The 243,793-nt window shown below is 43.6% G+C and overlaps 7 protein-coding genes, 1 long non-coding RNA gene and 1 pseudogene across 18 annotated transcripts; 3 read left to right on the top strand and 6 right to left on the bottom strand.

Annotated features, from left to right (window-relative positions):
• Positions 1–1,722: 1,722 nt before the first annotated feature.
• TEAD4 (TEA domain transcription factor 4) lies at positions 1,723–77,276 on the bottom strand. The gene is made up of 13 exons (XM_057491274.1): positions 77,262–77,276; positions 73,013–73,592; positions 48,190–48,444; positions 28,329–28,393; positions 27,808–27,870; positions 24,177–24,305; positions 23,079–23,122; positions 22,520–22,575; positions 20,181–20,320; positions 18,959–19,132; positions 7,668–7,808; positions 6,738–6,890; positions 1,723–6,653 (listed from the first exon to the last, which is right to left on the bottom strand). Exons 1-13 carry the CDS (start codon positions 77,274–77,276, stop codon positions 6,540–6,542), a joined length of 1,929 nt encoding a protein of 642 aa, XP_057347257.1. The 3' UTR covers positions 1,723–6,539.
• Positions 77,277–78,434: 1,158 nt separating this feature from the next.
• LOC118923945 (60S ribosomal protein L39-like) lies at positions 78,435–79,297 on the bottom strand. The gene has a single exon (XM_057491346.1). The coding sequence runs from the start codon at positions 78,756–78,758 to the stop codon at positions 78,603–78,605; it is 156 nt and encodes a 51-aa protein (XP_057347329.1). The 5' UTR covers positions 78,759–79,297; the 3' UTR covers positions 78,435–78,602.
• A 1,827-nt stretch (positions 79,298–81,124) lies between these two features.
• On the bottom strand, positions 81,125–171,590 carry TULP3 (TUB like protein 3). 5 transcript variants are annotated; one of them, XR_008993577.1, is made up of 12 exons: positions 171,476–171,590; positions 103,786–103,837; positions 95,636–95,828; positions 94,769–94,945; positions 89,937–90,070; positions 89,367–89,564; positions 86,698–86,810; positions 86,299–86,413; positions 84,658–84,756; positions 84,087–84,258; positions 82,016–83,499; positions 81,125–81,818 (listed from the first exon to the last, which is right to left on the bottom strand). XR_008993577.1 is itself a non-coding variant. In XM_036908163.2 (11 exons), the coding sequence occupies exons 1-11, from the start codon at positions 171,514–171,516 to the stop codon at positions 83,366–83,368; spliced, it is 1,428 nt and encodes a 475-aa protein (XP_036764058.2). In that variant the 5' UTR covers positions 171,517–171,590; the 3' UTR covers positions 81,126–83,365. The 5 variants fall into 5 exon arrangements, 4 of the variants coding, with proteins under 4 accessions (XP_036764058.2, XP_036764071.2, XP_036764063.2 ...); XM_036908163.2 differs by having other exon boundaries at positions 81,126–83,499; XM_036908176.2 differs by having other exon boundaries at positions 81,126–83,499; positions 95,732–95,828.
• LOC118923936 (40S ribosomal protein S2-like) lies at positions 86,820–89,352 on the bottom strand (annotated as a pseudogene).
• Positions 171,591–172,677: 1,087 nt separating the features above from the next.
• RHNO1 (RAD9-HUS1-RAD1 interacting nuclear orphan 1) lies at positions 172,678–177,665 on the bottom strand. The gene is made up of 3 exons (XM_036908149.2): positions 177,541–177,665; positions 174,596–174,847; positions 172,678–173,573 (listed from the first exon to the last, which is right to left on the bottom strand). The coding sequence occupies exons 2-3, from the start codon at positions 174,761–174,763 to the stop codon at positions 173,019–173,021; spliced, it is 723 nt and encodes a 240-aa protein (XP_036764044.2). The 5' UTR covers positions 174,764–174,847; positions 177,541–177,665; the 3' UTR covers positions 172,678–173,018.
• A 17-nt stretch (positions 177,666–177,682) lies between these two features.
• FOXM1 (forkhead box M1) lies at positions 177,683–191,135 on the top strand. 7 transcript variants are annotated; one of them, XM_057491343.1, is made up of 10 exons: positions 177,694–177,886; positions 179,768–180,343; positions 180,940–181,085; positions 182,251–182,442; positions 183,349–183,477; positions 184,108–184,152; positions 184,782–184,854; positions 185,038–185,213; positions 189,178–189,510; positions 190,963–191,135. In XM_057491343.1, exons 2-10 carry the CDS (start codon positions 179,812–179,814, stop codon positions 190,975–190,977), a joined length of 1,641 nt encoding a protein of 546 aa, XP_057347326.1. In that variant the 5' UTR covers positions 177,694–177,886; positions 179,768–179,811; the 3' UTR covers positions 190,978–191,135. The 7 variants fall into 7 exon arrangements, with proteins under 7 accessions (XP_057347327.1, XP_036764030.2, XP_057347324.1 ...); XM_057491344.1 differs by lacking the exon at positions 190,963–191,135 and having other exon boundaries at positions 177,683–177,886; positions 188,787–189,269; XM_036908135.2 differs by having other exon boundaries at positions 177,689–177,886; positions 185,038–185,129; positions 189,178–191,135.
• A 4,049-nt stretch (positions 191,136–195,184) lies between these two features.
• On the top strand, positions 195,185–198,586 carry LOC130680575 (uncharacterized). Its single transcript, XR_008993578.1, has 3 exons — positions 195,185–196,908; positions 197,048–197,184; positions 197,940–198,586. It is a non-coding gene; the product is annotated as an uncharacterized LOC130680575 (long non-coding RNA).
• A 2,598-nt stretch (positions 198,587–201,184) lies between these two features.
• LOC118923875 (C-type lectin domain family 2 member H-like) lies at positions 201,185–203,352 on the top strand (the record flags this gene model as incomplete). Its single annotated transcript, XM_036908101.2, has 3 exons — positions 201,185–201,316; positions 201,900–202,006; positions 202,959–203,352. Coding segments are annotated over 3 exons (381 nt in total), but the record flags the coding sequence as incomplete, so codon positions are not given.
• Positions 203,353–213,715: 10,363 nt separating this feature from the next.
• On the bottom strand, positions 213,716–215,704 carry LOC130680574 (protein dispatched homolog 1-like). The gene has a single exon (XM_057491345.1). It carries the CDS (start codon positions 215,563–215,565, stop codon positions 214,897–214,899), a length of 669 nt encoding a protein of 222 aa, XP_057347328.1. The 5' UTR covers positions 215,566–215,704; the 3' UTR covers positions 213,716–214,896.
• Positions 215,705–243,793: the final 28,089 nt, after the last annotated feature.

Here is a 243,793-nt window from a genome sequence, read left to right as displayed (position 1 = left end):
GCAGGCCCCAGCAATGGAGGCTCTGCTCCAGGAAGACTGCACTTTTGGACCCTGAAATGGAATGGCAGATCATTTTCAGAGGTCACAAGTGTTTGTCTCCTTTCGATTTTTTTTTGTCAGCCAGTTAAAAATGTAGAAACCATTCTTAGCTACCAGGCTATCCAAAAAGTGGGAGTCATTGGGTGGGTTGGATATGGCCAAACCCTGTTCTCATACTTTATCCCGTTTTATTTTCATCAAAGCTCTAATTGCTTCCTGTTCTTTTCTTGCTGCTTCTTATCAGCCTCCCCCACTAGAATGGCAAGTCCGTAAGAGCAAAGAATTCATCCTTTTTCCCAGCCCCTCAGCATCGAGAACACTGCTTGGCAAACAGTATGTGCTCAGTACATGTTTGCTGTGTGTCAGCATGACGGCTGAGCCATACCAGCCACCCACACCCCGAATCGCTGCCAGCAGTGCCCGGGACGACCAGCCTCGGATGCTAGTGATGGCACTCCCAGCCCTGCTCTTCTCTCACCCTTTCCCTGTTTGCTGGCTCCTTTCCCTTTCCTTCTGTTCCTCCATCCCAAACTGCAAGCCTGTCTATGGTGCCCAGGGTGCCCCACAAACCTGGGCCACAGAAAATACACAAAGGCCACCTGGCCTCCACACTCCCAGACCTAAAGATGAGGGAATGGCGTCAGGCTGCTGGTCCAGCCTTGGACTGAGACTGTGACCACAGGCCCTGTTGAGGTAGACAGGGACAGAAGTGGGGAGTATTTGCTTCAGGTAAACAGGGCTTCAGATTATGTCCCTCAGACCCTGAAACCAGGCAGAACGAATGCAGTGCGACAGCTAATGCGGGTCAGGGTTCGGTAGTGTTTGCGGACTGGATGGGATATTCACAAGCATTGCAGCTTTTCAGCATGATGTCATGGGACTTGTGGTGCCAAAGAAGAAGCCATCCCTCACCAATGTCCAGAACATAGGATTCCTTGGGAGAACTCCCCAAGTGGGCACAGGGCACCAGCCTGTGCTGCCACATCGATGGCATACAGTCCTTTAAGCTCACCCAACACCCTGTTTGAACATATGCAGAAGCCACCGACCGCCAGTGATCGATTTCTTTCTTCCCAGGGGGAGAAAGGAGGTGCTGACAAGCAGATGTGTACCCCATGACCTGGCAGCCGCCCTGCCCGATGCGAATTAATCAAGGGGCTGATCAATAAGGTCATTCTGGTTAGCAAGCCAGTCCTGTGGGCCCGCTCACTCCTAGGTCAAGGGCTGAAATCAACTTCCTATGATGCCAAGTGAGAGACCGCATCCCACCAGTGCCTGGATCTCTTGACCTGACTGCTTTTCAAATCCAATGGTTTTTGTGACCGTTTGTTTCTATTAAGTCCCTAATGCTATGTTTTTAAAATACAGCAGTGCTCACGGAACCTGGTGTCAGAACCGCCCCACTTAGGAGGTGGTAAGGAATTTATGTAACCCAGATGCAGCCAAGGACTTGTTCTCTGATGGCCCAGTGTCACGGTCTGGGACTTGACCTTGTGTTTGCCGGCAACTCAAGGGCTTCCTGTTCCCGCAGGGGCCTGGGCTGGCTGGGCGGGCAGCTCTCGGCGGCTCTGAGCTCCGGCTCCCGCTGGCCTGGCTCTTTCCATGGCTCCAGTTTGCAGTTTTTCTGCTCTATTGACAGATGAGATGCTTTTATTTCTGTAAAAAGAAATGACTCACAAGGGCCTGTGTGTAGGTAGCTGACTTTACTGAAGATTTGGAGAGACAAAGGGGGTTTACATAGCAAAAATACAAAAACTTAAACTTGAATATTAGACATCCATGAGCTTAAAAAGACCCTTTGCCATTTCCACCAGCGGGCTCCAGCCTTCCGAAAAGGTACTGGACCAAACCTCTCCCTGACCTTTCTCAGGAAGTAAACAAAAACCAAATTCCGACGTTTCTTGTTCAGAGTGGCTTCACCCACCATTCGTCCAGTCCTCCCTTTCAAACCTTCCCTGGGGACTCTGTCTCACCCACATAGGCCACAGAATTATTTTCCCAGTTAGGAACTTCCTTCCATTTCTGATAAGGGGTGAGGATGAAAGTCAAGTGCGTGTGTTCTGGGGGTGGGAGAGCTGGGTCAGGGCAGGCTTTACACGCCCAGCTGCCCAGCTCTCTGAGGGCGCACCGGGAGCCCAGTCCGGCACCCCCCTTCATGCTCACAGCCACCCTCCTTCCTTCCAACAGCAGCTGGAAGTCGAAGCCCCATTATCCCCACTTCACAGATGCGGCCACGAAGGCTAAGTCATTTGCCCAAGACCACACTTGTAAGAAGCCAGTTCAGCCCTCGATCAGCCCCACTCCAGGGTTGAAGTCCTTAAGACCAACTGATGTAGATTTAACTCTTTGGGGAAAAGCTTTTCGTTTGCATTCTGGGAGCTCACATATGGATAAAGAAGGGGTCAAACAGTGACCACTGGTGTCACTGTCCCTGAGGTAAAACCAAATGCACTGCCGCTGTCCCTCACCTCCCTGCTCTGTGCAGTGTGGCTCAGGTGAGCCTGAACCTGGCCCAGCCCTGCCAGGTGTCAGGGGCTCCCTGCTGCCACACCACTGCTCACAAGGGATGCCCGCCCTTCAGCTCCAGTCACTACACAGCCCACTGTCCTCTGAACCTGCCCACTGGGGAGAGGGAGCGAGTGCTGGACCAAGCACCCCAAATGTGGGGGCCTGAGCCAGGAAGCCCCTTGGCTGCCCCTTGGTCCTCACGCCACCAGCTTCAGTCCTGAAAGGGCAGAGCCTGTGTCTGCATACGCATGCACATAAGCAGGCACACACCCCAAGTCCCTTCTGGTGGGTTTCTCTCTCATTAGGAAGTCATCCCACCCTATGGGATGTCTCTGGTGGCCCCTGGGCACAGTGTGCTCAGTCAACATCAGACTCCATGGGATAGGCGGTCCGTTCCCACGTCCCCATCTCAACAATGTGGCTGCTGGCCCTATGTGGTGACAGAAGGGCAAGGGGCTCAGGGACCCCTCTCACCTTCCAGGCCCAAATGGTGTGGATCGCACTGCCTTGTACACATGCACTCATTCATCAAATGGTTCCCGGGCACCTGCTATGTTCCAGAACACCACGTTCAGTTTACAGAACCAGGAAATCCATAGCCTCCACCCACAGACAGTGAGTCTGGGAGGAGAGACAGGCTGAGCAGACAGTCACACGTGCTTCTCTGCAGTTCATGGCAATCCCAGAGTTTTCTAAAATCAGATAAAAAAGACTCCCTGGATTAACACACTTCCAAGATCTCCCTTCACATGGAATAAAATCCACAGTCCTTATCAAGTGAGGGGCTGTTGGCCTGCAGAGGGAGCTGGATGGCCGGCTGCCCCTCACCTGGCCGGCTGTCCCCCACTGGCTGGCTGCCCCCACCTGTCCGGCTGGCTGGGCAGGAGGAGCCCCTGCCTGCCTCCACAGCTCCCCGCTCATCTCTCCTTATTCCCGACACTCGCTCCTCTCTGTGCCTGGGACATGCCAGCCACCCTCCTGCCTCTCCTAAGAAGGCCTTCTTTCGCCCTCCCCAGGCTGTATAGGGAGGCTTCCCAGTGACCCTCAACCTCTGCACCCTCATTTCCTGACATATCACAGGCTGCATGGCCTGTTTACCCACTTGTTTACTCTTTCTTCCTCAGTAAAATGTAAGCTCCCCAAGGGCCTCATCTGTCTTGGTCATCGATACATTCCCAGCACCCGGCACAAAGCAGAAGTTAAGTAAGTATCCGCGAAGTGAATGAATAGAGGCAGTGATATGCCAAGCAAGTGAGTTCCCCTCTCTGTGCCCCACTTTCCTCATCTGTAAAATGGGGAGAGCACAGAACCTAGCAGGAGAGGATGAAAAGAGACAACAGGACACCTGTGTTCTGGCACCAGGTTAACAGGTGCTCCAAACTATCATGGGTGGAAATGCTTCTGCCACACGAGGGCAGGAGTGACTAGCCTCGGCCCTTGAGAATGGGCAACCACCTTCCAGGGAGAGCGGGGTGGGTGATGCTGGCCGGATCGTGTGAAACAGAGGCCAAAAGGCAGGGGGAGGTGCTGGGAAGGGTACACAATTCAGAGCACAGGTGAGGGTTAGGAGGCAGATTGGGCCAGGCCTCCTGCCCATCCTCCAAGTCTGCACACCAGGGGGAGAGGACATCCCGTCTGCATTCTCCATGGCTGACTAGTCTGGAATTTATGCTGTAGGTAAGTCACTCTCCGTTAGGCCTCTGAGGTCAGTTCATAAAGAGAAGGGAAAGCTCAGCCCACACCTGGCCCAGCAGGATCTGCACTGACTCCCTCCCACCTGCAACACAAGATCACCTCATGAACGTGTGCATCCCAGCCATGGCCAGGGGGCGGCTCACACGTCCTTCAGAAGCATTTGTCTGAAGGTTCAGTCAAGCAAGAAGGGCAGGCTTCGTGAGCAGCCCCCATCCAAACAGGCCCAGCCCCAGGAATAGGGGAGGGGAGAACGGCAAGGGGAGATGGCGAGGACTGTGATGCTGGGGTGGGGGCTGGGGGAGCCTTATACAAACACACCTGCACACATGAGCACATGCCACCCGCCCGGGGACCCGGGGCCCCATGCCCCGTCTCCACGGCACATCCCGTGAGAGCCATTTCCACAGGTAGTGGAGCTGAGCAGCTCAGCACGAGGTTTGCAGGGGCCCAGAGTGTGTGGTTCAGGCTGCTCTGGGGTGAAGAGAGGAGTGTGGCCGTGGAGGATGGTGCACATGGGGCAGTGGGCTTCTCCCCCCCATCCGAACGCTGCCAGCCTTCTTCCTGTCTGCTCCTCTGAACGCTGCCCACCCTTTACCGGACCGCCTCTCAACTGTGACACCCTCCCTGGATCTCCCACAGCCTGCCCTCTCCCATCTCTGAATTCCAGCCACTCCGAGGACCCACCAGCCTCACTCAGGAGTTTTCCAACCTGACTCCTTAGATGGCCAGCTCCTCTCTTCATAATAATTTATATTCACTGAACACACTGATGTGCTCGGCACTAGGCTAGGCACTCTACATATACGAGGTAGGTACTATTATCATACCCATTTTACAGATGGGGAAACTGAGGCACAGTGAAAGTAGGTGACTTGCCCCAAGGTCACACAGCTAGTCAGCAGCTGAGAACCAGGATTCCAATCCCAGCAGTCTGACTCCAGAGCTCTTGCTCCTAACCACCACTCCATAACACCTCCTAGGTGCCATCTTCCTCTCTGTATTCCCATACATGTCCTGCAGAGCTGGGCACACAGTGAACCTGCAGCTCCCCTTGACCCCAGATTCCCGGAGTTGTCTCACGTCAGGGATACCAGAAAGCCACTAGGTGGCAGCAAAGACTCAGGCCGCGTGGCCCTGCGGGAGGGTAGCCCTAAGGCAGGAAGTCGTTTATGCCTGTTGCCCCAGCACTTCACAGACTCTCCCCTCCCTGAGAGGCCTCCCAAGGTCGGTGCCATTGCCTTCCCCCTTTCCAGGCGAGATAGGACACTAAGGCTCAAAAAGTGGACAAATTCGCCCAAGGTTAGACAGCCAGGAGCAGTGGGGCTGAAGCCAGGCCTGCGGAAACCTAGAGTGCATGCCAGTTCTCGGAAGCAATGACCCAGGGGACCCCTCGAGGCCCAGAGGGGGTCCCACCCCCCTTCTCCTCCACCCCCAGGGAACACAGACTATCTGGGGCAGCAGTGGAAGGCCTGCCCCGGCTCCAGGCGGGCTGAGCTGAGACTCACAGAAGGCACAGCTGGGGGTCGCAGAGGCCACGGGTCCACCACAGGCCTTTGACTGCCCTCCTCGGCCTTCATGACACTGCGTGACGCCAGCCTCACCCCCGAAAAGCGGCAGGCTGGCTCAGCTCGGCCACGCCTGCCCTCCCCATCTCGAGCTGCTCTGGCCTGGAACCAGTCGCCCCAAGCAGCCGGCGTGGCCCTGAGATCCATGCCCACTGGAGACAGATGAAAGTTGCTTAAAGAGCTCTGACCATGTGCCCTTCAACCTTACAACTGTTACCACCACCTCACTAAAACCCGCACCCTGGGCTGGGCCAGGCCTCCCCGTGACTGTCCTGGGGCGATGGCTGTGGAGGGGCCCAGGTGGGCACATGCATGGGCACGCACAGGACGGGGTCCTGTGTGCCCATCCTTGGGCCTCCCGGCATGGCCGGCAGAGTGCAGCACAGGGACCATCCGCCTCATGCTTCAGCGTCTGGCGACATGGACAGCTGAGTCCACCGGGGCACTGGCTTCAGAACTGCTGGGATGCGTCTGGGGCTGCTTCTGGCCTGCTTCCCAGGCTGCCCCCTTCTCCCACAGTCCCTCCTGAGGCCCACACCAGTCAGGCCCTCTAAAGTCACAACACCCCGCGTTTATCTGGGCTCGGGCACTGCAGGTTCAGGCAGTTTGTTCCTGGGCAGGAAGGGTCACGACCTCTCAGCAACTGTGGCCCTTCAGGGGCTGTCCCTGCAGGTCCCCTCCCCATGTCCCTGCACACATGATGTCTCCCCCCCTCCCTGCTCCCCGTGTCTCTTATTCTTTCACCAGCCGGTAGATGTGGTGCTGGGCCCCGTGCTCACTGGCTGACACCTCAAAGACATAGGCAATGCACAGCAAGGTCTCCTGGGTGTCTCTGTTGGTGACCACCTGCAGGTAAGGGAAAAGAGGATGGTCAAAGCCCCAGAAGCAAGCCCGCCACTGCCCTACCACCCACCGGCTCCCGCCAGCCACCTGCAGGATGGTGAAGTTCTCCAGCACGCTGTTCATCATATACTTCTCTGGCAGGTGCTTCAGCTTGTGGATGAAGTTGATCATGTACTCACAGAGCGGAGACCGGTGGATGCGGTATGAGTAGTGGCCATTCTCATAGCGGGCATACTCTGTCTGCAGGACCCAGGGGACAGCAGGGGCTTAGAATCTCTTTTGACCATGTGCAGCCCAGGTCTAAGTCCACAGGGAAGCTCCGAGACCCACTGGCTCTTATGTGGGAAGAAAAGGAAGGAGGCCTGGTTGAGAAGAGAGCCTGCCTCCTCCCTCAGGGACAGGCAGAAACCGGGGATCAGAGAAGGGAGCTTAAAGATGGAAGAGGGGCAGCACTGGGCACTGGGAGAAAGTGACGGCCCAACCCTGGCTGCACAGAGTGCCTGGGGACCCCTGAACTTGACGGCTGTGTTGCTTTGATGTTGCTTTCCTGGTGCCACAACTGTGTGCTCTAGGTGTGTAAGATGCTGCCTTTGGAGGAGCTGGGGGAGGCGTCCATGGGATTACGATCACATACGGATCCACAATTATCTCAAAATAAAAGTGTGATTTAAATAAATAGCTTGGCAGGCTGTTTACAAGCCACTATCACCCAGATTCCTCCCTAGAGGCTGGGTTAAGTGCTGGGGAGTGGGTCGCCACTAGTGTGTTTCCAAAGTTCCCAGGTGATGGACGGCGTGGCCAGGGCTGAGCAGTGGGATGGGGGACTGTCTTCCCGGGTGCTAGCCCGGCACATGGTTGTGGTGGACATGAGGTGAGTTACTGATAACCGAGAGACTGGGAGGGTAAGACTTCCATGAATTCAGACAAATACGGGGAAAGAGATGAGGACAGGGATGAAGATGAGCCCAAATTGGTGGAAAGGTCCAGCGTTAACAGGTGCCCCAGATGGCCTCCTACCTCCACCTTCTCTACCACTTGCTTGCCGAAAGAGCAGACCTTGGTGGAGCAGGTGATTATCATGTTCTCAGGACTCTCGTACTGGCTGGAGACCCCATAGAAGGAGCTGCCTTCATCCTCGATATTGGTGTTGAGGTCTGCCTGGAGGGAGACATGGGGAGGACAAGAAGCATACAGATAAGTCAGCAGGGGCCTACTGGGGGCAGAGCCAAGGAGACGTCTGGGGCTACAGTCCAGGGTCTAAGGCCAAGAAGCAACTGGAGGGCTTAAAAAGAGCTTGGACAACAGGATCTTGGAAAGTTTCCTCCTTCTACACATCCAGGCCTGGTATAAAATCAGGGTGTGTTGCCTAAACAATGGAAAATAAATCCTGGGTCCTGCATTAGTTTCAGGCCACAGCTGCTCACTCAGGTAGCAACATATCCATCAGGTAGGGCCCTAGATTTTATCTATAGGACTTCAGGTGTTACAGTCTAAGGCTCTGTCCTTACTAAATTGCAAACACCTGAATATATCAGTCATTTCTATTTTAGTATAACTTAATGTATCACATCCTTTCCAGAGTCAATTTTGATGATGAAGAAAGCAGGAGGATAGAAAGCGAGAATGGAAGGCTAGAACAGGGGGAGTAGGAGGGGAGGCTGGGACTCCACTATTCCTCATCCTCTGGTCCAGCAGGTCACCGGCCCCTGCCAATGCTCTGGGGGATGGCCTCTTGCCCATCTTGATGGCATTGTTGAGTCTTGTCACCCTTGGCTACTTTACATTTCTGGTTCAGCCTCCAGTCTCCTGACACTAGTCTTCCCTTTGGTTCATTCTAGCTGCTCTGAGAGTTCTCTTCAAAAATACAAGTCTGACTGTACCACGCTGTGGTTAAAACCCTCTCACTCGGCCCCTTTGCTACAAGAGAACATGAGTCTCACTCCCCAGCCTGGCTCACGAGCCCCTGGTCCCCTCTACCAGCTTCTCCACAGTCCCCAAACAACCTGTCTTCCCGCCCCTACTGAAAGCATAGCCTAGAACACCTCCTGCTGGATGTGAAGTTGATTTGAAATTTCCCTTTTAGAAAAGGTGGAATCAAACCAGGATTTTCACACCCGTTCCCTGGGAGAGGGGTCAGGGAGGATTTGATCAATTTGATCAGTGAAGCTCCCCATCCATAGGCCTTGTCCGAGGCCATGCAGCTGGCAGTGACAGGCCCCAGAAATTCAGGCTACAGTGACTGTCCCAAACAGCCACAGGAGAGGAAGGGAGGCACAGGACTCCAGTGCCTCGGAGACGATGAAGACGAGACTGTATTTATGAAGCCCTAGGCCACTTGGGGTCCCCATCCCCAGAGCTCAGGCTCCATGTTGAATCGTCCTGTCTGAGCCCGGGGTGCTAACAGAGCAATTGAAGACTCAGAAGATGTGCACAGACTACAGAAGCCTTATTCTTAGGGCAAAGTCTCTCCTCCCCCACACACAACTAGTCCTAAATCACTACCAAGCTGGATCCAGAGTACAGCTCTATAAATGTAGGGGAGAGCCCCAGACCAGAACTCTAGGAAGGTTCTGGCACCGCTAAGCCAGGCACCAGGCAGTTCCGTTATTGGCCTCCAGAGGGCGCTCGGACATTATTTTCCTTTCCTTTGGCGAAAGGTTCTCAGAGCAAGAATGCTCCCTAGCTTAGGCAGGCGGGCGTTGAATGTCTAATGGCACAATAGAAATGTTATGTAGCCACAAAAAATGTTGAGAAGGACTTGAATTTTCCACAGTGAATTGACTACGACATATTATTGAGTGGGGAAAAGAAAATCTGGTTCTGGAACAGAATGATGATGTGTTACTTCTATGATGAGGGAAAAAAACGCTGTTTTCATGTTGAAATAGAATGGTGTAAGTTTTACTGTGCTCTGCAATGGCTTTAATGATGCTACTAGCAAGAGAGAAAAAAGAAATCATGCTACACTCACATCAATACTCAGCCTCTGAAATAAACAGCAGTGTTGTAAATACCTCCATCCCACCCCTGGCTGGCCTCGGGCTGCCCACTCTGTGGTGGGGGTGCAGAAGGCAGGTTCAGGGACCCGAATCTGCCTAAACAGACTTAGCCAGGCCTCCGGTGGGCTGGGAATGAATTGCAGCTGTGACTGGCCCACAGCCTTACAGTTAAGTACTAGGTGAATGGGCACCAAAATCTGGCTTTCTGTCTCGTATTTTCTCTACTAAGTCATATGCTCCTCCTGGGACACCAAGTTTGTCCGACTTAAAAGGGCCTGTGGGACAGTTTGTGTGCTCAAAATATGCTGCAGCTAGAAGCACAGGGCAGAGGCATGGACTATGCCTGAGAAAGGCTGGCAGGAAACCCAGCCGCCTGGGAAGGGCAGGCACCTGAACATGGAGAGGTGGGTGGGGGGTGGCGCTGGCTGGGGGGCGAGGCCAGAGCATAAAAGTGATGCCTCTCAGGCTTTAGCCACTGCCAACCTCCTCTGATTAATGCCACCTACCACATGCCCCACCATACTCCTAAAGGTTTCTTTCAAATGCATTCATTTCTATATCTTAACTCAATTTTAAGGAATATACTCATGAAATCTGAGGTTCTATTTTTTCTAGTATACATGAAAGTAATCACTAACTATCCAAGAAGAGATGGTTATTCATGTGCCACCTGCAAGAATGCTGTGCTCAGGCAGGGCTGGCACGACCCCTCCCAGCTCCTCCCAGGATCCCTGCAGCTGTCTATCCAGCCAGCCCCTGGTCACCCTGCGCTGGCAGAATCTGTTCAGATGGCCTGGCCCCCTTCCAGATGGGAAGCCCCCTGGAAGCAAGAACAAAGTGCTTCATAGGGCTTGGACCCGCCCAGGGCAGGGGAACCTTCAATAAAGGCTGCATGCGGCTGTCAACCTCTCACCCCTGGGTAAGGAGAGAGGTCTCTTGGCCACAAGGAAGGTCCTACTATCTCCTCTTCCCTGGGAGTCCTCTGAACACCAGCTCTGCCCCCACCTCAAATACACTGGGTCTCTGGCCTCACCTGCCCCTCCAATCCCAGGGTCATCCACTAATCCTGCCTCAGCCCAGCCTGGCCAGGGGAGGGGGGCCCAGGCGGATCAGATGTTGCCTCTGCTCTCAAGGAATTTATACTAGGAGGAGAGCAAGTGGAATGAACGAGCTGAGGGTTGAGTGGTACATAGAGGAGGGTAAGGAGAGAGAGAGGCAGGAAGAGAGAGAACTCCTACAAGAGATCATCTGAAATCTGCCCGGAATCTGCCCAGGAGCCGCCCCTGCGGCTCTGCTGCACGGACCCGCAGATGCCACTGTGACTCGGAGGGCGCACTCGGGCGCCAGTCCTGTCCTCTGATCCCCGGCCTCCCACCCTCTCCTCAGCTCTTCTGCAGGCACTTCTGGCCCAGCTAGCACCTCCCCCAAACAAGCTCTGCTTCTCCCCTTTCTCAGCCTGAGAGGGACGCTGCACCCCTGTCACCCCAAGAGGCGCCCCCTCGTCCTCCTGCCCTCTGAATGCCCCGCTGCCCTCCCTCCTCCCTATTCATAGCCATGCGGGTGGGCACAGCCCAGCCTGGAGCAGGTGCGGGGGATCGGGTGACTGACAGATGAGCCCAGGCAGCCCAGCCGGTGTGGAGGCCGCGGGGCTCAGCTTCATTGTCCTGTGCTGGTATGCGCCTGGGGGAAATGTCAGGGCCGCACAGGGAACAGCAGGGCAGGATGCGAGGATGACTGGGGCCTGCTCCTGCCTCCGCGTGTCAGCTCAGCCCTGCCCTGCAGCTTCAAGGTGGGGACTGGTTAACGGCCAGCAGGGTCAGGGGTCCCCTGCCCCACCCACCTCAAGACAGAAGTGGTCTCTGCTGGCCTCACATATTCTGGGGGAGAGAGAGGGACTTCAGCTTCTCAGTCCCTGCTCCAAACCCCAAACTTCCCATTGATGGAGCACAGCCTCACAGTCAACCCCTCCTGTAGCCAGATGCCATTTCCAGCTGGAAATGATCTGTCCTGGCAGTCTGGGAACCTGTGAATTACCACCACAGTCCCACCATAACAGTACCTTTCAGTGGGAGAGGCTAAGAGGACAGGTGGGGACGGCAAAGTCCTCCCAGTCAAAGAGGGCTCTGAGCGACACCGCCATGCATGCTCCAGGCCCTGGGCAGGCACTGAGAACACTGGGCAGGAACAGAAAGGAAGGCGTTCAGGGGGTGGGGGAGGCAGCACTGTTTCCCAGCTGTGCAGCTTCCCTTCCTAACTGTCTGTGGCCAGTGTCACACCAGCTGATGGCAGGCCAGGGCACGGCCAGGCCAGGGCACAGGAGAAGAGGGTTCCAGATGGCTGGGGACACCAGGGCTGCCCATGGGACCCTGTGGTTGACCAAAAGTAGCATGGTTTGCAAAGGAGACTCTTTGCTGCACATCACAAATTTGAACTTCTCCTCTGCCTCTGCCTCCTCAGCACCGGAGGGACCAGGTGGCTGCCAAGGTACCCAGGCCGCAGCATGCCCCACCTCTGACTGTGCCCGTCCTCAGCCCGCTCAAGCCTCTGGCCTTCAGAAAGGCCCTGGCTCAGGCAAGGGACAGGGACAAGGCAGGAGCATGGCCTGTCTTCACTGTTGGCTGACTCCACACACATCAGGGGCCTCAGAGACACAGCCCCTTGCAAACCCTCAGAACAAACTGCTGGCTTTTTGGATGGAAAAACAGGGACCCAGAGAAGCCACAATTTGCTCAGGACACAGCTCGCAAGTGGCAGAACCAAGACTAGAGCCTCTACATCCAGCTCGGGCCTCACCTTACTCTCCCTTAACATCCTGCAGGAGCCCTGCTTCTGGCCCACAACACTCCCCAGACAGTGGTCACTGCCCCAGGACCCTGAGATCTGCTCTGGATTCTCCGACTTGGAGTAGGAGCTTCTGGAAGACAAGGGGTCCACAAAGCACAGGCCGTGTGCATGCACACGGTCAGAGCACAAAGGCCACACATGGAACCTGCTGATCATATGCGCTCGGCACCAACCGTCCCCTCCCTTCTCCACTTCTCCCATCCACCCGCATAGAGTGGGAAGGAAGGGGAGGCCATGGGCACAGCAGGGCTGCAGGAGGACATTCTGGCTCCTCCTCCCCACCTGCCAGCTTCGATCTACAGGCAGGACAAGCCTCCCCATTTTCTTGGAAGGCAGTCTGGGCTCCAGAGAACCCGAAGGCCTAACTCAGCAGCACCCCAAATGTCCCCATGCTGCCCCTACCTGCCATCCTGGGGACCTGGGGGCCCATTCAGGCAATGCAGAGCCTTCTCCAACAGGAGTACCAAGACCCCACACAGAGGGCACCCCAGCCACTCTGCAAGGGAGGACAGCTTAGTGTAGTGCTTCTGGGCACCTGCCCCCGAGCCATTCTGCATGGGTCTGCATCCCGGTTCTGCCACTGTGAAATGGGTGACCTTTGTAAGTCATTTTACCTCTCTGTGCCTCAGTTTTCCCTCTGTGGAATGAGGCTGTCAAGTACACCTCCTCTTGGGGATGCTGCAGGGATGAAACGTGCTAATACACATGGGACAGTGAACAGCGAGTGCGTGGTGCAATCTCCCACCAACCACCCTGACCCACCTCACAGTGTGGCTATCAGAGGAACAGTCACAGGAGAGAGGCTCGCCCTGGCTGGGCATCTCAGAGCCAGGCCCTTGCTTACTCCATGCCTCAGTTTCCCCCCCTTATGAAACAGGAGACCTAAGATGGTCCTCATCTAGATGGTGACTAGAAGAATACAGAATATTATCAACAACTAAAAGGCAGGAGCTAATGGAAAGGGCCAGAAATATGCCACCTCTCCCCTCCAGGGCAGTGTTCCCTAAATGCCTCTTGCCAACCAGGTCTCCCTTCTGACCCTAAACTGCACCCTCAGGATAGCTGAACCAGTGCTGGAAAACACCACGAATCACCTCGCTCAAGCTCCTTTTCCCAAGCTGAGACTAAGCTTGGACAGATTTGGGGGGCTGCCAGGCAGGATCACTCAGAGAGGGTGTAGGCTTCCCCAGGGGAAGGTCAGGAGCCTCCTGACACACAGCAGGAAATGGGAGCTGCCTCTGCGGGCTGCCTGCTGGCGATGCTAACTGGCAGCCTGCAGCCAAGCCTCTTGGTTCTGATTTCCATGTCCAGTGCTGGAAGGGAGAGAAAAAGTGAAGTGAGATGGTTTAAGACCTTCCTGAAAAAAAGGAGGTGGACATCCTGCCTCACACGTCACTCTCTAAAGCCAGCCTTTCTGGCTGTTGGCCTAAGAGGCGGACATCTCTGCTGGGCCTCCATCAGACCCATCTCCTGCAAGTCTGGATGGCTCATTTATCAATGAAGTACATGTCATGCTTTGCTCAAAAACCTTCAATGATGTCTCATTACCTAAGGAGAGGGAATGGCCAATATGTAGGAAATATGCCACTATCTTCCCCAGCTACACCCATGGCAGACATTACTAGTCAATCCAGAACTTTCTCCCTCTAGATCCTCCAGCCATCCTAACAATGACTCCCTTTCCATTAGAGGTGAACTCAGGTCAGAGTTCATTTTCCCGGACACCTGGTTAAAAGGGGAGACCAATCATCCAAGCAATTTCGCGATTCCCCTTCCGGAGAGCCGAGTAGAACTATACCACGGAGGCGGAAAAAAACAGAGGAGACCAAACTGACAAGAGGGCTCTGAATTCAAGGAGACTGGGGGCTGCTCAGAGACGGGAGGCATTCCGTGGAGCCCAAGGGGGCAAGAAAAAAATTACAGCCTGAGAGTGCTCTCCACGGGGTGACAAAAATCGAGCTGATGTTCCCAAGAAGAGGCTGAGCCTCTAAGGACAAGAGGGGAAGGCGCAGGACACGACACAGGGCTGACCAGGAGGCTGTGCACGGCAGGGCCAGACCTCCAGCCCACCTCCCCAGCCCCTCAGGAGAGGACCGTCTTCAGAAAGTGGTGACCATCTCCAAAGATTAAACAGGAGGGCTCGAGTTTCAGGGACACTGGGCATGTCAGGGGAGGGTGACAAGACAGGAGAACTAAGGGAAGCCTCCTAAGGGATGGTCGGGTCCCTCGCCTCTCCCCTGCCCCTTGGCTAGACTGCCAGTGACCCTGCCAGGGGCAAGTTCAAGGAGCCTGCTCTGAAGAAACTGAGCCATTTCAGAAGAAAAAAAAAAAAAACACAAGTCTAGCAAACACAGTGACATTTATTAGTTTCCTCAATAAAACAACCACCTTAAAGGGATGCCGACGAGGTGACAAGTCCTACCTTGGACACAGAGCTTCCAGTCACTGTTAAGTATGGACAAATGGTGCAAACAAGAGAAAGGATGAACTGGACTTCATCAAAATGAAAAACGTTTGTGCCTCACAGGACACTCTCAAGGATGTGAAAAGACAGACAACAGAATGGGAATGTCCACAAATCACATACGTGATAGGGGACATCTATATATAATGCATGAAGAACCCAGAACTGAATAATAAGACAGATAACCCGATTTGTGTGGGCCAAGGCCCTGAACAGACATTTCTCCAAGGAAGACATATGAATGCCCAGTAGGAACAGGGAAGTGCAAATCAAAACCATAACGACCACCACCTGAGAAGTGGTGAGGTACTGACGCCCACCACCCTAAAGCTGAGCCTTCAAAACACCACGCTAAGTGAAAGAAGTCAGTCACAAAAGACCACATACTGTGTGATTCCATGGATATGAAATGTCCAGAACAGGCAAAGCTATAGGAATAGGAAGAGATTAATGGTTGCCTAAGGCTGGGGGTATGTGGTAGGGGCTGAGGAGGGCGGTTGTTGGGTTTATTTAGGGGATGATGAAAACACTCTAAAATTGGTTGCACAATTCTGAATACACTAAAACATATTGAAATGTACACTTTAAGTAGGTAAATTATATGGTAAGTGAATTATATGGTCCTTAAAAAAAATGTGGACCAAAAACATAGCCAAGGATTATAGACATTTGAGAAAACCCTCCAACTTGAAAGACAAAGACCAAAACAGACAGAAAAAAGGACTAAAAGGAAACAATGACAAGGAAGGGAGCAGAAGAAAACCTAAAAGATAATTCTCACTTCCTCTCCCCAGAATGGTAACAGAAAAATCATAGCCATGAAACAAGATCAGGATGCAGTCAAAGGACAAGACAGAGGACTAAACAGTGTCAGGTCAAAATTAAATATTTGATAGAAGGGGCAGAAAATGCCACCATATTCCATTAATCTAATTCACCATTAACTGTGTGATGCACCATGATTTTCTGAGCCACTAAGAAAGAAAAATGCCATCAATTGAACTATGGCACACCAGCAGCTAAAAGACCCATCCATTGCCTCTCGTCACAGAAGCTTGATTTATTCAGAACGGCAATTTATTCAACCAACAGAGTACATTTTCCTGGATCCTTTGCAGCCAGGTGCAATCATACACCTAATTAAGTGTTGTGTGGGACTTGCAGGAAGGCTACACAAAGGGAGCTAAGTTGGCCTCCCCCTTTCTGATGGCTGGAATGTATGATGCCTGGAACCCCAGAGGCCACGACCTTGAGGACAGAAGCCATGTGCTGAGGATGACCAACAGAGAAGGAAAAGGTCTCTGGTGACTTCAAGGAGCTGCTGGGCCAGCCCTGGAGAGTCTTACCTCCAGATGTACTTTACTTGAAAGAAAAAAAACATTTATGTATCCTATGGTTACTGTAGTTTTTATGTAATGTACACTCAGATGTACTCTTGACTCACACAGAAGAATTAGAAGATAAAGTTAAGGAAATCTCCAAGAAAATTAGTTGAAAAATAAAGAAATGGTAAAAACCATAGAGGATAAATCCAGGAGATCCAACATCAGACTAATAGGGGTTCCTGGAAAAGAACAGAGGAAACAGAGGGAAAGAAGAAGAGTAGATTTCCCCAAATTAAGAGACATGATTAAAAGTGCCTACCAAGTTCCTGGCTCAGAGAAAGCAGAACACACATATTCAAAGCTCACCAAAGTGAAATATAAGAACTTCAGGGAGGGGAAGGAAATGCAAAACTTCCAGACACAAAAAAAAATCACAACAAGTTACATAACCAAGGATAGAGAATCAGAATGCTATCAGACTGCTTATGTTAGAAGGAAGTGAAGCACTGCATTAAAAAATGATTCTTAAAAATCGTGTCTAGGGTAAACCATTTATGATCGAGATTCTATACCAGTCCAACTATCCATCAAGTACAAAAAAATGACATTCAAACAGGCAAAGACTTGGAACATTTATCTACCATGCATCTCTTCTTAGGAAGGTACTAGAGAATGTGTTCCAGCCAAATGAGAAGGGGAGAGGGGAGGTCACCAAAACAGAGAGAACCATGAGCTCTAGGAAACTGTAGATTCAATACATAGGAGAGCAGTAAAAGCAGGCTCCTGGATGACAATGGCAGAGCAGGTCTGGAGAACAACTCATTCAGAATGAGCAGAAGATCCCCAGGAGAAAGGGGGAACTGATAAATCAACTTATAGGTTTGAGGAGCTGGGGAAAACCTTTTTTTTTTTTTCAATTTTATATGGTGGTTATGATGGAGCAATTTATAAATTTTTAATATTAGATTTATTCAGAAATATGCAAGTGAGAAAGTAATTTATTTGTAGGAAAAAAAGTACAAGAAATGAAATGTAATCATAGTATGTCATCACATAATAAGCATAATTCTTGGTTCTCTGGTGGTCAATTTACATTGTCAAAAAATGTAAATGTCATGTTGCTTTTATTAAAGTCTGTAATGATGAGACGGCAAGTGATGTGATATGACTCAGGTCTTCCTACTATTATGGAATACACAATGTCTTAGTCGTGACATCAAAGTACGGCAATATAAGCTTATGATTCTGAACTAAGGAGACAAAACCCAGAATAAGCAGCAAAAATTTATACTGCCTCTGGGGACTGGACTGGGGCTGGGGAGGAGGGAGGCAAAAATCTGATGCTTTTCATTATAAGCCTCTTGGGATTAATTAATATCTATGAACACACACTGATTTAAAAATTAGATAAAGTAAAAGAAAATGTTACCTACTTTTTTATCCCAGCAAAGATTAAAACCCAGACTTAAGTATGATCAGGACCTCCTTCCAGGGTCTAACTCACCTTCCCAGTTTAAGTTCCATCATTTGCTCTCAGACACTCATACCATGACCTTCCCCACTGGAGCTCACTTCCTTGGGCCTCCCCAGGCTCTGCCTAATAATCCCTGGAGGCGCAGAGCACGCTTCCCTCCTCCTTGCAGACAAGCTGTCTTACAGAATGTAGAAACTGAGCATCTTAAAGATCAGGGGTCCCAGTCTCAGGCCCAGCACCTGTCTTGCTGGAGAGAGCCAGCCCATGGGCTTGACGGGGACCAGAACTGGGCATGGACTTCCCAGCAAGGGCCTGTAAGCCACCTGGAATTTATATAAACTTTTGTGTGAATATGCCTATTTCTAGGAAAAGTAAAGCTTTCAGATCAAAGTGGTCTGTGACCATATAAAAGGGTCTCTGGGCAAGAGGTACTGAAAGGCTCCATCTTCAGCATGGCTGTCTCCTGGGCACCCACAGGGTGCTGGCAGAGGAGCACGGGCAGAGCCTCCAGCCCAGCACCGATGCTTTGAAACTACCCAAAGGCTCCCACCTCCTCTCAGCACCAAGCCAGGATTTCTTGCACTTCCTTGTCACTGGCTTCATTTGCCCATGTCTGACCCTCTTCCCTGCATCCCTTCCCATGTGTACTGGGCCCCCCTGCCAGGCAGGCTTCCAGCACAGGCACCTTGCCTCCAGGTTTCAGAGGACGCGGCACTCATTCAGGGGTGAGTCGGGGAGGACAGTGCAGGCCACGCCTGCAGGCTGAGCTGTTTGGGAAGCTGGGTGGGTGTGGGTGCTGCATCTGCAGTGACCTGTCCCAGCCCGCCAGTCCACTCTGCAAGCCCTGTCCAGCCCAACAGCTGCCCTGCTCCGGGCCCTGAAACCAGTTCAGGGCTTGGCATCCAACGAGTCTGTGCTGGCTCTCTGCCTACCCCTCCCTCGGTATCTCCAGTGGGTCTTTTTCCAGCACTGCAGCCCCTTTGCAGCCACCATCCCCAGTCAGGAAAGGGCCCTCTCCGAGTCCAGCTGCCCCACTCCTTGGTGGGCCTCCCATCCCGGGGCGGCCATTCTGTGCGTGCTTCTCGCCTTCATGCTGGTCCCAGGTTTTCTCCATGGAAAGGGCACCTTGTGCCATTCTCCTCCTGTCCTCCTCCTCCTCCACAGACTGGGGGCTGGACAGGGCAGTGTATCAAAAGGCTTACCCAGAACTTCACGAGAAAGAAGGCATTGGAAGGTCCCCGTTCAAAGAGCTCCTTGAGTCCACCCTTTTTCTCTGGGAATTTGTCGTAGATCTGGCGGATGTCCACGGCTTCGAGGTAGGGGTCGCTGTAGCTTGGACTGGACTGGCCGATGTGCACAAACAGGTGCTTGTTGTACTGTGGAGAAGACAGCTGGTGTGAGGGGTGCGGGAGGCCACGGGCAGACAGGTCAGAGCCAGACCCCAACCATGTGGCTGGAGCAGGTCACTTTGCCTCAGGGGACCTCAGTTTCTCCACTGGTAAAATGGAGACAGTAAAAGGATGGACTGCAAAGCAACGCGGGCAGGACTGAAGCATCTGGTGCCATGCCCAGCGCCCCCTGGCAGTTGTTCATATTACTCTTCCTCCTGCCTCTCGCTAAGTATCCCCAAGTAAGGCATCTTCTGTCTTTGGGCCTTGATTAGTGTGTCTGTGATGTAAGACCACTGATCTAGGTAAGTGCTTTCAAATGGTGCTCTACTCTTAGAGGTGGGGCTGGGCTGCTTCTGTGCCCCGCACAGGCACCTTGCTACTACAACCCAAGAAAGTCTCCTTTTCTTGTATGCTCTGGGCGTCTAAGGAACAGTTTTGTTAATGGGACCCTAGGCTAAAAAACAAGTTTGAAAATGTCCAAGTGAAAAGGTCTGCAAAGTCCCCAGGCTCTGGCATCCTGTGGGTCCAGCCTCATCCAGCAGGTCAGCGCCTGTGACCTCTGCAGTTGATGCTGGCCCCCAGGACAGGGGACACCGGAGAGGATGGGTTGGGGGCAGGGCCCTGCTCCCTGCTGGTGCCCCAGAGGATGTGGGTCAGACACAGCTTCCTGTCTGCTCCTCAGAGCCCCCGGGAAAGGGTAGAATTGCTGGGGAGGAGCTGGATGGGAGGTGGGGCCTGGGAGGGGGAGCGCCTGGCCGGATGGACCCAGGCCAGGGAGGGGTGGGGAGGGGCCAATCAACTGTGGGGAAAGGGGGGGTTGGGGGGGTGGGAGGAGGAAGGAAAGTGGAGGCAATGGCGGGGGGGTGGAAGGCTGGTGGGGGAGAGGGACCCTAAGTCAACCCCAGTAGTGGAGGGCCAGGGCAGAAGGGCAGACGCAGGTGGAAAAGGGAGCCAGAGAAGGCAGAAGGTATGGGGGAAGGAGGCTCCTGGCACAGGGGAGGCAGGAGAGCTGGGCACTGGGGCCAGGACCTACCGTGTCAGGGTCCTGCTGCTGCTCCAGGAAGGCAGAGAATTCCAACATCCACAGCTTGGAGCTGGCCACGCTGCGGCCCTGCCACGGGGGTGCCGGGGGTGCTGAGGGTGAAGGGGTGGGTCCCGCAGGAGACTCAAAGCCTGCACACAGCAGGGAAGGGCATGGGGACCAGTCCATGCGCGGCCCCTGTGACAGCCTCTGTGAGGACCCTAGGCCCACCAGGGAGACCCTGTGCTGGTGAGGGCATCTCCTGCCTCCCCAAACCAGGCCTCCCCGCAGGGGTGGTGGGGAGGGGCGCAAAGCCTGGCGGAGAGGGCTCAGCCTGGTGCAGCTCAGCCCCTTGGGCCCCTGCACAGAACTACACTCAAGGAAGAGCAGATGGTGCTTGGGGCCAGGATGCCTGCGGGACGGAGGCTTCCAGAACAGCACGGCTAGGGTCCTGCCCTTGAGGAGCTGCTGGTGCAGTCTGGGAGATGGCCACACAAATCAGTTACTACAACACAAGCCTGTGAGGACAGGAAGTTTTCTGTTCAGTTCACTGTGGTCTCTCAACCCCTAGGACAGTGCCTGGCCCAGAAGAGGACCTTGATGCAGGTTTGCTAATAAAGGAAGTAACCAACAGGATAAAACGGACAAGGCCTGTGCACATCACCCACCTCAGGGGTGGTCGGGACAGAAGGGGAGGCTTGAAGAAGTTAAGAAGTACAGGGCAGGCGGTGAAGACAGGGAAGGGGGTTCCAGCTCAGGCAAAGGTAGGGACTGCAGGAAGCTCAGGGTCTGGACGCTCTGTCTTTGGTAGAACTGGAGAGAAGGGTGGCTTTGTGCCCCTGGCAGGAAACAAGGCTAAAGAGATGGGCAGGGGTACAAAGAAGCAGGAATTTTAGCCTGAGCTCAGGAGAGAAAGTGTTTTAAGCAGGGCATTAAAATGATCAGACTCAAGTTTCTGGAAGACCCTGCTCCCGAGCGGAGGAAGGGCTGGAGGCGGAGCGGACAGCTGGGCCTGGCAGCTCTTCACAGGCAGGACAGTGAGGAAGGCCTGACCTACTGCAGTGCAGGGGAGAGGAGGGGACACTGGGGGGACACTAAGGGAGCGAAGCCCAGGCCTTGGTGGCGGCGGGATGTACAGAGGGTGGGTGCAGTGTGCTGACGCAGGAGTTCTGGAGGTGAAGAGGAACCAGTCCGAAGGGTGGGTCTAAGGCCACGCAAGGGGTGACGGCTCATGCTTAATGCACCAGTCAAATCATTCATTCGTCCCAGCACTATGTATGGGCACAGCTGGATACCGGACTGGCAAGAAGCAGTCACAGACCCTGCCCAGGCACCCAGACAGTGACAACACAGAGGGTCCAGTGCCTGGTGGGGACACCTAACCTGGGCGGGGCAGTGTGAAGAGACTGGCAGGAGGGAAGCCTGAGCCAGGGCCAAGGTAGGGCGGGGTGGGGGTGGACAGGGGAGCAGGGATAGAAGGCGGAGGTCAGCACAGAGTTCAGGGGAGCCAAGTCGGGACTTTAAGCCTGGAAGCAACATGGGGGGCGTGGTGTTTTGAAAAGCTCGGTGGGGTGAATTACAGGGTGTAGGGAGGAGCTTGAGCCGGTTAAGAGGCCGCTGCAGGAACCCCAGCAAGATCTGGGGGCTGAGCAAAGGCAATGCCCCAGGGAGGAGAGGTGGAGGCGGGGCTGAGAGAGCAGCAGTCAGGAGCCTGGGTGCTCTCAGCAGGAAAAGCCAGGCCGGCCTACAGGCAGGCGGCAGTGCCCCAGGCCAGGAAAGCTGGCTGGTGAGGGCCCCATCTGGCCCTACAGATGGGGAGGTGGTGAGGGGCCCTCATGAGAAAGAGGCATGGACAGGCCAGTCGTCCTGCCCTCCCCTGCACTGTGAGAGGGCGGGAACCCTGTGCAGCCCCACCTGCCTGGACTCCTCCCAGGAGTGCTCCCGGCTCCCCAGGGGCTCCAGGCTGGAAAGCTGTGCTCTCCTCTGACCTCCCCTCGAAGGTGAGTTACAGCGTCACCAGGAAGGCCACCCCAAGCCAAGGTGTATGGGGCCCACATACAGCACAGGAGGGTGGCCAGGCTGAGCAGCTGCCCCAGGGCACAGGCACCGCCCTTTGCACTGTACACACCCTGCAAGCCCTGAGCCCAAGCCGAGGAGGAAGACAGGGGACCGGAGAGGCCCGAGGGGCTCTGCGCAAGGCGGTGCGCACTGGGACCAGGGAGTGGGGTGGGGCCCAGCAGCCGGGGTGTTTGGTCTGAGCACATGCAGGTGGCATCTACAGGGGTCCAGCTGCCGGGCGCCTGGGCCTCAAGGCAGGAGCTGCAGGGCTGCGATGTGCGCAGCCGACCCACCTGGCAGAGGCAGCGCAGGCTGGACAGTGTAGGTTTGTTGAGAGAAAGGTTTCACACTGTGGAGACAGGGGGAAGAGGTATAAGCTGTCGGGCAGGCTACAGCCTGGCAGCCTTGAGTAGTGGCCCAAAGCTCTCTGTGGGGCCCTGATGGCCTGGCCAGCAGTGGTCTTGGTGGGCTTTGGTCTCCCACTCCCTCCCTGCCAACTCCCTTGGGCTTCCTGATGATCCACAGAAGCAGCACGTGTATTGGGAAAACCCACCCTTCGCTCCTCCCTGCCCCGCAGGCCCCCACAGCTTTGGTCCTAGCCTCCTTCCTCTGGGGCCCCAAGCTCTGGCCTTGCTACGCCCATGACAGACAGGAGTTTCAGCAAATGCCACCCCAGAGTGTCGGCATTGCAGATACAGCTGATGCCTGAGCAGGAGCCCAATACCCAAGCTCAGGCTGTCCTGAGAGGCTGGCCCTAGACCGCAGCCCATCCCAGCCTGGGGGCCAGACTCAACTGCATGAGTTTATGGGCTCAAGTGTAGGTCAGGGAGCGCTGGGAGCAGGCATACTCACTCATGGGATGTTCCGGCTTGGCCTGGCAAAGCTCCTTGCCAAAACTGAGGAGGCAAAACATGCAGAGTGAGCACTGCTCTCGTGCATGTGGACGCGGGGTGCGGGCAGACAGGGCAGAGGCCTGGGCTGAAGGTGAGGCTGCAAGCCCGGCCCCCAGGGGCGGCAGGGAGAGGGCGAAGGCTACTGTCTAGCACTAGCCTAGAGCTGTGTCCCAAAGTATTTCAAGAGTCTCTGGATGGGCTCTGCTGCCACTGTGCTCCATGGCAGGAACACCAGCTTTGGCGAACATGGCAAACTGGGTTCCTCCCTTAGAGGCCAACCGTGCAGGGCAGCAAGTCAGGCTCTGAACGGTTCTGCAGTCAGAAAACCTGTTTAGTTCTAAGCGCCCCACACTTTCTTCTGCAGTCACTTTGTATCACATCTATCTAACGTCCTGGAAGACCACAGTGAAAACTGCTGGAAAGGAGGCTCGCCCAGCCCAGAGCCTGTTACTGTCCCTTCCCCGAGTGCCTAGATGGACTGTGGATGCATCTTGAAGAGCCATCTAGTCCCTACAGCCAAGAAAGCCCTGCAAGAACACAGCCCTGGACAGGAGGGGCCTTTCTGAAAGTGTGGCCAACCTGGCCATGGTAAGAGGCCCATTATTAGGCTGAGAAATTTAAAATTTGAACAAGAGTTTGTTCCTGAACAGTGGCCAGCCCCCCTGCAGGTGGACAGCACTGAGAGCCCAAGGAGGGGGGCGGGCACAAGGCCGATGGGGGAGGGAACGCACTGCTGCGCCAAAGCCTCGGGCTCCAGCCCCCGCCCCTGGGGCCTCAGCCTTCTCATCTGCGCATGGGGCCCAATTGGCAGCTTCTCAGTCCGTCAGCTAAGGGGGCAGCCTCGCCCTGTGTGAAAGGTCTGCAGTGTCACGGCCAAGGCCCAAGAAGGTAGTTGAGATTCCGGGACCTCACATGGCCCCTTAGTCCCTGGTCCCTCCTTCCCCCTGGCTCTCCTGGCCCGAGAGGACTCGAGTGAGAGAAATTTGGTCCAGCTGGTACCTCGGGCTCCTCAGAAGGGGGGCGGGCTTGACCTCTGACTCCAGGCAGCCCCACTTACCCCTGAGACTGCTGGGTAGCCTGGGCCCCGGGCGAGGGCCATTTTACTGTGGAAGGCTGTGGCGGAGATGATCTGGGCAGACGACATGGTGGCCATGCTCTGCAGAGCCTTGTCCTTAGCTGCCTGATCCTAGGGAAGACATCAGAGGGAGGGCATCAGCAATGGTCATCGCAGCAGCTCAGACAAGGCGGCATCCGGGCTGGGAGCCAGGGAAGCCGTCCCACTGCCAGTGGCCAGAGCCCTGGACTCAGCCCTGGGGCACCAGGCCCGCGTCCTTGCTGTGCTAAAACTTGTTTAGTGGCTTTGAGCCAGTGACTTGGTTTCTTTGGTTTCCCCATCCGTCAAACGGGCATACTACTTGCCCTGCCGCTTTTTTAGAGCTTAAAGAAACTTTGGGGACATCTGCCAGACCATGTCTTTGTTCACTAACTACAGGGACATCTGAAGAATGGAACTGTTAGCCCTTTGCTCACCTCCACATGGCTGGTGGCAGGCGCGGCACCTGGCTCATGGCAGGGGAGGTATAAATATCTGTCGGATCCCTCCGCAAATGGGTAGGAAGGGGCGCCCTCGGTCACACACCTGTCAGAGGCACAGGACAGTCTCCTGCGGCTCCACCTGTCTCAGTCCAGCCCTAGGGGTCTCCCCGTGCATGGTGGACACTCCCCTTCCTATTACACGTCAGAATGTAAATACCTGCTTTCTGTGGTCTGAAGACCCCAAGGAATGGGTTCACCCTGCACAGGTTCTAAACAAATTAACACTTATGACTGGTAATAATACTAACAGTAATAATACTCTGTTATACATATAAAAGCCAGTGGCTCCCATCCTGAGCTCCTCAATCCCTAAGATCTTCAAAACAACGAGACAACAATGTGTTACTTTAAAAAGGCTAATGGGAATTGTGTCTTTGTCCAAAATATGATCACATATACAGAGTGGAATGACAAGTACTATTCAGTGTGGGTAGTTTTATTGGGTCTAAAGGGTGGATTGTGTTAACTTGGGAGCTCTGGTTAGAAATTCTGTGCCTTTCTGATGAATATTTTTCAGTGGGAAAAATAAATTGACCGTTCTTGAATAATTATTTGGTAGACTGAGACCTGTCCTGAGTGATAAACTGAGATGCAACAGAGGTCCTCGCTTACAGATGCTTTGGGGTGATTTCACTCATCCCCCACCACGGCCTGTAGGGAGGCATTACCGTGGTGTCGGGCTGAGGGGCTCAGGCGGTCCACCCCACGGCCCAGCCAGAACACAGCAGGCCCTCAGCTAAGCTTCTGCACGCGCTCACATGGCACATAGAGAAGAACACTATCTCACGTTGATTATGAACATCATAGCTCTCCTGTGAGGCTGGCAAGAGCAGGACCCTCATGTCAGGATGAAGAGGCCCAGGCTCAGAGACTAAGATGCTAGAGTACTGCCAGTGGTGGTTGGCCCTGCGGGCCAGGGGGCTGAGCAAGCCAGGGAGGGGGATTCATCAAGATGTGACAGCACTCAGGGACAACACAGGGAATAGTCTCGTGACGGGGTCATCCTCAACCCACTGTCGCTTTGGGGCTGCCCCTGGGCCTTGCTCTAGCAGCTGTCTCTGATAACCAACAAGGGTGCTGATCAGCAAGAGGCTTACCTCCTCCCAAGGACACCTGCACTGTCCCTGGGGAAAGCCTAGCACATCCAGCCCCTCTCCCTCCAGGAGACAGGGAAGCCACAGCAGGCTGTACTCCAGAAAGCCCATAGACCGTGGGTTACCAACAACGTTGCGGGGCCTGAGAGCCATCCGCTCAGCGTCAGCAACTGTGCCCCTTCCCGGAAAGCTGATCTAAACAAACGACCAGGCTCAGGAAACCCTGTCCTCAGAGGGAGGGACAGGAATCAAGGGGAAGTGGGAGGATATGGTGTGGAGTGACATCAGGGAGCGGGCTGTAAAGCCAGGGGGTCACTGAATTTTGGGGTTGGAATGGACCTCAGATACCACCATATTTAACCCTGTCATTTTAAAGATGGAGCAACTGAATGGAGCTTGAGCCTTCAGTGACTCACCCAAGCTCACGTGGCCCAGGGGAAGAGCCAGGCTAGCCCACGCCCCGAGACCCAGAGGAGTCCTGCCTGACCTTGCTCTCCACCATGGAGCTTCATTATATTGGGTCCCACACCCCTTTGAGAACATCACCACATCCTCAGGTCAATCTGCCCAGAAAAACACATTTACCAGAAAATGTGCATATTGGTGAAGAGGTTCGTGGCTCCCCTTGACGTCTGTCTAGCCGTCTACTGTGGACAAGGACAGGCAACTGTGGGCCATACAGACAGACTCCATGGGAATTAAAAGTTGCCTCAACGGCTCTAAACAAAACACTGGGAAGTTTCCATGCAGGTCTGTGAGCCAGAGGCAACCTTGAGGTGGGAATGAGGGGCGAGCCTGGCTCCGGGACCCCGCGTGTCCAGGCATGTGTGCCAGCCTGAGAGGGACAGCCGGCAGCTGAGGCCCAGCCAGCTGTCCCAGGGACAGAGGGGCGAGAGCCGGGCCACAGCTGTGAGGGCGGGGGACAGCTGAGCTGAGGGCAGGAGGGGCAGGACTGAGCGGCACCGGGTGCCAGTCCCCGGTGTTCCCACCACTCAGCAGAGCCCCCAGTGTTGGGACCAGAGACTACGGGGGCCATAGGACCTTCAAGGACATCTAACCCAGGGGCTCTTAGACTGGGTTCCGAGTTGCTTTGGGTCCAAGAGCCATGGGGCATGAGAGGTGAATAGGAGGAGGGGTGTCCCCCCTGCCCCTCACCAATGTGGCTTCACCCAGAGTGGCTCCTTTGATAATACACTGCAATGATATTTTTGGGGAAAAAACAAAAGGGATTTCCACTGCTATTTAAAAGAAGTCTGCAAATTAGACTAATGCCCCGAATATTAACTCTTCCTGCCAAGTGCTGGGCAAGCCCTCTGCTAGCACCTCCCTCCTACTGCTCCCCACAGGGGTCCCCTGGCTCCCAAGTCAAGAGGACGGAGTCCTGTGGGGAGCAGGGCGGCCCCAAGGGAATCCCATCAGCACCTGGCCCTCCACAGAGCAGTCACCTGCTGGCAAATGGCCCTACGAGGTGGGGCTGGCGCAGGAACAGGAAGGGCCTGCCTGTCCCAGCACACAGGGTGCGGGAAGGACCACCAGCTCCCACAGTGCCTCCAGCCCCACCCCACAGCAGGGCCCCCCAGGCATGACCACCATGCAGGTACCAATTGGGCACTAAGGTGTCAGTGGGATCGAGGAGGCCCTCAAGGAACGGGGTCCGGAGGACAATCCCACTGTGAGCTGCTGAGTGCACCGCCCCTGGGGGGAGACTGCAGAGCAGCAGACGGGTCTGCGGCTCCCGGGATGCTGCGGGGCCTGGCAGTCACCTACTCGGCTCCAAGACCAAGGGTCCCTCCTCCCCCGTGTGGGTGGGAGGCCTTACAGGCCAAGCCCCGCTCCCCTCAGCAGGAGCACCGGGAGGCATCCTGCTTCTACACACAGGTAGCCAGTCCTGAACCCGAAGGGAAGGCTTTTCCGGCGGCCGGAACAAGAGCCACAGGAAGCTGGCCCCCCCACCCCCATGCCCCGGGTCCTCACTCCCACCCCTGCCGTCAGCCTTACCTTTAGCTTGGCCTGGATCTCACGGGCTTTTCGCCGAGCCAGCACCTGGATGTGGCTGGAGACCTGTGGCAGGAAGAGAAGGCTGCTGCCTCTGCCTCCCACATAGCCCGTCGCCCCACCCCGGCTCCCTGCCCCCAGCCTCCCCCAGTCCTCATCTACATCCACAGACCGACTGAACTAATGTGTGACTGAAAGGGTGAGTGATGGGCCTCAGTCCCGTTTGTCCAGCTCATCCAGAGTCTGGCAGTAAATCAAGGTGCTGCGCCACTGCTTCGCTCTCTGTTCTGGCGCCTTGCAGGATGAGGAGGGGGCGCCCTGCTGACTCCCCACTGACGCAAAGGGTTTCCTCCCCGGTGATGGCATCAGGGAAACGGAACTGTCAGTGGCCCCCAAGAAGAGACAACCCACACAAGCTGGCCCCACTGAGAGCTCACGCTTGGTACCGTGGAGGGCCTGGCCCCCTTGGGGCAGGCTGGGCTGGGGTACCTGCCCTGGGGCCCATGCCCGGCTCTGGGGCCCACCTGCTTCCGGGTGCGGGTCTTCCCTGTCCGGAGCTTGATATAGCGGGCAATCAGCTCGTTGCGACCTGCAGAGACACCAACAGCCTCTCAGCTGGAGAAGGACAAAAGGCAGGCAAACAGGAGGGCCTGGGCCCCTGCCCGCACCCCCTGCCCACTTTAAGTAGGGACTTGGGTGAGGATTCTGCAGGTTCCCTCCTGCGCTCCTCAGATCCCAGGGATCTCCCAACAGCAAGAGGAAGCTGAGTCATCGCTGGGGGCCTGGTAACCTGAGCACAAGGACGGGGCAGGACCAGGGGCGTCTGGGCTGCTGGTGCACAGTGCAGAGCCTCCCCACCCGCCATGCTGACCACCTCCTCACCTCTACCCACAACAGCCTGACAGGCACCTCTCGGCCCCCACCTTCTGGGCCTTCTGCACACTCGGGAGGCTGCAGGGAGCACCTGAGCCTTGGCGCTTCCCCCGTGCAGCTCCCACCATCACCAGCACCTCCATAAATGACAGCACCTCACCAGATGTCTTGTCCTACCTGTGGGCAGCAGGGAGCATGGGGCCCACCGGTGCTGAGACATAGAGGGGCCCCAAAGAGGAGGCCTGGGGCCTTTGCTCAGATAAAGAAAGCAGAGATAGACCATGTCTCTGGCTCCGTGGCTGTGCCCACCAGTCTCCAGGTAATGCCCAGTGCTCACCATAGGCCCGCCTCCCAGAGGCCAGTGCTGCGTCTCAGGAATCCTGCGTACTCTCAGGAGCCACCCATGTCCCTACTATTATAAATGGGATTATGAAAAGAGGTTCCTGCTTTCATAGCACTCATACGAAGAGACACGTGTGCCCACACAATGGCGCCAGGGTGTGCTGCAGACAGGGAACATTCCGTGGGTTCAGAGGGCGAGCGGTCGGAGCGCCTGCAGCTGGAGCTTGACCCCTGGGTAGGATCAGCCACCAAGGAGGGCATGGCGGGGTGGGGTGTGAGGGGATTTGAGTGGGAGCAGTCACTTCCTGGCTCCACCTCTGGGCTGGAGGGCACGGCTGACAGCCTGCCCTGTCCTGAGGGGCCGTGCTGAGCCTGGAGGGCCGTGGCTAGGAGTGAGGAAGCTGCTGATGCACGGCGAGACAGGTGGGTGGTCGGCCACCCAGGCTTCAACTGGAGCGCACAGCCCCGCTGCCCACCCGCCCCAGGCTGACCTTTCCCCACTGCCAAGGCTGAATAAGAGGACCTTCGGGTGTCTCTTCTGCCAGAAAGACTGCTGGCCTGGGAGCACTGGCCTGCCTGTATCAGGGGAAGGAGGGAAGGAGCTTCAGACCCCAGGAACATCGCCTGCGGGCTGGTCCACACCTACAACAGTGACCCAGCAGGACACCTCTCCTCAGAGCTTTCCAGGGAAAGGTCTGAAGGCTCCTTCGACAGCCCAACAAGTGCTCACCAGTCCTACCCTATGTCTGCCTAGGGGCACTCATGCTGCAACTATGAAATGCTGTTGTCATTGACAAGAGAGTCTACATCATGATCAGCAGTGCATGGATGCAGGCCACGGGACTGGGAGTCGGGAGCCAGGCCCTCTCCCAGCAGCCCACAGTGCCTCTAGGGCCTCCACAGGTGACTTTCCTCTAGGCCCCCTCACCTAGTCCTCTCTTCTTAAGTCTAGGCCCTTGGAAGGTTTTTCCTCCAGATTTTTCCCATCAAACCATTCTGGGCCTTAGAATCAGGCCCTAAGTTTGGCTTGACGAGAGCTCTCTGGCACAGTTCCCTTTTCTGTAGAATCCACCTGGTCCAGGCCCATGTAAGCGATCTAATTCAGAGACCAGCCAGGGGGCCATGGAGAAGAACATAGGAGCAGAGGAGGTCCTGGGTGCAGCAGGTGGGTTACAGTGCCTGGGTGTGGTGTCCAGAAGGACAGGCCGGACAGTCTTGGGGGTGGCGTGAAATGGGGAAAGCGGGGGGCTCCCTAGACTGCAGGGACCCGGAGACGACGTGGGCGCTTCTGGAGCTGCTCCTCCAAATCACACCTTGTCATTTCTGTGTCTGCCTTTTCCTGTGAGATTCTCAACACCTCAGAGGAAGGGATCACATCTCCCCTCAAGTCTGCACCTCCAATACCTGGCACCTATTTATCCAATAAATGAATGACTGAGTCTGTTAGCAAATCCAGGTGACTCTGTCTTCAGACTCCAGCTGCTCTCAGCACCTCACTCTCCACAGTCCAAGCCCCCATCCCCTTGTCCGGGACAACGGTAACAGCGTTCCAGCCTGAATCCCTACTCTCGGGCTACCCAAAATACAGCAGCCAGTGACCCTGCGGCTCAACCACCTCCCAGTGGCTTCCCATCTCCTGCAAATCAAAAGCATCCCAGGCCCCACAATGCCTGGAGGCCCCCACAGGCTCTGCCCACCCATCCCCAGTTCTGACCTCTCAACAACCAGCATGGAGCTTCCTGGCTGTGCCTGGGGTGTGCCAGGTCCACGCCCACCTGAGGGTCTTTGAGCGTCCTGCTGTCTGCCCTCTCTCAGGCCCGCCCCTCCCTCACCTTCACATCCTTGATGGCTTCTTTGTTCGGATGCTGTTGTCTTGGGGACATCTTCCCTGAACACCCACTGAAGGTTGAGGTCACCCCCCACCCTGGCCTGGCTCCCGCTCTATGGTTAACACAGCATGCCACCTACTTACTTACTTATTAGCACACTGTCTTCCTCGGTCCCCACTGGAAGGAAAGCTCCTGAGAACAGGATTTTTGCTTATTTACTTATTTATACCCAACACCTAAAAAACTCTGCACATAGTAGGGCCCCAATCAATATTTGATAAGGGAATGATAAGATGTTACTATTTGGCCTTCTATGGGAAAGGTGAGTTAAAGGCAAATAACCTTTGACTTCTGATAGTCTAGCATAATTTTCAAAGTGCTTTCCAATCCTGGTCTCATGGGAGGCTCTCTTTGCAGAAGCAAATCCAGATTTTCCTGGGGCCTAAAGCAGCTAAAAATTGGGAGGTTCTTTTTGAGAAAAAACACTAAAAGTACAACTACAAAATTAGTTTAAGATCATTTTAGGCTAAGATGGATATGCTCACTCTCCTGATGGTTGTGATGGCTTTGCAGGTATACATACACACCTGTCAAAACTTACCAACTGGGATCATGGGAAGATGGCGGCGTGAGTAGTTCAGAGGAAATCTCCTCCCCAAAACATATATATTTATGAAAACACAATAAATACAACTATTCCTAAAAGAGACACCAGTGGATGCAGTACAACAGCCAGGATACATCTACATCTGCGAGAACTCAACATCACACGGAGGGGGTAAGATACAAGCCACGGCCAGGCGGGACCTGAATGCTCCCCCACCCCAGAACCCGGTGGGAAGAAAGGAGTCGGAACAGGGAGAGAATGAAAGGCCAGGACTGCTGAACAACCAGCTCTAGAAATCCACACCCAGAGCGCAGACACAAGGTGCATGGGGTGCTGGATATTAGAGAAACGGAAAAGCAAAACCTGTAGGCAGGTCCCTACAACCTGTGCCCCTGAGACAAAAGAAAAGCGAGTGCTTTCTGCAAATCTTAAAGAGACGGGGACCCTATAGCTGTACAAAGTTGTCCCAGCACACTCAGCCAGCAGCTGGGAATTCCGGGGAAACTTAGGTGCCCTAAACCCCAGGGAGGCAGTGTAGCTCTGAAGCCCCTCACAGCACTAAGCAGCCTGCCAGTCGCTCCTCCAACTGGCGTGAACCCTGACACACCAGCCCAGTAGCGGGAGAGTGGCAGCGCGCACTGGGGGCAGAGGCGCTGGAAGGGACGGGGAGCAGATCCGTGCGCCAAAGGTGCCAGATGGGACCAGGAGTGGCTTGCGCGAGCCCGCAGCGGTGCAACCGAATAGCCCGGGTGCAGCTCGCATGCACCGGCAGCAGTAGAGCCAGAGAAGCCTGGTAGAGGCCCGTGTGGGAGAGCCCTGCATGCACCTGCAGCGGAACCAGAGGGAGCAGGCGTGCTCCCAGCAGCCGACCGGAATCCCAGCCCAATGCACAGCCACCTGGGCCAGACCCAAAGGCCACTGCTGTCACACAGCTTCCCAGCAGGGGTGCTGCTAACACGGAGGAGCACACCTGGCATGGCTGCCACTCCCCGCAGGGCTCCGTGCTGCTCTGATGGAGACACCACCCACCCCGTGGCTGCTCCAGGAGTGCGGGTAACCGTCACAGGCAGCGGAGAAGGGCAAGGCATCCAGCAAGCAGGAAAGGACTTTCTTCTCCCAGCTGACACAAACCGCAACCTGACTACAGCCACAGCTATCACCATGAAAAGGCAAAAAAATTTAGTCCAGTCCAAGATAGTTCAAACAACACCTGAGAAAGGATCTGCAGAGGCAGACCTAACCAGTCTCCCTGAAGAAGAATTCAAAATAAAAATCATAAACATGCTGACAGAACTGCAGAGAAATATGCAAGAGCTAAGGGATGAAATCCGGAGAGAGATTACAGACATCCGGAGGAAGATTACAGAAGTGAAACAAACTCTGGAAGGATTTATAAGCAGAATGGATAATATGCAAGAGGCCATTGACGGAATAGAAACCAGAGAACAGGCACGCATAGAAGCTGATGCAGAGAAAGATGAAAGGATCTCCAGGAATGAAACAATATTAAGAGAACTGTGTGACCAATCCAAAAGGAACAATATCCGCATTATAGGGGTACCAGAGGAAGAGAGAGAGAAAGGGATAGAAAGTGTCTTTGAAGAAATAATTGCTGAGAACTTCCCCAAACTGGGGGAGGAAATAGTTGCTCAGACTACAGAGGCACACAGAACTCCCGAGAGACGGGACCCAAAGAGGACAACACCAAGACACAAAATAATTAAAATGTCAAAGATCAAAGACAAGGACAGAGGATTAAAGGCAGCCAGAGAGAGAAAAAAGGTCACCTACAAAGGAAAGCCCATGAGGCTCTCAACAGACTTTTCAACAGAAACCTTACAGGCCAGAAGAGAATGGCATGGTATATTTAATGCAAAGAAACAGAAGGGCCTTGAACGAAGGATACTGTATCCAACACGATTATCATTTAAATATGAAGGAGGGATTAAACAGTTTCCAGACAAGCAAAAGTTGAGGGTATTCGCCTCCCACAAACCACCTCTACAGGTATCTTAGAGGGACTGCTCTAGATGGGAGCACTCCCAAAAAGAGCACAGAACAAAACACCCAACATATGAAGAATAGAGGAGGAGGAAAAAAAGAAGGGAAAGAAATAATCATCAGACTGTGTTTATAACAGCTCAATAAGCAAGTTAAATCAGACAGTAAAGTAGTAAACAAGCTAACCTTGAACCTTTGGTATCCACGAATCTAAAGCCTGCAATGGCAATAAGTACATATCTTTCAATAATTACCCTAAATGTAAATGGACTGAATGCACCAATCAAAAGACACAGAGTAACAGAATGGATAAAAAAGCAAGACCCATCTATATGCTGCTTACAAGAGACTCACCTCAAACCCAAAGACATACACAGATTAAAAGTCAAGGGATGGAGTAAGATATTTCATGCAAACAACAGAGAGAAAAAAGCAGGTGCTGCAATACTAGTATCAGACAAAATAGACTTCAAAACAAAGAAAGTAACAAGAGATAAAGAAGGACATTACATAATGATAAAGGGGTCAGTCCAACAAGAGGATATAACCATTATAAACATATATGCACCCAAAAGAGGAGCACCAATATATGTGAAACAAATACTAACAGAATTAAAGGAGGAAAGAGAATGCAATGCATTCATTTTGGGAGACTTTAACACACCACTCACTCCAAAGGACAGATCCACCAGACAGAAAATAAGTAAGGACACAGAGGCACTGAACAAGACGCTAGAACAGATAGACATAATAGACATCTATAGAACTCTAAATCCAAAAGAAAGAGGATACACATTCTTCTCAAGTGCACATGGAACATTCTCCAGAATAGACCACATACTAGGCCACAAAAAGAGCCTCAGTAAATTCCAAAAGATTGAAATCCTACCAACCAACTTTTCAGACCACAAAGGTATAAATAAAACTAGAAATAAATTGTACAAAGAAAGCAAAAAGGCTCACAAACACATGGAGGCTTAACAACATGCTCCTAAATAATCAATGGATCAACGAACAAATTAAAATGGGGATCCAGCAATATACGGAAACAAATGACAACAACAACACAAAGCCCCAACTTCTGTGGGACGCAGCAAAAGCAGTCTTAAGAGGTAAGTATATAGTGATCCAGGTAAACTTGAAGAAGGAAGAACAATCCCAAATGAATAGTCTAACATCACAATTATCGAAACTAGGAAAAGAAGAACAAATGAGGCCTAAGGTCAGAAGACGGAGGAACACAATAAAGATCAGAGAAGAAATAAATAAAATTGAGAAGAATAAAACAATAGAAAAAATCAATGAAACCAAGAGCTGGTTCTTCAAGAAAATAAACAAAATACATAAGCCTCTAGCCAGACTTCTTAAGAGAAAAAGACAGTCAACACACATCAACAGAATTAGAAACGAGAAAGGAAAAATCACGATGGACCTCACAGAAATACGAAGAATCATTAGAGAATACTATGAAGACCTATATGCTAATAAGCTAGAAAACCTAGGATAAATGGACAACTTCCTAGAAAAATACAACCTTCCAAGACTGACCCAGACAGAAACAGAAAATCTAAACAGACCAATTACCAGCAACGAAATTGAAGCGGTAATAAAAAACTATCCAAGAACAAAACCCCCGGGTCAGATGGATTTACCTCGGAATTTTATCAGACATACAGAGAAGACATAACACCCATTCTCCTTAAAGTTTTCCAAAAAATAGAAGAGGAGGGAATACTCCCAAACTCATTCTATGAAGCCAACATCACCCTAATACCAAAAAGCAGGCAAAGACCCCAACAAAAAAGAAAACTACAGACCAATATCCCTGATGAACGTAGATGCAAAAATACTCAACAAAATATTAGCAAACTGAATTCAAAACTACATCAAGAGGATCATACACCATGATCAATAGCGATTCATCCCAGGGATGCAAGGATGGTACAACATTTGAAAATCCATCAACATCATCCACCACATCAACAAAAAGAAGGACAAAAACCACATGATCATCTCCATAGATGCTGAAAAAGCATTCGACAAAATTCAACATCCATTCATGATAAAAACTCTCAACAAAATGGGCATAGAGGGCAAGTACCTCAACATAATAAAGGCCATATATGATAAACCCACAGCTAACATCATACTGAACAGCGAGAGGCTGAAAGCTTTTCCTCTGAGATCGGGAGCAAGACAGGGATGCCCACTCTCCCCACTGTTATTTAACATAGTACGGGAGGTCCTAGCCACGGCAAATAGACAAAACAAAGAAATACAAGGAATCCAGATTGGTAAAGAAGAAGTCAAACTGTCACTATTTGCAGATGACATGATATTGTACATAAAAAACCCTAAAGACTCCACTGCAAAACTACTAGAACTAATATCAGAATTCAGCAAAGTTACAGGATACAAAATTAACACACAGAAATCTGTGGCTTTCCTATACACTAACAATGAACCAATAGAAAGAGAAATCAGGAAAACAACTCCATTCACAATTACATCAAAAAGAATAAAATACCTAGGAATAAACCTAACCAAAGAAGTGAAAGACCTATACCCTGAAAACTACAAGTCACTCTTAAGAGAAATTAAAGGGGAAACTAACAAATGGAAACTCATCCCATGCTCGTGGCTAGGAAGAATTAATATTGTCAAAATGGTCATCCTGCCCAAAGCAATATACAGATTTGATGCAATCCCTATCAAATTACCAGCAACATTCTTCAATGAACTGGAACAAATAGTTCAAAAATTCATATGGAAACACCAAAGACCCCAAATAGCCAAAGCAATCCTGAGAAAGAAGAATAAAGTAGGGGGGATCTCACTCCCCAACTTCAAGCTCTACTACAAAGCCACAGTAATCAAGACAATTTGTTACTGGCACAAGAACAGAGCCACAGACCAATGGAACAGAATAGAGACTCCAAACATATATGGTCAATTAATATTTGATAAAGGAGCCATGGACATACAATGGCGAAATGACAGTCTCTTCAACAGCTGGCAAAACTGGACAGCTACATGTAGGAGAATGAAACTGGACCATTGTCTAACCCCATATACAAAAGTAAATTCAAAATGGATCAAAGACCTGAATGTAAGTCATGAAACCATAAAACTCTTAGAAAAAAACATACGAAAAAATCTGTTAGACATAAACATGAGTGACCTCTTCTTGAACATATCTCCCCGGGCAAGGAAAACAACAGCAAAAATGAACAAGTGGGACTATATTAAGCTGAAAAGCTTCTGTACAGCAAAAGACACCATCAATAGAACAAAAAGGTACCCTACAGTATGGGAGAATATATTTGTAAATGACAGATCCAATAAAGGCTTGACATCCAAAATATATAAAGAGCTCACCCACCTCAACAAACAAAAAACAAATAATCCAATTAAAAAATGGGCAGAGGAACTGAACAGACAGTTCTCCAAAAGAGAAATACAGATGGCCAACAGACACATGAAAAGATGCTCCACATCACTAATTACCAGAGAAACGCAAATTAAAACCACAATGAGGTATCACCTCACACCAGTAAGGATGGCTACCATCCAAAAGACAAACAACAACAAATGTTGGCGAGGTTGTGGAGAAAGGGGAACCCTCCTACACTGCTGGTGGGAATGTAAATTAGTTCAACCATTGTGGAAAGCAGTATGGAGGTTCCTCAAAATGCTCAAAATAGACATACCATTTGACCCAGGAATTCCACTCCTAGGAATTTACCCTAAGAATGCAGCACTCCAGTTTGAAAAAAAAGACAGATGCACCCCTATGTTTATCGCAGCACTATTTACAACAGCCAAGAATTGGAAGCAACCTAAGTGTCCATCAGTAGATGAATGGATAAAGAAGATGTGGTACATATACACAGTGGAATATTATTCAGCCATAAGAAGAAAACAAATCCTACCATTTGCAACAACATGGATGGAGCTAGAGGGTATTATGCTCAGTGAAATAAGCCAAGCAGAGAAAGACAAATACCAAATGATTTCACTCATCTGTGGAGTATAAGAACAAAGGAAAAACTGAAGGAACAAAACAGCAGCAGAATCACAGAACCCAGGAATGGACTAACAGGTACCAAAGGGAAAGGGACTGGGGAGGATGGGTGGGTAGGGAGGGATAAAGGGGGGAAAGAAGAAAGGGGGTATTATGATTAGCATGCATAATGGGGGGGGTGGGAGAAAGGGGAGGGCTGTACAACACAGAGAAGACAAGTAGTGATTCTACAACATTTTGCTGTGCTGATGGACAGTGACTATAAAGGGGTTTGTGGGGGGGACCTGGTATAGGGGAGAGCCTAGTAAACATAATATTCTTCATGTAATTGTAGATTAATGATAACAAAGAAAAAAAAAGAAAGAAAAGGGGGATTACTCCCTGATAGGATAAAACTAACTGCAAATCACAAATTAATGCATGCTTTAAATATCCTTAATTTTGATCATTTAAAGGGTGTCAGATGATCAGCTATGGAAGTACATTTTTCTGGTAATATTCCTTTCTCTTAAAAAAAAAAAGCAGTTCCTGTGTGGTGATCTCCAATAAGTTCTTCACAATGGTATAAAGAGCATATCAAAGTGTGGGCAAAGGGTTTGTTTGTGTTTATACAGAGGATCAAAGCCTAATTTGGCTACCCAGAAAACGAACTAAGATACGATATGAAGAAGAACTTCCAACATCAACATTCTCTGGAAGAGTCATTCCAGAAGATGATCATCAAAAAACTTCAACAAAGATCCTGGCATTGTTGCAGTTGTAGCTGCATTCATCCCACTGGTTCCTGGACTTGCCATTGGAATGAAGAAGGAGATATCTAAGCTGGCCTGTGCATATAGTAAAACAACAGATTTGACTGGATCTATACTGTTGGACCTCAATCAAGAATTAGGAGAAGTGCAAGTTGCAGCGCTCCAAAATCTTGCGACTACAGACTATCTACTGTTAAAAGAACATATGGGATGTGAGCAGTTCCCAGGAATGTGTTGTTTTAATATGTGTGATTTTTCTCAAACTATTCAAATTCAGTTAGACAATATCCATCATATCATTGATAAGTTTTCACAAATGCCTAGGGTGCCTAACTGGTTTTCTTGGTTTCACTGGATATGGCTGGTAATTGTAGGTCTGCTTTGGTTATGTAGCTGTATTCGTATTATGTTAATGTGTGCACGCAATTTAATTAGTAGTTTAAAACCTATACATGCTTATGTTACACTACAAGAAGATATGTCAAAGAAATAATCAATCTTCCCATGTTTTCTTCCGTCTGCTACTTCTATAGCTTTTCTTCTCCTTCCTAATTACAACCCTTAAGTAGAATCCGTGCCTCATATGGAAATTACCAAGTATCATAATTCTTCCAAGTGGTAAAGATACCTCAAGACAAATGCTGGGCATAGAAGCCACAGGGCATAAATCTGCAAAGAAGTAAAAAGCTAACCTTTTCAAACAATATTGCCTCTCTCTCAATTACCAACTTTATATTTCCCTGTATGGCCCCAGAAGATGACTGGTTAGCCAGAGACGGGTAAGATTCCTCAAGGGAGGAACAACCTAAGACAGGCACAGTCGCAGGGGGGCCATCAGGTGAGAAATTGGGGATCAACAGAGGTGAGGCTTAGAACCTCACCCCCCCTGTTTTGAGAGAAATCTTCTGCATCCGTGGATGTTTTGTTGCCCTTGTCTAGCTAGGATTAATACTTAGTCTATAGGCACACACCTGATCATCTACATTTGCCCTCTTACAGCACTAAACTATGTTTTCTACCTTTATCTTGCATCTACCTACCACTTCAGCATTTTATTAAACATAATAATAATCATAATAATAAGGGAGAAATGTGGGATTCACATATAAATCAAGTATAAAAATCAAATGAATAATCATATTTGACCTGACTGTTTATAGTTCATGATGTGATCAAAACTGAAAGTTTCTGTGATATGACTGCCCTTGCACTGTTCACCATGTAAGAACTTGTTCACCATGTAAGAACTTGTTCACCATGTAAGAACTTGTTCATTATGCTACAGAAGATTGGAAACTGTTGAGAATTAGGCTTGGGGTTGATTAATGATTGTGCATTGAGTCCCCTATACAGAATTTTATTGTTGTTAACAACCAAATGATCAATAAATATGAGAGATGCCCTCTCAAAAAAAAAAAAAAGGAAATACCATTTGACCCAGGAATTCCACTTCTAGGAATTTACCATAAGAATGCAGCACTCCAGTTTGAAAAAGACAGATGCACCCCTATGTTTATCACTGCACTGTTTACAATAGCCAAGATATGGAAGCAACCTAAATGTCCATCAGTAGATGATGGATAAAGAAGATGTGGTACATATATACAATGGAATATTACTCAGCCATAAGAAAAAAACAGATCCTACCATTCGCAACAACATAGATGGAGTTAGAGGGTATTATGCTCAGTGAAATAAGTCAGGCAGAGAAAGACAAGTACCAAATGATTTCACTCATATCTGGAGTATAAGAACAAAGGAAAACTGAAGGAACAAAACAGCAGCAGAATCACAGAACCCAAGAATGGACTAATAGTTACCAAAGGGAAAGGGACTGGGGAGGACGGGTGGGAAGGGAGCGATAAGGGTGGGGAAAAAGAAAGGGGACATTACAATTAGCATGTATAGTGCGTGGGGGGCATGGGGAGGGCTGTACAACAGAGAAGACAAGTAGTGAATTTACAGCATCTTACTACACAGATGGACAGTGACTGTGAAGGGGTATGTGGGGGGGACTTGGTGAAGGGGGGAGCCTAGTGAACATAATGTTCTTCATGTAATTGTAGATTAATGATAAAAAAACACTTACGAATTGGTCTACCTCAAATGTGTGGAGTTCACTGTATAGTGATTGTGCTTCAATAAAACTATTCTACAAATTGAAATTAAAAACAAAAAGGGACTTGAAGGGGCCCATGGAAGTGAGGGGTCCTGAAGCACAGACATCATTGCCCCACTTAGTGAATCCCCCTCTTCCCCACTGGAAGGCAGGCAATTAAACCCATTCACCTCATGAGAAAACTGAAGTCACAAACCTCACCTAGATGGTGCACAAACAGATCTAGGACCCACTGGCCAGGTTGAATCCTGACTCAGCCACAGCAAGTGGCACTAAGTGGCTGGCCCAAAGAAGAGCCTCAGTCAGGGGACATGGAAGGCAGCGGGGAGGCCCTGTCTAGCCTATGACTGGCTGAGACCCTCACTCCAGACATCACAGATGACCAACCCCTGTGCAAGGAGCCCTAGGGCTTGAAAACAGAGCCTCAGCCAGCCCCACTCCCTCTGCCCTCTCCTACCAGGCTCAGGAGCTCTGCTACCAGAGGGGCCCATCTTGGCCCTGGGCAAGAAGAGGCCAGCTGTGGGGCCCCAGAAGCCCAGCCCATGGGGGCTAGGCTGGCCCAGGCTCTTTGCCCTTTTACAAGGTGTGCTTCTGCCCCTCCCTTTCTCTGCAGCTGCATCCTCCTCTCCCTTGCTGGCTTTCCTAGACTACGGTTCTCTCCGATCTCACTCTGCTTCCCAGAGGTGATGCCAGGAGGTGAGAATCCCCCCAGGCGGCAGTTGAGTGCTGGGCTTCTGTTCGCGTGCTGAGTCAGGAGGGACCAAACAGTTTCCTTCCTGCCATCAGGGGCGCTTCAGACATCAGCCCGGTCACTTGCCTGCCTCCAGGCCTGTGGGCATCTACCCTGGCTTTCTGCCTCACAGGGGCTGGGCTTCCTTTTACTCCTATAATCATAGCAGTGACAGTGAGCATTACTGAGCACTCATGTGGCCAGATGCACACTTTACTTGTATGGGACGCCATGCAAACGCAGCATGTATACCTATCATGACAGCCGGTGCCTTCCCCCTCCATCCTCCCAATGGCCCTATGCGTCCGTTTGAGCATCTTCGTTCTACACACAGGGAAATCAAGGTACAGAGAGGTTTAGAAAGCTGTTCAGGGTCACAGAGCAGCAAGTGGCTGAAATTCAAGTCCATGCAGTCTGGTTCTAGAACCTACCTCTTCACTGTTGCACAGCACGACTTCTCTTTAACACAGGATTGAGGGCCTTCCCTCTCAGAAGCAGGGGCTGCACCAGGTGACCCCAGAGGCTCTGTCTAGCCTAAGGAAGAAGAAACTGTGGCCCAGGGAAGGGAAGGGATTATTCAAACCGCATGGTTTGTTAGTGTTCCAGGTGCCACAAGGACATACATCTCTAAGGCTTCAGAGCTATTTACACAATGGCTGCTTTTCCCATGGCTGTCCTCCCCAGCTGGGCTGGGAGTTTCTTTAAAGGCACTATTCCGCTCCCCCTCTCTGGATCAATCCCGATTCTCTAGGTCTCTGCATGAAGGACAATCCTGGTCATGTCTGACTGCCCCTCACCCTGACCCAGGTCCTAGGGAGAGACAACTACTTAGACCCAAGAGCCTGCCCACCCGCTTTCAGTCTCTCATGGACTGTGGTCCTCGGCGCTGACCGAAGCCTGTGTGTCCTGGATGCCCACAGTACGGGGTAGAAGCAGAGAAGTGGGAGCATGTGCCCACAGGTAAAGCCCCAAAACCACAGTGAAGACCAGCAAAGAAGAGCAGTAGCAGCAAGAAACTAGTAGAAAATCCAGGTGAGTTGGTGAGAAGAGACTTGTAGCCTGCCCCAGCCCTGCCGCCAGCTGCCCATCTCCAGGCCTTCTCCCCAAAGGGGCTGATCACATGCTGGGGCAGCAGGGGCCGGCCCAGACCTCGGAGGCCGGCTTGACAGCTGGGCATTGCAGGGTGGCAGGTGGTCTTGGCCAACCCCAGAGAGGGCCTGGGTGGGGCTGGGAAGGATGCCCCCACCAGGCTGTGGCCCATCTGTCAGAGGACATGTGTCCAACAGCCCCTGGCTCACATCCAGGGCCCCACCCACCATGGGTGAGGCCTGCAGATGGAGAAAGGGGAGCCCTGGCTGGGGCATGGGCTGAGGGAAGGGCATTCCCAAAGCAGGGGCCACACAGAGCCACCACCTCTGCCACCTGACCCTACACCCAGCGTCACACACCCTGCCAGCCACCTCGGACTTTTCCACAGTCATACATTACTACTAAAATTGCTATCCTATCAGCAAAATCCTGTCTGGGACAGGTCATTTCTGCAGTTCATTTCCTCTGTAGGGATTCCCCTCTGTACCAGCTTCCCTCTGGACCATAAACATATTAAATGGTGTGAAGTGAGTAAAGCCCCTGCCACTTACAGGAAGGCCAATCCAATCAGTAATTAGGGTTAACAGCATGAATAAGTCCTGTTATAACTAATGCTATTCTTTTTCAAATCTGAAAGAGGCTGAGAACCCCAGGGCACAAGCCTCCCCACCCGAGAGGAACCAGAGCTTTGGGTCACAGGAGCCCCATTATGTGAGCGCTCCACATCACCCCTGCAGGCTGGGACCCCGAGAGGAGGCCAGAGCACCCTGCCCAACCAGCCCTCATCCTGATGGCCCGCTGAGGCTATCAACACCTGCAGCTGCAGGAGGAGGCTATTTCTGGAGAAGGAGCTTCTGCCTGAAGCCTGAGAAGGCAGTGATTAGGCCTGACATCTGAGCTCGCACCACCACTGCGCTGAAGGGCTCTGGAGCTTCTGGTGAAATCCTACCCATTTTTCAAGGCCAGCCGGAGAAGGTTTCCTGATCCACACCCAAGCCTGCCTCCAAGCCCTAGGGCAGAGTCTGTGCCTTTCTCATAGTCCTTGGCTAAAGTCATGTGAGCTCTTAACTTAGCCCCTCACTCATGTGTGAGCTCCCAGAGGGAGCAGGGAGCATGTCCTATTCAGCTCTACACCCTGCACTGTCCGCTGGGCATCTCTGTGCTCTCAGTCCCCCAGCAACACTGAAAGGCTGTGTCTTCCTCTACTGAGTATAGGAGAGATATTCAGCATCACCAGTCACCAGGGCCATGCAAATCAAATCCATGAGACACCGCTCCATACCCCAGGAGGGCTATTTTAAAACGAAGAAAAAGAACAAATGTTGGCAAGGATGTGAAGAAATTGGAATCCTTGTGCATTGCTAGTAAGTGTAAAATGGTGCAGCCACCATACCGGATAGTTCAGCAGTTCCTCAAAAAGCTAAACACAGAATTACCATATGATCCAGCAATTCCACCACTTGGTATGTCCCCAAAAGAACTGAAAGCAGGGACTTATACCCACACACCCACGCTCACAGCATTACTCATGATATCCAAAGGGTAGAAACAACACAAGTGCCCATAACCGGTGAATGGATAAACAAATGTACTATATTCACACAATGGAATATTACTCAGCTACAAAAAAGAATGGCATTCTGACATGTTACAATGTGGATGAACTTTGACGACATTGAGCTGAGTGACATAAGCCAGTCACAAAAGGACAAATATTGTATGATTCTACTTCTATGAGGAACCTAGAATAGTCAAATTCACAGATGGAAAATAGAACAATGGTTACCAGTGGGAGGAGGGAATGGGGAGTCAGTGCTTAATGGGTACAGAGTTTCTGTTGGGGAGAATGAGAATGTTCTGGAGATGGATGGTGGGACGGTTGTGCAGCAGTGTGAATGTGCTTAATGCCACTGAACTGCATGCATAAAAATGGTTAAGATGGTAAATTTTATATAATGTAGATTTTGCCACAATAAAATAATATAACCAAAACTCCCCAAAAGGTGATATTATCATCATCCCCATTTTACAAATGAGGAAGCTGAAGCTGAGACAAAGTTTACACAACTGGCCCCAGGTCACAGAAGCCCCTGGGACAGAACGGGTTTGAACCTAGGCTCACATCATCTGGCTTCCAGAGAAACAGAAAGTAAGGGTCCCAGGCCATTCGGGGAGCATGGAGGGAGCCAGACACACAGGGCAGCACAGCCGAGGGTGGCAGAGGACCTGGGGAACATCGAGGAGGCTGGGGTGCTGGGAGATGCTTGAGCGAGGCCTGCTCTCAGCAACGGGAGCCCTGAACTGGGTCCGGTCCCCGCCCCGCCTCTCATTAGCTGTGCGACTCCTCTGCAGGGAGGATCCCCTCCTCTCTGATGAGTGCAGTGCCACTGTGCCATGCCCAGATGCCCAGTGGGGTCCCCCAACACCACCACGTAAAGCCCCACACTGGGCCAATGGCCCCTCCTTTCCCCCTGCCTCGGCACCCCTCCTCTAACCAACTCCACTGCCTTCCAGAAAACTCCCAGGACGACCTAGCCCTCCGGTTCACTGGCTGTACACTACAGAAGCATCATTAGTCTACTTTCTAACAATGTTTCTTTCTCCTGCCTCTGCCCTTAGACTGTGAAGCCGTAGAGACCACAGCTCCTGGCCTGGGTCAGCGGTGGGCACTGGGCACTGGCCAAGAGCTCCCAGCTGCTCACAGGAATGGGAAGCCGAGGCCACAGGGCACCAGTGAGACAAGGGAGAAAGCAAGGCAGGAGAAGCAGAGCCACACAGGGAGAAGAGGGGCAGGAGGATCAGGCTCCGGTTGGGTGAGGGGCCTGGCCATATAAAGGAAGGGTGCACAGAGGGACGCAGAGCCACCAGGGCCCTCCTGCAGGCAGGAGGGGCACCGCTGAGCGGTGAGGAGAGGGGAGGCAGAGCGTGGGTCAGAAGGGAGAGGAGTTGCCCCACATGCACCTCCCACCACCTGCTCTTGAGGCCAGAGGCCAGGCTGGCCAACAGAGGCCAGAGTGCCCAGCATGGCAGTGCCAGGATGAGGGTCACACGGTGATGAGGCAAAAATGAAAGCAGTAGTGAGCAGAAGAGGGCTAGGAGCCCTGGCCTGGGTGCCAGCCCACAAGCTGGTGAGGCTTGGCTCAGAAATATCAGGCGTTAATCTGCATGCTGTCTGTACGTCTGCGTGGCTTTCGTGTGCACTCCACGGGGGGGCACCAGGGCTGGGAGCAGGCCTAATCCCATCCTGGCCTCCGGGTCTCTAGTCCCCCGGGCACCGTGGCCAGCTACCTGCCTGCTCATTCTCAGCTCCCACCCTGCACCCTCCAGCCTGGTCTACCTGAAAAATGACGGGCAGCCTCAGGATGTGGGAATCAGGGGACTGCCAAGACCAGGCTCTGGGGCTCAGGATGGGGCTGGGGCACAGGAGGACAGCAAGTGGGTCCTTGGAGGGCAGATGAGAAGACGGAGGAGAGAGCCAGGGTACGTGGAGGCTGAGTCAGCCTGGCAGCCTGTCCCTCTTCCTCGGCTTCCTGGGGCGCATCCCACACACGGTGGCTGACCTCAGAGTTATATATACTCAGCTGCACAGGCGCGCTGCCGAGAGCCCTCCGTCAACCCCTGTGCGGGCCTGCCTCGGCTCACACTCCGAGCCTGGTAAGAAGAGACGGGATCAGCCAGCGTCTGGACCCCAGCGGGATTGGCAGCCACCGAGGACAGGTGCTGGGGGGCTGGGGAGTCACCAGACACTGGGCCTGTGCAGAGGCTGACCCACCTGGAGCCCGGGCCAGGCAGATGGCGGGCCAGGAGGAAGGAGAGGAGCAGGCGGGCAGGCTTCTGCGGGCACACAGAGGCCACGCAGGGTGATGGCGCCCTGCGCCTGGACTCAGAGATCTAGGTTCTAATCCCCACTCTCCCACTTTCCACCTGAGAGACCCAGGAAAGCTCTTGGCTTCCCTGAACCTCTGTCTCTGCATCCACAAGCAGAGGTTATAACCGAGCCCACCACCTCCCCTGAAAAGACTGAAGAGAGCAGATGTCAAAGCCCACCAAGGGCAGCAGTAAGGGGCTCCTGGCCTCTGCCCCCTGCCAGGTCCCCCTGTGTGATAGCCACGCTGTCTCCCTGCACAGGGAAGGAGAGGCGCAAACATGGCCCGAACAGTTCTGGGGAAGAATTCCAACCGGAAGTCCACAGCCTTGCATTTCTAGAACCCCGGCTCAGTCACGATCACCTGGTGACCAAAGACAGTCTCTTCACCCCAGTTCCAGTCACTTCACTTAATATGTGAAGTGGGAGAGAAAGAGCCTCCCGTAACAACTAAATTAAGTAAGCATCCACCCAAATGTCCACAGACAGGTGAGGTGGAGGGAGACGCAAAATGTGGCCTATCCATACAGTGGCCCATTATCAACCTTGAAAAGAAAGGAAATTCTGACGGTTGCCACCACATGGAGGACTACTGAGGACATTATATTAAGTGATTAGGCCAGTCCAAAAATATAATGCTGTGTGAGTCCAGGAATACAAGGCCCCTAGAACAGTCACATCCACAGAGACAGAAAGTAGAGTGGCTGCCAGGGGCTGGGGCGGGACAGGTAGTTGGCCTCAGTGGGGACAGAGGTTCCGTTTGGGAAGATGGAAGGTTGTGGACATGGATGGTGGGGATGGCTGTACAACAGCGTGAATGTGCTCCATGCCGCTGAAATGTACACTTAAAAATGGGTAAAAGGGTACACTTTATGTTATGTGTATTTTACCACACACACAAAAAGATACGACTCAGACCCCAAAGTCTGGATGGTCCTCAGTGGCTCTCAAATACACATCTGCTGACTCTATGACTTTCGGCCGTGTCCTTGGGCCTTCTAGACCCCTCAGCTCCCTCTCTATGCTCAATGCTTCTTGCACACTTGTGTTTGCCAGACGATTTTTCCCTTTGAAGCACACAGATGTACCGTGCACAGTGTCCAGGGACCACACCTTGGGACAGATCTCCCCTCAGAGCCTCCAGAAGGACCCCACCTTACAGACACCTGGCCTTCTGGCATCTGGCCTCCTGAACGGTGAGAGAATAAACCTCTGTTGTTTGAAGCTGGCCTGTTTGTGGCAGTGTCTTACAACTGCCCCCATGAGCACCTCACAGGGGACAAGGCTTCTGCAGGGTGGGAGTCACAACCTGAGTGGCAGCCCCGGGGGTGGGCACGTGGCCTGAAGCCATATTGCAGGGAGCTAGGGTGGGGCCCTGTGGTCAGAGACCCTCTCAGCAACAGCCTAAGACCAGTGTTTGAAGTTGGCAGTCCTGGGGGGCTTTCTGATGGGAGTGGAAGCCTGACCTGGGCCTTCCAACAGCTGTTCAATGTTTGTTTCTGAGAGACCCTCTCTTCCACCCAAAAGTCAACACAGACCAGGCCAACTGCTTGGTCCTCCCATGTGGCTGCTGGGCATAAAGTGTCTCTGTATGCCCTGCATCTGCAGCCACTCCCCAGAGCAAGCCTGCCCGGGTCACTCGGCACGAGCCTTTCTGGAGAACAAGGTGTACCACGGCCTGCTGGATCTGTCTAGAGACACCCCACAGTCTGCCCTTTGGGACGGCGATGTGTGTGCCCACCATATGGGCCCAGACCTGTCCCATCCACACCTGCACACAGAAGGCTCAGGAGCAAATGAGGGAATGAGTCCAGGGGCCACCTTCCTGAGCACTCTTCACAGCTGAGGTGGGAGGTAGGAGATCAAGCGTTTGCCTCGAGGACAGCTGTGGGATTCTCCCATGCTGCTCTGGGGGAACGTGCTGCCCACCCCTTCCCCAAGTCTCCCCCATCCAAAGGCTTCTGCTCAGATGCCCCCCATGGTCTGGGAACCCAGGACAGAAGAAAGCCGTGTCTGCCTGACAGAAGGCCCAAGAGGCCGCATCCCCTCCGACAGGCCCCAGGGTTGCTGGGCCTGGCCCCTTGGCTGAGTCCCTATTTCCAGAGCTAGTCAACGAGGGCAGAAGCCTGCCACCCGCCCCAATGGGCTCCTTACCATACATCTTGCCCTCGTCCGAGAGGATGATCTTTCGCCTACCACAGGGTGGGTAGATGGCCAGGGCCTCCTGGAAGCTCTGCTCAATGTCCGGGCTCCACACACCCTCCGCATCATTGTCGATGGGCTTGTTCAATGCCTGACTGCCCCCAGAGACGTTGCTCCCCTCGGGGGAGTTAGGAGGGCTCCACTCGTTGGAGGTAATGGTGCCGGCCGTGCCCTCCAAGGCTCCGCTTGGAGGAGCGCCCTTTGGACCTGTGTGGGCAGAAACCACAGCATTGATGGGAGAACTGGGTGGCGGTGAGACAGGGGCACCAAGTGCCAAGCCCTAGAACCAGTTGCTCTCTCTTGTCTGGCCACTCACAGCACAGGAGCATCATGGAGGGTTAAGGCCTGGGATCTAGGGCAGAACATCTCTCTGTAGATGTCTGCTTCTCACCCTGTCAAATGAGCAAAATGACCTAGGCATCCTCTGATCATAGCTCTAAAAACCCAGACAGGGCTGCGACATAGGAGAAAAGACCAAGTGCCGGCAATGTTCCAGCACTAAATCAACAGTGGGCAAAAAGGATGCCAAATATTGCGCACTGTTGGTGGGAATGTAAAATGGCACAGCTACTGTGGGAAAATGACGGCTCCCCCCAAAATTAAGCACAGGACATGTAACCCTGAAAGTCCACTTCTGGGTATAATCCAAAAGAATTGAAAGAAGGGTCCAAAGAGATATTTGTAAACCCATGTTCGCAGCAGCATTATTCAAGCATAGCCAAGAAACCCAAATGTCCGTGGACAGATGAATGGATCGACCCAATGTGGTCTATACATACAATGGAATATTCTGTTAACCTTTAAAAAGAAGAAAATTCCAACACAAGCTACAATGTGAAGGAGCCTTGAAGACATGACGCTAAGTGAAATAATACAGCCCTGAACGACAGATACTGTGTGATTCCACTTACAGGAGGCATCTAAAGTGGACAAAGTCCCAGAGACAGAAAGTAGAATGGAGGTTACCAAGGGGCTGTGGGGAGGAAGAAATGGGGGGTTGTTGGATGAATACAAAGTTTGTTTTGCAAGATAAAACAGTGCTGGAGATCCGTTACACAATGCGAATACAATTTTAAAACTACTAAACAGTACACTTAAAATGGTTAAGGAAATACACATTTTTTAGCACAATTAAAAATTTAAGTAAATTTTTAAAAGGATGCCAAGTAAAATGCAGGTGATCATTCTGCTATTCCAGCCCCAGCTTTGGCTCTTCTCAAAGGAGGAGTTTGGTGCCCACAGATTCTCACTTGCTGGGGCTACAGGGGGCTGACCTGCAAGCGCCTCCTGAAGCTGACAGCCAGCACAACCCTGCCCACAACACAACCTGCATGAGACAAACACAGTGGCCTCTAGGCTCCACCTGTCCAAGCTGTAGATTTCTAGACACAATTCTCAGGGGTCTGAAAAAGAGCAGGACATACTAGGCATCTTAAGGCAGTTTTTGGATTATGGGTACCAGGCGGGCACCATCTGTCTCCCACAGCCCTCCCTGAGCACCCCAGCTTCCCCTCTCTCCCAGCCGCTGAGCACATCTGCAAAGGAGGACCTCTCCCCACCACATACATCACCCCTTTCCTTCCCCACCATTAGCCATGAGGAGCAGTGCCGTCCGGCAGCCCACACCCAGGGCTAGGCATCTAAATGCCCAAGTCCCCCCAGCCTCCACCCAGGATGCTCTGGGAGGAGAAAAGACCTTCCCACAGCATTCTTTGCTTGCTCTCCCTTCCCCACACCTGAATCTCCTCATCCCAGGCTGAGGGACACGGTTCTTCACAGAAGGGTGGGTATGAGTGAGGAGGCCGATGTCCACAGTCGGGAAAAGGAGTTGCTGACTACAGAGTGGTACATCCGGGGACGGTGGCGGCTCTGAGGAGCTGGCCAGGCACAGGCAGTTGGAAGGAGTCAGAACCACTAGAATTTAAATCAGGAATCCTAGAGAAAACCTAACCCAACCCCTCAGCTTACTGATGAGGACAGGGTGGCCCAGAGAGGCCTATGGACTCACCCAAGGTCATAGGTCATATAGCGAGTCAACAGTGCCACCGGTCTCCATCTCTGCCCTCCAGTGTCCTGTGCCTTTTAGCAAAACATATGTTGGCTTCCTGTGTGGCTGTCAAAATAAGCTTTTTTCAAAGTGTGTCTGAGGGGGTCACTTGATCTGAAACAATCTAGCTTATTTCCACCAGAAACTCTGGTCTTGATTCTATCATGAATGTGCAAACATTTTTCTGTACCTTCTTAAAAGAGTTAACTTTAATGTCTGGCAATATAGTAAAAAAGATGATTTTAAAACTCTCACTCTATAAAAGAAATTTAGAAATGATATATGAAATATAATACACTTCTAAATGCATAGCTGACTTTGAAGAAAGTAAATTGCTAGAGGCCCAACATGAGAGAACTCCAAGCTGATAGTAAAAAGCCAAGCTGATAGCACAGTAGCCCTGGGGGGCAGAGGGTGAGCTGATCTGAGTAGGGAAGCACTGGGTTTCAATGGCCACTCAGAGATGAGACCTTAGACCTGAGGGATACAGGGAAGTTGTTGCCTGGGAACAATATCTCAATCCTCAGAAAAAAGTAGAATATTCACGAATTGTGACAAGGAAGACTGCCTGTCTTGGCCTAAGCCTTAGGTATAAAAAAGAATTGTCTTTCCTAAGAATCTGTAACCAAGGGCCTGCCTTTAAGTTGATTTGAGGTTTGAATTTTATTTTACTCAGGAACTCCCTATTCATTAAAATAAACAGTGGTCCCAGGCTGAAAAATCTCTTGAAAAGGTAGTCTTAACCCAGACTGCAGAGAATTTCCAAAGATAATGCCTTGCTAAAGATGATCTCAAAATCCAAAATTATAACACATAAAAGGAAACAATCTACCACAACTAATATTCAATTGGAATTAGATCCACAAGAACTACAGATAACTGAACTATCAGATTAAAACTATTATATAATTGTATTTAAAATAATTATTGACTTAAACAAGGAATTGGAAACATGAGAAAGAATTAGATAATATCAAAAAACACGAAGCAGACTGGAAAAAAATAAAACATTTAGAAATAAACATTTTAGTCAATGAAGTTAAAAATTCAATGGTTGAGATTAACAGCAAGTTAGATATACTTAGAGAAAGAATTAACATCCTGGAAGATAGATCTGAAGATGTTACAGATGTATTTTTTTTTTTAAATAATGATGAAGAGCCAGGACAACAGAATAAGGCAATTAAACATACCTTCAGTCAGCATTCCAGAAGACAGAATATAGAAAATGAAGTAGAACAACAGTTGAAAAGAGTGTGGCAGGGAATTTTCCAGAATGAATGAAATACATGAATTCCAGTTCAGGGACCATACTGAAGCCTACCCAGGATAAATCCAAATAAAATAAATGCATATTGTAGGGGCACTGCAGAATACCAAAAACAAAGAGTAGACTGTAAAAGCATTCAGAGTAAAAAAGGACAGATTACCTACAAAGGAAAGATTATTGTATTGATATATATTATATATATAGTATATATTGATAGTAGAGTTCTCATCAGTAACTCTAGAAGACCCAAGTTAACATTTCCAAACTGTTGAGAGAAAAATAACTACCAGCCTAGAATTTAAAACCCAACCAAAATAACATTCAAGAGTGAACATTAAATAAAGGCATTTTCAGACAAAGATGGAGAGAACTTGTACTAATAGACCCTCGCTGGAAAAAACAGTAAAGGGGGTATTTTAAAAACAAACAACTGAAAGGAAGAGAAGGAATTACACACACGGGAGGGTAGGGAGCAAAGTAACTGGTGAAAATAAGAGCAAACCTAAACAAACAACATTAATACAGTTGATGATTACTTAGGTTGGCCATGAAGTACATGCACACACACATACACCATTTTTCTGAACCATTAGTTCAAAAGATACATTTGGTAAAATTCAAGACCCAGTTACAATAAAAACCCTTAGCAAACTACTAGGAACAAAAGGAACTTCCTTAACCTGAAAAAACAGTATTTTCCAAAAACTTACTCTGATACTGTGACTTATAATAAGAAATATATTATTTGTCCCAGTTTTGCCCCAGTCCCTGGCATAGAGCTCCTAAGTCCTCAGACTTTTCTAGGGGATGAGAACAATAAAGATGTCTTATTTTATGAATTAGTGACTTCTGGCATGCACCTAAGAATGGGATCTGATGATTATAGGGCAAACCAACCATGTGGTTACAGGGTTGGAACTTTCAGTCACACCTACCAAAGTCCAGGGAGGGGAAAGGGGCTGAAGGTCAAATTGCCAATGGCCAATGATTTAATCAACCATGCCTATGCAACGAAGCCTCCATAAAAACCTGAAAGGAGAGGGTTTGCGAACTTCAGAGATGGATGCGGAGATTTGGAGAGAATGGCACGTACTCAGAGAGGACATGGAAGTTCCATGCTCCTTCCCCAGCTTAGCTCTATGCATCTCTTCCATCTGGCTGTTCTTGAGTTATATGCTTTTATAATAAACTGATAATCTAGTAAGTAAAATATTTCACTGAGTTCTAGCTGCTCTAGCAAATTAATCAACCCAAGGAGGGGAGTGACTGGAACTTCCAGTCTACAGCCACTGATTACTGGGGCTTGGACTGGCATCTTAAGGCGTGGGGAAGAGTCCTGCGGGACTGAGCTAACCCATGGAATCTGCAGCTGTCTCCAGGCAGACACTGTCAGAATTGAGTTGAATTGTAGGATACCTTGGTGTCTAAGAATTGGTATCTGAGACTTGCTGGTGAGAACCCCCACCCTAAACCTACACACATTAGAATTGGTGACTAGATATTGGTTACCTATAGAATTGGTTACCAGTACAAACTTACTGATTAAACACTACATTACCTTTAAAGTCAGGAATAAGAGAGACTGCTCACTTTCAACATTTATACTCACAGTGTAATAAAGTCCTAGCCAACACAATAGACAAGAAAAAGAGATCTGAAGATTAGGAAGGAAGAAGTAAAACTGTCATTATTCTAAGGAATTATCACAGGAGATTGAAAAGATTCTACAAACAAACAATAATAACTTCTAAGAGAGTTCAACAAAATCAATATATCAAAATCAGTTACATTCTTCTATACCAGAAATCAGTATTAGACAATATAATGTTTTTTAAATATTCCATTTAGAAACCAAAGTCATAATTTATCTAGTGATAGCTAACAATAGAGGAGACCTTTAAAGAGAAAATTCTGTTTTGAAAGACATAAAATACTTAAATAAATGGAAAGGAAATAGTGTGTTCATGGATAGGAAAATATAAAGATGCTGAATCTCTATAAATAAATAATAAATTCAATGAAATTATGATTTTAAATCCCACAAGGTTTTCTACAAAACTCACAAGCTGATTCTCAAAATATGGAAGAACCAAGACCATCCTCGAGTCGACTGACCCACTGTCTTTTCCTTTCTTCCCGCTGACTTCATATTTTGCCAGACCCAGTCCATAACGTTTCCGTCAGGGTTTTGACCTGACCTCTCCTTTTTAAACCCTATTCATACCAGCTGTGGGATCCCCACCCACAGCCTGTACTTCTGCTATGTTTCTGATTCCCACCTGTGCATGTGTTTCCTGAGTTTAGGCCTGAATTACACAGCCCCTGCCTACCAGGCAGCTCTAATCAGACGTCTCCTAAGCTCCTCAAACTCAACATGTCCAAAATCAAATTTTCAGCTTGCCACTGAGTCCTGCTCTTCCCCCTTCTCTGTCTCTCAGGAAATGACACCCCCATTCACCCAGAGGCCAGAAACCAAAGAGTGATTTCAACTTTTCCCTCTTATCTCTCATAAACAGTTAGTGACCACATCCTGTCTATCTCCTAAATGTCTTCTTAATCCCATTTCTCTTTCTATCTCAGACCCAAACTGCAAAACTTCCACCTTTGGCTCACCTGATGACTGTGTCAACCCCACACAGATTCCACAGTCTCTCACTGCAAGCCAGAGTGATTTTTCTACTTTTCTACAATGCAAATCTGAACTCATGATTTTCTACTTAAACCTTTTGATGGCTTTCCTATGATCTTTGGTAAAATGACCTCACCGATAGTGGAGTTTTACCCTTAAAATCAGCCCTTCATCAGCTGACTCCTGCTATCCTGCCATGCCTGCCCTCCATCAATGTGCACCACCTTCTACACTGCCTTCTTTGAACCCACCCCTAACTCCCAAACTCAATTATTCAAATGATACCCCCAACACGCTCTTTCTCCACACCTAGAGGTGCTGCCTTATAACTGTCTCCACATTCCTCTTTCACCTGTGACTCCCACTCATCCTCAAGTTTCAGAAAACACCTCACTTCCTGTGGGAGGAGGACCCCAGCCTCAAGTCTGGACCAGGCAACCCCCTGACACACCAACAGATCCCCGGACATTGCATACCCGTGCCCCGCCTCCCAGGAGCGACGGGTCTGCCCACCGCACGTCAGCTGCCACAGGGGCAGGGATGGCCTTCTCTCTGCTAAGTCCTCAGCATGTTGCACAGTCCTGGGGAACAAAAGAATGAATGGATGGATATTTGGCAAGTGTTCTTTGCAAAATCAAGATTTCTCTGTGGGGAGGATGAACTGTTCTGTGTTTGGTGTAAGGAAACAAAAGAAAATCTCAGTGAATGTCTGGGTGTGGGCACACCGGAGGGGAGCTTAATGAGGTTGTATGTAAATCTTTCTGGGATTTATTTCGGAGGCTTGTAAAATGCAAGGGTGATGTCTGGGAATAAAGAGACTGGTTTGGGTTCCAGTTCTACAGGCAACTGTGTGATCATGGTCAAATCCCTCCATTTCTCCAGGCCTCGGATTGCGCATATATAAACTAAGGCAAGGGGTTACTCCCACTGGAACCTGAGGTCCTTTCTGCTCTGTGCCCTGCCCAGACCCCCACTTCCTCCTGGAGCTCTCCTTGTGGGCTCCAGACATGCCCTGCAGGCTTTCTCAGAGAAGGCTGGGCTGGGGGACTGACGGGCCATACAGAGATGGCCCCTGTGACGGCGAGTACAGCAAGCTGCTCATTGCAGCCTCACGCAGGGTCAGCAGTCCCAGTAAGGGCTGTTTACTGTCACCAGCATTATTACTAAGCTACTGATAATGCCTCAAGTGGAAGGTCTAAGGCCTTAAATGCAGGTGATAGATAAATACACCTTAAGCCCTAACTCCTAATATAGATAAATACACCTTAAACCCTAACTCCTAATATTGATTAACATTAATTAATAATATTAATACCTAAGGCCTCATATGTCCTGGCTTTAGCCTAGATTTTCTCCTGAGACCTGATGCTAAGCATGGGTGGATACTCAGCCAGGTGGAGGGTGCCATGGAGATTACGTCAGGAGAGGAGGAGAGGAGGGAGGCCCGACATCCTGGCCCTCCGCGAGGGCCCCTGAGAGCCGGGCTGCTGTCTCCAGGCCGTTCTTCCCCCCAGCTCAGCGAGCCAGCACCTCTGTCCTTGCACAAGGCAGGGCCAGGCAGCCCAGGGCAGCAGCTGCCCACAGGCAGGGCTGCCTGAGGACCTGCCGTCCACGTCCCCAAGGTCGGGTCTGTCCCAGGAAAAGCAGGGCGGTGGGCCACCCAAGGCCCCGGCCATGGGATCTGTGATGGAGGTGGAGCTGCCTCCGGCTCTGGGCGTCCCCGCTGCTCTGGGCCCGCAGCTCACACCAGCGGCCTCCCTGGTCCCCAACCCACAGCCCCAGCCCGGCAGCTGCCTCCCCTCACTAGGCAAACCTCCCAGGCAGCCTCTGTCCCATGGCTAGGAGAATGGGGCATAAGCCAGTGCCAGCCGAGAGACAGAGACCCATGCCTCTTTCTCCTGCCCTTGGTGCCCCATGGCGACCCATGGGCCTGCCGGGAGGAGAGCTGGAGAGGGGACAGGTGGCACCGTCAAGACGGCTGTGTGCCGGGTACAGAGGAATGAAAATAACCCCTGACACGGCATCTAGGGCCTGTCCCGGGCCTCCTGCTGTGCCCCAGCCCCACCCCAAGCCCAGCGGGCAGAGGCAACCCCAGCCCCAAACCACACACAGGTGCCCCCTGGGGACCACAGATACGGTTACTCAGGAATTTTCAGAAGAATCAGAACGTATGGGCTTTTATTAAGATCTTTCTAATAACGAGAACAGTATGCTCCTCAAAAACACTTCCAGGACAGGATGGGGAATCATGGCCCCCAGGTTATCAGTAGAGAAAACAAGGCTAAGGGAGGGCAAATAACTTGCCTGGAAGAGGGGGCAAAACCAGACCTCAGACCCTGAAGTCCTGCCCCCTGCCTGGTCTGGGGCTATGTCCTGGGCCTCGCCTCCTGCTCTCGCAGCCTACCCCTTTTGCAGCCAGCCAGGGCCGCTGGGATCTCTAAGCCCTGCCCAGCGCTCCCCAGCCTGCAGAGCCCCCAGCCCACGATTCACAGTGTGTCTAGGCAGGGTCCTGTCAAAGTGACAGCACCTGTGTTCACCTGTTTCCCCAGTCAGTTACTGGAGAGCAGGGCCGCTTCTCATCCAGAGCACGCCCACCACCCCCAGCTCAGGGCTGGCAGTTTGGGCACCCCGCCCTTAACCAGCAGGTCCTTGGGGAGCTGATCCTTCCACTGTCCCCTTCCTCAGCAAGAACAAGTCCACCTCTGTGTCATTTCCTTTTATCACAACAGCTCTACCTTGCTGGGGTCAACATATGTTCAAGCCCCTCCCCGTTCCCCATCTCCAACCTGGAAGTGATAGAGACTGAAACTCTGAAAGTTCACGAAACACCTGGTGTCCTCCAGGAGTTAGGGCAGGGCAATCAGGACAGGGCCTGAGTCTCCCTCCCGGGACCGAGGATGGGACGGTTGTCTCAGCCCCCTTTCCCCACCCTGATTCCAAGAGCCCTGGGCTGCAGGCTAAAGGTTCCAGCCGCATCAGGACCCTCCTGGCTTGTGGGTTCTGCCATACCCCATCCCACAGACGCCTGGCTCTTCTCTGCTGCTTCTCCCCTGGGCCCTTTGGAAGAACTGCTGCCCTCAGCCCCAGGACTCCTGTAACTGAGGAGCTGGGAGGAAATTCAAACTCAGGGTTGCCTCCCAGGAGCCACATCCTAAGCTTCAGACACAGGAGTCCCAGAGGCACCAAGGTGCAGAAGGCAGGGGGAGTGACCGAAGTAATTCAGGGTGGCAGCAGGGCCCTTCTGCCCATCCCAGCACAGGAGCCCGTCCTCAGGCTGGTGGGCTTACCACAGGCTGGCTTATCGGGGCCGTGGGGCCATGTCCCTGGACCCCAGGCACTTGGCCCAACCTAGCATTGTGGTTACACAGCACCTGCCCTGGATGGGACACGGTCCTCCCTACAGAGTACGTTTCAGAGCAAAGATGGCAGCCGCGCCTCCTACCACACTGGCTGTTCCCACCACACTAAACCCCAGGGATTGGGCCCAACCGTGCAAGTGCCAAGCAGGGCTGCACACACTGAAGCAGAAGGACTGGACACAGACAGTGCAAACACCCTGATTTTTGTGGGGGGGCAGTCTCTGAGCCTTCACGACCCTGACCTCATTTTCTAAGTAAGTATACAAGAGGGGAAATTGGGAACAGCAGACCCCAGGCGCCTTTCAGACTCATTCCCACCCTTCCCTGCACCCCGAGGTCCCCTCACCATCTCCTGAACCTGAGTTCACTCACACTGTCTTCCCACTGAGGGTGGGCCTCTGTACTCAATTCCTGACACCTACCTGTCCGTCAGCAAACATCTACTGAGGGTGGGGAATAGGAAGAGGCTGGTAGAGGGGTGCGAATTTTCAGCTCTAAGATGAGTCGGGTCTGAGGATATAATATAGGACACGGTGACTATAGCTGAGAATGTTATATAACTGAAGTTTGCTGAGAGTATAACTTAAATATTCTCACACACACACAGATAAATATGGGAGGGGATGGATGTATTCATTAACTAGATGGAGGGAATCCTTTCACATGTATATGTACATAAAATCACAAGACGGACACTTTATCTCCTAATTTTATGTCAATTATACATCAATAAAGCTGAAGTTTTTTAAAATAGTGAAAAAAAATTAGAAACCATCTATTGAGTACCTATTCATGGACAAATCTCTGGAGAAGTGGGCTCTGGTCCTCAGGGGGCTTGGGCTTTAGATGGCAGCAAGAGGCTGGTACAGACACATACACACGTACATACGTAAGCACTGTGTCACGTGAGTGGCTTGGGTGCATGTAGGTGGAAGGCACATGCCCAGGCCAAGGCAGCCTCTGCCCTGACAGGTTCCCTGGCCTCAGGTGTTTGGCACCTGCCACCTGAGCTCCACCTCCCCACCTGTCCCTCGTCTTCTGCCTTCCACTCTAGGTCAATGTCCTTCCTACCAACTGCAGCCACGGATGTCTGAGGACAGGGCAAACGACCTCCTCCCAGGTGGTAGGACATTGTTTGCTTGATTGTAACTCAGAAAGTGGGCAAGGGAAGGGGGAGGAAGAGAGGGGAGCTGAGGAGATGGGATCCTCCAGGCAGAACCAGGCACAGCGGGCTGCCCACCTGCCCAGCACACAGTGCTGCCTCCTCCCCTAGTGACCTGCAGGACACGCTCAGGCAGCCACAATCTCCTGGGAAGGAGGCCCAGCAGTGGAGGAGGTCCCTGAGATACTGAGGGGCACAGACATTCTGCTCACCAGACAGAGCTGCTTTAATAGGAGGTACTATTTTGAATGCCCGCTCTGTGCCTGGCACTGGGCTGAGCACTTGACTACACCTCCTCTAACCCCCCACAGGTATCCCCTGAGGTAGCCGGTGCCACCCCACTTCAGATGACCACGCTGGGCCCTGCAGATGGAGCGTGGCACTCCGGCCCCAAAGCTCTCCATGGTGAGGCTCAGTCCCCACCCCGTCTCCCACAGTGCTGCTCCGGCCCCTTTGCTAACAGTCCCAGGGACAATAGTGGGGCACGGCGGGGGAGTGGTCTGACTCTACAGCATGCGGCCTTCAGTTAGACGTGAAGAGTAACAGGGAAGGACACTGGACCCTGGACCGACCAGCAAAGGCGGGCTAGGGGCGTTTCTCTCTGCGGATGTGAACATCCTCCTGGTGCCTCTCTTAGCCTGGACCCCGCTGTCCCCACAGCCTCTGGTGAAGGTCCCAGCTGGGAGAGCCCAAGGTCTGTGTGATGAGCAAGAAACTCCAGAGGAGAAAGTTGCCCTCCAACGTACAGGTGAAGGGTCTTGTCAAAACGCCCCCAGCTGGTTAAGGCCAGGACTAGATCTAACCTCAGAATAGCACTGTCCTGCTAGGCTGTTGCCACCCTGACCAGCCTAGCTGTCCCTGACAGGGAGGGAGCTGGTTTCCAGGAAGGAGATCAGCGGGCTCCCCAGCCCAAATATCCCTCCTGCTCATTTTCATGCCTAACATCCTGCCTGCCATGGGGGCTTTAGCCTTTGACTCTCATTTACTCACTCAAAATTGTGTATTGTGCACCTACTATATGCCAGGCATTGAGCATAAGCCACAAATAACATAGTCCTGCCCTCAAAGTCCTTCAGTCTAGCAGGGGCAAGGGTCCAGAGTTCTCAGAGAATAGGCACACACAGTCAATCCTTACTATTCAGAGTCAGGACTGGCCAATCTGCCTACTCCCTAAAATCTGAAACCCCCAAGTCAATATCTGCAGTGTAGGCGTTTGCAGACCCGCACACATGAGCTGTCCATCGCGAGGTTCCCCACTGAGGCAGAACGAAGCTAACCTGCCTTCCAGTTTCAGCCATCAGACTGCAAACAAGTGTCCCTTCCATGGTCTATTTAGTGCCATGTTTTTGCATCATTGTGCTTTTTTAAAATGATTTCGCTGTTTAAAACTGCCCCCAAGTGTGCTGCGTGCTGTCTGGTGCTTGCAAGTGCTAGACAGCTGTGATGTGCCATATGGAGAAAATAATGTGTGTTAGATAAGCTTTGTTCAGGCATGCATTGCCTGATGTTGGCTGTGAGTTCAATGGTAATGGACCAACAATATTTATTAACTAAAATGTCTTTGAACAGGAAAACACATAAAGCAAAGGTTATGAACTAATCAGGTGACAGAAACATTGTTCCAGATGCTCAGAGGAACTAACGTAAATCTGCCCTAGAAGCAACGGCTCAATATCTGTGAATTCAGTGTTCTCAGTGACTTTACAGAGCCTAACTACACAAGCAACAACAATCAGGCGAACCCAGAGAGGGAAACATGGTAAGCCATTACAGGTAAGCACCTTGGGGTGATGATTTTAACTTCACAGACGATGAACTCAAGTCCCTGGGAACACTACATCCAGTGGAAACAGAAACGTCAAAAAGCACCAAGATAGGCAAAAAGTAGACACAACCCACATGTCCATCAACAGAAAATGGTAAAGCAGAATATGGTCTATGCATACGATGGGATATATCATCAAGCCTGAAAAAGGAATGGGAATCTGACACAGGTGGCAACATGGGTGAACCCTGAGGACATTATGCTCAGTGAAATCAGCCCAATACAAAATGACAAACACTTATTCCTCTTATATGAAGAGCCCAAAACAAATTCAGAGACAGAAAGTAAAATACAGGTTTGGCAGGGCCAGGGGGCGTTTCGGTTTGGGACGATGAAACAGAAGGCAGACAGCGACGGCAGCTCAGCCTGGTCAGTGGGCCTGGCGCTGCTGGGCTGTACGCTTTGCAGTGGTTAGAATGGTAGATTTTGTGTTATATATTTTTACTGCAAGGCTTTTAAAAGAGCACCATGACACAGAAGGGAAAAGATGTGGACAGAAAAGGGAAGAAGGCACTTCAGGGGACCTGGGCCCCAAGCAAAAGAGAAAGGCCTATTTGTAGCCAGAAAGGAAGACATGAGGCAGGCCAGTCCTGGGTCACAGGGGCATGTCCCCAGGGGCCCAGAGCAGCAGAAAGCCACCCAGCAGAGTGCGGACTGCAGTGGGCTGGGCCAGGCCATGGACTCAGCTGGAGGCCAGAAAAGGCCAATCTCAAAACATGCCCACCACACAAACGTGGTGTCCCCCACCGCAGCCCCCACCCTCAGGCCAGGCAGCGGCCCTTCCCTCCTGAGGCAAGAAGCTTCAGAGTGCTCAGGCCTAAACTAACTCTGTCCCTCACCAGCCTTTCAGTGTGAACACGCTGAGCACAGCTTGCTTCTTGACAGGCTAAGAATGGGGAGGGGTGAAAAATGGAAGGCAAAAAGGGACCCCAGTCCTACCCAGTGTAAGCATGTGCTGGAAGCAAAGTCACAGAGGGCCGACCCCACAGGCACTGCCTGGCCGGGGAGAGGGCGCCCCAGGCAGATCCCACTTGGGCTGTGGAGTCTGAGGCCTGGCTCAGATCCTGGCTGGCCTTCGAATGGCCCTTGGTGCCTGGGCAAGCTGCTCAGCCTCTCTGAGCCTGTATCCTCCCAAACACCCTGTGGAGGTAATAACGTTACCCCCTCAGGGCCTGTTACGAGGATCAAGTACAACTGCGTCCACAAGATACGGGCACAGAGGCGGGCTCTTGGGCTTCTCGAACATTTGTGGATCTAGCAGGGATAACAGAGGGGCAAGAACCAGTGAGGTGCAGCTCTCCTGGGGTGCAGTGCAGGGGAGCAGGGGGAAAGAGAGGCCACAGGAGGGGAGAAGTAAACAGGTGGAGAGGGAAGCAGGCTGGGGGAGGGGCTGCAACAGGTTGGGGCGATGGGTGGTTCAGAGGCAAGAGAGGAGGGAGGTGAGACTCCCGAGTGGACGTAGGCCCCAAGCCCTTGGCCCGATGGGCAGCAGTCTCTGACCCCTGCCCCAGGGGCCGTCGGGTAAGTCCAGCATCCTGTCCCCTCAGCTCTCCAGGAGCAGGAACCCGGGATGCTCCTAGCCCCGTTCCAAGCAGCCAGGGGCGTGGGCGTCTGTGGGCCTGGCAAACCCAGGAAGTGGTCCCATCAGGTGGCTGTCTTGGCCCTCCACCCCACCCCACCCCTTGCCCTCCCTGGGGACACTCAAGGGCTGATGAAGCTGGGAGGAGCTAGGCTAGGGCCCAGGCAGACCGCCCAGTGCAGCAGACCCTCCAAAAGGTTTCTCGGCAGGAAGGTGGATTAGACACCAAGCTTGGCCTTGCCAAGGATCCATGGTGCCTCCTGAACTGGTCACTTCCCCTGTCTGGACCTCAGAGTCCCCAGTTACAGAAAGAAAAGGTGGGAAAGTGTAATCTCACTCAGCAATGAAAGTAAATGTTCTATGAAGCCACTGAAAGGCCGGAGGAACCCTAAAGGCCTACTGCCGAGGAAAGCCCGCCTGAAGCCAGTCTGCAGAGGCCGCCTGCTGCGCGGCTCCCACCACGGGCGTCCTGCAGATGGCGACACACAGAGCCGGCAAGAAGACCAGTGGGGGCATGAACGGGTGGAGGGCCGTGCATCTTTAGGGCAGTGAAACAGGTCTGTATGACACTGCAATGGTGAACGATGCCATTATACATCTGTCCAAACCCAGGCAATGCACAACACGGAGAGTGGACCCTGATGTAAACTGTGGACTTCAGTTAATAATAATGTATCCATACTGGCTCATTGATGTAACAGATATGCCGCATTACTGCAAGATGTTAATAATAGGGGAGAGTGGACGCCTCTCTCTATATTTTCTGCTCCATTTTCCTGTAAACCCAAAACTGCTCCAAAAATAATACAGGTATTAATTTGAAAAAAAAAAAGTGGTGAGTAAGCCTTGCACCTTTTTCTGTTTGGGCCTTTCTTGAAGATTCAAAATCCAGCAAAAGTCACAAAAGTACTGAACCCAACTAGTCAGCTCCACTTTCAGTAGGCCTGTCCCGTGAACACTCAGACCTCAGAACACATCAAAGAGCCACGGAGTCTTTGCCTAACATGACTGGCTGCTGAATCCGGGCAGGGATCGCCTGGGGCACCGACAGAACTGGAGCTCACAAACGCAAGCCCAGCGAGCTGTTTCCTCAGCCTTGGGGTGGGATTGCCTCAGTCAGCTGCTTTGTGACCATGCCTCCTCCCCCTGCCAGGCCCACGGGGAGCCACGCCAGGTGCCCACGCAGCACAAGGCACCCTGCAGGGAGAAGATGCCAGAGCTCAGGGCTGTGGGGAGCAGCCTCCTGGGGCACAGGGAGGCTGCCTGGGCAGCAGCCCAGGACCTGGGGCTCCACCTGCAGCTTGGGTAAAGCTCACAGAGCTGCGGATCGAGATGCTTCAGAAATTCTCACAGCCCGAAGCCCTCAGACCCTAGGCTGACGTCACCGTCACAGAAGGCCCACCCTGACCTGGAAAACTCGCCCCACTGATTCTCTCTTCCACCAGCCACACACCCACCTGACACCAGCTTACCCCCACAGGCCTGACAGTCGCCCCACCTCCCATTCCAGAATGCATGGTCATTCACTTAGGAAACAAGTCCGTGGGAGTGGACGGTACCCGGGCTGGGCACAGCATCGCTGCTCTGGATGGGGCTGCTCCAGTCTGCTCCAGGGACCACAAGGAGCCACTGGCAGAGCCAGCCTATCACGGAAGACACAGCACAGCAAGACAGCACCTGCACCCCTATTCTGGAGCATGCCCGACGGCCAGTGCTGAGCCAGGAGCAGAACCTACGGGAGGCCCCCCTCCTTACCCGTCTAGTAGGCCGTTCTCTAGGTGTCCCCTGCTCCCTGCCTCAGGTCCCACCTTTGCCCCTGAAGGAAGGCCAAGGCTCAGGAAACCAGACTCTCACCTCACTCGCAGGGTCCCTCATACCCCTCATACCCCTCATACCCACCATCTTCTTTTGGAGATCTTCTCCTTAAATGAATTTTCCCCCAAGATTTGTAAATCACACATCCAAAAGGACCTATATCCAGAATAGTAAAAAACTCTCAAAACCAAACAATTAAAAGAAAAAACAGGCAAAAGATTTAGACAGACATTTCACCAAAGAAGTTGTATGAATGGCAAATAAGAACTTGAAAAGATATTCAAATCATTAGTCATTTAGGAAATGCAAATTAAAACCACAATCAGATTCTACTACACACCTATTAGAATGGCAAAGACAGAAACAAAAAGAAACCTGGCAATATACCAAGTGCTGCTAAAGATATGGAACAACAGAAGTCTCATGCTCTGCTGGTAGGAATGCAAGATGGTATGTTTCAGAAAAGTTGGCAGTTTCTTATAATATTAAACATACATGTACCATAGGACCTAGCAATCCCTCTCCTGGTTATTTATCCAAGAGAAATCAAAGCCGGTGTTCACACAAAAACTTGTACACAGCTCTATTCAAAATCAGCAAAGCCTGGAAACAACACAAAGTCCTTTAACCAGGGAATGGATAAGCACATGGTGCTAAATCTGGGCAATGGAATACTATTCAGCAATGAAAAGGAACATGGGACAGAGTCACACAACCAGATGAATCAAGGCATTACTTGGAGTGAAAGCAGCAGACCCAAAAGCTACATACTGTGTGATTCCACCTGGCACCCTTGGGAGGGCACAAGGGTAGGGGGCAGAGCAGGGGACAGGTGTGGGCTGGAGCAGGAGGCATGGCCACAAAGGGGCGGCACTAAGGAACTGTTTGGGGAGATTGGCTGATCTGTATCTTGGCTGTTGTGGTGAATACTCAACTCAATGCATCCATCACAACCCACAGAACCAAACACCTTCAAGAATAAATTCTCCTGCATGTAAGTTAAAAGAAAAAATTTTAAGTTCTTATTCTGCCTGGATGGTGTACTCCATTCCAACCTACTCCATTCATAAATCCCGGTTATTGTCCTTCCTCTATTTCACAACCACAGTCCTGAAAACACTACTTTTTCTCTATCTTCTCACAGATAATATTTCTTCCTCTCTTCCTCCATCTCTCCCATTCTACCTGCCCTTCTCCTACACACACACACACACACACACACACACACACACACACACACACACACAGACACAGACACACAGATATCAAAACCCTACTCAACCTTCAAAGCCACCCCGAAAGCCAAGTGCCTCCTCCTCTGAGAAGTCCTCCCTGACCCCTCCCAGTCCCATCAGAGTGAATCACCATCACCAGGCACCCCCACCCTTGGCACTTGTTTGTGTCTCTAATTAGCCCTCCTTTCATCTGGCAGGTTATCAGTGTTTGCTCTTCAGTCTGTCTCCCCTGCTGGACTGCAAGCCCCTTGAGGACAAGAACCAGGACTTCCATTCCATTCCTCTTGCAGACCTGGCATGGCGCCAGGCACCCAGTGGGCACTTTGTGCCCACAGTGGACTGGCTGAGGGCAGGCTCAAGTGGAGGGGGCTGATGCCAAGAGAGGAGAGCTGGCAGTGCCAGGGCTGGCAGAGCTCTAGGAGGGTATCGTAAGCCACTGATCCAGCTCTACTTCCTCTTGCATAAGCAGCACAACTATTGCTTAAACCTCCAAGTGCTGAAGTGACCTCCCCCGATTCCAACGTGAGGTCATGCAATTTACAACAGAGCCTTTCTGTGGGTGCTTTGGCTTCCTGCACACCACCCAGCACAGTTCCAAGCCCCAGGCAGACATGCTCAGGGTACACCTGTCGTGGGACTGGAACCTGCCCCGATGTCAGGGTGCTGTCCTTCTCACTCCCAGAAGGTAGGCCCTCCTCCGGCAAGAGCAGATCAGGTCCGTCACATGTGGAGTCGATGTCATCATGCAGAAAGACCAGATACCAGCACAGCCGACCAGGAACACCACAGGGCCACTCTATGCTTGGGTGTTTCCAATCATATCACCAGCCTCTTCCACTTACAAACTCTGGCTTGTCCAGGATTTAAGAACCATTATTAGGTCATTTATTTGATAAACACTTACAGTATTGTATAGTATGTACCAGATGAAAACCAAGCACCTTATAAATATTAACTAATTTAATTTTCACCCCAACCATATAAGGTTGGTTCTACTAATATTATTTTTCCACTTTGCAGAGGGGAAAAATAAGACACATAGCAGTTAGATAACTCGGTCAAGGCCACACCGCTCAAAAGTGGCAGAGAGGGGATTCACACCCAGCAGCCACTAGCCACACGGAGCTTGAGCACTGACCGTGTCTAGTCCGAACCAAGACGTTACCGCTGCAAAGTGTAAAATACTTGCTGTATTTCCAACACCTTGCATGAAAAAACTGTAAATTATCTCAATATATTTTTACTATTGATTACATGTTTAAATGATACTATTTTAGGCATAGTGGTTTAATAAAATATGTTATTAAAGTTCATTTTGCCAGTTTCTGCTTACTTCTTAAATGTGGCCCCTAGATAAGTTAAAATCATAGTTCTGACTTGGTGATGTTCCCATCGGACAGCACGGCTCGCCATCGGCCCCAGCCCCAGGGGTGCAGCCTGTCCCCACCACCCTGCTCATTCCACTTGCACAAAGACAATGGGAAGCCAGACATTCAACCCACACCTCCCATTCTGTCTCCTCTAACTGTTCAGACGCTGCCTCTTCCTGCCGCACACCCCCAGCCCTGCCTCCGGCTTAGCATTACCTCCCTCCAGCAGGAATCTCAGGGTGTCAAGGTGGAAAAATACCTCCCTCATCACCTAGTGCAATCTCTACCCACTGCATGTGGAGAAAGTGAGGCCCAGGACCACATGGAGGAAGCAGAAGCTCTAGAAGTCATCTGGCCCAATTTTCCACCCCATGCAGAGACTTCCTCTCAAGCCTACCAAGTGTGCCATAGTTTACATGGTGAAACTGACCTCAGATCCGATGGACCTGATCTGGTCTTGCTGCCAAGAGTTGCCTGCCTTCTGGGGGTGAGAAGGACAGCACCCTGGTGACGGGGCAGGTTCTGGTCCCTCATCCAACCTCTACTGAGACACTTACAATTGGCAAGCTCAATACTTAACAGGTCACAGTGTGTCCACCATCCAGGAGCAGGTGAGGTTCCCAGTATGGCCGGAGCAGCACAGAGTCCAGCACACAGAGGTGTTCCCCGACGCCAGCTCAGGGTTGCTAAGGGCGGTGGGAGGAGATTGCCTGGACTCCAGCTCCAGTCCCAGCGTTAATCTGTGTAACTTTTTCCTCTTGTATAACATAGGGGTTAAAAAGCAAACAAAACAAACACACCAAAGCTATCTCATAGGGCTGCTCCAAAGATTACCGAGATGATGTAGGCAGAAACGTCTAGCATAAATACCTGGCATCTAGTAGACATTTAATAAATGCTTGTTTCCCTTCCCCTTCATCAACCAAAAACTGTAGCTTCCATTTCTTTTTTCTACCAGAATTGATAGTGAGTTCCCATTCTATACTTAAATAATTGTTGCTTTGAACTTAAATGCACAATCTTATATTTAAATCTATTATTTTCATCTCAAGATAAATATCCATGTTTAATACTGCTTGGTGTCAAGTAATTTTTAATGGCCAAAAATTAAAAACAATTTTTAGAAGTCCAGTAGGATGCAGTTAAATAAATAAAGGTGTATTCATATAATGTAATATATTTCAGATCCTTACATTATGGTTTTAAATCATTTTTTATGGTATCAGATATTGCTATGTAGAATTCAGTAGGGAAAAAGAGGATACCGTAAATTGCAATTATGTCAAACTACGTAGATTTGCATGAACACAAATTTGGAGGGACATATACCAAAGATGAACTGTGTTTATCTCTGAGTTGTGGTACTACATGCCATTTTGTTTTCTCCTTTAATTTTATAAAAGCTTTCTACAATGATCATGTAATAATTTTAACAGAAAAAATGTTTTTTTTTTTAATTCCATATTTCTGCTTAATCTCAGCATTATAGTCAATTACGATGATTTTGAATTTTGGTCTGTCATCCAGTATGCTTGCTATCCTAAACACCCACAGAATGGAGAGAGGACAAAGCCCAAAAGAGAGCTCTGTGGCCCATCACTAGAGATCTTCCCCCCACTTGCCCTCCCCACCCCCACCAAGGGCACATGAGCTCAGTATCAGTATCCAGGACAGCCTTTCAACCAGTTACAAATCCATCTTACTGCTGTACCAGCCAGAATACAGATTTCTCTGGAACCCAAGAAAATCATTAGGCATTCATCTACCCAAAAATCAGATCATTCTTCCAAGACTTGGTAGAGTGACACAGATTGTTTGCTCAAATATCTTATCTAGAATAAGGCAAGGGACCAATAAGCTCACCAACTGCCATCCCCAGGACCCCCTCTTGCCACACTGAAGACCCTTCTTGTCCTGCCAAGCTTACCTCCCCTCCTGCCCATGTCAGGGCCCCTCCCAGATCCTAGAGCTATGCTGTGGTCCTCCTGCAGCTTCCCTCAGAACCCCAAAACCTGATCTCTACGAATCTGGCAACCTGAACTTACGAAAAGCAACTCAGTGTGGACTCACTGTCACTTCTCCCAAAGCCTGCCTCGGCTGTCACAGAGCCTGCTCTCCCCTTATAAAGATGAAGGCAGATAAGAGTGCTCTGCCTCCCAGAACATTCCACCACCTGCTTTGAGCAGGAATCTCCCCATGCCTGTCCTGGTTGTCTTCTTACTCTGACAGTGGCAGAAAACAATCCCTCATTGCTGTCCAGCTGCCCTGGGCCTGTTGCCTTCCCACCCAGACCTCTGCCCTCCACACAAATCGCCTCCCCAGTCAACTATTGCTCAAGGCTCAACGCCAAGATGGAGATGGGCCAGGAAGAAACAAAACTAGCCTTTCATCCAGGCCAGGATGATTCCCACAGGCATCTCAGGGGCTTGGAGGGAAGGGAAGACACAGTTCTGGCAGGGGTGAGCTTGGCAGGAGCTGGCGGACACCGTGACACCTTTGCTGGTAAGACATCTTCTGCCAAATAATTGGCCCTAAGCAGCTCAGGTTTCACTCTGAGTCAACAGCCCCTTAGAAGGAGAGGCCCACCCTATGTGTCATCAGCCCCTCCCCAGTGCCCTTTGCACTGCCCCAAACACCCTGCCTTTCCTTTAGGCCGGATATGCAATCCCATCCCCCAGGAGGGTCACCCTGCCTTAGCACAGCTCCCATTTCCTGCCCCTGGTGACTCCTCTGAAGTCCATTGTTCCCGCGAAGTTTGGGTCAAAGGAAGCCAGTCCCCACCCAGGGGGGCCCGCCTAACCTCAGCACTGCTGTGAGCTGCCCACACTCCAGGAAGCCTGCCTGCCTTAAAGGCAGGAGGCTGTGGGGACCCACCCTGGGGACTAGAGCTGTAGTGGACACGGTCCCAAAGAGCCAGTCACTACCAGTCAACGGTTCCAGGACCTTATCACACGGGAGGTAATTAGAATCTCCCTAATATCTAAATGGAAAAACCAAAAGCTAGGGAAGAGCTGTCATTTCAGAAGAGATCAAGGCAAAGCTGGGATGGGAACACAGGCGCTGGAGACTGAGCTGCCCAGGGACAGGGCGCTGCCCCCACCTCCACCTGGGCCCCAGAGCGGCTTAAACCCCCAGGGGCAGGGAGGGGATGGGAGAGCAGCTGCTCAGCTCCAATTTCAGAGCTTTAAAGGGAGCTGTTGGCTCAGGGCTCTGCCAGCAAAGGGTCATGGGGGGCAAAGAAGACAGGCAAGGTAAAGCCACCCTCGCAAGCCCTGAGTTTCCCACTGCCCCCGGACTGACCTCAGCTACAGGAAAGACAACGGGGCAACGCCGGCGACCATGCTCTCCACCTCCGTGGGAAGGAGGCAAGGAGCCACAGGCCACAGGTATTGCTCCGTGACAGTCACCAGCGCAAGACTCCAGAATGGAAGCCAGAGGAGGCTGTGCCATTTGCATCCCAGAAGATCTAGAAAGCTAGGGAGACCCTTCTCCACGGGGCTGAGTAGTGTAGAGACCAGCCGGGAAAGGAGCGTGCATTTAAAGACCTTGTAGGGGCCCCTCCCAGTGGTGGTATTCTCAGATTCCACAGTTCTGGGCTGTGTGGTGGAATGGAGGCCAGTATTTCTGCCTCCTAACAACCTTATCTGAGCCACAAGATGGGAGATATCACCCAGGTTGGACTGTTCCAGCCTCCACGCCTGTTAGATGAAGGTGGCTGAGGGGCTGAGCACTGGGATCCAGAGCAGGAGACAGAATGTAAAGCAAAAACCATGGATTCTGGTCCCTGCCCAATGGGACTCACTCTGCGATCTTAAGCAAATTACTGTCCCACTAGGGGCTTCCTCTTTACAATGACGGAGTTAGTGCCGGCGTGAGAGCCTCCAATGACACTTGGCAAGTTCACTATGAGGTCAAGGCAAAACTGGAGTTAGAACAGGGCTGCCAGAGACCCTGTGCTTCCCAGGGACAACACCCTGCCTCCACTTCCACCTGGGCCACTAGCTACCCTGGTTCCTAAGGATGAAGAACACGGAGCAGGGCCTGGTCTCAGAAAATGCTCAATTCACCTTTACTAAATAAAATAAATGAACAGGGCGGCGTTTGTCAGAGGGTGTTCAGAGAAGTTCCTGGGAAAAAAGAGGTTCCATGCTGAAAAACGCTTAGGGAACCCTGGCTATTGACTCTCTGGGATGTGCCATGCTCTGTGCTAGGCACTTAGCAAACACTGAATTCTCACAGCAAACTCTTTGGACATATATTAATTAACCCCCCTCCCACTTATCAGAGAACTGAGCCTGAGAGCTGGAAAAGCAGTGAGCAACAGTTGGGATTTGCAGCCAGGTGGGTCTGTACCCTCTCTGCATGGTCCATTCTGCCTGGAGGCCAGACTGGCCCAAGCAGGCAAGAGGGTGAGGTGGCTTCTGCATGAAGGCACAGCAATGAGACCCCACCCCTCTGAGAGCATCTTGCTCCTTCCTTCCAAGAAGCCCTAAATTATGCCCACAACATGAAGAAAACTGATGGCAGGCCTGCCAGTGTCCCCCTACCACTACCATCACATGCCATGTCACCTCTGCCAATCTGGACACAGTGACTCCCTTCCTACCCACTTCCCTCCTCTGAAATGTTTCAAATGGGAAAACCCTAAATGGAAAGAAAACAGCAAAGCAGAAAGGAAGAGATGGAGGAAACTGAGACATCCAGAAGGGTCTTCCAACAGATCAACTAGCAAATCAGAAGCGGTCCTTCCCACTCGGGCGGATGCACAACATTAATGAAACAAGCTGCTCGCTCCCCTCCCCACAGGAAAGTGTCCAGTGGTCAGGCAAATTGCAATGAATGAAGGATTCTTCCATTTGACTGCCTGTGCAGCTCCAAGGAGAGCTGGGCCAGCAGAAGGTAGCCAGACTGGCATACATCCATTCCCTTTTGCTCTTGGAGCCAACTTTAAAAGCACTGTCTGCACAACTCCCAAGATCCAAATGGTCTCCTTTTTCTAGGGGTTCCACCCCCACTCATACCCCCAACTCCATGGACAACTGCCCCATCACGAAAGGCAAAAATCTCAACTTTCTTTAGCCGCCTACCAGCTTGTTCTCTAGACTGTTCCCGGCAAGAATTGAACACACTCTTCCTCAGAAAGACAGCTGCCTGGAGAGGCAGGTGTAGGCAGCTTTCTTCCAGCTCCAGCCAGTCAGTCCAGGGCCAGGGGAGCCTGGGGGTGTCCACACACTCCGACAACCACAGCTGAATTGCCCCTGCACACATACACCCAGAGACACTGTCTCTTGCCCATGGTTATACAGGGAGGAAAAAGAGCCATGCTCAGAAACAACATGCTCACAAATACACACTTTGAGATCTGGCATCGCACAAACACTCAGAGATACTTTCAGACCCACAGCACTCTTCTCAAGTGGAAATAGGTTCAACAAAAACATATACGCCTACTGGCAGCCAAGGTGAGTCATGTGTGAACAGATATCACCCTCATTAATTACACCCAGAGCTAGGAAGGGGGACAGTCGGCCGGCCATAGGAACTCATCATTCCGGAACCCCCTGTACACACATGTGCACGGAGGCTGTGATCCTGGGAAACGTGCGCTTTCGGATTGGGAATTCTCCTCCCCAGATCCACTCGTCCCCACCACGGAACGCAACAGGCTTCCCAGTGCCTGGGAGCAGGGCGTTACCTAGGGGTCCCCTTCACTTTTGCAAAGCCTTAGCACTGAAAGCAGCCAATACACCTCCCTCCAGGGCTCTCTCTTCCAAGCCGCAGAAGGGCCCGTCAGGAAAGGGGCAGGGGTGCTGGGGCTCTGGTATCGCCGGTGCTCTCGGTGCTGCTTCTCGTCCTTTGGGCTTCTCGGCCCCTTTCCCAAGGCCCTCGGGTCCCGCTCCGACCCCGCGGTGCGCATCGCCTCCGCACGCCCTCCCTAAAACCGCCCCCGTGGACAGGTCCTCCCGCGCAGCCCGGACGCCCGCCGGCTGCCGCTCCTACCAACTCCCCGCGTCGGTCGCGTCGCAGCCTGACGGTCCCAGGGTGCGGGGCTAGGGGTGCGCTACGCCCCGTCCCGCGAGTCCGCCCCAGAGCCCAGCGCGCTCTCGCAGCCGCCGCTCCGCTAGGGTCCCGGGAGGCCGCTGGTGGCACTGCAGGGACGGCGGGGGTCGGCGGGCAGCGCGGGGCGGGGAGGAGGCGGGGCCGCGGGCCGGAGCCCAGCCCCCCGGCCGCACGAGTCCCCGCCGCCGGGGCCCGGCGCGCCGAGCGGGCGCAGCGGGCGCGCGGAGGGAGGGGTTTTCCCGGAATGGGGCTGCCGGGAAAGCACGGGAGCTCCCTATTCCTGGAGGCGTGAGTCAAAGGGAGAGAGGAAGGCGGCCCGGGGACGGACCGGGTGGGGGACGGAAGGGAGGGGACGCGCGAGGGGTCGGGGGGCGCGCCGCGGGGAGCCGGGCGGGGCGCGGGGAGCCGGGCGGGCGGCACTCACCTGCGGACGAGGACGCGGCGCGGGCTGCGGCGGGAGCGGCGGCCTCCCCACCCCGGCCTCGAGCGCGGAGGGAGGCAGCCTGGAATGCGCGGAATGAGGGCTGGAATGAGATGCGCGCGGCGGAGGAGGGCGCGGGAGGGAGTGGCGGCCCTGCCACCGGCCTCGGGGAGGAGACTGGGGCGCCGGCGGGGAGCGGGCTGTGGGCCGGGGGCGGGGCGAGCGGCGGGAGGGGCGGGGGCCCCCGGCGGCCCGGGCCGCCCAGACCCTCGGCCGCGCCCGCAGTCTCCGGACGCGCCTTGCCGCTCTCCCGCACACGCACTTCGGTCTCGGCCCGACTCTTCCTCCCGCCCCAAGCCCTGTGCCCTCCTCGTCCCGCGTGGGGTGTCCCGCGGCACCCCGGCTCTCGGCCGCCGGCCGGCGTCCCTGCGCACAAGTCCCCTAAAGGCGGGAAAGGGGGCGGGCGCCCGGCGCTCAGGAAGGGCTGCTCTGACGCTTCCCAGAAAGGACACTTGCCCGGGAGCCAGGAGGCAGGAGCTCCCGCGCTCTCGTCCCAGCTCTGCCGCCAGTTCCCCCACGCGTGCTATCCGCGGCGGGACGCCCCTGTCAGTCTCCGCTCGTGTCCCCTGCGGATCTGCAGAGCTGTCACCACAAGTAACGCTCACGTGGAAAGGACACTCATGTGAAGTCCCTGTGGCACAGCCTAAGACGCCTTCTGAGCTCAGGAACCCAATGAGTATTCATCCAACGTATGTGTCACCAGATGCTGTGAAAAAAATCCCGAAGGATAAGACCTGCCCTCAAAGAGCTGGTCAGTTAGCTGCGAAGATTCGCTTACAGAGGAGCATTGCCATAAAGGGGGCGTCTGAGTTTAAACAAACACGCCAGATGAGTGTAATCTCTTGTTGGGGGAGAGGGTGCTAGAAACGCGTTGCGCTCCAGTTAGGAAGTCTTCAGAACACAGTGGCTTAAAGCAGTGTGTTATCACATGCCCTGTCATCCACCTTGTTGGGAGATTGAAGGCAAAGGCCTTTTTGGTTTTTCCCAAAAATCAAATCCAACCTCTATGGCGCATTATCGCTTAACCTTGTATTGCAGCTGTTTATCTACATCTTATCTCTCATACCAAACAGAAACTGCTTGGAGACAGTAAATGTCCCATTTATCTTATCTTTCACCCAGCACCAGTGTGGTGCCTGGGCTAGATAAGTACATAATGTATGTTGAATAATGAAAAAAATTGCTACCACAGAGGCTATTGAAAAGTAAGTTCTGTAAATGGCAAAGTTGTTTCCAAGAGAGGTTTCCCAAAGGTGTTTTGAGCAATGACAGCAGCTCAGAACCAAGTATCCCGTCTCACAAGGTAAAGATGGAAGGAAGCAACTGTCATTTGGATGTATAAATTTGGGTATGCTTGTTAAGTAATGAGTCACCTCAGGACTTGGTCACACCTCATACACATGAAAAGACTGCAGTCCAGGGCAGTGTATGGGCACCACATGAAGCACAAACTAAGCACCACTATTTTATGGAACAAAGTTTGTTGAGTGCCTATTGACTTGGAGCACCATGCTAAGTGCAGGGGTAGGGCCCTGCCCTCAGGAAGTTCACAATCTAGGTGAGAAGACAGATAATTATACAAAGTTGAGTGGGAACCCAAGGGAAGAAACAATGAAATCCAAGTCACAGAGGTGACATTTGATCTAGTTCTCCAAAGATAGATGAGTTTACCAAATTGGGCCTGGAAGACCCACAAAGATATGGCAACCTGTGCACAGGAGTGTTTAGGAAGTCTTGTAATGTGATGAGGCTGGAGAATAGGAGATGGAGAGAACAGATTGCAGTAAGTGGATATCAGCTCGTGAAGGTCATTGTAACCCCCTGCTGAAGAGTTTTGGCCTCAGAAAGGCCCATTAGAAACCTGTATGACCTAATCAGTCCCACCATCAGAAAGACCCCTCTGGCAACAGTATTGGGACCAGATTGGAGAATCAGGGTACCCTAAATTCAAGACATGTGCAGAGGTTGAGGATGAAACAGAGGGTCTAGGAAATAGTCCTCAGGCAAAATGAACAGGAATCGGTGACCAGGCTGTAGGGTGGGAGGACATCAATCACTTTGACAACGGAACTATTGGTGGTATCAGTAACCAAGGTAGGAATTCAAACACGAGGAGGAATACGTTAGTTGGAAGGTGAGTCCTGCCAGGTTCAGAGGACTGAGAGGAGGACAGGAGAGAGTCCAGAGGGGAGACAGGAGGGCAGCCTTTGAGGAGAGGTTTGCAGATCGGACTGCTTATTCCCCCAAATCTTAACTACCCAAGACCATAAATGACCACTGCCGGAATGGTGCGGCTTCAGGACTTCAGCCCCCGGCCCACCCCTCACAGCATGCAGAGAGCACTGTCCTCCAGGAATCTTACATTCCTAAACTGTTGCAGCCCCTCTGGGTAAAGGAAAGTTCTTAGACATAGGAATTCTGAAGAGGTAAAGACTCTCATTCACTGCCCCTCAGGCATGAATCTATTCATGGAAATAATTCATCTGTCTGGATCAAGCTAGAAGAGATGCATATGGTTCCCCTCAAAATATACCACATAATCCACAACTCACCCCACTTGCTATGATGCAGACCAATACCTAGTCCTACAAATAGATCCTCACACGAGCTTGATGTGGAAAGGTCCAGAAAGGGCAAGGCAGGGTGTGGTCAGGGCCAGTTTTGATGTGGGAAAGCGTTTGTGTTGTCTGTACTCCAAAATCACAGTCAAAAGTTATATTAATTATTGTATCAGATGTTGTTTGGTATTATTTCCATTCCTTTAATTTTGTTTTTCCAACCACATGGTCATAGTTAAATTATCCATATGATACTGTGTTAAACAAATTCAAGCACACCTATGTGATGGGATTCTTCACAGTAACTAGTAACAAGACATTTTTTAATAAACCAAATGTGCATAAGTGGAAAAGCAGATTCTAAAAACAGTATATACAGGATGACCCTGTTTCTGAAAAAATAAATGGAAAAGTACTTTAGAGTAATTATCTCTGACAAGTTGGAGATTAAGGGGATATCTTTATTTTCTCATTTTTATTCTCCTTTATTTTCTATAACAAACTACTTCTTTTATAATCAGAGGAGAAAAATGTGACTGAAAGTATATATCTAACCCTTCCCTAATTTGTCCACATCTTTAAAAAAATACCCACAATTGGATGTGATAGCCTCATAAGCAGCTGACAAGGACACAGTCAAGGAAAGATTGCTTCCTAACCTTTAGGGAAAAGGTGAATCCTGTTTCTTGAGATCTCCCCAGAGCATGCCCACCCCACCTTCAAAAGCCCTCTGTGCTGACTCCCGCTGTGGTTGTGCTCAGCTGTGACTCAGGTTATTTCTGTTCAAACCTCCCCATACTCTCTTACCGTTTGCTTTTCTGTAAGAAGACTCTCTGGTCCTTACCAACTGAACTGTGTCTTTTGTTTTGGGGACTAAACAGACCTATATCAAAATTGTTTGGAGTCTTTATTTTTTCCTCTATCAAATAAAAGTAGTATGTAATTTGATAAGCATAATAATAGTTCTAGTAGCTCTTCATCAAAGAGAAACATAAAGGAGAATAGACTCTCCATCTACTGTCCAGGGAACAGTATATGCTGTGGGTGGAATTGTGCCCCTACCTCGAATTCACATGTTGAAGTCCTAACCCCCAGGGCCCTAGAATGTGGCTGGATTTGGAGATAATGTCTTACAGAAGTGATTAAAATGAGGGGACCCTAATCCGATCTGACTGGTATCCCTATAAGAAGAGGAGATTAGGACACAGATTTGCACAGAAGAAAGACTATATGTAGACACAAGAAGGTCCCATCTGCAAGCCTAGGACAGAAGTGTCAGGAGAAACCAACCCTGCCGACACCTTGATCCTGGACTTCCAGCTTCCAGACAGGTGAGAAATAAATTTCTGTTTAAGTCACCTAGTCTGCCCAGGGCAACCCTGACAAAGTAACACAGTAGATTTCCAGCCTGAAACAAAACCTTTGCTTTCTGGAGCCTTCTCTGCCCAAGGTTGAGAGTTTCTCAGAGGTTCCCAGGGGATCTTGAGGATCAGATATCCAGGAACTTCCTAGAAAAAAATCAAAAGGGAAGAAAGGCATTATCCAGGCTTATTCAGTCAAGTTTTTCATTTTCAGTTATTCTGATACATTGTTTTCAAAATGGAAGTTAACATAGGCATGCATTATGACCTTACTGGGGAGTTACGCATCTGGGTTCAAGTGACAGCTTCACCATGTACTGATCGTGACCTTGGGTGCGCTTCCATGATAAGCCTCGACTTCCTCATCCCTCACTTTTCACTCCACGTTTGTTGAACATGGGCGAGGTCGTGCTTGGTGGGCACGAAGGATAAACAGAGGAAAGCCAGGCAGTTAGGGAACACTTGCAGAACTAAGGGAAGAATTCAGGGTTGGGGAGACCCTGAGTGTGGAGGTGTGACATTGTGGGAATTGACTGACTATGAAGAGCACTGAAGTAAACAACACAGGGTCCTGGAACATGGCACATGCTCAAAGCACGCTGATAAAATTTCTTACTGTGCCAATCATCCATTTATAAAGGGATAAACACACCACAGCATTTCCTACAATGAAATGTGGTGCATAAGCAAGTACGAAGGATTGTATTTATTAATATGAGAAGATCCCCAGGATATATTATGTGAAAAAAACCAAGCAACCGAACCAAGAATACAGTATGCTCCATTTGTGCACAAAGGGTGGGAAATTAAAAAGTAAGTTTCTATTTGTGCATACAGAAACGTAAAAAGATGAACTGGAAAGAAACAAAGTGTTTAACTACAGGGGTAGGACAGGGCAAGGGAAACAGAGGAAGAGGCAGACATGGGAGGAGGCTTTAACTGGTGTAAAAAGTTTAAACCATATGAAATTGTTACTGTTTTAAACTTTTTATCTATCTGTATAGCTAACATTCAACTGCATAAAACTGACCAAAGGCAAAATCAGGACATACTTCTCAAGGTCATTTCTACCTTATATGGACGTAGTTTGTCCTGAGCATGCATGTATTCCCTAGAACTGCCTTTAGGCCCATTTTTAAAAACTCAATCTAATCCCCAGCCCCCCTCTGCTCGCCCCTCTCCTTTCCTCTCAGGCCATTCTTCCTTCCCAGCCTTCCTAATCCCAGACTACAGAAGAAAGACAACTACTGGGTTATTCTTGGAGTCCCTGAAAAGCATAATAAGAGACAGAATTTGGGTAGATGGTACCTAACTAGAACCACTATAGGAAACAAAAATGTGTAACAAAAGGTGGTAACAGACCAGGAAAAGCCCCACCGCCACCTTGGCCCCTGCAGGCCCCACTCTCTATGTGGCTCCGTTTTTTTTCTTTTTTTATAGCAAAAGGTTTTACATATTACTGAATCAACAGACTAGTGCAGAGGCATAGAAACAAAAAAAATCATTTCCCCAGTAAAACCCACCCAACTACCCAAATAGTAGCTATACTTAGAGTGAGATGAGAGCATGTGACTTTGATACAGCATAAATGTACGTGCCATCTCGTATTATTCCTTATAGACCCAGTGTGGTTCTTCCCCAGGGCGTCCTCTTAGAGTTGTACTGGATGTCGTTACCAGTTTTCATTTGAATCCACTGAGGAATGGGACGATTCTGCTTTTGTTTCTTGGCCAGGAATCGCTTGATTCTGAAAGTCCAGGGAGAAGACATGGCGAGGGGCAGCACCAGCAGCACACGCTGTGATGCTGGGGAAACCGAGGGAGCTCCCTCTCTTTTCTCGCGCTCCGATTCCTGCACCACACAGCCCTGGAAGGCAGCGTGCAAAGGAGGGTGGGCCTGATGGGCCCAAAGGCTGGACAGAGCCGTAGAGAATCATGGAGGTCCACTTCATATTTGAAATGCTTCATAATGTTCCATTTAGCGTCCAGGCTATTGTTTGCCTAGGCCGTTCCCTCAAGTAAAAATGGAGAGATGTGTACAAGGTAAGGACTGGGATGTAGGGTGAGGACTCAGACTAGAACCTGGATGATTAGCTATCCAGTTAAACCATGTTGCTTTACTTTCTTCTCATGATAGTCCTTGGAAAAAACATATAAAATTCCTTTATGAGCATTTTTAAACCATTTTGCATAACTGCATCGCTAAAGAAGGCAACTGAAATGCATTGTTACATTTTAAAAGGACATTAATAAAAGTGATGGTATTTGTCACTATCCTGTACTAAGCGTGCCAGCTCCCGAGCATTTTACCTGGAATACTTTAGCTGGTTCCTATTTTCCAGAAATACTGCTGTTCTCAGACCATCAGAAGAGAGTCATGCCATAGAAGATGCATTGCAGTTACAGGACTCTGAGTGACTTCCTCCTCGGGATCACAGAACCTGTGCTGCGCTCGCTTAATGTACTTGCAATGTGCATCCTTGGTCAGCAGGTGGTGCCATGAGACCATCTGGTTTAGTTAGGGCCTGCCTAGTTCTCACAGCACCAATGCAAATCATTCATTGTGGCACCCTTAGGTTTTTGTGAGGGAAGAGTCTGTGTTGGTTGATAAAGATGGTGAGCCTTTTAAAGAACATATATTGACTATGATAACTAGGGGCCAAAGCAGCAAGAGAAGGCAAAACAATCCAACATGTAATACTTGGTCAAGAAATGTGTCCCCAGTGGTGGGCCAGAAGCTCTCCAGTCCTTGGCAAGGCCCTCACTGAGGTGCACAGGGTTATGTTTAAGAGGCCCGCGGGTTGGAGAGCAGCAGATATGAGATATGTGGCATGAGTACACGGCAGGAGCCATTCTGTCTGGAGGGGGGAGCTGGAGGCTTAGGGAAGGCACCTTGGTGCAGCCCACGGCTTTCTCTGCAGAGCGAGTGGGTGCCGGTGGTTGGGGGAAAGCAGCTCCGCGGGCCTGTGCTCCCACAGCACAAGATCAGATATTTCCTGTCGTGCATTCCTGCCATCCCAGAATCTACTTCCCTAGTTCCTTAGTTTGTCACAGTCTTTCCCTGAGGTCTCTGTCACCACGCTTCCCAGCAGCCCCTTCAGCTGTGAACGGCGGGATACTGTCCAGGAGGCAACAAGAGAGCCAGACACATTCAGAGTGATTCCAGGTCGTTGCCAGCAGGAGTGGAGGGGCTGGTTAATTAAAAAACAAGTTCATGTAGTTCAAAACCTCTCAACCAATAGCTGAGGAAAGAGGCACGTGACAAGTCATTGGTTAAAAAAAAAAAAAAGGGCCACAGTCCAGGATTTGGTCTCTGTCAAGCTGAGGCTTTATTTCTGCACCTATGATGCTGTCTAAATAAAGGATGTGAACTGGGGCTAGTTTGTTTCTTTTGTAATTATAAACTTCTGATTATAAACAGCTTTTTTCAGGTCTTTTAGGTTTTTAAGTAAAACTTGCTGGCACCTTTCATATCAAGACCATGGACATTATTTCTGGTTACTGCAAAGTATACAAAACTGTGCCACAAATAATCTGTTTAGCCTCCGGGAGCCTCAGCCAAAAAGAACACTCTGAAAAGAAACCTCAAGCTGAAAGAACTGAACCCTGACTCCAGCTTTCATCCTGATGTTTAGGTTCTTCCAGGTTCTTTCCATGGGACTTGCTATCACTATGACATAAGAGCAGGAAGCCTTGTATATACTTTTTTCCAACTTGCCTCTGTAAGGTAGCTTTAAAATGTAAACCCTTCAGAGGCAGGAGGTAGGCTATGTGGCTATTGGTTATTTAACGGTTTTGCTGCTGAGTCAGTAAGCAATGCCAGCAACAACAATCCAGAAGGCTGACCCATGCAGCGTCCAGAATAATATAAACCCTATCCATCCATGGCCCCCACTATGCTCGGCTCCATCAGATTTTGGCTCCATCATCTGCCGAGGAATGTCCTGGTGTCATCTGTGTGGTGAGTCTGGACAGTCTGGAATAGACTTGGAAGTCTGCAGGTCCTGCTCCCTTGGGACGAAAGCTTATGGTGATACTCGGCTGCAAAGAACTGATTAGTTCACGGTTGCCAAGTGATGGAGATTATGCCAGTAGGAACTCTGAGGGGTGAGACTGCAAGGAATGGCGACACTCGCATTTTTACATAAATTATCTTTTATTTCTGTAGTATACAAAAGGTATAAATATGATTTATGTAAAACCAATCATCTGCATACTCAAGCAGAAAAAGTACATGAAGCTGGGGTATATGTATGTCTTTGAGCCACAGCGAGCAGGAAGCAGGGCGGGCCAGGCCTCCCACCAGACTTCCCATCCCCAGGTGTTGTCACACAGCCCGGCTGCAGAGGAGTGGACAGCTTTCTGTTGTCAGACAGGGTGGAGCCGTCCATACATGAGGACAGGTCTGGACGGGTTCTGGGGCACTTCTAGGAACGAGGCACTTGATGGGCAGCTTGCCTGAGATGGAGCCCAGTCGTGTCAGAACAACACAGGTGGGACTTGCCAAGGGGAGGAGTGAAGTCTTCTCACCTCCTGGGTCTCTTTCCTTCACGTTGCTGTTTGATGTGCAGCAAGGGACTGGAAGCAGGGACACAGAGGACGTGCACGGAGGGGAAATGCAGAGGAAGGGCCACCGTGGACTCCTGGCTCCATGCGGCCAAATGGCTCAGCATACGAGGCTCGGGATAACAATGTGAACAGAGAACTCACTAAGTTCCTGGACTGTCAAGATTCAGCTGCACTCTGAGGCTGGTGAGCTGGTAACAAGCAGAGTCATATGACTTGTCGGGAGGTGCTAATTATCTCAAACACTTGGCAAAAATCTTACGATCTGTGAAGAAAAGCGACAGGGCATGATCTGTACCGGTGAATGAGGCTGTGGGGAGCTGATATTTATGTTCAGAAGAAAGGCCTGAAGCTCTGCCCAACAAGGTCTGCAGAGCCCAAAGTCAGCCGTCTGTCTTCCCCACAGCCTCTCCCACCACCTCTCCTGAAAACAACAACAGGCTTCGACGTATGTTCTCTCACCTCGTATGTGGTCTACAGGTGTGTGGGTCCCTCCCCATGGCTCCAAAGTAGTGTAACTGTGGGAGGCACTCGGGTTGAAAATGAAGGCAACTGTCAACTCCCAGTCTTAACTAGACTAAGTCACCTCCAGGGTTTATGTTTTCAGCCTACACTGAATTTAGACAATTATATAAATTCTCACATCACTGATCATTAATTTGGCCATAGCCTCTTCAGCGAAGCCAGCCAACCTGCTCCACGGGAAGGAAGGGAAGAGGGGCAGTGACAGTCAGGACCTTCCAAGCCCCCCGCGGAGACGAGCTGGTGCTAAGAGACAAACACCCCCCACCGCCCTCTGATAAAGACAACACAATTCTCAATTGGTTTCCTAGTGGGTACAGGCTCTTCTCTGAGGCTGGGTCAAGTGGCTGACACCACCTCCTCCCCTGGGCAGGCTGGGCAGGGCAGGAGAATTAGCCACCTGTGTGTACTCAAAATGCTCACTGGCTCTGAGTTTTCTCAGTTCTGATGGTAAATGATGCCCCAGAAATCATCATCAAAACAGGGTAAGGTATGTGGACGTAGCCCAGGACCTCTCTGGACCCACCCTGTAGGGCTGCTGCTTCTTAGAGACAGCGGCTTCCCTCTCATCCAGTCTCCTGACCATCGGCCCAGTTTGGAAGATGCCCAAGTCTAGTGATTATAGAGACGCAGCTGAAGCAAGGGTCGGCACACTACGGCCCCAGGCAGAGCTGGCCAGCTGCCTGTTTTTGTAAATAAAATCTCACCGGAACACAGCCATGTGCTTTCTTCCATGAATTGGCCACGACTGTCTTTGCACAACAGAGCAGTTGTGAGAGAGACTATCTGGCCATTTATAGGGAAAGTTCACAGACCTAAAGACTAAAGGCCATTTAAGGAACTGTCCCTCTCTGAAAAGGTCAAGAAAAGAGACCCAAGTCTTTAATCATTAGAACCTGATTCTAGCTGCATGGTTCCAGGCATAGGAAATCTGACCCAAGGCACTAAATCTGCAAGGCAAAAAACTCAGGAGTCACCGATGTGCTCTGGGCAAGAACCTCTCTGCCCTCTGAACAGTCTCTCACCCATGATAATCTGTGATTCCTGACCAGGTCTGTGAGCCCCAGAGAAGTGGGGTGTGTGTGTGTGTACACACACACATATGTATATATACATGCACATATACATATGTGTGCACGCATACACATGTGTAGATACACATATACAGACAGACCCTCAGGGATCACTCCCAAAGGGGCAGGCTGTTGCTCTTCATGTCCTGGGACAGGAGCAAGGGAAGCATCTCTGCCCTGCAAGCCCTGCAGTGAGGAGCCCCGGGGCTTGCTCGTCTCATTCACATGCCAGCTTGCTGTCAAAGCTAGAAAGCCCGATGGCAAAGGCCTGGAGTGCACACAGTGGGTAGTTGTAGTCCAGTGTGAACACATCATCTGCCACACGTCCGAACTGCATGACTATATAGTCAGCTAGAAACAGAAAGAAATTATGACATTAGATGATAATGTGACAGTCCAGGGGAGAAACCCTATTTAAGATACAGAAAAAAAGTCCTCAAAATAGGTCAATCACCAGTCTCTTTAAAATGGGAAACTTTGTGATGGACAGAAAGAGGCATGGATAGTAATATTGCCGACCATTAGCAGTGGTGCTATTATCATTCCTCTCAACCATGCAGAAGAGGAGCCTGGCCTGCACAGTGTGAGAGGGCAAGAAGAGAGAAAAGGCAGGAGCAGGCGGCTTGGGATGGTATGTGCTCCAGGGGCCACAGGTGCCAAGGAACCTTTACTGGGTGAGGGTCATTTGCATCTGCTTCCCAAACAGCCTAAGACTTCTCGGACTGGTCACAGGAAATCCCACATTGTTCTGCCCTCTCAGCACAGCGGTTTACAAGTTTTCCTGTAGGACTGTAGTTTTGTCTTTCCAAGGAAGTCATTTCTTTCTTAAATAATTCTCTCCTGAACATAACTTCCTGTCAATGACAGGAAATGCTCATTCCTCATCATGTACCAACATCTTTCCTCCCATTCCCATCCAACCCTTCCTGTGGCCTTACGGTCATTTTCGTGGACTATCTGAAAATTTTTCACAGATGCCTGGGTGACCCGGCCATGGAAGTTCAGGACATAGGACTGAGTGTCATCATTCCAGACGGGGGCCTTGTTGTGCAGTTCAATCAAGTTCTCCATGGTTTTGTTTTGCCACTTTGAAAGCAAGCTCTCATGGTCCTGTTTGGAGGGAAAGTTATTTCTTTGTGGTGAGGTCCATAAAAAGCCATTCATCCACAACTCTGTAGTGTAAAAGATAGAATAGGGGAATATTTCTCCATTTCAGAAAGGGTCACACAGAAACAAGGAAAGCCAAAGTTAAGCCAGGTTTTTAAATGCTTATAGATCATCTGGCGTTTCTCTTTGAAGACTAAGTGGCTTTGGATCAACAACTTTGGCACCTACTCTGGGCCTGCACCTACCCTGGGCTCCTGGAGTGGTCACTCTCCTCAAGGACGGTCTGAGCCATACTCTGGATTGGGGTTCTCTAAAGACTCAATCCATTTTTGGTTTTGACCTTGTCTGTACTGTACTCCTGTTGTTTAGCATCCTTTGCTAAGTAAGTATGTTCTTACTTACATTGCGTGGCTGAAATGGGATCCGTTGATGATTCATATTCATCCCTGGAATGATCACAGACATTTTCCTAGGACCTTTAAATCCAAGTACATTTGTTTCCTGGGAGACAGGAAAATAAGGCAGGAACTTGGAAACAGGAAGGAAAACAAGGCCACATTCTTCACACAAACCTTTCTTGGGCATGTAAAATGCTGACAATGTCAAAAGCACTAAAAGCTCTTTCATTACTTTACTTAAAAAGAAACAGAAAAATCAAGAATGGGAAAGTAACACTGTACCACTTTTTAAACCTAATTTGAACACCTGAATTCAAAACAGATTCTATTAGCTTGAAACTCTCTTCTTACTCTTCAGTTTTAAATGAATTTGAGACAACTGTGAGCAAACTGTCCAATTCTGTCATCAACAGTAAGTACTCCCAAGGAGGGCACAGTACTACACGATACACAAGACTACAGTTCAAATTAAGTAGGGCCTGGACCGGGAGGTAAAAACCTCAGGCTAGGCAGGGTATATGTGAATAAACACATTAAAGAGGTGGATATTTATGTGTGTGTGTGTGTGTGTGTATTTATTTACCTGTACATGTACATACACCTATATACATGAAATTTATGCATAATTAAAATTAATAGATTCTGAAGCTAGGTGAAAAAATGCTACACACTATAAAGTATTAAGTCAAATGGTTCTCAGTCATTTAGATAAACTCTCATGGGAATCAAATGATGAGATTAATTCTAACTTAAAAAAGTTGAGACTCTGGCATCAAAGTAACAACTGAGTTGGGGTAATTCCTTCCTACTTCTTTTACTCAACAGTTCTTTGCCTGCCATGCACCAGGCCCCACGTTAGTGTGTATAAAGTGGCAAATGGGGGTTTGACAGACTGGTGGAGAAGGTTCCTGTTGAACAAGCAGTAACATGCACAGCATGGGTTACAAGAGGGAGCGTGGGGTGCCATGGGGACATATGCACAGGAACATCAGATGCATCTAGTGATCAGGAAAGACTTCTTAGATGATATCAGTTGTTTAGGCCAAAGGCAAAGAGCAGGGAAAGCAAAAGCTCCCAGGTGAGGAGGGATGGCAGTACAGCACAGGAATGACAGGACAGCTGCTGTGGCGGGGACGTGGGGACAGGAGGGAGGAGTGCCACCAGGAGTCTGAAAGGAGAGGCTAACACGTGAGGGCTTCATTCTGTACACAGTGGGTGCTCATCACAAGACCTGAAGCAGGAGAGCAGAATGGACATGAAGATTTATCTGGCAGCAGTACAGGATGGATTGGATAGGAAAAGACTAAGAGCAAATTGATCAGTTTCTAATTTACTATAACCTCTGGCCAGTGGGTAAGAGGTAATGAAGGTCTGAGTTAATACAATGGCATTAGGAGAAGAGAAGAGCAGATAAGGCAAGAAAAGTTAAAAAGTAAAAAATAACTGAACTTCACAGTTCATAAGAAATTAAAACCTCAAAATAGAGAAAAGAATACCAGAAACAGAAAAGGGGAATCACAAAACCCAAAAACCAGCTTGGGAGGGAAGATTAGGAGTTCAGTGTTGGTTCAGCTTAAAAGTGGCAGCAGGACACCCAGGTTAGGAAAAGATCAAGAGCAGAGAGCACTGCGCGCAGAGCACTCACGTAGCAGACGGCCGCCAGCTCCTGCCGGGTGTAGGCCTTTTCTACCAGACCCTGGGCCTTGGCTGGGCTGACACCATGGTCGTAGACTGTAAACTTGGTCCCCATCAGGTTGGATCTAGAATCAAGAGAAAAAGTATAATGATCTATAGTTCTTAAACAAACTCAATCTAGGAGATGACTGTAGCCGAACAGAGCCTGCCAGTTCTCCAAATAAATATCTATCATCACTTTCTGAAAGATCTCATTACAACAAGGAAAGGATGAGTATCTGTGAGTTTCCTTTTTTTTTTGACATTACAGCTTCAGTACATGCTCATTGTAAAGAAGATATGGATTGTTCTGAAACCACAGGGTAAATGTATCAGAAAGAACAGGACAGTCATACAGGGCTGCACTCACCTGAGTTTGCCAATGTAACTCTCCCCTTCACGAGATAAATCTGTTGGATCAGTGGAGATAAGGTAGTTGGATGTTTTGCTTTTTTTCCGCTTTCTACCTGCAAGAAGAAATACCTGGAAAAAGGAAAAAAATATCAGTCAAAAATGAAGTCAAGAAAACCACCATAGTTTGTTCTGCCTATTCATTTAGCAAATGTTTAGTAGTGTCTATGATGTACCAAGCAATAAATCTTTGGGTCTTTTTTTTTTTAACAGGCTTAATTCACTTTAATTTTTCTTGTATGAAAACTGTGTGATGGCCAGTCGGAGCCTGGGTCTTCTGCACAGACACTGTCGAGTGGGTCTTAACAAGGTTTTCCATGAATTCCTGATGTGAGACTTGGTGAACATGGTCTCTTTCCAGAGGTCAGCAATGAAAGAGCTGCAGATCCTGGAGATGGCATCAAAAGTAGCCTTGGTGTGGTTGCCTAGGGTGGCAGTGCAGCCCCAGGCCCAGGTGCAGCGGTCAGTGATGTGGGCCATCAGTAGCAGCCACTTGGAGATGGCCAAGGGGATGCCAGTGGCCCTGGGGCAGGATGAGGCCCATGGTGCCACGGCTGGTCACCCAGCAAGGGATGATGTGGGGCTTGCCAGTCTGGTTCCCAGTAGCCTCACTGCACTGGAACCACAGAGATCTTGCCCAGGATGATGGCCCTGCAGATGACAGTGGCTACCTCCCTGGAGCATTTAATACCAGACCAACATACCAGTTGTAATCCCTAATGGTGACAGATGCCTTGAACCTGGTCCACTGGCCAGTGTGGGTCTGCTTGTGCAGAGGCATTAACTTCAAAACCTTGTCCTTGAGGGAACCCCTCCCCACCCAGAAAATGATCAATGATCTCAGATTCCTTGATTGGCAGGCAGAACAGATTCATCTCTTCCTTGAGGGACCTGCTCTTCATGTACTTGACCAGGCATCCAGTTTGGAGGGGGCCTCTGCTCCTAGTGCTCCACCCCAACGCCGGCAGCCCTTCAGCCTTGACCCCCACCCCGCCCACTGCTGCTGAAGCCTCGGGTGAGGACTTGTGGCCCCCCACCCCAGGGCCCTCCAGCAGCAACAGGTCCAACGGCATGTGCTGTCTTCTCAGAGAAGACCAATCTTTGTGTCTTCATCCCTTTTTCTAACTCTAATAATGCTTCTCAGAATTCACTATCAGGGTTTCTCTACTCTACAACTTTTCTAAATTCACTTGTTTTGATTCTCCATATACAGTAGCCACACTTATCTTTGGGGGAACATTCCAAGACCCTCAGTTGATGCCTGAAACTGTGAATAGACACAAACCCTACATATACTGTTTTTCCCTATACATATATCTACCTATGATAAAATTTAAATTATAAGTTAGGCACCGTAGGAGACTAACAATAACTAATAATAAAATAGAATAATCATAACAATCTACTATCATAAAAGATATGTGAATGTGGTCCCTCTCCTTCTCTCTCCCAAAATATCTTACTGTACTATACTCACCCTCCTTGTTTTGATGACATAAGATGATAAAATGTCTACGGGATGTGATGAAGTGAGGTGAATGACGTAGGTACCATGCATGACATGCGTCGGGCTACTGTTGCCCTTCTGATGGTAGGTCAGGGAGACTACTATATACACAACTTCATCCTAAAACCTCCAGTGACTTTTTTTTAAAAAGCCATCCAATCCCATGAGGAAGAGTCTTTCCAACTTTAGGAGAGATGGAATCCTGAATACCCACCTTTCCCATTCTTTACTGCACCTGCTTTCCTAACACTTCTTTGTGTGTTCTGTTGTTTTAAACCCCTGTGACTTCAGTGACATGAATACTGTCATATTTATGCATCCTTCCTAAACCCTTCTAGGCTTGAACAGTAACAGGGAAGGAGAAGTGTGGCAGGAGCTAAGGAGGGGGCTTTGAGATCAAACAAATACGGGTTTCAATCTGGCTCTGCCGCTCATTAGTGTTAACTGGGGCAGGTAGTCATTCTCCGTAAAGCAGGGAGAAGAAATTTTATCTTACAAGGTTGTTATAAGGATTATAGGTGATAAGATATAAAAAGCACTTAGCACACAATGGGTATGTTGTAAACAATAAATAGTGGTTATAGCAATGATACCTGCTATCATCACCTCATTTCTAGCCTCTTAAAATCATCCACTTAGACCTGGTAGCAATACAAATACATTGTTCATTAGCAAGTATTAAATTACCTCAAACTTATGTATAAAGTAAATTAGATTTCCAAGGTGACAAACAAGACATTTCACTTATGTGTTTAGATTTCCAATTCCTCCTATTCCCTAAAACATGCTCCCTCTTCCATATGCCATGTTCTACCACAACATAAATAGAACCAAAGTATACAGTAAATGGAAAGAAGTGAAAACAATTACATTCAAATATTCTCTTCCATTTTCTTACATTCTGGATAAAACCCTTTTTCTTTGGGGTGGGGGTAGGTTTTGCCATTATACTTTGAGCTCTTTGAAGATAGGGAGAATCCCTGGGAATTAATAAGCACAATCGGCTTCCAGCTGACTTGGTCTAAAACCAGCACTATTCCCCTGTAAGACCGGTCAGCAAGCTATTCACACAACATGCTTCCCTGCATCTCAAGATGTGTCTTAAAGATAAATTCTCATACCTTCCGATTTTCATCCTTTTCCAAGTGCATGTAATAAGTGGGGAACAGACCCCGATCCATTCCTTTCTTATCCCTGGTAATGCGACACCTGACTGTGATACCGCGAGGGGCAGGACTATATGCAAAGTCCTCTAAATTCTCCACTTCTCCCAGCTGGTTATCAGCTTGTTGGGCTGCAGTACCAAAGGCTCCTGGGTCCTGAAAGAACAGCCACATATGAGCAAGAAGGCTGGGTCAGAAAAACTCATGTTCTCGTCAAGAAACACTTAATGGACAAAGTGACTTACTGATTTACCCCTATGTCTTCAGTCTTCTGACAAAATAAGAGGAAACTCTGAGAAGTTAAATAAGTATATGAATACTGGGAGTGGTGAAGGAGTTAAGTACAAAAATGGGATATAGCATCACCATAGCTGGCTTAAGACAAAGAATTAGAGAGGCTGTGAACTTGAAGTCTAAATGTGAGCTTAAATCTTTCAAAGGAGCCTCCATTCAGAAATGGTATTTAAATACTGAAGACTGTTTGGGAAATATATAAGCCCCAAAGAAAGACATTCCAGAATTACATACTGTGGTGGACTTCTGGCTGGATGCAGAATTGGGTCTCTCTGCCTCCGAATGTAGTGAACGAGATCTTAATTGTTTTCCTTCTTCTTCCTCCCCATCAGTTTCCTCCTCATCAAAGTTCAAACTACCTGAGATACCTAAGAGAAAATGGACAACTGTCAAAAATACTCAATGCTGGCTTAAAAAAGAAATCTTTGAACCAAGGGTAATATAAATTTTCTTGCTTATAACATTCCAAGCTATCCTCACCTAAAACCTGGCTATTTTATCCAAATTTTGACAATTCTTTCTTTGTATTCTCATTTGGCTCCCTCCCTGGTTTTCCCTTTCCACTGTTGCCATCGTTTATTTAGCTCTTTAAGACATTATGTCTATGGGAGAAAATACTTACAAATCATATGTCTGATGGGGAATTAATATCCAGAATATATAAAGAGCTCTTACAACTCAACAACAAAACAAACAACCCAATTCAAAAACTGGTGAAGAACTTGAATAGACATTTCTCCAGAAGAAGATACATAAATAGACCATGAGCACATGAAAAGATGCCTAACATCACTAGACATTAGGGAAATGCAAATCCAAATCACAATGAGATCCACCTCATAAGCATCAGGATTTCTATGATTAAAAAACAGAAAATGTTGGTGAAACTGTAATCCTCACACATTGCTGATGGCAATGTAAAATTGTGCAGCCTCGGTGGAATACAGTATGGTAGCTCCTAAAAAATTAAATACACAATTACCTTATGACCCAGCAATTCCATTTCTGGGTACACACCCAAAAGAACTGAAAGTAGAGACTCAAACACATACTTGTACACAATGATCAGAGCAGCATTAATCCCAATATCCAAAAGGTGGAAACAACCCAAATATCCAACAACTGATGAAGAGAGAAGTTGTGGTACATACACACAATGGAGTATCATTTAACTTTAAAAAGGAATGGAGTTCTGATACATGCCACAACATGGATGAATCTTGAAGACATTATGCTAAGTGAAAAAAGCCAGGCAGAAAAGGACAAATACTGTATGATTCCACTTACATGAAAAGCTAGAATAGTCAAATTCATAGAGACATAAAGTAGAATAGTGGTTACCAGGGGCCAGGGGGAGAGGAGAAAAGGAAGTTACTGTTTAATGGGAGTTAGAGTTTTATTTTGAAAAGATGAAAAAGTTCTGGAGACGGATGGTGGTGATGGTTGTGTAACAATGTGAACATTCTTAATGCCACTAAACTGTACATGTAAAAATGGTTAAAATAGTAACTTTTATGTATGTTTTACCACAAGACAAAAAAATCAATCCATTGTTCTCTCTCAGTTACTTTTCTGTATTCCTGAATTTTGTTCATCTGTAGTCTAGTTAACTAATTTGAGTTGGGAATGTTTGAAATACTACCACCTTGGATTTATGATGTACCTTTTACAGAAAATAAAAAACTGTTTAATTAAAAACTATTTTTTCATTTTATCCTCTCATTTATATGAGTTTTGAGGAGGATACTTGTAATCTTATTTTTTGTTTCACTGCCTACTTGTTTATGGAACATATCTGAAGAGGGAACACAGACATAAAATAAAGTTTGTGTTATAAAAGAAGTATGGTACCCAAATTTACACGTGAGAGTATGGGGCTCAAGGAGAATTATTTGTCCAAAAGGAAGATGCAGAGCTAAGACCAAAACTAAATTCCCTTTTTTCTTTAGTCTTTAGGGGTGAAGTTATCCCTCATATAAAAGTTGAAGTGCCCCCAAATCATGAATTTACCACTATACTTAACAACAATCAGTGTGGCTTTTGCCTCCAAACCATTTCCTGTCCACATTCAATCTCAGAGCAGAGACAACTGTGATCTATTTTTACACAGTTTGCAAATAAACTGGTACTAACTTTTCTCAAGGACATTCAAGGACAAGACAAAGGCCAGTGAAGAAATTAATCTCAAGTAAAAACCTATGTCCACAGAAAACTTAGATATGAATGTTCATAGCAATATTACTCTTATGGGCCAGAAATGGAAACAACCCACATGTCCATCAAGTGATGAAAACACAAACAAAATGTGGCATATCCACACAATGGAATGACATGCAACAATAAATGGAATGAAGGACACATGCTACAACGTGCATGTACTAAGTTAAAGAGGGCATTCATAAAGGACAAAGTGCTATTTATACGGAACACCCAGAGCAGGGAAATCCACAGCAATGGAAGATAAAAGACTGGCAATTACCTAGAACTGGAGGGGTCAGCGGGCAACAGGAAGTGATTCCTAACAGTCATGAGGTTTCCTTTTGGGGTTGTGAAAATGTTCTAAAATTGATTGTGATGATGGCTGCAGACCTCTGTGAATATACTAAAAATCTATTAATTGTTCCATTTAAGTGAGTGAATTATATGGTATGTGAATTACATCTCAATAAGCTATTATTTAAAAAATTATTTGGTTTGGGAAGGACATTTTTTCTTTTGTTTTCTAAAATGTTAACTTTTTTTGGTAGCAAAAAGGCATAAAACTCTTGGGATCCCACCATCACATGGATATCTTCCCTTAGAACTGTGTTTTCAAGTGCTATTTTTATACCAACAACTCAGTTTATGTGAATATATGTCTTAAGATGGAGATCAAAGATTTCTCCCAAACTTGTAAGACAAGCACTTTGGACCTACTTTAAGGACATAATCTGCGAAAATGACTTCTTAGGTCCCAATCAATAGACTACTTGGTGGGTTTTATGGGCAAGATGCAACTTGCTGAGATGTGAACAGGCATCAATCCATGTGGCCATGAAAGGCCGATCCTGCCAGCCAGCAGACTGCTTCATGGGGCAAAGGGACAGCTTGGTATTTACATACAGGGTAAGGAACCAGACGAAGAAGCAAAACTCTAGGTCTGCCACTCTTCAGCTGGATGAACCGGGGTAACCGAATGCTCTCTGTGCTCTGACTCCTCCTTGGCTCTCACTATCCTCTATTGTCGTAGGAGTGGTAGTAAAGCGACAGTACCGTGATCACACTGAAATACACAGGGAAACTGTGGCAAAGGAAGTTAAGTTGTTTTCCCCTTTCCCAGATGTGGCAGAGTTGAGATTCAAAACCAAGCAAGTGGCCCCAGGCCCACTCAAATCCATCTTCCCACTCCCCCTTCGCCAACCTGCACTCTGTCACCTGCCCCCATTTGCATCAACACATCCTGCTTTTTATACCTGATGCCTTTGCACATGTTATTTCTTCTGCCCAAGTTTGCCACCTGACTAGCAGTGTGATCTTAGCCTCTCTGGGAACTAATTTTCTTATATGTGAAATGGAGAGACTAATACCTATAAAACCCTCTATGTCCTGTCACAATTATTAAATTGAGGTAATGTATATTGAATGCCGACATATAAGACTTTCCAAACGTCGGTCTCAAGCTGCCTCCCCAGATGACAGCAGGGCACACGATGACCTGCAGCCTTCACGGCTTAGCTCGGTCAGCCACCTCCTCTCGAGTCTTCCTCATCCCTTCCCATCACCCTGGCAGTATAATTCTCTTCTTCCTCGTTTCTCACTTTTGAATACGTCAGATGATAACTCTAGGGCAGGCCATCAGCAGCCACCTCCCAGTGAATTTTCCTGCTTCCTAAACTACCCCCAGAGTAATTTCTCTACAGCCCAAACCTGATGACCTCACTCCTCTGCTTCAAATCCCTGATAGGCTCCTGTTTCCCTCAGACACAGTCCACATTCCTAATATGGCCTAGAATGTCCTACATACTAAGAGCCCGCTTACCTCTCCAGGCCTATCTCTCTGAGTTCCATCTCACCACCCCAACTCAGAGCTCCAGCCATCCTGAACTCCTAGCTCTTCCCATGTTCTGAATTCCGCGTCCAGCTCTAGCTTAGACGTCACTGTCTTTGGGAAGGTACCCAAACCTTCAGCTCTGGCTTAGGCACCCCTCTCTGTGCTCTTGTAGCTATTTCCATGCCTGAAGCCTCACTTAGAAAAGACTCCCCATGAGGGCAGGAGCCTTGTTTGCTGCTGGACCCTAAGTGCCCACAATGCCTGATAGGCAGTACTGAGCATACACAATCACATCTTGTAAATAGAGGAATGGATGAATTTGTCAGAATGTACCTCCAGTCTACCGTTCTGTGGTAGAGTCTCCTGGTTCATATATACCAGGACCTTGCAATGCCCACCTACTTCGAAGTAGGCACCCAATAAATATTTATTCATCATTGAGCTTCAAGTCTTCTCATCTGAAAAGGGGACATTTGATTTCTTCTCACTATAAAATTAATTTTCCTAAGAAAGAAAGAAGACCACAAGGGACTTCTGAAATATAGACTGTTTATGGAAGGATAACTCCAAATGGCAGAAAGTGGGATCTGTTGGAAAAAGTATTAGCTTAGACATATTTTGATCCAATTTTCCATTCAGCTGGCTATTTTTCTTTTCCCTCATCGCTGAATCAATATAACTGTGAAATGGAGGCAGAGTAGGGGTGTTAAGTGGCAACTCTGTCAAAGGAAGAGGGTGGGAACTAAAAATAACATGTCAAAAGGAAAGACATGGTCATATATAGCAGCTAATGCTCATGCTTTAGACTTGACTTAGTTATCTTGCTTTTCTCAGGCAACAGGATAAATACTATTACTGTTGACAATGACCAATTCTCAGGTGTCAGAGAGGCCCTTCCTGTCACTCTGTAAATCCATAAGCCCCATTACAAGCAATGTGAATCATCTAGACTGCTAACCAATAATGAAAGGAAGGAAGGGCAAGATCATAAATTACTAAGATGACTGCTGGCCTTAAAATCGTTCCCTGCTCGCACCATGTTTCTGGAGAATCTCCTGAAGATCTGGCTTGGAGGCAGTATCCAAAGTGCTTTCCCCACCAGCACTGCCCTCAGTACTCTCTTCTGCAGCAGAAGGGCCTACTGAGAGGACGTGAAGTTTTGTTTCCAAATCTTGAGCATCTGGCCTCAGGAAGGCAGCTGGACCATCAATGCCTAAAGAGAAAAGAGGAAGTGTTATCTACTGTTCAGCTGGGTGGTTTTGATGTATGTCATCAGAATTAAGAACCACCAAACTACTTCATTTTTCCTTCCTTAACATCCATGAGGACATTTCTTAAGAGTAATTCAGGACAGGTGTTCATTTTATTCACATGCTCTGTTACTGAAGTAAAATGTACATGATGTTGTGCTTTAAAAACTTAAGAATGAGACCATAAAAACAAAGTTAGGTTCTCCAAAGTTCAGACCTGTCCAAACCAAAAGCTCAGAGGGCTTGATTTAGAGTCTCTTAATCGTACTCTTCCTTCTCCCCATCACCATCTCAGGTGACCCTTTGGGTCCTACCTACTGAAACAATGGATGCTCTCGACCTACTCCTGGCTTCATGGTTAACTCTGCCGTGATGTCATGATCAAGAGTGTAAGCACCTCCAACCCGCCATTCTGGACTAATATCATTCGGCATCAAAACAACAGTTCTAGGATAGACATGAACTTTAAGATCAGACCACTGCTTTCATTCTAACTCAAAGACCCAGATTGTGATTATAAAAATTCACAAAAGTACTTAGTAATAAGTTACTATTGTCTATATAAGTATAAGTTACTATAGTAATTGTTACTATTGTCCCTTTCACCCATCTGAGAATCCTCCTGCCTTCTCCTAGGTTTGTGAAAACTGTACCTGCACAGGAGGAAATGTTGCCTAAACACACACCATGTAGGATGACATCGCTGTGCGGGGCATGAGGTTCCACCAAAGGAGTTTGCTCCTCACTACCTCTTGGCTTTGATCGACGTAGCCTGGCTTCCGGATTTGGCTGTACCATGAGTGGCTCCAGGCGCTTTTTTCTCTGCTTCTTCTCTAGCAGTGCTCGCTAGGAAAAAAAATGTGGTATTACAGCCGCTTTTCACTCATCTTGTAGATTAATTTTTGCCACTTAAATGGGAACATTGAAGCACAGGGGCAAGGAGTCATTCATTTCATTTAATAAATATTTACTTAACACCTGTAAAGATCTATGTAAAGCGATACAAATGCATTTCTAGCCAAGCTGATGCCATGATCCAAGTCTATTTAAAATATATATAGTAATTATCAAAATGTTATCAAAGTATAATCACCAGTTTAAAGAATGTAAAAGTTTATGAATAGGGGAAAAGGCGAAAGAACAGTAAAGGTGGCAGAAAATGGATGATTATTTTCCTCTTCCTAGTTTTCTACATTTTCTAAATTTTCTTTTGTAATTGGAAGGAAAAAAAACTTATCTAAACCTCAAATTACTTTCATGTTTTAATCAGCTAAAGAGGAGTAAGTTTTGCTTTCTTGCTCATTTTTATATAATTAGAAATCAGACAAATTAGGGCCAAGGGTAAGAGAGGAAAATAGCAGTTGCAACATTCCAAAGAGGAAGCAATCAACTCTATGGGTAAAAGCAAAATAAAGAATGTGGTAGCAAGAAAGTCAGGAAAAGCATGAGACACTACGAGAAAAAAATCCAAGATAAATAGGAAGGTACTAGCACATATACTATTTTTAAGCTTTGGCAAATAAGAAAGCTTATAATACACAGAAAGTACTATGGGGTCTGGGATTATCTCAGAATAGGAAAGTGCCAAGCCCCAAGCTAAAAAATTAAGCCATGATTTAAAAGCAAAAATATTATCACCTACTTTATTGTTTCTTAGGCAAAAAGCATCTACTTTTTCTCATTGATCCTGACATTACCATTAAGAAGGAGGGTTACCCCAAGAGTTGAGACTATTAGTAGGAAAGGAAGTGTGTTTTTCCTCAACTGGGCTGATGGAAGCTTACAGATAAATTCAGAACACACAAAAGAAATAGAACTATTCTTTTTTACCCAACCTTGTGTATTAGGGGAAAGACTGGGAGCTAAGACAATGTGCCGAAATAGACCATACCGTCAAAAATGAATAAGGAGCTTAGAGCAAGTTGGGAAGGAAAAATTGGGGTCTGGGGATTATTTTAAGATTCATAAATTAATATGAATAGACGAACCTTAGTGTACCAGGAACACTAAATACATGAGGGGCTATGATAAGGTGATCCCCATACAATTTGTTGATAAGGTTGTTCTAGCAACTTGGAAGTCTTGTATAATGCATGCGGAGTAACCTGCCCAAAGAGATGATAAACACAAAGTATAAAGACATGAGAAACTGCCACATCTTACCAATGTAGCCACAGCTGTTTAGTCTTAAATAGCTCATAACTGTGAAACAATTGATGAAACAGAAACAAAAGCTATAGCTAATCCATCTTTTAACATATGCAAAGAAAAATGTTCTATCGAAAAGGAATGTACTACTTGTGGTCTGGAAAAAGGGAGCCAAAGAGCAAGAATTTGTCAGAGTTTATGTAGCCTGTCCAAGAAGGAGAAATACTGAATCTGGTAGACAAGAGTATCCTATTTACTGGGAGAGATGACTCTTACTCTCCTGAGGAGAGGAAACTAGATGTGGCTTTTTATGGCCTTGATGAAATATCCCTTGGGACTATTTCATTTCCTCTGATTCTTTGCTTACCAATCAGCCTTCTAACTTTCAGTTCAACTTCTTACGCATCATATTCCCAGGAATAGGGAACCATGAACAGTAGAGATGAATGCACACTGGGGGAGTTAGAGTTCTCATTGTAAATTAACACATTTGTGTCTGATCTCATAACTGACCGTTTTAAGTTTGACTAGTGTGAGTTTGTGCCAAAAGACCTGGCTACCTCTGGGTTCACTGACACAACCAAGTGCTTAGACCTGTAAGGGACGGCCTACGCTCTTGGTCACAGTATCCTACCAAGTGAAGCCTTTCTCTGTCAACTTTAATACCTGCCAAATTCATTTAGATCAATGACTTAAGAAAAACAGTAACTGTAGATTCAAACTGTGAACTTCAGGACCACAACTCCTACTTCACAGCATCGAATACCTACTACTGTCCAATCCTATATTTAAGAAAAAAATCATAAAATACCTACATGTGGACAAATTGACTTCTTGGTGAAAACTGTTACCTGACTTAGCATTCTAATCATTGTTTGGATGGGGAAGAAGAGAAGCACTAATTAAATTTCAATGTAACAAAGTCAATTCATACTTCATTTATATTTTACCCTCTCTGAAAAGCTAAGAATGCTTGAAATGAAGCTGCATAAACAGGAAGAGTCAGGAAGAGAGCCAAAGGTGGCTGTTTTGATGCCCTAAACACAAATTAAAACTTATTGCCTTCAGGACTATTGTCACATAAAGCAAATCTTTCATTTTCCAAATTCCCTTGGAAACTGAACAATAACTCAAAGAATCCATCTTCTCCAGAATCTGGTGGTATGTCCTACTATCATTACTTGGGGGCAAAATATCTAATGGTGGAGTCAAAATAAGTAAGAAAATAAAGGAAATTAGATGGGGGGAAATTTCTATCAAAGGGCTTTATCCAGTAAAATAATAAAGTTCAGGCAAGCCTCAAGTTAATGACAGCTTGGCTTCACTGATTCTCAATTTTCCAAGGACTCTTTAGAGATCATGGGCTGGTTACATCATGACAACCTTGGAACAGACTGGTTGACCACACGATATGACCAGCAAGATCAGAATATAGTTGCCTGAGGTCTATCAGTTTGACTAAAAATAACTAACCTTCCTGGCACACAAAGTAAGATCATAGGAAGATAAAAGTTTTAAATGAGACTTCTTAAAATACCAATTCAATGCACTGACGAAGGGTATGTACAAATGGACAGGCAACCTGACCCAAAGGGCTCATGCTGTATTTTATTGTCCACCAGATGGCATAAATGTTCTCTACCTAATGGGCACTCAAGTCTGAGTGACACCACTGGCAGAATCTAAAAATCTTTACATTCTGTAGCCAGCTGAGGTATCCACATATACCCTGAAAATGTGAGTACCCTAGTGAAACTTGTAAAAATAAAAGCAATATATACTCAATGGGGAAGAATTTTCAATAAATGGTGCTAGAACAACTGGATATCCACATGGAAAAGAATGAAGATGAACCCCCATCTCATACCATATATAAAAATAACTCAAAACAGATCACAGAAAGTGTAAAACCCTTAGAAGAAAACATAGGAGTAAGTTGTCGTAACCTTGGGTAGGCAACGGTTTCTTAGATGTGACACCAAAAGTGTAAGTGACAAAAGAAAAAATTACAACTTTTATGGTGAAAATGATACCATCAAGAAAGTAAAAAGACAAATCATAAAACCGGAGAAAATATTTACAAATAATATTCCTGATAAGGAACTTGGATCTAGACTCTATAAAGGGCTCTTACATCTCAACAACAAAAAGACAATAAACCCATTTAAAAATGTACAAAAGGCATTTTTTCAAAGGTGACATCCAAATAACAACTAAGTACACAAAAAAATGCTCAACATCCCTTGTCATTAGGGAAATGTAAATCAAAACTACAATGAGATACCACCTCATACCCACTAAAGCAGCTACAATGAGACAGACAGTAAGTGTTGGCAAGGATGTGGAAAAACTGGAAGCCTCATTTACTGCAATGTAAAATGGTTCAGTAACTCAGGAAAGCAAACTGGCAGTTCCTTAAAATGTTAAACATTGAGTCACCACATGATCCAGCAATTCCACTCCTATTACCCAAGGTATATTAGGTATACTGCCCCAGAGACATGAAAACCTGCCTGCACAAAAACTTGTACACAAATGTTCAGAGCAGCATTATTTGTAATAGCCCAAAAGTGGCAACAACCTAAATGTCCATCAACTGATGAATCAATAAACAAAATGTGGTATATCCACAAATAGGAAGGCTATTCAACAATAAAAAGAATGAAGAACTGATACATGTTATAATTTGGATGAACCTTTTGCTAAGTCAAAAAAGCCAGACACAAAAGACTACATATAATTCCATATATCATATTAGATCTAAAAATCATTTATACACTTTAACTGGGTGTATATTTATAGTATGTGAATTATATCTCAATAAAACTCCTCAAATATCTATATAGGACAAAAATAGCCATGTGTAAGTTATCTAAAAAGCTAGGATTTTTAAACATTAAATTGTAAGATTATACTATCAGGAAAACAGGACAGCTATGAAAGAAACTCATCTAATCAATGACACTGAAAACTGGATTGATGAAATAATGAGTTAAGAGAAGGGAATGGTCTGTGTGGAATACAGTAAGGTAGAAACAAAGAGCAAGATTTACCTTGTGTCTCTAGCACTATTCAAGGAGGGACTGTCCTGGTCAGATACTCATGTATCTCATTCCATTGGCAGGTATATCCGTTGTAGAGGTGAATTAATTATACCATCATACGATGATATTTATCGTAAAATCATTTTACAAATCCAGCTTGCTCTGATTTCACATTTACCAGGCTGCTTTCTGATTGCCAACTTCCCACAGACTTCTCTAATAGGAATGTAATACCCAGCTAATTATGGTATACAGTTCACTAGCAATTAATAAATTAATCCCCTGATTTAGATTAATCACTTATTACATTGGTTAGTATGAATCAATCCTCATGAGACTGATCAACTTTGTTTTGGTTACTCTTAGCAAACTATTTCATATCCAGCAAAACTCAGGACCAGTGACTCTCAACCATTAAGGACATTCCCACAGCAGAATTCCTAAAAGGTTAATCTACTCCATGTCTCAGGAGCGGGTGGGGAGAGTGAGGTCCCCCAGCCTTTCCAACCCCCATTGACAACCACTGCCACAGCAGGCCACTGTCACCGATGGTAGTGCACCGCAGCCCTCTGGCAGGCTGGCATGCCCTGGACTGTCAGCCTCCCACCAAGCCACTGCCAGCCTATGAGGCCAGACCCAGCAGTAACCTTGCTGTCCTCTCTATACCTCCACCTCAGCCCTCTCTCACTTCGACATGCCAAGATCCTTTCTAGCATTCTATTATTTTACTCTGGCTGACCTCATTTTACAGATTAAATAACTGGGGCCCAATAGCATCCATGGATCTTACCAAAAATCACATTTAATGGCGGCTAGAAAGGAACCAGTGTTCTGATTCTCAGCCCAATGTCTACATTCATTCTGTGGTGCTGCTAGTTGTTACCGTTTGAATGCTCAGCTTGCATCACAGAACTTCCCTCCCATCCTGCTGAGTAGCCTCCTCCTGTGCACCCAGCACTTCAAGGCTCTAACACTATTCTAATGCGCTATTTAACACCAACAGCTATACATCAGGTCCAAAGAGATCTTTGAATTTTAAAAAAGTCTATAATATTTTATGTCTTTATACTAATTGACTATCTCTGGAAGGATACATCAGAAGTCAGTGACAGCCACTGGTAAGGAACTAAGCCAAGTAGAGGGGGAAAGACTTTTCATCTTTTTCACCTTTTTGGTATTATTTGAATTCTTACAATATGCTTTATTACCTAAAAAAAACAATTCTTTTCAATTGTACTATAAAAAGGCTTACAAAATCCTGAATACCACATACATACCACATGTAGGATTTTCACTGAAAAGAATAAAAATTATAAAAATTTTGGGCCATCTTTTTAAAAAAACAAAATATATTTACATACAAAATTCAAAAACTTATGTCTTACATTATTACTTGGTAAATGACCTCAGATTTTGAATGTTAGCAGGGGATGAACCACTTAGCCTTATAAAAATAAATCTAAGACCTAAAATTTTGTGAGTTTTACCCCTAAATATAGTTTGTTATACAACAGAATGCAGAAAATAAAGGGCTCATCCCAATTATTCCAGTCTTTAGAGAGGGAGGGTAATACATATAATATCAGAGTTTTCCCTGTGACCCCAGGAAGATTAATTTCTGACCTAGTTTTTTTTTTTTTTCAGCATTAGAAAGAATTGCTTATTTCAACCCCTTCCAGACAACTTTCTAGATAGAAGGAGAACCCCAGCTGGGTCTCTGCTTGGAGGCAGCACGCCCTGTGGGGGAAGATGCTGGCAGCCACTAGTAACTGCCGAGTTTGCTGCCCTTGTGCTCTTCTATGCAAAGCTAAATTTGCTTACAATGTCCCCCACGTCTTTAAAGGAAGCAGGCTGCAGGGAGGCTGCAGGCAGTACTTTAACCTCAACAGTGGTTCAAAGAAGCCTACTATGTAAACCGCTACAGCCAGGCTCCTGCAAGGCAGGTCACCCATGCTGGGGTCCCCAGCCTTTGGCAATGGCACGCCCTGGGGATCCCTAAGCCCAGAAGTGGATTTCACTGGCCAATCTCCATCTGAACGCATGTCGAGATGCAGGTGACCGGCCGGTGGCGTGGGCCTGGCCGTCCCAGTGTGGGGGTCAGGCAGTCCAGGTCCTCGCGTGGGGGAAGGCAGGTGAGGTCAGCGTGCACTGTCACCTGGGCACAGGGAGAGCCTGTGGGCTGCTGGGGCCCAGGGTACTGGGCCCATGGTCCTTGTCCAAGCGGCCCTCTGGTGGCCTCAGGAGGGGTGGGGAAGCTTGGCTGCCACACGCCCTCCCACCCCACTGCTCCAGACTTGCTGCACGGTGGCCTGCTCCTCCCTCTTCACCTCTCCACTAGGCAGCAGGTGGGGACAGGGGGCATGGCCATCATCAGGGCGATGGCGCTGCTGACTGTGGAGGCAATCACTGCCACCTTGTCCCCGAAGGTGCATACGTGGCACAGGCTTGCCCATAGTGGATCCCTGAGAACCACAGGGCGACACTCCCCTCCAGGCACTGGGGACGCTGGGCTCCATCTGGTGAACTGATGGGCAGTGGATGCGATGGCAGTTCCCACTAAGTGCCATCCCCTGAAGGGCTTGGAAGGTGCCCTAAAGGGCTGCAGCCCTGCTGTCCCCGCAGCACCGGCCCCGCCCCACATAGAGGGTTGTCCTACACACCCTCCATGCTCCATAGAGACCTCTCTCCTAGTCTTCAAAGACTCCATCTTTAAAGCAGTTTATTATGCTCTAAGTCCCAATATTAATTCCAACAGGAATATAAAGAAGACAAAACTTTAGAGGTATTTTTAGTCACCTGTGGAGACTAGACACGTTGTTAATGATCCCACACAGGTAGGCTAGAGCTACAGGATTTCCTGAATGAGAAAACATTCATGTGAAAAAGCAAGTATGAAAGCCACACATGTTGGGTAAGGTTCTAAGCTGACTAACCATGATGGCCATAGCAAATAACAACATAAATTCCTTCCTTCATTAAAATATTTAATGTAGGATTCTTCTGTGCCCAGCCCTACGCCAGAAACTTCTGATATAATGGTCATCATAAACATACTTGGTTTCTGTTCTCATGGTGCCTAATCTAGTAGAGGAAATACACATAAATCCAATCACTGCAAACAAAAAACTGAACTGGGACCCTGTAACTGAAGAACTGGGACCAGTACTTGAGGAAAATGATTCTGTAGGCAATGGAAGTTTTCTATGCACCAAGCAGCATGTTCAGACCTGCGTTTTAGGATAAGGAAATAAATCTTGTAGTTAAACAAAATTGCAGTGTGGATAGGTATTTAAGGCAGCAGGACCAACTTACTACACAGAAATACAATGGTAACATTGTTTTAATTCTTATGAAAGGTGCCAAGGAATTTTCAGTGACTGTAAACCCAAGGTCAGTTTCACTGCTGGTGTCCTCAAAGCACTTTGGTCTCCACACAGCCCAGGGCCTTGGTTCAGCAAATAGTAATTCCAGACACTGCTCAGTGGGTAACATCAGAGCCTCTTCCTTTCCAGTTTTCTTCCCATGACCCTGCCAAGACTTCAGAATCAAGACCATCAGCATCATTGTCAGTGTGGCTGCCCACTGATTTCAAAACAGAAGACCGTACTCACCTGATTATCTAGTTTCAGCTGTCGAAGCTTCAAGGTCTCATCTTCAAAGGCACTATTAAAAAAAAAAAAGAAAAGAAAGCACATAAAGAGGAAATCCAATTTCATATTTTCCATGTATCCACTCCTTTGGGTCATTTGGAAACAATTAACTCTGCCTTATGGAAAGTGTCAGTTTCTAGATGCTACCCATACTAACTGCAGGAGGACTTGCCAAACTTTAATGCCACTTAGGACACCAGAGGACATGCTGAAGCTGCAATACCCAACGGATAAGACAAAGAGGCATTCAGAGATTTCTTTTTTTTTTAAACATGCTGAGTACTTATTATATTCAAGATACAGTGCTAAGTATTTCACATGCATTATTTTATTTATTCCTCAAAACAACCCTATGAATTAGGCACTATTAGATTTCATTCTTTGAAGATGAGAAAACAGACTTGAGAACTGTGCATAAGGTTAAACAGCAGAACCAGACCCTAATCCAGGTCTCTTTCCAGAGTCTAAATTCCAACTAAAAGTAAAACGTCTGTTTCTTCTACTTGGGAGCTAGTTCTAAGAGGGGAGATTAGGTATCTGACCTGTCAGTCCTTCACAAATTTATTGTTTCTTCGTCTTAAAAGGTATATAAACAGCCTGCTCTGGTCACTTCTTAGGTCCCATATCTATGAGACCTCTGTACATATGAAATGAAATTTGTTTTCTTTTTGGTCTCCTGTTCATCTGTCTGGTGTCAATTTAATTATTAGATCAGTCAAAAGAACCAAGACGGGTGGGGGACATTTTCCGCTCCCTGACAACTGTGTACAGCATGGGACTACAGCCCACTGATTTCCTTAACATCTAAGCAAACGATTTAACTTACTTTTCAAATTTGCCATTAATAAAACATTATTCTGGTCATGGGAAGAGACTGTAAGTATGGATGAATAAGACAAGATTTAATACCATGAAACAGATTTGCTTGATGGAAGAAAACAGCAACAAAAACGGAGCAAATTATTGTCTTCAATTGATAAACCAAACTCTTTTGAACTTAAAAAAATTCTCTCTGAAGCCCTTTCTGTTTTTGACAATTTCCTAATTTAAGATTTTATTTTGTAACTCAGCATTTTTGGAAAGAGTAAAGCATGAAACAAGGCAGAAATGGTTTTCAATTATTTGTATTATGAACGTTTACGAGTAGCTTACTGTCAGAAAAAAAACTATAAATACAAGGTTCTATTTAAGAAGATAAATTTCATGGCTACAAGGGAAGCATGGCTTTTCCTGCATTCGGGGTAAATACATTAAAGCATCTATCCGTGGCTTAATAGTTTACCATTACATTCCTATATTTTCAAAGGTTTTATATATTTTAATAGTGCACAGCAACTTGGAATCGGCATACTAAGCATGCAATCTCTAAGACTCTCCCTGCCTTCAATTCCTAAGAAGATTTAGTAACTCCTGAGATAAAGATATGGAAGTGCACTCTGATTTTCCTACAGTTCCCCTCTATTAATTCCCTTTTGACCTTTATGTTAAAAACAAAACGAAACAATGGGTATTCAAAGTAAATCACCTCCCTTTTCCCTATTCAAAAGAGGGACAAATAAAACTGTCAGATATGATATACTTCACACCTTGAGGCTGTGGGCCCCCTACATTTCTCCTAGGTATGTTCTTGTTTTCCTTAATGCCTTTAATCCTCATCACATATTTTTAAATCTTAGCTTTACAAATAGAGTGCTGGAATGTTATAAGTATTCAGGAGATGAGTATAAATTTGAAAGAGTGCTATATAAAATGACTAAGACAAAAAAGATTACAAACATTAAACAAGAAAGGGTAACTGAGTAAAAGATTCACTGTAATGGCCTAGTATTTTCAACAGCTACTGCTATGAATCTGCTTTTCCTCCAGCTTGCTCTGCTCTCAACTCTAAATCAGAACTCCAAAACTCTAGCATTGGAAAGAAATCATCTTATCCTCCCCCTGCTGCCCAAATGCTAAAACCTCCTTAGTCATGCTAAATGCTGACACACAACTAAAGTCCTCCAACAATTCTCTTAAGCCCTCTAATAGGGAAGAAAACCAAGTGCATCTGCACGGCCCTATCCTGATCCCACCTAATTCCTTTCATCAAGCCTGGGCAAGCTGAACAATCTAAATAAACAGGTATAATCAAAGCATTTAGACCTGAACAGAAGAAATACTAAAAAGATGCCCTATAATTGTAACACTTAGCTACACTTTCTCTAAGCTCTAGTTTTAAACTATAATTTAGCAGAAATAATAAAGATATTTTCCTATACTTATATTAATATGAACTTGAGTTTCCAGTCTATACTGGAATATGATCTTACTAAATTTGCATTTTTCCTTTAATATTCTCTTTACTTCATTTCAAACTAGGTCATTGAATAATAAGCCTAACCAAGCCTGGTTAGTAGATCAACACAAAACAGAAAGAAATCCTACAGAGTAAAAGACTTGGAATTACTATTTTTCCTTTCATTTTTCTCATGGAAGATTTCTGGTTTATTTGACACAAATAGGGAAAACACGTGATGTATAACTCATGTGTGGCTGTGTGGCAGATGATCAGGCCCACAGAACACCATTTACTGATCAGCCAAAGTCTAAACTGAAAATATCTATAAGGCTTAACCACAAGAGTACACACAGAGTTTTCTGGGAATATGCCTTACCTATCCATCTCTGTTTATGGGCACCAAAAAGTTTTCCTAATCACCCTGTACCATCATGCACTTATTCACCTAACAAAAATGTCTGCTGAAAGGATGTCCCCACTCATCACTCCTATAATTACACTTTTAAGAATCACTAGATGCACTGAAAACAACACACGTACCTATCAATAGTAAAATGGATATTTGGTATAGTCATACAATGAAATGTTACACATTAATGAGAATGAATGAACTTCATTGTAATACAAATCCTTGAATTGACTGAACATAACATTAAATAAAACAGGCAACATACTAAATAATACATTTATTAAGCTTCCTTTTAGATAAAGTTCAAAAACACAGTAAACTAGACTGCTTACAGAATACATATATAGGACAAAATGATAACAAAGATTAAGAAAATGGTTATCCCAAAAGTTAGAGCAGACACATATATCTACAAGCCAGTTGATTTCTGAGAAGGGTGCTAAGACCATTTGGTGAAGAAAGAACAATCTCTTCAACAAGTGGTGCTAGACAACTAGATATCCATGTGCAAAAGAATAAAGCTGGAACTCTATCTCATACCATATACAAAAATTAACTTAAAATGGATCAAAGACAAAAACATAAGAGCTAACACTATAAAACTCTTGGAAGAAAACAAGAGTAAATTTTCATGACACTGTATTCTTAGATATGACATCAAAATCACAGCAAGAAAGATAAATTGGACCTTATCAAAATTAAACATTTTTGTCATCAAAGGACATTATATCTAGAAAGTGAAAAGACAACTCACAGAATGCCAGAAAATATTTGAAATTATGTATCTGATAAAGGTCTAGTATTCAGATTATATAGAGAACTCTTACAACTCAACAACCAAAAGGCAAACAATGCATTTTTTTAAATGAGCAAAGAATATGAGTAGACAGTTCTCCAAAGTAAATATACAAATGACCAATAAGCACATGAAAAGATTCTCAACAACATTAGTTACCAGGGAAATGTAGATCAAAACTGTTAAGATACCACTTTACCAGACATTAACCCAGACATATATGGTCAATTAATATTTGATAAAGGAGCCATGGACATACAATGGCGAAATGACAGTCTCTTCAACAGATGGTGCTGGCAAAACTGGACAGCTACATGTAGGAGAATGAAACTGGACCATTGTCTAACCCCATATACAAAAGTAAACTCAAAATAGATCAAAGACCTGAATGTAAGTCATGAAACCATTAAACTCTTGGAAGAAAACATAGGCAAAAACCTCTTACACATAAACATGAGTGACCTCTTCTTGAACATATCTCCCCGGGCAAGGAAAACAACAGCAAAAATGAACAAGTGGGACTATATTAAGCTGAAAAGCTTCTGTACAGCAAAAGACACCATCAATAGAACAAAAAGGAACCCTACAGTGTGGGAGAATATATTTGAAAATGACAGATCCAATAAAGGCTAGACGTCCAGAATATATAAAGAGCTCACACGCCTCAACAAACAAAAAACAAATAACCCAATTAAAAAATGGGCAGAGAAACTGAACAGACGGTTCTCCAAAAAAGAAATACAGATGGCCAACAGACACATGAAAAGATGCTCCACATCGCTAATTATCAGAGAAATGCAAATTAAAACTACAATGAGGTGTCACCTCACACCAGTAAGGATGGCTGCCATCCAAAAGACAAACAACAACAAATGTTGGCGAGGCTGTGGAGAAAAGGGAACCCTCCTACACTGCTGGTGGGAATGTAAATTAGTTCAACCATTGTGGAAAGCAGTATGGAGGTACATCAAAATGCTCAAAACAGACCTACCATTTGACCCAGGAATTGCACTCCTAGGAATTTACCCTAAGAATGCAGCAATCAAGTATGAGAAAGACCAATGTACCCCTATGTTTATCGCAGCACTATTTACAATAGCCAAGAATTGGAAGCAACCTAAATGTCCATCGATAGATGAATGGATAAAGAAGATGTGGTACATATACACAATGGAATACTACTCAGCCATAAGAAAAGGGCAAATCCTACCATTTGCAGCAACATGGATGGAGCTGGAGGGTATTATGCTCAGTGAAACAAGCCAAGCGGAGAAAGAGAAATACCAAATGATTTCACTCATCTGTGGAATATAAGAACAAAGGAAAAACTGAAGGAACAAAACAGCAGCAGAATCACAGAACTCAAGAATGGACTAACAGGTACCAAAGGGAAAGGGACTGGGGAGGATGCGTGGGTAGGGAGGGATAAGGGGGGGGAGAAAAAGGGGGGTATTAAGATTAGCATCGATAGGGGGGTGGGAGAAAGGGGAGGGCTGTACAACACAGAGAAGACAAGTAGTGATTCTACAACATTTTGCTACGCTGATGGACAGTGACTGTAAAGGAGTATATAGGGGGGACCTGGTATAGGGGAGAGCCTAGTAAACAAAGTATTCGTCATGTAAGTGTATATTAATGATAAAAAAAAAAAAAAAGCAGTTCCTGTGTGGTGACCTCCAATGAGTTCTACACAATGATATAAAGGGCATATAAAAGTGTAGGAAAAGGGTCTGTTTGTGTTTATACAGAGGATCAAAGCCTAATTTGGCTACCCCAAAAATGAACTAAGATACGATATGAAAAAGAACTTCCAACATCAGCACTCTCGGGAAGACTCATGACAGAAGATGATCAGCAAAAAATACCCCAACAAAGATCCACGCACTGCCACAGGTGTAGATGCACTCATCCCACCAATTCCTGGACTTGCCATGGGAATGATGAAGGAGATATCTAAGCTGGCTTGTGCATACAGTAAAACAACAAATTTGACTGGATCTATACTGTTGGAACTCAACCAAGAATTAGGAGAAGTGCAAATTGTAGCACTCCAAAATCTTACAACCACAGACTATTTACTGTTAAAAAAAACATATGGGATGTGAACAGTCCCCAGGAATGGGTTGTTTTAATTTATCTGAATTCTCTCAGACTGTTCAAGTTCAGTTGGACAATATGCACCATATCATAGATAAGTTTTCACAAATGCCTAAGGTGCCTAACTGGTTTTCTTGGTTTCACTGGAGATGGCTGGTAATTACAGGTATGCTTTGGTTATGTAACTGTACTCCTATTATGTTAATGTGTGTGCGCAATTTAATTAGTAGTTTAAAACCTATCCATGCTGAAGTTACTCTACAAGAAGATATGTCAAAGAAATAATCAATCTTCCCATGTTTTCTTCCGCCTGCTACTTCTATAGCTTTTCTTCTTCCTACCTAATTACAACCCTTAAATAGAATTCGTGCCACATGTCGAATTTACCCAGTATCATAATTCTTCCAAGTGGTAAAGATACCTCAAGACAAATGCTGGGCATAGAAGCCACAGGGCATAAATATGCAAAGTAAAAAGCTAACCAGTTCAAACAATAAGGCTTCTCTTTCACTTACCAACTTTACATTTCCCTGTATGGCCCCGGAAGATGACTGGTTAGCCAGAGACGGGTAAGATTCCTCAAGGGAGGAACAACCTAAGACAGGCACAGTCGCAGGGGGACATCAGGTGAGAAAATGGGGATCAGCAGAGGTGAGGCTTAGAACCTCCCCCCTCATGTTCTGAGAGAAATCTTCTGCATACGTGGATGTTTTATTGCCCTTGTCTAGCTCGGATTAACACAAGTCTACAGGCACACACCTGATCATCTACATTTGTTCTCTTACAACACTAAACTCTGTTTTCTACCTTTATCTAGTATCTACCTACCACTTCAGCATTTTATTAAAAATAATAATAATAAAGAGAGAAATGTGGTATCCACATATAAATCAAGTATAAAAATCAAATGAATATTCATATTTGAACTGTTTATAGTTCATAATGCATGAACAAAACTGAAAGTTTCTGTGATGACTGCCCTTGTAATGTTCACCATGTAACTTATTCACTATGTAAGAATTTGTACTCCATGTAAGAACTTGTTCGTTATGCATCAGAAGATTGGAGACTGACGAAAATTAGGCTTGGGGTGGATTAATGATTGTGCATTGAGTATTGACCCCCCTATACAGAATTTTATTGTTGTTAACAACCATTTGATCAATAAATATGAGAGATGCCCTCACAAAATATATATATATATATATATATATATATATAAAAACACACTTCCAATTGTAAAATAAATAAGTAACCAGGATGTAATGTATAGCATAAGGAATATAGTCAAAATATTGTAACAACTTGGTATGGTGATAGCTGGTACCTAGAATTATCATGTACATAAATGTTGAATCACTGTGTTGTACACCTGAAAAAAAAAAAATTAACAGTAAAAAAAAAAGATACCACTTTATATCCACTAGGATAGCTATAATAAAAAAGATGGATAAGAGGAAGTCTTTTTGAGGAGATGGAGAAATCAGAACCCTCATGAACTGTTAGTGGGCATGTAAAATGATACAGACACTTTGGAAAACAGTCTGGCAGTTCTTCAAATGATTAAACATAAAGTTACCATTTGACCCAGAAATTCCACTCCTAGGTATATATCCAAAAGACATGAAAACACATACCCATGCAAAACCCTGTACATTTTTTTCTTTATAGTATATTATTTCTTTAATGGAAAGGATTCTGAGATAATATATGTGTTACAAGAAGATTGCTGTTGCCAAACTCTTTTTATATAGGTTATTTTTTTATTTTAATGTTTTTCTTCATTGATTATAAAAATAATATACATATCCATTTCATAAATTTTGTAAAAACATATAAAGAAAAAGAAATGGTCTTTTCATAATCCTACCATCTTGAGGTGAGTCACTTCTAACATTAAAGTAAACATCTTTACAAATATTTTATAAATTTTTATGTATTTGAAATACTTAAGATTTTTACATCACTTTAACTTAAGATTATACCATACACAACTTTTTATGTTTATTATATAGGTTTTTAAAATATAATTGAAAGGGCAAGCTCCCAGATCCTATTTCAGTCAATCGGAGCTTAGTCTCCCTCCAGTCAGCAGGAAGTACACCCACCACCCCTAGACCCTGCCAACTGACCAAAGCCACGACTCATCACCCCCCCCAACTACCCCCAGGCCCAGCCAATCAGCCAGAGCCACGGCCATCACCCCCCCAAACTGCCCTGGAAACCCATAAAACCTTTGTTCTGGGGAAAACGCACTCTTTTTCTCTGGCATCTTGCCACTGCGTTGGTATAGATGAGAGATTGAGCTCGAGCTAGCTCGAATAAAGGCTCTTTGCTTTTGCATCAGTGTTGGCTCCTTGGTGGTCTTCTGGGATTCGCGACTTTGGGCACAACATTTGGGGGCTCGTCCGGTATCCCAGAGACCCCTAGGACCCCCGACCCGGAGAGCCCTGTGCCGGCTGGTGAGTGCAATCAGTTATCTGTCTGTCTTTGTCTGTCTGTGTCTCACTGTTTTTGTTGGCGAACAAGCCTGAAGCCTGTATAAACCTGTAGGAGCTCCAATCTGTATCAGGGTCGGCATTGACTTAGGCGGACGTCCTGGCAGGTCGTCGACCAGGGGTCTTGGGAGACGTCCCTTGCCCCCGTCTGGAGGATGAAGTCCTCATCTGTGAGGAAAGTCGGCTGCCGCTGCAGTCCGACAGGCCCTCAACTTACTTTTAGTTTTGCCTCCGCGGCCGTGGCATATTCTTCTCTGTAGGCGCCTGTTTGTTGTTTGTCGTGTTTGTCTTAGTCTTGTTGACAGAAGAAATGGGACAGACTCAGACAACCCCCTTCTCTCTCATGACAGACCATTTTTCTCAGACGTTAGGGGAGAGCTCACAATTTGAGCACGGACGTCAGGGAAAATTTCGTGTTTTCTGCACCTCCGAGTGGCCGTCCTTCGACGTTGGCTGGCTGCCGGAGGGAACATTTAATCCAACCACTCTTTTACAACCTCAGTGTGGAAGTCCAGAAGGGTCGGTGACAGACTTTTTGTTCTAGTGAGTAGCCAGTTTTCAATGTCGGATGGCTGCCAGAGGGAACCTTATCCTTAATACTCAGTCTGTATGTTTGTGTGTCTAAGTGTGTAAATGAAAATATCTTTCTACCTCCGGATGGTATTAATGAAATTGATTTAAAAACAAGTGCTTGTGAAAATTGGGCATTCTAAAACTTCCAGAAAATCTGATTAAAAATGTTAAGCATTAATGCTAATTTGGGTTTGGCTGAGGCGTGCATGTCCTTATAGTTATCAGCTGCCAAAGTTTACTTAAAAGTCATTTAAGTTGATGTTACCTATTAAACATTTCAAGAAGATGCTTAAAGAAAAGCTTGACTTTGTCTAATGTTTAGTAAAAGTTTTCTAAGTAATCTAGCATGGTTGCTAAAAATAAGTAAACAAGTGTAGCAAATAAGCATCTTAATAATACTGTATTAATGTATAACAGTGTGTATATATGCAAACAGCCTGAGAATTTTTGTGGTAACCAAAATTTTTAAAGTTTGCTAAGTTATATAGACATATTTTGTGCCTAATGAGAAATTGTGTTGTAAAGCACATTTCCAAAAGTGATAATATATGTTCATAGATGTATCAATCTGAAGAATGCTAGTGTAACAGTTTACGGTGGCCTATTTTTCAGTGTTCACTGAAAGTTAAAGTATCAAATGATTTTAAGTTCTAATGAAAACTACTTAAATAAGGAAAACATTTCTCTATGCTAAAAGATGTATGTTTTAATAAGAGAAGGTATAAAGAATGAAAACTCGTCTGCATGCAAAAGAATGTGTTTTTTTATAAAAGAAAGTAACTTTGTTCTAAAGTACAGCTATTTATTTAAAGAGGGACAGAGAGACAGAGACAAAGAGAGGGAGCAGTGTGGTGCAGCAGCGTGGTGCCTTTTGTTGTGGCGGATCCGCTCAGCCTGTTGCTTTGGGGGAGGGTCAGGATGTTTAGACATAAGGCGGGATAAACCCAGTCAAGCCCCAGGCAAGCCCAGACATAATTCTCACTGGTTTATGTGCTTGGGACCATGGGGCAAATGAAGAATAAATTACTATATTCTTACAGATATAGTCGTGCTATGTGAAATTAAAGCAAGTGAGTCTTGATGTCAAGTGCACAGCAAAATTAGAATTTTGTTTCCAGTTAAAAAAAAAAACAAAGTTTTCTTTAACTGTTAGTCAGCTCTAAATGTTGAAAGATTGCAAAAGGTTCTCTAATTGTTTTATCAAAGCAGTTTCTCATGCTTAAAGTCTCAGGGAGTTGCCGGAATATTTAAAAAAAAAATGAAATCTTAATATTAAAAAGACTAAAAGCCAAAGTTTGTTAACAACTGTGTAACCTTTATTTGCCTTTGAAATATTTTGTTATCATTCTGGTTAAATAGATAAGTATTGCTTCATAGCAACCTATAATCCTATTTAAGCAAGTGCCAAAAAAAAAAAAAAATCAAATGCAAAAAGGTGCTTTTACCTCTAGTTAACTCTGATATTTTCCAGAGGGCCCCTGGAACATGTCAGAGGAATTTTTTCTCATTGGAGAAAGTATTTGACTAATTTGGCTTATTTATCTGATATATATATTTACCAGGAAAGCACTGTCAAAGAGAATGATGCTAAACTTTGTTACTGAATGTTTTGTGTTACAGAAATATCCAAATTTTCTTATATCAACTCTTATAGTAAGTTCTCATCAAGTCTTTAACCATTGTCATTTGTAAGTCTTTTGTCATTTATAGTCACTGTTTTATTATTCCTAAACTAGTAAAGAACTAGATTTCAGCAGAACAGGTATTAGTTACATAAGATTACATAAACTAAAGAAAATGATTTTGTGTCTTTTTGTTTCAAATGTTGCTGATAAAGTGTTTTAAGCTTGTTCTCTTAAGCTGACAACAGTTTAGTAAATGACTATCTTTATAAGCAGAATTGAAACATTTATCTTTCTCTCTACCTGATCCCTCCAGAATTTAAAAACTTTCAGTGACTATTTTTATATTCCATGGCAGTATGTTTATTTGCACAAGTTCAATAAGAATCTGCTTTCCTTGTAAGAAGACTAATTAAAAACACTGGTTATACTACCAAGGCTTTGACTGGAATGTCATACCTGAGAGACATGTGCATAAACTCAGATATGAACAACTTTAAGGAACTAAGATAGACTTTATAAAGCAACAAAGCCCCTTAGAAGAGCTGGCCTGGTACCTTGCTTACAGAGTTCCCAGCAGCCTTACCAGGTGAGTAAGGAAGGTCACTTCCTGGCAGGTGCAGGAACCTCAAGAAGAGAAGAATTCACCCAAATCTACAGGTACTGCAGGCACAAGCTCATGGCAAGTCTGGCTTGGCTTTCTGGCCTCAAGAAGCCCTTAAAAATTAAATCTGAAATTCCTTACAAAAAGTTCCAGCAAAGCATATTTAAAAGAGCCTGTGTAATCAATTGCTCTTCTTGCTGCACTTATGCAAATAATCAAGCCAGCTGTTAATTATTTTCTTAACCTGGTTACTTCTAATAAAAATGAGGGTGATTTTAGAGAAAAGTATTGTTTCAATAACGCAGCCTTATCCATACTAAATCCTAATACTAGTCATTGGGACATAAACTAGATTCAGAATTCCAGCTTCTTCAAAATATCTAGCTATGTTTTAGTTTTCTCCTGTCATTGCAATTAAAATTTTACTATTTCTAGTTCTCATATTCAACCATGCATTCTTAATCTATCAAGTTTGTCCTTCCAGAATGGAAAATCCAACTCCAGATGTTGCTACATAACCTAATAACACAATTTGTTTTATCTTGCCTAGAAGCCATAAAACTGCAAATAGTAATAGAAACGAAACCCAGAATAGAAGCGCCAGCCTTCTGAGGCCCTCTCAACTGACCAGTGATGGAGACCTAGCTGCACCCTTTACTGCGCCCCCTTCTCAGCACGAAGCAGCCAGAGCAGTCATCGCCCCTTTTCCCTAGCCGAATGAGACAGGGACCATAGGCTTAGACAGAATAAAGCGAGCCTCTGAAGAAAGCAAGGCAGGATATTTGCAATCAGAGCAACGTAACTACATGCTGGAAACCCCCCTCCTACTAAAACTATGTTGAACATTAAGCTCTAGAATCATTCTTCAGTGAGATCAGTTAATGTTCCCCAGATAAAGAAGCACATGTTTTATTATGCTAATCATTTCTAATCGTGTATAAGATTCACTTTAGCATACTAAAAAGCCCAGGCCTATGTGCTGTCTTTCCTCCTTCTGATCTAAGTAATTTTGCAAGCTGAGAAACTGACTTAGCATGCAGACCCAGCTGTAGATGGCATAGTAAAAGGCAAGATTCTTTAGCAAATATACAATATCTCAGCCCACCTTAGAGGCTGGGCACGCAGTCTTTTAATGTGTGCCTGGACCAAGGCGCCAGTGTCCCAGAGAGAAATCAAGGCAGGAGATTATCTTTAATCAAGGACCCCTTGCCATCCTACTCATTTTACTAACCCTTAGGCCCTGTATCATCAACAGGCTGGTCCAGATTGTCAGAGACCACATGGGGGCCGTCCAACTGATAGTCCTCCTTGCTCAATACAAGCCCCTAGTAATCTTGTTACTCCTGCTTACCTGATAACTTATTAAAGATAGAAGTAATACAGTCAAGCTAATAGTGCTAAGACAACAGTATCAGCCTTTATCTCCTTACAACTGCAAAATCTTATTAGACCCATGATTAAGTCCCTTAGGATCCAGAGAAAGGGGGGAATGAAAGGGCAAGCTCCCAGATCCTATTTCAGCCAATCGGACATTAGTCTCTCTCCAGTCAGCAAGAAGTACACCCACCACCCCTAGACCCTGCCAACTGACCAAAGCCACGACTCATCACCCCCGCCAACTACCCCCAGGCCCAGCCAATCAGCCAGAGCCACGGCCATCACCCCCGCCAAACCGCCCTGGAAACCCATAAAACCTTTGTTCTGGGGAAAACGTGCTCTCTTTCTCTGGCATCTTGCCACTGCGTTGGTGTAGATGAGAGATTGAACTTGAGCTAGCTCGAATAAAGGCTCTTTGCTTTTGCATCGGTGTTGGCTCCTTGGTGGTCTTCTGGGATTCGTGACTTTGGGCACAACAATAATATTAAGTAACTATATAATATTCTGTAACATAGACGTTCCACAAATATTTGTCTTTTTTTATTGTGGTAAAAAACATGAAATTTAACATCTTAACTATTTTTAAATGTACAGTTCTGTAGCATTAAATATATTTACCTTGTTCTTTGTATACCAATTTTTATAGCAACTTATTCATACTAGTCAAAAGGCAGAAACAACCGAAATGTCCATCAACTGATGAGTGGATGAGCAAAATCTGGTAACTATATAACAGAATATTACTCAGCCACAAAAAAGAATAAGTACTGAAATATGGGAGAACCTTGAAAACATTGTGCTAAGTGAAAGAAGCCAGTCACCAAAACCACATATTGTAGGATTTCTATGAAATGTCCAGAATAAGCAAACTTATAGAGATTTTTTTAGGGCTGGAGAGGATAGAGTTGGGAGATGACAGCAAAAGGGCTTAGGATAGCTTTTTGAAGTGATGAAGATATCCTAAAGTTGACTGTGGTAATGGTTGTACGTCTCTGTGAATATATTAATAACCAGTGAAATGTGTATACTTTAAGTGGGTATATTATATGGGATATGCACTAGAGCTCAATAAAGCTTTTTTTTTTTACATCCATGCATCTCTACTGATTCTAAATAAATAAATTAAGGGCATAGCAAAGATCTTTACAGAGTAATGCCAACTAATAAATACAAAATGATCGACAGAAGTAGAATATCACCATTTTATAACCACATTAGTCATTGACTCTTGCAAGAAATACCAATGGATCCTATAACCACTGAATGAAGTAGGATATTCAACATAATCTCAAGTATCTCCCCACAGATTACATTAACTACAAAGAGGATAGGTAACTTTACAGTGAAGCAATCTGGCAGACATCACCTTCACCAAGTGATGGGACACAGCAGCCATGGATGGGTCTGATGGGTACCCGCTGACGTGGTGTACTGAGAAGAATATGGTACAGTGTGTGCAGTGTTCCTACCAATAATGCTTATCCTAAATCTATCAGAAGGAAGCAAACCAAATGGAGCAAAATTCTGCAAGACAACTGTCAGGACTCCTCAAAAACGTCATTATCAAGAGAGACCAAAAGCAAAGCTGGGAGAGCAATTCTAGGTTAAAGTAGAGGAGTTAAGAGATTTCTGGTAACCAGACATAACACATTGAATTCTGCCTCAAAACATACATGCAGCAAAGACTATGCACACACTAAGCAAAGACTAAAGGCTATCTATGAAGTGCACATCAGACAAGAGTGTCAGATTGCTGGGAAGTGTCCTCGTGTGGTGCCAGCATTGTAGTCGTGTGGGGAATGCCCTTCTGGGTAGGAGTTGGGTAGAAATAATCAGGAGATGGGAATGGGTAGTAAGGATGGGGGCACCAACTTCTCTGAGTATTCATGAGTCCACGATGATACGAATAAATGAATAAATAAATGGAAAAGGAACAGCTCTTCCCTACAGAAAAAAAATCCCACTAAGGTAAAGGAATGATGGAAATAGAAAATCACCGCCAGGCAAACACCACAGTAATAGTCATTGCAGAAAGAACATCACTGAATACTGAACTTAGTGGATGAGAGTATGTTGAGAAGGATCACCTACAAGGTAACTATACAAAGGGAAAAGTAGTAATGTTAGAGAAACCAGGAGATGGTCTAATAACCATCTAATAATGCATCACGGATAATAACCGCTGTGTTCCTCAGTTATGAGAAAGGTACTGTACCATATTTGTGGTGTTCTCGTCAAAAATGCACAATTTAATTTAATCACAATGGAACACCAGACACGCTCAAGTGAGGTACTTTCTACAAAGTATCTGGTCAGTACTCTTTAAAGTTGTCAAGATCAGAAAGGCAAAGGAAGACTAAGAAACAATGTCGGTTGGCAAAGACTAAGCAGATGTGACAAGTACGCTAAAGGATCCCGGACTTGACACCGGGCTAGAAAAGGGATACAAGTGGAAAAAACAGGAAACACCAAACAAGACCTGCAAGTGAGTGAGTAGTACTGAATCAACATAAATTTCCTGGTTTTGAGAACTGTACTATGGTTATGTAAGATACTAACATTAGGGAAAGCTTGAAGGGCATATGGAAATTCTCGTATCTATACAACTTTTATGTAAAATCTAATGAAAAAGATTTTTTCAAGTGAAAGACTAAAAAATAACATTAAGCAGTGACTCTAGGTGAAGAACACAGGTTATCAATTTACTTTTCTTGCAACTTTTCAGCATATTTACATTTTTTTCAGAGTAAGACATTAGAGAGAAAGACATGAAAATAGACATTTTGCTACTGCATACGTCACAACTGTGGTATGACTTAAAAACCTACATGCCCTTTAATCTAGCACCTGAATTATAAAGAATGTTTCTAAGGAATGGTGATAGTATGAAACAAAAAAATTTGCCAAGATCAAATATCTGAGAAACTTAGAGCCTACTTTAAAATAGTACTCACTGAATTGCTGGTCTAGAGCTGTTCCCAACAGATCATGCTGCCAAATAGTTTGGCACATTTAATATGTATTAAATTAAATCCAATGACCTACTGGATTCTATGATTATTCTACACTTCCAACATTCCAGTCAAGTTCTTGAAGTCTGCAAAAAAAAGAATAAATTTTTTTCTAGTTGCCAGCAACACAAAAGCCATTGCTGCTATACAGTCACGGAGTATTCCTACTCCCTGTCCCAGACCATAAGGATGCTGTAATCAGCATTTAGCTGCAATCTGGCCAGTGATGCAGGAGGCCAAGCAGGCTCCCTCTGCAGCACTGGAGGGAGTGAACAACATCCTTGTCAGGGACACAGCAGGACCAGACTTGCAAAAAGGAAGGCTGTGAGCAGCCAGCCCAGGGCTTTTCTAATAGTAACTTGAGTGAACACTTCCTTTACTGATTATAATATTGCTCCATCACATCACAAATGATACTTTTCAGTTGCAGAAACTCCTTGTTAAGAAACAAAGGAGAAGGAAAGGTCTACCCTACTTTATTAAATAAAAGCAATAAATGCCAGTGCGGATTGATAAGGAGGACAACTTAGAAGGCAATTTCTTCATTTTAGTTAGAGGAATTCATAATTGTAAATCTATAGTAATTATCTGCCTGCATGAAGTTATAGTAAATACAATTTATAAAAATCTGGCTCAACTCAGTCTATCAGAAATAAATGTACTATGTGTGACAAGTTATTGGAAAGATTATATAACAGGAAAGATAGAGGAAAAAAGGTTTATCAAAAGAAAATAATTACATAAAACAAAGTAATTTTTTATTCTTAAATTTAGTCAATTATTCACACTTAAATGAAGCCTTCAAGACTTTATTACTACCCTCTGGGAGAAAAATTATAGGTTTGATTATGACTTTTACTTAAATTCAAATACTAAGATAATCAATAAAAATCAACAAATTAAGACTATCAAAAAAAAACCTACTGAATAGGAGAAAGTATGTGAAAATCATATATCTGATCAGGAGTTAATATATAAAATGTTTAAAGACCTCAAACCATTTAGTATTTTTTAAAAATGTAAACAATTCAATTAAAAAATGGGCAGAAAATGTGAATAAACATTTTTCCAAAGAAGACATACAGATGGCCAACAAGTACATGAAATGATGCTCAACATCTCTGATCATCAGTGAACTGCAAATCAAAACCACACTGAGAGATCACCTCTCCAAGAGGCCGAAGGGCCACAAAGCTCTTCTTTTCTGAGGTGAGGTGGGCAATTTGAAAAGCAAATTCTCATCCTCCCCTCCAACTTTACTCATAAAAATACACACTCTTCCTGTCTTTCCCTATCACAGAGGAAGAGCTGTTTCTTGTCCATAAAGTGAACTCTGACCCTGGTGAATTGATTCTGACACCTCCCCTTCCCCAGTACAATGAATATTGCCTCTGTATTTTCAGCCTCTCCAACTCTAGTAGATTCTTTCCTTGGTTCACAACTATTCTTCAAAAAGATACCTTCCTAGATCTTATCTATCTACAAAGCTATGAATCTATCTCCATTCCCCATCATCCTTAAATAACTTTCACACCTTAGATAATCAACACTCACTGTGACTATTTCAACATTTACTTCTCAACTCATTGCAACCTGGCAATAAGGGATTCCTTATTCTCTGGACATTCTTTTTCTAATTGCCAGAAACAACTTGTTTTTATTCTTCATTCCCACTTGACGTCTCTGAGGTATTTGACATGAATAACCACTAGTACCTTATTGAAACCTTACAGGCCCTTCTGGTGTCATCCAGTCTGGTCCCATGACTGATAACCCCCAAATCTTTATTTCTAGCATCTAGACTATCAGTTCTGCCCAACTTTCTGGTTGACCCCTGAACCAAGTATGCGTGAGGCAGATGCCAAGCAGTCCTGATAGGACTAAAAGAACCAAACTGGGATTTCAGCTGCTGCCTTCCAACTGAGTTTGCAGTTAGTTTTCAAATAAGTGATCTGCCTCTTTTTTAAAAAAAAAAATCAGCAATCTTCACAGGAAAATAAGAGAATCACGAGTCTTTACAATGCATCATTCATAATGTCCAGGACACAATGGAAAACTACTCCATATACAAAGAAACAGGAAAAATATGATGTATCAATATAAATTATCCAATCTGAAGAACAGAGAGAAAAACTATTTTTAAAACACTAACAGATTTAGGGATATATGGGAAAAATATAAAAAAGTTTAATATACATGTAATAGAATAATCACTTAAATTTCCCCAAGTTTGGCAGAAACATAAATTCACAGATTCAAAAGCTCAGTGAACCCAAGAATGTAAATACATGCACACATGCCCACACATATACACGCAAGTTCAATGATCACTTTTCCTATGAAGTCCTCAATTTTCCACAATAATTTTCACTGCTCTACCTCAAAAGTGCTTTTGAGGTATTTTTACTAATCCTGAATATCCTGATGTTGTATCAGTTACCTACCTATTAGAGCAGTGACGTTAAAAAATTGTTGACAGTGAAACCACCAGAACTATATTATCCTATGTGTTTTAACATGTTACACACACATAATACAAATGCACACACACATAGCTGATCACGTAAAGCAGTAAAAAAAAAAAAATTTACAGGAAAAAATATTCCAGTGTTACAAAATCTCAGATCACAATCGATTAATTCTGATCCTTGTTCAGTACATTCATATATTTTTTTCTTTTTCTCAGCCTGAGTTTGTTTTTATTAGTTTTAAAAATTATCATAGAGTAAAACTTCTTAAGTGTATTATGAATTCAACATATTTATAGATTTGCAGTGAACACAGCAAAAACTCATTTTGGTCTATTTTTTTGATTATCTTATATATATATATAACTTCTTTTACTGACAAAATTCATATACATATGTTTTAAATAGGTAAGTGTTCTATTCCACTGATAAGATGTACTCTCCTATAATTTTCCCTCTGTTAAATGTGGAACTTCTTTCTTCGTTTTTGTTATTATAGAATTGCAATGAGTTATCTTTACTCTTCAAAATGGGATTTTCAAGTCAAAAGCTGTAAACTATACTATTATGGCTCCTTACATATGATTCTTTCAGATTATTTTCCCCCAAAATAGTACTTTATAAATTTATATTGCTACAGCAAGTTAATAACCTATTTCTCAATGCTCTTCTAATTTGGGATATTATTTCTATTAGGTTAATGATATAGTAAGGTAACTTCAGACTGTTTAATTTGCATGTTTTAATTACTTAGGAAGAGAAGTCTTTTACCATATAATGAATAACTTTTTCACCTGATACATATAATTCATCTGCAACTGGAAAAAGTCTGGAATTCAAATCCAGAAAGTCATATAAGCAAAGCCACAAAAGAAGTTCAACTTGACTACCCTCTACCACCCACACAGTCAAAATTTACAATATAGAAAGTACAGTGATCCTCATTCATACTTCAAACTTTTTTCGATTAGGAAAGTAATTTACTCCCAATATAGAAAAAAAAAGTAAAGAAAAATATGCTACACAATTATGCATTATTTTTCCATTGTTATGTTAACTTTTTCTTTAATTTTTATAAGCACAATTTCAATAGCTATATAAAATTTATCCATACAAATACATTACCCTGATGTTGAGTATTTTTTAATATTGTTTCTAATATTTTAGTAACAAAAAATTGTTGCTAATATCACAAAATAAAGTAGTACATATATCTAGAAAAAGACTTGTATAAGAATGTTCCTAACAGCCCAAAACTGGAATCCCATGTCTGTAAACAGGAAAACAAATTGTGGTATATTCATTCAATGGAATACTGCTTAGCAATAAAAAGAACAAACTGTTAACATACACACAACATGGCTGAATCTCAAAAACATTATGCTGATCAAAAACAGCCTTATATAAAAGAGTACATACTGTATGGTTTCACTAAGTAAGTTCAAGAGCTAAACAAAAGCAATCGATGATAACATAAGTTAGAATAGTGGTTACCTTTGTTGGGTGAGGAGACATAATTGGAAAGAGGCATGAGGGAACTTTCTAGATAATGGAAATGTTCTGTATCTTTATCACAGGGATATATACATATGTAAAATAGTCTTGACCTATACACTTAAAATTTGTATACTTTACCATATGTAGAAGCTACCTCAATAATAAATGAATAAATAAATCTAAACAAAATTTTTATCTACACTTTAAGGTTTTTTTCTTTCAGATAGATTCCCAGAAGTAGGATTATTAAAATTACACGGTATAGCCTTTAAGTCTCTTGGAACAGGAGGCAAGGAAGATGGCGGCGTGAGTAGAGCAGTGGAAATCTCCTCCCAAAACAACATATATCTATGAAAATATAACAAAGACAACCCTTCCTAGAATAAAGACCAGAGGACACAGGACAATATCCAGACCACATTCGCACCTGAGAGAACCCAGCGCCCCGTGAAGGGGGTAAGATACAAGCCCCGGCCCGGCGGGAGCCGAGCGCCCCTCCCCCCAGCTCTCGGAGGGAGAAGAATAGGCAGAGCGGGAGGGAGACAGAGCCCAGGACTGCCGAACACCCAGCCCCAGCCATCTGGGCCAGAGCGCAGACACAGTACGTGCCCAGGGGGCCCTGGATGCTAGGGAAACAGGGCAGCAAGAACAGTGAGCGGGCACTGGAGACCGGGTGCCGGAGGACATAAGAAAAGCGCGCGACCATTTTCTTTTTTTTTTTTTTTGCTTTTTTGCTGTTTTGTTTTGGCGAGCGCTTTCTGGAAGTCTTAAAGGGATAGGGACCCCAATACTAGGGAAACAGGGCAGCAAGACCGGTGAGCAGAGGCCTGAGGCTGGCACCGGAGAATAAAGAAAAACGAGCGACCACTTTTTTTTTTTTAATTAAAAAAACTTTTTTTTTTTTTTTTTTTTTTGGTGGTCGTTGTTTTGTTTTGGCGGGTGCTTTTTGGAAGTCTTAAAGGGGCAGGGCGGGACACTTAATCCAGAGGTAGGGAATCCAGGGATCTCTGGACACCCTAACCCCTGGGCTGCAGGGAGCAGGGAGGCCCCTTACTGAGATAAATAGCCTCCCAGCAGCTCCTGCTCCAACGCGACACCACCACTTTGGAGTAGCAGACCGACCCAGGCCACGCCCACAGCAACAGCGGAGATTAACTCCATAGCAGCCGGGCAGGAAGCAGAAACCCTGTCTGCGCACAGCTGCGCAGCACAAGCCACTAGAGGTCGCTGTTCTCCCAGGAGAGGAGGGCCACAAATCAACAAGAAAGAAAGGTCTTCCAGCCGTCACTCGTCCCAGCTCTGCAAACTACTCCTATCACCATGAAAAGGCAAAGCTACAGGCAGACAAAGATCACAGAGACAACACCAGAGAAGGAGACAGACCTAACCAGTCTTCCTGAAAAAGAATTCAAAATAAGAATCATAAACATGCTGACAGAGATGCAGAGAAATAAGCAAGAGAAATGGGATGAAGTCCAGAGGGAGATCACAGATGCCAGAAAGGAGATTGCAGAAATGAAACAAACTCTGGAAGGGTTTATAAGCAGAATGGATAGGATACAAGAGGCCATTGATGGAATTGAAACCAGAGAACAGGAACGCATAGAAGCTGACATAGAGAGAGACAAAAGGATCTCCAGGAATGAATATTAAGAGAACTGTGTGACCAATCCAAAAGGAACAATATCTGTATTATAGGGGTCCCAGAAGAAGAAGAGAGAGGAAAAGAGATGGAAAGTATCTTAGAAGAAATAATTGCTGAAAACTTCCCCAAACTGGGAGAGGAAATAATCGAACAGACCACGGAAATACACAGAACCCCCAACAGAAAGGATCCAAGAAGGACACCACCAAGACACATAATAATTAAAATGGCAAAGATCAAGGACAAGGAAAGAGTGTTAAAGGCAGCTAGAGAGAAAAAGGTCACCTATAAAGGGAAACCCATCAGGCTAACATCAGATTTCTCAACAGAAACCCTACAGGCCAGGAGAGAATGGCATGATATATTTAATACAATGAAACAGAAGGGCCTTGAACCAAGGATACTGTATCCAGCACGACTATCATTCAAATATGACGGTGGGATTAAACAATTCCCAGACAAACAAAAGCTGAGGGAATTTGCTTTCCACAAACCACCTCTACAGAACATCTTACAGGGACTGCTCTAGATGGGAGCACTCCTAGACAGAGCACAGCACAAAACACCCAACATATGAAGAATCGAGGAGGAGGAGCAAGAAGGGAAAGAAGAAAAGAATCTCCAGACAGTGTATATAACAGCTCTATAAGCGAGCTAAGTTAGGCAGTAAGGTACTAAAGAGGCTAACCTTGAACCTTTAGTAACCACGAATTTAAAGCCTGCAATGGCAATAAGTACATATCTTTCAATAGTCACCCTAAATGTTAATGGGTTGAATGCACCAATCAAAAGACACAGAGTAACAGAATAGATAAAAAAGCAAGACCCATCCATATGCTGCTTACAAGAAACTCACCTCAAACCCAAAGACATGTACAGACTAAAAGTCAAGGGATGGAAAAACATATTTCAAGCAAACAACAGTGAGAAGAAATCAGGGGTGGCAGTACTAATATCAGACAAAATAGACTTCAAAACAAAGAAAGTAACAAGAGATAAAGAAGGACACTACATAATGATAAAGGGCTCAGTCAAACAAGAGGATATAACCATTCTAAATATATATGCACCCAACACAGGAGCACCAGTATATGTGAAACAAATACTAACAGAACTAAAGGGGGATATAGACTGCAATGCATTCATTCTAGGAGACTTCAACACACCACTCACCCCAAAGGATAGATCCACTGGGCAGAAAATAAGTAAGGACACAGAAGCACTGAACAACACAGTAGAGCAGATGGACCTAATAGACATCTATAGAACTCTACATCCAAAAGCAACAGGATATACATTCTTCTCAAGTGCACATGGAACATTCTCCAGAATAGACCACATACTAGGCCACAAAAAGAGCCTCAGAAAATTCCAAAAGATTGAAATCCTACCAACCAACTTTTCAGACCACAAAGGCATAAAACTAGAAATAAACTGTACAAAGAAAGCAAAGAGGCTCACAAACACATGGAGGCTTAACAACACGCTCCGAAATAATCAATGGATCAGTGACCAAATCAAAATGGAGATCCAGCAATATATGGAAACAAATGACAACAACAACACTAAGCCCCAACTTCTGTGGGACACAGCAAAAGGATTCTTAAGAGGAAAGTATATAGCAATTCAAGCATATTTAAAAAAGGAAGAGCAATCCCGAATGAATGGTCTAATGTCACAATTATCAAAATTGGAAAAAGAAGAACAGATGAGGCCTAAGGTCAGCAGAAGGAGGGACATAATAAAGATGAGAGAAGAAATAAATAAAATTGAGAAGAATAAAACAATAGCAAACATCAATGAAACCAAGAGCTGGTTCTTTGAGAAAATAAACAAAATAGATAAGCCTCTAGCCAGACTTATTAAGAAGAAAAGAGAGTCAACACAAATCAACAGTATCAGAAACGAGAAAGGAAAAATCACGACGGACCCCACAGAAATACAAAGAATTATTAGAGAATACTATGAAAACCTATATGCTAACAAGCTGGGAAAACTAGGAGAAATGAAAAACTTCCTAGAAAAATACAACCTTCCAAGATTGACCCAGAAAGAAACAGAAAATCTAAACAGACCAATTACCAGCAACGAAATTGAAGCGGTAATAAAAAAACTACCAAAGAACAAAACCCCCGGGCCAGATGGATTTACCTCAGAATTTTGTCAGACATACAGGGAAGACATAATACCCATTCTCCTTAAAGTTTTCCAAAAAATAGAGGAGGAGGGGATACTCCCAAACTCATTCTATGAAGCTAACATCACCCTAATACCAAAACCAGGCAAAGACCCCACCAAAAAAGAAAACTACAGAACAATATCCCTGATGAACGTAGATGCAAAAATACTCAATAAAATATTAGCAAACCGAATTCAAAAATACATCAAAAGGATCATACACCATGACCAAGTGGGATTCATCCCGGGGATGCAAGGATGGTACAACATTCGAAAGTCCATCAACATCATCCACCACATCAACAAAAAGAAAGACAAAAACCACATGATCATCTCCATAGATGCTGAAAAAGCATTTGACAAAGTTCAACATCCATTCATGATAAAAACTCTCAGCAAAATGGGAATAGAGGGCAAGTACCTCAACATAATAAAGGCCATCTATGATAAACCCACAGCCAACATTATATTGAACAGCGAGAAGCTGAAAGCATTTCCTCTGAGATCAGGAACTAGACAGGGATGTCCACTCTCTCCAATGTTATTTAACATAGTTCTGGAGGTCCTAGCCATGGCAATCAGACAAAACAAAGAAATACAAGGAATCCAGATTGGTAAAGAAGAAGTTAAACTGTCACTATTTGCAGATGACATGATACTGTACATAAAAAACGCTAAAGACTCCACCCCAAAACTACTAGAACTGATATCAGAATACAGCAAAGTTGCAGGATACAAAATCAACACACAGAAATCTGTGGCTTTCCTATATACTAACAATGAACCAACAGAAAGAGAAATCAGGAAAACAATTCCATTCACAATTGCATCAAAAAAAATAAAATACCTAGGAATAAACCTAACCAAAGAAGTGAAAGACTTATAATCTGAAATCTACAAGTCACTCTTAAGAGAAATTAAAGGGGACACTAACAGATGGAAACTCATCCCATGCTCATGGCTAGGAAGAATTAATATCATCAAAATGGCCATCCTGCCCAAAGCAATATACAGATTTGATGCAATCCCTATGAAACTACCAGCAACATTCTTCAATGAACTGGAACAAATAATTCAAAAATTCATATGGAAACACCAAAGACCCCAAATAGCCAAAGCAATCCTGAGAAAGAAGAATAAAGTAGGGGGGATCTCACTCCCCAACTTCAAGCTCTACTATAAAGCCATAGTAATCAAGACAATTTGGTGCTGGCACAAGAGCAGAGCCACAGACCAATGGAACAGACTAGAGAATCCAGACATTAACCCAGACATATATGGTCAATTAATATTTGATAAAGGAGCCATGGACATACAATGGCGAAATGACAGTCTCTTCAACAGGTGGTGCTGGCAAAACTGGACAGCTACATGTAGGAGAATGAAACTGGACCATTGTCTAACCCCATATACAAAAGTAAACTCAAAATAGATCAAAGACCTGAATGTAAGTCATGAAACCATTAAACTCTTGGAAGAAAACATAGGCAAAAACCTCTTACACATAAACATGAGTGACCTCTTCTTGAACATATCTCCCCAGGCAAGGAAAACAACAGCAAAAATGAGTAAGTGGGACTATATTAAGCTGAAAAGCTTCTGTACAGCAAAAGACACCATCAATAGAACAAAAAGGAACCCTACAGTATGGGAGAATATCTTTGAAAATGACACATCCGATAAAGGCTTGACATCCAGAATATATAAAGAGCTCACATGCCTCAACAAACAAAAAACAAATAACCCAATTAAAAAATGGGCAGCGGAACAGAACAGACGGTTCTCCAAAAAAGAAATACAGATGGCCAACAGACACATGAAAAGATGCTCCACATCGCTAATTATCAGAGAAATGCAAATTAAAAGTACAATGAGGTGTCACCTCACACCAGTAAGGATGGCTGCCATCCAAAAGACAAACAACAACAAATGTTGGCGAGGCTGTGGAGAAAGGGAAACCCTCCTACACTGCTGGTGGGAATGTAAGTTAGTTCAACCTTTGTGGAAAGCAGTATGGAGGTACATCAAAATGCTCAAGACAGACCTACCATTTGACCCAGGAATTGCACTCCTAGGAATTTACCCTAAGAATGCAGCAATCAAGTATGAGAAAGATCAGTGCACCCCTATGTTTATTGCAGCACTATTTACAATAGCCAAGAATTGGAGGCAACCGAAATGTCCATCGATAGATGAATGGATAAAGAAGATGTGGTACATATACACAATGGAATACTACTCAGCCATAAGAAAAGGGCAAATCCAACCATTTGCAGCAACATGGATGGAGCTGGAGGGTATTATGCTCAGTGAAACAAGCCAAGCGGAGAAAGAGAAATACCAAATGATTTCACTTATCTGTGGAATATAAGAACAAAGGAAAAACTGAAAGAACAAAACAGCACCAGAATCACAGAACTCAAGAATGGACTAACAGGTACCAAAGGGAAAGGGACTGGGGAGGATGGGTGGGTAAGGAGGGATAAGGGGTGGGGAGAAGTAGGGGGGTATTAAGATTAGCATGCATGGGGGGGTAGGAGAAAAGGGAGGGCTGTACAACACAGAGAAGGCAAGTAGTGATTCTACAACATTTTGCTATGCTGATGGACAGTGACTGTAATGGGGTTTATAGGGGGGACCTGGTATAGGGGAGAGCCTAGTAAACGTAATATTTGTCATGTAAGTGTAGATTAGTGATACTAAAAAAAAAAAAAAAAAAAAGGGCAGTTCCTGTGTGGTAACCTCCAATGAGTCCTACACAAGAGTATAAAGGGCATATAAAAGTGTAGGAAAAGGGTCTGTTTGTGTTTATACAGAGGATCAAAGCCTAATGTGCCTACCCAGAAAATGAACTAAGATACGATATGAAGAAAAACTTCCAACATCAGCACTCTCTGGAAGAGTCATACCAGCAGATGATCATCAAAAAACCTCAACAAAGCTCCAGGCGATGCTGCAGTTGTAGCTGCATTCATCCCACCGGTTCCTGGACTTTCCGTTGGAATGAAGAAGGACATATCTAAGCTGGCCTTTGCATACAGTAAAACAACAAATTTGACTGGATCTATACTGTTGGAACTCAACCAAGAATTAGGAGAAGTGCAAATTGTAGCACTCCAAAATCTTACAACTACAGACTATTTACTGTTAAAAGAACATAAGGGATGTGAACATTCCCCAGGAATGGGTTGTTTTAATTTGTCTGATTTCTCTGAGACTGTTCAAGATCAGTTGGACAATATCCACCATATCATAGATAAGTTTCCACAAATGCCTAAGGTGCCTAACTGGTTTTCTTGGTTTCACTGGAGATGGCTGGTAATTACAGGTATGCTTTGGTTATGTAACTATACTCCTATTATGTTAATGTGTGTGCGCAATTTAAGTAGTAGCTTAAAACCTATACATGCTGAAGTTACTCTACAAGAAGATATGTCAAAGAAATAATCAATCTTCCCATGTTTTCTGCCGCCTGCTACTTCTATAGCTTTTCTTCTTCCTTCCTAATTACAACCCTTAAATAGAATTCGTGCCTCATATCAAATTTACCGAGTATCATAATTCTTGCAAGTGGTAAAGATACCTCAAGACAAATGCTGGGCATAGAAGCTACAGGGCATAAATATGCAAAGAAATAAAAAGCGAACCATTTCAAACAGTAAGGCTTCTCTCTCACTTACCAACTTTACATTTCCCTGTATGGCCCCGGAAGATGACTGGTTAGCCAGAGACGGGTAAGATTCCTCAAGGGAGGAACAACCTAAGACAGACACAGTCGCAGGGGGGTCATCAGGTGAGAAATTGGGGATCAACAGAGGTGAGGCTTAGAACCTCACCCCCCCTGTTCTGAGAGAAATCTTCTGCATACGTGGATGTTTTATTGCCCTTGTCTAGCTTGGATTAACACATAGTCTACAGGCACACACCTGATCATCTACATTTGCTCTCTTACAACACTAAACTCTGTTTTCTACCTTTATCTTGTATCTACCTACCACTTCAGCATTTTATTAAAAATAATAATAATAAAGAGAGAAATGTGGTATCCACATATAAATCAAGTATAAAAACCAAATGAGTATTCATATTTGAACTGACTGTTTAGAGTTCATAATGCATGAGGAAAACCGAAAGTTTCTGTGATGACTGCCCTTGTACTGTTCACTATGTAACTTATTCATTATGTAAGAATTTGTTCTCCATGTAAGAACTTGTTTGTTATGCCTCAGAAGATTGGAGACTGACGAAAATTAGGCTTGGGGTGGATTAATGATTGTGCATTGAGCATTGACTCCCCTATACAGAATTTTATTGTCGTTAACAACCATTTGATCAATAAATATGAGAGATGCCCTCACAAAAAAAAAAAAAAAAAGGACAGACTTCCAATGGTAAAATAAATAAGTAACCGGATGTAATGTATAGCATAAGGAATATAGTCAAGATATTGTAACAGCTTGGTATGGTGATAGCTGGTACCTAGAATTGTCATGTATATAAATGTTGAATCACTATGTTGTACACCTGAAACTAATGTAATGTAATACTGTGCGTCAACTACCCTTCAATAAAAAATAATTATCTACAAAAAAAAAAAAAATTAAAAAATGAAACAAATAATATAAAAAAAAAACAAAAAACAAGTGCTTGTGAAAACTAGGCATTCTAAAACTTCCAGAAAATCTAATAAAAAATATTAAGCATTAATGCTAATTTAAGTTTAACTGAAATGGACATGTCCTTATAGTCAGCTGCCAAAGTTTACTTAAAGTCATTTAAGTTGATGTTATCTGTTAAACATTTCAAGAAGATGCTTAAGGAAAAGCTTGACTTTGTCTAATGTTTGGTAAAAGTTTTGTAAGTAATCTAGCATGGTTGCTAAAAATAAGTAAACAAATGTAGCAAATAAACATCTTAATAATAATACTGTATTAATGCATAAGTGTATATATACGCAAACAGCCTGAGAATTTTTGTGGTAACCAAAAATTCTTAAAGTTTGCCTAATGAGAAACTGTGCTGTAAAGCACATTTCCAAAAATGATAATATACATTCATAGACAAATCAATCTGAAGAATGCTAGTGTAACAGTTCACAGTGGCCTATTTTTTCAGTGTTCACTGAAGGTTAAAGTAATAGTTTTAAGTTCTAATTAAAACTACTTAAAGTAATAAGGAAAACATTTCTGCATGCTAAAAAATGTGTCTTTTGATTTAAAAAAGTAACTTTGTTCTAAAATAAAGCTGTTTATTTAGAGGGAGAAATCTAAATGTAAAAATAAGGTTGTAGAAAGTTGTAGAAGAATTTAATATGGTCATGCTATATAAAATTAAAGTGGATGAGTTGGTATCAAGTACACAGCAAAAGTAGAATTTTGTTTTCAGTTAAAAAGGCAAAGTTTTCTTAACTGTTAGTCTGCTCTTAATATTAAAAGATTGCAAAGAGTTCTCTAATTGTTTTATCAAAGCAGTTTCTCATGCTTAAAGTCTCAGTGAGTTGTCGGAGTATTTAAGAAAATGAGATCTTAGTATTAAAAAGACTAAAAGCTAAACTTTGCTAACAACTGTGTAACCTTCTTTATTTCCCTTTGAGGTATTTTGTTGTCATTCTAGTTAACTGAATAAGTATTGCTTCATGGCAACCTATAATCTTATTTAAGCAAATGCCAAAGAAACTTTCTTCTGAAACTTTCCAAAATCAAATTCAAAAAGGTGCTTTAACCTCAAGTTAACTCTGATATTTTCCAGAAGGCCCATGGAACATGTCAGAAGAATTTTTTTCTCATTGAAAAAAGTATTCGGCTAATTTGGCTTATTTATCTGATATATATTTACCTGGAAAGCACTGTCAAAGGGAATGATGCTAAACTTTGTTACTGAATGTTTTGTGTTACAGAAATATCAGAATTTCCTTATGTCAACTGCCTTACAGTAAGCTCTCATCATATCTTTAACCATTGTCATTTGTAAGTCTTTTGTCATTTATAGCCACTGTTTCATTAATCCTAAGCTAGTAAAGGACTAGATTTCGGCAGAACAGGTATTGGTTACATAAGATTAAGTAAACTAAGGAAGATGATTTTGTAGCTTTTTGTTTCAAATGTCGCTGATAAAGTGTTTTAAGCTTTTTCTGTTAAGCTGACAACAGTTTATTAAATGACTAATCTTTATAAGCAAAATTGAAACTTATCTCTCTACCTGATCCCTCCAGAATTTAAGAACACTCAGTGACTATTTTTATATTTCATGGCAGTATGTTTATTTGCATAAGTTCAATAAGAACCTGTTTTCCTTGTAAGAGGACCAATTAAAAACACTAGTTATATTACCAAAGCTTTGACTGGAATGTCATACCTGAGAGACACGTGTGTAAACTCAGATATAAACAGACAGCTTTAAAGAACCAAGACTGACTTTATAAAGCCAACAAAGCCCCTTAGAAGAACTGGCCTGGTACCTTGCTTACAGAGTTCCCAGCAGCCTTACCAGGTGAGTAAGGAAGGTCACTTCCTGGCAGGTGCAGGAACCTCAAGAATGTCTTGGTAACCTCAAGAAGAGAGGAATTCACCCAAATGTACAGGTACTGCAGGCACAACCTGATGGCAAATCTGGCTTAGCTGTCTAGCCTCGAGAGGCCTTTAAAAGTTCAATCTGAAATTCCTTACAAAAAGCTCCAGGGGTTGAGCATCTCCAGAGAGTAGAACTTCTGGGCACTAGAGGGCGCCACATACGAATATAAAATGTCAAAGGAACCTGGTTCAAAGCAAAATCTCAACACCAGAGAAAGGATCGAGTGAGATTGAATTAATAAATCTTCCTGAAAGAGACTTCAAAATAAAAATCATAAACATGTTTATGGAAGTACAGAAAAATATTCAACAAATCAGGAATGAATTTAGGACAGAGATCCAATAATTGAAGAACACAATGGACAGTATTAAAAGCAGATGAGATATGGTGGAGGAGAAGATAAATGAAATAGAAATTATGGAAGAGGAATACAAAGAAACTGAGGCACAGAGAGAAAAAAGGATCTCTAGGAATGAAAGAATACTGAGATAACTGTGTGACCAAATCCAAACAGAACAATATTCGCATTATAGGGGTACCAGAAGAAGAAGAAGAGAGAAAAAATGATAGAAAATGTCTTTGAGGAAATAATTGCTGAAAACTTCCCCAAACTGAGGAAGGAGATAGTCTCTCAGGTCTTGGAGGTGCACAGATCTCCCAACACAAGGAACCCAAGGAAGACAACACCAAGACATATAATAATTAAAATGGCAAAGATAAAGGATAAGGGCAGACTTTTAAAAGCAGCTAGAGAGAGAAAAAAGGTCACATACAAAGGAAAACCCATCCGGCTATCATCAAACTTCTCAATAGAAACCTTAGAGGCCAGAAGGGAGTGGTGGCATGATATATTTAATGCAATGAAGCAGAAGGGCCTCAAATGAAGAATTCTCTACCTGGCAAGATTATCATTTAAATTTGAAGGAGGGATTAAACAACTTTCAGATAAGCAAAAGCTGAGAGAATTTACTTCCCGCAAACCACCTCTACAGTGCATTTTAGAGGGACTGCTATAGATAGAAATGTTCCTAAGGCTAAATAGCTGTCACCAGGGGAAATAAAACCATAGCAAAGTAAAACAATTAATTACTAATCAGATGTAAAATCAAATCAACTATCCCCAAACTCAATCAAGGGGTAGACAAAGAGTACAGAACATGGTACCTAATATATAAAGAAAGGAGGAGAAAGAAAAAAGAGAGAAAAAAAAGAACCTTTAGATTGTGTTTGTAATAGCATAGTAAGTGAGTTAAATTAGACTGTTACATAATAAAGGAATTACCCTTGAACCTTTGGTAACCATGAATCTAAAGCCTACAATGGCAATAAGTACATACCTATCGATAATCACCCTAAATGTAAATGGTCTGAATGCACTAATCAAAAGACAAAGAGTCACTGAATGGATAAAAAACAAGACTTGTCTATATGTTGCCAACAAGAGACTCACTTCAAACCCAAAGACAAACACAGACTGAAAATAAAGGGATGGAAAAGATACTTCATGGGAAGAAAAAAGCAGGAGTTGCAGTAATTGTATCAGACAAAACAGACTTCAAAACAAAGAAAGTCACAAGAGACAAAGAAGGACATTATATAATGATAAAGGGGTCAATCCAACAAGAGGATATAACCATTATAAATATCTATGCAACCAACACAGGATCACCTATATATGTGAAACAAATACTAACAGAATTAAAGGGGGAACTAGAATGCAATGTATTCATTCTAGGAGGCTTCAACACACCATTCACTCCAAAGGACAGATCAACCAGACAGAAAATAAGGAGACAGAGGCATTGAACAACGTATTAGAACAGATGGACCTAATGGACATCTACAGAACACACCATCCAAAAGCAACAGGATACACATTCTTCTCAAGTACACATGGAACATTTTCAGGAATAGATCATATACTAGGCCACAAAAGAGCCTCAGTAAATTCAAAAAGATTGAAATTGTACCAAAGAGCTTCTCAGATCACAAAGGTATGAAACTAGAAAAAATTACACAAAGAAAATGAAAAAGCCCACAACACAAACACATGGAGGCTTAATAACATGCTCCTAAATAATCAATGGATCAATGACCAAATAAAAACAGAGATCAAGCAATATATGGAGACAAATGACAACAACAATTCAACACCATGAAATCTGTGGGACTCAGCGAAGGCCATGCTAAGAGGGAAGTATATTGCAATATAGGCCTACCTCAGGAAAGAAGAACAATCCCATATAAGCAGTTCTAAACTCACAATTAAAGAAACTAGAAAAAGAAGAACAAATGAGGCCCAAAGTCAGTAGGAGGGACACAATAAAGATTAGAGCAGAAATAAATAAAATTGAGAAGAATAAAACAATAGAAAGAATCAATGAAAGGAGGAGCTGGTTTTTTGAGAAACTAAACAAAATAGATAAATCCCTAGCCAGACTTATTAAGAAAAAAAGAGAGTCTACACACATAAACAGAATCAGAAATGAAAAAGGAAAACTCACTACGGACACCACAGAAATACAAAGAATTATGAGAGAGACTATGAAAAATTATATGCTAATAAACTGGCAAACCTAGAAGAAATGGACAACTTTCTAGAAAAATACAACTTTTCAAGGCTGACCCAGGAATAACCAGCAAGGAAATTGAATTGGTAATCAAAAAACTACCTAAGAACAAAACTCCTTGACCAGATGGTTTCACAGCTGAATTTTATCAAACATTTAGTGAAGACCTAATACCCATCCTCCTTAAAGTTTTCCAAAAAGTCGAAGAAGAGGGAATACTCCCAAACTCATTTTATGAGGCCTGCATCATTCTAATACCAAAACCAGGCAAAAAAGGAAAATTATAGCCCAATATCCATGATGAACGTAGATGCAAAAATACTCAACAAAACATTACCAAACCGAATTCAAAAATAAATCAAAAAGATCATCCATCATGATCAAGTGGGATTTATTCCAGGGATGCAAGGATGGTACAACATTCGAAAATCCGTCAACATCATCCACCGTAACAAAAAAAGAAGGACAAAAAACACATGATCATCTCCATAGATGCTGAAAAAGTATTTGACAAAATTCAACATCCATTCATGATAAAAACTCTCAACAAAATGGGTATAGAGGGCAAGTACCTCAACATAATAAAGGCCATATATAACAAACCCATAGCCAACATTATACTTACCAGCAAGAAGCTGAAAGCTTTTCCTTTAAGATCAGGAACAAGACAGGGATGCCCACTCTCCCCACTTTTATTCAACATAGTTCTGGAGGTCCTAGCCACAGCAATCAGACAACACAAAGAAATAAAAGGCATCCAGATCAGCAAGGAAGAAGCCAAACTGTCCCTGTTTGCAGATGACATGATATTGTACATAAAAAACCCTAAAGAACCCACTCCAAAACTACTAGGTACAATATCTGAATTCAGGAAAGTAGCAGGATACAAAATTAATACACAGAAATCTGTTGCATTCTTATACACTAACAATGAACAAGCAGAAAGAGAAATCAGGAAAACAATTCCATTCGCAATTGCATCAAAAAGAATGAAATACCTAGGAATAAACCTAACCAAGGAAGTGAAAGACCTATACTCTGAAAACTACAAGACACTCTTGCGAGAAATTAAAGAAGATACCAATAAATGGAAAAACATCCCATGCTCATGGATAAGAAGAATTAATATTGTCAAAATGGCCATCCTGCCTAAAGCAATCTACTGATTCAATACAATCCCTATCAAAATAGCAACATCATTCTTCAACAAACTAGAGCAAATAGTTCTAAAACTCATATGGACCCACAAAAGACCCAAATAGCCAAAGCAATCCTGAGAAGGAAGAATAAAGAGGGGGGGATTATGCTCCCCAACTTCAAACTCTACTACAAAGCCACTGTATTCAAGACAATTTGGTACTGGCACAAGAACAGACCCATAGACCAATGGAACAGACTACAGAGCCCAGATATAAACCCAAGCATATATGATCAATTACTATATGGTAAAGGTGCCATGGATATACAATGGGGAAATGACAGCCTCTTCAACAACTGGTGTTGGCAAAACTGGACAGCTACATGCAAGAGCATGAAACTGGATTACTGTCTAACCCCATACACAAAAGTAAACTCAGAATGGATCAAAAACATGAATGTAAGTCATGAAAACATAAAACTCTTAGAAGAAAACATAGGCAAAAATCTCTTGAATATAAGCATGAGCAACTTTTCCTGAACATATCTCCTCGGGCAAGGTAAACAAAATAAAAAATGAACAAATGGGACTACATCATGCTAAAATTCTTGTGTACAGCAAAGGACACCATCAGCAGAACAAAAAAGCATCCTACAGAATGGGAGAATATATTTGTAAATGACATATCCAACAAGGGGTTAACATCCGAAATATATAAAGAACTAACATGCCTCAACACCCAAAAAGCAAATAACTCTATTAAAAAAATGGGCAGAGGATATGAACAGACACTTCTCCAAAGAAGAAATTCAGATGGCCAACAGGCAGATGAAAAGATGCTCCACATCGCTAATTATCAGGGAAATGCAAATTAAAACCACAATGAGCTGTCACCTCCCACCATTTAGGATGGCCAACATAGAAAAGACTAGGAACAACAAATGCTGCCAAGGATGTGGAGAAAGGGGAGCCCTCCTACCCTGCTTGTGGGAATGTAAACTAGTGCAACCGTTGTGGAAAGCAGTATGGAAGTTCCTCAAAAAACTCAAAATAGGAATATCATTTGACTGAGGAATTCCCCTCCTACGAATTTACCCTAAGAATGCAGGATCCCAGTTTCAAAAAGACATATGCATCCCTATGTTTATCACAGTACTATTTACAATAGCCAAGAAATGGAAGCAACCTAAGTGTCCATCAGTAGATAAATGGATAAAGAAGACGTGGTGCATATACACAATGGAATATTATTTAGCCACAAGAAGAAAACAAATCCTACCATTTGCAACAAAATGGATGGAGCTAGAGGGTATTATGCTCAATAAAATAAGCCAGATAGAGAAAGACAAGTACCAAATGATTTCACTCATCTGTAGAGTATAAGAACAAAGCAAAAACTGAAGGAACAAAACAGCAGCAGACTCACAGAACCCAAGAATGGACTAACAGTTACCAAAGGGAAAGGGACTGGGGTGGGAAGGGAGGGAAAAGGGGAATAAGGGGCATTACAATTAGCACACATAACGTGGGGGGCAGAGCACGGGGAAGACCATATAGCACAGAGAAGATAAGTAGTGTCTTTATAGCAACTTACTACGTTAATGGACAGTGACTGTAATGGGGTATGTAGTAGGGACTTGATAATGGGGGAAATCTAGTAACCACAATGTTGCTCATGTGATTGTGTATTAATGATACCAAATTAAAAAATTAAAAAATAAAAAGTTAAGATTACATTTTAACACCCAGGAAGTTAAGAAGTATGATTCTTACTCTTTAGCAAACAATACCTCAGCCCACTTTGGGGGCTGTGCAGGCAAGCCTTGTTTGATATGCTCCTAGACCAAGGCCCTGGTATCTCAGGGAGAAATCATGGCAGGAAGTTCCTTGTGTTAAGTTAATTCTAAATATTCAGGGACCACTTAACAAGTCCACACCCCTAAGCCTTTTTTTCACATTCCGAAAAATCCTCAATTGCCTATAAAACCCCCTAGACAACGCACAACTACAGGCTCTCTTGTCCCCTTCTGGCGTGAGCCAGGAGTCCTCTCACTGTATCTCTCAACAAAAGCCTGTCCCTGGCTCTCCTACCTTGGGTGTTTGCTAAGTTCACTCTTCGACTCTGCAAACAATAACTCCAGCATCAATTGGACAACTTAATATTGTTAAAATGTCAGTATCACCAAAAGTGATCTACAGATTCAATCTAATCCTTATCAAAATCCCAATAATAATACTTTTTGCAGAAATAGAAAAACCCATCCTAAAATTCATATAAAATCTCAAGGGACCCCAAATAACCAAAATAATCCTGAAAAAGAAGAACAGAACTGGAGGACTCACACTTCCTGATTTCAAAACTTACTACAAAGCTACAGTCATCAAAACAATGTGCTATTGGGATAAAGACAGACATACAGACCAATGGAAAGGAGAGCCCAGAAATAAAACCTCACATACACGGTGAAATGATTTTTGACCAATATGCCAAGAACATTCAATGGAGAAAGGATGATCTTTCAACAAATGGTGTTTCAGAAAACTGAGTATCTACATGCAAAAGAATAAAGCTGGACCCTTACCTAACACCATATACAAAAAGTTAACTGACAATGGATAATGAACCTAAATGTAAGCCCTAAAACAATAGAACTCTTAGAAGAAAACAGGACAGATCTTCATAACACTGGACTTGGCAATGAAAGCTTGGATATGACACCAAAGGTACAAGTAACAAAACAAAACAAAATAGGCAAAATGGACTCCATGAAACTTTAAAGTTTTACACATCAAAAGATACCATACACAGAATAAAAAGGCAACCCACCAAGTTGGAAAAAATACGAGCAAATTGCATATCCAATAAGAGACTAACATCCAGAGTATATAGAGAACTCCTAAAGTAAACAAAAAGGCAAACAGCCTGATTCAAAAATGGACAAAGGACTTGAATAATCATTCCTCCAAGGAATATATCTGAATGGCCAATAAGCACATGAAAAGGTGCTCAACATCACAGATCATTAGGGAAATTCAAAACAAAACTACAATGAGATACACCCATTAGGATGGTTACCATAAAAAAAAAAAAAACAGAAAACAAGTGTTGGCAAGGATGTGGAGAAATCGGAATCCTTGTGTGCTGTTGGTGGAAATACAAAATGGTATAGCTGCTGTGGAAAACAGTATGAAAATTCCTCAAAAGATTAAAAACAGAATTACCAGCAACTCCACTTCTAGATACATACCCAAAGAACTGAAAGCAGGACCTCAAAGAGATGTTTGTACACCGATGTTCGTAGCCTTGTTCACAAAAGCTAAAATGTGGTAGCAACCCAAGTGTCTATCAGTGGGTGAATGGATAGGCAAAATGTGGTATATACAAACAACGGATTATTATTCAGCCTTAAAAAGGAAGGACATTCTGATGCATGCCACACCTGGATGAACCTTGAAGACATTATGCTAAGTGAAACAAACCCGTCACAAAAAGACCAACACTCTATGATTCCACTTATATGAGGTATTTGGAGAAGTCAAAATTGTGGAGACAGAAAGTAGAATAGTGGCTGCCAAGGCTTCAGGGAAGGGGAAGGGCAAGTTAGTGTCTAATGGGGACAGAGTTTCTATTTTGCAAGATGAAAAGAGTTCTGGGCATGAATGGTGGTGATGGCTGCACAACAGTGTGAATGTATTAATAGCACTGAACTGTATGCTTAAAATGGTTAAGGCAGTTAAGTTTTATGTTATGTGGATTTTAACACAATGAAAAGAAAAAAAATTAAACACAAAAATCTTAAGAAAATATTTCTATAATGTGAACTATAGAAAAGTCTTAAAACCCAGAAATTATCAAGGAAAAAGCTGATAGGTTTTACTACATAAAAATTAAATATCTGTACATTAAAAAGTAATATATAAAATAAAAGCCAAGGACCACTGTGAGGGGGAAAAAGAGGAACAGGCTCAATCAGAAGCTCTTTAAAGTGAAACTATTTTCTAATTTTTAAAAGAATAATGCACTGCTTACTAAGTCAATCAATGCTCCACTAAAACCACAGTGACCATATAGCCCAGATTTCCAAACTAATCCTGATATTTTCCAGATCTTGTATTTAAGAAGGATAAAAATCAATGATTTAGAAGGATAATATAGTCAGAAGATCTGGACTTGTATTCTAATTCTAACACTTATTATGTGTTTAACCTTCGACAAGTCAATTCATCCTCCCAAGCCTCAACTGCCTCAGTTATAAGATGTGGACAATATCTACTTCACAATTGTTTGTAAGGAGCAGATAATCGTAATGTATGTGAAAGTATATGGTGACATGTGTGAACGTGCTTTGGAAATTGCAAAGCACCATGTGAATGTCAGCGCCTACCTACTAACGCGTCCAATTTGCTCACCGTTCTAAGGTAGGCCATGGGCCAGGACAGTGGATTCCTTCTTTAATTCAAGCAATTACTGAGCATAATGTAAAAAGTACCATTAAGTACCCTGATGAGACAAAGGTGAGATGACTAGTGGGTCTGGTGAGACTAGTCCACTGAACACAGACTAGTGAAAGTCTGATGAGAAGGCCAAATATAGTTACCATACCCTGTGAGAAATGCATTACCATAGGTAAAATCTACCAGGGTAATAAGTTTTAGCAACATTCCCTCCCCTTACAGGACTAGGCAGGCATTCCCAACTTTGAAGCATCTATACACACCAATGACAAAATCATTTCAAAAGTAGGTAATCCTAGGAGAATAACGGGAAAAATTAACAATATGCCTTTATCTACTGTGACCTACACCACTTACAGAACAATTTTCTCCAAAAAAATCCTTACCTCCAAAAATCCTGTGTAGGTTTCTAGTCAAGCTCAGAAAGGTCTCAAACCATGATGAAACTAAATAATCATGTAATTATTTTATAATTTTGAATTAAATTCACTGTTATAAATTGCTCTGGAAATTCAATTTCCATTCAAAAACTTTTTCTATGGGAAATTATTCTAAATGCCAAACAACTATTTCATACCAATGTTTGGAACATAATGCAGTTATAAATTGGGAACAGTCCATACATATCTGTACAGTCATCTCAACTGGCAAAGTTAAGGCTGAACACAATACCACAGGCTACAATGACAATACTGTCACTCCAGAGTCAGCATTTTAGAGCAAGGCCTGGGTGTTAATGTAACAGTGACAGAAATTCTAAGAGGTTTGAAAATAGAACACTGAGTAGACAAGAGAGAAGAGGGTCTCTTTTCTACTCTACTATTGATTTGCTGAGTTATTTCCCACATCTTTCAAAACCTCCATTTTCTTACGAGTAAAAGAAATATAAAAACGTGGGTCTCTTATTTAACATAAAGATAAATGTTAAAGGTGGAAAATTGTTATGGCAGCCTCAAGAGAACATTGAGTTTACTACTTCCCATGTGGCAAGCAAAGAAAATGCAGGAAACAAAGAGCAGATATTAGGGTTATAGGTAACCCTTCCTTTTTTCTCATTCTTCTATTAGCTGGGCAATAATTAAAATCTGGGGGGGGGAGGCAATATTAGGAAAAGAAAGTTTTCTACTTCCTCTATCCCGTGATATATATGTGAGAATCTTGCTAAGAAGCCTTTTTTAAGAGTCACCACTTGTGAGTGATTATTTAGCCTGACCAACAGTAGAAGGCATTGTGTAGCCCTGCCAACTAGGAAATCACTATACAAAAGCAGAAGCCAGCAGAGGTGAAAAATAATGTCAACTGAGAGGAAACATTTGAAAATACATAAAGGACTCATATACAAAATATACAAAAAACTCTAAAAATTCAACAACAACCCAATTTAAGCAATGGTAAAAGATCTGAACAGACACCTCACCAAAGAAAATATACAGAAGGCAAATAAGCATATGAAAAGATGTTCCACATCATATGTCACTAGGGAAATGAAAATTAGAACTTAGTTACCTCTACGTACCTATTAGAATGGCTAAAATCCAAAACACTGACAACATTAAGTGCTGACAAAGATGTGCAGCAAGAAGAAATCTCATTCCCTGCTGGTGGGAATGCAAAATGGCACAGCAACTTTGGAAGACAGTTTGGCAGTTTCGTACAAAACTAAACACACTTTTATCATACAGTTCTGCAATTGTGCTCCTTAGTATTTACCCAAATGAGTTGAATACTTTTGTCCACATAAAAACTTGCACATGAATTTTACCATTGTGTTCATAACAGTTTTATTCAAAATTGCTAAAAGCTGGAAGCAACCAATATGTCCTTCAACAGGACAATAAATAAACCATATCACAACTATATAACAGAACATTATTTAGCACTAAAAACAAATGAGCTACCAAGTTACAAAAAGACATGGAGGAGCAGTAAAGGCACATCAGTAAGTGAAAGAAGCCAATCTAAAAGGCTGTATAAACTATGATTCCAAGCAAATGACAACCTGGAAAAGGCAACATCGCAGAAATAGTAAAAAGATCAGTGGAGGGATGAATGGGTGGAGCACCGGGGTTGTTTAGGGCAGTGAAACTAGTCTGCATGACACTGTAATGGTGGATAATGACATTACGTATTTGTCCAAACCCAGAGAATGTACAACATTGAGAGTGAACCCTCATGTAAACTGTAGATTTTAGAGTTAATAACGTATCAATACTGCCTCATCAATTGTAACAAATGTATTACTAATAATGCAATACTAGGGGAAATTGGGGGGAGAGGTAAGGGGATACATGGGAATTCTGTATTTTCCATTTATTTTTCTATAGACCTATAACTGCTCTAAAAAATAAAGTATATTAATTTTTTTTAATGATAGTCTAAATACTGTACTCAAAAGCAGATTCGGACGATAAAGGAGCCATGGACATACAATGGGGAAATGACAGCCTCTTCAACAGCTGGTGTTGGGAAAACTGGACAGCTACGTGTAAGAGAATGAAACTGGATCATTGTCTAACCCCATACACAAAAGTAAATTCAAAATGGATCAAAGACCTGAATGTAAGTCATGAAACCATAAAACTCTTAGAAAAACATAGGCAAATATCTCTTGGACATAAACATGAGCGACTTCTTCATGAACATATCTCCCTGGGCAAGGGAAACAAAAGCAAAAATGAACCAGTGGGACTATATCAAGCTGAAAAGCTTCTGTACAGCAAAGGACACCACCAATAGAACAAAAAGACATCCTACAGTATAGGAGAATATATTCATAAATGACAGATCCGATAAAGGGTTGACATCCAAAATATATAAAGAGCTCACGTACCTCAACAAACAAAAAGCAAATAATCCAATTTAAAAATGGGCAGAGCGGGGGCCGGGAGGGGGGCGCCCGGGTGCGGGCCGCAGGGCCTGGAGCGTTCGTGGCTGGGCCGAGGAGGGGGCTGGCCGGGCTGGTGGAGGAGAGCAGGAAAACATGGGGGAGGTGCTGGCGAGAGAATGAGAACTTGCATGAGGAGGAGGAGGAGAAACCAAATTTAGTATGTGGAATCGCAATGTTTTTTTTTCTTTTTGCATCTTCAAAAGCAAGTGAAGTGAAATTAATCAACAGTTTATCCCCCCATCCCTCAACATGTGAGGATATGTTCTCCCTGGGCTTGGAGCTGAAGAAGCCAGAAACTTGAAATGCCAACAAACACTGATGAAGAAAACCCCAACAAAAAGTCTGCTCTCTTAGCCAAAGGATAAAGAAAGGAACAGCATAGCAAGGTAGAATAAATGCACAGAAACCTACTCCAAGACACATTATAATTAAATTTCTGAAAACTAAAAAGAAAAAAATACTTTGAAAGCAGCCAAAGAAAAACAACATCTTACCTATAAGGGAAAAGCAGAACAATGTTAAGTGTCTCATCAGAAACCACGGGAGCCAGAAGAAAGTGGCACAGTATTTTCAAGTACTGAAAAAAAAAAAAAGAATCCTATATCCAGTGAAAATATCCTCCAAAAATTAAGGGGAAATCAAGACATTCCCAAATGAAGGAAAATTAAGAGAATGTGTTGTCAGGAAGATGTATCCTAAAAGAATGGCTAAAGGAAGTTCTTTAAACAGTAATGAAACAATTAATAAGCAGCCTTGGAACACCATGAGGGAAGAAAGGGCATGGTAAGCAAAACTATGGGTGAATACAATAGGCTTTCCTTATTCTCTTAAGTTTTCTTAATTATGGTTGACATTTGAAGCAAAAATGATAACCCTGGTGTGGTTCTTAATGTATGCAAAGGAAATATTAAGACAATTATATTCTAAACAAGAGAGGGGAAAGATGAAAAAACAGCTAAGGTTTCTATACTTTACTTGAACTGGTAAATGATTGTACTTGTAGAATGTGATTATGTACATAAAATCTGCTACCTAGAGCAACCACTAAAAAATATGCTAAAGAGATTCAATCAAAATCATTAGAGAAAAATCAAAATGGAATTCTAAAAAATATGCTCAAGTAACCCACAGGAAGGCAGGGAAGAGACAATAGAGATGTTAAAAAAATAGATTAAAAAATTCAAAAATTAAATGGCAGAGTTATAATCCCTTAAAAATTACTTATTAGATTATCTAAATTAAAAGAAATATTAGCAGATTTCATTAAAAACATGACCCAAGTATATGCTGTTTACAAGAAACTCACTTCAAATATAATGTTGTAAGCAGGTTGGTAAATGGGTCAATCCACCAAGAAGACATAGCAATCCTAAATGTATATGCACAAAGCAACAGAGCTGCAAAATACATGAAGCCAAAACTGATAGAAAGGAGAAATACACAAATCCTCAATTACAGTTAGACACTTCAGCACCTCTTTCTCAACAAGTGATAGAACAACTAGACAGCAATTCAGCAAGGATGTAGAACTCAAGAATGCCTACAACAAATAGCATCTCACAAGCATTTTTAGAACACTCCACCCACAACAGCAGAATACTCATTCTTTTCAAGTGCACATGGATCATTCACCAGGATAGATAATAATCTTGGGCCATAGAATAAACCTAAAAAAATTTAATGAAACTGAAATCATATAGAGTGTGTCCTCAGTGGAATCAAAATAGAAATTGATAGAAAAACTACAGGAAAAATTCCAAACTTTGGAAAATAAATAACACACTTCTAAATAATCTATGGGTGAAAGAGAGAGTCTTGAAGGAAATTTTTTAATCATTAAATTGAATGAAATTGAAAATACAACATGTCAAACTAAAGCATACATTTATGAGGGAATTTATAGCAACTAAATACACACATTAAAAAAAAGAAGTCTCAAATCAATAATCTCAAAAAGCTCAAAATAGAAATACCATTTGACCCAGGAATTCCACTTCTAGGAATTTACCCTAAGAATACAGCAGCCCAGTTTGAAAAAGTCAGCTGCACCCCTATGTTTATCGCTGCACTATTTACAATAGCCAATAAATGGAAGCAACCTAAGTGTCCATCAGTAGATGAATGGATAAAGAAGAGGTGGTACATATACACAATGGAATATTATTCAGCCATAAGAAGGAAACAAATCCTACCATTTGCAACATCATGGATGGAGCTAGAGGGTATTATGCTCAGTGAAATAAGCCAAGCGGAGAAAGACAAGTACCAAATGATTTCACTCATATGTGGAGTATAAGAACAAAGAAAAAACTGAAGGAACAAAACAGCAGCAGAAACACAGAACCCAAGAATGGACTAACAGTTACGAAAGGGAAAGGGACTCGGGAGGATGGGTGGGAAGGGAGGGATAAGGGGGGAGGGAAGAAAGGGGGCATTACGATTAGCATGTATAATGTGGGAGGGGGCACGGGGAGGGCTGTGCAACACAGACAAGATAAGCAGTGACTCTACAGCATCTTACTATGCGGATGGACAGTGACTGTAATGGGGTTTGTGGGGCAGACTTGATGAAGCGGGGAGTCTAGTAAACAATGTTCCTCATGTAATTGTAGATTAATGATACCAAAAAAAAAAAAAAGTCAAAAGCAGATTCGGGATTTTCTGCCTGGCCCAAAATAATCCCCTGTCTCTGACAAGGCCCTGTGTCCATGGCCATAAGCTGACAGACTGGGGTAGACACCTCACCCAAAATGAAGTAACCAGACACTCCTGGAATTTTTTAATTGGATCTGAGCGATATGAGATCTGAGTTCAATATAGGTTATTTAGTTGAAGTAAAGTAATTCAACTTTTATCTCTATTTTACAGTTGAAGAAACTAAGGCACAGCCAAGTTAAGTTATGTGGTCCCACAATCAGTAAACGGCAGAGCCAAGATCCAAACCCTGGCTGTCTAGTTACAAAGCCTATGCTCTCAATGACTATACAAAAGAATATTGTACCTAACATTTTATTTGTAACCAAGAATACTAAGACACCTACCAAGGAGCTGATACCAACACAAATTAATAATACAGTGTAACTGCCATCTCCAACTTGAACTTTCTAAAAGAAAGGACAAAGAGTTGAGAGCTAAGAAAAGAAATATGGATATACATAGACACTCCATAAACAGTTATCTATAGGAGGACACATACTGCCTTTTACCTTCCTGGCATACCCTTCAACTGCACCATCAACCAATGCAAAGTAATGTTTTGTACTTCATATTTTTTAACTCTGTCAAGATACAACTCTCTTCTTAAGTTTCCTCTTTAGAACTTCTTCTAAAAAGCCTAAATTTCCCATATGCCTTTCATATTAATGCACCTGATTATTTTTAATGAGTTCATTCCCAATCACTAAGTCATGATATTTTGTCGTATTATGACACCGTTCACTCCCTCATTTCCCACCGCCAAGGAATTTTGGCATTGTACCTGTGAGATTCTATACAGCATGTGTAATGAAGAAATCAGAATGATTTTATAAGCTACACACAAGCTAGTTTCATTGTTTGGTATGCATATAATAAACATTTATAAATGTGACAATAAGCATGAATCAATAAACTGCTGAAAAGATGCAGATGAACCAAGGATACCAGAAAAGTCAGTGGAAAGGGAACAGGGAAGCATCCCTCCCTCCTTATCTGTACCCCCAAATCATGACTGCACACACATGCCTGGAGTAGCTCAGCAAAGGTTTATTTTAGTTAATATCAGAACTTTGCTAACACCAAAGAAAAAACCCCTTTTTTCCTCCCAATTATAGGTCCTGATCTTTGTTTCTTGGGCCTTCCTTCTGCTTTTTCCTGACCAATTCTTTCCATTATCAACATCATTCTGAATTTCTCACCTATCTGTGGGAAGTCAGATGACAAAACATCAAAGGAAAAGGGCATTTCAAGACTGCAATACATTTACAAGAATCCTAAAGTTGAGTCAAAAAAGAACAATGAAACTCAACACCTGAAGCAGAGCATAATGCTCATGTCTCCTGGAAAGTTTTTTCTGTAGATGATATAGGAACACAGTACAATTCTCTCTACAGAGGAGACTTAATCAATAATCTTCCTCGTTTCTTGCTGCCTCAATTCCAGCATATTTTTAAACAACACGCCCTTCCTTGTGAATTGTTTTGTTAGTGTAAAGATTAAAAAAGCCACTAAGCTGACAGATAAATAAATAGAAAGAACAATCTCCTCAAATTGCCATCTTAACTGTGGTCAAATGAGTGACTGCTCAACAGCCATGCTATTCAAAGTTCAGAAGATGAAAAACCTATATTTTTCCCCCAGGTAGTCTTTATCACTATTCTTAAGCTGAGAGCACTCCATTCAGGCCTTCCATAAACATGTTGACACTATGGACAAACAGTTTTACTTTTCTGCATTTCCTTCCCTAATAAAACGGATAATGAGAATGACCTCACAAAACATCTAAGTGTAAAAGCAAAGTTGATCCACTGTATAGAGGAATCATTGTTAAGTACTGCCTCTGGATCCAGACTACCTGGCTTTTTAATGTCATGGCTCCTTTACTTACTACCCCAGATAAGTTATATAACCTCCGCCCACCTCATGCACAACATGAAGATAATAATATTTATTTCATATGACCATGTAAGATTTAAACAATAAAAATAAGATGCTTAGAATAGTGTCAGGCACATAGAAAGCACTCATTAATCTGTATTATTATTATTTTCTGAATCCCTATCTTGCCTTGTGTTATATAAGAGTTAAAGATATAACACAATGGAATATTACTCAGCCATAAGAAGAAAACAAACCCTACCATTTGCAACAACATGGATGGAGCTAGAGGGAATTATGCTCAGTGAAAGCCATGCAGAGAAAGACAAGTACCAAATAACTTCATTCATCTGTGGAGTGTAACAACAAAACAAAACTGAAGGAACAAAACAGCAGCAGACTCACAGACTCCAAGAAGGGACTAGCGGATACCAAAAGGAAGGGGGTGTGGAAGGTGGGAGGGAAAGGAGGAAGAAGGGGATTAAGGGGCATTATGCACACATAAGATGGGGGGGCAAGGGGAAGGCAGTATAGCACAGAGAAGTCAAGAGTGACTCTATGCCATCTTACTATGCTGATAGACAGTGGCTGCAATGGGCTATGGGGGGAGACTTGATAATATGGGTGAATGTTGTAACCACAATGTCGCTCATGTGAAACTTTCATAAGATTGTATATCAATGATACCTTAATAAAAAAAAGATGTACTTATTGCCTAAAATAGCTTATATGAAATTAATGGTACTAACATTAATAAAAGTTAAAATCTTTGTGTCAAAATAAAGTGGCCTACTAATTATAGAATAATGAGCACTCAATAAATTCAAGCAGCCACAAATAAAATGTGTGACCTATTATAGTATAATTTCTTAAAGAGGGAGTGATTTTACCCTGAAACTTCCACAAATAATTATCATAAATATTGTCAGTGAAGTAAAACAAAACAGACACAAGTCCCATTCTTAATCTCTCTCTATTTCAACCTTCCAATAGCTCCCAGTTTTCATTATTATTTTATTCCCACTAAATAAAAAGCCCAATTGTATAAAATAAGCATGTGCTTGTTTTTTATAATATTAGTTTTTTAAATATTAAAAATATGTCAGTATGAAATATAAAGTTTTGATCACTAATAAATGCATCTTACACTCTTTGAGAAACTCATCTGTAGGCAAATTTACAACATTATTGTTTTTATACCTTTTATTAACTTATTCCTTCCTGACTTTGGACAACTGTTCAGTGTGATCATAAACTTTACATGACTTCGCAACAGTAATAGCTACACTAGCTTTGTCAACAATAATAGTTACACTAGCTTTGTAAAAGCAAAAGACAGCACACTCTAATGTTTATCAGTAGTGGGCTGGTTGAATTAAGTATAGTATATCCATGCAATAGAACATCATGCAGCTGTTTTTTTGTTTATTTATTTATTTTTATTTTGGTATCATTAATCTACAATTACTTATGTTTACTAGACTCCCCACTTCACCAAGTCCCCCGGACATACCCCATTAGTCACTGTCCATCAGCGTAGTAAGATGCTGTAAAATCACTACTTGTCTTCTCTGTGTTGCACAGCCCTCCCTGAGCCCCCACACATATTATGCATGCTAACTGTAAGGCCCCCTTTCTTTTTCCCCACCCTTATCCCTCCCTTCCCACTCATCCTCCCCAGTCCCTTTCCCTTTGGTACCTGTTAGTCCATTCTTGGGTTCTATGAGTCTGCTGCTGTTTTGTTCATTCAGTTTTTCCTTTGTTCTTATATTCCACATAGAGTGAAATCATTTGGTTCTTGTCTTTCTACGCCTGGCTTATTTCACTGAGCATAATACCCTCTTAGCTCCATCCATGTTGTTGCAAATGGTAGGATTTGTTTTCTTCTTATAGCTGAATAATATTCCATTGTGTATATGTACCACCTCTTCCTTATCCATTCATCTACTGGACACTTAGGCTGCTTCCATTTCTTGGCTATTGTAAATAGTGCTGCAATAAACATAGGGGTGCATCTGACTTTTTCAAACTGGGCTGCTGTATTCTTAGGGTAAATTCCTAGGAGTGGAATTCCTGGGTCAAATGGTATTTCTATTTTGAGCTTTTTGAGGAACCTCCATATTGCTTTCCACAATGGTTGAGCTAGTTTACATTCCCACCAGCAGTGTAGGAGGGGTCCCCTTTCTCCACAACCTCACCAACATTTGTTGTTGTTTGTCTTTTGGATGGTGGCGATCCTTACTGGTGTGAAGTGATATCTCATTGTGGTTTTAATTAGCATTTCTCTGATGACAAGAGATGTGGTGCATCTTTTCATGTGTCTATTGGCCATATGAATTTCTTCTTTGGAGAACTATCTGTTCAGCTCCTCTGCCCATTTTTTAATTGGATTATTTGCTTTTTGTTTGTTGAGGTGTGTGAGCTCTTTATATATTTTGGATGTCAAGCCTTTATCGGATCTGTCATTTATGAATATATTCTCCCATACTGTAGGATGCTTTTTTGTTCAATTGATGGTGTCCTTTGCTGTACAGAAGCTTTTCAGCTTGATATAGTCCCACTTGCAGCTATTTAAAAAAAAAAAAAAAAAGCACTAATACGAATAAATTGAATAACACAGATGTATTGATTTGGAATGACTTCCAAGATGTTTAATTAATTGGAAAAGGTAAGGTGCAGGACACTGGGAAGTAAAATTTGCTACCATGTACAGAAGGAAAATATACACATTTTATCTGAAATGCAGAGAATGTCTTTAGAAGGATACACAGTAAGCTAGTATCAGTGTTGCCTTCAGGGTGGAAAACAAAACAGGATAGGAAGTGGCCTTACTTTTCATTCTGTACCCTTTCAATGCTTTTGAATTTTGTACCTATGAGAAAATAGAAAATATATATTAGTTTCTGCCCCTGATTCCTGACAAAAAGCTCCTAAACACCCTTGTAATTTACTGCGTGATAGGATGTCTTTGGCTCTAACAAGGTGACTCTGCACAGCTCCTGGATAAGGACTGGTCACTGGAGAGACCAAGCCATGATTAGAAGCGTAGAATTAAAAACCCCACCCCACATTCACTTGGAGTAGGGAGAAGGGCTGAAAATGAACTTTATGATCGACCATGCCTATAGGATGAAGTCTCCATAAAATCCCAAAAGTAGGTGGTTCGGAGAGCTTCCAGGTTAGCAATGTATCTACACTGGGAGGGTGACACACCCCAGCTCTACAGGGACAGAAGTTCCTGCTCTCAGGACCCTCCCATATCTTACCCTACACATCTCTTCATCTGGCTGTCCATCAGTATCCTTGATCAGATCCTTTAGTAAACTGGTAAATGTACGTAAGTGTTGCCCTGAGTTCTGTGAGCCTCCCTAGCAAATTAATTGAACCCAAGAAGTGGGTCTTTGGAACCTCTGACCTATAGCTGGTTGGTCAGAAGCACAGGTGACAATCTGGGCTTGCACCTGGCATCTGAGGTGGCAGACAGGGAGGCGATCTTGTGGGACTGAGTCCTTAACCTGTGGGATCTGATGCTATCTCCAGGTAGACAGTAACAGAATTGAATTAATTGTAAGACTCCCAGCTGGTGTCAAGGAGAATTGATTATTGTGGCGAGAAACCACCACCCATTTGGAGACCAGAAGTGTTGGAAGTGAAGTGGTCTGTGTGAATGGTAAAGGAGACTCACAGAGAAGAAACACACAGTAGGGAAGAACTGGGTTTTCCCCATATAAGATGGGAAAAGCTGAGTATCTGCATAATTGCACCATGAGAAGGCATTAAAATATATATATATATTAAAAGTCAGCTTTCTATAAGCCAGGCAGAGAAAGACAAGTACCAAATTATTTCACTCATCTGTGGAGTATAACAACAAAAGCAAAAGCTGAAGGAACAAAACAGCAGCAGACTCACAGAACCCAAGAATGGACTAACAGTTACCAAAGGGAAAGGGGTTGGGGAGGGTGGGTGGGTGGGAAGGGAAGGATAAGGGGATCAAGGGGCATATGATTAGCCCACAAAATGTAGGGGTTGGGGCAAGGGGAAGGCGGTATAGCACAGAGAAGACAAGTAGTGACTCCATGGCATCTTACTACACTGATGGACAGTGACTGTAATGGTATGTGGTGGGAACTTGATAATAGGAGGGAATGTAGTAACCACAATGTTGCTCATGTGAAACCTGAGCATAAGATTGTATATCAATGATACCTTAATAAAAAAAAGTTTAAAAAGTCAGCTTTCTAGTCCATTAAATATGACTAAGAATAAAACAGTTTGGAACTATAAATGGTTGAAATCAACATAGGAGCCAGCAGTGTTCTGCTATATATTAATCAGCCCAGAATTGGAGTTGCCAGCACGTTGATCTGCTCTCTGCTAACTGCTGCATACACTCACTCAAACTATACTTGAAGGATCTTAAACAGGCTGCATTTTAAAACAAAAACATGAGTGCAAATTGTGTTGATTATTTTTAAACTAGAAATCCAAACTGATGTCGTTATTTCGGTTAGCAACAGGAACTCCCCGAACACCCTCAGGAGCGGCTTGCTCAGTCTGGGGAAGACAACTGACCTTCTGGTAGGGATCAGTTATGGGAACAGGTGCACACCTCTGGTTCAAGTGCGAGCTTGTGGGTATGAAGATAAGTTTATCCACATCAGTGTCTTTTACAGGGCGATTATGCTACAGCTGTGGTGTCAGGAGATGTAATCTGCTCTTCTCTGGGAATTCTCTTGTTTCCACTACAACAGAGCAAGTGCCAAAACAATGCCTCTGCTCAGTGACATACAAGATAGTCATTTCCTTTATGATTTTTGAGATAATGCTTCTAACACTCAAAAGAAAAGCAAAATTATGAAAGAAACTTATAAATATCAGTACTTTCTAATGTTACTCAAAATTACTAATGGCACATGATCACTAGAACATGGAAGATAAAATAAATGTTTGTTAAGTAAATGAATTTTAAAGTTAGATGAAAAATATTCCTTTTATGCCTTTAAAAATATTCTAATTTATCATCCCTTGCTTTTTGACTTTGCAAAGTAGGTAAAAATTAGATATTATTATTCCTATTTAAGAGTTGTACAGCTATGGAAAATAATTAAGAAAATGATAAAGGATCACCTGGTTACCTTGCCTAACTAGGGAAATAATTTCAACAGAGGTTATTATAAGCCTAAAATAATTTAAAAAAAAAAACTTAAGACTTTTAGTTATAAACCCCAAATGAACTGTTCACAGATTTAATAAAATAATACCTACACTATTGGCTCTACACATTATCACAGTCTAATATTAGAAAAGCAAATCTCTTAGAGGCGCAATCAACACAGTTGTTGAGATGTTAAGAGGCTTCTGCTCTGTTCTTCTTTGGTTTTCTTACTTATTTTCTTCTCTCATTCATGTACTTAATTGGGACACTGTTTCAAACTGTACTATAATATCGGTTATAGTCCAAAGCACACCTTTACTTTTGTTGGCGAAGATTAGTCAGTCTGAGATTATTATTCTATATCAGAAGAGCTGGAAGCATTGATTTTAAAACACATTCTTAAATTTGAACTTATTGTATTGCTAATGCTTTTATCAAACTACATTTCAGAGGCAAATGGTGATTAATAATCTTAGCATGCCCCAAGTGGTACATCTTTCCATTACACATTCAATTATATTTTGCTAATTAACTCACACATGTCAACAAAATGTCTTCTATATATTTCTGATACAGTCTTTATGACAATTACCTATCGTAATTGCCAGTTTGTGGACTCAACAAACAATATGCTTTGTTTCTCTGTAAGGAACATAAGAATGTTAGCTACATAATCTTGGCTACCACTGTTCCTACCTTGATATGTAAATTTGCCTTTAGTTGTTGAATTTTTGCATTATTTGGTTTTATATTCTTTGTCCCACCTGACCACTTTAAACTGACTTTGATCCAAACTGTAGACAGACCTAAATTCTACACTCATATTTATCATCTGTAAATATTTACTAAGTGCCTACTATGTACTCATGTACATACAAGGGACTGAGCAACAAGAATGGACAATAACTGCTTCACTTCAAAATAGGCATTCATATTCTGCTGAAGAAACAGTCTATAACCTTTTTGGAGGGAAATTTACCAACTTCTACCAAAATTTAAACTCTAAATGCCTAAATGTATAAAGTTTACAAAATACTAGGCCAAAATACAAAGATACAAGTATGCTATTGTTTCATTATTTTCAACAGAAACTGAACATAATATCAATGTCTGTCAATAGGTGAGCAATTAATAAGACACATTTATGAAAATAATACTTTGTGGTCATGAAAAAGAAGCTAGATTTAGAGGTACTAAGCTGTAACCTATGGCACTTTAATTTAAAATAAGTTCAGAATAGTTTTTCCAACTATTGGTTCTAGGGCAACTGAATATTCACATGCAAAAGAATGAATTTGGGCCCCTACCTTACAGCATACAAATAGATTCACTCAAAATAGATCAAAGTTACCTAAATATAAGTGCTAAAACTTTTAAACTCTTAGGAGAAGACATAGGAGTAAATCTTAGTAAGCTTGGGCTAGACAATGATTTCTTAGATATGACACAAAAAGCAAAAGGGATAAAGAAAAATTAGCAAATTGGACTACATCAAAATTAAAAATATTTGCACCTCAAAATGACACCACCAAGAAAGTGAAAAAGCAATCCACAGACTGAGAGATTATATTTGCAAATCATTTATCTAATAGGGACTTATATCCAGAATATATATATGAAGAACTCTTATAACTAATAAAAAGACAACCCAATTTAAAAATGGGTAAAATAAATGAAAAGACATTCTCTGAAGATATAGGAGTGACCAATAACAATCACAATGAGGTGTAATTTCATATCCACTAGGATGCCTATAATCAAAAATATAAGACAATAACAAATGTAAGGATGTGGAGAAATTAAAGCCCTCTTACACTGCTGGTGGGAAAGTAAAATATGACAGTCATCTGTGAAACGTCTGATAGTTGTTCAAATGGTAAAGAGTAATAGTTACCATATGGTCCAACAACTACAATCTACTCCACTTGGGTAGATATGCGAAAGAAATGAGAATATTTGTCCACACAAAGACTTGGACACTAATGCTTATAGCAGCACTTATTTATAACAGCCAAAAAAGCAGAAACAACTCAAATGCCCATGAATTAATGAATTCATATAACAAAGTCAAAGAAGCCACTCACAAAATGCCACGTATCACATGATTCCAATCTATGAAATATCCAGAATAGGCAAATCTAGAGAGGCAGAAAATAGATTAGTGGTGGCCGGGGGCTAAGAGTAGGGGCAGGGGAAAGGGAATGACTGGAAATGAGCACGTTTCTTTGGGTGAAAGAAATGTTGGAAGATTAGATTTGGGTAATAGTTGCATAACTGCAAATATGCTGGGAACAACTGAATTGTACACTTAAAAGGGGTGAATTTTTCTGGTATGTAAATTATATCTCAATACAGCTACTAAAAATAAAGTTAAGTGTATATATTGTATTTCTGATGGATAAATATTAAAAATATAAATATATTATATATATTTATTAATAATATATATATATATAATATATAAATATTAATATAAATATTAAATATAAATATAAAAAAAAATTTCTGATGGATAAAAAAAAACAGTTTTTGTAAGTGGGGGGAAAAAAGATGCCTGTGATGTCTACAGACACAGAAGAATTCCAGAAGGATACACACAAACTGTTAACAAGAGTTACCTCAAAGCAAGGGTGTCAAAAATCTTATTATACAAACCAGACATTTTTGAGACTAAAAAAGCATTAGTCATTATTCTAACAACAGCATTTGTGAATCAGAGAGACAAGGAGAGCAGAGCGGGAAAGCTTCCCAAACCCCACATTTACTTTTATGATTTCATAGAAACAATCACCAATCATTACTCCCCTCCAATTTAGGGACATGTAAATAGCCTTTAGATTCTAATTTTGTACCTAATAATCTTTTACTGGCACACTGATGTTTATGTGGATTAGTGTACACAATATTTCCATCCAAGTGCCTCTGATAGTAGAAAAGAGCGATTTCATGCTCAGATGAAACTGGGTAGAAAGGAAGGAGGTACAGCCCAAGGAGACCATCTACAGAATAATCTATCTTTACAACCTCAGGTTTTATCCTGAAAATTAATTTAACCTTGTATTTAGTCAATAATGTAACTGGTTATATTTTAATATAAACCCCCACTCCTCTCTTTTAATAATATAATAATCATAATGATAATATCAATAACTACAACCTTCCAGGAAGAAATAGTCTTTACCCTGCGACTCAGCACAGATATCTGCAAACTACAGTTTGTGGGCCAGATTTGGTTTGCTACCTCTTTCTGTATTGTCTATAAGCAAAAAAGGGGTTTTTGCATTTTTTAAAAAGTTAAAGAACATCAGAAAAGTAGTATTTTGTGATATGTATAAGTTACATGAAATTCAAATTTCAGGGTCTATAAATAGCTAACTAAACAGCCATGGTCATTTGTTTATGGCTTATCTACACATGTTTGTGATGTATTTGTTTATGTATTATCTATAACTGTTTTTGTCCAACAACAGCAAAGCTTAATGGGTGGGACAGATATCGTATGGCCTGCAAAACCTAAAAATTTAGCATCTGGCTCTTTACAAGGAAGATGTGCTAACCCCTGGCTTAGCATGTATTTGCTCAAACCAAGGGGTGAAATTCCTCCGAAGCACAGGTATGTGGCTAGGGCAGTTTCCAACCCAACTTAACCTTGTGGAGCCTCAGGTTTCCTCTTCTACAAAACAAGGACAATGTCACTTAATTCATAAGGTTGCTGTGAGCGTTAGATAAGATCTAGTCCACAGTAAGTGCTCAATAAGTGCCACTCTGCTATTACGTCAGATTTTTGCTCTATGTTATAACTTTGGTTTTTTTTTTTGAGAGGGCATCTCTCAAAAACATATGATCATATGGTTGTTAACAACAATAAAATTCTGTATAGGGGACTCAATGCACAATCATTAATCAACCCCAAGCCTAATTCTCAACAGTCTCCAATCTTCTGAAGCATAACGAACAAGTTTTTACATGGTGAACAAGTTCTTACATAGTGAATAAGTTCTCACATGGTGAACAGTGCAAGGGCACTCATATCACAGAAACTTTCGGTTTTGATCACGCATCATGAACTATAAACAATCAGGTCAAATATGATTATTTGTTTGATTTTTATACTTGATTTATATGTGAATCCCACATTTCTCCCTTATTATTATATTTAATAAAACGCTGAAGTGGTAGGTAGATGTAAGATGAAGGTAGAAAACATAATTTAGTGCTGTAAGAGGGCAAATGTAGATGATCAGGTATGTGCCTATAGACTAAGTATTAATCCAAGCTAGACAAGGGCAACAAAACATCCACGGATGCAGAAGATTTCTCTCAAAACAGGGGGGTTGAGGTTCTAAGCCTCACCTCTGTTGATCCCCAATCTCTCACCTGATGGCCCCCCTGCGACTGTGCCTGTCTTAGGTTGTTCCTCCCTTGAGGAATCTTACCCGTCTCTGGCTAACCAGTCATCTTCCGGGGCCATACAGGGAAATGTGAAGTTGGTAAGTGAGAGAGAAGCAATGCTGTTTGAAAAGGTTAGCTTTTTACTTCTTTGCAGATTTATGCCCTATGGCTTCTATGCCCAGCATTTGTCTTGAGGTATCTTTAACACTTGGAAGAATTATGATACTTGGTAATTTCGACACGAGGCACGAATTCTACTTAGGGGTTGTAATTATGAAGGAAGAAGAGAAGCTATAGAAGTAGCAGACGGAAGAAAACATGGGAAGATTGATTATTTCTTTGACATATCTTCTTGTAGTGTAACATAAGATGTATAGGTTTTAAATTACTAATTAAATTGTGCGCACACATTAACATAATAGGAATACAGCTACATAACCAAAGCAGACCTACAATTACCAGCCATCTCCAGTGAAACCAAGAAAACCAGTTAGGCACCCTAGGTATTTGTGAAAACTTATCAATAATATGATGGATATTGTCTAACTGAATTTGAATATTTTGAAAAAAATAAGACAGACTAAAACAACACATTCCTGCGAACTGTTCACATCCCATGTTATTTTAACAGTAGATAGTCTATAGTCGCAAGATTTTGGAGCGCTGCAACTTGCACTTCTCCTAATTCTTGGTTGAGTTCCGACAGTATAGATCCAGTCAAATTTGTTGTTTTACTGTATGCACAGGCCAGCTTAGATATCTCCTTCTTCATTCCAATGGCAAGTCCAGGGACCAGTGGGATGAATGCAGCTACAACTGCAACAGCACCAGGATCTTTGTTGAAGATTTTCGATGATCATCTTTGGGAATGACTCTTCCAGAGAATGTTGATGTTGGAAGTTCTTCTTCATATCGTATCTTAATTTGTTTTCTGGGTAGCCAAATTAGGCTTTGATCCTCTGTATAAACACAAACAAACTCTTTGCCCACACTTTGATATGCCCTTTATACCATTGTGAAGAACTTATTGGAGATCACCACACAGGAACTGCTTTTTTTTTCTTTAAGAGAAAGGAATATTATCAGAAAAATGTACTTCCATAGCTGATCATCTGACACCCTTTAAATGATCAAAATTAAGGATATTTAAAGCATCTATTAATCGGTGATTTGCAGTCAGTTTTATCCTATCAGGGAATAATCACCCTTTTCTTTCTTTTTTTTTTTGTTATCATTAATCTACAATTACATGAAGAACATTATGTTTACTAGGCTCTCCCCTATACCAGGTCCCCACCACAAACCCCCTTACAGTCACTGTCCATCAGCATAGCAAAATGTTGTAGAATCACTACTTGTCTTCTCTGTGTTGTACAGCCCTCCCCTTTCTCCCACCCCCTCATTATGCATGCTAATCATAATATCCCCGTACTTCTTCCCCCCCTTATCACTCCCTACCCAACCATCCTCCCCAGTCCCTTTCCCTTTGGTAACTGTTAGTCCATTCTTCGGTTCTCTGATTCTGCTGCTGTTTTGTTCCTTCAGTTTTTCCTTTGTTCTTATACTCCACAGATGAGTGAAATCATTTGGTATTTCTCTTTCTACACTTGGCTTATTTCACTGAGCATAATACCCTCCAGCTCCATCCATGTTGTTGCAAATGGTAGGATTTGCTTTCTTCTTATGCCTGAATAATATTCCATTGTGTATATGTACCACCTCTTCTTTATCCATTCATCTACTGATGGACACTTAGGTTGCTTCCATTTCTTGGCTATTGTAAATAGTGCAGCAATAAACATAGGGGTGCATCTGTCTTTTTGAAACTTGAGTGCTGCATTCTTAGGGTAAATTCCTAGGAGTGCAATTCCTGGGTCAAATGTTAAGTCTATTTTGAGCATTTTGAGGAACCTCCATACTGCTTTCCACAATGGTTGAACTAATTTACATTCCCACCAGCAGTGTAGGAGGGTTCCCCTTTCTCCACAACCTCGCCAACATTTGTTGTTGTTTGTCTTTTGGATGGTGGCAATCCTTACTGGTGTGAGGTGATACCTCATTGTGGTTTTAATTTGCATTTCTCTGATAATTAGCGATGTGGAGCATCTTTTCATGTGTCTGTTGGCCATCTGTATTTCTTTTTTGGAAAACCGTCTGTTCAGTTCCTCTGCCCATTTTTTAATTGGATTATTTGGTTCTTGTTTGTTGAGGTGGATGAGCTCTTTATATATTTTGGACGTCAAGCCTTTAACGGATCTGTCATTTACAAATATATTCTTCCATACTGTAGGGTACCTTTTTGTTCTATTGATGGTGTCTTTTGCTGTACAGAAGCTTTACAGCTTAATATAGTCCCACTTGTTCATTTTTGCTGTTGTTTTCCTTGCCCAGGGAGATATGTTCAAGAAGAGATCACTCATGTTTGTGTCTAAGAGATTTTTGCCTATGTTTTTTTCTAAGAGTTTTATGGTTTCATGACTTACATTCAGGTCTTTGATCCATTTTGAATTTACTTTTGTGTATGGGGTTAGACAATGGTCCAGTTTCATTCTCCTACATGTAGCTGTCCAGTTTTGCCAGCACCATCTGTTGAAGACACTGTCATTTCACCATTGTATGTCCATGGCTCCTTTATCAAATATTAATTGACCATATATGTTTGGGTTAATGTCTGGAGTCTCTAATCTGTTCCACTGGTCTGTGGCTCTGTTCTTGTGCCAGTAACAAATTATCTTGATTACTATGGCTTTGTAGTAGAGCTTGAAGTTGGGGAGTGAGATCCCTCCTACTTTATTCTTCTCTCTCAGGATTGCTTTGGCTATTCGGGGTCTTTGGTGTTTCCATGTGACTTTTTGAACTATTTGTTCCAGTTCGTTGAAGAATGTTGCTGGTAATTTGATAGGGATTGCATCAAATCTGTAGATTGCTTTGGGCAGGATGGCCATTTTGACGATATCAATTCTTCCTAGCCACGAGCATGGGATGAGTTTCCATTCGTTAATATCCCCTTTAATTTCTCTTAAGAGTGACTTGTAGTTTTCAGGGTGTAGGTCTTTCACTTCCTTGGTTAGATTTATTCCTAGGTATTTTATTCTTTTTGATGCAATTGTGAATGGAGTTGGTTTTCTGATTTCTCTTTCTATTGGTTCATTGTTAGTGTATAGGAAAGCCACAGATTTCTGTGTGTTAATTTTGTATACTGCAACTTTGCTGTATTCCAGTATCAGTTCTAGTAGTTTTGGAGTGGAGTCTTTAGGGTTTTTTATGTACAATATCATGTCATCTGCAAATAGTGACAGTTTAACCTCCAGTACTATGTTGAATAACAGTGGGGAGAGTGGGCATCCCTGTCTTGTTCCCGATCTCAGAGGAAAACTTTCAGCTTCTCACTGTTCAGTATAATGTTGGCTGTGGGTTTATCATATATGGCCTTTATTATGTTGAGGTACTTGCCCTCTATACCCATTTTGCTGAGAGCTTTTATCATGAATGAATGTTGAATTTTGTCAAATGCTTTTTCAGCATCTATGGAGATGATCATGTGGTTTTTGTCTTCCTTTCTGTTTATGTGGTGGATGATGTTGATGGATTTTTGAATGTTGTACCATCCTTGCATCCCTGGGATGAACCCCACTTGGTCATGGTGTATGATCCTTTTGATATATTTTTGAATTTGGTTTGCTAATATTTTATTGAGTATTTTTGCATCTACATTCATTAGGGATATTGGTCTGTAATTTTCTTTTTTGGTGGGGTCTTTGCCTGGTTTTGGTATTAGGGTGATGTTGGTTTCATAGAATGAGTTTGGGAGTATTCCCTCCTCTTCTATTTATTGGAAAACTTCAAGGAGAATGGGTATTATGTCTTCTCTGTGTGTCTGATAAAATTCCGAGGTAAATCTGTCCAGCCCGGGGGTTTTTTCTTGGGTAGTTTTTTGATTACTGTTTCAATTTCTTTGCTTGTAATTGGTTTAACTTTTGTGTTTCTTCCTTGGTCAGTCTTGGAAGGTTGTATTTTTCTAGGAAGTTGTCCATTTCTTCTAGGTTTTCCAGCTTGTTGGCATACAGGTTTTCATAGTAGTCTTTAATAATTCTTTGTATTTCTGTGGAGTCTGTCGTGATTTTTCCGTTCTCATTTCTGATTCTGTTGATTTGTGTTGACTCTCTTTTTCTCTTAATAAGTTTGGCTAGAGGCTTATCTATTTTGTTTATTTTCTCAAAGAACCAGCTCTTGGTTTCATTGATTTTTTCTATTGTTTTATTCTTCTCAATTTTGTTTATTTCTTCTCTGATCTTTATTATGTCCCTCCTTCTGCTGACTTTAGGCCTCATTTGTTCTTCTTTTTCCAGTTTCGATAATTGTGACATTAGACCATTCATTTGGGATTGTTCTTCCTTCTCTAAGTGTGCCTGGATCGCTATATACTTTCCTCTTAAGACTGCTTTCGCTGCATCCCACAGAAGTTGGGGCTTTGTGTTGTTGTTGTCATTTCTTTCCATATATTCCTTGATCTCTATTTTCATTTGTTCATTGATCCACTGATTATTTAGGAGCATGTTGTTAAGACTCCATGTGTTTGTGAGTCTTTTTGTTTTCTTTGTAGAATTTATTTTTAGTTTTATACCTTTGTGGTCTGAAACGTTGGTTGGTAGAATTTCAATATTCTGGAATTTACTGAGGCTCTTTTTGTGAGCTAGTACGTGGTCTATTCTGCAGAATGTTCCATGTGCACTTGAGAAGAATGTGTATCCTGTTGCTTTTGGGTGTAGAGTTCTATAGATGTTTATTAGGTCCATCTCTGTTCTACTGTGTTGTTCAGTGCCTCCGTGTCCTTACTTATTTTCTGCCCAGTGGATCTATCCTTTGTGGTGAGTAGAGTGTTGAAGTCTCCTAAAATGAATGTATTGCAGTGTATTTCCCCCTTTAGTTCTGTTAGTATTTGTTTCACATATGCTGGTGCTCCTGTGTTGGGTGCATATATATTTAGAATGGTTATATCCTCTTGTTAGACTGAGCCCTTTATCATTATGTAATGTCCTTGTTTATCTCTTGTTACTTTCTTTGTTTTGAAGTCTATTTTGTCTGATATTAGTACTGCAACCCCTGCTTTTTTCTCTCTGCTGTTTGCCTGAAATATGTTTTTCCATCCGTTGACTTTTAGTCTGTGCATGTCTTTGGGTTTGAGGTGAGTTTCTTGTAAGCAGCATATAGATGGGTCTTGCTTTTTATCCATTCTATTACTCTGTGTCTTTTGATTGGTGCATTCAGTCCATTTACATTTAGGGTGACTATTGAAAGATATGTACTTGTTGCCATTGCAGGCTTTAGATTCGTGGTTACCAAAAGTTCAAGGTTAGCCTCTTTAGTGTCCTACTGCCTAACTTAGCTCGCTTATTGAGCTGTTATATACACTGTCTGGAGATTCTTTTCTTCTCTCTCTTCTTATTTCCCCTCCTCCATTCTTTATATGTTTGTTGTTTTATTCTGTGCTCTTTCATGTTTTGTTTAACTGCTTTTAGTGGGTAGTTGAGTTTGTTTTTTTGCCTTTAGTTAGTATTTGGTTGGTCTGCTTTCTTTGCTGTGATTTTATTTTCTCTGGTGACATCTGTTTAGTTTTAGGAGTGCTCCCGTCTAGAACAGTCCCTCTAAAATACCCTGTAGAGGTGGTTTGTGGTAGGCAAATTCCCTCAACTTTTGCTTGTCTGGGAATTGTTTAATCCCTCCTTCATATTTAAATGATAATCGTGCTGGATACAGTATTCTTGGTTCAAGGCCCTTCTGTTTCATTGCATTAAATATATCATGCCATTCTCTTCTGGCCTGTAAGGTTTTTGTTGAGAAGTCTGATGATAGCCTGATGGGTTTTCCTTTATAGGTGACCTTTTTCTCTCTAGCTGCCTTTAAAACTCTTTCCTTGTCCTTGATCTTTGCCATTTTAATTATTATGTGTCTTGGTGTTGTCCTCCTTGGTTCTTTCTGTTGGGTGTTCTGTGTATTTCCGTGGACTGTTCAATTATTTCCTCCCCCCAGTTTGCGGAAGTTTTCAGCAATTATTTCTTCAAAGACACTTTCTATCCCTTTTTCTCTCTCTTCTTCTTCTGGTACCCCTATAATATGGATATTGTTCCTTTTGGATTGGTCACACAGTTCTCTTAATATTGTTTCATTCCTGGAGATCCTTTTATCTCTCTCTATGTCAGCTTCTATGCGTTCCTGTTCTCTGGTTTCAATTCCATCAATGGCCTCTTGCATCTTATCCATTCTGCTCATAAATCCCTCCAGAGTTTGTTTCTCTTCTGTAATCTCTTTCCAGGCGTCTGTAATCTCCCTCCGGACTTCATCCCTTAGCTCTTGTATATTTCTCTGCATCTCCGTCAGCATGTTTACGATTTTTATTTTGAATTCTTTTTCAGGAAGTCTGGTTAGGTCTGTCCGCTTCTCAGGTGTTGACTCTGTGATCTTTGTCTGCCTGTAATTTTGCCTTTTCATGGTGATAGAGATAGTTTGCAGAGCTGGCACGTGTGACGGCTGGAAGAACTTTCCTTCTTGTTGGTTTGTGGCCCTCCTCTCCTGGGCGAACAGCGACCTCTAGTGGCTTGTGCTGGGCAGCTGTGCGGAGACAGGGCTTCTGATTCCTGCCTGGCTGCTATGGAGTTAATCTTCGCTGTTGCTGTGGGCGTGGCCTGCCTCAGGCCGCTACTCTGATATGGTGGAGCGGCGTTGGAGGGGGAGCGGCCGGGAGGCTATTTATCTCTGTGAGGGGCCTCCATGCTCCCTGCTGCCCTGGGGGTTAGAGTGCTCAGAGTTCCCCCAATTCCCTGCTGCTGGACTAAGTGTCCCAGGACGCTTCCATCCGGTTTTGGGGTCCCTGTCCCTTTAAGACTTGCAAAAAGCACTCACAAAAAAAAAAAAAAGAAAAGAAAAAAAATTAAATAAATAATTTAAAGAAAAAAAGTCCACTCGCTTTTCTTTGTCCCTTGGCGCTGGCCTTAGGGACCTGCTCACAGGTCTTGCTGTCCTGTTTCCCTAGTATCCAGCACTCCAAGCATGCACTGTGTTTGCGCTCTGGTCCAGATGGCTGGGGCTGGGTGTTTAGGAGTCCTGGGCTCCCTCTCCCTCCCAGCTCCAACTCCTGTCCTCCCACCGGGAGCTGGGTTGAGGGGCACTAAGGTCCCGCCAGGCCGGGGCTTGTATCTTACCCCCTTCGCGAGGCACTGAGTTCTCGCAGGTGTGTATGTGGTCTGGATGTTGTCCTGTGTCCTCTGGTCTGTATTCTAGGAAGAGTTGTCTTTGTTATATTTTCATAAATACATGTGGTTTTGGGAGGAGATTTCCCCTGCTCTACTCACGCCGCCATCTTGGCTCCACCTTCCTATAACTTTTTTAATACTACAAACAAATGTATTACCCTAATTTTGTCTTCATTGACAAGACTAATGATTTCAACATATTATCATCTTGTAAAAACTTCTTCATAGCCTTTCTAAACCTAGACATTTCTAGAATTCCCCTTGTATTAAATAAATCCTCAATTTTTTTTATTTTCATTGATATTGAAACATTGTTGAAATATGTTACCACATAGCCAGTTGCAGTATCATTTAGGGAATAACTACTGTGTGCCAGAAACTACATTAAGTGCCTTACAAATTATCTCCCAATGAACCTACACTCCCATTTTACAGAACTCTCTGACACTCGGAGGCGAGGCTCTGTGCTTCAGGTCACACAGCCAGCGGGGGAAGGGGCTACACTTCAATCACAAGCCACAGTCCCCTCCACCTCCACATGTGAAACTGCACCACTGACTATATATTTATTCACACAGTCAGCACAGAGTCTGGAATTTTCAGTATTATGGAGTTTCAGGAAGTCTGCCAAGAACCCTTGCAGTCAAATACCAAATGCAGTTCCTTTGGTATTTTGCATTAGCAAAATGTCCCAGCCAGTAATGGATTCTGGAAAAAACCCTAAGAGTTGATTATAGTATATATTATGAAAAAGAATCAGCAGATTTCATTATGTCCAAACTAATTACATTGTCAGGTGGTTAGGGCAATAGCTTTTAATACAGTAATTTTCTCTCAGTCAACTGACAATAGATTCACCTTGTCCAAATCTTAACTGTCAATATTGGAAGGCCCTATTTTCACATGTTCTGAGACACAGAGAACACATCCAGCTAGAGTAAAACATTGCCCCTGGGAAAAGGCACATAAAGGTCCAATTAAAACTGCCAGACAGAATCCTCTCATGCCCGTCCCATCTCATCTGAGGGGAAGTGAGAGTGTTCCAGCTCAGGCTGTCCTCTACCTGACGACTGACACAAAATGGAACTAACTTAACTGAAGCTAGAGAATGAAAATCCACTTCCTAAGAAGCGCATTTAGTAGAGGCAGAATAAAAAGAGAATTGCTTGGGGAAAAAGAGAGACAATGAGAAGGAAAAGAATGAACTGATCATTTGGCCCCAAAGAATGCAGTAAAGAAAATTCCTTTAGAGTGAGCAGCCCTCCTCGTTTTGCCTCACAGAGCAAAGCAAAAACATCCTTTTGAGTGACCCAAACAGAAAGGTTATTTTAAATATATGATTTGATCCAGAAGCTAAAGATTCCATTTATTCTTTATAGATATAAAGTAATAGACATTACTCAGAATCTAAGTTAATGAAAATTCTCCCTCTCGCCTGATTCTCCTTTTCTCAGGGTTTCATTTTCTCTCCTCAGGAATGTTACTTATTCTCCGTCTCTTTCTTGTGTGCAGATGAAAGCACATTCTTTTGCCTAACAATACAAATAAATATTTCCACTCCCTTTCCATGGGATAAAATTCATATTCATTTGTACTTTGCTAAAATGTCTGATGTCTTCAACTGCTCACCCTAAAAATAATTAGAATATAATCAGTATCAGCTGTTCTTGTTTATATGCACACATGACATCCAGAATATCTGGAATAGATATTCTGATAAAAAGTGAGAAGAAAAGAGGAGACTAGAGATCTAAAGCTGGATTTCACTTTTGACTATATAACTTACCTGTCAGGTGACCTAAGATAGATATATTATGCCCTCTCTTAGCCTTAATTTCCTTATCTATAAAGTAAAGATAATGACACCAGCCCGGCTTTCTTCATAGTTATAAAGCTCAAAAGAGATCAAATACATGAAAGCACTAAGAACACTGCAAAGGTTACATGATGGAAGCCATTATTACTGATCATTTTATTTAGTCATATCTTCCCTTAAAAACACAGCTTGAGAACAACCCAGTCAAAACATTCCCCTCTACTTTGCCTCTAGCTTATATGACATATCAAATCACCAGAACAAAATTACACTATATTTCAACAGGGAAACAAGTCAATCCTCTATTACACTTATTTCATTCTAAAACCTACTTTCAAAGGTGAACTGTAGATTTATTGAGGTTTCTTCCTCCAAAGCTAAATAGCAATGATTTATTTTTCCAGAAGCCTGCCTGAAAAATAACTCGTTTTCTTCTTACAGTCCTATATTCTATACATTAATTATCATAGGAAAAAAATTAGAACTTATAGCAATCATAGTTCATATTCTAAAAATACATATTGCACATGATAAAAGTAGATATTAGAATTTAGATTATTATATTCTACCCTAAAACTCAAAACCACCAAATTTTAATAGTGGGAAAGGAATATTAAGAGATTAAAATGTAGAATATCATTGGAAGGCCCCCTAAGAAACCTACCAATGAATAAAGTAGGTGACATGGGGACAGTGAGAAATAAAGACATACTTTTCATTGAATATCATTTTGTATTTTGAAATCTGAGCATGTACAGTTAAAAATGTTAGTTTCTTAATTCATTGTAAATCACTGAAGGACTCCAAAGAAGCCCTCATTTTCCAGAGGAGAAAACTGAAGCCTAAGAAGCAGATGAGCTGCTCAAGATCACACTGCCAGAGAATGAAAAAGCTGGGAGTAGAACTCAAGAAGCCACCGGACGCTTCCAGTGTTTTTTTCCCCCCTCACCACAATGCCTTGTGGTGAAACAGCATCTTATGAACAATAAAAAGTATTACCATAATCCTTTTCAGAACTGTGGTCTTCCTGAGGTCCTGGTAACACACGTGATAGAGTGCTAGTTGTTAATGCTTTCACAGAGGTCCCAGGGCAAAAGGACAGAGATGACAGTCCTCACCATCAAGCCCACACCAAGCATTAAGCAAGTGAATGGAGACAGCACACCAACCAGCATGTGGATAATGTGTCTGAAAGTGGACTTAAGCTTTAACCAGGCCAGGAAGAGTTTACAGCTTTCATTATTACTAACAGGAAGGATGCCTGATGAGGCAGAATAGATTTAGTAGTTCAAAGAGCTTATTCCTAGTGAATTGACTCCGAGGAAATACAGCAAAAGCAGACTACAGGAGATTCCAGTTTGAAAGAAGCCTCAACATTCCACTGTGCAATTACTCTCGAACAGAAAACTAAGGGAATCATCAAGGCCCCGTCTAGTCCTAAAATTCTCAAATAAGGAGAAGCAAGACAGTTTCAACTCCTCCTCTGATGACTTCAAGCATACTTTTCCGGCTGGTAAGAAGAAATGTTAACCGCTCTCAATAGGTACAAATGCAGGGGAAACAGCAGAGTTTCCACAGCAAAGATAAGAGAAGTCAGAATTAAAAACTATGCCCAAAAATGTCTGAGTCTGTCTGCTTGGAACAAGGGATCCTGGAAGAAAGGGGGATTATTACACAGTTATTGTTTCCTTTCTACATGTGTATGTAGCCTTCACATTTCAAGAAATACATGTGTGTCAGACATTATTAGGCCTTTACTGCAGTTTTTGCTGTTAGCCAAACATACTGTCGTCATACTTTTTAGTTTACCTAAGGATTTTTAAGCACTGGATAAGTCGTTTGCCAACAATGCTGTTCTGATGGAATATTTTAAAAAGAGAGAACATGAGAGTGGATAACAAGCCTGGCCAAACCATGACTTCCAGGTTCATATTTCTGAAGAGAAGCCATGGTATACGGATAAACCACAGACGAGGACCCTCTTAGTCAACTCTGGGTCACAAGGTCACATCACACTGAGAAGTCTCACCACACCTTCAATTCCCGATCATGAACAAAAGGCAAGAGGGCGCTGAAGTTCCAGCACCAGCTAACCGATGTCATCTCCAGGAAATCTATAGTGTACAATACCTAGCGTCAACAAAGGTGAGACGGCTGTTTTAAATTCCACCTCCAATTTTCACTAAATATTTCATATTTGGAAAAAAACATTTGAAGTTTATTTGTTAACAACTTTTCTACTTTGTCGAAAATAAATCTGCCTCATGGTAAAACAGTCACACAATTCAAATAAGAAAACAAATTACAGGAGATTTAAGTCAGATGTTATGCTTCACATTGAAAGGTGTAATATCAAAAACTCTATCGATGTGTTTCATCAAAAACATTAAGCACACAACCTGGAGCCAAAAAAGCAAGAGACTTGTCACTTCCTCTCCGTGACAAATGAGTTAAACACTGACAGAAGCTGTATTAACATTACCTAGGACAGGAGAAACATTTGGTGACTCACACATTTCCCTTTAATATCAATTTTAAAATTAAAGAGCTGTTTTCTCAGGGAAAAAAAAGAGGGAAAACATTCTAAATTATCCCTTTAAACTTCAGATCCAATAAATTAAATACCATTTTGCCTCCTTGGTTTCAATTTCAAAGCCAATTCCATTTTTTTCGCCCCAAATCGCGAGTCATATCAATCATCTGTACCCATGAAATTTACTACCTTAAAACCATTCAGCTGAGGTTTAGGGTGTGCCTGCAGCTGAACAAATACCATCTGAATTTTAACTCTATCTCCTTCTAACACCTTCCATATTTATTTACTTATAAATGTGGATTATTTTTCTCTAGACGTGAAAAAAAAGTGCAGTGAACAAATTTCACGGAGCGCAGTTATCACGTAAATAAAACCAGATGAAATCGGAAAATGAGTGTTCTCTACCCCAACGCCTCGTTCATGACAAGGATTTTAAATGGCTCAAAAACGTTTCAATACCTATAGCCTAAATACCAGACTAAATCCTTACATGCTAACTCTTTACTCGCCGGGGTAATGGAATAAAGAGCGGGGGGATACAGTCGGCATGACTGAAATACTCAAGTAATGCCGAAGTTAAGTCGACGATTTGACGCCGCTCCGCATTAACTTTTCATCAACCTTGCTAACAAGAAAGTGACAAGCTGAGATTTCGGATCGTTTTATTTCCCAAGCTGTTCCTCTGGCGGAGGCTGAGTTAAGCGGTGCTCAAACAAGGGGTACGGTACACTGCAAATAACACAGTCCTGAGTAAGATTATTCCTACAAAGCAGGAAAAAGCAAAAGAAGAATTGTTTTGCATTTCTGCCCTCGGACTCCGTTCCAGAATCCAGCACTGCCTGCCAAAAGCAACGCAGTAGAACCAGTCAGTAAATAACACCCACAGTCTTCCGGCTGGACGCCCCGAGAAAGCCTTCCTCCAGCCTAGTCAGGACTCGCCGCGGCAGCGCGAGAGAGGCACGGCCCACCAGGGCAAGACGAGTTCGCAACGAAAACCACAAGTGTCCCAAGCAGGGACCCGAAATGAAGTCCCTGCTCCTGCGCACGCTGCAGGGCCGCGGCTCCCCACCGCTCGCCTGCAAAAAGGGGGTCCCACGGCGGACTGGGGAGAGGGGACTCGCTTCCTGCAACGAACCAGTCCCTCCCCGTCCGACCCGTGCTCAACTCCCGCTGTTGCGAGCTCGCAGACGGTCCCGCCACGGTCTCCGCTCCGCCCCGCTCAGCACGAGACCAGCCGACACCCCCTCTGACCTGTCCTCGCAGGGGTCCAGTCGGCAGCGTGACTCCTCCATCGCGATCGCCGCTGTGAGCGACCGCGTCTAGATCCCGACCCCGCGGGTAGGGAGGCAAGCCTGGCCAGCAGCCGGGCCCCGCCCCCTAACAACCGCACCACGCACTGTCGCCGTTGCCCATTGGTCTGTGTGCCAGCCTCTCGCCTCTCATTGGCTATTGCCGCCGCCCGGCGTTGCGGGAGGGTTTCTAAGGGGAGAATGAACAGGGCGTAAAAGGCGCCTACGCCCTAGCTGGGTGACGCATTAGGGTTTGGCTCCCGGTGCGGTGCACCGGAAAGATACCCCGGGCGGAAGGCTGTGCTTGCCTCAGCTGCTTCACTCCCGGCGGCTGGAAAGCCAGTCGGGGAGCCACCCATCCCCCACTACCCGCCACACACGAAGCAGCCTTCCCGCACTTCCGGCTGTTTGTACCCAGAGACCACCCAGAGGGCTTCCAGAGGTCTGTAATGTGAGCACCTACAGACCTCTGCCGCCTGCCTCAGGTCGGCCCCTTCCGGTCACCAGGGCCTTCCTGGGAACCACATTGGTTCCTTCTCCAGCAGTCATTCCCCGTTAAAAGCACCTTTCATAGTTACCTAGTTGGCTCTCCAACTGCGCGAAACTTGAGGCTCCCCTACTCCAAGCCTGAGCGGTGAGAGCCCTCCTAACACCAGCTCTACAGACTCTCCTAAGAATCTTTTCCATTTACATCTCTACAGCCTGTGGCCCATCTTCAAACATTCACACACATTTTAAACAGTTACTACAAGAAACGATTTTCTCACTCTATTTAATATTTACAGATTTCTTTGGCTGGAAATAAAAAATCAAAACACAGCAAACCAGATAACCTAGTATCTCTCTCCCCTTCACCTCCCTGATCCCATCGTATTCACTAAAACAGGGCTTGCTGCCTCATTTTCATCTTGCTCTTCCCGCAGATGAGCCAAGGTTGCAGAGGTGGAAGTTCAATTATCAAAACTCAGAGTTTGATTTTTTTCATCCAACAGGTCAGAGGAAGCTGCCCATGAGCCTGACACAGAGCTGGTATTCAAAAATGTGGAGTGAATTAGTTTGAGAGAGGTGATTAAAGGATTAATGAGTTGGAGTTAAAGAAAACAATTTAAAAAGACTTCTGTGGAGGGAGCAGTATTGCTGCATGATTGGCAGTCAGAAGCAGGATTCTCTGAAAACTTCCTGCAATCATTTATTTACATACATCTTAATCAGTTACTACAAGATACTTTTAAATTTTTTAACAGTACAAGAGAAATAGAAGTCAACTGTTTATGACACTAAAAACTGTTTATGACAAGAAATTTTTGAAAAGCAGATAAATCTGGGAATGGAATTCCCTTATGACTCCAAGACTGTAATTAAAATCTTTTTTCTATTGATGTTATTGGTATTATTTCCATTCTATCCTATTGATATACTCTCCTGTGAGCTGGAAGAGTGACTTTAGCAACGTGATGAAAACCAGCAATCAATTTCTTGAGACCATTGATGTCTGAGAAACCCAGTCAGTTCTTCGCAAGGAATGGGCTTTTGCTCAGCCTCCCTCTCTCCCTGAGGTAAGTAAACAGGTGCCGTCGTCTCCTCCATGTGACCTTTATCCCATACTTCTCCTCAGGAGTGTCTTTAACCAGAACAGGCCCAGGCTCTGGACTCTTGGGAGTGCTTGTATGAAAACAGTTTAGAAAGCTGTTTTCCCTCTGATCTGGGGAAATGGGCCCCTCCTGCACAGAAGATGACTCTGGGGTCTGGATATCAGGTGGAATGAACACATAAGGTAAGTTTTGAAGTGCATGTGCTGACAGCTCCCCAGAGCTCTGGGGACTGAGCATTGGAACTAAGGGCCTTCGAGAACTGTCCTTTTTTGATTGATTGGGGCACTCCCTGGTTAAAGGGATTCCAAGTGTGGCTGAACTGGAAGAAGACTGTGGATTCTCAAACATTAGATGTGGAAACTTGGAAGTGGTACATTTTCGACTTGAATGTCTTGCCTGGTCTCGCTTATGACATTTCCGGTTGACTGGGAACCAGCTTTCTGTGGGTATATCAAACTGAGGTGACACCTAAGGATCCAAAGGAAAAAAAAGTGAGGACAGCTGATGACCAGGAACTTGAGGGAGAAAATGACATTACTGACTAGAACCCTAAATGGGCACTATGGTAATGGACACAAAACAAAAATACCTGTCTAATGGGATATTACTAGAAACGGACATGACTTTGGACAAGTTATTCAATCTCTCTGACTTCCAATCTCCTCATTGTAAGAAAGGGGACAATGCCTCTTTCACCTAATCACACCATACAACTGCAACTTGTTTATCTCTAAACTTTAAGGGCAGAGACCTTACTTACTCACCACTAATCTCCAGCACCTAGGGGAGTGCCTGGCATAACGAAGGGCCCCAGGAGAGAATGAATGGCTGCATGCAAGAATAGGAAGTGAGGTCCTGTACGGACAGCAACTAGCATAGGACCTGGCATATAACAAGTTCTCAATAAATGCTCATTCTTCTTCTCATCTACAGGATTCAAACATTCGTTTCTCCTATAGTCCTGAACCAGGTATTATGGTTCTTCTAAACAACCGTGAATGAGTAATATTTACTAAGGACTCTTAAGCAGAGCTTACGTTTTTGTCTGACCCATTTGCCATTCTACTTCCCTGACATGTTCTCTTCGCAAGGCTTTTAAACTGTCAAAATATGACATACACCATTTCTGTGGGTTTTTTTCAAGGTTCAACCTAATAAGCAGTAAATAGCTAAATACTCTACCAATCTCATGAAGCTTAAGAAACAACCTCATTTTTTTTACTGGTTCTGCCATTTTTGTCTCAGTTACTGGTTTATATTGAACTTTGAGAGGAATGTGGAGGGAAAGACTCTAATTCCAACCAACCCATGCCTCCATTTGGACTTAGGAAAAGAAGATATACCAGAGAACAGGGCTGACAAGACAGTAAGAATATATTATGTCCTTGTCCTGCCCCCCAAATCTTATTCTTTGGAGGCTCTGGTTCAAGGAGCATAAGAGTCAGCATTGTGAGAAACCTAACAAATTCAAATCAAATCCCATGACCTACCCAGGAAGTGACCGTGTCGTGGTCAATGGGCTTGCTAGCCACCTGTCTAGTGTAAGTGATGGGAAGCTGTGGAGATCCATAGCCGTGTTTGGGGCCCTCCAGTGGTTGTTGGTGAAATACCAGCTGGGCTTTCTGGGAACCTTGGCGGCGTTTTTTTCTGGGAGGCATCAATAGGTGAGTGAAGAGCAGTTAGCAACCACATGATGCTGGTGGTAGTCAGGTGGAGGGAAAGGCTCCAGTTCCAACCCATGCCTGCAGAGAAATAAATGCTAGGAGAAAATAATTCCCACAATTCCCCAGCTCTTCCTCATACTCTGCCAACCAGTTCTACTACCAACTACCACCCCAACCTCAAGGCTGCTGGGAGCAGCTTCCTATAGCTACACCACCAAGTAAAAACATGCAATAACAGTCGTTCAATGAACATCCATCGAGCACGTGTTAAGTGCCATGCTGGGTGTTGGGAATTGAAAGATGGATAACCATTTATTCTATGATCATTTCTGGAGTGCCAAGCACTGGAAGGATCACAGAAGTCAGACTGCTCCTGTTTTCAGAGAGCTGACGGTCTAGCAGAGAGAGACAGACAACTACAACAGTGGGAAGAATGCTTCAGTGACCTCAGGGGAGGCTTTCTGCAGACGGTGACATCTGACCTAGGTATGGAAGGAAGAATGGAGAACAAGCAACAGTAGAAAGATGTGAGAGGAACGCTGATGGACAGTGACTGTAATGGGGTATCTGGTGGGGACTTGATAATGGGGGGAATCTAGTAACCACAATGTTGCTCATGTAATTGTATATTAATGATACCAAAAAAAAAAAAAAGATGTGAGAGGAGAATATTCCAGGCTGTGCGAATAGTAAGAGCAGAGACCACTACGTGGGAATACGTCTGACTTGTTGAAGAGAGAGTAACGCCAGTATGGCTGAACTGGAGAGTAGCGGGATCTGAGACAGTTCATATGACACAGGGCTTCAGAGGTGAGGTTAAGGACTCTAGATTTAATTATTCTCAGTGTGACAGAAGCCATTGAAAGATTCTGGACAGGAAAATGATATCTTCTGATTTATACGTTTAAAAGATAAGGCGCTTTGTGAGAAAAGGTGGATTGGGGAGAGGAGGAGGAGAAAGTAGCAGGGAGCAGTTAGCAGGCTCCAGTGAAAAGCGTGGAAATTAACCAGTCTCAACGGGCAGTTCACCAATCCTACTGTTTCCTCCATCAACTCATTTTCCACAAAGATTATCTTAAAACTTTCCCACTTTCTTAGAACTTTAGAACTCCCCTTCTCTTTCAACAATTGACTTTACTTCCTACTTCACAAAGGATACAGGAGATGTTAAAGGAAATACTCCCATTTTCCAGAAATCAAACATAAAACCTACATATATCTGCTATACATCCTCTTTCTGCTGTAATTAGAGGTCCGTCCCTTTTGCTGTCTAAGGCCTTCCCCTCTGGCCAGGCTTTGGAGCCTTCCTCACTCTATGCACCTTTCTTAGGCAACCATCCTCTCATGTTTCAATAACCACCTAGAAGTAGATGGCTAGTATTTACATATTCGGCTTAGAATTCTCAGCACCCCAAACCCACACATACACTGCCTGCTTGAGAGCAACTAGATGCCGCCGCAACTGCACCTCCAATTCAACATGTGTAAAACTGAATTCGTTATCATTTCCCCTGTACCTGCTACATAAAACTGACTATCTTCCAGGGCCCTTGCTCAGGGAATTGGTATTGCCATTCATCCAATGATGCAACCAGAAATCTTGACATTTTCTTTTCCCCCCTCCCATTCAACCCAACACCAAGCCCTGTCAATGTGACCTCTTACACGTGTTTCTAATAATGCCCCTTTCTCCTCTCCCTCTCCCCCTCTCTCCACCACCCTTCAAGTTTCAATAGTTCTGGCCTGGAGTATTGCAATAGTCTAACCTGTCACCCTAATCCACTCTGGCACCTCCTGCAGAGGGCCCTTTTAAAAAGGCAAATCTGATCTTGACTCACTTGTGCTTAAATTTTTGGATTTTGGAGTAAGGACCAAATTCCCTCAGCTCTGGCTAAGGTCCTGCCTCCTCTGGTTCCAACCTCACCTCACACCACACTCCATTCAGGTCTCAGCTCAGTGGCCTCAGCTATTCTTCAGCCTTTGTACACACCATGCTTCCTCCTGTCACACGGCCTTTGCACACCTTATTCCCTTAACTTTGAGAATTTCCCTCCCTTCTTTGCGTAAGGGCATCGCATCTCAGACCAAGCTTTGGTTCATCAGAAAAGCCTTTCCTGAACTACAGACGGCAAGACTCCCTTGTAGCTGCTCAAAGGTATAGCTGACCTCTAATGTATCATTTCACAATTGTAATTCTCCAGTCGCTGATTCTTGAGAAAGTCTGCGCTCCCCTCTCCTCGCAGTTAGACTGTAAACTCAGGAGAAGGAAGGACGTCCTCGGCCACTGTATCCTGGCAGGGCCTGGCACACAGTGAGTGCTCGACAAAACGCGTGGATAAGTTAATAAACAAAGTACTTTATTATATATGAGATATATAAAGAGACTGGAGTCGTATCATGAGGTTTCGGGCCTGAAGTGGGGCTTTCGGTGTGCAGTTGTTAATGGCGCTAACTTGGACAAGATTACACGCTGCCCTCAAAGAACTCGCATTCTAGTCGGGGAAACCAGATGACCGATCGCTGGAGGTCAGGGAAGCACCATCTCCCCTGGGAGGGAAATCAAGCCGGGTGGGCTTTAAAACTGGGTGAGGGTCCCCCCAGACGGGGAAGCGTCGCCCGGAGTGATTAGGGCAGCGCCCCGGACCGCGCAAGGAAGCCCGCCGCGAGGCCTCCACAGGCGCCGCCGTCCCCCGCGTCCCCCGCGGTCCCCGCCCGCCGCGGCCGCCTGGGCCCCTGGCGCCGCTCCCCACGAGCCGGCAGCGAAACCTTACCCGCCCGGCGGCTCCCCTGCCGCCGCTCCTCCCGGCCGCCGCGGCGCTAGGCCTGGAACGCGGAGACAAGGGCCGCGCCGATTGGCGACGCTCCGTCACGTGACCGCAACGCTCCGCCGGCGCCAATTTCAAACAGCGGAACAAACTGAAAGCTCGGCCGTCGGACCCCACCCCCGGCCCCCTGCCCGGGACCCCCTCCCTCCCGGGATCCCCCGGGATTCCCCACCCCTCCCGCATCGCCGGGGACCCGGCCGGCCTGGCGCGAGTCCCTGCCCGGGACCCTGGCTCGGACCCTGCCCGGAGCCCGCCCCAAGAGCCGGAGCCCTGCGGCGGCTGCAGTCGGGAGGTGAGCAGGGTTGGAGGGACGCAGGCTGAGGCCCGGCCTCGGCAGACAGACGCAGGTAGCGAGTCTCGGGCACCGACGTCAGGGGTCCGACGGCAGTGGAGGTTTGGGGCTGCGCGGGTAGGAGGCCTGAGGGAGGATGCAAATTTTTTCTGCATCCAACCTCGTCCTCACTTCTTTCTCAAAGCACCCCTCGGTCTTCCGCGGAAGTCTGACCTCTGAACCCTGTTCGCAGAGGAGGGTTCCGGAGGACACCTCGGGATGGCGGGGGTGGCCTACTTACTTAGGCAGATGTGGCTGGAATGAAAATTAAGCTTATTCTGCATTAAGTCAGAGACCAATCTGCGTGCACATTCCCCTCCTCCTGGGTGTTCTCACCACTATGCAACACTGTCTGCACGCCACCCTTTTCCAGGGCTTCCAGGGTGCAAAGAGGCTGGTCAGAGTAGAAGGGAGAACTGAGCCTTAGACCAGAAAGATATATATTAGGAGTGGGAGGGAATAATAGTATCTACTGAGTGGTGGGGGAGGAAGGGAGACCTGAGAGGTGTGGAGTGGAACAGATTTGAAGGTGCAGGAAATCTAGATATCAAGGAAAGGGAGGAGGCAGAGTGGAGCAGGCCTGTGACCGCTAAGCTTATGGCAAATGTCATATGAGTGTGACAATCATTTTTAGGGAGGTAACAAATATCCTAAAAGAGACAGTCCACTGCTCTCTCAAAATACCTCTAAATAGGATTACACAATTTCACATACTAATGAGGTATCCCGTGTGTCTATTAGAATCAACAAAGCACAAATGTTTTTAAAGATAAAACTATTTTCCTGAACATTACAAAACCACCATAGCATATTGAGGGCACATTCTGTTAGTTAAGAGATAGGGTTTAACAGAGAAGACAAGTAGTGATTCTACAGCTTCTTACTACGCTGATGGACAGTGAATGTAAGGGGGTATGTTGGGGGGACTTGGTGATGGGGGGAGTCTAGTAAACATACTGTTCCTCATGTAACTGTAGATTAATGATACCAAAAAAAAAAAGATAGGGTTTATAGTCTTGGTTCTGGAAGAGTTATTAAGTAATACAGTAATTTGCTTAGAAAGTTAAAACATGAAAAAGCCCATGCAAACACTAAAATGTCATTGTATAAATATTTTGCATATTGTGGAGGATAAATGTATATTTTTGCATCAATGCAAGGATAATGGCGTGTGAGATAAATGGCACCCCATAGTGTTATGCAGTGCACAATCTGTACAACCGTACCATGGGCCTTGAACAGAGCAGTTGCCCTTTTATCTGAGGTCTTGTGAACTGTGCGGTGATTTCTTCAGTGGTGTGGCAACAGTGCAAGAGTACAAACTGCCTTTCTCCTCTGATTCATAGGCACTGATCCTTTTATTTTAAACTAAGATGATAGGAAAATATAAAGGCTCTTTTCTAGAATGGGTTATGGGATCAGAGTTTTGTCAGGACTTCTGATGACCAAATGTCCTCCTCTTCCAGCATTCCTATCCCACAGTCACTGTAGTGATCTGTACTATTGTAGTCAACAAGAGAGAGTTCCATATTTTTGTAACGGTCCCACTTGTTTCTGTAGCCAAACATTCCTAAGCTTCCAGAAGACCTTTGGCTGTACGGACCTACATTCTTAACAGTTCCACTTTCTCCCTTCGAATTTCTTCAGTTTTCCTCAGGTTTAGCCTGCTCCTGTCTGTAGAACTCATCTCCTTATTGTCTGAGGTCTTTGCAGAGGCCCAGGGGGCATTCACCTGGACCCATGGACTAGTGCTCCTGGCCCAAGGGCAGGAACACCTCTCTAACAGAACCTCCTTCTCAGCCCTAACAAATCTCTGACATCCTGCCACTGTGTGCTTTCCAGGGTCCATGCCTGTGATTCTCAATGGAGAGTGAAAGCACAGATTCATGATGAAAACCAGCCCCCGGCGACCACTGATTCTCAAAAGACGGAGGAGACTGCCCCTTCCTGTTCAAAATGCCCCAGGTGAAACATCAGAAGAGGAGCCAAAGAGGCCCCCTGTTAAACAAGAGCCCAGTCAAGCACAGGCCTCCATGGAGGGGGCAGAGCCCAACCCTTGCAAGTTTCCAGCTGGGATCAAAATCATTAATCACCCCACCATGCCCAATACTCAAGTGGTGGCTGTCCCCAGCAGTGCCAATATCCAGAGTATCATCACAGCACTGACTGCCAAAGGGAAAGAGAGTGGCAGCAATGGGCCCAATAAATTCATCCTCATCAGCTGTGGGGGAGCCCCCACTCACCCTCCAGGAGCCCGGCCTGAAGCCCAAGCCAGTAATGATCCCAAGAGCACAGAAGTGATTGCCAAGACCCAGGGACCAACGCCTGCAGCGAGGGCTATGAATCTCCCTAGACCAGCTGGAGCCCCTCCCGGACAGAGATGGGAGAGTTGTGGTATGTGGTCCACAAAGCAAATAGGTGAGGGGCCCAGCCTTTCCTCTCTGGTGGCACAGACTGTCGTCGGTCATGTTGATACTTAGAACAGGGATCTAGCATGCACCAAGGGAAAGTCTTGTCTTTCTTCATCCTGAAACCTTGACCCAGATCCTTTGGACACTGTCAAAAGGGTTGCAGTTATAATTTAGCATTTCTATAGCCTTCTTTATATTAAAAAAAAAAGGATTTATTTATTGTTTCTATTTCTCCTTCCCATTGACTGTATAAGGAAGTAGGAATTTTTCTCCTTCTCAATAAAGGAGAAAACTGAAGCATGAGGAGAGAAAGTGACTTTCTTTGTGCAGATTACTCAGTAATTCTTTTTTGGACAGTTGCCTTGACTGGTCTCTGTCTCACTGTGGCTCAGATTGAAAGGCAACTTGAACTGTGCTCCTGGATTTCTCCAGAAATCCATAAGGGGGCAGAGTACCTGAGGGCCACACTAGATCTGGTACCTCTTCCCTGTCCCTGAGGGTAAAGGTCATAGCAAGGTGACCCCTAACCACCAACTGTGATGGGCCTGCTGGGCATCGGATCAGGCGGCTAAGTTGCATCTTGGATTGTTTCCCCCCAAACAGCTGGCGGCGAGGCAGCAGGCGGTACTCTGGACAACAGCTTGACCAACATCCAGTGGCTTGGGAAAGTGAGTTCTGATGGACTGAGCAGCATCAAGCAAGAGATGGAGGAAAAGGAGAACCATCACCTAGAGCAGCGTCAGGTTAAGGTGAACTGTTCTGTCACTCACTGGAGAAGTCAAAGCCAGTGCAGAGAATTTCTAAGAAGGGAAATGGGTCAAGTGGCCTGTGGCACAGAATTTCCAGGTTCTAGGATTAGCTCTTCACTTAGTGAAATTCTGTAGAACTTGTGAGCTACCTTTCTGCCTAGGATCTTTGTCCGCCATCGGTGAAATTCCCTTGAAGGCAAATTCCTCTGGTTCACTCTGTATTCATTACAGCAGCACTGACTTTTGTACCCTTAGTAGGTATTCAATAAATGATGATGAGGTCTTCGTTTGAAAAGCAACTGAAACTTTAAAGGGGCATGCCAACCATACGAATACAGCATTTTTAACAAGGCAGTTTTATTAGAAGACATATTAATAGCAAATAAAACAAGTTAGATATGCATTTTAAATATTTCCCCAGCAATCAAAACTGACCCAAACTCTGTGGACTGGGGTTATTTTTCACAGTTGCCACATGCCTAGATTCTGTTGTATATACCCTTTAATCATCCATTCAACTACCTTTTCAAGTGAAAATTTACATGGATTTGTACGTGAGTAAAAACTGAGCTGTTTCACTTAAAATTTCTGTACTTATTAAGTGATAGCTCAAGTTTTTTTCATGTAAATGATCAGACCTTTGCCTAAGACTTAGCCAGATGTGTGCTTTGCACACATTTGTCCCATACTCTTAGGAATATTGCTCTCATACAAACATTGAAAGGAGTGGGTTTATTCACATCACATCAGAAGTAGGAATCAGACGAAGATCTAGGTCTCTTGACCCCAGGTCTGAAAAATGGTTTTAGGATGAAATCAGTGCTTTAAGAATCTAAATTCCCAAACTTTCCCAAGAGGTTCCAGCTAGCAAAGAAATACTGGACTTGTGTTTATTATTGGGCAATATCACCAACAAAATGAATGAGGACAGAGAAGTGGTTCTACGTGTCTAGGAACTGGACTAGGTCACCTCCAAGATTTTTCTAATCCTAAAAGTTTATTCTGAGGAATCGTGGGCTCAGATGAGTTTATTTCTAGTGTGATTCTATGGGATTATCCAAGGTTTCTGTAGGGGATGTTGTTTTGGGAGGAACCAGGCGCAGCATTGTGAATGCTTCCATGACATTCCCTTTTCTCTTTCCCTTTGGCTTCTTATAACCCTTAGGTTGAGGAGCCTCCAGGAACATCAGCATCCTGGCAGGACTCCGTGTCTGAGCGGCCACCATACTCTTACATGGCCATGATCCAGTTTGCCATCAACAGCACCGAGAGGAAGCGCATGACCTTGAAGGACATCTATACTTGGATTGAGGACCACTTCCCCTACTTTAAGCATATTGCCAAGCCAGGCTGGAAGGTACCATGTCCCATACAACCAGTCGCTCTGGCTGGTAGTTTGTCTACATGGATGTAGAGCAATTTGTGTCTGGCGCCCTGAGGGAGCATAAATGCAAAGGATGCTGGAACTATAAACAACTAGATCTTTTGGAATGTGACTCTATCCTGCTGAGTCCAGGCAAAATCATCAGTAAGAGCTCTGCCTCCACTTCACTTGTGGCTGTCTAAGGGTAATGGAGACGCTTCAGTGTAACACGAAGCCTGCTTTTGTGCTCCACTGAACAGCAGCTGGAGTGACTAAGTAGCTTTATGAAAAGATCTTAATGAAAAAAAACATGCTGTCTGTGAGCCTCATGACCCAATATTCACCTCCTATAATGTCGCATATCATCTCTAGAAGGCAGGGATTTTCTCTTCAGTTTATTCATGGGAACCCTGAGGTGTCTGAGTCACTAATGCACACCTCAGCGTCAGAGCCACCACCTAGGGCTTCTGACACATACTCAATTTCAAGCCAAGGGTTTTTGTTTGGTTTCCCACAAAGTAGACGTCTTAACTTCAGGCTCTTACCTCAACTAAATTCCAAGCTCCTTTGTTTCTTTACTCACTTGTCTTGCTGTTGAGTATTGCTTCGCAGCCTCACACTTCCTTCCCAGCCCCTGATGGCTATTGGGGTCTTTATCACCCACCTAAGGAATGCCACCAGTCTTCCTCCCCAGTAGGTAGATGGGTCCATGGCTCAGGCTGCCAGCCCTGCATTGTGGAGTGTCAGGAAGAGAGTTGCCAAGAGGCAAGGTCATAAGGATGCTCGCAAAGTCTGTGCTGAACACAGTGGGCGAGCCCCGAGTTTGATTCCCCTCAGGAAACATTAAAGGTGACGTTTCTGAAGCTAAAGTAGCCAGTAATTGGTTGTCTTTTCTTTCAGAATTCCATTCGCCACAACCTTTCTCTCCACGACATGTTTGTTCGAGAGACGTCTGCCAATGGCAAGGTGTCCTTTTGGACCATTCACCCTGGTGCCAATCGCTACTTGACCCTGGACCAGGTGTTTAAGGTGAGTGTCCTGGTTTTATATAAACAGGGCCACAGATGAGGGTCATAATATCCATCTCAAGAGGAGACAAGCCCTCCTTGTGATGATCTTATCCAATCAGGGCAAAGTTAGAGGCCCACCAGCCCATAGATGATTTGTGCGAAACTGAATTAAGTACAGCTGACAAATACCAAATGACACCCTTTTGTGCTAGATCAGGCCATGGAAAGGACTGTTCAGTGTCCCCCTAATCACTCCACGGGTAAGAATTGTCTGGCGTGCTTGTTAAACCACACCTTCCCAGGCCCCTCTTTTGGGGCTTCTGATTCAGTGGGTCTGGGATGGGTCCAGAAATATGTAGTTTTAACAAGCATCTCAGGTGATTCTTAGAGAGAAAGTCTGGGAAACCTTGTTTTTAAAAAGCCCTTCTTCAGGCTGGAAACCAGAACATCTTTTCAGAAGCGATGGTTTTGGGCTTTTAGAATGTGTATAAGGCTGCTGCTAACAGTTGCTGTTCTTCTGGGAGGGAGAGTTGTCCAGGGTGGCTCTCAGTGTCAATCAGGAATAGGTATTTTGCCCAATCTGGCCAGGTTGACCACGCTGGTGGTAACTTCATCTCATTTCTCTCCCACAATGCCTGACCGCCACCAGCCACTGGATGCAGGGTCTCCACAATCGCCTGAGCACTTGGAATCAGTAAGATTCTTTCCCTCCGGCTCGGGGCTCAGCCTGTTTTCCTTTCACTGCCAGCATGCCTTTAGTGGACAGCGACAGAATGATAAGCAGGGGAGGGATCATGTGGCCATGTGACTGCCGGTCCTGAATGCAGAGCACCCAAGCTTCTGGGAGTGAGGAAGTCTGTGGCACCATGTCATCTCCCCAGAAGTGGGGTTCCCGCCCTCTTGTTCCCCCGCCTATAGGTGTCATGCAGGTGCACTGAGCAGAGCAGGGAGCAGCAGGAGAACACGCTATGGGCTTGGTGCAAGACAGCAACCGCAGTGCATGGCGTAGGCCTGGCAGGCAGTGTTTTTTTCTCACTGTTCTACCTGATTTTTCTTTGCCACTCATAGAGCTACATGCTTTAGCATTCCCTGGGGATGATGAGGACACATGGCTGAGATGGTAGGACCTGCCATCATATGTCTATGCACTGCCCACCTCTTCTCACTAACCATCTTTGGAGACAATGCTCATATGCCAAACCAGCTCTTACTTCCTGGGCTGTCGGTTAGCACAGTGCTTGGCACCAGAGCTGCTGGTGGGGTCTCCTGCCCTCTCCCCCTGCCTTATTAACCCAGGTTTCTTTCTCTCCCTATTCCCATAAGCAGCAGCAGAAACGACCCAATCCTGAGCTCCGCCGGAACATGACCGTCAAATCTGAACTCCCACTGGGCACACGTTAGTATGGGAGAGCAGGCCTCGCGCCTCAGCCTGGTCTGGGGACGTACCTTTAGCGCAGTAGGCTCTGGGATTCTGTGCTGCACTCACAGGGTCTGAGCCCAGAGAAGAAAGGCAAAGGTCCTGGGATTGAGAAGGGCCGTATCCCCGGACCCCTGCTTCTCATCTCCCGTTTCCTCCTAGGGCGGAAGATGAAACCGCTGCTCCCACGGGTCAGCTCGTACCTGGTGCCCATCCAGTTCCCGGTGAACCAGTCCCTGGTGCTGCAGCCCTCGGTAAAGGTGCCTTTGCCCCTGGCAGCTTCCCTTGTAAGCTCAGAGCTTGCCCGCCACAGCAAGCGGGTCCGTATTGCTCCCAAGGTGAGTGGCTTCTATTTGTCTCTGAGGAGAGACGCCAGTCCATTCAAAGTGCTGGACCTGTGGCTTGCAAATCACTCCACTCCGTGTTCCTTGAGAAGCTTTTAAACCTAGTTGGCATAAAAACACAAAGGAAAATTCAGTAACAGTGTAAGAGCTAAAAAGGAATTTGGATTATGGCGGAAATGGTGTCTGAAGGCCATAAATACCTGATGAGTTTATAACAATTCCGATAAGGGTGATTATGATGAATGCACTGGGCTGGTTAAGGAGGAGTTCCAAGGGAAGCAGGGTTTAGAAAGAATCACCTTAGGTAAGCAGCCAGCACGGAGGACATTCCAGTGGCAGTGCCGTGAGATGGGGAGGGAGTGCCTCTACCCCAGGAAAGGTAGAGTGATTGGGTCAGTCTAGTGCAGGGTTTCTCATCCTCAGTGCTCTTGACCTTTAGGGCTGGGTAATTCTTTGTGGGGGGTGACAGGAGGCTGCCCAGTGCCTGAAGGATGTTTAGAAGCAGCCCTTGTCTCTCCCTACCAGATGCCAGGAGCACCCCCCCATGTGACAATGAAAATGTCTCCAGGCATTGCCAAAGGTCCCCGGGTGGGGGCAGGGGTGCCAGTGGTCAAGCGTCAGTGGTATAGCTTGAGGGGAAGGTGAGGAGGGTAAGTTAAGACCACATCGTGATAGGCTGCCAAGTCTGGAGAGGAGAATTTGTGAGAGCTGACGTAGTAAAGTAGAGGAAAGAACCCTTCCTCCTGCACTGAGATGGCCATAGCATATGGACTCTGAGGCTTAGGACTTGGGGGTTTGTTTTATCTTTCCTTCATTAAAACATATTTTAAAAATATACATAAATGGTACAAACCATCATAAATCTACACAGAAGTGTTAATGTGATGGCAGCATGCATGCTGTGTGTTTTATTTTTATTACGGTATCATTGATATACAATCTATGAAGGTTTCACATGTGCAACATTGTGGTTACAACATTCACCCATATTATCAAGTCCCCTCCCACACCCCACTGCAGTCACTGTCCATCAGCATAGTAAGATGCCTCAGAGTCACTACTTGTCTTCTCTGTGCTATACTGCCTTCCCCATGTTCCCTCAACATTATGTGTGTTAATCATAATGCCCTTTAATCCCACTAGTCCCTTCTTGGAGTCTGTGAGTCTCTTGCTGTTTTGTTCCTTCAGTTTTGCTTTGTTCTTATACTCCACAATAAGTGAAATCAAATACTTGTCTTTCTTCACCTGCCTTATTTCACTGAGCATAATACCCTCTAGCTCCATCCATGTTGTTGCAAATGTTAGGATTTGTTTTCTTCTTATGACTAAATAATATTCATTGTGTATATGTACCACCTCTTCTTTATCCATTCATCCACTGATGGACACTTAGGCTATTGTAAATGGTGCTGCAATAAACATAGGGGTGCATATGTCTTTTTGAAACTGGGCTCCTGCATTCTTAGGGTAAATTCCTAGAAGTGGAATTCCTCGGTCAAATGGAATTTCTATTTTGGTTTTTTTGAGGAACCTCAATACTACGTTCTACAATGGTTGAACTAGTTTACATTCCCACCAGCAGTGTAGGAGGGTTCCCCTTTCTTCACATCCTCGCCAGAATTTGTTGTTCCTTATCTTTTGGATGTTGGCCATCCTAACTGGTGTGAGGTGATATCTCATTGTGGTTTTAATTTGCATTTCCCTGATAATTAGCGATGTGAAGCATCTTTTCATGTGCCTGTTGCCATCTGAATTTCTTCTTTGGAGAAGTGTCTGTTCATATTATTTGCCCATTTTTTAATAGGGTTATTTGCTTTTTGGGTGTTGAGGCATGTGAGTTTTTTATATATTTTGGATGTTAACCCCTTTTTGGACATGTTGTTTACAAATATATTCTCCCAAACTGTAGGATGCCTTTTTGTTCTACTGATAGTCTTTTACTGTATAGAAGATTTTTAGTGTGATGTAGTCCCATTTGTTCATTTTTGCTTTTATTTCCCTTACCCAAGGAGATGAAAAAGTTGTTCATGTTTATATTCAAGAAATTTTTGCCTACGTTTCTTCTAAGAGTTTTATGGTTTCATGACTTGCAGTCAGGTCTTTGATACATTTTGAGTTTACTTTTGTGTATGGAGATAGACAATAATCCAATTTCATTCTCTTACATGTAGCTGTCCAATTTTACAAACACCAGTTGTTGAAGAGGCTGTCATTTCCCCATTGTATGTCCATGGCTCCTGTATCGTATATTAATTGGCCATATATGTGTGGGTTTATATCTGGACTCTATTCTGTCCCATTGATCTATGGGTCTGTTCTTATGCCAGTACCAAGATGTTTTGATTACTGTGGCTTTGTAGGAGAGCCTGAAGTTGGGGAGCATAATCCCCCCTGTTTATTCTTCCTTCTCAGGATTGCTTTGGCTATTTGGGGTCTTTTGTGGTTCCATATGAATTTTAGAACTATTCCAGTTTGTTGAAGAATGCTGTTGGTATTTTGATAGGGATTGCACTGAATCTGTAATTTACTTTAGTAAAGATGGCCATTTGACAATATTAATTCTTCCTATCCATGAGCACGGGATGTATCTCCATTCATTGGTGTCTTCTTTAATTTCTCTCATGAGTGTCGCATGCTATGTGTTTTAATGCAGTCTGTTCTTTTCTCTTTTCTTTCTGCCCCCACTCTCCCCACCCGCTCCCACATCACCCCTGCTCTCCATGAGGATTCCTGTTGATAATTTAGTATGCTTTCTTCATAATTTTCCCATGCTCTTGGTAAAATATACATATAAGACATATAATGCCTTAGACATTTTATATGTACACAACACAAGGAATGTTGAAAATGGGATATGACACATACTTTTCTGCTTCCAGAAAACTCTTCCAAGTCACTTGGCATAGCTTTAATTCATTGCTTCCTAATGGCCACACAATATCCCGTGGTTGTGGCTATGCCATAAAATTTCCAATCTTCCCACTTCTATGAGCACACTTCGTTTCTAGTTTTTTTGCCTTATCAACAGTATTGCAATAAATATCTTTGCAAGTATCTTTCTTACTAGTGCTTTTATTTCTATGAGATCGAGAACCAGACATGAGATTGTTAAGTAGTAAGGTGTTTTAAATTGTATGAAATATGGTAAGGTTGGTTTCCAAAGAATCTGATAATTCACATTTCCATCAGCAATATATGACAAGACCTGTATCTTTGCCAGCAATTGTTATTATTAGTGTTGTATTTGCCCAGCTACTATGTGTAAATGATATCTCCTTGTTTCATTTTATCTTTCTTTGCTAATCAGGAAATGTGAGCACCGTCTTGATATGTTTGGTCCCTGGGGTTGTTACTACAAGATACTCATTTATGGACATTGCCCATCTTTCTATAGGGTTTTGTTAAGAATTTGTGTAAGTTCTTTGTTATCAAATTATTAACTTCTGCCTTTTATGCTGAAGATATTTCTTGCCTCTACTGTTTGTTTCTTAACTTTATGTTATCTTTTGCCACAGTAAGATTTTTAAATTGTTATATAGTCAAATATGTCTCTCTTCTCTTTTACAGTTTCTGGGTTTCCAGTCTTGGTTAAGAAGGTCACCCCACCCTCAGTTTGTACATGTGGTCTTCTAGATTCTCTTTTAAGAGTTGTATGGTTTAATTTTTCTGTTTAAGTCTTTGTTTATAGTGTAAAGTAGGCATCCAATTTTATTCTCTCAGATGGATACCAATTTTGCCAGCACCATATTAAATGCTCTAATTTTACTCCCAGAATTGAACTCCCACCTTCATCATATATTCTCATATGTAATAGTTCTTAAGACTTTAAAAAGACAAAAAAGAGGATCAGGAGCAGCATGTCACATATTTTAGCCACACCCTGTGTCCTGCTCAGTGACCAGCCTAAACATCGGAGCCCTGAGGGAACCCATTCATCTTCTCCCTGCTTTGCTTCCAGGTGCTGCTGGCTGAGGAGGGGGTGGCCCCCCTGCCCATGTCAGGGACAAGGGAAGAGGAGAAGATCTTGCTCGGAGAGGGGCTGTCTGATCTGCTTCCTGTTCAGCCCATCAAGGAGGAAGAGGCCCAGCCTGGGGAGGAATACCCGCTCTTGGGGAGACCCATCAAAGTAGAGAGCCCGCCCTTGGAAGAGTGGCCCTCACCGTGGCCTTCTGTCAAAGAAGAATCGTCCCATTCCTGGGAGGATTCGTCGCACTCCCCCACTCCAAGGCTCAAGTCCCCAGCCCGTTGTGTCTCAGAGATGCTGGTGATGAAACGAAGGGAAGGGAGGGAGGTGAGCCGGTCTCGAAGGAAACAGCACCTACTGCCCCCATGCCTGGACGAGCCTGAGCTGTTCTCGGCCGGGCGCCCTGGGCCTTCCCGAGGGGCCCCGGAGCTCACCCTCGCGGCAGAGCCCTCTGAGCTCACCTGCCCACTTGGCCACTCCCAGGAGGAGGGAGGACCTTTTAAGACACCCATCAAGGAGATGTTGCCCATCTCCTCCACCCCGAGCAAATCTGTCCTCCCCAGGACCCCCGAATCCTGGAGACTCACACCTCCAGCCAAAGTTGGGGGGCTAGATTTCAGCCCAGTACAAACCCCCCAGGCTGCCTTTGGTCCCCTGCCTGACTCCCTGGGGCTGATGGATCTCAGCACCACCCCACTGAAAAACGTCCCTCTCTTTGACTCACCCCGAGAGCTCCTCAATTCTGAGCCCTTTGAACTCACCTCTGACCCTTTCGGCAGCTGTTACCCCTCAGATAGGGAAGTCCCCAAGCCAGGCTCCCCCGCGTCACAGGTTGCCAGCCTTTCAGCCAACCGTTCTCTGACAGAAGGTCTGGTTCTGGACACAATGAATGACAGCCTCAGCAAGGTCCTGCTGGACATCAGCTTCCCTGGCCTGGAGGAGGACCCCCTGGGCCCTGACATCAGCTGGGCTCAGTTCATTCCCGAGTGCAGTAGAGACATGGCCTGACCCTTGCTGCTCACCTGTCTGCTCTTTGGAGTGCTCATGTGGCTGGGCCTCCAGGTCCTCCAAGTGGGGACAGCAGACAAGGACTGTCCTCTAGCCTCACCTTGTCTGGTTATGCCAAGGCAGATGTCACACTGTAGCTGCCACTGGGCCCTCTGCAAGCAATGAGGCCCTGTGACCACTCTCTGTGCCACCCTATACTCCCTAAGAGAATATGATTCCTCACTCTCCCAACTAGGAGCTGAAAGGTGGGAACAGCAAAAACAAAGCAAACCGTTTGCATCTATGCCCAGCAGTCTACCACCTTCCCCACTCTTTGCAGGGTGGCCCTTGTAAATAGTGTATATTCTCCAAATTATCCTCTAATTATAAATGTAAGCTTATTTCCTTAGATCATTATTTAGAGACTCCCGGAAGGTGGGTAGGATGACAAAGGGTTTCAGTTTGCTTCCGATCCTTGCTTTCAGTTCCTAGGGAAGGGAGGCCATGCAGTGCACGGTTTCCTCCAGACCCAAGCCACCCGCCTCAAGGGCCCTTTACTGTAGGCATCCAGACAAGAGGAGATGCTTGTCAGGGTCCCTCTGTTTGCCCATCCCTCCCACCTACCCATGTTTCCAAGTCTGCTTTCCTGCAAGAAGAAATCCTGGTAAAAAGGTCTCGTCATGGGTCAAGAGTTAAACTGAGGGTGGGGGATGGATGCATCTAAAGCAGAGTGGGGGTGCCCAGATGTGCACCCATAAGATGTTTCTCTGATAATGTCCCTAATCATGCCAGAGAGACTCATGCTGATGAGAACTTGGCCCGAGGCTGAGAAGACTGAGGGGCCCTGGACCTGCCCGGCTGCCTTAGCTCACACCTCAGCTTTGCAAAGAGCCACCCTAGACCATGGCTGACCTCAAGAACACTACATAACCACCTAACAATAAATCCAGGGTGGAAGTGCTGGTCTCTGGTGTATTGGTGTCTGGTCCCTGAAGCATAAGAAGGGATGAGAGAAGCTTGTGGGTGATAATGAAGTTGGGGAAAGGGAAGGCAGGGCCAGCGTGACAAAAAATGCACTTGAAGGAGAGTGCAAAGGACTTTAGCATGGACCACCACCCATACCCTGCCAGGTACATGTCCTTTCTAACAGACACTGGCAGTTTTCCTAATTCTGGTCCTGCACAGCCTGCCTCTTTTTGGGACCTCTGAACTTGCTGGTTATTGTAGGCCTTTTAGGGATCCCCAGACAGGGAAAGGCCTACTTGGGGACATACCCAACCCCTGGTGAACACTAGAGAAGGTGGGCCTGGTTACAGGTACTGCGTGACCACCTTCGTCCCCAATCCAAGGCCTGGAAGCCAGCCTGTCCTTTCCTCACTCTGCCCTCCTAGGCAAGTCCCTCCCCAGAAGCAGTTCACGTTACCATCTTTTGCAGTCAGAACTTAGGAGTCCTGTTCCCTGCCTGTCACCTGAAAGGCCGCTGGCCTGAGAGACCGGCAAGCCCTCCCAGCAAGAGGTAAGGGCCTCCTCCCTGCATCATCACCAGGAAGCATCACCATAGCAACCCCAGCAGCAAACAATGCTGCCAGGAAGGCTTCCCTATAAAGCAGCCCCTCCTGGCAATCAGGCCCAAAAGAAGAATGGCCAGTAGCCTGAAAAGGTCACCCAGAGGGCAGAGTAATCCATCTGTGTCAGAGGACCTTTCCTGCAGGTAGGGGGTGGGGCCCCAACTCCACAGCCTGCCTTTCTGTACATGCCTTCTGCTAAGCAAGCAGTCAAGGCTGTACAGACCTTGTACCTATGGAAAGGAGCAGAGGTCCGGTACACCTTGGCAGAGAAGCAACTGGCTGCTGTGTACCATGCCTTGTTGACTACAGAGGCCATCACCGGAACAGCTCCAAGGTAATAACCACCTATTGCATCACTGGGTGGGTGGAAGACTGGACCCCAAAGCCACTGAGTGACATGGCACAGATGACTACACTGGCCAAATGGGGCGCATACTTACAGCAACATAGCACCCTCTCTACTAGCCCCTTAAGAGGAGAACAACTTTTACTGGGGCCAGTGACCTATACCAGTGGAAAGCAGGAAGAACTTGCTTTTGAGCCATTGGTAGCTGAAAGTCCTTATCAGAAGGGAAAAGCTATACGTGAAGATGCTTGGTATACAGACAGCTCCAGTCATGGGCAGCCCCCAAAGTGGAGGGCTGTGGCTTTCCGTGCTAAGACTGAGACAATATGGATGGAGGATGGAGAGGGGAAGAGCAGCCAGTGGGCTGAGTTGCAGGCAGTATGGCTTGTGATCACCTGGGAGCCCTCCCCTATAGCTGTCTGCACTGACAGCTGGGCTATTAGGGATTGACCCTGCGGCTACCGACATGGTACCATGCCAACTGGAAGGTTGGTCACCATCCCCTTTAGGGGCAAGAGTTGTGGCAAGACTAAGGGCCTCTGGTCAGACTAAGACAGTTACTGTATATTATTTGACTGGCCATTTGCCTTTGTCATCCCCAGAAAATGATGAAGCAGACACACTGGCCCAGGGACATTGGCTAGAAGGAAAGCCTGCCTTTGATGTGGCCCAATAGTTACATCAGTGTTTGTTGCACACAGGGCAAAAGACAATGTGGGCTGTAGCCCATCAGTGGGGCTTGCCATTGACCTTGAAGAAGTTAGCAGAGTCCAACAGGAGTGCCTTGTGTGCTCTAAGAGGGACTTACACCAAGTCCCACAGCAACATGAGACAATAGTAAATGGGCCGATACCCCTTGTCAGACAGCAGATCAACTATTGGGCCTCTGCCCACATCAGAAGTATATCAGTATGCCATGACTTGTGTGGACACATCTACTGACCTGTTGGTTGCTTTTCCTGCACATCATGCAGACCAGCAAACTACTAAAAAGGGCCTAGAGTATCTCTTTACAGCCTATGGCTGACCACAGGTGATTGAGAGCGATCAAGGTACCCATTTTACTGGCCATACTTTACAAGAATGGGTGCAGCAATTAGGAATAAAGTGGAAGTTTCATGTACCATATAACCTCCTGGGGCATAACAGAGTGGTACAATGGTTTGTTGAAATCTGGCCTGAAGTTGGACACCAATAATCTATGGGGCTGGTCAGTTTGTTCATGGAAAATGAGCCTTGAGCCCTGTGGACATGCTCACACACACATTGCTGCCTCTCCTATACAACTGTATGTACAAACTAAAGAGGAGTTATTGAAGCCAAGATATGGTCAGCAGAGCAACATCCTGCTGCCAGCCCCAACTGTTTTAAGCCCTGGAGACTGTTCAGTGGACATGGCCCTGGACATTTTGACACAAGGACCAGCGATGGCTGGTCCTTCTGGCACTTTGGGAAAAAGGCCTGGAAGCTGGTCTTGTGTGTATTCCTGGAGTAACAGTAGAGTGACCCCCAAAGATCACACTAGTGTACCCAAAATGTCTGGGAGGTAAGAGCATCTTATGGGGGAGTTGTTTTATCTTTATGGCCAGTGTGTGTACGTCCCATAGCCCTATATATTGACACCTGTAACTCCCACAGGGAGGGGGGTGAAAGGCTGGTATACTAGACCAGGATGAGATCCCTTTCCTGCCACTATCCTATCACAGCACCACTCTCTTGCATGCATCCTACCTGATAGACAAGATTTGCCTTTGCTGGTGTCATTGAAACATGTATCTTATCACCCTTAAACGTATTTTCTATTATAGTCCTGTGGCCTGGACCTGCCCCCTGACTGCAGCTGTCATGTGATGATTGCTCCGAACTCCCTACCTGTTCAGCGACTGCCTGCCTGTGGAATGGGCGAGCTATGGCTTAATTTGCATAAGACTTTGAACCTAGATGAATCCTCTCACTTGAGGATTAACATGATTTTATTGCTGTTGCTATTGTATGCTGTTAGTCTGGTTACAACGCTCCAGTTTTCTTTCCCAGGGGCCATTGTGGAAGATGGGGAATGAGTAGACTATAATATGAGATTTCTGGAGGAGTGGGCTGTGGGTAAAATTGCAGTATTTCCAGAATCTCTTGCCCAGCCTTAGTGCATCTCCACATCAATAGGTATTTCCAAGGGGTGGAGAGGAGTCCATCTCTATATCAATAGGTAATTACAAGGGCGAGCAAGGGCATATCTGGACTGGAGAGGTTGAATGGGATCCCTTTTTACAGCTGGGTTGCAAGAGACATGGGTAAGCAGAAGTGGACAACTGCTTGTAAGAAATAAATGGGTTTCTCCCACTTTATTTCTCCCTTTGACTGATTTTGGTTTCAAAGGTGTTTTGTCCTGGATTTTCCCCCCTGGAGTTATAGAGTCTATTTTAGTTTTGTTTACTTTTTTATTTCATAGTTCTTTTCTTTCAGCCATTTGAATATATCATCTCAGTGTCTCCTAGCCTGCAAAAGTTTTTTTGCCGAGAAACCCGCTAAAAGCCTTATGGGATTCCTTTATATGTGAAACATTTGTTCTCTCTTTGTCTTTGATTTTAGGCAGTTTTCTTACAATGTGACTTGGAAAAGACCATATTGGGTTGAAATTTTGGAGTGACCTATTAGTTCCATGAACTTAGATATCTACATCTGTCCCAAGATTTGGGAACTTCGTAATTGCTATTTATTAAATAAGCCTTCAGCTCCTTTCTCCCTCTTCTCCTAGGAGTCCAAGAATGCATAGATTATTTCATTTAGTGGCATCCTATAATTCATATAGGCTTTTTAAACTTTTTCATTCATTCTTTTTTTTTTTGCTCCTCTGACTGTATGATTTCAAAAGACCTGTGTTGTAGTTCATAGGTCAAAATCTACTGTTGCAGCTCTTGATTCTTTGGTGCAGGGCTCTATGTAGTCTATAGCTCTAGGATTTCTGCTTGGTTTAATGGTTTCTATTTATTTGTTGTTTATTTAATGGTTTTTATTTCTATTTCATTTTGTTTATGCATTGTTTTCCTACTTTCATTTAGTTATCTGTGTTTTCTTTTAGTTCACTGAATTTCTTTAGGAGAATTATTCTGAATTTCCTGTCAGTTCAAGATCTCCATTTTTCAAGGATCTGTCTTTGGAATTTTATCAGTTTCCTCTGGAGGTGGTGTCATGTGTTGTTGCTCACTCTTGGTGTTGGGGGCTGCATTTGTGGATGTAGGCACCTCTCCAGTCATTACAGACTGTCTTTGGAAGGCAAAGCCCTTCACTAGTTAGTTCATCCCGAGACTTTGGGTGGGCAATCTAGTGGTGTCCATTGGTGGACTTCCTGCTGGAGTCCTTGGGTGGCCTAATGCTCAAAATGGTTGAAAACCTGGGACAGGGGTGCTCAGCCCAGTGCTGGTCCCACAGGGTCCTGGGTTCACAGGTGCTCCCATGGAGCCTGGGTTGTGGGTGTTGACTGGGAGCCTGAGTTCACAGGAGGGATCCCAGAGCCATGGAGGCCAGCTGGGGAGGAGATGTGCTGGAGCCTGCCAGGAGTTTTCTGGTGAAACTGGATTTGGGAAGTGTTATGGTGAGCTGGGGATGTGGGTTCCTAGGAGCCCACTGGGAGTCTGATGACAAGGGCCAGAATCCTGGGGCCACTGGAGCTGCCTGAGACCATGGGAGCCTTCAGGCAATGGAGTGGGTCAGGAGCCTTGGCTCATGGGAGCCTTCTTGGAACCTGAAACTGTGGAAGATACCCGGAGCCACGGGGGACCCTGTGGCCACTGGGCTGCGTGGGGCTGCTGGGGCACATGGGCCTGGATCCTGTTCCCAGCAGCCTTCTGCAAGCCTGGGGCCAGTAAAGCTGCCTGAAGCCACTGGGGCTGGCAGGTTTCCAGGGTGAACTGGGGTCTGGTCCCCCGGGAGCCCTCCTGGAACGTGGTGCCATGGGAAATGCCTAGGACTGCAGGAGCCAGCAGGCCCCAAAAGCCTGGATTCGCCATGGCCTGCTGGTGCCAAGGATGCCCCTTGGGGCTGCTGGACATGTCAGGGGCAGTGGGGGCCTGGGTTCTTGGCAGCCTGCAGGGAGCCCTGCTGTGGAAGCTACCTGGAGCTGTGGATGGCATCTGGGGCCTCTGGATTACAAAGCACTGAGGTGAGTTGGTTTCTTGATTTGTAGGAGCCAGCGGAGGAGTCACAGGAGCCACCCAGGGCAGGGGCCTGGGAGAAATGAGGCCTGTGTCCCCAGGAACCTGCTGGTAAAACCCCAACAATGGACTAAATTAAGTCATCACTTTCCTGAGCTATTTGGTAGGGGGCCTATCTGGAACTGCAGGCGCTTTACTGAGTAAGGAGGGTCACTCTCATAGAGGAACTGGCTGGAACTGGTTCCCAGGGCATGTGCTAAACTGACTGAAAGTACTAGAATAACCTCTGCTTCATTAGCATGCTAGGATTCCTGCCCAGGGAGGTGCTTATTCACCATTTTTTAAATATGTTATGAACAAGCATGATAACATGCAATGCCTGTACACTAATAAGTACAGTTCCGGTCATCAGAAACACCCTGGACATTTCCCTTTCCTTAAGGAATAAATATTTTCTCTGACCCATAAAAGCACTCTTCACATAATCCTGAGGAGGTAATCTGAACAATCGCTCTTGCCTTTGTGTTTGGCTGCCACAGTAAAATCCTCTTGCTACTAAAGACTGTCTTGGAGATTGGCTTTCTGTCACAGAAGCAGACAAACTCACCTCTGTGCTGTTTCACCAGGCGCCTGGTGTCATGGGAGTCACCTGGTCACTGGAACTGGCAGGCACAAAGTGAGGCCTGGGTTAGCAGGAACCTTCAGGAAGCTACCTGGGGCTTCAAGAGTCAGCTTGGTGCTGGCCAGGCAGCTGTGGGGTCTGTAGCGAAGGCAGGCACTCATTTCACTCCCTTTTTTTGTCTGTCTCTCTGTAGGAGGGCCCAGGCTTGGGGGAGGGTACTGAGGGCCTGGGTTCCCAGCACCCCACCGGACGCTCTGCTATGGGAGTTGCCTGGGGCCCCTAGGTCAGGCAACATCAGGGGAGCACCTGGAGTCCTTGGCTCTTGAGAAGGTAATTTCATGTGCAGGTCGTCAAATCCATGTTTGGGTGGCAGGTGGTAAGCTGACATCCCTTCTGGAGACACTTTTATTTCCTTCCAATCTGTATGCCTTTTATTTCTCTTATTGCCCCTCATAGGCCCTCCAGTAAAATGTTAAACTATATGGGTGAGAGCAGACACCCTTGCCTCATTCCTGATCTCTGGAGGAAAGCATTCACTCTCACCATTAAGTAGGATGCTAGCTGTACTTTTTCTGTAGCTGATTTTTTCAGATTTAAGGGAAATCCTTCAATTCCTAATTTGTAGGGATTTGTTATCATTGATGAGTATTAATTTTTTTCACATTTTTTCCCTATATTTATTGAGATGACCATATGCTTTCTCTTTTCTTACTCTGCTAATATGATGAATTACACTGATTTATTTTCTAATGCTTCCTTCAGTACTTCTATCCAGATCTCTTAAAAAAAGGAGGTCAGTTTGGATTGTTTGTTATATATTTCTTTTTCAGCTTGCTTTCTACTCTTTTTGTTTCTTGCTCTCTCATCCCCAAAACTGGAAGATTCCATAAAGAAAAAGATTCAGTTTCTCTTATCTCTGGTGCTCTTTGGACAATGTCCACCATCTATGGCCAGGACCTTTAGTGGGAGGGGTTGGCAGTAGGGGAGTTGAGGTGCAGCTGACCTCAGGGTTGAGTCTGTGATAAATTTAAGGTTTTTCCCTAAGGCCTTCATGATATTGAGATTATGATATTTGCATTTTATAGGTCAAGAAAAGCTCCAAGGAAAATGTGCCACAAACACACCTGCTAAGATAACTTTTTGTTTCTGGTTTGTTACTGCTGTATGCCTAGCTGTTGTGTCTACACTTCCTATTCCCTTGGCAGGTAGTTGCTTAGTCTCCAAACTTCACAATGTTCTCCATACATTTATATTGTCAGTAAATAATTACTGAGCTTCATTACATGCCAGGCACTGTGTGGAGTTCTTGAGGTATATCAGTGAACAAAACACACAAAATTCCCTGCTCCCAGGGAACTTACATTCTAGCAGGAAGACACGGATACCACAATAAACAGAGGTGGAGTGGAAGTGGCTGCAGTTTACTGAGAGTGGTCGAGGCAAGTCTCCTTGAGAAGATGATCCTGCAGCAAGCTTTGGAAGGAGGTGAAGGAGCCTTGCGGCTAGCTGGAGAAAGCACTCCCAGCGGAGAGACCATGTAGAGCAAAAGCACTCAAAGGAATCACCCTGCTGGGTCTGAGGAACAGCAAGGAGGCTGCTGTGGCTAAAGCTAAGAAAGAATAAAGAGTAATATAATGGGGGTCAGAGGGTGATAACCTTGTAAGTCATTTAAAGATTTTGTCTTTTACTTTGAGTGACATGGGGAAGACTGGGAAGAGGGACATTGTAGGACAGGAATGTTGTAACCTGACTTCCAATGTAGTTTGACTGTTATATTGAGAAAAGATTGTATGAAGACAAGAGGAGAATCAGGGAAACATGAGGGCAGTCTTACAGAAATCTAGGCAAGAGATGAAGATGGCTTGGGCCTGGTGTTAACAGTGGAGGTGGGGAAGGGTAGTCACATATGGGTATTTTGGAAGTTGAGTCAACAGTATTTTGTATCAGACTAGATATGAAGTTTTAGAAAGAGAAAAGTCAAAGTTAACTCTAAGGATTTTCTCCTGAACCATGGCAAAAAAGTGGTTCCCATCCTTGAGAGTAGAAAGCTGTGGGTAAAGGAATTCCATCTATGGAGCTATTTCCTGACATGTCACAATCAGAATTGCCATTTCATCAAAGAAATATTCAGGTGAGATCTCTGGGTTTTTATCCTCTACCTACATAGATACGGAATGCACAAAAGTACAGGAGAACTATATAAAAATAAATTCCTTTGTACATGTAGGCAATAGGTCATCAGCATTACTTGGCGTACTTAATTAGATCTGTTAGGAAGAAATGACTTACCAATATTAGTAAGTAACTACTATGTATATTCTGATTGTATTAGTGTAAAAGCTTTCTGTTACTACAACTCTTAAATGTGATCTAAACATTTTTGAAAACAAAATATATCCTGGTAAATTTTTTAGTTATCATCTAATATTTTTCATCAGAGATTTAACTAGTTGCAAATGATGTAATTTCCAGCACACTTTTAAATCTGCAATTTCCAGGTACATTTTTGGCATTTTAAAATTAACCTGTTTCTTGTTCTTTTAAATATATCTATTGGAATCTGAATAATGCTGTGATTTGAACCTGCTTTTATCTATGTTAAGAAAAGAGAGGCATCTATGTTAAGAAAAGAGAGGCATATCTATGTTAAGAAAAGAGAAATATATTGTTTCTACTCTAGAATTTTATCACAGTATACTAGTAATATCTTTGTATACTTAAAAGTCACTTATCTTTTGTTAATATTTTCTTTATTTTTTCTGCCACAATATGACTTTAAAAAATTACTAATTTTTAAAAGTTATATGACAATAAGACTCTCTTAAAATAACTTATTCTGAATTAAGTTAGATTTACAATTTTTAGTAATATTTAAAAATAACTCATATATTACAGATTTGGTAATTATCAAAAGCAAATTTATATATTTATTAATGTATGTGAATTAATCTATATGCTGTTCTCAATAGTTTGCCATAATGCAGTGTCTGTCACGTATAGCTAATCTTATGAGTTATTAGTTTGGGGATTATGACAAAAAGCATGTTAAGTTTTTAGTAAATGCCTGCACACAGTGTGTTTAATATTTGCCTTTTGAAGTAATTATATTAGAAACACTTATAAATCTCAGAAATAAATCAATTGATAAAGCTAGAAATCAAGATGAAATTTTTCCTATGAATATAATGGGAGAAAGTGGTCTAATCTAATAATCTCCCTCCTCCCTCAAAAATCTTAATTGGTCTAACAACATCAAATTTTATTTTCATTACTAACAAGAAGAACATGTTAAATATCTTACATGAGGACATAAGATGAAAATTGACCATAATTGGGAGTAAATATTTCATGGTATTTGATAAAATTAGTTTTAACTACTTCAGTGAAGTCTAAAAGACATCATGTAATTTACCAATGGATTTTATTCAACATAATCTAAGATATATTAGGTGATCTCCTAAAACAGTTCAGTTATATTAAAAGCAGTGATACTAACCTTGACAGCTAGCTATTCTCACTCCCTTACCCACTGATTCACCCTAGGGATGCAGATTGAGCATATGTGTAAAGAATTGCCTACCTTTGAATATAAGGGGAAATAGAAGTCATATTTAGTATTGAATATTTCTTACCAAATCTCATCGCTTTCACTAGACCCTCCAAGAAGCAGTGGCTTCTTTCTTTGATGTTAAAGGAGGAAAACATGTGGTTATGAGACATGGCTATTCTTCCCATAGCCTACACTCTGAAATCTTGGTTTCAGAATATTCCCAAGGGTCAAAATATTTTTTGTACATATTTACCAGAAGTACATATAAAATAGAAAACTGCTGGAAGCCCTAAATTTTATTTTGGTACCAAAATCAATTTTTGAATGATGTTATGTTTTGTCCACTGGACAGTTCTGTACACCCTGGGAAGTGCACCATAGTAACACGTAGGACAGGGAAGGAGTGGCCTTTTTTTTATCATGAGGAAAAGCTACTATTAAGGAAGAAGTGGGAAAGGAGAGTCTCTGTGATAATAGGAAAGAGTATTGCAGAGCTACAGAAGTTGGTTTCCTTAAAACCATTAGTGCCCATATACTGCTTGGGAAGTCAGATACACAGCCGCCCCACTTGAAGACCACTGGACTGATGACACTGCTCAGGGTAAGATGCAGTGATAAATTCAGAAAGCAATAATCAAAAGTATATACTTCAAAACTGACCTTGGATGGTAAATGGAAAAGTAGGTAGAAAAAATTTATTTATTATAATTATTTGTGATGGTCCAACTTTTAGGGAGAAAGTCAGAGCTGGTCTCAAAGTACCCTGTGTGTGCTACCTGACCCCAAACATGGATTGGATTTGAAAATAAGTGTTTTTATTTTTCTGAAGAAACAAGAAATTGGACATTCAGCCAGACCTTTTGTGCCTCTTTAGAAGCTTATCTTGTTCAGTTTGAAACTGCAGAGGAACTGGTAAGCAATATTTTTGTATCATGTTCTCTGTTGAATACTTAGCTCCCTTAAAGGGATAGGCTGCTCAGGATTTAAACCGAAAGGGAAGGAAGGATCCCATGTCAGGCAGACTGAGGGCCATGGGATGCACACTAGTGCCTAACACTTACGTGTTTTCTTTGTCTGCAACCCTGAGAGGCATTTTAGATACATTCTCTCATGTAATCCCCATAGTTAACCTGCAAGATTAGATGTATTGTTCCCATTGTACTAAAAAGTATGGTGATCATATAATTTATCATCCAAATGGGGACATTTTAGGGAGTTAAAGTGACAATATTAATATGATGCTAGAACAAAAGGCATAACTAGGATTTTCCCAGTCAAACTGGGATGGAACATGACTTTCAATAAAGTAATTTAAGATCACAGAGACACTGAATGACTTTAGCTGAGAATTAGGGCCTAGTCTAACTCCAATGACTACACTAAACTTCCCAATTATACCATGCTATGATCCCCAAACAGAAGGCTGTAGAGAGGAGAGACTCAAGAGTATTATGAGAGAAAGATACATGTTTTTGATTTCTGTGCCTCATAACAGAATTTCCTGAAAAGATACAAAGGCCCTTCTGACCACTGGATAGGCCTCAGAAGAGAGTCATCACATCACATTTGGAAATGGACACACAACCCTGAATACAATGTCTCGTAGGTTTTGAGGCTTCTTTTCCTTCTCCTGTTTATGTGTGGTTATGAATGTGAATTGTGCTTATGAGACAGTAAATTTAGTATCATGGACTGCTTACTGCACTAGGGCATAAGACATATAAATCCTATTTATGCTTTTCATTTATTAGCTGTGCCTTTGGAAAAACTACTTATTGTGATTTCAGTTGAAATCTTTAACATGATTGATGACATAATTTTTATACTTTCACCCAATGATTTAAACTTTTCTCTGCTGAAATTTAGAATGTAGAGAGAACAGCTGATGCACAGCAAGGGTTCTAAAATCCTAGAAAGCCACTGATGAACTGATACCCACAAAACTCTTGAGCCCACTCTTCCAGCTGCTTGCATCCATTCATAAAAAGATCTTCTGGGAACCAGTGGGGAATCTCTCCTAAAGTTGTATCACCAGAAAGAATTTAGTAACCGTTTCTTGGATTGTGAACATTTCCATGGGGTATTTTGGATTAAACATTACAATGGAGCAGATAAAATGTAGGGGGCCCAATCACTTCCACCAATCAAAGCTAAGCCCTTTAGGAATTTACTAGCAAGAAAATATTTTTATTTCCACACATTTATGTAACAGTTCAGGAGAAGACTGAAAATAATCTTCACTGAAGGCTGCCAATGGCAGCAGTTTGTTTGAGGACAACAGCAAGCACTGATTAAATACCTGATCAATAATACACACTGCATTCAGTATGGCTGAATGAAGAGATCTGTGATATGTAAGCAGGGCCTTGAGATGTAGAAGGAACTGAATACAGGAATGGTGTATATTATTGTGAAGCCATATGAGACATGTTTTTATTTTTACTGTTCTCTTATTCACATTAAACACCTGGAGTGGGGGCGCTGAAGATGTTAGTGGAGGAATGAGTGCAGGGGTTCAATCGATGAATGTTTAATACTTGGTGTTTGGTTTTAGGTCTGTCATCAAAGGAGGTGGGGAATGCGCCTACCTGAATGATAATGGAGTCAGTAGCGCCAGGGTCTACACAGACAGGAAATGGATTTGCAGCAAACCGAGTAACGTCTGCAGATGCCAAGTTTCTTCCAGGTCTTTATAGGTAATTCCCCACTGTGGGGGACCATAACATTTCACTTTTATTTTACAAAGCCATCCCTGAGGAACATAACACAAGGATATGGAAGAGCATGATTCTAAATTATATAAGTTTTAAATTGTATGAGTTGATATTTGTATTTAAAACCCTGAGTATAATCAGTATCAATGAACTCATCTTTTCTGTAGACATCCTTTCTTTGCCTAAAAATGACCATGTTGGCTGACACCATCCAAAATGATTTCAAAAACTAATGAGAAAAGTTACAATTGGTCTGAGACCTTTAAAAAATTATGTTAACATATTCAAAATTCTCTTATTATCAGTTATAAATATATAGGGAAATTTAAAAAACACTAAAACGAATATTTATTTTGTATTCTTTTAAAACATTAGAAATACTGACAAATACTTTTTATGCTTTCTCAGTGCTTATGTTTTAAAGAGTGCTAATAAGTTCTATACCTATAAACAAATACTATTCTTTATTTTACTCTTTATTGGATTAAAAATCTTGCCTTTAATCACAAAGAGTTAATTACTCAAACTCTTTACATATTCAACACCCAATCACAGAACAACTGAATTTTATTCAATATATGATTGAGTTTTAGAAAAAAATGTTTTAAATGTAGCACTCTACTGATGAGTCCTCAAAGGAATGAAATAACAATTTACAGTGCATCCTTTCTTTATATTCTGTACTTCCATTTCTACTTAATTGATGTACTGTCACCAAATCTTCTATAAATTGCCAAATTTTACTGTATATATTTTACATATATATTATTAAATAATTTTGCTTCATGGTTTAAAGCTTTTTTTCAGTGAGTAATAACCTTATTTAATCCTAATAATGCTTTTTGCCTTGCAATCCATTTTATCTCAGGTTTCCTAAGAGTTGGGGACTATTTCTAGTTCATGTCTCTATCATAAGAAACTAGCACAATGTCAAATACAGGGTGTGTTCAAAACTGTGGCTATGCCTTTATGACTGTGAGACTCTGCCCTATTTTCTTCATTTCTGTTAACTTTCCCACAAAGAAGCTAAATTTCTACAGAACTCTGAAAAGCAAAAAATAAAAACAAAAAACCAGGCAAAAAACTAAACCCAAGATTTCATATTGATAAACTGTGTGTGACTGACTCACAAATAAGATTTCAGTCAAACTGTTCTAACAGAGAAAAAAAGTGAGCATCTCTGCATTCATATGGTATCTGTCTCCTCTAATGTCTTAATCTTTGGGTCAAAAGGCTTCTGCTAAGCCCTGTAGCCCTGCTCACAGGCTTGTTAATCATCAAAAAGTATTTTGTTCACAGCTTAACACTGGTGCAACCAGCCCCTTACCTGAAGCTCACCACCTGACAAGGAGACATGGAAGTGTATGTATAGAAACGACTGGGTCATCGAGGCCTCATAGGAACATCATGGCCAGACCTGCATCAACAAGAGAACTGGAGTCAACGAACCAAGGACAAAGAGTTTCACAAGCCTCCTCAGACCCCTGCTTATGTCCAGATGTCTGTGGTTGACCATTACTTCCTAATCACAACCATCCCCTGTTCTGCTTTCCTGATTTAAATAAAGCCTAAACTGAAATGGATCTTTGTATTTGAGCCATCTTGGTCTCCTGGCTTTCTGGATAAAATTGCTTTCCTTGGCCCCAACACCTTGTCTCTTCACTTACTGGCGTGTTGTGCAGCAAGTGGCACAGGCTTGGTGTTGGTAGCACTGTGACCCTAATTGGCCTAGGGCTTTTACAAACTAGCTTCCAAGCCTTATATTTAAAGTGTGGATTTCATTTCTTGCCAACTATGACCTGGGTAAATTAGCAAGCTGCTCAGAGTTTCTTAATATGAAAGGTGAGCATAACAATACCAGTTTCACTGGCTAGTTGTAAGATCAAATGAGGTAACAGATGAAAGTCTGTTGCCAGTATATTGCTCATAGTAAATGTGCAATAAATTGTTGTTTTTCCTTTATAACTCTAAAGAAAAGTAAACATAATAGCAATAGTTCTGCTACCGGCATGGGAACTTGTAAGAGATGTTAAGTTCACTGCCATTTTCTTGCTGCTCCCAGGAGAAAATCAGTGAGCTGTTTAAATGGGTTTCTATCAGATTAATTTCCAATACTTCAGTGGAAACCACTATCAGTTGAATTCATCATTCAAAGCATATGTCAGAAACATTTCTTCACAAGAACAAACCTGCAAAAGTACATGGTTTATAACATAGGGAAAAAAATCTACATAATTTGGGACTTACCCATTTTTCCACTTTAAATGCATTCTGATTCATTCATTATGTTGCAACCAAAGTGATCACTCCAATCTAAAATATGATCAGGTCAGTCCCTTGTATAAAATCCTTCAGTGACTCCTCATTTGCCCTCAATAAACCCAAACTACTAATGGTAACCAAGGTCATACACTAAAATTATGTCTCTGCTTTCCTTTCCATCTTTTTTTGCCTTTCTCTTCAAAATCCTTCCCTCTCTCTGCTTAGATTTGACATACATACAATAAATGAATAAAAGAAATATACCAAGTAAGTTTCCTGCTAGTGGACAGCATCCCAGCTTGTAGAAGGGTCCCAGAAAGTGCAACTTGTCAGGCCAGAGCTTGTACAGAAACTCCATGGTGTTCATGTCCATTGGAAATAATACAGTTGTCCCCTTATCTGTGGGTTTTCTTTCCACAGTTTCAGTTATCTGTGGTCAACTGAGCATGCAGACAATCTTCCTGACATACCAGCAAAAACGTCAACAGTAGCCTAACTCTACAGCACAATGCCCGTGTTGTTCATCTCAGTTCATCGTTTCAGACAACCATTTTATCACCTCACATCATCATGAATAAGGGTGAGCACAGTCAATAAACTATTTTGTGAGTGAGAACAAGAGCATATTCATATAACTTTTTTATAGTATATTGTTATAATTATTTTTTTACTGAAGTTAATCTCTTACTGTGACTAGCTTATAAATTAAACTTTATCATAGGTATTATACATAGGAAAAAACAGTATATATGGGGTTCAGTACTATCTGTGGTTTCAGGCATCCACTAGGTGTCTCGCAATACATCCCCACAGATTAGGTGGGACTACTGCATAGCAGTTTTAGCAACTCTAGAAGCACTCAGGGTACAGCCACCCGTGGGTAATTACAACTACAGCCAAGTCAGCAGCTGCGGTTCCAAAGACCCAAATTACAGTGGAGAGGATGAAGGCTCTGATGGAGCGTATCAACTCTGGAGCAAATCAGCTTTTACGCAACCATAGACAGGCAATTGGGCGAGGCTCATCCTTAGTCTTAATTTAATCATCACTTTCCATGAATGATCTTTCTATTAGGTTATAGCTCCTCATCTTTTTTTTTTAAACAATTAGTTGTGCTTATTTGGGGTCTTTGGGATTGCAATGAGGGGGACACTGATTTAGGGTTTTTAAAGGTAAAAACTGGAAAGTTAGTCATTTATAGTAGTTGGTTTTGTTTTGTTTTTTTCACCTGGCCTAGAATTATTTATTTTTATTTTAAAAAATTTTAAATAATTCCCTATCTTGTGTTCTCATAGTCATTATTCCCCCAACCTAAAGCTTAGTACACTATGGTACTATGATTTACTCGATTTTCTCATTTCCCAATGAGAATGTAACTGCATGCAGGGAGAGGCCACAGTGACTTTTCCTTCACTATGTCTCAGTGCTTTGTGTAGTCCCTGACAGACGGCAGGAACTTAATGTCTATTAAATGAATTAATCTGTTTGAATACATTTTGCTCTTGTGCTCAAATATCATATTTACTCTTAATAGTTTGTGTTCATTGTGCTTTAAAACATAGAGTCTTTCTGAATCATGGAATATATTTAATGGTTGTCTGAGTTTCTTGACTTTGAGTCACAAAAAGTACAGCCATGACACAAACTCTCCAGAAAATAAACTGGAAATATTTGAGATAAGGAGTATCTACTCTATGGCACAGCAATGATGCAAGTGATATTCAAATACATTCATTATACTAATGTTCTGAATATGAAAAAAATAAACTGAAAATAAACTTTGTTCTTTGTGCTATGGAAATGAATGTATAATGTATGTACAGCTATTACTTGCAATGTGTGAAAGAAAGTAGGTGCTGGCATTTAAATCTTTTCTGTGGGAACCCCAAGCAGGATGTCTCACTTTGCAAGTTGGGTGCTTTTAATATTCTAGTCAGAAAGGAAAAAAGATGGTTGCATGAGAAGTGTGGTGGAAATCTCCTCCCAAAACCACATACACTTTGAAAATACAGCAAGTACAACTATTCCAAAAAGAGTGACCAGAAGTAAGAGTACACCAGCCAGTCTACATCTGGGAGAAGCGAACATCTCACAGAAAAGGGTAAAGTAAAAAAGCTGCGACCAGGCGGGACCCAAGCACTGCCCCCACTCCAGCTCACTGGTGGGAGGAAGAGAATCAGAGCAGGGAGGGAGTGAAAGCACAGGACTGCTAAATATCCAGTCCTAGGAATCTACCCTGGGAGCACAGACCCACACTGCATGGTGTGCTCTGGAGATTAGAGGGGCTGAAAATGCATGGCAGTATAGGGGTTAACCCAGAGGCCACTCCCAGTGCACAGTTAACTGGCACAGACAGTGGAGACAGGCATGGTGAACAGGAAGCACAAAAGGGCTTTGTCCTCACCACAGACACATGCACGACTTGCCTACAACCCCTGCCACCACGCTAAGCCATCCTGAGGGCCACCCTGCCCACAGCAGCTTAGGGGATCAATGCAGAGGCTGCTTCCTGTGCACAGTTAACCGGCACAGACAAGCACTGCGACTGGAAAGCAGGAAGAGACTTTGTTGTCCTAGCTGACACCCATGCCACTTGCCTGTGACCACTCCCATTGCTCCAGGACTATGAGAAGGCAGAAGAACCTTGTTCAATCAAAAATACCTCAAACACCAGAAAGACAGCATGGTGAGACTGAAATAATCAATCTTTCTGAAAAAGAACTCCAAATAAAAGTCATAACCATGCTGATGGAGCTATAGAAAAATATGCAAGAGCTAAGGGACAAATTCAGGAGGGAGATAACTGACATCAAACAAACAATGGAGATATTTAAAAGCAGATTAGATGAGGTGGAGGAGACAGTTAATGGAATAGAAGTCAGAGAATAGGAATACAGAGAAGTTGAGGCAGAGAGAGATAAAAAGATCTCTAGGAATGAAAGAACATTAAGAAAACTGTGTGACCAATCCAAATGGAACAATATTCGCATTATAGGGGTACCAGAAGAAGAAGAAAGAAAAAGGGATAGAAAGTGTCTTTGAAGAAATAATTGCTGAAAACTTCCCCAATCTGGGGAAGGAAATAGTCTCTCAGTCCACGGAAGTCCACATTATCTCCGAACATAAGGGACCCAAGGAAGATACCACCAAGACACATAATAACTAAAATGGCAAAGATCAAGGACAATGACAGAGTATTAAAAGCAGCCAGAGAGAGGAAAAAGATTACCTACAAAGGAAAACCCATCAGGCTATCATCAGACTTCTCAGCAGAAACCTAACAGGCCACAAGGGAGTGGCATGATATATTCAATGCGATGAAACAGAAGGGCAAAGAACCAAGAATACTCTATCCAGCAAGATTATCATTTAAATTTCAAGGAGTGATTAAACAATTCCCAAATAAGTAAAGTGGAGGGAATTTACCTCGCACAAACCATCTCCACAGTGTATTTTAAAAGGACCATTCTAGATGGAAGTGCATCTAAGGCTACATAGCTGTCACCACAGAAAATAAAACCACAGCAAAGGAAGTAGACCAATTATATACTAACCAAATGCTAAATTAAATCAGCTACCCACAAGTCAGTCAAGGTATACACAAAGAGTACAGAATATGACATCTAACATATAAAGAGAGGAGGAGAAAGAAAAAGAAGGGAGGAGAAAGAAAAGAATCTTCAGATTGTGTTTATAATAGCATAATAAGTGAGTTCAGATATCTAGATAGTAAATAAGTTGCCCTTGAACCTTTGGTAACCACGAATCTAAAGCCTGCAATGGCAATAAGTACATATCTATTGATAATCACCCTAAATGTAAATGGACTGAATGCACCAATCGAAAGACATAGAGTTACAGAATGGATAAAAAAGCAAGACCCATGTATATGCTGCCTACAGGAGACTCACTTCAAACCCAAAGACATACACAGACTAAAAGTGAAGGGATGGAAAAAGATATTTCATGCAAACAATAGGGAGAAAAAAGCAGAAGTTGCAATACTTGTATCAGATAAAACAGACTCCAAAATAAAAAGTAACAAGAGACAAAGAAGGATATTACATAATGATAAAGGGCTCAGTTCAACAGGAAGATACAACCATTATAAATATCTATGCACCCAAGGTAGGAGCACCCAAACATGTACAACAAATACTAACAGAATTAAAGGGGGAAATAGAATGCAATGCATTCATTTTAGGAGACTTCAACACACCACTCACTCCAAAGGACTGATCAACCAGACAGAAAATAAGAACACAGAGGCACTGAACAATACATTAGAACAGATGGACCTAACATCTACAGAACAATCCACCCAAAAGCAGCAGGACACACATTCTTCTCAAGTGCACATGGAACATTTTCCAGAATAGATCACATACGAGGCCACAAAAAGAGCCTCAGCACATTCAAAAGATTGAAATTGTAGCAACCAACTTAGATCACAAACATATGAAACTAGAAATAAATTGTACAAATAAAAAAGGCTTACAAACACATGGATGCTTAACAACATGCTCCTAAATAATCAATGAATCAATGGCCAAATTAAAACAGAGATCGCGCAATATATGGGAACAAATGAAAACAACAGCTCAATGATCCAACTTCTTTGGGACACAGCAAAGGCACTTCTAAGAGGAATGTATATAGCAATTGAGGCCTATTTAAAGAAGGAATAACAATCCCAACTGAACAGTCTAAATTCACAATTATTAAAACTGGAAAAAGAAGAACAAATGAGGTCCAAAGTCAGTAGAAGGAGGGACATGATAAAGATCAGAGAAGAAATAAATAAAATTGAGAAGAATAAAACAATAGAAAAAAATCAATGAAACCAAAAGCTGGTTCTTTGAGAAAATAAACAAAATAGATAAACCCCTAGCCAGACTTACCAAGAAAAAAAGAGAATCTACACACATAAACACGAACCAGAAATGAGAAAGGAAAAGTCAGTATGGACACCACAGAAATATAAAGAATTATAAGAGAATACTATAAAAAATTATATTCTAACAAACTGCATAACCTAGAAGAAATGGACAACTTTCAAGAAAAATACAACCTTCCAAGACTGACTCAGGAAGAAACAGAAAATCTGAACAGACCAATTACCAGCAACATAATTGAACTGGTAATCAAACAGTACCCAAGAGCAAAACTCCCGGGCCAGATGGATTCACCGCTGAATTCTATCAGACATTTAGGGAAGATATAATACCCACCCTCCTTAAAGTTTTCCAAAAAATAGAAGAGGAGGGAATACTTCCAAACTCATTCTATGAAGCCAGCATCACTCTCATTCTAAAATGAGGCAAAGACACCACAAAAAAAGAAAACTACAGATTAATATCCCTGATGAACACAGATGCAAAAATGCTCAACAAAATATTAGCAAATCAAATTCAAAAATACATCAAGAAGATTATACATCACAATCAAGTGGGATTTGTTCCAGGCATGCAAGGATGGTACAACATTTGAAAATCCATCATCATCCACTACATCAATAAAAAGGACAAAAACCACATGATCATCTCCATAGATGCTGAAAAAGCATTTGACAAAATTCAATGCCCACTCATTATAAAAACTCTCAACAAAATGGGCAAGTACCTCAACATAATAAAGGCCATATAGGACAAACCCACAGAATCTATTTACAGTAGCCAAGAAATGGAAGCAACCAAAGTGTCCATCAATAGATAAATGTATAAAGAAGAGGTGGTACATATACAAAATGGAATATTATTCAGTTATAAAAAAATCTTGCCGTTTGCAATAACATGGATGGACCTAGAGGGTATTATGCTCAGTGAAATAACCCAGGTGGAGAAAGACAAATGCCATATGATCTCACTTATTTGTGGAATATAAAGACTAAAGAAAACAAAATGAACAAAATAGTAGTAGACTCATAGACACTGAGAAGTGACTGGTGGTAACTACCATGGTGGTAGGAGTTAGGGTAGGTGAGTGGAAGGGGAAACTATACTAGATTAAGGCAATATGTACCCATCTACATGTCTACCAAGGGATAATGCATTTCTCAGAGCAAGATTTCATATACAATACACATATATTGTGTATTAACATATTATACATATATTATTACAACATTCAAGCCAAAAATTCTCTTATTGTACCAAGAAGTAAAACAATGATTAAAAAAAGACTACTCAAGTATTCTGAGATGTAAGAAATCCTTAAGTAAGGTCAATGTATGTACTTCTTGAAAACAGAATTTTTTTTTTAAGGCAAGTGAGCCCTTGGGAATGGATTTTAATTTGAGATTAGGATTGCTGTTTTTTACATGCCTAACCTTCAGTTCCTCTGAGAACACCTCTTTCCAGTAAATTCTCATTTTCTTTCTTTAAATTAACAAGTATCAATTTGCCTTGCAACCAATGTACGTGAATTAGCTTCAGTATCTACTAAGACATTCTTAACACGCATGGTTATTTGTCGTGGTAAATTAAGGGACTAGAAACACGTTTTTTTGTGTTGCTCTTTCACTTCTAGCCAGATTTAAATGAAAATATAGTTCCAGTTATTGAGGAAGCTCTAAACTCATCCTGTTAATTATTAGTCTAAACTCAGATTATAATTTAGCTCCCTCAGAAAGACTGGCAGCAAAATGCATACCTGTAATGTGGAAAAAGACTTTGAACCTACTGAATCGCTTGCAAAGCAAGGTAAGAAGCTGGGCTGCAGGCAGAGTGTGGGCATTGGGTGGTAAGCAGTGGTGATGATCAGAACTAGTTCCTACACGGGTAGAATGGTTAAAAAGTAGAGATTTTTCAAGGAGGAGAGATGGACAGCCATAAATTGGCTTATAATTTGTATAAAAATATGCAGAGTTAAATACCGATTTTAATAAGTAAGAAGAATAAACTGTTAGGGAAAGATGTAAGAGACTGGTATCAGATTAAATTTATGATTGAGAATAAAAATAAACTTCACTGAAAAGCTTTACAAACTGCAAACTGTTACACAGATGCAGATGCAAACTATCATTATTAAGTAAGAGAAAAGCCTATCATTGAAGCCCATAGGAGAGAAAAAATTAAAAAGTAAGTAATGGAGATTTACAAATAAAAATAGTCAATAAGTCCATGGAAAAACTTAGCAGAGCATTCAAATGGAATTATCTCACATATATACACTATAGATACACTATACAATTTCACATATATACAGTATAGATACACTATAAAAATATATGTGTGTGTGTATATATATATGTACATATACATATATATTGTATATGAAGCTTGAAATTTTAAAAAAAACTTGTATTTGAGGCTTTAATATGATTTACAAGTGGGGAAAAAAAAGTGATTTTGTACCAATCTGGAAAAATGGAGGTATCATAATTTAGGAGTGGAAAAAAATTTTTGCCCTGATAAAAGTAATAATCAATTTAGACAGAAAGCAATTCAGATGAGGAAAAGTTGATTTCTAAGTCCTGTTTAGTGACTTCATTTATTTCTTCATTTGGTATTTTGAGTATTTTTATTTTTTATTTTTATTTTTATTTTTTTTTTTTGAGAGGACATCTCTCATATTTATTGATCAGATGGTTGTTAACAACAATAAAATTCTGTATAGGGGACTCAATGCACAATCATTAATCAAACCCAAGCCTAATTCTCAACAGTCTCCAATCTTCTAAAGCATAACAAACAAGTTCTTACATGGTGAACAAGTTCTTACATAGTGAATAAATTCTTACATGGTGAACAGTGCAAGGGCAGTCATATCACAGAAACTTTCGGTTTTGATCACGCATCATGAACTATAAACAATCAGACCAAGACTCACATTTTGAAATTAAGTTGCTAAGCCATACTAATAGTTAATTTCTCTTTACAGAACCACCTAGATCTGCAGACCTTCAGGTCTAAATATTATTCACTAGATGGCAAATTCTGGATTTAAAAAATCATTAAGGAAAAAGTATGCTAGATAAAATAGAATAACCTTTTGGAAGAATAATTCTGAATGGAATGAAAACACGTAAGTCACAACATGCTGGTTGTAGTTGTTCAAACATAAGCATCAAGTGGTCGGAAGCCTTTGCATTTCTAGAATACACCCAATGCTTGTATTTTTTGTACTTTATTTCCTCCTCCACCCAATGCAAACTAAGATGAAAGTAACTAGTTTTGAAACAAAAAGTCCTTTGTCAGTAGCACATTTGAAACTTTCTGTTCATTGCTTTAGACCTAAAAAGAGTCTTTTACATTTTAAACATTTAAAAAGTCAGCCCTTGAAAATGGCCCCAGGCTTCTACAATTGCTCATTATACTTTATTTTAAATGTATCCATTTTCTTTCAGATGAACCAGAAATTGCGCATTTTTACCTAGAAACATGTTATCAGTAGAGGGCAGTGGACCCCAAATTACTAACTTTTCATACTGTGGTTTAATCTACTCATATAATGACTTTTTGTTTTGTGTTCTTGAAAAATCTGCACATACATGCACAGCAGCCTTAAATACCTGGCTCAGTAATTGCTTTTCTTCCCTTTGAAAACATTTGGTTTTGATTTTACAACACTTCTGTACACCATGTATGTGCACTGCCTACATATGGAAACTTTATAGCATCAGTGGGCTTAGCCCATTTAACCTTATCATATTACAATTCTACTTCCTCACACAGCAGATGGTCCACATGCTAACCTGAGTGACAACCGTTCACACTTAAGAAATGGAGTCACCATCTTGAGGGCATAAGGTGCCATCAGGTAAAGCTTCATCTATTCAGGGCAGATTTCACATGGACAAGTGTTTCCCCTGTGTCCCATGACACTGCAGAGGGTACTTCTGCTCTTCCTGCTGTCTGCATTAAGATGAGCACAGCAATGGGTACTGCATGGAAACAAGCGCTTCATGTACAATGTGAAACACAGACAACAGTTGTGATATTAAGATGAAAACCTAAGAAAGGAAAATTGGAGTTCAGGAAATTACAAAGCCATGCTTTTTCATCGAGTCTGCTGCTGGGGATTCTAGGTTCAGGGTGCGTAACTGACTAAGCTAAGGAATAAAGTACTAGCACAGTATTTTCTTTGTAAAGTGAGCCACATGTGCATTAAAGCCCTGTCACAGGGTGATTCCTTTCACTGTAATTGCTCTCCTGCATCATATAGTACTTGTCTTTCACCCTCCTGTTCCAATTTGGGAATCTTTAGATAACACACAACATAACTGTAGGTGCAGTCTGCCTCTGCAACACCTGGGGTAAAGCAGACAGCTGTTCCCAGTGAGCAAGCAGGGGTCCTACCCCTGCACCAGCACCCATGTTAGGGCCAGCGGCGCCATCCAGCGCGGCTGTCTGAGAGTTCATAGCATCCTCGCAGCAGGCTGTCTCGCCCTCCTGCAAGGGAGCAGAGCAAATGAAACATGCTTGTGGGTGAACTATGGGTCCGAGTGGGTGGGTGAGTTGCCTGGCATCTGGCCCAGGTGGTTACTGCCATGCTGGAGTTCCAATGGGAAGTCCCTCAAATATATTCATAGATTCTCAGCCACCTTATTACTGGGTTTACTCTTTTTGGTAACTTGAAAGGTCTGGAAGGTCTTACACTGGCTGTGAGCTGTTGCACAGGCTGAGGCTGTGAATGGCTAGGCCATGGATGGTGCAGGCAGAAGGGTGGAGAGGTCTGTAGACAGCACGCGGTCTGATACACAGGTGAGCAGCTCGGGCGGAGAGCTGCACAGTGCTCTGGGGGTGGCTGCACACAGCATGAAGCCAAAGGCACTGCCAAACTAGTGTCGGGAACGCTCTCCTGGTACCTGCCATGGCTAGGCAAAGGGTGGCGGCATGGGCAAGGATGGCGGCACTGGGGTAACATCTGAGGCACTCTTTGGTTGTCTAAAGGTAGCAGGGATGGCTTCACTGTGCCATTAACTTGCAGGCACCCATTGGGACTCACTTTTGTTCTTAGTGCCTCCTGGGAGTCAGGCTGCCAGGCTGCAAGGTCTCCTTCCCAGGAGGTGAGTGGCACAGGGTTGGTAGCACCATTTGCAATGCTGCCATTGCTCAGAACCATAAAATCGTTGCTCCCATTGTTAACAGCCATGCTCCAATTTCTTGACCCTTTCATTGACTTCTGTCCGTTTTCCCAAAGTCCCACCTGTAGGCTCTGGAGCAAGCAGGGTGTCCCAGCCATCCCTTCATGCTCACTGGAAACTGTAGGGGAGGAAAAATATCTTTTCCCTCTACCCTTCTAAGCTCTTGGCCAGGTCTCCGGTCTCCCCGTCCGGTGGCGTGGGGCGGCGAGCCGAGGGGCGGACACCTTGGGAACCGGCGGCCACGTATTTTGAGTATTTTTATAACAGTTACTTTAAAATATTTGTGAGATAATTCTAACATCTATGTCAATTCAGATCCTGTTGATTGCCTTCTTTCCTTGCAAGCTGAAATTTTCATGGTTATTTATATACTGAATACCTTTGTATTATATTCTGGACATTCTGAATAATATTTTGATGTAAGACTCTTTGTTTAGATTTTTGGGGTATATTGTTACTTTTGGCTTTAGCAGGCAATCACTCTGGCTAGTTTCAGGCCTTCTGTGGGCTCTGACTCCAATGTTGGTTCAGTTTTCAGAGCCTGAGTAGTGTTACTCAGAATTTTTTGCATGTGCATCAACCAGTGGTCAATCTCTTGTCTGGGCAATGTCTAATTTATTAGGTTAGCTCTCAGTGTCTCTGGTATGTTAATTAGCATCAGCTCCAGGCACACAAGAAGGCTCGTGGCTGGTTGAGTCCAGGAGCTTCCAAGTAGATTCAGAAGTTCCTTTCCAAAGTTTCTCCCTTTTCACCATCTGCTCAATATTTAATGGTTTCCACGGGCTTCTCCTTTCTCTCCTCCAGCCAGAAATTTGTGCCTCTAGTTACCCTGCTCGACCATGTACTTCTGTAAATGTGGCTGCATCTGTAAGTCTAAGTAGTAGGAGGAAAGAGGGGTGTTGGCCAGTAGGTGCTGTCAAACTGCTACTGCCATCATGAAAAGCCTGAGGTTTGGGACACATAAGAATGAAGAAGAGGGTAAAAACATATGGGGTATTTTCATACTCTGTTAGCAGTTCACTTTCCTGCTCTTATACCATTTACAGTGCTTCTCCTGGACCCTCTCTGTTTGTGCCCTGATCGATACTCAGTTCCAGGTTTCTGGATACATTATGGTCAGGGCACTGATCCTGGGTGGAGGGGAGGTCATTCAACACTGCTTTGGTGCTACCTTGAATTCTAGTGTATTTCATAGAACTGTTGCTACTATACAGTTTGTGTGTGTATGTGTGTACATATATATAATCAATAGCTGTTGTATACATTCTGTCTAGGTATGTATGTATGTGTGTGTGTATATATATATATATATGTATGTATTAAGGTATCACTGATATACATACACTCTTATGAAGGTTTCACATGAAAAACGTTGTGGTTACTACATTCACGCATATTATCAAATCCCCTCAACATCACACTGAATTTACTGTCCATCAGTGTAGTAAGATGCCACAGTCACTACTTGTCTTCTCTGTGCTGCACTGTCTTCCTTGTGACCCCACACACACACCATGTGTACCAATCATAATAGCCCTCAATCCCCTTCTCCTTCCCTCTCCACCTACCCTCCCTCCCCCTCCCACTTGGTTACCGCTAGTACCTTCTTAGAGTCTGTGAGTCGGCTGCTGTTTTGTTCTTTCAGTTTTGCTTCATTATTATACTCCACAAATGAGGGAAATCATTTGGTACTTGTCTTTCTCCACCTGGCTTATTTCACTGAGCATAATACCCTCTAGCTCCATCCATGTTGTTGCAAACGGTAGGATTTGTTTTCTTCTTATGGATGAAAAATATTTCATTGTGTATATGTACCACACATTTTCTATCCATTCATCTACTGATGGACACTTAGGTTACTTCCATATTTTGTCTATTGTAAACAGTGTTGCGATAAACCTAGGAGTGCATATGTCTTTTTGAATCTGAGATCTTGTTTCCTTTGGGTAAATTCCTAGGAGTGGAATTCCTGGGTCAAATGGTATTTCTAATTTTAGTTTTTGAGGAACCTCCATATTGCATTCCATAATAGTTGAACTAATCTACTTTCCCACCAGCAGTGTAGAAGAGTTCCCCTTTGTCATATCCTCATCAGCATTTTTTGTTCCTTGTTTTATCAATGTTGACCATCCTAACTGGCATGAGGTGATATCTCATTGTGGTTTTAATTTGCATTTCCCTGATAAGAAATGATATGGAGCATCTTTTCATGTGCCTGTTGGCCATCTGAAATTTTTCTTTGGAGAAGTGTCTGTTCAGATCCTCCACCCATTTTTTAATCAGGTTATTTGCTTTCTGGGTTTTGAGGCATGTGAGTTCTTTATATATTTTGGATGTTAACCCCTTGAGGGATATGTCATTTACAAATATATTATCCCATACTGTAGGATGTCTTTTTGTTCTGCTGATGGTGTCCTTTGCTGTACAGAAGCTTTTTAGTTTGATGTAGTCCCATTTGTTCATTTTTGTTTTTGTTTCCCTTCCCCAAGCAGATGTGTTCAGAAAAAAGTTGCTCATGTCCATATTCAAGAGATTTGCCTATGTTTTCTTCTAAGAGTTTTATTAAAGGTTTAATGACTTACATTCAGGTCTTTGATCCACTTTGAGTTTACTTTTGTATATGGGGTTAGACAATAATCCAGTTTCATTCTCTTACATGTAGTGGTCCAGTTTTGCCAACACTATTTGTTGAAGAGGCTGTCATTTCCCCATTGTATATCCATGGCTCCTTTGTCGTATATTAATTGACCATATATGCTTGGGTTTATATCTGGGCTTTCTATTCTATTCCATTGATCTACGGGTCTGTTCTTGTACCAGTACCAAATTGTCTTGATTACTGTGGCTTTGTAGTAGAGCTTGAAGTTGGGGAGCATAAGCACCTCAGCTTTATTCTTCCTTCTCAGTATTGCTTTGGCTATTCAGGGTCTTTGTGGTTCCATATGAATTTTAGAACTATTTTCTCTAGTTCGTTGTAGAATGCTATTGGTATTTTGATAGAAATTGCATTGAATCTGTAGACTGCTTTAGGCAGGATGGCCATTTTGATAATATTAATTCTTCCTATCCGTGAGCATGGGATGTATTTCCATTTATTGGTGCCCTCTTTAATTTCTTTCATGAGTGTCTTGTAGTTTTCAGGGTATAGGTCTTTCACCTCCTTGGTTAGGTTTATTCCTAGGTATTTTATTCTTTTTGATGCAATTGTGAATGGAATTGTTTCCCTGATTTCTCTTTCTGCTATTTCATCATTAGTATATAGGAATGCAACAGATTTCTGTGTATTAATTTTATATCCTGCAACTTTGCTGAATTCAGATATTAGTTCTAGTAGTTTTGGGGTGAATCTTTAGGGTTTTTTACATACCATATCATGTTATCTGCAAACACTAACAGTTTAACTTCTTCCTTGCCAATCTGGATGCCTTTTATGTCTTTGTGTTGTCTGACTGCCGTGGCTAGGACCTCCAGAACTATGTTGAATAAAAGTGGGGAGAGTGGGCATCCTTGTCCTGTTTCCGATCTTAAAGAAATGTTGGAGTAGCTATACTATATTAATTTCAGACAGAAAACTTCCTAGAAAGGAAAATTACCAGTGATAAAGAGGGATATTACATAATAATAATAAAAGGATTCTTAACAACTAGAATGCATAACAATTCTTAATGTATATAAACCTAAACACAGAGTGTCAGAATATATGAGGCAAAAGCTTATAGAACTCCAAGGAGAAATAGATGAATCAACTATTATAATAGAATATTTCAATGTCCCTGTATCATAAATGGACAGATACAGCAGGCAGAAAAATCATAAGGACATAGTTGAACTAACATAGCCATCAGTCAATTGGATATAATGCAATGTAAGAGTAGAAATATAGTAGAAATTATAGATGACCTTGGGTTTGGTTATGACTTTTTAAATACAATGCTAAAAGCACACTCCATGAAAGAAAAAAATTACTAAGTTGGACTTAATTAAAATTAAAACCTTCTGCTCCATGGAAGACACCAATAAGAGAATGAAAAGACTGGAGAATATCATTGTGAAACACAAATATGAAAAAGGACTATTATCCAAAATACATTAAGAACTCTCAAACTCAACAGTAAGAAAACAAAAAGCCCAATTAAAAAATGGGCAAAAGATCTAAACTGACACCAAGGAAGATAGACATAATGCAAATAAGTATATTATGCTTAAATCACCTATCATTAGGGGATTTCAAATTAAAGCAATAATATAATACCACTATATGCCTCTCAAAATGGCTGAAATGCAAAACACTGATACCACCAAATGCTGGTGATGATACAGAGCAACAGGAACTGAAGTGCAAAATAGTACAGACACTTTGGAAGACAGCTTGGCAGTGTTTAAAAAAACTAAACATAGTCTTACCTTATGATTCAGTAATCACACTCCTTGGTATTTACACAAATGAACTGAAAATCTACATCTACAGAAAAATCTAAACATGAATGTTTACAGCAACCTTATTCATAATTGTCAAAACCTGTAAGCAATCAAGATGTCCTTTGATATATGAATTGATGAAATGGTACATCCATACTGTAGAGCATTATTATGTGATAAAAATAAATGATCTAACAAATCATAAAAAGATATGAAGGAACCTTAAACACTTACTGCTAAGGGAAAGAAGCCAATCTGAAAAGGCTACATATTGTATGACTCCCAGCTCTATGATATGCTGGAAAAGGCAAAGGAGACAGTTAAGTAGATTAGTGATTGTGAGGGTTTTGGGGTGGGGGAGGCAGGGAAAACGAACAGATGGAGCACAGTGGATTTGGGGGGAAGTGGAAATATTCTCTATGATACTGTAATGGTGGACACATGTCATTCTCCATGTGTCAAACCCACAGAATGTACAACCCAAAGAGTGAACTCTACCGCCAACTATGGTTAATAGTTAACGATGGTGTATTATATCTTCAGTTTTGACAAATGTACCACACTAGTTCAAGATGTTAATAACAGTGGAAACCAGGGGTGGGGTTGGGAGACAGATTAAATGGTACACCTATACTCCCTTTTCAACGTTTCTGTAAACCTAAACCTGTTAAAAAGAAAAGGTATATTAATTAAGAAAAATATCTTGGGAAATATTAATGAAAAGTCTCTAGTGTGCATGGAATGTTGGAGAAAAATATGACTGTTTAGCCCAGAACACTAGATGAAATAGTTAAAAGTACTAAGTGATGAAGTCAGAACAGAGTTCCAACAAAAAAATTTTTAAGATTTTAGATAATATGGGATGTTTTGAGATACAACACAAATCAAATATACAGCTTAATGAATTATGCTAAGATGAACACCCTTGTCAACTACGTTAGTCAGAGAAGAAGCTTGCTATGCAGCCCAGAAGCCCTCCATTATATTCTTTACTATTTGCTAAACTTACCTCCCAAGAATAATTTGACTTTAATAATCATCATCTCACTTTAACTTGGCCTTTAAAAAATGCCTTTTAAGTTCCTTTTAATCAATAAATTCCACCTGGTCACTTTTTAAATTTTCCTTTACAATTTTTTTGGTATCATTAATCTACAATTACATGAAAGACATTATGTTTACTAGGCTCCCCCCTTCACCAAGTCCCCCCACAAACCCCTTCAGTCTCTGTACATCAGCGTAGTAAGATGCTGTAAAATCACTACTTGTCTGCTCTGTGCTGCACAGCCCTCCCCATGCCTCCCACACTATACATGCTAATAGTAATGCCCCCTTTCTTTTTCCCTCCCTTATCCCTCCCTTCCCACCCATCCTCCCCAGTCCCTTTCCCTTTGGTAACTGGTAGTCCATTCTTGTCTTCTGTGATTCTGCTGCTGTTTTGTTCCTTCAGTTTTCCTTTGTTCTTATACTCCACATATGAGTGAAATCATTTGGTACTTGTCTTTCTCCACCTGGCTTATTTCACTGAGCATAATACCCTCTAGCTCCATCCATGTTGTTGCAAATGGTAGGATTGGTTTTCTTCTTATGGATGAAAAATATTTCATTGTGTATATGTACCACATCTTCTTTATCTATTCATCTACTGATGGACACTTAGGTTGCTTCCATATCTTGGCTATTGTAAATAGTGCAGCAGTAAACATAGGGGTGCATCTGTTTTTTTCAAACTGAAGTGCTGCATTCTTAGGGTAAATTCCTAGAAGTGGAATTCCTGGGTCAAATGGTATTTCTATTTTGAGCATTATGAGGAACCTCCAAACTGCTTTCCACAATGGTTGAACTAATTTACATTCCCACCAGCAGTGTAGGAGGGTTCCCCTTTCTCCACAACCTCGCCAACATTTGTTGTTGTTTGTCTTTTGGATGGTGGCGAACCTTACTGGTGTGAGGTGATATCTCATTGTGGTTTTAATTTGCATTTCTCTGATGACAAGTGATGTGGAGCATCTTTTCATGTGTCTGTTGGCCATCTGAATTTCTTCTTTAGAGAACTGTCTATTCAGCTCCTCTACCCATTTTTTAAATTGGATAATTTGCTTTTTGTTTGTTGAGGTGCGTGAGCTCTTTATATATTTTGGATGTAAAATCTTTATCAGATCTGTCATTAAGAATATATTCTCCCATACTGTAGGATACCTTTTTGTCCTATTGATGGTGTCCTTTGCAGAAGCTTTTCAGCTTGATATAGTCCCACTTGTTCATTTTTGCTTTTGTTTCCCTTGCCCGGGGAGATATGTTCAAGAAGAGGTCACTCATGTTTATGTCTAAGAGATTTTTGCCTATGTTTTTTTCTAAGAGTTTTATGGTTTCATGACTTACGTTCAAGTCTTTGATCCATTTCGAATTTACTTTGTGTATGGGGTTAGACAATGATCCAGTTTCATTCTCTTACATGTAGCTGTCCAGTTTTGCCAGCACCATCTGTTGAAGAGACTGTCATTTCCCCATTGTATGTCCATGGCTCCTTTATCGAATATTAGTTGACCATATATGTTTGGGTTAATGTTTGGAGTCTCTATTCTGTTCCATTGGTCTGTGGCTCTGTTCTTGTGCCAGTACCAAATTGTCTTGATTACTGTGGCTTTGTAGTAGAGCTTGAAGTTGGGGAGCAAGATATCCCCACTTTATTCTTCCTTCTCAGGATTGCTTTGGCTATTCGGGGTCTTTGGTGTTTCCATATGAATTTTTGAACTATTTGTTCCAGTTCATTGAAGAATGCTGTTGGTAATTTGATAGGGATTGCATCGAATTTGTATATTGTTTTGGGCAGGATGGCCATTTTGACGATATTAATTCTTCCTAGCCAGGAGCATGGGATGAGTTTCCATTTATTAGTGACCTCTTTAATTTCTCTTAAGAGTGTCTTATACTTTTCAGGGTATAGGTCTTTCACTTCCTTGGTTTGGTTAATTCTTAAGTATTTTATTCTTTTTGATGCTACTGTGAATGGAATTGTTTTCCTGATTTCTCTTTCTATTAGTTCATTGTTGTTGTATGGGAAAGCCACAGATTTCTGTGTGTTAATTTTGTATCCTGCAACTGTTGAATTCTGATATTAGTTCTAGTGATTTTGGAGTGGAGTCTTTAGGGTTTTTTATGTACAATATCATGTCATCTGCAAATAGTGACAATTTAACTTCTTCTTTACCAATCTGGATTCCTTGTATTTCTTTGTTTTGTCTAATTGCCCTGGCTAGGACCTCCAGTACTATGTTGAATAACAGTGGGGAGAGTGGGCATCCCTGTCTTGTTCCCGATCGCAGAGGAAAAGCTTTCAGCTTCTCGCTGTTCAGTATGATGTTGGCTGTGGGTTTATGATATATGGCCTTTTTATGTTGAGGTACTAGCCCTCTATGCCCATTTTGTTGAGGGTTTTTATCATGAATGGATGTTGAATTTTGTCGAATGCTTTTTCAGCATCTATGGAGATGATCATGTGGTTTTTGTCTTTCTTTTCGTTGATGTGGTGGATGATGTTGATGGATTTTCGAATGTTGTACCATCCTTGCATCCCTGGGGTGAATCCCACTTGGTCATGGTGTATGATCCTTTTGATATATTTTTGAATTCGTTTTGCTAATATTTTGTTGAGTATTTTTGCATCTACGTTCATCAGGGATATTGGTCTGTAGTTTTCTTTTTTTGTGGGGTCTTTGCCTGGTTTTGGTATTAGGGTGATGTTGGCTTCATAGAATGAGTTTGGGAGTATTCCCTCCCCTTCTATTTTTTGGAAAACTTTAAGGAGAATGGGTATTATGTCTTCTCTGTATGTCTGATAAAATTCCGAGGTAAATCCATCTGGCCCGGGGGTTTTGTTCTTGGGTAGTTTTTTGATTACCGCTTCAATTTCATTGCTGGTCTGTTTAGATTTTCTGTTTCTTTCTGGGTCAGCCTTGGAGGGTTGTATTTTTCTAGGAAGTTGTCCATTTCTCCTAAGTTTTCCAGCTTGTTAGCATATAGGTTTTCATAGTATTCTCTAATAATAATTTGTAATTCTGTGGGGTCCGTCATGATTTTTCCTTTCTCTTTTCTGATTCTGTTGATGTGTGTTGATTCTCTTTTTCTCTTAAGTCTAGCTAGAGGCTTATCTATTTTGTTTATTCTCTTGAAAAACCAGCTCTTGGTTTCATTGATTTTTTTCTATTGTTTTTTTCTTCTCAATTCCATTTATTTCTTCTCTGATCTTTATTATGTCCATCCTTCTGCTGACCTTAGGCCTCATTTGTTCTTCTTTTTCCAATTTTGGTAATTGTGACATTAGACTATTCATTTGGGATTGTTCTTCCTTCTTCAAGTGTGCCTGGATTGCTATATACTTTCCTCTTAAGACTGATTTTGCTGCATCCCACAGTAGTTGGGGCTTTGTGTTGTTGTTGTCATTTGTTTCCATATATTGCTGGATCTCCATTTTAACTTGGTCGTTGATCCATTAATTATTTAGGAGCATGTTGTTAAGCCTCCATGTGTTTGTGAGCCTTTTTGTTTTCTTTGTACAATCTATTTCTAGTTTTATACGTTTGTGGTCTGAAAAGTTAGTTGGTAGGATTTCAATCTTTTGGAATTTAATGAGGCTGTTTTTGTGGCCTAGTATGTGGTCTATTCTGGAGAATGTTCCATGTGCACTTGAGAAGAATGTGCATCCTGTTGCTTTTGGATGTAGGGTTTTATAGATGTCTATTGGGTCCATCTGTTCTAGTGTGTTGTTCAGTGCCTCTGTGTCCTTACTTATTTTCTGTCTGGTGGATCTGTCCTTTGGAGTGAGTGGTGTCTTTAAGTCTCCCAAAATGAATGCACTGCATTCTATTTCCTCCTTTAATTCTGTTAGTATTTGTTTCACATATGTTGGTGCTCCTATATTGGGTGCATATATATTTGTAATGGTTATATCCTCTTGTTGGACTGAGCCCTTTATCATTATGTAATGTCCTTCTTTATCTCTTGTTACTTTCTGTTTTGAAGTCTATTTTGTCTGATACTAGTATTGCAACACCTGATTTTTTCTCACTGTTGTTTGCATGAAATGTCTTTTTCCATCACTTGACTTTTAATCTGTGCATGTCTTCGGGTTTGAGGTGAGTCTCTTGTAAGCAGCATATAGATGGATCTTGCTTTGTTATCCATTCTATTACTCTGTGTCTTTTGATTGGTGCATTCAGTCCATTTACATTTAGGGTGATTATTGAAAGATATGTACTTATTGCCATTGCAGTCTTTAAGTTTGCGGTTATAAAAGGTTCAAGGTTAGCTTCTTTGCTATCTTACTGTCTAATTTAACTCGCTTATTGAGCTATTATAAACACTATCTGATGATTCTTCATCTCTCTCCCTTCTTATTCCTCCTCCTCTATTCTTCATATGTTGGGTGTTTTGTTCTGTGCTCTTTTTAGGAGTGTTCCCATCCAGAGGAGTCCCTCTAAGATACCCTGTAGAGGTGGTTTGTGGAAGGCAAATTCCCTCAACTTTTGCTTGTCTTGGAATTGTTTAATCCTTCCTTCAAATTTAAATGATAATTGTGCTGGATACAGTATTCTTGGTTCAAGGCCCTTCTGTTTTATTGCATTAAATATATCATGCCATTCTCTTCTGGCCTGTAAGGTTTCTGTTGAGAAGTCTGATGATAGCCTGATGGGTTTTCCTTTGTAGGTGACCTTTTTTTTCTCTCTGGCTGCCTTTAATACTCTGTCCTTGTCTTTTATCTTTGCCATTTTAATTATTATGTGTCTTGGTGTTGCCCTCCTTGGGTCCCTTGTCATGGGAGTTCTGTGTGTTTCTGTGGTCTGAGAGGCCATTTCCTCCCCTAGTTTGGGGAAGTTTTCAGCAATTATTTCTTCAAAGACACTTTCTATCCCTTTTTCTCTCTCTTCTTCTTCTTCTGGTACTCCTATGATGTGAACATTGTTCCGTTTGATTGGTCACACAGTTCTCTTAATGGTCTTTCATTCCTGGAGATCCTTTTATCTCTCTCTGCATCAGCTTCTCTGTGTTCCTGTTCTCTGTTTTCTAGTCCATTAATGGTCTCTTGCATCTCATCCATTCTGCTTTGAAGGCCTTCCAGGGATTGCTATATTTCTGTATTCTCCCTCCTTAGTTCTTGCATATTTCTCTGCAAGTCCATCAGCATGGTTATGACTTTTGTTTTGAATTCTTTTTCAGGAAGATTGGTTGAATCTACCTCCCCAGATTCCTTCTCAGGAGAAGATGTCACAGGTGTCTGGGTTAGCCTGGTCTGGATCAAGTTTTTTTGCCTTTTCATGTTGATAGATGCAGTGGTATGCTATTGACTCCTCTGTCAGCTGGGAGAGCCAAGACCTTTTCCACTTGCTCCTGGCCTTTCTTTACTGGGACAATGGCGACCCCTAGCAGCTTGTGTTGGGCAATTGTGCATAGACTGGGTCTGTTTCTTGCCCAGCCGCTATGGAGGAAGCTCCCTTGCTGTGGGCATGGCCAGCCTCAGGCTGCTGCTCTGCTATGGCTGGGCGCCGGAGTGGGAACAGACGGGGGTGCTATTTATTGCCATGAGGGGTGTCAGAGCTGCTGCCCAGCGGGTTAGGGTGCCCGGAGTTCCCCAGAATTCCCTGCTGCTGGGCTATGTGTCCCAGGATGCTTCCGTCCAGCTGTGGGGTCCCTGCCCCTTTAAGACTTTCAAAAAGAACTCGATTTTCTTTGTCCCAGGGGCGCTGACTGCAGGGACCCACTCATGGGTCTTAATGTCCTGTTTTCCTAGTATCCACCACCCCACGCCTGGGTGCAGATGGCTGGGGCTGGCTATTTAGCAGTCCTGGGCTCCCTCTCCCTCCCTGCTCCGACTCCTCTTCTCCCTCCAGGAGCTGGGTTGAGGGGCACTAAGGTCCCGCCGGGCTGGGGCTTGTATCTTACCGCCTTCGCGAGCTCCTGGATTCTCATGGGTGTGGATGTGGTCTGGCTGTTGTCCTGTATCTTCTGGTCTCTCTTTTGCTTTTTTCAAAATATATTTGTTGTATTTTCAAAAATATATATGTTTTTGGGAGGAGATTCCCACTGTCCTACTCTCGCCGCCATCTTCTACATTTGTTTTTTAAGAATCAAGATAATTTATCATGTAGAATTTCCACCAGACCAGATTTTGTTGACTTTGTTCTTGTAGTTAAATTGACATGATTCTAATATTTCTAGTAAATTGATAGCTGGATTTGGAGGTTTGTATTTTTTTTCAGGAGGGGTGCAAGGCTACTTCATGGATTGTGTGTTCAAGATCAATTTTAACTTCTATGAACAATTAAATTCCAGAGACAAAAAAAAATCTTAAATTCGTACAGTGACAGGATAATTGCTCTCTTTAATGAAAAGGTAAGAAATTAAGTGGAAGTAACATTTTGATGGTTAATGCTTCTGAAGTCTGATATCTGTATTTAATGTAAAAAGAAAACCTGCTTTTCAATAATTTCCAGGTTATCTTTCTTCAAGAAAGTATTCTAGTGAAATAATCCTACGTTCTGTCTTGGTCTGCCTCATGTGTGTGACAGTAATACTATGTATAGTGATTACTGCTCTGGCAGGAAGTAAACTCTTAATTAATCTTTGTTCTTCTAGACAATTTCACTATCCAAAAAAAGAGAAAATTATTTGGTAATTGTTCTGTCCTTCACAGATCCTAATACTTTTTTTTTACTTCACCAATTGAGTTTAACTCCAATAAATTTATCAAGGGGATATAAAATTTTAATTGTGTAAGGTAAGTGTTACATTATTGTCAAGTTTAATGGAATGAGCAGTTTGCAGAAGGTAGAACCTCTTAGTCATATTATGCTTTATTTACATTATTGCCAGGCTTTTTATTATGTGTGTATACATATGTATGTACATATATATAAAATTTATACAGACATATATAAAATTTACTAATGGAAATTGTCTTCTTAAAAAATTTATTTTTATTTTAAGGATATATAGTTAAATTGTTTATAAAAAGTCAAAAGTCACTTAGTTTTTCTTTTTTAAATCCTCCTTCAGCCCCCTACCAAATTTTGAGGTCTGGCTAATTCCTCCTGTGTTCTCGCCTTAAATGTCACTTTCTCATGGATGCCTTTCCAAGCTCTCCACGGTAGGTGTGGTCTGTCTGTTGCATGGCCTCATAGCATCTTCGCTTTCCCTTTTGTAGTTCAGTTGAGCTTGAATTGACATATACCAGTAAGTTAGTTTCAGGTGTACATCATAATTGACATTACATTTTCAACTGAAATTACATCTAAAACATGGTGCATTGGTGCTAATGGAGGGCATACCTAAAAAGACATGTAGAAGCCTATGTGTACGATTTATGAAATCGTGTTTATGCTTGAATATTGCTTGAGAATTCAGCATGTAATTTTTAGTCAATATATTAATTAGGATTTAGGCTGAGATTATATTAAAAAGAAGGACCACAAAAAGCATGATGGCTTACAAAACACAGATATTTTTGACCTCTCAATGGTCCTGGAATGACAGGATGAAGCCATGGGACTGCTATTTTCCATCATTCTCCAGGATATCATTGGCTTCTGGAGAATGTCACCATCCAGTCAGGGTTTACTGAACTAAAGGAAGAGAGGCATAGAGGAGAGATGCTCCATCTTTTAAGCTCTGGAACAGAACATGGCATACATCCCTTCCACTCAGATATCATTTGTGGAAACTTAGTAATAAAGCCACACATAAATGAAATGGAGTCTGAGAAGTGTGAATTTGTCCAATCTACTAGATTATTATGGAAGGGGAGGAAAACAGAAGTTAAAAATCACCCATAATCTGGTTAAGACTAGAAGATGGTGGTATGAGTAGAATCTCCTCCCAAACCACATATATTTTTGAAAATACAACAAAGAAAACTCTTCCTAAAAGAGAGACCAGAAGACACAGGACAATAGCAGGACCACATCCACACCTATGAGAACCCAGGGCCTCACAAAGGGGGTAAGATACAAGCCCCGGCCTGGCAGGACCCGAGCGCCCCACACCCCAGCTCCTAGCGGGAAGAGAGGAGTCAGAGCGGGGAGGGAAAGGGAGCCCAGGACTGCTAAACACCCAGCCCCAGCCATCCACACCAGAGCGCAGACACAGTGCATGCGTGAGGTGCTGGAAACTAGATAAAAAGGACAGTAAGACCTGTGAGCGGGTCCCTGCAGATGTTGCACACAGGACAAAGAAAAGCGAGGGCTTTTTGGAAGTTTTAAAGGGAGAGGGACCACACAGCTGGATGGAAGCAACCTGGGGCACTTAGTCCGGCAGCAGGGAATCTGGGGATCTCTGGGCACTCTAACTCCCTGGGCAGCAGGAAGCACGGAGGCCCCTCACAGAGATAAATAGCCTCCCGGCCGTTCCACCTCCAACGGGGCTCCACCATCTTGGAGCAGCAGCCAGAACCAGGCCACGCCCACAGCAACAGTGGACATAAACTCCATAGCAGCCGGGCAGGAAGCAGAAGCCCTTTCTGTGTGCAGCTGCCCAGCACAAGCCACTGGAGGTCACTGTTCTCCCAGGAGAGGACAGCCACAAACCAACAACAAGGGAAGTTCTTCCAGCCATCACTCGTGCCAGCCCTGCAAACTATCTCTGTCACCATGAAAAGGCAAAATTACAGGCAGACAAAGATCACACAGTCAACACCAGAAAAGGAGATAGACCTAACCAGTATTCCTGAAAAAGAATTCAAAATAAAAATCATAAACATGCTGACAGAGATGCAGAGAAATATATAAGAGCTAAGGGATGAAGTCTGGAGGGAGATTACAGATGCCAGGAAGGAGATTACAGAAGTGAAACATACTCTGGAAGGATTTATAAGCAGAATGGATAAGATGCAAGAGGCCATTGATGGAATTGAAACCAGAGAACAGGAACGCATAGAAGCTGACATAGAGAGAGATAAAAGGATCTCCAGGAATGAAACAATATTAAAAGAAGTGTGTGTCCAATCCAAAAGGAACAATATCCATATTATAGGGGTACCAGAAGAAGAAGAGAAAGGAAAAGGAACAGAAAGTGTCTTTGAAGAAATAGTTGCTGAAAACTTCCACAAACTGGGGGAGGAAATAATTGAACAGTCCACGGAAATACACAGAACACCCAACAGAAAGGACCAAGGAGGACAACATCAAGACACATAATAATTAAAATAGCAAAGATCAAGGATAAGGAAAGAGTTTTAAAGGCAGTTAGAGAGAAAAAGATCACCTATAAAGGAAAACCCATCAGGCTATCATCACACTTTTCAACAGAAACCTTACAGGCCAGAAGAGAATGGCATGATATATTTAATGCAATGAAACAAAAGGGCCTTGAACCAAGGATACTGTATCCAGCACAATTATCATTTAAATATGAAGGAGGGATTAAACAATTCCCAGACAAGCAAAAGTTGAGGGAATTTGCTTCCCAAAAACCACCTCTACAGGGTATTTTAGAGGGACTGTTCTAGACGGGAGCACTCCTAAGACTAAACAGATGTCACCAGAGAAAATAAAATCACAGCAAAGACAGCAGACCAAATACTAACTAAACGCACAAAATAAAATCAACTACCCACTAAAAGCAGTTAAGGGAAACATGAAAGTGCACAGAATAAAACAACCAACATATAAAGAATGGAGGAGGAGGAATAAGAAGGGAGAGAAGAAAATAATTTCCAGACAGTGTATATAACAGCTCAATAAGCGAGCTAAGTTAACCAGTAAGATACTAAAGAAGCTAACCTTGAACCTTTGGTAACCACGAATTGAAAGCCTGCAATGGCAATAAGTACATATCTTTCAATAGTCACCCTAAATGTAAATGGACTTAATGCACCAATCAAAAGACACAGAGTAATAGAATGGATAAAAAAACAAGACCCATCTATATGCTGCATACAAGAAACTCACCTCAAACCCAAAGACATGCACAGACTAAAAGTTAAAGGATGGAAAAACATATTTCAGGCAAACAACAGAGAGAAGAAAGCAGGGGTTGAAGTACTAGTATCACACAAAATAGACTTCAAAACAAAGAAAGTAACAAGAGATAAAGAAGGACATTACATAATGATAAAGGGCTCAGTCCAACAAGAGGATATAACCATTCTAAATATATATGCAACCAACACAGGAGCACCAGCATATGTGAAACAAATACTAACAGAACTAAAAGAGGAAATAGAATATAACGTATTCATTTTAGGAGACTTCAACACGCCACTCACCCCATAGGGTAGATCCACAGGGCAGAAAATAAGTAAGGACACGGAGGCACTGAACAACACAGTAGAACAGATGGACCTAAAGGACTTCTATAGAACTTTACATCCAAAAGAAAAAGGATACACATCCTTCTCAAGTGCACATGGAACATTCTCCAGAATAGACCACATACTAGCTCACAAAAAGAGCCTCAGTAAATTCAAAAAGATTGAAATTCTACCAACCAACTTTTCAGACCACAAAGGTATAAAACTAGAAATAAATTCTACAAAGAAAACAAAAAGGCTCACAAACACATGGAAGCTTAAGAATATGCTCCTAAATAATCAATGGATCAATGAACAAATGAAAATAGAGATCAAGAATATATGGAAACAAATGACAACAACAAAACAAAGCCCCAACTTCTGTGGGACGCAGCAAAAGCAGTCTTAAGAGGAAAGTATATAGTGATCCACGCACACTTAAAGAAGGAAGAACAATCCCAAATGAATAGTCTAACATCACAATTATCGAAACTGGAAAAAGAAGAACAAATGAGGCCTAAGGTCAGCAGAAGGAGGGACATAATAAAGATTGGAGAAGAAATAAACAAAACTGAGAAGAATAAAACAATAGAAAAAAATCAATGAAACCAAAAGCTGGTTCCTTGAGAAAATAAACAAAATAGATAAGCCTCTAGCCAAACTTATTAAGAGAAAAAGAGAATCAACACACATCAACAGAATCAGAAACGAGAAAGGAAAAATTACGACAGACTCCACAGAAATACAAAGAATTATTAAAGACTACTATGAAAACCTATATGCTAACAAGCTGGAAAACCTAGAAGAAATGAACAACTTCCTAGAAAAATACAACCCTCCAAGGCTGACCCAGAAAGAAACAGAAAATCTAAACAGACCAGCAATGAAATTGAAGCGGTAATCAAAAAACTACCCAAGAACAAAACCCTCGGGCCAGATGGATTTACCTCAGAATTTTATCAGACATACAGAGAAGACATAATACCCATTCTCCTTAAAGATTTCCAAAAAATAGAAGGGGAGGGAATACTCCCAAACTCATTCTATGAAGCCAACATCACCCTAATACCAAAACCAGGCAAAGACCCCAACAAAAAAGAAAACTACAGAACAATATCCCTGATGAACGTAGATGCAAAAATACTCAACAAAATATTAGCAAAACGAATTCAAAAATATATCAAAAGGATCATACACCATGACCAAGTGGGATTCATCCCAGGGATGCAAGGATGGTACAACATTCGAAAATCCATCAACATCATCCACCACATCAACGAAAAGAAAGACAAAAACCACATGATCATCTCCATAGATGCTGAAAAAGCATTCGACAAAATTCAACATCCATTCATGATAAAAACCCTCAACAAAATGGGCATAGAGGGCTAGTACCTCAACATAAAAAGGCCATATATCATAAACCCACAGCCAACATCATACTGAACAGCGAGAAGCTGAAAGCTTTTCCTCTGAGATCGGGAACAAGAAAGGGATACCCACTCTCCCCACTGTTATTTAACATAGTACTGGAGGTCCTAGCCATGGCAATTAGACAAAACAAAGAAATACAAGGAATCCAGATTGGTAAAGAAGAAGTTAAATTGTCACTATTTGCAGATGACATGGTATTGTATATAAAAAAACCCTAAAGACTCCACTCCAAAACTATTAGAACTGATACTGGAATACAGCAAAGTTGCAGGATACAAAATTAACACACAGAAATCTGTGGCTTTCCTATACACTAACAGTGAACCAATAGAAAGAGAAATCAGGAAAACAACTCCATTCACAATTGCATCAAAAAGAATAAAATACCTAGGAATAAATCTAACCAAAGAAGTGAAAGACCTATACCCTCAGAACTACAAGACACTCTTAAGAGAAATTAAAGGGGACACTAACAAATGGAAACTCATCCCATGCTCTTGGCTAGGAAGAATTAATATTGTCAAAATGGCCATCCTGCCCAAAGCAATATACAGATTTGATGCAATCCCTATCAAATTACCAGCAACATTCTTCAACAAATAGTTCAAAAATTCATATGGAAACACCAAAGACCATGAATAGCCAAAGCAATCCTGAGAAGGAGGAATAAAGTGGGGGGGATCTCACTCCCCAACTTCAAGCTCTACTACAAAGCCATAGTAATCAAGACAATTTGGTACTGGCACAAGAACAGAGCCACAGACCAGTGGAACAGATTAGAGACTCCAGACATTAACCCAAACATATATGGGTAATTAATATTTGATAAAGGAGCCATACACATACAATGGGGAAATGACAGTCTCTTCAACAGATGGTGCTGGCAAAACTGGACAGCTACATGTAGAAGAATGAAACTGGATCAATGTCTAACCCCATATACAAAAGCAAATTCAAAATGGATCAAAGACCTGAATGTAAGTCATGAAACCATAAAATTCTTAGAAAAAAACATAGGCAAAAATCTCTTGGACATAAACATGAGCAACTTCTTCATGAACATATCTCCCCGGGCAAGGAAAACAAAAGCATAAATGAACAAGTGGGACTATATCAAGCTGTAAAGCTTCTGTACAGTAAAGGACACCATCAATAGAACAAAAAGGTACCCTACAGTATGGGAGAATATATTCATAAATGACAGATCCGACAAAGGCTTGACATCCAAAATATATAAAGAGCTCACCCACCTAAACAAACAAAAAGCAAATAAACCAATTTAAAAATGTGCATAGGAGCTGAATAGTTCTCCAAAGAAGAAATTCAGATGGCCAACAGACACATCAAAAGATGCTAGTCATCAGAGAAATGCAAATTAAAACCACAATGAGATATCTCACACCAGTAAGGATCACCACCATCCAAAAGACAAACAACAACAAATGTTGGCGAGGTTGCGGAGAAAGGGGAACCCTCCTACACTGCTGGTGGGAATGTAAATTGGTTCAACCATTGTGGAAAGCAGTTTGGAGGTTCCTCATAATGCTCAAAATAGAAATACCATTTGACCCAGGAATTCCACTTCTAGGAATTTACCCTAAGAATGCAGCAGCCCAGTTTGAAAAAGACAGATGCACCCCTATGTTTATCGCAGCACTATTTACAATAGCCAAGAAATGGAAGCAGCCTAAGTGTCCATCAGTAGATGAATGGATAAAGAAGATGTGGTACATATACACAATGGAATATTATTCAGCCATAAGAAGAAAGCAAATCCTACCATTTGCAACAACATGGATGGAGCTAGAGGGCATTATGCTCAGTGAAATAAGCCAAGCGGAGAAAGAGAAATACCAAATGATTTCACTCATCTGTGGAGTATAAGAGCAAAGGAAAAACTGAAGGAACAAAACAGCAGCAGAATCACAGAACCCAGGAATGGACTAACAGGTACCAACGGGAAAGGTACTGGGGAGGATGGGTGGGTAGGGAGGGATAAGGGGGGGAAGAAGAAAGGGAATATTATGATTAGCATGCATAATTGGGGGATGGGAGAAAGGGGAGGGTTGTACAACACAGAGAAGAGAAGTAGTGACTCTACAACTTTTTGCTATTCTGATAGACAGTGAGTCTAAAGGGGTTTGTGGGGGGGACTTGATATAGGGGTGAGCCTAGTAAACATAATATTCTTCATGTAATTGTAGATTAATGATAACAAAAAAAAAAAGAAAAGAGGGATTACTCCCTGATAAGATAAAACTAACTGCAAATCACCGATTAATGCATGCTTTAAATATCCTTAATTTTGATCATTTAAAGGGTGTCAGATGATCAGCTATGGAAGTACATTTTTCTGATAATATTCCTTTCTCTTAAAAAAAAAAAGCAGTTCCTGTGTGGTGATCTCCAATAAGTTCTTCACAATAGTATAAAGGGCATATCAAAGTGTGGGCAAAGGGTCTGTTTGTGTTTATACAGAGGATCAAAGCCTAATTTGGCTACCCAGAAAACGAATTAAGATACAATATGAAGAAGAATTTCCAACCTCAACATTCTCTGGAAGAGTCATTCCAGAAGATGATCATCAAAAAACTTCAACAAAGATCCTGGTGCTGTTGCAGTTGTAGCTGCATTCATCCCACTGGTTCCTGGACTTGCCATTGGAATGAAGAAGGAGATATCTAAGCTGGCCTGTGCATACAGTAAAACAACAAATTTGACTGGATTTATACTGTCGGAACTCAACCAAGAATTAGGAGAAGTGCAAGTTGCAGCGCTCCAAAATCTTGCGACTATAGACTACCTACTGTTAAAAGAACATATGGGATGTGAACAGTTCCCAGGAATGTGTTGTTTTAAATTGTCTGATTTTTCTCAAACTATTCAAATTCAGTTAGACAATATCCATCATATCATAGATAAGTTTTCACAAATGCCTAGGGTGCCTAACTGGTTTTCTTGGTTTCACTGGAGATGGCTGGTAATTGTAGGTCTGCTTTGGTTATGTAGCTGTATTCCTATTATGTTAATGTGTGCACGCAATTTAATTAGTAGTTTAAAACCTATACATCTTATGTTACACTACAAGAAGATATGTCAAAGAAATAATCAATCTTCCCATGTTTTCTTCCGTCTGCTACTTCTATAGCTTTTCTTCTTCCTTCCTAATTACAACCCTTAAATAGAATTCGTGCCTCATATCGAAATTACTGAGTATCATAATTCTTCCAAGTGTTAAAGATACCTCAAGACAAATGCTGGGCATAGAAGCCACAGGGCATAAATCTGCAAAGAAGTAAAAAGCTAACCTTTTCAAAGAATATTGCTTCTCTCTCACTTGCCAACTTTACATTTCCCTGTATGGCCTCGGAAGATGACTGGTTAGCCAGAGACGGGTAAGATTCCTCAAGGGAGAAACAACCTAAGACAGGCACAGTTGCAGGGGGGCCATCAGGAGAGAAATTGGGGACCAACAGAGGGGAGGCTTAGAACTTCACCCCCCCCCCCCGTTTTGAGAGAAATCTTCTGCATCCGTGGATGTTTTGTTGCCCTTGTCTAGCTTAGATTAATACTTAGTCTATAGGCACAGACCTGATCATCTACATTTGCCCTCTTACAGCACTAAATTATGTTTTCTACCTTTATCTTGCATCTACCTACCACTTCAGCATTTTATTAAAAAATAATAATAATAACAATAAGGGAGAAATGTGGGATTCACATATAAATCATGTATAAAAATCAAATGAATAATCATATCTGACTGGATTGTTTATAGTTCATGATGCGTGATCAAAACTGAAAGTTCCTGTGATATGACTGCCCTTGCACTGTTCACCATGTAAGAACTTATTCACTATGTAAGACCTTGTTCACCATGTAAGAACTTGTTTGTTATGCTTCAGAAGATTGGAGACTGTTGAGATATAGGCTTGGGGTTGATTTATAACTGTGCATTGAGTCCCCTATATGGAATTTTATTGTTGTTAACAACCATTTGATCAGTAAATATGAGAGATGCCTTCTCAAAAAAAAAAATCACCCATAATCTACTATAGTGTATATATCCTTCTATGTTTTAGACTCTTTTTATTTGATATTTTTTGAATTATGGTAAAACATACATAATATAAAGTTACCATTTAAGCATTTTTGTATGCAGTTCTGTGACATTAATACATTCACAATGTATGTCCAACCATAACCACTATCAGTTCCAGAACTTTTTCATCATCCCAGCAGACACTCTGTACCCATTAAACAATAAATTCCCACTCTCCCCTCTGGACTCAGCCCTGGAAACCATTTTTCTACTTTATATCTTTACAAATATACCTTTCCTAGGGTTCCTTTGAGAGGAATTGTACAATATTTGCCCTTTTATATTTGGCTTATTTCATTTAGCATAATATCTTCAAGGTTCCTCCATCTCATAGTATACATTTTCATTCCTTTTTAAGGCAGAAAAATATTCTATTACATCTACATATGATGTATCCATTCATCTGTTGAGGAACATTTGTGTTTACTGGGCCATACTGTGAATAATGCTGTGAACAATGGTGTAGTACATACATCTGAGTCTCTTTCCCTTCCTGTGGTGTATACATAGAAAGGGAACGACTGGATCATACTGTAATTCCATGTTTAACAGCTGCTAAACTTTTACACCATTTTACATTCCCACCAGAAACACAAGAGGGTGCCAATTTCTCCACATCCTTGCCAACTTTATTTTCCTTTTTTTGTGTTTGTATAGTTGCCACCCAGTGGGGACAAAGTTGCATCTCATGGTGGTTTTCATTTGCAATTCCCTAATTAGTGAGGCTGAGCATCTTTCATGTACTATGTGGCCATCTGGTTATCTCCTTGGGAGAAATGACTTTTTCAATTGGGTTGCTTGTCTCAGGTTTTTCTGATTTTGTGTCTTTCCTGGGCCTGTATGGGGTTTTCCAAATTCTTCCATAAGTGGAACTGCTTTTGGATGCCATAATTTCCCAGACAGTTCTGGCTTCTCCTTAGGACCGCAGAGGGTTTATGCTCTCTCTCCACCTCAGATCTCTTGCTTGTCATTTGCGGGCCCTGGTTTCCTGCACTTCCCTCTCCCAGTGGCTGCTGCTTTGCTGTCTCACATCCAAGTTGGCAAAACAGACACCAGTCCTTGTGGCAGCGCCGAGACGTGAAAATATTACACAAAGGTCTGCTCTGCTCCCTGCATTCTGAGAGAGGGAACAGGGAACTAGTCTGCCCCCTTTCTTTACATCAAAACTGCTACTATATATATTAGATAGTATCTATGCATTAGAGGGTATCTCATGGGTAGATAAAAATACCACAAAACTTTCCTACCACTTTGAAGATGCCCTTTTCTTGATAGGGTGCTTGCTTACTCATTTTTTTACTTTTTAAAATGTTTCTGAGGAGGAATGAAAGCTTGGAGTCTCTTAGTCCATCATTTTTGCTGCCTTCCAATCTTGGGGGTGTGCTTTTCAGGGAAACAGGCACGTGTACGACACCCTCTGGAATTATTTCTCCTTTTTACTGTGAAGAATATGGAAGAATTGCTATGATAAAAAAATGGCCTACTGGATTAATATATAATTTTTTCAGGAAAACATGTGTTTGCCTAGGCAAATATACATACCCCAGGACACAGTGGTAGTTCACACTAGGTCACACTCCTTGATAATAGCAGAGTGATACAGAGAACTATTCCCTTGGGTAATTCAAAACAAAATCCATGATTTAATTCAAGAACAGAAAACCAATTGAAATATATGCTCTTGTCTTCCTATATTTTTTATGTCCTGTCTCATCCTCCATACATGCTTGTTCACCTTTTATTAAATTCCTCGTAGGTCACCAAGCTGCTGGCTAGATTACAGGTTGGGGACAGTAGAGAGTTTAAGAGCAGAGTTGAGGGTAGACTCTGGATTTAGAATGCTTGGATGTGAATTCTCTTTTGTTTGTGTAGCTTTTTAATCTTGCACAACTCTGATAATCTTTCATTGCTTGAGTTTACTCAGGGTTGTTATAATGATTAAATGCATTTGTATATGATTGAACTTGGTCAATGTTTGGAGCATACTAAGTATATAGTGAATATTATAATTTGTTGGAAAACTCAAATTGCTTTTAGTTAAAAGACAGTATTGAAGTTATGAGCATACTGCTAAAAAAGCTCAAATTCCTAAAATCATATGAACCCATAATGTAATAAAATTTGATGAAAATCAGAAATGGTTGAATAAATTGCCCCAAAGTCATATACTTCATATATGGCAAGACAAGATTCTGACCCAGTTATTTTGGATCCACTAGAATTTACCCCCGTTTAAAACAAATGTATTTTCACACTTCTATTTTTCAGGAATGTATTGATTAATATTGGTTGCATGCTCTGAGTTCTCATAGCACTTGTTCCCGATGGTGTAAGCATTTATTTATGTGTATGCTTTTCATGCTTGCTTTGAGGAACTTGAGGGAATACTTTTTTTTTCTGTATCCTTAGTCCCTAGCCCAGTACTTGATACAGAGTAAATTGTTCAATAAATGATCACTGATTGAAAAAGTTTCTAATATTTTATCCTTTTGAATATAATTTTAAGTATCTGCGCTTCATTTTCCAACTTGCCAATTTCTCTAATCACATCATTCACTAAAATTCTGGCGAGAGGCTTTTCCTTCTAAAAGTTGGAAAGGGACTGGAGCAGTGGTTAAGTGCATACACATTTCACCACCAAACTATTGGGATTCAAGTTCCAAATCTTCAAGTCTGAGCCGTGGAACTTTGGGAAAATTACTTAGAATCCTAGTCCTAGTTTTTTCATCTGTAAAAAAGGGCATAAAGTCTACTTTCTAGGGTTGTTATCAGGATAAATAATATAAATAAAATATATAGACCACTAGGAAGAATTAATATCGTCAAAATGGCCATCCTGCCCAAAGTAATATACAGATTTGATGCACTCTCTATCAAATTACCAACAGCATTCTTCAATGACCTGGAACAAATAGTTCAAAAATTCATATGGAAACACCAAAGACTCCGAATAGCCAAAACAATCCTGAGAAGGAAGAATAAAGTGGGGGGATCTCACTCCCCAACTTCAAGCTCTACTACAAAGTCACAGTAATCAAGACAATTTGGTACTGGCACAAGAACAGAGCCACAGAGCAGTGAAAACAGGATAGAGACTCCAGACATTAACCCAAACATATATGGTCAAGTAATATACTTGATAAATGAGCCATGGACATACAATGGGGAAATGACAGTCTCTTCAACAATTGGTGCTGGCAAAACTGGACAGCTACATGTAAGAGAGTGAAACTGGATCACTGTCTAACCCCATACACAAAAGTAAATTCGAAATGGATCAAAGACCTGAATGTAAGTCATGAAACCATAGAACTCTTAGAAAAAAACATAGGCAAAAATCTCTTGGACATAAACATGAGCAACTTCTTCATGAACATATCTCCCCGGGCAAGGAAAACAAAAGCATAAATGAACAAGTGGGACTATATCAAGCTGTAAAGCTTCTGTACAGTAAAGGACACCATCAATAGAACAAAAAGGTACCCTACAGTATGGGAGAATATATTCATAAATGACAGATCCGACAAAGGCTTGACATCCAAAATATATAAAGAGCTCACCCACCTAAACAAACAAAAAGCAAATAATCCAATTTAAAAATGTGCATAGGAGCTGAATAGTTCTCCAAAGAAGAAATTCAGATGGCCAACAGACACATCAAAAGATGCTCCACATCGCTAGTCATCAGAGAAATGCAAATTAAAACCACAATGAGATATCTCACACCAGTAAGGATCACCACCATCCAAAAGACAAACAACAACAAATGTTGGCGAGGTTGCGGAGAAAGGGGAACCCTCCTACACTGCTGGTGGGAATGTAAATTGGTTCAACCATTGTGGAAAGCAGTTTGGAGGTTCCTCATAATGCTCAAAATAGAAATACCATTTGACCCAGGAATTCCACTTCTAGGAATTTACCCTAAGAATGCAGCAGCCCAGTTTGAAAAAGACAGATGCACCCCTATGTTTATCGCAGCACTATTTACAATAGCCAAGAAATGGAAGCAGCCTAAGTGTCCATCAGTAGATGAATGGATAAAGAAGATGTGGTACATATACACAATGGAATATTATTCAGCCATAAGAAGAAAACCAATCCTACCATTTGCAACAACATGGATGGAGCTAGAGGGTATTATGCTCAGTGAAATAAGCCAGGGGGAGAAAGACAAGTACCAAATGATTTCACTCATATGTGGAGTATAAGAACAAAGAAAAACTGAAGGAACAAAACAGCAGCAGAATCACAGAAGCCAAGAATGGACTACCAGTTACCAAAGGGAAAGGGACTGGGGAGGATGGGTGGGAAGGGAGGGATAAGGGCAGGGAAAAAGAAAGGGGGCCTTATGGTTAGCATGTATAATTCGGGGGGGAGGCATGGGGAGGGCTGTACAACACAGAGCAGACAAGTAGTGATTCTACAGCATCTTGCTATGCTGATGGACAGTGACTATAATGGGGATTGTGGAGGGGACTTGGTGAAGGGGGGAGTCCAGTAAACATAATGTTCTGCATGTAATTGTAGATTAATGATAACAACAACAAAAAAATACATAGACCAGTGCCTGGCATGAACTAATAGGTTTAAAAGATAATTTTTGTTATTTTCTGCTTTGGCTTTCTTTTGTATGTTCTGTAAGATCATTAGAGCTGATGTCTGAGGGACTGATTTTCCAGTCCTATGTAGACTACAGTCTTAATTTTCACTTTCTTATATTATTTTGACTGAAAACTTATTTGGGGACCTGTGGTACAAACCACTCAGCATGATATGTCATGTAAAACAACTCCTGATAGTTTCTACCTTTGCCTGTGACTTTTGCCCTTAGTCAGTCATACTTTGCCCTTAGTCAGTAAGTTTTGAAATCTGTAACTGCCCTCTGGTGTCACTGTGAAATTACATGGTCTTTCAGTGGCAAAGTCTGCTTTTAAGTACCTGGGTTGCAAAAAACTGCTAGTGGACAAAAAGTACAGAATTTATCGTTCGCTGAATAGCTAAGGTGATGGAATAAATAACTGTAAATCTGGTATATCCAAATGTTATTAGAATTAAACAATTTGATTAGATAGATTTACATGACTGAATCATGCCTAATAAAAATAAAGCCTTCAAAAATTGTTTGCTGCTATTTTTATTGCTGTAAGTGATAAAAATAATGGCCATCACCATTATTGTCTTTAATTGAAGTGTTATAAGATTATAGGTAAAGAAAACATGGAAGAGGTGATACTTAACCCTTCAAGGTCACCCTTGGTTTAAAGATTTCTCTGTGTGCTATTTGCTCAGGTCCACTTCTGGATAGAAACCCTTAGCAGGGTGATTACTCATCACTTTCTCTACCTAAACTTGAACTTCGCAAAACATACATGGAGAGGGAACACCTGTTCTGGCTGGGTCAACATGTTTGTCACCTGGTAGATGCAGCGGCCTCGTGTCTAGTAGGTCAAAGGAAGGGACAGAGAGAGAGAGGAAACACACAGATTCTTTCTTGGATTGCATACCCTGGAGGAAACTTGGTTCTGAAGGTACAGCTCAAACCATGCTTACACTGCATCTAACATAAACCAAGTTTGACAGAGAAAACTACAAGAACATTCCTCTAAACCCCACTCAACTTGAGTAGTAATACAAAACCCACCCCCATTATTGCATCCAGAGGCAGTATCCTAACAGTTCCTTCTAATGCGGCTTATAAATCTTAGACTCATCAATGTTTGAAATAGTCCATGTTCTAGGTGATCTTCATTTCTCTTTTAATATTTTTATGATTCTACAGAGAATGATCTGTTCTTGCCATTCTGTAGCCAAAAATATTACATATTGATGAGGCAAAAATACAGGTTATAGAGATTTAAATCAACAGTACTTACTTAATAAAAGAAAAAGGATAAAGAAGATGTGGTACATATACGCAATGGAATATTTTTCAGCCAAGAAGAAAACAAATCCTGCCATTTGCAACAACATGGATGGAGCTAGAGGGAGTAATGCTCAGTGAAATAAGCCAGGCGGAGAAAGACAAGTACCAAATGATTTCACTCATGTGTAGAGTATAAGAACAAAGCAAAAACTGAAGGAACAAAACAGCAGCAGAATCACAGAACCTAAGAATGGACTAACAGTTACCAAAGGGAAAGGGACTGGGGAGGATGGGTAGTAAAAGGGGGTTAGGGGGAAAGCAGGGCACTACGATTAGCACACATAATGTAAGGGGGGGCATGGGGAAGGCAGTATAACAGAGAAGACAAGTAGTGATTCTATAGCATCTTACTACGCTGATGGACAGTAACTGTAATGGGTATGTGCTGTGGACTTGATAATGGGGAGTATCTAGTAACCATAATGTTGCCCATGTAATTGTACATTAATGATACCAAAATAAAAAAAAAGTAGACTTACATACCTCAATATTAACCAATAAACTGTTTTTGAAACACATTTTAAGTCTATAGCCTTCAGTTCTTGAAATAATCATAAGAACTTAACTGATGCTTGTGGCGGTCTTCCTTCATTACCCATTCTGTGTTTCTCTTCCTTTCAACTAACCCTTTAACAGAAAAAGATCCCTGATGAGGAGCCAACATCTGTGCTCATCCTCTAATCTGTCCCTCCTTTTTAAACTGGTTGATGTACAAGCAGTGAAAGCACAATAGGTCTGCATCAATTTGGAAAGAAACAGGTCTGGTCCCTGAAATTATTATATACTTCCTCTTATAGGTATAGTTTGGTGTCTGGTTTTTAATGAGTGCCTCAGGACACATTATTTTACTGGTGTTATGAGATTAGACATTCAGGATGTATCAGTGATTATCCATGGCCAGGAGCTGGTATCATAAGAGGCAAATCTCAGGCCAATCACATCATGGAAATTATGCTATGTGTACACAACTTCCTGATCTGCTACAGAAACTTCCATAGCTGTTGAATTGACAGAAGATGGCCACAGAAGGAACTGTCTGCAACCAGCAGCTCAGTAAAGACCATCTAGAGGCAGGTTCCTTGCTGTCAATCCTACTTGAAGAGAGCATCTCTCCTGGTTTTATGGGAATTTTATCACAAAAGCCTGTATGTACAATGGAGTATTGTT

This window comes from Manis pentadactyla, chromosome 14 (genome assembly GCF_030020395.1).
Source record: "Manis pentadactyla isolate mManPen7 chromosome 14, mManPen7.hap1, whole genome shotgun sequence".
In the NCBI taxonomy this organism is placed as follows: Eukaryota; Metazoa; Chordata; class Mammalia; order Pholidota; family Manidae; genus Manis; species Manis pentadactyla.
This window is presented reverse-complemented; position numbering and strand designations above follow the sequence as displayed.

Bases quoted from the DNA above. Each gene is read 5' to 3' on its own strand.
- TEAD4 (XM_057491274.1), bottom strand. The intron at 28,394-48,189 runs GTAAGGAGCCCA...GTGTCTCTGCAG, and splicing joins GGACGAGGGCAAGATGTATG to GTCGCAACGAGCTGATTGCC. The intron at 20,321-22,519 runs GTGGGTCGGCTG...TGCTGTGTGCAG, and splicing joins GCCTGCGCTGCCTCTGCCAG to GCTTTGAGTCTCCTGCGGGA.
- LOC118923945 (XM_057491346.1), bottom strand. From the start codon at position 78,758: ATGTCTTCTCCCTGGACTTTCAGAATCAAGCGATTCCTGGCCAAGAAA.
- TULP3 (XM_036908163.2), bottom strand. From the start codon at position 171,516: ATGGAGGAGTCACGCTGCCGACTGGACCCCTGCGAGGACAG. The intron at 90,071-94,768 runs GTGCGAGCAGGG...ATTTTCTCTTAG, and splicing joins GGAGATTCTCCAGAAACATG to GTATCTCAGGTAGTTTGAAC. The intron at 86,414-86,697 runs GTGAGTGCAGCC...TCTTGATTCTAG, and splicing joins AGTTACATTGGCAAACTCAG to ATCCAACCTGATGGGGACCA.
- RHNO1 (XM_036908149.2), bottom strand. From the start codon at position 174,763: ATGCCTCCCAGAAAAAAACGCCGCCAAGGTTCCCAGAAAGCCCAGCTG. The intron at 173,574-174,595 runs GTAGGTCATGGG...TTGGATCCTTAG, and splicing joins ACGACACGGTCACTTCCTGG to GTGTCACCTCAGTTTGATAT.
- FOXM1 (XM_036908116.2), top strand. From the start codon at position 179,812: ATGATGAAAACCAGCCCCCGGCGACCACTGATTCTCAAAAGACGGAGG. The intron at 180,344-180,939 runs GTGAGGGGCCCA...CCCCCCAAACAG, and splicing joins GTGGTCCACAAAGCAAATAG to CTGGCGGCGAGGCAGCAGGC. The intron at 182,443-183,348 runs GTACCATGTCCC...CTTTTCTTTCAG, and splicing joins TTGCCAAGCCAGGCTGGAAG to AATTCCATTCGCCACAACCT.
- LOC130680574 (XM_057491345.1), bottom strand. From the start codon at position 215,565: ATGGCTGGGACACCCTGCTTGCTCCAGAGCCTACAGGTGGGACTTTGG.